Source organism: Apteryx mantelli, chromosome 14, assembly GCF_036417845.1.
Source record: "Apteryx mantelli isolate bAptMan1 chromosome 14, bAptMan1.hap1, whole genome shotgun sequence".
NCBI lineage: Eukaryota > Metazoa > Chordata > Aves > Apterygiformes > Apterygidae > Apteryx > Apteryx mantelli.
Window position 1 is genome coordinate 2,293,823 of NC_089991.1, and position 234,141 is coordinate 2,527,963.

The 234,141-nt window shown below is 48.4% G+C and overlaps 4 protein-coding genes and 1 long non-coding RNA gene across 8 annotated transcripts; 1 reads left to right on the top strand and 4 right to left on the bottom strand.

Moving 5' to 3' along the window:
• The first annotated feature begins 14,696 nt into the window (after positions 1–14,696).
• On the top strand, positions 14,697–21,651 carry IRF1 (interferon regulatory factor 1). 4 transcript variants are annotated; one of them, XM_067304810.1, is made up of 10 exons: positions 14,697–14,785; positions 15,992–16,083; positions 17,007–17,106; positions 17,296–17,472; positions 17,855–17,904; positions 18,029–18,164; positions 18,341–18,466; positions 19,118–19,164; positions 19,982–20,117; positions 20,579–21,651. In XM_067304810.1, exons 2-10 carry the CDS (start codon positions 15,997–15,999, stop codon positions 20,677–20,679), a joined length of 960 nt encoding a protein of 319 aa, XP_067160911.1. In that variant the 5' UTR covers positions 14,697–14,785; positions 15,992–15,996; the 3' UTR covers positions 20,680–21,651. The 4 variants fall into 4 exon arrangements, with proteins under 4 accessions (XP_067160911.1, XP_067160914.1, XP_067160912.1 ...); XM_067304813.1 differs by having other exon boundaries at positions 19,121–19,164; XM_067304811.1 differs by lacking the exon at positions 14,697–14,785 and adding an exon at positions 15,234–15,297.
• A 7,889-nt stretch (positions 21,652–29,540) lies between these two features.
• Positions 29,541–52,445, bottom strand: LOC136993352 (uncharacterized). The gene is made up of 3 exons (XR_010885646.1): positions 52,360–52,445; positions 31,998–32,297; positions 29,541–31,742 (listed from the first exon to the last, which is right to left on the bottom strand). It is a non-coding gene; the product is annotated as an uncharacterized lncRNA (long non-coding RNA).
• Positions 52,446–60,004: 7,559 nt separating this feature from the next.
• LOC106487190 (organic cation/carnitine transporter 2-like) lies at positions 60,005–90,882 on the bottom strand. The gene is made up of 10 exons (XM_067304600.1): positions 90,490–90,882; positions 81,587–81,690; positions 77,208–77,362; positions 75,724–75,895; positions 72,993–73,119; positions 68,267–68,367; positions 64,757–64,971; positions 63,738–63,920; positions 62,422–62,557; positions 60,005–61,617 (listed from the first exon to the last, which is right to left on the bottom strand). The coding sequence occupies exons 1-10, from the start codon at positions 90,880–90,882 to the stop codon at positions 61,530–61,532; spliced, it is 1,674 nt and encodes a 557-aa protein (XP_067160701.1). The 3' UTR covers positions 60,005–61,529.
• A 5,945-nt stretch (positions 90,883–96,827) lies between these two features.
• On the bottom strand, positions 96,828–127,402 carry SLC22A4 (solute carrier family 22 member 4). Its single transcript, XM_067304720.1, has 10 exons — positions 127,010–127,402; positions 117,792–117,895; positions 116,045–116,199; positions 109,646–109,817; positions 105,386–105,512; positions 103,083–103,183; positions 101,855–102,069; positions 100,960–101,142; positions 98,565–98,700; positions 96,828–97,307 (listed from the first exon to the last, which is right to left on the bottom strand). Exons 1-10 carry the CDS (start codon positions 127,400–127,402, stop codon positions 97,232–97,234), a joined length of 1,662 nt encoding a protein of 553 aa, XP_067160821.1. The 3' UTR covers positions 96,828–97,231.
• An 8,011-nt stretch (positions 127,403–135,413) lies between these two features.
• PDLIM4 (PDZ and LIM domain 4) lies at positions 135,414–201,891 on the bottom strand. The gene is made up of 7 exons (XM_067304816.1): positions 201,684–201,891; positions 185,327–185,478; positions 172,107–172,191; positions 149,945–150,123; positions 147,143–147,300; positions 141,563–141,683; positions 135,414–140,078 (listed from the first exon to the last, which is right to left on the bottom strand). The coding sequence occupies exons 1-7, from the start codon at positions 201,774–201,776 to the stop codon at positions 139,874–139,876; spliced, it is 993 nt and encodes a 330-aa protein (XP_067160917.1). The 5' UTR covers positions 201,777–201,891; the 3' UTR covers positions 135,414–139,873.
• Between the last annotated feature and the right edge of the window lie 32,250 nt (positions 201,892–234,141).

The following is a 234,141-nucleotide window of genomic DNA, read 5'->3' on the forward strand; positions in this document are numbered from 1 at the left end:
GCAGCACAGTCACAGCGAGAATGAATACGAATGCAAAAGCTCTGCTGCACGCTGCCTTCCTTATCTCAGCCAGCGTATGGCACAGACCGTGCGTGATATATGGAGCTGCGAGATGACTATATTTCCTTTGCTGCTTTTTTAAGACTGGTTATCGAGGAGGATCGGTTTCACGAAGGGACAGCATGCTTTCTAGCAATAGGCGCTGGGAATCTCTCACCTTTCAGGTTTAAGGTCAAATCGCTGTCAGAAACTCCCGCTGATGCTGCGCGGTCTCAGTGGAATGGGGCCCGCAAATGGGTATTACTCTCAACAACATGCTTAGAAGAGCAAGGATCCCTGTACACACCAGGAAACCAGTACACAACTGGTGTTGCTGCAATAGTTAATTTTGCTCAGGGAACTGGTACTGGCTACGCTGGCAAAATCTCACCATTATAACATCCATCGACACTGGAGAGGATTAATCAGTATAATTCTATTGGCAAAATTTTTCTAGCACAGAGCTGGCTTTGCCATTACTTTGAAACCAGGGTGACCAGCAAAGTTATATTCACATAATATTTCACCTTTTATGTTTTGCATAAGCTTAGCTACTTACCTATCGCTTAACAGCAAAGAGTACGATACTGCACTCATGCCTGCAGGATTGCCTTGATTTAGTTGCTTAGCACTCAGCCCAAAATTTTTCACAAGCCCTGAGAAACACATCCTGAGACCTTCCTCTACCTACAGCTTTATTAGGAGCAGTGTGCATTTGGTGACTACTAGCTGTAAGGATGTGGGCGTGCACCACTTAGAGAATTAATATTCTTTTCTAAAAAATAATGGTGATGAGAGGAGTGTTGAGATCAATCTGAATTTATTTTTATGTTGTCAGTTAAATTATATTGCTTTTACAGATATATGTATTTCAGAGAAAATATTTATTCTGTATTTTTACTGCTTTTAATACGGTGAATAAATGTGCATCTTTGTCCGTTCTCCACAAATCTCCTCCGAGCTATTCCCCTACTTGTGCAAATCTAGCCGCTGCCGGACCTCTGCTCGCCGGCAGCATTAGGTCCTTGAGCGGCGCGAGCTGATGCGTCGCGAGGGTTGTTTTGAGCGATGGAGCTCAGCCAGCGCCTCGGCTTTACTTTAGCAGAGCCGTTCGGGAGGCCGCGCTAGCGATCTGCGGGGCGTATGACGATGGGCCGTGGAGACCAAAGGTGTTGGCCATAGGAAAGCTCACTGGTCTCTCTGCCTCTTTTTTAAAAACTAGGGGAAAAGGGGAAAGAACCCGGTCTCGCAATCCAGCTGCGAGAGCTGCTCCGTGCGGCGGCGGCCGGGCAGAGGAAGAGAGCGACCGGTGGCGTTACCCACACGTCTACCTTTAAAGCGCGCGCACAGACATCTCTTCACACCCACAGCTGAACTCACGGCCTTCGCCGTTCGCGAATAAACCTTCACAAGCACAGCGCTTTTAGCAGAAAAACGTTTCCACCTCCTCCTGGAAGTCATGCCGGGTTTCTTGACGCTCGCCTAAGCTGGAGTTGGGCTGCGGGACGGGGCTAAAGCACTTGGGGAATCTCAGGAAAGGCGCTCCTCCGCGGGAAGGGGCGATGCAGGTTTTTGCTGGCGATACCAAACTGGGAGGAGTGGCTGATACCCCAATGGCTGTGCTGCCCTTCAGAGAGACCTGGACAGGCTGGAGAGGAGGGCAGAGAGGAACCTCAAGAAGTTCAACAGAGGCAAGTGCAGGGTCCTGCACCTGGGGAGGAATAACCCCATGCACCAGTACAGGTTGGGGGTTGACCTGCTGGAAAGCAGCTCTGCGGAGAAGGACCTGGGAGTGCTGGTGGACACCAAGTTAAGCATGAGGCAGCAATGTGTCCTTGTGGCCAAGAAGGCCAATGGTATCCTGGGCTGCATCAGAAAGAGTGTTGCCAGCAGGTCGAGGGAGGTGATTCTCCCCCTCTACTCAGCCCTGGTGAGGCCACATCTGGAGTACTGCGTCCAGTTCTGGGCTCCCCAGGACAAGAGGGATGTGGCACTACTGGAGAGAGTCCAGCGAAGGGCTACAAAGATGATTAGGGGACTGGAGCACCTCTCCTACGAGGAAAGGCTGCGAGAGCTGGGCCTGTTTAGCCTGGCAACAGGCACAAACCAAAACACAGGAAGTTCCACCTGAACATGAGGAAAGACTTCTTCCCTGTGAGGGTGACAGAGCACTGGAACAGGTTGCCCAGAGAGGTGGTGGAGTCTCCTTCTCTGGAGATATTCAAAACCCGCCTGGACACGATCCTGTGCAACGTGCTCTAGGTGACCCTGCCTGAGCAGGGGGGTTGGACTAGATGATCTCCAGAGGTCCCTGCCAGCCTCAACCATTCTGTGATTCTGTGATTCTGGGAGGCGGTAGGAAGTTTTCTCCGGCACAGAAGTAAGCTGAAGGCTGCAGGGCTGGGCTGGGCACCGAGCATCCCTATGCGCAGGGGAGGGGGGAGAAGCCCCCAAGGAAGGACACCCAACCCACCGGGTGGAACGTGTTTCTGGTAAACTTGCCGTTATTCAATACTGAGAGAATAAACATTTGGATACGAGATGCCTGCCAGAGGAAGGATAACAAGGAAAGGATTTAATTAGAAAATTGTGTCGGGCTGTTTATGGTACTAGCAAGGATATTAGTGACTCAGGGTTCAATCCCATTGTTATCTGCAAGGAAAGCAAGCCCCCGCGCTCGGGATTCCCCGGCGGAGTGAGCCACGTATCCGTGAGCGCCGCACAGAGCGGCACGCCGGTCAGGAGCGGCACGATGGAGCCAGCCTCCGGGGCTCCACTGCATCGAGAAAATCCCGGTTCCTATAACCTCCCCGTTACGGCTCTGCATTTCGCAGCCTGCATATTAAAAGCATTGGAAATAGGATGTCAGAATGGAGCACATGTATGTTAATAAAGCAAGGGAATAAGAGCTGGATGCTGGCAGCAGGTTCTCCTGTGTTAACTGTACATCATTCAGGATAAACACAGATTTTCCTGGCCCTAAAGGGGTATTAGCTAGCCAGCTGCTGTTATCACTCTTTGCAAGTTTGAAACCAACAACGCCCCAAGCAGGCGAGGAAAATTACCAGATAAAAAAAACAAAAAAAAAACAGAGAAAAGAAACAAATTTTCCAACAGTTCAGTCTGAATTGGGATAAGCCAAAATCTCTGAACTTTGTATATTTTTTTTATATGACCAAAAGCTAAGGGGAGGTCTGACCCCGGCGCATCAGGACGCTTCATTTCGGGCTGACTGCCGCTCTTCCACCTTAGCATGGCATCACCTCCCGAGCTCCGTCCCGACTTTTCCCCCTTTCGCATCAGCTCAGGCGTGGGAATCGGAGCGCGCTCTGGGCGAGAGGGATGTTTCGCCGGTGGCAGCGGCACCGCCGCGACAGTCGCGCACTGCCCTCCAGCGTGAAGCGGCTGATGTGCCCGGGGCGCTCGTGCCTGCCGGCGTCTGGCTCTTCCGCTTCCCGCTGGGTCCGGCCCAAGGCGAAGGTCCCGTTTCGGGGGTCCGGCCGCGCTCCGGGACCCCCAGCGCAGAGCTCCCACTGCCTCCTTCTCCCACGCGCGTGACGAACTCATCGGGGGCAAGGACACGGCCGAAGGGGCAACGCTCTGTTCGGATAAGAGAGACAAAGAACAGGAAAATCTGTTCGTTAATAACAAAAAAAGCCTCAATAATTCAACAATCTGATAAAAAACATGTCCGAAAGGAATCTTGAAGGGGAGGATTTCACTGGAAAAGTAACACTTTTTACCTTCTCCAAGCGATCCTTTTATGTGCTGCTTTGCCTCTGCAAACTGTCTGGAAGCTTCTTGTTCTGGATGGGCTTAAAAAAAAAATTATCCTTAACTTTTTACACCTTTTTTGCAAATTATTCCTTAGACTCTTTCAGCCTGCACAACAGTGATTCTGCTTTTAATCTGCTACATTGTCATCTGGACACAATTTGGACACATGAGCTACTGAGAAGGGATTTGCAGTCAGAGAATTTCCAAGTGTTTGGTTTCCTTTGTCCTGAATTTCCCGGGTCTAACACCTGCTGACACCAGGCATCGCTGTATAACGCCTTTTTCCCGCACATCACCAGAGATCTTCACTCAAGCACAGGCAAGAATGTTGGTGATAATAGGAAAAATATGCAGAAGTAAAGCATGACTTTGACATACTGACACTTATTTTTCCAGTGCTTTCGACAGTTATCAGCCAGCTGTCACGATCAGCCAGCGTTCACAGTGTAGCTCCGTAAGACGGGGTGAGCAACCGCGGCTGCTGGCAAAACAAGAATTCATCAGCAAAATTATTATTTCTAAATTATTTGTGCAGACCTTGATCTATCACACTTCCCGCTCTGTCCCTGCAACCCAGTTTCCAAAACGCGGTGCAGAGGAGCCTCCTCCTCTCCCAGGGAGGAGCGAGGGCAGGGCACGGCGGCGGCTCTGGCTTTGCCTGCGCAGCCCGGGCTGCCGGCAGCAGGTGGCAGCAGGAGACCGAAAACACAAACTCCGCCACCAGCCCCGCTCCGCAAAAAGGGTCCGAGCCGGGCAAACGGGGACACGGGCGTGCTGCGGCGCGGGGTCCACCTGGCGCGATGCATCAAAGAAGAGCAGCCCTTTCGAAACAAAAACACGTGGATCTCAGGAAAACCCTTCCAAAATGCAACGAGAATGTAACGCAAAATGCCTGTCAATTCGCAGCAACAGATTTGCAAGCGCTTTGCAATAGAGAGCACCATGCCGAGCGCTGCACAGAGCTGTGCAAGCCGTGACCGCCCCGCGGAACCGCATGCTCCTGTGGTCTGCGGACTCGGCACTGATTCCCAGGATCTCACCCCAAACCCAGGCACTGCCCTGGCTCACAAACCAGCCGTGGCCCTACCTGCCGCCCCCAACGCCAGAGAGCACCGCAGGTGGATATGCCATCACCTAAGCCAAGGCAGGGCTGGGTTTTAATACCGCAAAGTCCTTTCTGAAGAGCTAAACTGTGCCAAAAAGCAAAAATAAGTGAACAGTTAATGCTGCAGCCTTGAAAAGCAGAAGGCGCTTTCTAAGTATTACCTTGAGAGGATCAGCAAGATGTCAACAGCAACACAAGAAAACCTCCAAAAGCAGCTCCTCATGACACTGCCTCTTCTAATATTCTGATCTTTGTTCATATTTTTATTATTTTCCGCATTAATTTATTACCATCATATCAGATCGAGCCCAGGATCTCACTGCACTGGACGCTATGCCAGCGTAAAGACAGACTGCTCTTGCCGCATTTCTGCATAGCTACACTTATCTGTCTTCTTGGGATCTCTTATGGAAGAAGCTCTTCCTGCAAGACAGGTGAATACTACTATTGCCTTGCTTCTGGGGGCTGACGGAGAACGGACCGTGCGGAGAGCTCGGCGCAGAACGAGGAAGCGAGCGCGGATGCGCTGGCTCCGTCTTCCCTCTTCCAGGCGCCGGGTCGCTTTTGCTTCAGTGGGAAAGGGCTTTCCCTCGGCGCAGCCACGGTTGCTCTCTCCGAGCGTGGCGGTGCTCCAGAGCAGTGGGTTGGCACGTGCTGACGGCAGTAACTTCAGCAGTTACGGTACAACTTGAAGAAGAAAGGATAAAGGAAAAAAAAAACTTACTCCTTTTTAAATCTACGTTCTCATTCTCCCTATGAAAGAACGACGCCACGATGCTCCTTCGACGTAACTGAATGATTTCACAGTAATTGTGACTTGTTAGAGCTGCTACAGCCCCTGTTGTGTGAGCTCTCGCCTCCCTCGGCGTGTGCGTCGCAGAGGAGCTCGGCAGGCACCGGCGAGGCCTTAACAGCGTTTTACAGGGCTGTGGAAAACACCGTGAGAATCGCAACAGCAAACGAATGGGGAATGAAGCACGAGAATAGAAAACGCCAGCGACAGAGCTGCATGCGACAAAGAAATCAAACCCTTCTCCAGCAGTTAGGCAAGCAGGACCAGTCAAATATCACCACAGAGGGGAACTCTTTACTTAAAAATAGCTAGTAGATTTACCTGAAAAGCAGAATCCTAGCCATTTCCCCCCAAAACTACCACTGCACCTAGCACCCCCCCAAATCCATCTGGATCCTTTTTCAAGAGTAAATGATTTCAGCTGATTTTAACAATTACCTTCTAGTTTCTGAAAGAAGTTCAAAATAATTGTTGCTGCCAGCATGCCCAGGAAGAATCAACACATCCTTAACATAAAATGATATTCTTTTACTTTACTTATTATTTTTACACTTCATTTTATATTTTTACTCTAATTGACCTTGGTAACCATAAATTACTCATTTCCAGAGTAGGATGCTGTATTTCTTATGGCAAACAACAGCAGTTGTCTATAAAATCCTGATTTTAAAACTCCCGCGTGCCGTGGAGAAGAGACTCGGGATCGGTTGCTCGCAGCCGCTTCCGACAGAGAGCCAGGGCCCATCGCCTAAAGCTCGGGAGCCGGCGCACCTGGGCTCCGCACCTGGCTGCAGCGAAGCCCGGCCGGCCGGGCTCGCAGGGGGCCGGTGCCGGGGAGTTTGAACCGGAGGTTTAGACCAGGTCTACAAAACCTGACCAGCAAATTTATTTTAGTTAGGAGTTTGGAAACCACCACCCCCCCCCGCCGATGTTAGCATGTCAGGAAAACTCCTTGCAGAGAAACAACACAAAATGTTTACCATAAAATGTTAAAAAAAAAACACAAAAACCGTTTCGCAGCGCAGAAGCCGAGCTCCGCAAGCGCCGGCTCTGCCCAGCCGCGCAGCTGCCTCCTCGCGGGCCCGACCGAGGCTTTGGGGGCTGCTTTATTCGGGGCGGGGGGGGGGGGGACGACACCCGTCCGCCCCCCTCCCCGCGGCGGCATCCAGGTGCCGGCGGGGGGCTTTCCCGGAGCGGGCGGGTTTTCCCGGCGCGGCGGCTGGAAGTCCCGGCGGATTCCTGCCCCCTGACTCAGGGCCGCTGCCCGGGATTCCCCCGGCCCGGCCCCCCCCGACGGCGGCGGCGCCCCCCGACGGCGGCGCCCCCCCGCGGCCGCGCCGCGCCGATTCCCGGAAGCGGCAGGGCCGCCGCCGCCGCTCCTCTTGCGGGAAACCGAAACCCGGCGGCGGCGGCGCGGGGCGGGGGCGGGATGGGCAGCGGGCGGCCTGACCCGCTTTTGGGGGAGAAAAAGGGCAGATCGGTGCTGCGCAGCGGAAATGAGTTCAGCGTCTCCCGCCGGGGCTGGAAGAGCAAGCGGGTCCCCTCCGCTGCAGAGCGGGGCGACCCCCGCTTACCCCCCCCCCCCCCCCCCGCTGCCCGGCGGCTCTTTCCGTGCCCGAACGGGCTCCGGTTCGCTCCTGCCCCCGTTTGCAAACCCAGCCCCGGCCGGGGTCAGAAACCGGCGCCCGCGGGAGCCCTCACCCCCCGTCTCCCACGCGAAAGGGCAACTTCTGCATTCCTCCCAGATAAGTCAGCAATTCTGCGATTAAAAGAAGCGGGTGACAGTGTGCTTCCCGCAGCGGATTCGGAATAGCTCGCAGCCCTCCAAAGCCTGACTCAGATGTCAAGCACATGCCGCGCTTCAGCCTCGCCGCGGTCCCGGGGAGCAGCCGGGGCAGCATCTGCCGGGCGCTGCAGCACTTCCCGGGGCTTCGGCCGGGAGCGAGAGGCAGCGGCAGCGGCAGCGGGTCTCCGCTGCGGCACCACAGGCGGTTTGGGGAAAAAAGAAAAGAAAAATCTCTGTGCTTTCTTCCAGAAGAAACCATCTCCACTTGGCAGCCGGGGAGGGTGACGCTGCGTGAGCAGGCCGGCAGCGAGGCCGTGGGGCGCCTCGGCGGGCTGCCCATCCCTGCGAGGCGTTCCCGTTCCGGCCCGGCCCGCCCGTGCGCGGCTGGTTTTGACGGGTGTTTCGGACCCTCCGAGTTCGCCTGTGCATTAGGGAGCATGGGGGACTGCCGGGGAGGGCTCTGCCTTGTCCCTCGGTGGGAGGGCAAGGACACGAGGACGAGCTCTGCAGCAGATCCGTCACTGTCCCGCAAGCAGACAGGAGACGCTCGTCCAAACCGCTGTCCACAAGCTCTGCAGCGTCCGGCCGGGTCCTTAGCTCAGCCTTCCCCAGCTGCTTTCCCTTTTCTGGGGGGGAAAAACAGCATTTATAGCTGCCCCCCGTTAGGGTCTCCCAAAAGCAGTGCCTGAAGATGGCAGCTGGACCGGCTCAGCTCTAGTTCAGCTAAACCGGCGTTACACACCGGGGACCTGCCTCGGCGCAGGGGGACGAGGCTACGCTAACGGCCATGCTGAAGTTAAGCTGATTATTTCTGGCGCATCGCATCGTACTCTTGCCCGCGCAACACCAAATGAACTGCGTTATTATTGAATAAGGCCCCTGTCCTCACCTTCGCTCTGTATTTGAGTTGAGATGTTTGGTGGTCTGCATCAAACAGCGAGTTAATAGCCAAGCTGGGAGTAAACTCGGGTGTTTTTAACACGTCCATTGCTTGACACACTGTATTTTCGCTGTTTGCTCTAGTTTCCCTGGGAGGTTCTAGGTACAAACCTGCTGGTCCCTTCACAGCTCTTGTGCCAAGGCCTTGCAACAAAAATGGGTTTGGGTCCTGCAGCACACATGCAGCTACCTTTGGTTTAACTGCTGCTCTTCAGATGGGTCAAAAGTGAATTAATTCATGCACGTTAACTTCAAATGGGTATTCTGAGGGTGCATGAAAAAATTCCTAGTACAAAGGTCACCTTTCTTCTATCCGTGCAAGCCAAAGGAGCTCCAGCTGCATCAATGGGACTTTATCAGTGTAAAACGAGAGGACTCCAGATTTGACTTCATCAGGGCTTGCCGCCAGGACCCTAGGACCTCAGGGCACCATGGGCCGGTGCGGTCCCATTGCTGCCCTTTGGATGCGTAGAGGATGGATTCTCCCCTCTACAAGTGAAGTCCCCAAAAGTGGGACAGGGTTGAGTTTCTCCAATCTTTGGTGGGGCAGCTCAGGATACTGCAGGTCTGCACCCAGACTCCAGGCAGCTGTCAAGGTGCTTTGCCTCTCGCAGGATCTGGCCCACTGGCAAACTTCACTTTCCTCTGCAATATTTTGTGAAAGATCTGTCTCCTCCTGCAAGGTTGAGGGAAAAGCAAAGAATGGGGAAATTCTGGAGACACAAGTAAAATCCTCAGAATTTTCACTTTTTCCCACCAAATCAAGCACATAATGTCATTTTATTTTTAGTTTAAAAATTCACCTTGCTATCAATGGAGAGAATTGAACTGATTTCGGGAGAGCTTGGATTAGGTGCTAAACTAGGTCTCTCAGATTCCAGGAAACTGTAGCGGCCCATCCCAGGATGTATTTATTGCAGCCGAGGAGCGGAGCACTTGCTAGTATTACCTCATGCCAGCTGGGCAGCGTTTCAACATTTTTCACATTATTTCCCTCCATGTGCTCCAACCAAACTTCCTTTCTGTAAGAGAAGCATTTATAAGAAATAGCAACAGCTTGCAGCAAGCGCTGCAATCTCAAGGCTGCAGGCAGAGAAGCAGCGATTTTTCTGTCTCCAGCCTTTTCAGCCGCTCGCTGGGGTTGATGCCCTACCTTTGCACGGGAAAATTCGGCGCTGCTTTAACCCCTTTCAGCCCAGAGGGCGCAGCGGGAGCCCCGGGCACTAATGCTGCGCGGTTGCTGAGTGCTCCTTATCGGGGAACCGGGTATTCCCTCGCTGGCACCTGCTGCGCACCGGTTTTATGCTCCTGGGTTGGCCACTCCAAAGGGAAATAACTGTTTCGGAGTTCGGCGGGGAAAAGGGAGGAAGCACGCGGGGGAGAAAGTGAGGAAGGGTCTGCACCGGAGCTGGTCGCTCCAGGATGGAGGGAGACGGGCGGCTGGGAGAAGAGGTGGGGAAGGGAAGGGGGAGGCTCGGGCGAGCGCGTGGCCCCAACAGCAGGCGCCTGGGGAGGGGGCAGCGCCGGGGGGGGGGAGTGTTAAAAGAGCACCAGGTAGGGAGGGAAAACACCCCCCCCCCCCCCGAGCTGCATCGGCAGGGACTGTTGAGTACTGGCGGGCAGGGAAGGGAGGAAGCAGCCGGAGCAGCGAGGAAGCAGATAAGAGGGTCTCGCTCGCCACGCTCCCTCTCTTCCCTTCCCCAAAGCCACGCTCCATCCTGTGGTTGTCATCCCCCCCCCCGCCCGAAGGGGACACATCGGCCCTGCTCCCCCCCCCACCCCGGCGCTCGCTGGCATCCGCCCCGGGGCAGATTTCTGCGGCAGCCCCCGGCCCGGAGCCAAGCGGGGCTTCCCCACCGCGGACCTCCTCCGCCGGCCAAGGGGAGAGGAGCTCGGAGCAGAGGTTGTCCGAAGGCCTCGGCGCGCCATGCGCGTGCTCCCCTCGCACCGGCCCAAGGCCTTTCCTCCTGGCCACGTTTCAGAAATATCCACGTAGGCGCTGTCCCTTCATGGAGAGCCCCGACGCCTGGACACGCGTGGGTAAAGGATCCCTCTTGTGACCCACGTGCCATAAGCTTCTCGCGTCGCCCAGCTCCCGCTGCAAAGATGGAGACGACACCCTTTTCCCACTGCAAGAGGGGCAACCTCTTCTGCTTAGCTCTGGCACCGGTTTGGCTCGTGCCTGGAAGCGAAACTCCATGCCCCCGTTCTCATTAGGGACGAGAGTGCTGTGCCGTGAGTTTTGAGGCAGCAGTTTTGGCTCACGGGTACAGGACGCCTCTGAAAACTGCCCGTTTCACCGGCACGTGCAGCTCGGCGTTAGCCGGCAGCGTCGCCGGCGCTGTTCCTGGAGCACCGGAGCGAAGCCTTCTTCAGCTGCTGTTCATGGCACCTCAACCAACCATAACCATGAAGACAGGAAACAAAAAACTGTATTTTAGCCGTTATACCAAGTTCACAATCCTCTCTTCTTGTAGAATATGCCAGGAGCTTTGCAGTTGATCCCAAGCGGTTCCTGGTTTTCAGTATTTCTTGAAATACAGTCTTCCCAGGAGCACCTTATTTGAGGACACTATTAACGGCAATGGAGAGGTGGCCATTCTAGAATAACGAATACCACTTGCTGGAGCACCTTTGGAGATCTGATTTGGTTTTAAGTAAAAATATTATGAAATATTTCCTCTGGATTAGGGAAACAGTCCTAGACTTGGGATCATCTTGTATTGGGTAAATATGACTAAATGCTCCTAATGATCTGTTTCTCTGTGTCTCAGGTTACCATTAGAAAAGAGAATTAGCGAGTCACAGGGGTAATATGAAAATGAACGCATTAGAGACCGCAGGGTGTTCAGAACCAGAGGGCCACCCGGGTCTTATCTAAGGTGGGATTGCCATTAAACAGAGCCTGAAAGAGGACTCCAGCGCTGCGAGGGCACCACGGATGTTGGAATTCATGCAGCTTCTCCCTAAGTGATAAACTGGGTGGAGCAGCATGTTTTTATGGCCAACCACCCATTTACTTCTTGAAGTGCGTAGATTACTCATTGTTCCCATTTTTCTGTAAATACAGACCAAATTCAGGGGTGTATTCTCACTGTATTATGTCATTTACCAGCTCCCGAAGCAGCTGCAAAGGTTGTTAGCGTGATGGTATAAATGGCAATAAGGAGCAGGTTTTGTAACGCTGGTTTAAGGAGAGTCCGATACATGCTAACGTAGGTAAGAGAGCAGTTGCTATTTCCTTGTTTGAGCTGAGAGATAGCAAAGAAGCAAACAGAGAAATAGCAAACAGGCTTATGCAGGTCACTCGCCACCACAATCTCTGTGCAGATCGGGGGCATAACACAGAAAGGTCAATTAAGTTGCATATCGCATGCAGTGGGGTCCGTATGGATTTAAATCAGTGGAAAGAAGTGGAGATTCAGCGCTAAGGCTGTTAACCTTCCTTTCTGCATTTCTAGATATATTCGTTTGATGCCTGCTGCCAATTTCTGCTGCTAATACAGACTGAAAATAGTCAGTAAGTAGCATAACAGTGCCCAAGTCATATATCAAACATGACATTGTTCAAAATTTAGTCCTTTAAAGTATCTGAGATACATTCGCCTTACACACGCGCTGGCCCATCAGACCAGGAAGCTCAGACTGAATTTTTCTTAAAGGTACCTGGTGGGGAAACGAATAAACGGTGGGCGGCCGACGCCGGCAAGGGACTGCAAGTTCATCTTCTGTCAACACGCAGGGCGTATAAAAGGCGTTGTGACTATTTCTGTAGATGACTTTTGCACTGGAACCTCAAACACACTGTCACCCCTTTTCCAGGTTACGCCTTTGTGTTATGTCTGATTGCTATTTCTGAATACTTCACGCTGAAGAATGAACTTATGCCCTCTCATGGACTATGGATCGTACGAGTCCCAGGGCTATCCCTGCCGCGGCTGTCTACCTCTCCCCTCCTCTGGTTATTTGCTTAACCTGCCTAGGATTGATCTGCACTGCAAGCGCGCTGGGGAACGGTGTCTGCAAAGCCCTGCCTGGAGGACTCTGCTGCAGTATAAAAGGGGTTTTCTTTAACTTTTATGTTAAAAAAAAATGAAGGACACCTACAATGGGGTGGCCGAGACCAGATCTCAGCTGGGAGTTTTTTTGAGAAAAGGCACTGAAAAGAGACTGGGTTACAACTGTAATTACGCCAAGGAACCCAGTTTAGGCAGTCCAGGCTTCTGAACGAACGGCAGAGAAAGAAAGTCCGGTCTGTGTCCGTGGCACCACTTTTCGCCGCAGAAGTCGTCTGCTGAGAGGAGATGGGGACCTGCGTCCCCGGCCTCGGCTGCGCTGCGACGTGCACGGGCGCTGCCTTGGGGGCTCCCCGGCCTGGTTTGGTTTTTTTTTAGCCGTGCAGTCAAAGCACGTGCAATACCTGCGTGCAGCACCACACTCCGGCAGGTCTGCTTGCACGGCTGGAGGAGTCAGGTGGATGCGAGCTGGCCACCGCGTGCTACAAAACCATAAACGCGGAAGAGAGGAGCAGGGACATCACTGATGATTTTCACACATTTAATTCCATTTTATGTCAACTCTGCTTCTACCACCCATCACTGCTCCTGTTGCTCCAAGCCTTACTGCATCCCTTCCGGAAATTACTAGCACCCGATAAATAAAAATACAGGTTTGGACCTCCCCATCAACAGGAGACAGTGAAAGAGAGTCAGCACCGATCGGGGGTCCCGCAGTCGCGTTGCATGGGACCGGCAGCTCAGAGATGGCCCCGAGAGACAGAAACTTCACAGCAAGTTCATGAAGAGCAGCCCAACTCCTGGCCAAATTCCCATTCGGCTAAAAATAGTCTCAGCTGGACCCTGCATTTTACTCACTTCCTTTGCTAATTTATTAGTGTCACTATGGGCTGGCAGAAAATCGGTTGTTCTTCACACTGGGGTGGTCATGGCACATGGGGGGCGGCAGCTCCTCGGCCCCGGGCAGCGCCTCCCCGGGCGGCAGCGCGGGCCCTTCTGCACAGGGCGCATGGGCCGTGGGGCTGAGCACCCCGTGGGGCGCAGGACCCTCACAGGCCGTGGGGCTGAGCATCCCATGGGGTGTGGGACCCTCATGGGCCATGGGGCTGAGCTGTGCCGTGGGATGTGGGACCCTCATGGGCCGTGGGGCTGAGCTGTCACGTGGGGCATGGGACCCTCGTGGGCCATGGGGCTGAGCATCCCATGGGGCGCAGGACCCCCATGGGCTGTGGGGCTGAGTGCCCCATGGGACGTGGGACCCTCGTGGGCCATGGGGCTGAGCATCCCATGGGGCACAGGACCCCCATGGGCTGTGGGGCTGAGTGCCCCATGGGACGTGGGACCCTCGTGGGCCATGGGGCTGAGCATCCCATGGGGCACAGGACCCTCATGGGCCATGGGGCTGAGCTGCCCCATGGGGCGTGGGACCCTTGTGGGCCGTGGGGCTGAGCATCCCATGGGGCGCAGGACCCCCATGGGCTGTGGGGCTGAGTGCCCCATGGGACGTGGGACCCTCGTGGGCCGTGGAGCTGAGCATCCCATGGGGCACAGGACCCTCGTGGGCCATGGGGCTGAGCACCCCATGGGGCACGGGACCCTCATGTGCCATAGGGCTGAGCATCCCATGGGGCGCAGGACCCTCATGGGCTGTGGGGCTGAGCTGCCCCGTGGGACGTGGGACCCTCGTGGGCCGTGGGGCTGAGCATCCCATGGGGCGCAGGACCCTCGTGGGCCGTGGGGCTGAGCTGCCCCGTGGGGCGTGGGACCCTCGTGGGCCGTGGGTCCAAGCTCCCCCGTGGGCAGCAGGGCCCTCGGCGGGGCGCAAGGCCAAGTCTCACCGCCGGACGCACGGAGCCCCTGCGCGAGGCCCAGCCCCCCCCCCCCCGGGGTCCCCGAGGGCCCCGCCGCCCCCACGATCCCCACGGCCCCCACTGCGCGGCGGGGGCGGGGCGAGCGGCGGGGCGGGGCGGGGCGAGCGGCGGGGGGCGGGGGCGGGGCGAGCGGCGGGGGGCGGGGCTCTCCCCCCCTCTCCCCCCCCCCCGCTCCCGCTGCCGCTGGTGCAACAACAGCCTGATTTCCCCGAAGTGATGCTGGCGGCGGCAGCCAATGGGCGGCGCGACCGCCCCTCGCGGCGGCGCTGATTGGCTGCGACGCAGCCGTGCCCGGGGCGGCGGGGAATCCCGGGCTCCGCCGCGTTATACCCGAGGGCGCGCCCCGCGGGCTGCAGAGGCGGGTCGGCGGGCGCGGACGGCGCGGCTCGCAGCGGCTCGGCTCGGCTCGGCTCGCAGCAGCGCGGTTCAGCACGGCTCGGCTCGGCTCAGCGCGGCGAGGTGGGTCTCGGCGCCCGCTCCCCCCCCCCCCCAACACACACACCCGCTGCACGGCGCCGGGGAATCCCGGGCGGGGAGGCGCTCCGCAAAGGGCGAGCAGGGGCCGTGGGAGCGGCCCCGGGGCTCGGCTCGGCTCGGCTCCCTGCAGCGCTGGCCTTGGCCGCGCCGAGGCGGTGAGCGGGAGGCCGCCGCGGCGGGGGAGCGGGTGGGTCCCGACGGCAGCTCGGGGCCGGTGCGCTGCCGGCGGCTCTGTGCCGTCGGGGGGCGCCGGGCATCCCACGGCGGGGAGCGGGCGGCGGCGCTGCGGCCCCTTACATAACCCGCCCCCGGACGCGACGGGACGCGACGGGACGCGACGGGACGCGACGGGGCGGCCCATCCGCGCAGGGGCGGGCGGAGCGGGCGCCCCGCCGAGGGGAGCTGGCGGGACCCGTCGCCGCCGGGAGCGCTGCGGCCGCCCGGCGCCGTGGCCGCCTCGGGGAACTCTGCGCGCTATTGTTTTGGAAATCCTGGTGCGTCTATCTGGGAGAGAAACAAAAACAGGAAATAAATTTGTGCAGAGGAAAGGTTGATAGCGAACCGCCTCTGGCGCGCTTCGTGTCAGCGGCGGGGAAGCGGGCTCGGACCGCAGCGTGAACAGGCGCAGTTTTGACGGTGGGGTTCATTTTGCTAATTAGGAGCCCTGTGCAGCCCAGCTTTCTCCCTTTTTTCCTTTTGCACAATTAAGCAGTTAAGCCTTAAGAAAGCGATTGCGCAGTTAGTGCTAATTGCGGCGCGGCGCGATGGCCGCAGCGAGCGGGGCAGCAGCGCGCAGGGACCGCGCCGGCGAGCGCGCAGCCCCCCGCTACCTCTCGCTCTCCGGCCTCAGCCGGCTCCCACGTTTTCCAGGGAAAAGCCGCCAGCCGGCGGCGTTGGGAGCGGAGCGGAGCGGAGTTGCCTGCTGCCAGGCCGGGGCTGCGCCCCGGGCAGCTCCGTGCGGCGCTTCGCACGGGCCGGCCGCGGCCGCGGGAGCGCAGAGCTGCGCGATCAGCCGGCGGAGCGGCGGTGCTGCCCTGGCCGGGCAGGCGGAAGGTGCGGCGAAAGTTTTGGTTGCGCTCGCAGCGGCGGCAGAGGGGACGGAAGGGGGGGGGGGGCGCCCGGCAGCGTGCTCGCCCGCCGCCCGTCCGGAGCGAGCACTTGTTTGCTGAGCTGTTGCTTCTCTCGTAGACAACATGCCAGTGTCCAGAATGCGCATGAGGCCCTGGCTGGAAATGCAGATTAATTCCAATCAAATACCAGGACTGATATGGATTAACAAGGTGAGATTTATTTATTTTTATTATTGCTTCTGTAACATTAACCATCCTTGCTCTTAGCTATCACTAAATATAAATCAAGATCACCTAAAGGAAAAGAAAATGGAGAAAATTTGCATGCATCATGTTTAAAAAAAAAAAAAGAGTATTTTTGCTTTCAGAAAAGGTAGCTCTGATTGGTTACAGAATGTAGTAGCTCCAAGCTTTTCCTCTGGAAATCCCCAGAAGGGAAATGATAAATTTAAACAAAAGCAGTCTGAACATTGAAAAGATTGAGAACCAAGAAAACTCCAAGGCTTATTTTAACTTCAGATGCCTGCTTGAGCCAAGTCTCCTTATGTCCCAGTTAAGTAGCTAGTGTTAGACTCTCCACTGCTTAATTAAATTTTAAGATCTGGCCTAAAAGAAACCATGTCTCACTTTGGTACTGCAAGGTGCATCCCTGAGAACTGTGTAACAGGCGAGATCATTAGCCTTACTGAACGAGGACTTCTTCTGTGAAGTTTTTGCACACATCTAAAGGTGATATTTTGGCTAGGACATGCTTCTCTGAGGATGCATGCAGGTTCTTCCAGGTGACTCTAAAAGGGATTCTCCAGCAAAGTGTACCTGGAAAACCTACTGTAGTTTCTGATATACTAATAGATGAGAGGCAACATAGTTAAATGATTCTGAGATAAAAATGACAGTATTTCTTATTTCTGCTGTAAATCAGAAGCCTTTTCCAGTTCCAGAACTCTTGGAAAACCTTATATACCCCAAGGAAAGCAGATGGGACAAAATGGGTGTTAAAAGAAGATACGGGGGCAGAGGGTTTATAAAGCGTCTGTGCTGCTATTGAGGTTTTCTTTGATTAAATGCATCATTACAAATTGGACATGATGAATCTCCTTTTTTAATTCAAAACTCTGTTGGCTTAACTTCAGGACAAGATGATGTTTCAAATCCCCTGGAAACACGCAGCTAAGCATGGCTGGGACATGGAGAAGGATGCCTGCCTCTTCCGGAGCTGGGCCATTCATACAGGTGTGTGCTGGCTTTGAGGTTTTGTCCCTCGGATGGATACCTCAAGTAGGGCAGCTTATTCTGTCTTCATCTGCAGCTCAGGAAATCATATTTTAAGAAGAGGAAAAATAGAAAAAGAACTATTTCTTTGCGGGAAGAACCACCACTGCAATCAAAAGTCTGAATGTTCACACCATTTCTTACTTACAGGAAGATATAAGATAGGTGAGAAAGACCCTGACCCCAAGACCTGGAAGGCAAACTTCCGCTGTGCTATGAACTCCCTGCCCGACATTGAAGAAGTGAAGGACAAAAGCATCAACAAAGGCTCCAGCGCAGTCAGAGTGTACCGAATGCTGCCGCCGCTGACGAAGGATCAGAAGAAAGGTAAGCACGCGGGAACCCCGCCGGCGTGAGCAGCGCCCGCGGCTGCGCTTCAAACACCGCCTGGATTTCCTGCCCCGCTTGCACCAGGGTGCAGCAGAGCTGCTGGTAGCAACGCTGCTGCTGGGGTTAGTCACCGGTTATTGCTATCATCAGTAGCGCTTTGCAGATATACAGTAACAGTTTGTACAAACAGTTCGTTTTATCCCAAATTCTTAAAACATCCCTAGAAGGGATCCTCAGGAAGTGACCGGGATTCACTTCTGCAGAGACCGACAGCAAAACTTGCCGAGCAGGACTGCGGTCAAAGCTGCAGTGGTTCATACTCACGTAAAATGTTGGCCATGAAGCCCTTTCTCACATTGGTCTTATTTTTATTTAACAGAGAGGAAGTCAAAGTCATCAAGAGAATCAAGAAACAGGAGCAAAAGGAAGGTATGTATTTGTAGAAGCAGCTGAAGAAGCTAGAGGTTTTGGTGGTTTTCTTGCTTAATTTTTTTCATATGGGAACTTGTACGATCTTAGACAAGTCCCTCATGCTTTGCCCTTATTTTTGTAGTCGTATGAAGACACGAGGACAGAGGAGTCGGTAGAAAGACTAACCAATACTAGTCTCCCGGACGACCACAGTGGTTACACAGCGCATGGCTACACGGGCCAGGAAGTGGAGGTGGAGAGCCCATCCATCACCTTAGGTGAGATTCAATTTTTAGCTCGCTGACCAGAGTGGAAAGCGCCGTTCGGGCGAAAGCGACAAGTTCAGCAGCGAAAGGCGATGGCAGCTTTCCGTCAGGCTGGCGCCGAGCGGGCGGTGGGGAGACGGGGGTGGTGCGTGCCCGCGCTCAACCCCGCTCCGGTGCGTTCCCCGCAGACCTCTCGCCCTGCGAGGTGAACTGCCCCTTGACCGACTGGAGGACGCACATGGAGATCGCCATGGCTGACAGCACCAACGACCTCTACCCGCTCCAGGTGTCCCCCCTGGCTTCGTCCTCGGAAGGTCGGTACCGCTTTCTTCCCCCTCGCCCCTAGTCTTTCACCGGTCTGTTGGAAACGGCCCTGCTCTAGCAGCTTGTAGGCAAGGCCACAGGATGAAGGTGTGCCCTGGGGGGTGGTTGGAGAAACAAGAGTTTTCTTGTCGGAAAAAAACAACCTCCACCTGATGGTTTGGGGTACCGGAGCCACCCGACTGCGGCCAGGTCACAGAGGTGAGGACTTGCAGAAGTCATTGCTTCCGAGCCAAAGGCCTCATTCATACCCAGCTCTTAAAGCGGGCTTCATCTCAAAATCCCGACGTTATGGCACGGGCAGGTCAACGCACAAGGGAGAGGAGAGGAGAGGAGGGTGCCAGAAGCAGGACGCTGCATGGGGTGCGCGGGGGACAGCCCCCACTGTGGCGATCCTTAGACAGAGGCAAGTGAAACTACTCCCAAGGGCTGACGCTAACTCCTGTGCCTCACCTGCCAGCAGCCAGAGACGTTCTTAAATCTGAGCAGTTATTTAAAAAAAAGAAAGGAAAAAGGTAGTGGTGGTGTGTGACAAGAAAATGTGAAGTGGGTTGTAGTGGTAAATAGGACGCGTGAGAGCTAGCTTAGTGAGAAAAGTTCAAATATTTATCTGTTTTCTTCTCCTTTTTTATGTACTCACGAAGCAGTCACAGACGAAGATGAAGATGAAATGAAGTCGGAGATTTTTAAGGTAAAATTAGCCCTTCCGTTGAGACTGAAATTGGTCAAGGTTGCTGTTTGCTCTGAGCTGGGAAGAAAAGTCATTAGCTGGTCCCTTGCTAGTCCTGCACAAGCTGAACACAGAGCTGCTGCAAGCCAAGACCCTATTTAATGAGGAAGCCTGAAAGAATCGGCTGCAAGGAGGCCCCTTTGCAGGCAGGAACTAGAGAATCCGCATGCACGGAAATATATACTATTTTTATGAAAGCCAGAGAAAGCCGTTTGGTACCGCTAGAAACAAAGGTGCTCTATCAGAGTCTGCAGTGACTTCTGCTGTCCAGAAAGATATATATATATATTTTTTTTAAATCTGCCCTTCCTCCTACCTCTCGCATGTGTATGTCCAGACACGTCACACTCCTCCCTCTGATGAGATGGCTGCTTCCTCCATGGAAGGTGCTCTGGCTCTGCTTTGCATCAGCTTAACTTTAATTTGGAATAAAATTAGCTTCCTGTGACAAAAGGAAGATGACGCGGGGCCCACGGGAAGCAGGAGCCGCCGTTTTTCGCCGGCAGCGCTCTCTGCGCCGGTGTTGGGTCTCTTGGCCATTACAGGGCGAACCGTAATGTGGTTTTGCCATGTGCAGACACGGAGACCTCGTCTTGCCGGTTTTCATTCCTACGTCAAGACGAAACCTTTCTTTCGCCGTATTTGCCGTTACTAAGCTTGCATTGGCCGTAGGGAATTTAGTTTGTGGATAAGGATGCCTCTACTCCAAAAAAAAAGCATCCTCCTTCCCCCTGCCCTGGATTTCAGACTTTCTCACCATCTCCTTGTGCTCCTGCAGCTGCTGGAGCCGGCGCCGGAGTGGCACGCGACCAGCGTCGGGGGGAAAGGCTACCTCACCAACGAGCCCGGCTCGCAGAGCGGCTGCGGCGCCTACAGCTACAAGGAGCAGGACGCCGAGATCGACACCACCTCAGGTGCGGGGGCTTGGCGTCGGGGCGGACGGAGCAAGGTTTCCAGGCGAGACGCTAAGCGGGAGGGAGAAGAGCAAATCGAGGAATTCGTACGTTCCTGGGTCCTGAGATTTCTAACTAGCCTGGTGGAAGGCTGTAAGGAATTTGTTGAGATTAAAATACATATATATATATATATTCCAGAAAAAAAAATTATACCAGTAAGTATGCTGAAGATTTGTCTCAAGGTTACATGCTTCTAAGCTATGTTGGTTTTCAGGAGCACCTGGTGATGTAACTGAAGAATTTCCCCTACCAATAGCTTAAAGATAGGACAGTTGTAGTAAAGATAAATAGTATTTTAGCAAAATACTAATCTATTTACTCATTTGAGGAATCCTTACACGTTTTTCTATTAAAATCTGTTAACTGTTTTGCTCCTGCTGTGCGTGATTCGATACTCATTTTCACTTTATTTTCTCTAGGAGAACTAGAGTTCCGATTCTTCGACCAGAAAACCAGCCTGGACTTCTCCTGGCTGGAGACGGCCAGGGTCCCCATGCAAGCCATCTCCTGCGGCTTGTAGGCCGCCGGCTCCCGCGGCCGCCAGCTGCCTGTGAAGACTCCTTCGCAGCCCCGATGAGATTGGAGGAAGTCGTTTGTTACTGACTGGAAGCAGAAAGTAGCTTTTATATTCCGTTTAACTCTTAGGTCTGAAAAAAATTAGCAAGAAAAACTCCATTTAAGAAAAAAAAAAAGAAAAAAAGAATAAAAAAAAGAAGGGAATCCCATCCCATTGGCAGCACTCTTTGCACTGAAGATGCACGTACGTGGTGGTCGCTTCCGATGTGAAACCCTTGCTGTAAAGTTGCCGATGTGAGCCGGGGTCCGGCGTGCGCGTGGGGGAGGCCCCCGGCCCCCCCGGAGCGCTTAGGAGACGCAGTGCAAAAGGAGTCGCCAATAGGTGCGTTTTGGTTGCTGCTTACCTGTGCAACACTGGCGAAGCCGCGAGCTTCGAGACCGTCATTACACTCTCAAGAGTCAGCAGAAATTGCACTAACTGGCCCTCTCTTCTTTGATTTACTCCAGCACCACATAGCTCATCTTCAGATCAGAGCTTTTAAAGCTTGTGTAAATACGTTTAGACCAATAAAATGTGAAAATTCAGTGTAGGCTTTGCTTCTGTTTAGTACACATATTCGGGAGGTCCACTCGTAAGGTGTTATCCTGCTCGTAGGCTTGGCATAGCTGTTTCCCTGTGTGATAGGTGGAGAGCTGCAGCGTGAGACAATTTTTGCACTGATCGGGGCAGAGCTTCTTATTTATACGCTGCCTTTCAGAGATCCGTTTGGCCGCTCGTCACGCGAGGAGGATGCCAGCCGTACTGTGACGGGGGGGGCGCGCGGTTGCAGGAGAGCGCAGGATGGAGGAGGTTCTAGTTTATGCATAATACATAGGAATTGAATCACTAAGTTGTAATAGAATATTTTCTTGTACATTTTATTTTTGTATATAAAATAATGTTGTATATTTGTGTTAATAAATGTTTTATATATGAGCTGCGTTTCCCGTTTCTCGGGGGAGAGCACGGCGCGCTGCGGCGGGTCGTGCCAGCGGCGCAGGGCTGCCTCCTGCGAGAGGAGCGCCGGGGCCGAAGCCCGGGCTGAAGAAACGCAGCTTGCTGCGACCAAGCAGCACGTAGACGGCGAGGAAGGAAACGGGGGAGAAAGCTTAGTTTTCACTGTGCATTTTGTCCCTTTGCCACGCTTTCGGGTATCGCAAGCCCTTGCATCCTCGAGGGTGGGCGAGAAGGGGGACGGTGCCCCAGCTGGGTGCCCAGCTGCAGCTGCCGGGACGTGACCTGGGCTGGGACAGCCCCGCGCCGAGCCGGGCCGCCAGCAATGCAAATTCGCCCCACGAGGGCAGGGAAATGTCGAGGATGGCACAGCCCAGCCGCCCACGGGGATGAAGGAGCCAGGGAGATGCTGGAAGGAGACGGGTAGTGCTTGGGAGGCACCACGAGCCTGGGACCCGGGGAGGGACATGCGAAGGGGACCTTCCTATGAGAAGACGGTGGAGATGAGTCCCCCCCAGGCATGCATTAAAGAGAGAAAGGCTTTATTTTTATTTTTATTTTTTTTTTAAAGCAGTTATGCTCAGGTGCAAGAGGACAGCACCGAGCTGCTTGCAGGGGAAAGCTCCAACAGAAGCTGGAGGAGGAACGTGCTGTGGCTGGGAGTCACCACCACCGCCGGGGGCTTTGGGCCAGGCTGGGGGGGGCTGCTTGCCCCTTCCTGGCTGTGGGCCTGGCCACCACCAACAAAAAACCCCAACCAACCAACTCAACAGTCCTCTCCCCCCCCCCCCCCCCCAACGAGTCACATGCTCTCGGGATAGGTGAAGCCAAGCAGTGGCTGAAGCACCATGGAGGAAGGCGACTCTGAGGACACTGAGGTTTAGCAGCTCGTCCATCATCTCCAGATGGTGCTGGTGGGACTCGCAGGAGGGACGCGTTTCCCCTGCGCCGCACCAAGGAGGTGGCCCTGCCGCTTGCCCCCAGGACACCACGAGCTCCGCGGGGCTGAGCCCCTTCCACGCGCAGCCAAGGGAAACGCATCTAACTTCTTGACGCTGGATTCTCCTAAGCTTGCCAATCCTGAACAAGCTTCTCACGGACCTCAAGGTTTTGGAAGCATTTTCCCCTCCTGTGGGCACGTGGCTCAGCCGGCAAGGCGCTCTGGCCCTTGCATGGACGGCGCCGAAGAGAGGGCAAAGGCAATGCAACGAGTCTGAAAACCCACGCAGCCACCCGACCTCGCCAGGTACCACCTGAAACATGATCCAGAAGACACCTAGCTGGAAACCGACTGAATAGCTAACCTCGAGGGGCTGGGGGGGTCTGTTTGAGACGGGGCTTTCCCCACTCAGTTCTGCCGCAGTCACACCATCGCTGTCCGCAGCTTATACGCCGGCATTGAAACCATTTTAAAACATGACCAAAATTCCTCTTATTTAGCGATTTACGATGCCACTAGGACAAAAACCGACTGAAAATTAGACGACGGCCTCAGGAACAGCTGTAAAACCGCGAGAGCCCCGCAGCGACTCAGCGGCAGCCGCTCCCTGTGCCGGGACGCGGGTTACCTTGGGCAATGCCAAAGGCTTTCCGTGCCGCGGAGGCAAAGATTGCAATCTTTATAGACCCGTTAATTGTAGCTTTAATGAAAACCCTTGACCTACAAAAATAAAGGCTTGTTGCTTTTCCCTGATTTTTGTCCAAATAGGTTAATTGCCCTGCCACAATCGGAGCGGGACGTACCTTCCTCCCCTTGGGTCTTCCCAGCACCTCGTTACCAGCCTAAACACCCCGACTAGGACCGGGCAGCCCCCCTGGCGGGGTCTGCTCTGCCGCGGAGCCTTTCCCCCTCCGCTACCGAGGGAGCTCGCGCCTCGCCTGAGCTTTGCCCACGAGCAGCTTGCAGCAGGCAGCAGAGCCCGCAATTACCGTTTCACCTTTATTTGCGGTGCTGATCGGCGCCTGATAACGGGACGCATTTCCAGGCAGTCACTGGATCCGTGAGGTCACGGCTGGAAAGAACAGCAGCACTCCGGGCCAAAGGTATGAATTTATAACTGCAGAAAATAGCGCTAAATTTATGTTTGAAGGGCAAAGGCAAACTGCTGCTTAGACAGCAGCGAAGCGGCTCAGACCGCTTTGGTGCCGCGCCAGCTCTGCCCTCCTCTCCCGCTCTGCAAGGGTCCGGCTCTTTGCTCCCTCCCGGCGTTGGCACAGCGCGGCGCGCGCGCGGAGCCGCTGCATTCCTGGGGCTCTGCCTCTAGCACGGAGACCTGCGAGGCAGAGCACGAGGGGCTGAACAGCTTCCCCAGCGCTGCCGGCCATCTCCCCGCGTTCGGGTTTGCAGGTGCATCGCCTGGAGGCTGGTTGCGGCCGCAGAGCCGGACGGGTCCTGCTCCGGCCCTCGCTGGCTGCTCCCAGGGGCTCGGCAGCGTCTATCCAGCTGCCCCCAAAGCGTTCACCTAAGGGTCGGAGCCTGACACTATTTGGAGGCAGGTTCGATTCCCACACTGGCTTTCGAGGGGCCGCTTCATCCCAGCTACGGCCCCCTCAAGAAATCCTGCAGGTGCAATACCCCACGTTCACGTCATATACTTTTAGTCCAGGAAAAGCCAGTGCTGGAGCTTGGAGAGGGGGAAAGACTTCCCCAGAAAGGGAGGAAAGTCACGTTTGCACGGACAAACTGCGTCCAAGCTGCGTTTTCTCCCCGCTGATGGGGTGCTCCAGCCCACCCAGAGCTGCATCCGTGCCCCTCTCCCGCCCGCGCTCTCCGCCAAGCCGCTTCCTTTCCCTCCTCCGCCTTCTTAAGTGGAGTGGCGAGCGCCAACGACCGGGAGACCGCAGGGCCGGCTCCCTGCACGTGGTGCATCGCCGGACGGCGGCGAGCGCCACTGGGTGCTGCATCGCTTTTCCAGACCGAGCGCCCCGGTCGGCAGCGCTCGCAGCCGGCATCCGTGTGGGAGACATCCCGCTCCAGCGGCCGCTCCCGGCCCTTGCCGCGCGTCACCGGCGTCCCCGACACGCTTGGCTACGGCGCGGGGCCGCGTCGCAAAGCGCAGCACCGCCGCTTCGGGGGATCTTCTGGGGGAATTCAAGAGAGCGAGTTTTACATAGCTACTTTGGCAGAAGCGGCCGCTTCTTCAGCCCCCGGCAGCAGGAACCGCTTGGTTTCGGCGCGCTCCGCTCCCTGGGAATCACCTGGCGGCGACCGATGCTGCAGCCAGCCGCCGCGCGCGCGGTGCATCCCGCGCGGGGAAGCCGTTCCGGGGCCGCGGTGCCAGCGCACGTCGCGCCCCGGCCGCTGCAGCAGGAGCGACGCAGGGGCACACGGGCAGAAGTTAATCGAGAAGCCGGGGCCGGACGGGCACCGCTCCGTTTGCACCGGCGCCCCTGCCGAAGGGAGCGGGGCAAGCGGCGGCCGCGCGGAGCGGGCTGGCCTGGTGCCGGCCCCACGGCTGCTCTGCTGCTTTTTAGGAAGTTTTTAAAAAGAAAAGGAAAAAAACCAACCCTGGAGGTAGCCAGACTGCCAGTGCCACTGTCTTAAACCAACCAGGCGGCCGCGTAGGCACGTACACGCTCCGCGTGGAAACAACGCGCCTCATTCCCAGCGCTCGCCCTCAGTGTTATTGCCCCTCTTGAGGGCCCTCGCTAACTAATTAGCGTCATTAGCTCGGCATCGCACCCTGCGCCCGCCGCTCCTCCAGCGGCCCTTCCGCGCGAGCCGGGGGGTCGCCTCCCGCGCCGTGCCGCACCGGGACCAAGCGGTGCCGAAAGCCCCTTCGCACCGGCTTTCCCCGCGCTCGTGCCAGGGCTTTCCTGACCCCCCGGCAAATTATTAACTCGCTCTTTGGCTCTGCCGCTGGGTTCGATACGGGGCGGCCCGTCCGAGCCCGTGCCATGCTGCGGGAACGACCTGCGCCCGCCCGGCCGGGCAGGGGGGCGAAAGCAGCCGTCGCGTAAAGGAAGGGGATTTTGGAAGCAACTGTGGTTAACGGGCAGGGATGGGGATCCGTCCTTAGCTCATCGCTTGTGACTGACTGGATTTCGCATCGGTGGTGTCTTTAATTAAGGGGCTGTTACTGAAACCGCCCTTTCTTAACCCATCTTCACTTAAGAGGCAACCAAACATTTTGCACCGATTTCGGCAGGCTCGGCCTCGCCTGGGCTCTGTTCCCCCCCGCTGCGCTTAGTGCCAATTTCGGGGCCTTTTTTCCAGGATCGTGGTTCTCACTAGGTCCGTACCGACCACCCAGAGCCCAACTGTCGTGCGCTCGTAGCTGAACATCCATCACCCGAGGATGAGGCTCAGCGCACGCAGCAACATGTGCCGGCAGCACTTTCCAGGGCATTTTCCACCCGCTCATCCCCCATGGTTTGGGTTGCACAGCTCCTCTGCGTGGGATGCATGCGGGGATGCACGCTCCCACCCCCTTCCTTCTGCATCGCACCAAGGATGAGCAGCAGCATCTCCGACCCAAATAGCGTGCGGCGAGGAAGCCCGTTCGGGTATTCCGGTCACTGGACATGTGTCTTTAAGGTAACCCGAGCAGGGATTAGCTCCAGGATTAGGGAGCGCACGCCACAGCAGGCAGAGGAATCCTTAAAATAACATCTTTTTACATGCTCCGCAGCTCAACGGTGTCACACCGGGTGCGAGCAAGCCCCGGCGGGGGGGGGACACGCTGGGAGCGATCGCCCCGCAGCCACCGGCGACCCCGTTCGCCCGCTTTTACGGGAATTGCACGCCCGGGGCCGGCGATGCCGGGCGCCAAGAGCTGCAAGAGGGCTCAGCCGCTGCCCACGTCTCCCGGCCGGTCCCGGGGAGGCAACGCTGCCGGCGCCGGGCTCCAGCTGCCCGCCAGCACCGGGGTTTCTCCCCGCTTCCGCTCCCCGGGCGCCCCGACGGCCTTCTGCTTCGGCAGACAAACTCGGCAAATGGCGAAAGCCGTGACGAGGGCCAACGCCGCGCTCGATAACGACGCGCTGCCTCCGGCACCTCTGCCGAGCAAACCGCCGTTTCCTGAACCGAGGTGGCAGGCATGAAATATTTTGCGCGCGGGAGCAACCGTCGCCCTCGGCTCAGCGACAAACAGCACCCAAGTCCTTCCTGGCGCTCGGGGCGCGGGTCGGGCACGTCCTGCACCGCCGCCACCCGTGATCCTGCCGCGGGAAGCTCCCTGCGCCGTGGGGATACGGCAGCACAGGCCAGCAGAGCCAAGCCGCTTTCCGCCTGCTCCACGCTCTCGCCGGCTGCGGGGCGCAAGCCGAGGCTCGCTGCCGCGCAAGCGTTTCTGCAAGCGCCTGCGAGCCCTGGATAAGGCCTTATCTAAAAGCCCCAAGAACTTGCTTCCCTTGATATCCTCCTTTTTCCTACAGCTAATACGGTTTTATCCTTCCCTTCCATCTTGCATCTCAGCCAGCAGGTGAGAAGCGACTCAGCCGTGAGTCACGTCCCCGGGGAGCGGCAAGCCGAGCGCGGCCCCTGAGCCGCTTTGCTCCTCTCCCTGCAGGCGTTCGCCGAGCGCGTTGCAAGGTTCACGCCAACAAGGGCGTAGCGGGCGCCGCCACCCGGGGCCACCGGCACGGCCAGGCCACGTGCAACGGGGAGGAGAGGCCGGATCTCCGCACCCCGGGAGCAGCCGCTTTCCACGACCGCCCCCAGCTCCCGGGGTTCGCCTACGCAAGGGCAGCACGCTGTATGCTGCTGCTGAAAAATGCACTTTCAGACAAGCCACTCTCTTCTAAAGCTTTGATTAAGGCCAGGCGATAGGTCCCCGGTCCCTCCATTGCAGGGGTGCAGCCGCCAGGGCCGCCGTGCCGGGCAGGACCCGCCAGAGCCCGGCTCCCGCAGCAGCGTCCAGCTCCCAGGCGAATCCATCTGCATCGGCTCCAAGAGCAGAGACGAATCACCGCTACCTTTTGTACGGCATTTCTACCAAAAACCTTCATGCTAGCTAAGGCAGTCCACAAACACAAGCGCTAGCTTAAGGCTTATTTTATCACCCTGCAGAAACAGACCCTAAGCGTGCTATCTGAGGAAAGGGGAATTGCCAACAACAAGAAAAACTTTTCTTCCCCGACAAACCAAGAAGTATCAGATTGGAAGTTTCCCCCAAATCAGCAGGGGGAATAACGCTTACAGCCGTGCGCTGCTGCTACTGCGAGGGGGAGAGCTGCGCCCGCTCACCGACGCTTCCTCCCCAGGACCGGCGCCAAGGCGAGCGCTCCGGGCAGTTTTGCAAAGCGTTCAGAAAAACCTCTGCCTACCTTTGGGCTTTATTGGCATTGCAGCTATTCACAAAGGTGGGTGTGATTTCCTCCAATGAAACAATCTAGGTGCAGAGGGCCAAAGAGCAAGAGACCCCCCCCCCCGCCCTCTCCGCTGCGTGGGAAACGTCTCCCAATGCACTTTTTAAATGCACGGCATTACTAGAATTAGGCCAGAGACAGTACACACAAATCCCTGCATCTCATTGAGGTATATATGAGCCGAGGACAACCAGCACAGCAGGGTTAGAAGAGGTATTCAGTGCCTCGCATGCTGTTTCCACCCGTCAGCTCCGCGCGGCATTTCCAGCCACGCTACGGTAGGTAGCGGCCGCTCTCAGGCTCAGCCCCGGTCCAGGGGACCACAGCAAGGGGATCCCCACTGCACACGGGAGCGTACAGCACTGCCCCGGAGGCAGGGCAGGAGGGACAAAGCAGAAATGCTGCAAACACCAGGAAAGGAAGCCCTAGCTCCGGTAAGAGCTTTGCTTCCGTACGCAAAGGAAAAAGAACAGCAAGAAAAAGACTCATTTTGTCTTAAAAAGCAACATTCCTCACGTGCTAGAGACGAACCTCTGCACACCGGCTCCTTCGGCAATGCTGCGCGTTCCCGATCAGGCTCAGGCCAGCTCTCCAGTCCTGGATCCAGTCTCCTGGATCAACGCTGCTACCAGCACAGGGCAGAGCCCCCAGCACAGGGATAGCTCAGGCCTTTCCTATTTATTTATTTATTTACCACTCTCCCAGAGCGCAATTAAATCAAAAACTGCTGCAGCAGTTTTAAGCCACAGCTAGTTCCAATAACAAGCTGCAAACTTTCCCAAACAGGCACCAGAAGCCCAGGTGACCGGCGGCCCTGGTCCTGGCAGCTCTCCCACCCAGCTCCGCTGCCGGGATCCCCCGGGGCCAGGTGGTGCCACGGCCGCCCCGGTGCTGCCGGGACATGGACATGGCCATGGCCATGGCCAAAGTGCCCTATAAAACCAGGGGTAGCGGCTATGGCAGGAGCCCTGAGCTGAGCTGCCATGGGGCCGATTGCTGCCGCCAGCTGCAGCTCATCCCCTGGGCACAGCTGCTCCTGCATCGGAGCCCAATCCAGCCCGGTTGCCTCCGTCCTCCTGCTGCTTCCCGACCCGGCCCAGGGGCGTGGGTTGAACCCAGCACTCCTTAAATGCCTGAAAAGGCAGAAACTGCCAGAAGCAGCAACGTAGGGAGGGAGATGATGAGACTGTGGTTGCAGATGTTGCTCGTATCTGAGCTGTTCTCACCTATTCTGACACTTGCAAAGTTTTACAGGGTCTCTGAGGCAGAAGCTGATGTTCGGTGTTACGGGAAAGGACAGAGCGGTGGCACAGAGGTGATAAACAGAAAGATCACAGAAGGTGTCAGCTAAAAGAACGAGCGGGGAAAAGCTGAATGTAGGCAAGAGGAGGCAGAGGCTATTCCTACGGCCAGAGCGCTGCGAATAACATGGTGTAAAGATATCTGACTCCACCTGGTATTGCTAGCAGACACAAAAGGGAGGAGAATTTTGCAGAAAGGATGGTAAATGTCCATTTGAAGAAAAAATACAATATTAAAAATTTTATTTAAAATAGCTCAGCTACATCTTTGTCCAAGGAAACCTTGGCAAGCAAGTGGGGGAAAGGGCCTGAAGCAAACTAGAGAGTCAATATTAGGAAACGAGAACTGAAGCAATAGCTACTGATGGGAAAAGGGAAGTGGCTGGGAAGCTTCTCAGCTGGTTTCGCATCCATGCACTCCCTCGCATGCCCAACTCCTCCGGCACGAAAACGAGTGGGAAGGATCCGCACCCGAGGCCCGACTGCCGCGGACGCCGGCAGCGGCAGCACCCCCTGCCTCGGCACGGAGCAGGAGCCGGTTCAGACACCGCTTTCCCTCTCGTGCAAAAGATGCAACTGGGAAAGTGACCTGTTACCTGCAAAGTCGGTTTTACTGCTGCCAGCACTGGCTCCTTTCCTAGGAACGCGGAAAGGAAGAGGATCCGCAGCTTCTGCTCCTTTTCATGGACTATTTTGGCGTAGCTGATGATCGCGCGCGCCAGGAGGCCGGGACACGTCCCAGGTTAACGTGCCGTCGTGGCCAGCCACGCTTGCACGGGTCACGGGTGCACCCGGCTCGGGATTTTGGCAGTGCACTTTAGTGGGGTCAAAGCAAAGTCCCTGGAGGTTTGAGCAGGAAAAAGCTGGTGTGTTTTCTAAAGACAGGGAATTTAAGGAGAGATCGCAGAGCTCAGGAGAAGCTGAAGCGTCGTGCGCCGAAACGCCGCAGGCAGGAGGAGCTGCCGGGTGCCCGGTGCCGGCGGCTGGAGCCGGGTTCGGCCGGGCGGCTCCTGCGGCAGGAGCCCGTTTCCCAGCAGAGAGCCGTGCGGAGCCCCTGCCCAGCAGCTAATGCACCATTTCTAGCGTACAGGAAGAAAACCGGCCGGCTAGCGACGCCCGGCTCTGCAACTGGTCCACCAGCTACTCTTCCATGAATCCATAGTCTCAAGCATTCCCCAACCCCTGGGTTAACGCGCGGGCCGGCTCCCCAGCGCGGCATCCACGCCCCGGAGCCGCCGCGGGTCCGTTTGGCTCCATCTCCTGCTGGAGTCGCTCAGGGACGGCAGCAAAGACGGGCCCGGGAGCAGCGCGATGCGATGGCTGAACTCGCGTTCACCTCTACGGCAGCCTGGGAAACGCTAACCACAGGCTTGAAGTGAACATCTCCAAAGCCACAGTTTTTTTCTTTTCTCTTCTTTTTTTTTTTTTTAGCTCGTCTGCCATGATACTGTATAAAAGCATATGTAATACTGCAGAAAAGGAGAACTGAAAATTCCAGAGGTGCATTTTATGCAGTATGAAATATAATCTCCACCGGTTTCATATCTTAAATTTGGCCTTTGCTCTACTCCAGTTTAATATTCAGATTGAGAGGAGCTGTCTAATGACACATATGAGCAAGTACGTTACGCGTACGAAGAAGAAACGAATCCTGCCAACACATTTGAGGAAATCTAAATTTCTAATCTGAGCTAGAATAGGTTTCTTAAGGTGTCTGTAACCAAAACCTGCTTCCTTTAAACTCCCAGCTCGCATCCTCCACCTCGCTACCCGTGCAGCAGATCTTACTTACCGAGCTCTTCCCAAGCGTCACCCGGTTATCGTGCGGCACCAGAAACCCGGGCCGAGCTGCGCAGCACCCCGAACCCCCCCCGCACCCCGTCGCGGCTCCAGAAGCAGCTACGGGAACACGAGGTTTGGGCTATGCCTTTCTTTAATACATTCAAAAGCCAGTTTCCAACTAGCAAGGTGGTGCCACGCGGGCAACGAGCCCTTCCGGAGGGGAATGAGAGCGGGGTGGTTTCGTTCAGCACGGGGTGGTCTTCATTCCGTTTTGCGGCAGAAGCCCCCGCTTCGGCCGAAATAGTTCGGTTTGGCCGCTGGGACCCGAAGGCCTTTGGATAACGGCGTCACCGGCGTCAGGAAACGAACTTCAGCGAGGACAAACCAAGCAGCGAGGACAGATGCGCGCACAGCGCTAAAGCCTGCGGCAGCGAGAAGATCTAAGGTGAAAAACAGCCTTCGCCTCCGTTACGATACGGCTGCGCGCTGCGGCGTGCGTCGGTTTTCATCCAGAAGAACCCATTTCGCGGCGGCGGCAGCGGTGGTGGTGCAGGACGCGCTGCGGGCAGCCTTCGCCCCCTCGCTCCTCCCGCGTCCCGCTCGCCGCCCTCCGCCTCCCCGCTGACATCCCGCCGTCGCCTCACCCCGCGCCTCTTCTGCGGGCGAATAAGGTGCCAAGCGCTGTAAAGAAAGGGACAAAGTCAACGTGCTGCGGATTCCTCCGCTTCCAGCGCAGCCGGTGAAGAAGAGCATTTCCCTCCCTGTCCAAACGCATTCGTTTCTTCACATGCTGGTAGCTATTCTCCCTGCAAGTGCTATATACATATATGTGTGTGTATTTATATATGTGTGTGTATATATATACACGTGTGTGTGTGTTTTTATATATATATACATATATCTGTTTACAATACTGGCATCAGGACAGCTCGTTACCTTCGGCACATTTTACGAGGCTCTTTGGCAAACACTGCCGTTGGTGCTGCAAGCTGCCAGGTGCTGGCAACTCCGTCCTTCCCCTCCCGCCGCCCTCGGAGCCGGGTGTCTCAAGCGTTCGTTGGCTTATTCCGGTAGCGTTCCCTCAAGGCAGGAAAGTGCTGTCGTCTTCCTCGCGTTAGGAATTGGGCCGGATGACACCATATCTCCATATCTCCAGGATATGGAGAGCTGCGCTTTGCTCATGGTCCTACACCGAGACATTTCCAAGGCCAAAATTCGCCTCTCCTTGCAGCCCACCTGGAAGAGAAACCTTAAATCATGGAGCCGCCCAGGTTTATCGCTCCCTGCCAGCAGCTCTGGGCACAGCTCGTAACGCCCAGGATTTTACCCATTCTCTCTTAGTTAATTAACTTCTGTATAAAGGGAAAAGGAACCGGGCGGGGGAGCGCTCCCCTGCAGCGGCGCGGCGTTCCCGCGCTCCCGGCCCCTCCGCCGGCTCCTGCCCCGGGCGCAGCCGAGCAGCTCCCGGGCTCCGACCCATCGCTCACCCGCGGCTTCCCGGACGCCTCGTTAAAAGGGTGCAATGCACAAACGTGCCCCCAGGCAAAAGCGAGGGCCTGGATCTGTCCCCAAATCGGTCCCTTTTCGCAAATCCCGGCTCGCCCCCAAGAAACGTCACCTGCCGGAGGAGCCAGCCCCGGCGGCTTTCCGCACGCCAGCGGAGCAGCCAAGGCGCCTACCGTGGGAAAACACGCAGCGGGGACCGGTCCCTCCTGAGCAATAATTCTCACTGTCTCCCCAGACAAAGGGATTAATTTATTGCCGATATTATTCCATGTCATCGAACAAGGAAGTCCTGGAAAACCGGCCAGAAAAATGAGGGGGCTCACGGAGGAAAAATGAGAGAGATTTTCATTTTGCTTCCAAAGAACAAAGAGCAAAAGATACCTGGCTTGCTTTAGCAGAAAATTGCTTGAAAAATGCAGAAAAAGTTGTTGTGAACTGAGGAGGAAGGAAGCAGTGCAGAAGGGGTAAAGAAGAGAGGAAATCGTTCTTTCATAAATCACAAAAAACGGGCCGTTTCTGTGCAAAGGAGATAATCTCCACCAATATTTTTGTTTACTGGAATCCTTCCCCCCACAAAATCCCTTGTATTTTTAAATCAAACGCGAGACGGAAAGCTTCGCAGGAAGGTGTCTCTGCTCCAGGAAGCTCACGCTCCGGATCATTTGCTTTCTGTGAACTGCAGCGATGAAGCACACGCTGCGTAAGGATGGGCTGCAGGCCGCTTCAGGAAAAATACGTGGAAATACAAGCTCCTGCATCAAGGCCAACGGGACAGAAAATGCAGCACCCAAATCCCCTCTCCTTTTCGGGAAGCCCCACGTCACCCACTTGACGCTCCATTAGAAAAGCAGAGATCCGTCACTCGGGACCGCGACTCTCATCAACTTGCAAAAAGCAGGTAGGAAGAGTAAAATCTTTGCAATCTCGAGAAATAGGCTGGCCGGGACGGTGCGGCCCGCGCCGGCCTCGGGGGTCCCGCGGGGGCTGCTCGGCTCCTGGCGGCAGGGGCTGGGCTCTGCTTGCTCCTCGCAGCCGGGATATCCAAAGGCTGAAGCCTCCCGCAACACCACGTACCCAAGGAGAGCCAAGCGCGTAGCTGTGTCTTACTCGGATCAAAAAGCAATTTCCCTGCTTAAAGGTTTGGAGAAAAAAGGGGCTTCATACTGGAAACGCATCCCGGTCCCTCCTGGCCCGGGCCAGAAGCAGAAATAATTTTTTTCATCTTATTTTAGCCAAACCCGAACGGCAAGCTCCCGAAAGCAGGGCGAGATGGGGGCAGAGGGACGGGACACAGCGTCCTGCCGGGGAACTCCCTTCTGCTCCTCCCGGGTGCTGGCACCCCCGAGACGTTCGGAGGCTGAGCTGACTTTCGGCCTCTAAAGCCGAGACTGAGACGCGGCCTCCAGCCCTGCTCGGGGGCCCGTCCCGCTCCCGCGGGTCCCGGCAGCACATTCGACTCCCAGCAGGTGCGTTTGCACGCGCTATTCGCCTTCTGCCGCGCAACCTCCCCGAGCTGCACTCTGTCCCTCATGTCGACGGCTCTGCATGTCAGGTAAAAACATGCAAAAAGGACGGCAGGGATCATGGGTCAGGTGCCGTCACCGCCCCGGTGTCGCTCGGCCGAGGGCACCCGCCGGTTCTGCCCGACCCGCGGGTGCCAGAGCCGCAGCACCAAGGCCGTAGTGGCTTTGCCTCTTCTTCTCCCCGGGTGCTAGGTCTCGCTTTGGCACAGGGTTTCAGGGACGTCTCTGCTCTGTCACCTCCTTGGAGACAAGCTTTCGGGGCCACAAACCAGATTAATCAAATCAACCCTGCTCCCACAAAAGAAGGTGAATCTGCACTGTTCTGCTACTCCCCATTGACTAAATAAACATTATATCACGCTCAATAAAAATGAAATGGGCCTAATGCTGTCCTAATTTATTCTGATGTAAATCAGAATTAATTTAATTGATGTGATTAAAATTACACTGGTGTTAAATGAGTAAATAATAAGATCAGAATCCAGAAGCCTGTTAGTCATTTCATAACTAATGCCACTATAAAAGTACACCTCACCAGTGATCTGTTTCTAAATCCTTTACATATGGAGCCACGAAGTTCACTTCCAACATGATAGAAACCTCATGCATTGAGAAACAGCTGTATGAAATGTAGAGGGAACGCGCCATCGAGATACAAATATACAACCAAACAAATAATAAAGCAGTAGACTTAACCACAGAATCACAGAATGGTTGAGGTTGGCAGGGACCTCTGGAGATCATCTAAGTCCAACCCTCCTGCTCAAGCAGGGTCACCTAGAGCACATTGCACAGGATCGCGTCCAGGCGGGTTTCGAATATCTCCAGAGAATAACCTTTTGTACAGTACATCTCCAGTAATCAAGTCTTTCTTTCCCCTTAGTTTCAGATTTAATGCTGACACAACATTTGATAACAAGAGCCTGAAGGAAGGGAAATTACCTGTATTTTTACATAAACGCAAGCAAAATCTCTGGTGAGTTTAACACGGGCTCCCCACTGAGACCTGGGAGGGAAGACGCGTCTTCAGATCAGAAACGATCAAGTAGCACGTGCAAAAGCAATAGGAAGGCAGCTTGCAGGGGAAAACCGTCAGCGGAGCCGGGAGCAATAAAAGGCAGGCAATAACCTCCCGGGAAGTCTCAGGAAAGTCCCTAAATGGAGACGGGCATTCGCCCAGCGGTGTCCCCTGCCACGACCATGCCTCCTGCACGTCTGCGGGGAAACCGAGCCAGAGGGTCTAGGCACAAGCCCAATGTTTAGCAAAGTTAATAAAGTCACTGAGAAAAAGGGGAGAGCGAGACGTTTCACTCTGAAGCATCTTCAGGGCCAGATGCGTTGAGGCCGAATCTCTAAAACGAGGGGTCTAAAGGATGGTCTCCCGAGCAGAGCAGACGATAATGACTAAAACACACGGAAAAGCCAAGCGTTTCCCAGAACAGATCAGCTTCCGTAAGCAGTGCAGAACTTGATTTAAAAGGTTTTATTTGGTGGAAAAAAGCCCAGTTTTCTACCTGCATCCTCTCTGATACACGGGATGCATCATCCCATTTATGGGGGGGATGACATCCCATACATCAACACGACAGACGGACGAGCTCCTTGTTGACAAACACCCGCTGTCTGAGATGGCCCAGGAGGCCGCGCATTTGTCTTGCAAACTCCCTGATTAGATTTTAATGCCTTGAACAAAATCCCGGTGAGCCACCACGCCGTGAGAGCTTCTGCAGTCAACTTCCAGCTTTGGCCCTCTCCGAGGTGACAGTCGAACCGGTGAACGTACAACCCACGTATACGAAGCTACTACGTCTGGCGTGAGGACGACGCATGGACCTGGACTGCACGTTGAAGGACATCTGGCAGCACCAAGGACTGGGAGGGACCTGTCACGTCGTACACCCTTCCGCACCGCGAGCGCTCTGCCATCGCCTCTGATTGCGGCACGCGAAGCAAAGGTCAGAGTCTGCCCTTGGGTAAGCAAAACGGCTGGCGGTTTTGTGTAGAACCGGCCAGAAAGGGAACCCTCAGCGCTGGCTGAAGAAGGTCCCGACAGCACGGATCCCACCCAGGAGCTTCCAGGAACGGGGAACGCTGCACAGTCATCTCTCCCCCATTTATTTCTGGTACTTCCACTCCCTGGAAAAGGGAATGCAAATAACAAATGGTAACTCGGATTGTTTGCATCCTCTAAAAACTGTGTATTTGGTATTCATTTCGGATTATCTTTTCAAGTTGTGCTTAATTTCTTGAACACATACAAAGAAACTCGCTAGCGGTGCCCTGCCAGTAGTCAGCTGACGCACCTGCTCTCGCACAAAACACACCCTTCAAACGATGCAAAATGCCTTGGAAAATATTATTAAGCAACAGACGTCAGACAGAATTATACTGGAAAAATAAAAGAATAAGTTCTTGCAAAATCTTGGGTCTGTGATGTTGGAATACTGATTTGGACAAGTGAGTGGCATGAAATGGCACGTTTCTAAGTTTCCTTTTCTAAGATGAGTTTTCTTGACAGTGTTTCCCACTCTACTGCAAGCAGGAGTAGGAGAATCATTTCATTCATTTTTTTTCCTCGAGAATAGCCAGAAAAATGCTGCCCCATCACGCCTGCCATGGATTTCAGGCACAAGGAACTGCGCTTGTTTCAGTCCAAGGGGGAAAACACCTAAACTTTGCAACGTTTCACAGTCGGTGCACGCACCATCCATTTGGACAAGATCTTTAAATCCAAAGCCACGGTCCCGTTTTCAGGACACTTTCACATGCATCTTCCATGCGGGAATACAGAAGTCCCAGCGACATGTGCCTTTTCCCCGGCCATCTTCGCCCAGCTGCCCTTCGCTGCCGTGATGGTTCCCGTCCTCTACATTAGAATTAGCCATATTCCAATTCTGTAAGTTATTTACCTATAACGCGTGCAGGGAAGGCAGTCGACCCAGCTACGACGTGCCGCACAGACTCCACGAGCTGGGCTGTGTCACCGCTCCCGGGGCCTCGTGACAGCAGAGGCACGGGCAATTTGCAGGCTCTCCCTCCTCGCAGGGTGGCCCGTTCCAAAGCGCCCATCGCACGCGTTTATATGCGCTTTTTGCTAGCTGCGGCAGTCGTTCAGCGCACACGTATGCAGTTATCAGTAATTTTCGTGCCCCAGCGGTCCGCAGCCAGCGTCCTTGCTCCATCCCACGGACCATCTACTCCGACTGGATGTCAGTGCTCCGGAAGGAGGAAAAGATCTGTCCCAATTAAAAAAGACCAATATCTCCAACTTGGATTTTCACCTTCTTACCCGACGAGTTTTGCCCGCAGCAATGCCCGTTACCACGCTCGCAGGACAAGATAAGGAGGCAGCGCCGAGACCCGCCGCCGCCTAACGCAGCTCACGTGAACAGGCTGAACCCCGCTAACTGCGTCAAAATCTCTCCTGGGGAGACCACGTTTCATTTGCTTCTTTTTTTCCAGACCTTTTTTTTCTTTCCTCTCCGAAGGCAACCTACGGAGCGCGCAGGGCGATCTGCAGGCGCCCCAGCAACTCCGCGGGCCCAGGAGAGCCGCCGCCGCCGTGCCCCGTGGCAGCGCCGGCTCCTCTCGCCCGCTCCGGGAGAAATTGCTCCCGTCTCCGAAACCCCGCTCACCGCGGGGACGCTCGCTTCCTCCGCTATTTTCAGCGCCGCCTCTGTGCAGAGACATCTTTGTGTGATGGTTTTTTTTTCATAACTTCCTCCGACGAGGTCGTTTTCTGCACTAAGCCTGATGTTTTTACTATTCCTAGGTCAAGGGAAAGGGATCGTGTGTTGGCCTGGGCTCGATCCCCCCGGGGAGCGGGAAGGCCGGGATGGGGAGAGCCGCCTCACCGCCCAGGAGACCACGGGGAGCCATCCCTGGGGACCAGGCTCCGTCCCTGCAGAGCCAAAAGGGCCAGGATTCCGCTGCTTCGCCCCGGAGAGCCGTTCCCAGAAATACCGCCTTGGGGAATTCGAGAAATACTGCTTTTCCTCCGTTTTTACACTCGAACAAAACCGGTATGTTCTGGCGCCTGGACTCAACGCCCAGCCCGGCTGGAGACGTCCATCCGCCTGCAGGACTTTGCTCAGCGCCGACCCCCTCGCTGCAGGGCAGGGGAGGCAGGAGGACGCGGCACGGCCCGACGGCACGCCGCAAGGCGCAGGAAGCTCCGGTTGCCAGACAGCCCTGCAAACGCCAAACCTTAACCCAGCCGGGCACCGGGTCGACCCGGTGCTTGGGGCGCAGATCAAGCGGCTGCAGGTATTGCAAACGCCAGCTCAGCCCGCGAGGATTATTCACCTCTTTGACTTCCTGCTCTTATATATTAATAAAGCTTTAGAAGCAGGTTCCAATCCAGCTGCCCTGCGGCAAAATTGCCCCAAAGCCTTCGAACCGCCTCAGGCTCCCGGAGGACACGCACCACAAAAGGCGTTTTCCCAAGGTTGCTCACCCGAGGAGGAAAGGCTGGATCTGTATCCTCATCTTTCACAGTCTCAGCTCTAGCAGGATACCCAGGAACCCCTAAATGGGGCAGCGCCGTGGAGCTGCCTCTCCCGGCCTCCGACACGGCCAACGGCCGGAGCCCCAGAGCTTCCAGAGATGCAGGTGAGGCCTTTGGCTTTTTAAGCAAAAAAAAAAAATCCTCAGCGCCTCCAGCAACACTTCTTTCCTCACCCACGTTCATCGGTTTGCCAGCTGCAAAAAAAAAACCCTACTTTTATTTGACAAAAACGCTCAGCAGCGGTTGGTTCCTTCAAGGGCTGCCAAGCCCTACGGAAGACCAAAACTTTCCAGTTCAGTGACGCTGAAACCAGCGCGTAACCCTGCCCTCAGCCAGGTTCTCAGGACGTCTCTAACCCTTTATAGCTTTACAGCATATGCTTTCCTGCCTTTTTATTATTCCAACACAAACAAAACAACCATATCATTATACTGTTATTGACACTACTATTAAAAAGATCATTAAAATGCCATTGGAAGGACATTGTGGTTATGCCTCTACCAAAAAATAAAAGACCAAAAAACTGCAATGCAGAAAAATGACAGTGGTCATTACTGCTTGCTAGCGCGCTGACTAGCGGCAATGAGTTTCTGTGCTTTCAGTTAAAACGCTGATGTTAGAGTTACATCGTCCACAGCGGCCCTGGGTAGCTGCTAGAGGGATGAAAAGCTTGAGACGTGCCCGGCTGGGCAGCAGCCCCCGGAGGCCTGGGGCGCCCGTCTTTGACTCCCAGCTCTCCGACCGACATCCCCGCGCTGCTGGGCAAAGCTCTGCCGGTCACTGCTGATGCGTTTCCACCGTCAGGTGGCTCAGCCTAAACATTCATTCGTGGTGTTTGACTTTAGCCGCTCAAACTCGCCTTTCCACCCGGACAGCGATGGCCCTGCAGCATTGCAAGAGGGTGCAAGAGGGAATTGATGTGTGTTTGTAAAAGTTGTTGGCTATGTTGACTACATCACTGAAAACGCTCTCGGCATTGCCGGAGCAGCGACGAGCAGCAGTATCGCTGCTCCTCAAAACCATCTCTGGGGCTTGAGGAACGAGCACACCAAAGAGGTTCCTCGCCTGATCCACGTACGGGAGCATTAGCCGGGGGCAAATTCCTAAGCTATGGCACGCTGGAGCCAGACAACTATCATAAAGTGCAAAAAAGCACAAAACACCTGCAGAAGTCACGAAGCACAGTGAACAGCTAGTACAGTAAAGAGAAATATCTGAGTCCGTTATTGTGCATTATAAACTGCTAGCTCATATTTTCCGTTTCTTTTCGCTTCTATCAAAATGTGCCTGTTGCAAATTAACATAATGCCTCAATTTTCCAAGCCCACAGTTTCTGCAAAAGTCCTGATTGCAATTTATGGCCAGCTCCCCGGTTTTCCCACATGGAAACACGGTCCTGGCCCGGAGGTCACTGCATGAAGCCAGCTGTCCCCGCGCTGCGCGGCGCAAGGGTTGTGCACAAAATCCTCTGCATCTGGGTTTGCATCCTTTGGAGTAAAATCCACCTGTTCACCTTGAAACATTTACTGCAGCATTTCTCAACAGCAAATGCAATTACTCAGCTCACGTTTTCATAAAGAGCCAGACAGCGGGTAAAAATACAGATGCTGATTTTGCTGAGCTGAATGCGTTTCTCCTAGCTCCGACACAAACTTGGCCCGGTTCGGACGCTCCGCTCGCCGTAGCGGGTCGCTGCAGGCCCCGCCGCGCGCCGCAGCACCTCAGCTCCCGGCATCTCAAGGCCCAGAAGAAAGTGGGGGACAACGAACAGGAAATTACGAGCGAACGATCGATGGGAAGAGGAAACGGCGCACCTCGAGAGAGCAGACCGCAGCGCCGCGCCGGCAGCCCTGCCCGCCGGGCTGCACGCCGAGGCACGCTAGCTGCAAACCGCCGCCCTGCCGCGAGCCTCCACCGGCTTCCTCGCCCCACGCCTGCACTCGCGACCCTTCGCCAGGCGGGCCTGACCCAGCCAGCACGCATCCGTAGCCCCTGCTTCCCTAAGCAGCTTTGTTTTTATTGCTGCAGGTTGCAAAAGGTGCAAAATCCCGGTGTGCAACCGCACGGAAGAGATTTCCCGCTTGGAAGAAAACTCCTTCCCCGAGGAGGTTCTCGCACTTCCCGGCCGTGCGTGGTGCCGGCCGCCGGCACGATTCCCTGCAGAGCTCCTGTGGCGCCCAGGCTGCCGCCGGGGCGAGAGCATCGCTGGTGGTGGCGGCGCGGCGGGCGCCCTGCAGCCCCGTGCACCCGCGGGAGCGCCGCGTGCGCCCGCCGAGCCGCCGGCCTGCCTTTCCCCGTGTGGCGACACGCGACTTATTTCCAGCCGGCTGAGAATTTCAGCAGGGGACATTTGCCGGAACGCCTGGACCGTGGCTTTGGTCGAGGCTTGAGCCAGTCTCGCGCCGGAACGGAAAGAGCAGCAAAGCAAAACTGGGAGCGTGGAAAAACGCAGCCCCCCCAAGGGCTCGTTAGGTGATTCCGGCTGGTCTCGTTCACCCGAGGCGCAGGGAGCAAGAGCGCACGGACAGGAAGCACGCGGCGATGCCTAAAGCGGGCGATTCGCACCAGAAACCCGCCGCCGTTCGCCCGCGCCCTCCGCTCGGCACGTCCCACCGGCTACCGCGCGGCAACGCCGGCCTCTCCCCCAGCCGACGCCGAAACTGTTCACGGGTGTTTACGGAGCGATCCGAGCGCTTCCAGGGAAAAGGACCCAAGATAAGACAACACGCGACGGTGAGTATTTCAGGGCAGAGAGCAGAGCCGGGACGGCGGCGCGGTCTCCCAGACCCGGCCCTCTGCGGGCGACGTGTCTTGCCCGGGGGGGCGTCCGGCGCCGCCGCAGCCCAGCGCCTCCCCGCTACGCGCTCCTTTGCACCTTCGCCGTGTTACGATGCTCCTAGGGCTGCGTCACGGGAAGCCTTTTCCCCCTCCTCCTCGCTGCCTAAAAGTTGCGCTTACTGAGGTCATTCCTGACTCTCGATGGAGGAGGCAGCGACGGGAAAAGATGCTCCACGGGGCAGGCAGAAGGGTTAAAACAGCAAGATAAAAATAAAGCTAAATTACCAAGTAAATAAGGCTGGGAAATACTGGCCGGAGCACAACTCCAGCAACGAAGCGCTAGTAGGTTTTGTTAAATGGTCACAGTTACATCAAACGCACCTCCATTAGCAAGTTATTATGCTATACAGCAGGATTAATCTAGCAAGATGGTTTGAATTATTTACGGGTGCATTTTGTAATATGTGGACATCGGAGCCGTTTTCTGTGTACCCAGTTCGGCAGCTACAGTCATGATTGCCATTAGCCCGCGGTTAATCGGATGCGAAGCAGTGTGCCTAACACGTTACTGTACAAACACGAGGGCTAGTCAAAACTTTTCTGCTAATCTGCTTTTTTTAGCAGAAAGTTGAGTTTTTGACAAAACAGTTCGCAGGCAGACATTAATCGCTTTCCAGACGCTATTTGCTTCCAGCTGTTTTGCTGAGTTCCCTCAGCCGTGCCCTTAGTTTTCAGTGGATTAAACGCTGTGGCTTTCTGCAAAAGAACTAAAACCTTTCTGCTTTGCCACTTTTTTTCCCCCCAAGACGAGCGACAGGGATGCGCGCTTGCGCTGCAGCTTGGGATCGCCGGCCGCCTTCGCCCGAGGGAAAGCGCTCAGCCTAGGCGCCGCGCAGCTCTGCCTTCCCCGCTGGCCCCCGATTTACTGGAAGCAGCTTTGCACCCGGCTCGTTCGAGGCCGGCGCAGCACGTCCCGACCGATCCGCGGCGAGGCGACCCTTCCGCCTGCCTCCGGAGATAACGCCCTACGGCACCGCCGGAGCGCCCGGGCGGGCCGACGGGCACGGCGGATGCTTGCCCCGGCATCGCCCGATCATCGCGGCTAAGCCTGTTCCCGGCAGTCACATGATTTACCCTCAGGGCGTCGAGTTACTGTTTAATTCGGTCATTTAAACGCCGGTAGGCAGGCTGGCGAGGCGGAGCTGGCACGGGCACGGCAGCGTCGGGCGCCGCCAAGCCTCGCGCCCGCCGGGACCCCCGCCCGGCCGGCACCTCCAAAGCGTTACTTCTCGCTCGGTTATCGGCACATTCCCTGTGCCTCCTGATTTATGTTTAAAGACACCCGGCTGGATGCGGTTACGTGCTTCGGGAGAGCACCGGGGTGATGGACGGACCACGGGGACGGGAGGGAGGGAGGAGCGGAGCAGCTGTCCCGGGGCAGGTCCCCACGCTCCGGCATCGGACATGCCCCTCGGCTCCGACCCACGGCGCTCAAGCCAACCCCGGGGGATTCTTTAATCCCTTTTCTTTCTCAACCAGGACTTTTCCCGAGATCACAACAGCAACAAGGGACACGTTCTGCGAACGCTGGTTCCCTCCGCCGGGCTCTGTCCCCGTGCTGTCACGGGCTCGGGGTCGACAAGCAGCACCAACGAGGACACCGGGCAGGTTTAAAAATAAACGTAAAGACAAATAAACGTAAAGAGCGGGCTGCGGCGAGCCCCGGTGGTGGCAACGGACCACCACCTCCCACCGAGGCACACGGGATGCTCTTAACGCCTCCGGGTGCCACGGCTCTCATCTCAGCCAGCTGGTTTGGTCATCAAGCTACAGGTGAATACGCCCTTTAAATGAAAAGGAAACGCATTATCTCCTTCTGCTATCTTCCAGTCCAGTTTCCCTCCGCAGATCCGGATAAACATCTTAACATACTTGTGACGCCTGAAGGGCAAGAGGGACGAAGGGCGCCGTGTCCAGCCTGCGTCAAAGCGCCCGGCACGCTCGGCTCTGGTCCAAAACTGCCTTCCCGCGGGGCCTAGACGGAGACCGAGATGCTCCTTCCCGCCCCGGAGTTCCTCCTAACGGGAAGCAGCGGTGCAAGGGGGACACGTCTGCCCGGCACGGAGCGGGAGCGGGAGCAGGACGCAGCTCCGCAGCGCAGAGCGCACCGCAAGCAGGCGCCTCTCAAGCCGAAGCGGACTTTCTTTCCCCCCTCCATCGCGTTTCTATGTCAGAAGAAAAGACGCTATCAAAAAGGCTCGCTGACGACGAGCGAGAGCAGGGGTGATCCTGGACGCTCACGTAGGCTCAATTTGTCTCGCGTGCCGTGTATACGCACGGTCTAACCGGAGGAGAAGAGGCAAGATAAACCGGTGGGGGAGATGGACTTCAACAAACAGATACGCAGTCTTCGAAAAGCTATCTAGATCAAATTTATGTTTACACTGGTTAGGAGACAGCGTTCTCCGTTATTCCCAAAACACGCTAAACAAGAGCCGAGCTAACGACCTGGTTCTCATGAGCAAGGTCACGAGCGCGGGGCTCTGCTCCGGCTGGAGCACGAATCTGCGAGCTGCAGCCAGGGCAAGAGGCAGCGCTGTAACGAAAACAGGCTAAGCATTAAAAATGTAAATAGTTTGCTCCACGGGAGGGGAAGCACTCGGCAAATGTTTCTCTCTCAAGATAAAGCAGCGGCGTTGGCAAGCTCGGAGGTCCTCCTCGCGTGCCTCGTCCGGAGGAAGCTGCCGCGCAAGCTGCGGTCCCGCTACGGTCCGCGGCAAAGCCTCCGGCCGAGCCCCGGAGCCACGCGGTAAGGGACAGGGCAGCCGGCGTGGACGCGGCACCGGCGGGTCGTGCCGAGGGAGCCGCTCGTCCGCAGGTGACCTCCCACGGCCCGGTGCAGCCGCGCAGCTTCGTCACCAAACAGAGCTCTTGGGGGTGGTTGGTTTTTTTTTTTTTCAGGTGAGCTGGCGTGAGTCACACAAGGAAATAAAACCTCACAGAAACGGGGACGGCCGAAAGCGCCGCAGGGAGGGCAGCTTTTCCAGAGACGGGCACCCGCTCTCAGAGCCGCGTTCGGGGGCGCGAGCACGAGCCGCTGCCGGCTCTCACCGCCGCCAGTTGCACCTCCGCAGACGAACGAGGGCAAACCGCGTAACGCGCTCGTTAACCGCGCAGCTCTGACCGCTGATTTGGGGAGGTGGTTTGGGGAACACCCACGGCGCTCGCCTTACTGCACCCACCCGAGCCCCTTGGCTCGGCTGCCCCTGAGCAGAAGCAAAGCCCGGGTGATGGTGGAGGCCACGAAACCATCCTGCGATGGGACGCAGAAACTCCTGCCACAAACATTTCTTGCATCCGCAAGCGGCAAGGAAAACCCTTACTCGTTCTCTCCGATAGACTTGGTCTTTAGCAACAACATGGGAACACAAATGATTTGAGACATCTCCACTGATTCAGGGGGAAAAAAAAAGCTTTCTTTTCATCAGCATTTGAAGTAGAGAGTATAAGCAGGAAAAAAAAAGCCACATTTGCTTATAGTGCACTGTACTTCATGTACTGAACCTCATAAAAAACAGCTACAGCTGCAGTGTATATACCCACACAGTCGGACATAAAGTAAGTCACTGCAAGGAAATATCTCTGCAGCACTAATAAAACAGGCTGCAGTTCACCTGCAGAGCAGCTGCCAGCCCTCCCCGTAACGCAGATGCGTGTGAGAGCAGCCCCTCGCGTCCGCCCGGCGCCTTCGCCGGGGCACGTGCCGCGCTGCCGGCGCCCCGCGGGTCTGCGACGCCTCCTGCGCGGCACAAGCCGGTTTTATTTGCGCTGCGTATCCGACACAAGCGAAGGCTCCCTTAGAGACGGGTCTTCCAGAGCGCGTTCATGTGCCGAGGGACCTCCCGTGCTCACGCCTGTTATCGCGGGCTTGTCGCGTATTGCCCTTCTCTTGACCACAACGCACGCTTAGAGGAAGATGATGCAACTGCTGCATGGGAAGTGTCAGCTATTTTGCACGCTCCTGTTGTTTGCTTCAGGAAAGAGGCTTTCAAAACTGAACGGTTGCTGTCATGTTTACTGACCTCCTGAAGAAGGCTTCTGACTGTGCCCTTCCGTCACTGAAGGGCAGGTAAAAACACCAGGGGTGCAAAAATTCGTGAACCTTAGCGAAGCAGCAAAATCAGGAAGCAGCGCCCAGGGCCCGCGATCCTCCCGCTCCCTGCGCTGCCGTGGGTCTGAACTCCAAGGGTTGAGCGGATCCGGCCCAATCCCTTCTCTCTATCTAATCTCTCCCCTGCTGCACTATCTCAACACGGGCATATGTTGCCTTCTCCACCGCTCAGCCAAACATCCTCTCCGGAGCAGCAGTTGTGCTGCAGGGGGGAGAAACAGGGTGGGGAGAGCTGATCCACCTGCCGCCGCGTGCTGCTGCCCAGGGATGGAGACGACGCTGCTCTCGCAGGAAAGGAGCACACCGAGGGGCTTTGATCCGTGCGAGTAACTCGCGCGGAGCGGAACTGGCTGCTCATCTTCTTTTCAGACCGTGCAGCTTCCCTCCCCTCAGCAGCCAGAGCAGCTCCATCAGCTCCAGCCACCTCCGGCACCGCTCGCCTCGCAGGAGCCGCCCGGGCTCAGGCTCAGGCTTAGGAAGTGACACACCAGCCAGAAAGGATTGAAACCAAAACACGGTGTCATGAAAAAAAAAAACCCCAACGCGTGTCAGAAATAGTGACTCATGAAGGTGCATTAGAAGCTGGTGGGAAAGATAAGGACGGGTCGCCAGGAGCCGGGTTATTACTACTAAGCAGAGAGGTGCTGCCCGGCTGGTTCGGCAGGTCGGGGCACGTGCAGCAAGGCTGCTCCGAGAAAGCCTCTCCCCGGAGCGAGGCAGCGCTGCGGCGAGGCGAGCGGCAAGTGCCAGCTCCAGCGCCGCCACCCCGGGGCCTCCCCGCTGCGCCGTGCCACTCGCCCGGTGGCTGCTACCTTTTATTGCCCCCTGGAAATCATTAACTCAGTCTCCAACAGTCTGCGCAAACGGAGAGAATGCGTGAGCGACGGAGAACGGCAAAACTCAGTTTTCCCCAGCTTAACACCGATTTCGCTCTTCGGGCTCCCTGCCGAAGAGGGCCAAGCTGCTGCCCAGCGCCGCGGCGCGGGGTGCCGGGGGCGCCGCAAAGGCGGCTCGACGCAACGCCGACCGCCGAGGGGACCGGACCCTTGCACGACACTCGTGTTTGCGACCGGCGCTTCCCCGCTGAGGAGCGGCAGGACTGGTTTGGCAGCCCTTGGGTCGCGCCGATTTGCTGGTGGAAAACAAGGTGTTTAAGAGGGCACGCGGCGAGAGCGCTTTGGTCAGGTTAAGCACGGGGCTAATTAACCGCCTGCCGGGAGAGCGACGTCTGCGTCGGCGCTCGGGTCGTGCCAGTCGGGTGAAGCCTCCTTGCGCCGGGGTCGCTCGGATCGAGAGCGTCTCGCCCCGAAACGGCATCCCCTCGCAGCGGGAGCCGCGCGGCCCCTGCGACAGCCGGCAGCGCGCTGCGGGAGAGCTGAAGCCGCTCCGAGGCTCCTCTCCCTCCGCCTGCCGCGGTCTCACGTACGGCTCACGCCTTCGCCATGACCACTAAGGTCAATCCACTCATACAACACGTTCCTCCTTTCCAGGGACACAACCCCAGCCGGGATCCTCGTAGGGGCTCTTAGTCTTAGCAGCATAAGGAAGAGCTGAGGACACGTTTTGCCAAAATAAATGCAAAGAGGCCCAAATCCCGCCCAAGTCATGGAGCACTTTTCACGGAAGCTGAAGGGGCTCCGGGACGAGGGAAGGGTCACCCATGACTCCCTGCAAACCTGCGTCTCAGGGCAAAGGAGACAGAAACAAGCATTATTCTGATGAACAACCTTCGGGGCTTCCGACCCAGGAAAGCTAAAATGCAATCTGTACTGGGAACCCGACCGCGCGTTGCATGCGAAAACCAGACCTAGAGCCAATCAGCCCAGACCATGCTACGCTGCAGACTTCTCAGCTGTTCTCCCAGGCACGGAGAGAGCACAGGCTCCCGCACGGCACGCGCCGCTCGGGAGGGAGAGGAGATTAGGCACAGATCAGTGAGCGGAGACCGAGGCTGCTTTGCAGCACGGTTCAACGCGCTCGCGAAGGTCGAGACCTCTGTGCCGCGCAGGAGTGCGGACGGGGCGGCACTTCGCGAGGGTCCCCACAACCCTGTAGGCAGAGCTCGCTCCGTGCGGGGCGCCGAGGCACCCGGCGGCGCGGCAGCCCACCGCCGCGACGCTCCTCTCCTCCTCCTCCTCCTCCTCCTCCTCCTCCTCCGCCGCCGCAGCATCCCCCCTTCGGGTTCCCAGCGCTCCCCCGGCGGCACGGGCTCTGCCCGCGCCCCGCATCCTCCGAGGACGTCGCCGCCGCCGTTCAGGGCAGCAGCCGCGAAGCAGCAGCCGCAAGCGTTTTTAGGAACCGCCGAACGTGCTTTTGCGGGCGAGCGTGCGCGAGGGCGCTGCGGCACGGGGCCGTATTTGGCAAACGTCCGCGGCTGCCGCGAAGCGATAAGCGCGGCTGCCGCAGGCGCCCGCCTTGCCCTGCCGCAGCTCGAGACGAGACAGGAAAGGGTGGGATGGGCGTCAGCGCGAGCGCTGCGGTGACAAACAGGAGGTGAGAGCCCCAAACGCCCCACGTACCGGAGGCGCTGCAAAGGCCGCTGCAGCTGCCGGGCAGGGCGAGGGGGAGCCGCGCCGAGGGCTGCCCGGGTGCACGGCACGTCCCCGGGCGGCACGGACCCCAAAGCGCCTCTGCTCTTCTCACTTTGAGACACCTTCCCGGGGGCAAAGCCCGCGGTTTCCTTTCGCGGCTGCTGCCGTGTTAATGAGAGCAGGGAGCCGTGCTGCCGGGGAGGAGGGACGACTGCAAGCTGCTCTTGCAGCAGGCAAGCAAAAAGAAAACAAGCAAAACGAAGCCCAGAGAAAGGAAAACAGATTGGAAGTAAGCCACAAGCTCTTCCAAGTGCTAACGGCAAAGCTCTGGCACCAGGGGTTGATCACGGCCTGGTGTAACTGAACTTGGCGCATTCATTTCCTCCTGACAGCTGTCTCCGATCGCTCTGATGTGACCAGCAGCTCTTTACCATCAGCCTGGGAGGTCTCCTCCAAGGCTTCCTGGAGCTGCTGCTCTTTTCCCAGGACTCCTCAGGACCTGGGAGCTCTTCGGAGCATCTCTGTCCCCCACCAGCAGCAATGGTTGGGGTCTCCTAGCTGAGCCCCTCCTGCAAAACCTCCACGTGCAGGTGGTGGCAGCCCCCCCGAGGTGTCCAGCGATGGTCCTGAAGGGCGTCTCCGCGGTGGGAGACCGTGTGGACTGCAGCCGGTGGGACGGGATGGACCGCAACACAGCTCAGCCACGCCACGGTCGCCCTGCCGCGTCCTGCGGGAGCTCGGGGCCACCCTCAGGTCTCAGGCGAGCGTTGCAGGAGCGCGGCTCCCGCCCGCCCGCCCCGGGGCTGCGTGCCCAGGACGCTCCCACCCGGCACCTGCGCCCCGCGGCCCCCCCCCCCCCCCAGCCGCGCTCTGTGCACCACTTCGGCTGCTCGAGCACCCCCCACCCCCCCCCGCCCCCGAACCGCCTGCCCCCGGGAAAGGGCCCCGCGCGGCGCCTGCCCCGTCGCCGTCTCCTCGCCCTCCGCCCTGCCGGGTCGCTCGAGGGCGACTCCGAGCTCTTCCAGGAACCGCGCAGCGTTCCGGGAAACGCCGGCTGCCGGGGCGGTCGCGGCGGCGGCGGCGCGATGACTCGGGGCGCGCGGGCGATGCCGGGGCCGCGGCGGGTCCCGCGGGTGCCGGTGCCCTCTGCGGTCGCGGGAGGAGCGAGCGCGGCCCCCGGCCCGTCTCCATCGGCAATGGAGACTCAGGCAACGGAGGCGCCTCGCGGAGCGCCCAGCCGGCTGGAGAGGCCGGCGGGAGCTCGGAGCTCCCCGGAGCGGGCGGACGGACGGCACGCGGCGACCGTCCCTTCGAGGACGCTGCTCCTGCCCCGTCTCCAGTGAATTTAATACGCCCCAGCTGCCCCCAGCAATGCAGCGGCAGGTGAGGCTGGAAAACCCCCCCGAGAAAATTCACGGTCTCCAGCTGCTCCCGTGTTTGAAGGGCAACTGCGCGGCAGCCGAACGCAGCAAACTCCTTCCCGGGGCAACGCTGCCGGCGGAGGACGTCACCAGGCGGAGGGGACGGGGACCCCGCGCGAGGGCTGGCCCCGCTCGCCGCCATCGGGACCGGCCACGGTCCGCCCACGCTGCTCTCGGGAAATTACGCTCCCAAGTAAACATTTCAGCTTCGGAAGCTTTTTTTAGTAAGCCAATCAGAAGATTATTGCCCGTAAAATCCACACCGTTTTCCTCTTAATGCTCAAAGCAGACATCGAGCGGCGTTTTACTCGGGTATCGGCACAAGTGCTGAGCAATAACCATGCGCTTTGTAGCAGCAAGTTAATCACGAAAACAGTCCGGTCTGCGACTTATCTGGTGCTTTCCATTTCGCGGAAGAGGAAGGGTGTTTGCGCTGGGCGGCCGCGGCGCTCGAGCCAATTTGCCGCTGCTCAAACAGCCAGTTAGGAAAGGCGTGAGGCTCCCGTGGCTCCCGCGGCGCCCGCTCCGAGCGCGTCCCCGCAGCCCCCTTGCGCCAGCCGCAGCCACGCACGCGGCGCGGGCAGAAAGGCAGCGGGACAGGGCGTATCCCCGGGGGAGAAGGGGAAAACCGGAGTTCCCCAAAACAACCGGGCCTGAAGATTCGAATGTTCAGAAATTTAATTGACGACTGATCTCAAAACAGTACAGGGGAGTCAGATCCTCCGCAGCGTAAATTGGCGCCAATTTTCAAGCTGTGACGAGCGGAAAAGCCGTCTGTGAGCCAAATTCATCCGACGCCTAGTCCTGTCACTGCCCACGCAGTTCTACCAGCGATGAATTTGTACCTTCAGCTGCAGACTTGAGACGTCCAGCAGCAATCTGCAGGTACGGTTACAGGAAGGGAAAAACTTGCCCGAAAAGGAGCACGACTGAGGGGACAAGGTCGGACTCCCAAACCGGTGAAATCTCCAAGCTCACGTACAATTACAAAACACCTGGGCAACGCAAAATCTCCATCGTACTGTGGCACGGTCCCTGCCTGCACGAGCGCACGCTGGGGGCTGCAGACACCTCGTCTCGTGCAACGTAGGAGGCCAGCAGCGCTCACGCGCCGATTCGGTGTTTGGGTTCCCGTCCCGACCCCGCGGCAGCCCCCGCCTGCCTTTCCCCGCCTGCCTTTCGAGCCCTGCTCTGAAGACACAAGCTATCGTCTCCTCGGCCCTCAGGTGCCACTGCAATTCCTGATGGCTCCGTTCCCGTCTCCAGGGGTTTCCCAGCCCTGGCCTGCTGCCCAGGACGGTGCGCCCGTACACCTGCATCCCGACCCGCTGCTTCGAGCTCTCAGGGCTCCCGTGCGGCCACTGCTCCGGTTCCCCGCAGCTGCCGCCGGCACTGGGAACCGGCACAACGGCCCCCTGCAACCCGCCGCCCGGCCCCGGCCCCACGCCTGCAACAGAGGCGTCGCAGCCACCGACCTCAGCCGCTTCCCAAAACGCGTGTGTGACGCCGCCGCAGCCTGGCACGGTCGGCCCTTGGGAAAGCAAAGGCTCCTTGAGTCTGCGGGTGGTCTGACACACGTCGAGTGCTCCGGTCTCAGAGAAAGAGCAGGCAGAGACCACAGCTAGCACCGCAACAAACTGAACCGAGCCTGGCAAAGGCGAGGGCAAAGCTTGCGACATTTAGCTGCACTAATATTTGCCTGATGCTTGGACTCTGTTCCTGCGCGTGTCCCCTCTTGGCGGTTCTCACGGGGCTTCTCTCTCTCAGGGTTACGAAAGCCCACCTTGCTCTTGGCAGACCTGGCCCATCTCCCTTGACCAGCGGACAAGCTCCGCGTCCCGAGGCTTCAGTCCACCCCTTGTTTTGGGAGAGGAAATACCAGCTGCGGCGTGCAGAAGGTATCTCTCGTACCTCTGAGAACTTCACGGCCGCTTTCCGAGTCTCCCGACCTCGTCTCTCTCTGCCCCGGCAGACCCCAGGCTCCGGGTCCAGCCTCAGCGTCATCCCCCTCGCTCTGTCCCAGCCTCCCCGCTCACACGCGGCCCTTGGGCTCCTCCAGTCCAAATTGCTTTCTCGCCTTTTGCAGGTTCCTGACTGGAATCTATCCTTCCTTTCCTGGCACCACTGCAAGTGTCTGCCAGAGCCACAATTATCGCTTGACCTGATGTTGAGCAGAAGAAGTTTAAGCCTATAATTTATTATAATTTGTGCAAATCAGCTTATATTAAAGCAACACATCTTCACCAAAGCTTCCCAAGTTTAACCCCCTTGCTCCAAGCAGAGAAGGCCCCCAGAAGCGTTTCCACCTGCAAGAAAACGGTCTCTCCTTGCCCGGCTCTTGGCTGGACTCAAAACACCAGCACGGAAATAAAAGCCAAGCTGAGGCCCACATCCAAGACGGAATTTTTTTCGCTCGCATAACGCAAGCTGGCAGAGCTATAACCGACTGGAGACGGGATAAACCAGAGCTCGTAGAGGGTTAAAGTGAACAACCACAGCGGCGGGCAGCGGCGGGCGGCGGCGCGGGGCCCCCCCGGGAAGCCGCGCACGAGCAACTGCCCCCCGGCTCCTTCGGTTGTATTGCGGGGGGCGCTGAGCGCGGCCCCCGCGCAGGGCAGGGCAGGGGGTGTCACCGCGCGGGGGGTCCCCACGGCCCGCCGGGGCCTCGGGCAGCGGCGGCCCCGGAGCGCCCCGCACCGCCGCCGCCTTCCTCCCCCTCCTCCTCCTCCCCCTCCTCCTCCTCCTCCTCCGCGCGCCGACCCCGGCCCCAGCGCCCCCGGCCGGGCTCCCCCTGCCCGGGGGTCTCCAGCACGGTCCCCCCCCGGGGTCCCCTGCCCGGGCTCCCCCCGGCCGTCTCCTACCTGCCGGCAGCCCCCGCGCTCCGCGCCGCCGTCGCCCCGCTCCGCTCTGGCCCGCGCGGCGCTTTCGCTTTCGCTTTCCCGTTGCCTGCGCCGCGCCGCGCCGGCCTCCCGCGGGCGGGGCGGCCCCGACACGGCCCCGACACGGCCCCGGCCCCGGCCCCGCCGCCCCCCCGAGCCGCCCCCGAGCCGCGCCGGGGCCGTTCCCGCGCGCTCCCGGCCGTTCCCACGCACATCGGGACCGTTCCCGCGCGCGCTCCCGGCCGTTCCCACGCGCACCGGGCTCGTTCCCGCGCGCTCCCGGCCGTTCCCACGCACATCGGGACCGTTCCCGCGCGCGCTCCCGGCCGTTCCCACGCACATCGGGACCGTTCCCGCGCGCGCTCCCGGCCGTTCCCACGCGCTCCGGGCCGTTCCCGCGCGCACCGGGCTCGTTCCCACGCACATCGGGACCGTTCCCGCGCGCGCTCCCGGCCGTTCCCACGCGCACCGGGCCGTTCCCACGCGCACCCGCACCCGGCGGGGGAGCGCGGAGCCTCCCGGCGGCCTTTCCGCTGCTGCCTTCCTTACGGGGGGCGGCCAGAGCGCGCCGTGCCCGCAACCGCCTTTAGACCCAGCGAGCCGAGCCGCGGCCGTGTTACCTTCAGCGGCAGCGTGGCAAACCCCAAACCGCGACCCAAAGGCTCCACCTGCCGCCCCGGGACTCCCTCCGACCACCGGCAACGCCTGGCCGGAGCCCCGCGAGTCACCCGCGCCGAGCCCGAAGCCGCCCCGTGCCCCGGCTGCAGCAGCAGAGCCACGGGCGTTACGGCCGGCAAGGACAGCGCGCATCGGCGGGTCTCTCCCTGAGCACAATATTTACTGTAAAACTGGGTTTATAAGTAAAATACAGTCCTGAAGACAACAACCTTTACTTCCTCTGCAGTTATTTTTCTTTGCAAAATCGGTATTTTCAGCACAAAACTTTCTGCCCATGCAGGTGAACTTTTTTTGTGGGAAATTTAGAAGAAAACTTTTCTTCATCATTTTGTCAAAAAAAAAAAACCAATAAAAAAACACCCATTTTTGTTACCTCTAGTGAAAAGAAAATTGTCAGCAAACATGAAAACGAAAACCTGCAGCATGGTTAAGCTGCAAGAGAAACAGGGTGAGCGTGTGCAGAAACCAGTACTGTGAAATGATTGTGAGGTTTGACAGTGATTTGGAAAGGAGAAAAGGATCCAAGTGGACGGAATACCAGTCTGGGAGCAGCAGTCTCTTGCCGAACCGGCACATCCTAGAGACCTGGTGCCACATTGGACTCGTGTTGTCTGGTTACGTTGATCACTCAGTAACTCAGCAGAGAAGAGCCTGGGGCTTTGGGGTTTTTAGCAAGCCAAATTGGCGGGTGAAAAGCTTTGGCAGAGCTGGAGGACAGGCCGGGGGGACACGCGCAGCTGGCAAGGAGGTACCCGAACCCTTCACCGAGGCGAGCAGGGTCCTGGGGAAGGGAGCTGCCCCGGCGCGGGACAGGCTGGGGCTCGCAGCAAGCCAAGGCGCCGGGGATGGAGACGGTGGCTCCCTCCGGGAGCGAGCGGCAGCCTCGTAACTGCAAGGAGAGCGCTTCCTTCGTACCACCCCCACACTTGCCCCTGCGGCAGCAGGAAGCAGCTACATGAACTCCGACAGTTTGGGGGGAAAAAGGAAAAAAGAGCGCATCTTAAAATTTCTGATGGTTAAGGACAATTAATGAATAAATCAAAAGGACACAAACTCGGTTCACCCAGGGTCAAACCGCCCTCCAGCCGGTCCCAGTTTCGATTCCTCGAGAAGGATGCTTCCGCACGGCGGGAGGAAGAGCTTCCGCCCGGGCGCCAGCAGGGCCGCGGAGGGCAGGGTGGCAGCGGCCACGCGCCTGCCTTCGCCCCCACTCTGCTCCCGCGCTCAGCTGCCGGCTCCGGGAGGCAGCAGGCCGCTACGGAGAACGCGCCTTTAACGACTGCATGCTGTAAAACCATTTTCTTCAGGAATTTAATCAGCCTAGCCAGCATTCTTCGGCATTTCCTGCGTGTCGCTGCTGCTATAGCTCGCCCCTGGGTAAGCGCAGGTCAGGAAGGGGAGGCAGGTGCAGCGGCAGCAGGCTGCCTCGCTTTTCAGCTGCAAGGCGAGGGGCAGAGGCTGCGGCGGGGCAGAGGCTGCGGAGGCGAGGGCTGTTGGCACGGGAGGTCAGAGAGGGACAATGTGAGCGAGGCAGAAAACCGCCTCCCTCGAGAGATGGGCATCCACCTCTGGAGCTGCACAGACCCAGAAGAGTGGGCTCCCAGCTCCTTTTTCCCTTCCCCACCTACACGGTATTTGAAATTTGGGCCACGGGAGCCACGTCACCCAAGGTCACATCAGCTGCTGGCTGCCACCGAGGTGGCGGGAGGCTGTGGCACCTCAGGGATGGGCTCTCCCTGGGTCCATAAATATTTCCAAATGTTGAGGAACTCCTCAAGAAAGTTGAAGTTCTGCTTTACCTGAGTCAAGGCTCCGGACTTTTCCAAATCCATGGAAGCAAAGCACCCTAGTCCCTCTGCTGCCATGACGATGAGGACAACGCTCCTCCTCACAGAAGAGACACAACCGCGGACACGCATCCCGTCGCACACCAACACCTGATGCACCGAGGTCTGCACCTATTCCTCCTTGCTGGGCTGGTTCTTTCAAACCAGAAAGGGGGCAGGTTTCTTCCAAGAAAACTGAGAAACAGCTCTCAGAGCCCCCCGCACGGTCACCAGCCAAACGGTGGGAGAGCCCGTTCTGCCAGCGCAGCCCCAGGCACTGCGCCCAGCCCGGCCCGCAGGCAGCGCGGGTTGTTTGCAGGGCCGCAGCCAAGTGCTTGGTCCTATAAAAGCGGCTCAGGTGGATGCCAGGTGCCCCAGTATCTTCTCCTCTCACTTTCCTACTGTTTTACTGAATTCAAGAGGAAGAAAACATATTAGAAGTAGCCCAAGTTTTAAAGATAGCACCTCTGAGTTTGGACCCAAGCTCTGCAAACTACTTTCTTCAGAAAATTTTTTATGAAGAAACCAAATGTGCAATTTAAAAAAAGAAAAATCATAGCTCTAATGGTACTTCACCTTTATCACCGTAAATGCCTTTTCTCTTTCTACAGGAGAGTAATTCAGCTTCAGGCCTCCTGAGCCCTGCTGCTGTATCACCAGCAGGTACCAAGTGAGCTAAGGTTTCCCCTCGCTTGAGCAGGCTGCACACGCTGAAGGAGCCGCCCGGTCAAACTGTGCCCTCTCATCACGTACAACATGGGCCAAATGCTATTAACTGAGAAAAAGAAAAAAAAAAAAAAAACCAGGCCATAATAGGCGGAGTCCTGAACTGTTTCTTAAGCCTTCTAGCGCATCCGACTCAGCTGCCCTTTCCCTGGTACTTCTGCTTTTCTACACGCGTAACCTCAATATAGCACGGCTGGGGGAACCCCCCAGAAACCCGGCGGCAGCATCTGGAGATGGTGCTTGCACGGCTCGTGATTACTGCAGGCCGTGCAGGGACCTGCCATGTGGTTGTGATCCACACGCTTCAGCAGCGCCTCAGAGAAACGTCTTGTGACTTTGCAGCGACGTGCCGTTTCCAACTAAAGGTGGAATTGCTGTTTTGCTGTGCTGCACGCATTTGCAAAATGCCTCATAGGGATCCATTAGAAGAGGACCCCCGACAAACGCCTTTTTAGCGGAACTCCACGGGACTGAAGAGGATGAGGCTTAAAATCGGAACGGAAGGAGAACTGTAGCCCTCTCTTGGCGTTCAGGCAGCGTTTCTGTGCAGCGGGGCTGGACCACGCCGGCGCGTCACCCGCCGGGTGGCCAGGATGCTGCTGAGCGCCACCAGCCCTCCCGCGCCGTCGCGCCGGAGAGCCTCACGGCCAAAAGGTGCCCAAACCCAGCAGTTTCGCTGTTGTCAGTGGGACTTCTGCCCGCGAGCGTTCGCAGCGCCAGACCTTGACTCACTTTGCCCCGGGGCCGGTCACTGAGGTCGCTGCCCGGGTGCCAGCAGCAGAGTCCAGCCACCACCACCTGCCGGAGACACAGCGCCTGCGGAGGAAGGGGACGGGAAGCGAGTGTCCCCATTGCTCCTTCCGGTCATTCACAGCCCCTTCGCCTCTTCCGAAGACGGCAGCCGCCCACCGACATTGCTCCTGTGACTGCGAAGCCCTGTTTGCTTTTAGCAAACATTTAAAAACCTGTGGGAAGAAGTCACTATGTAATGAAAGACTAATCATGCCTGTAGGGCTCTAAAAAATGAAGCAGCTGTTGTACAAACGCCACACTCATTAAAACATGAAGGTGTGAAGAAAAAAAAAAGAACACTTCATTTAAAGAGAATTCCTGATATGATTTTATTCTGAATTTTACAAACAGTAAGTATTTTTCTATTAAAAAAACTGTGTTAAGAATCAACTTAGTTACAGCTAGGAATACGTACATTCTTAGAAGAAACAAGTCTTTCATTTTGAAAATATTTGTCTTTCTATGTACAAGGCTGTGGCCATCACTAGTAGGTTAAATTACCCCCAAACGCATTTGTAAGCAATGCACTACGCTGGCTAAGCTGATTTTATGTTTTAAGGAAACCATTTACAACTGTCCAAGATAAAATTTCTATTCCACAAATAATAAAACACCTAAGTTTACTCACAGAGACAGTCCCATCAATTTACCCGTGCGCTCACGTGTTCACCCACACAGCACCTTGGAGAGCATTAAAAAGAAAAAGCCCCTGACTATAGGAAGGAACCAGCTGGAAAGCAGAGATGGGTTTAACTCACGTTAATCACAAAATTCATGAGACCAGCAACACACTAGTAGTATTATCATACCTGAGAATGAAAGTCCCCTGAAAGAACGATACTTTTACAGTTGGGTAGGTGAACGGTGAGAAATTTCAGTACTGCCCATCCTTGCGCTGAAGAGTTTCATGTAGAATTATCAAGGGGCTGTGCAATTTAAAGAACGTGATTAAGAGTTGAAAGCCCAGTCCTAGGCCCGACTCGCTCCAGTCCGAGTCACCGGTAATGCACCACCACCCTACGCTTTCTTTTTTCCAATCTGTAACCTGGAAAGAGGGGACAGGCCTTCACATCCCTTAAGAGAAACAGTGTCAGAACTGATCTGAAGTCAGCTGCTTCAGAAAGGTAAGTACTGTTTTAAGCGCTACGTTCGTAGTCAGGAGAGTCCAAACTGAACATGCCAACAGACCCGGAGTACCAAGCAGGAACATCGCTCTGACCAAACCCTCCTTATGGTACGTTTGAGTTCACGACGTTTCCACTTTGCAAACAAGGAAACTGAAGTCGCAAGACGCGACTCCCCAAGGCGATGAAGGGAGTCAATCTCGGAGCTAGAAATCAAGCGATCCTAGTTCCAGGCTCCGAACAGATGCCGAGTCTTCCCTGGTGACGGTGCTGTGGTGTATGTTGTTCTCTAGCAGCAAGTAATTTCACCTAACGAGAAGCACAGTCTGTACCGCTGGGGCGGGTTATGGATATCGGAGCCATTCGGCATTTCCCAGGTTAAGCTTAGCCTGAATGCCAAAGTCCATATTACCCTCCGGGGCGGTACAAGGAGCTTGTAGCTTGATCACAACTCCTCTTTCAAAGGCAAATTCTGTCCCTCCCACCCTACAACGACTCACTCTTTACTTCCATGAAGATAACAGGAGTACCCTCAGCAAAAACGATGGCTCTGCCCAAGCGCAACAGAACAGGTCTTTGTTTACTGACTGGCGCACGAGGCAAACCCGGCATTCAGGTGCGTTCAAACACCCGCAGGAGAAACATTAACTCTTTAGAGAAGAGACAGTCTGTAATACCCCGGCGTGACTCCCCTCGGGCCTGATCTGGTACTGCGCATCGCTGTTGAGCCGCTTGGCTGAGAGGAGCATCTCCCATCGGAGCTCTGTTCCTCCCGTCAGCCGTAGGCAGCGGCTCCGCTGCAGGAGTGAAGCGTCTCGCAAAATCCGAAGTTGTAAGCGTGGCCCGTTCTCAGCAGATGCTCAGAAAGTAGGTCCTAATTCTGCTCCGCATCAACATAACGCTCAAAGCGACCTGCCAACAAAACGTCTGTAAGAAATATCACACGCTATCTAGAAGTAAGTTGTGGCAGAAAACGTCGCGCTCAGCACACCCCTTTCAGAGCCTCGGTGTTATCTGAATTTGGGACAACATCGGCACCGTGCGGTACCAGTACGTTATTCTCCAGGCAGCCACCGGCACCCGCAGTGCTGCAGCTCTCACCTGCTGCCAGCAGCGACAGCGCCGCAAGATCACGGAACTGCTGTGCCAGTTCCTTCCATCTACGTGTTATTTGCACGGATCAGATCACCTGCCTGTTGGTGCTATTAAAACATTCCCTCAAGTTCTTTTGGGAACATATATTAGCTGGATTCTGACTACCCACCAAAACAAACTCCTTGTTTTAAAGATGAACTTGAGAATCGGAGTAGGATAATAAAGTAACCCAGTATGCGGTATTAAATATCTGTGTTTCTGATCCACACTTTCTGTTTTCAAAAAGATTAGCAAGGAAGGAAATACATTTTGTGACACAGAGTTTGCCATTGTGTTTTTGCAGTATTAGTCATAATTGGGAGATTCCCAATTTGGCTGGCTCCAAAATCACTTAGTAAACATTAGAGTATTTGAATATTCAAGAACAAAAGTCTCACTGTCGAGGCACATACCTGGATAAAACAGCGGAGAAAAACAACAGCTAAATCAGATGCTATTTGCACTTTAGACTTCAGGACAGGAATTTCTGTAATGGATCACGTATCAGACAAGCATATATCTTAACATTTCAGGGTATTTTCTGAAACAGATTACAGGAGAGGCTTATGGGACACAGTTGTTTACATTGGCAAGTTCATCACTAGGAAATTACAGCTAAATGTGTTTTGTCTCAAATTCCTGTGGTGATCATATTTCTTCTAAAACACACAAAAAAAAGATGCTTCAGTATGTTCCAGTTCCTAATACTCTAAAATTGATAAGACTTATAAAGAAAAATATTTGCATTGAATTTGAGAGCATATTCTTTTGTTTGCAATGAATATTTCAAAAAAGGTGAGGAACTGACAAATTACATTGTGTCTTTTGGACAAGGGGACATTCACACCAACTGATCAGCTTGACAGGGAGACGGGTAGTTTCATGCACTCTCCTGGCATGGGTTTGCTCATGTCAAGGCTGTTAAATGATATGCAGTGAGGCCTGCAAAAATCAGATTCTCAATTTTTGCGCTGGTTTCAAATCATACACTGCATTATAAACCCATCTGCTAGGGACCTGTCAAGCTATCAAAGCAAGAGTGACACTGAACCTGCTGAAACTTTGGGATTTCTCTTCCCAGAAGAGCTGACAATACAACATTCCGACAAAAACAAGTTTCTCTCTATCACTCTGTGACACGGTGGCACCGGCCAACTACCTGCTACATCCAGAAACTGAAATAAGCAAACGAGGGTGTGAGAAGACGGTGGGAAAGAGGAGCAAACCCTAATAATTAAGACATCTGCCACAGGAGTTAGAAAACTATAGTATGCACAATGTTTTCCACATCTTGTTTCTAAGGCAAGCAGGTTTAGAGGGCACAAAACAGCGCGTCAATCCAACTACTACAGTCTGGTCCCCACGGACAGAATATGGGGTGATGGTTAACAAAAGCCTTAAATCAGCTGATATTTAAATACAGTAGCAAAATGCTAAACTTTCATAAACAGCTGCTGTACCGGAAAGTAAGGCCCCTAACAGCTTTGACTATAGATGTTTAGATTCTGTTTATTAAACCTTTTACAAGACAAGACAAAACACAAGTAAGTGCCACAAAAAACAAGTGTTTTCATTATTCAAATCTGTCATAGCATAATGTAAATGCACTTTCAGAACAGCACAAATGAGACTGACATATATATAGATATATTTTTTTAAAGAAACACAGGTACTATCGGGGTGCTTCTGTGACCCAAGGAATTATTTCTTGGCAGACTGTCAACATGATTTCTTTTTCTTTTAACAGTTTAAAAAAAACTTCACTGATTTCATAAGTGAAATAACAGACCTCATAAAAATCACGCACTTGACACTTGAGAATCAAGAATCAGTGGTCAGAAGTTTATACCAAATTTTGTTCTCTGTAAATTCCTCCACATAAAGTCAATGCAATGGCATAGAACACAAACAATTTAGCTTTAAATATCATACTGATTGTGTGTGTTGTGCACGCAAGTGTGTGAAAAAGAGAATAAAAACAGACAAGAGAAATAAACATTCTGAAAACAGACCTACACTTGTTTGCTTCTGTCATTCAAATTGCACAAAAGACTTTAAAAACAATTTAGACAGAAAACTTCTAATGCATATCAAACAGGAAGAATCCCAAACTAACACCCCCCCTCCACGCACAGATGAAACCTTTTGCATCATTTAAAATAAATGTGGCCTTGAAGCAGGTCACATTCCAGTGTCAGATGTAAACAATGTCGTCATATATTTGAGAAACAGCATTGGAAACAATTTGTTAGCAAAACTTCAATGCCAGAAATATTTTGTGCAAGGCAATCCTCTCATTCCATTCTGAGTTAAAACATATCAAGTTTTAATTTAACTTTCAGAATCTTTCTTTTCATCTTCCTGAATTGGTTAAAAAGTTCAGCATGTGCAGTCACTTGAGTAAGATTACCAAGCGGCATGTTTTCATAACCTTCACTATAATAAATAAGTTTCCTTCTGCCCAGGGACAGAAGTCAAGGAATCAAAATTGATTAGCAGCTTTTTCTGGCAATTTTTAACTCTTGATATGCATTATCTCTGAAGGTTCACTGAGGAATCCAGGAACTCTGCCAGCCCTTGAACTCATTTCAAGCATCTTTCATCTGAACTATATGCTTAAAGTTACAAAGGATTGATCAGATACTGTTCCATGTTACTGATGCATTAAAACAGATGAGGCTGGAAATCTCATTGAAGGCTATACAGTATTTACGGTCATATAAAAAGAGAATGTATGGAACACAGTGTTCAAATTAATAAATAAAGTTAAAATTACAGGAAGCAAAGTGTTGCCACTAGCCCTTTCTAGAAGGAATATTAGAAGAAAAGTCCATTTAACTTTCAGTCCACCAGGAAGTAGACAGGAGTTTCATCAGAAAGATGTGCTTTTCAAAATCCCTGGGTTTCCTTCTTCCTCCCTTGAAACTCTTGTGCTATTAGGTGCTGGCCTGTATTTTAGTCTGTAAAAAAGAAAAAGAAAAAAGGAAAAAAGAAAATAACTAGTAATAAATGTATGGGAAAAAATATCTTTGATATCTTGAACACTATTTGACATTATAGTCTCCTAATTTTAATATCCTGTTGGCTTCGGTTGGACAGTTTCCATTCTTATGCCAGGTATGTGCTTATGTAACTTCCTAATCAGAGTCACAGCAAAAGAATAAATATTCTCTTTTAGTTCAATGGAACTAAATGGAATAGTTCAGCCTTTCACCTGTACTCATGTGACTTTAAGAGCCTACAAAGATAAACTTTTTTTTTTTAACAGCTTTCGATACTGCAAAATCATCTAAAACATACAGGCTAAAATTCCAAGACCAAGATTCCAGCCAGGCTCTTACCTCTTCAACAGAAGGGTTAACTAAATTACCAAAGCCAAACCGTCTCCCTGACCATACCTAGACAAGTCCTCCCCTCCTCTCCAGGCACTCTGCTCAAAGCTGTGTCTTGTAAACAAATCTTTCCAACTGTTCAGTCATTCTTATAACTTGTAGAATTCCTACCAGGGCATAGCCAACTTTTAACCAAAAACTTCTATGGTGTACAGGTATATTGGCCCATAATTACTTGTGCTATAAATTCATTAGTCTTTACTGTGTCAATCTGTTCTACTGCTGGTATGTTTTATACATAGCAAACTTGAAATTCTTTAAAATCTAAGATGGAGATATACAAGGAGAAATATACATATATACACACACATGTATATGAATTTATAGATAGAACAGATTTACTAAAAAAGAAGATTAGAAGGCAACACTTACCCTTTCACTGTGAGCATTTGCTCAGTGGTGTCAGGAAGAGGCATACCATAGCTTTCCGGCAGAAATAAAGTGAGAATCCCTGATAGTACAGTTAGGCTCCCCATGAGGATGTAAGGCAGGAATCTATCATAGGCACCTAGCAGAACACAAGAAAAGTGAACATCAACTTTAAGTTACCAATAACATTCGTACCTATGAACTTGAGTACATGGCTTTATCCCTGCAAGGTTTAAGCTTTCGGTAAAAAAAGAAAAAAAGACCCTCAGAGTCTAGCATTCAAAGTGGATTTTGATATATATGTAGGAACTCAAGAGATTAGGAAACAATGGCTATGAGAGCAGTTTAAATTGACCCTATTGAGTCAATAAGATTATGAGTCTTCAAAGTACCTCTTCAATAAGCTTGAAACACAATTTCTTTGTGCTACGACTATTGTTCAGTGATGTTTTGAGATCCTCCTGGCTTTAACAGCTGAATAAAAATCCTGTTGCAAGGGATAACTTCACTATGTTCTAAAATCCAAACCAACCTAAACAACCCTTGTAACCTGAGGCTGAGCAAAAAAGAACAGAAGCAGTCACCCTTTGGTTACAGCACGTTAGCATGGTACAGCTAACACAAGACATACATGAAAGATATTGCCTGAACCTTCCTGGTGCAATATGAAAACAAAGAGATGTAAAGAATTCTAACACAAAGGCCAAGACTGGTATGAATGGAGAATGATACGAGTGTCTGGGTGTGCACATCTACCTGCAGTTTCACAAGATGCCCCAGGATCTGGAGACAAAGAACAGTCAGCAAATCCCAATGACTCACAGAGGTGGGACACTGGTCACTGTCACGTCCAAAAGGGTAAAAAGCCTCTCCAAAACCTGCACACGGTTGCCAGCCTAAGAGCAACGCAGGAGCCACGAGGAGGACTTGACAGTTGGTGCCCTTCGTCCTCCATGTCATCGCAGTGGATCCTGGACCTGACATCTGGACACAAGCATCGTGGTGCCAGACTGCTTGACATATGTCTTTGATGCACATGTTCTGATGCTGGTGAGGATGACTGTGAGTGTGAGTGCAAGCGAGTGAAAACTATTTTATTTCAGTTTATTTTAAACAAAATCACCTTCCCCTCCTATAAGGTCTTGCACTGTTTCCTATGTTGTGGCTACAATGTTGCAACAGCATTTCCTACACATAAAGATGGTTTGGATGCAATTATGTCAGCAGAATTAAGTTTTGTAGGCAGTACTGAAACAATACTTTCCAAATACCAGCATCTGCCCCACTGCGTGGTACCAGACAAACAGCCAGTAACTTACCAAGGTAAACAAAGTAAGGCGAGAGGATACTGCCCAGCCTGGAAGCCATGGAACTTGCTCCAACTCCCATGTTTCTCACTACTGTTGGGTAAAGTTCAGCCGTGTAAACATAAACCATTGAAAAGGCAGATGTGATCCCAAATTTCCCTATCATCACCAGGAGAATAGATAGGACACGAATATCTGAAATCAAAATGCAAGAAAACCTCCAATAAAACTCTGACAAATCACCATATCTATTAATTTCATTGTGTTTGCATAACTCCTGTCTAATTAATTACAGTATCCGGTGTCTTTTTTTCCTGTACACATCTACAAGCATGAGCAACTTTTATTATTGCTAGGACTCCAAGTTCTTGCTCATTTCCTTTTGTTTATTCTTTGATTTGTAAACACATGTTATGCACAAATCTCCTCCCACCACCCCATAACCATATTCAACATCATTATTAGAAAGAGACCATAACCATCTTAATCTAACTGGCCTAAAGATATGCATGGTTTGATATCCAATAAATGTTATTTTGCCCCTTTTTAATTGCCCAACATTATTTTAAGTATCAACACTTGTTCACTACAAGCTTCTTCGCTTATCATAAATGCTTCCACAATGGCTTTTCTGGAATACAATCGTTTCATAAGCCGTAAAGATAAAATCATCGACAGTTGTTCAGGAAGTAAGTTCCGCAGCCTCTTGGTAAACTCCATTTAGTCTAGTCCTAGTTTTGCTCTAGGACCTTGCCGGGGCACCTGAGATGTACATTACGGTAAAACCGGACTGCAGTGCTTATCCTAACAGATCACAAAGCAGATGGCCCACCTTTAGAAAAATGTATCTGAATTGACATGCTGTGTGAGCTCCCTGTGCAGAAGCACTGGGAGACAAGGAAGAGGGGCAAAGATAAGAAAAAATTATCTACGTTTAGCCTCCTCAAGATACTTTTCGTCCACATCTGCCCAATGCATGGTACCGGACTTCACCTAGCATACATGCTTGATATCAACTAATGATTCCATACGTGCAGGCACCAGCTGAACGAAGAGAAGAACACAGCCTCCTAAGAATAACGCAGCAGCCATTGAATACCGTCGGGGGAAATGGCGAAGCAGCAGCCAGGAAATTATATAGGCTGGAACTTCAGTCACTGCTGAGAGGAAGCAGTTTACATAGATGTCTCCATGCAAGTTAGGTGTGTCAAGTGAAAGTCCAAAATAACCAACAGAGATTATCATCCTGAAAGAAGCAGAAGAACAGTATCAGATAGATTTGCTCTTCTTCCTGAGGTTCATAAAGACACAAGTTACCAAGAACCTCTTTACACCTCCGTTAAGCTCAGAAATCACAATTTCACTGTGTAAAGCAAATTCAACATCTACGCTATTCTTTCAGCTTTGAAGTAAGCATCTAAAGTGCTGACTTCAGAAACAGCAAGGTAACAGTTACACAATGCTGCTGCATTTCATTTGTTGAGTTTCTCCGGAATTCAAAGATTAAAAAAAAAAAACCCAAAACAACCATCCTATTCAGCACTAACATGGTTAGGCAAGTCTGGAGCTGTTGCTAGCCTTGCTGAGGCACAGGCCTATGAGCTCACCGGTGCTGGATGTTCCTGCAGCTACAGTGATCATCATTTCTGCTGTCATTGCATGACTTTGCAGCTATCCATTCCACTCGCATTCAGACCTTGCAAAAAAGCTCTCAGTATCTGTCACTTTTAGATCTTATTTGTCCCTGCTACTCAAGCTGATGGAGAGGGGCTGATTGCTTCTCACATATGCCCCCACGTTTCAGGCCACCTCTGAGAGAGAAATGATTCACCCATAACGTAGGGATACAGAAGTTTGTATTACTAGTGGTTATAACCTTAGCCTAAAAGTCTGGACTACTGAATTTAGCCTGCTTCTGAAGCTGAGGCTTTTCATTATGTTTAGAAAGAGACAGTAATAGTGAACTCTGGGTAGACAGAAATGTTTCTGTGTCATTACCCTCCCTGCTTTGTGTACAAAGTCAGAGAGGAGGAGTATGGTGTCCTGGCAGACCCGAGCTGGCTGGACAGCATCCAAGTCCCATTAGCGTGGCTCCATGCCTGGGTCAGGCAGTAGGAGAAGACAGCACTCAGTGGTGGGGAAACGTTGCCATCTTAACTGTGCCACTGCCAGATGGGAGCCAGCTCCCATTTGGTCAGAGCAAACACACAGCTGTCCTTGGAGACAAATCCTGCGGTATCTTGGGAGACGCTGGGAGAAAGTTATACTTCACCAACAAGTAACAAATGGTAAACAAGGAAACAGAGGACACTGGATCAGGATATGTAAAACAACTAGGCACAGAGCGCTTAATACTTCCTTTCCTTCAGCTTTTATAATATAATAGAACCTAGAGATGTTAAGCAAAACACTGCACAGCACAAAGCAGATCACTGTCCCTGACAGAAAGTTATGACCAAAGATTAGTCCTTCTCTTCCTTGCTTCACACAGGAAGAGCATTTATGGTCGAATTGCTTAAAATAAAGTTGTCAAGTATACTTGACAAGGCATAAAGTCATATGACTACAGGTAAACCCGCATTTCCGTGTATGATCTGCCAGCTAAAGCTATTCATTTCAAAAGCAGCTATTGTGCAGCGTTGTTGATGCTGCACAGAGCACGCACCTCTGTGCTCCCAGAAGTTACTGCTACATGCAGTAAACTAGCTGAGCCTTCTGGAACTCACTTTCAGTAGCAGTTTGCCATAGTTTATCGTATTGGCAAACCTTCATACAGGCAAGAATTTTCTAGGAAAACTTCAGGGGTATTTACACATTTCAGGGTGATGAGATGCCAAATTTTCTCCTCCCTGATGCAAAACTAGCAGAGAGATTAGTTTAAAGGCCTGCTACGCACTCAAAATTAACAAGCCTATTTCAAACCCTCAGCAATATGTGACGGTGATGTACTGCTATCTGCAACAACTCTATTGTATAGAGCTTCTTGTATGAGACCCTCCAAATCACAGCTCAGAACATACCATCTGTGGGTCAAAAAACATTGCCGTGGATCAGCATAGGATGCTTTATATTTTGGGAAATGATGTAAAAGGAGGTTAAGCAACTGACATGCAAGGTAAAAATAGCAGAAAACTCACCCCAACCCACTGAATACTTTTCTGCAAGACTTGCAAGAGCAAATAAGATTATGCAAGTCAGTCGCATGTGTTTGGCTCTTTCTTCCTTTATTAGGCAGTAAATAGTCATTCAGCATATGGAATGGATTACACACTGCCATGTCACTGTGGTTCTTTGAAATGATTTGTCCTACCAGAAATGCTGTTCAAACAGGTTTCACAATTGGTACATATACATCCATGCACGCAAAATTGGCTGTGCCTATGAACTCTCTACTTCTTATAACCATGTAGATTATAAGAAACGAGGCAGTCTCAATTCTCTAGTTCACTTCCAATTAGAGACGAGCCATCATTTGGAGTTAGAGAGAGGGAAGACAACAGTATATGGACATCGCATTGACATCTCCTCAAAGAAACAACATGCCCCTTCCTTGAGCTGTTCTCCTTTCAAGATCCTTTCTCAGTGTGTCAGGAGCACTGTGCTTTGCAATGGGCAAGAGAAGCTGGCTTAAATATCAGCCAAATCGTCACCTGATCCAAAAAGCCACACCACACCAGCTTGCACACGCTGGTAGAACAGCAGACTAAACTCCAAGCTTTTGCCTCACTAAGGCAAAGGAATGTTGTTCAAAGAGACAGCAGACTCAGATCCAATGCAGCTGAGGGACTTTCTTGGTTAGGACACAGTAGGTACATGCACTAATTAAATATCACTTTGATAGTCTCTGCCAGGATATAAGTTACCCTCCTCATTTTATCTCTTCTGCAAACACAAACAATATCAGTTAAAGCCTCACTGAGATTTCCAACACAGGAAAATGGCAGCTGTTTAATCACACTGAGCACAAAGTTTTGCTTCAGCTAATGCAAAACAAGGTTGAGGATGGCAAGGGAAGAGGCTGGTTAGCATGAAAGTCTAGGAAAATCTCAGACTAGAACTTCAAAGGCAGCTTTATCCATTTAAGAGGCAATATAAAAAAGATAGGAAGATTTTCCCCACAGGTCAGCCAGCGCTGCGTTCAGACCCCTGAAGAGTAGTTCTCCAACTGGGGACAGGGCACAAATCATTCCTCTTAGAGGCTTCATTCCAGGCACATGAGAATTCCCCGACTCCTAATACTGGGCAAGATTCCTATACATCATAGTCAGTTGATTCAATTCTTGCTTAGTTCAAGATAGGCTGGACTGCTTCCGAAAGAAAAAACAATCCAGATGTGTTTCTAGACTGTTGCTGAAATAAAGAACATATGTAACCAGAATCATTTCGCTTCAGCCAGTGGCTCACTGTTTCATGAACTAACCAATTTTGTCCATACCTCTTTGGAATGCCTTAGAAGTTCTTGCAAAAGTGCTCAAAGAGCAGTTTCTTATTGTTTTGCTGCTGGTGTGCTTACATACTTCTGAACCACAGTTTTTCCTTACCAGAGAATCACTGACATAATTGTGATAGTTCGGATATTCTGGGTTTTCACTAGATCCAAAATGGTGTACGCTTGTTGCTTCTGGGAATTCAAGTCTTGCAGCTGGAAAGAAAAAACAAACATAGGAACACTAACTTCCTGCAAACAGAATTATTGTGAAAATAATCCCCCCCGAACAATTTATACATCAATATTTTGATAGAGCCTTGGTCCCTTTCAACACGCTGCAGAGCAGGAACATGTGCCTCAGTTTTAACCAAGGGGGTATTAGCCATAAGAGCCACCTACCTGTGAAAGCAATTCTTCCTTCCTGATTTAAAGTCACTTAAAATTTAGGCTGAAATTAGTATTAATTTTCTCTACCTGAGGCCCCATAAAGCAACTGCTTATTGTTACTTTTATATTTGAATAATAAGCAATAGCATTAATTTACAATTTATATGTCACTACTGGCAGGGTTCTTAAGTCCAGTTTTGAGCACTACACCTTGAGGACCATGCAGATCAACTACACCCAGTCAAGAAGAGAGCAATAAGAATGATGAGACATTTGAAAAACGGGATCTGTAAAAGAGTGAAAGAATGGGGTTTATTTAGCTCAAGGGCCAGAAGACCGAGGGAGACTTAGAAGACTGAGAATGGTCTTCAAAGACTAGTAAAAGGAAGAAAGCAATAAACTGTCCTCTATGTCCACTGCAGACAGGGCAAGAAATAACAAGATTAAAGTGCAGCAGGAGAGATTTAGTAAATGACTCCTCATGTTGGAGCTAACAGTGATGCATTTAAACCCATCATTATCTACCATTTTTAAAAATCTGCTTCTATGAATCTAAGCAAAAAGACAACACATCCCTTCTCTCTTCCGCCTGAAACCTCCCAGCTCTTCAAAATAAAACAACTTCCATGTAAACAATGCAAAGATACTCATGCATGAAGCATGCTAACAAGTTTTGTGCTTGATAAGATTATATAAAAGCAAAGAATTTTTAAGAATGTGGACTTTAAATTAGACTCCTAAACAAAGAGTACAAGGGAGGGATTTTTCAAAACATGTAAAAGGTGACCTGAGAGCACAACTTCCATTGATTAAAACTGTGAACTCTGACAAAGCAATACTATACGGCTGAAAAACTACCTTTTCTAGACACACCATAATTTGCCATCACAAAAGATGCTAGGTTTCAGGATTTCTCACAGGCTACTCGCTTATCAATCTCATGCTGATTTTTTATAGTCTCACAGTAAGAATGTTATCAAGATCTTGGTCTCACAATTTTCCACATGGATACAAAATATCCTAACAGAAAAAGTATTTATGTGAATCTGGGAGTCTATTAACAGGTAGAAATCTAACAAAGAAAGAAACATCCACCTTAGCAGCTCAAAATTAACAAATGAAAAAAAGTAATAATACTGAAATATTTTTAATTTCAACACTTATTACATTGTTAACTGTCTTGGCAGCCCATAACTAGAAGAATCACTCTTGCCTGAGAGAGCTCTACTATGCGCAAACACAAAAAAATGCATACAAAGCTTTCTTCCTCCCATAATTTTTCCAATTCAGCATGAGGGAGAATGTCATATATTGATTGGGTATGTTTAAGGACTGAATGACTTTTGTTGGCACTATGTACTTCACGGTGTGTGTAAATGATTATCAGATAAAAGTAAATTATGATTGTAGCTTCAAAATAGTGCAATCACTAACTACTATAAACTTTTCAGAAGTCTTGCTGTCTGATCTAATATAATATACTGTACTCTGTTCTAGTTTAATTTACAATACTTTTTTTCCTTAAAACATCAGGCTAGCCTAGTGGAAAAAGTTAGATGTATTCTAGGACGCAACATACCCATCAAGAGACAAAAGCAACCATTAGTTTAACTTAATTCTCAAGAACCTCTTCATATTCAGTTCTGTGCCAGTTTCTTTTGGCAAGCTAGTTCCTGGAGACTGTCTTGGGGCCCTTAACTCTTGTCCTTCAACTTAAAATATATATTACCTCCTCAAAATCTTGTAAACTTTATCTGAGATAACGGGAACACAGGTGTCATTACAGTTGATGCAACGTCTGTATTCAGGTGAAAACCATTTCTGATGCATATTGTGTGGAGGATAAAATAGCGACCAGATGTTCATGCACTCCAGGCTTCAGTGTATTTGCTTTCACGAGTCTTCGTCTTCCACTAAGGAAAACGGTTCTATTTTATAGTTGTCACACTGCCTGAAGACAAGCCTCCCACAATACAAACTGCAGTCAGCTTTACAGCTCACAGCCCTTTCTCATAAATCACATGATCTTTCCTAAGGACTCTCCAGTTTTGCCACTATTTGTTGCCAAGAAACCAACAAACAGGAAACAAAAAAAGAAAAAAAAACACAAACAAACCACAAAACAAACCCAGGAAGACAGTAAAATTCAAACAGTCACAGACTATGAGAGAAAAGTGCCCTGCCTTTCAGCAGCTGGATAACCAGGCAGTATAATCATTAATAGGACAGGTCAGAGCAGGAAGGAATGAAAAGGGCTGGGAGGGCAAAAACGATACTTATCATCCAAAAATTTAATCCCCTTCACATGGATTAATTCAGCACCTATTTACACTGCGCAGCTTGTCTGCAGCTAGTCACCTGCTGGATCCTAATTGTTTTTAAGTCTCTGGGGTCTAAATATTCCAGGTGCTGCTTTCCAGCCACATGGGATCTAGGAATATTCTTCAGATGGAAGCTCTGTTTACTCCTCCATCCAGAATGCACATTCCAACTACATGAGGCCTGAAGTCCAGCTGGGATTTCTGAGAACCTCTCCGCAGCGTAAGCATACTTTCTAGAAACTCAAGAGATGTGTGCCTCCTGCTTTACAGTATAAGTCTTCAGAAAGCCAACAAAAGAACAGGGTAAACAGACTGCTGCTGAAGAAAGACTTTGCACAGGTTATTTTGTCACAGAATTATTTTACTTAAAAAAGAAAAAAAAAAAAGATGGTCAGGAGTTTTAGAGTTAAACAAGAGCCCTTTAGTCTAGCTCATTTTCCTCTGAGTGTCAGAATGTTTATGTGTGTTTCTGGAAGCCGACGGGCTACGGTTTATCTGTTTGATCGCAAATAAGCAGTGTGTACTCCAGCCGACCCAGCGGCAGAAGTCGGCATTTCCCCCTCTGTCCACTGTTCCCAGGGCCACATCCCCCATCTAGCCCCTGCCTTCTGCTGCTTCATAACCCAGCCCCATTCAGAGGCGGCAAATAGATTAATATTTCTTTCTAAGAAAGGGAGGTGGAAATGCTCCTGGGGCAGTGGCCTTAAGCAGATGTTGGAGCCAGAGCTAAACTTCTGTTCTCCTATTGCGGTGCTGGGAACGAGTGAATTTTCATGTCTACAGCACGAGGAGGAGGACAGAAAAAACATGTTCCAATGAAAATCCAGGGGAAAAGCCATTATCAGAAGGTCTGGGTTTTCCCAGCATTCTCAGTCTATTCCAGCCAAATCAGGATGCCTGTCCTACTTTCTACAAAGAAGTCTGCACAAACAGGATTGTTTGCACCTCAACTAACTTTAGCCCAAGCTGAAGCTGTTTCAGTCTCAATAGCAACACATTCCAGTTTAATGGCTAACCATTTTCCTCAGTATGGCAGAGAGAGGCCTTGTAAACAAAGGGAATACACAGGGTACAGTGACATTAACAGCAGATCTATTTTCATATCAACAACTGGCAAATGTCAGCTATCAACCAGAACACAACTGGGTAACTGTGCCCAGACACGCTCTACAGATCTGCCTGCAGAGGTTCCCATTCTCCTGGATTATGCAAATGATTTGATTTATTCGTCTGACTTCTGGAGGTCACATCTGAATGCGTCTGGAGCTGCTTCTACACTTTAAGGCCAGCAACAGCTCAGGCAATGGAGAAATGCCTAGAGGAAACAATGGCATGTTGGAAGAAACGGATGGGGAAGAAAAGATACTGCTAGCTATTCCATCCTAAAGGGACTCGAGTTTTGACCTCTTTTTAATATGGAGTAGAAATTGAACTAGAATACCATTATTTCCAGTGCCACTGGTCAGGATTAGTCCTGTATTAGACTGGGCAAGCATCAAATCTGTTCAAAGCAGAAGTATTACTATCTGCATCTAATCATTGAGACACAGATTGTTCTGTTCAAAAAGATCAGCGGCTGGAAGAAAACAAATAAAAGAGGCCAAGAGCTTATACATTCTCTGCTGGGTCCAAGACATACTCCTCAGAGCAACATGGCCAGGTCCCAGTGGCCTTAAAGACCAGAATCCTAGGATATTTGTCAGCTGCCTGGGCTAGGAAGACTTACTGTACTCAGAGTCACTGGGATAAACCAGACTCTCTGCTAGTTTGCCACCAGCTTCATAAAGCTATCTTTAGATCACAAAATGATAGCTAAATTATCAAACAAATTCACTACCTTCCCCCCAAAAGCTACAGTTCAAAAGGAAAAGATGGCTATAAACTGGATCAAAAGGATGTTTGCATTAGAACATTGCATGGGATTGAAACAGCAAGGGCTTTACAAGTCTTAATGAAGTGGGGGAAGGGTATTCTGCTTCAAGGCTTTTTCTGAAAAAGGATGACATTTTACCCATTTGAGAAGTGCATAATATGCTGCAGGCATAACTCAGTTCATATGTCTGGAAATTAATCACTCTGCCTAGTCATTAATAGGTTGAGCAAACAACTTTACTGCTAAATAAATCTTACCTCAATAGGGTCAAGTATTACGTCTGGGGCTGTAATGCCATTCATTTTCGCAGCCTTTCGGATGATGGCTTCTGCCTCTTGAAATCTTCCCTGAGAAATCAGCCATCGGGGAGATTCTGGAATGACCCTGCAAAAAGGTTCAGGATAAAGTGTCTGCACTTCCAGAGACAGTACTGCTGCAGACACCAATACACACTGTTCCAAGCATGAAGAGCTGAAAACTTGCCATACCTTGCAGGTATTATAGCAACGACAACTGAAATCATAGAGTTACAAAAGCAGATTAGTATACTGAAAAAGAACAGACTAAAATGCGTTCACGGATTAAAGAAATACTAAGGAACTGAGCTACGATTCAGAAAAAAAAAAGGCAACCAAAACTTTCAAAGTATGGAGAAAAAAGGTTCAATTAAAGGAATTCAGAAATGTGAAAATATAAGCAGCATTCTGTATATTAAGAGGCAAATGCTTAGAGTAACACACACACACAAAATTAGTAATCATAAATACTGTCATAAAGTCAAGTCAGAAAGGGGAAATCACATGAGTCATTCAACCTCCTAAGAGAAACTAGATGGAATTAGACTATACTTGCTAATATAAGAGAAGAAACACCACCACCGTGTGGACTATTTAAACTTTACATGCCACTTAAAAGTATTTCATTAACTATGGAAGAAAACACCGAAGTCTCACAGATATGCAAGCACTGCTTTTCAGCTTGTACTGCTTTGCAGCTTGTCACATCTGTGTCACACTCATCATTGCCTGGCTTTCCAAAATAGCTGGTTTCTCATTCTGCCCTTAACTCAGACCTACTCTTACAGCTCATGGATTTCAGCTGGTGCAGGAAGAAGTGGATTCTTTTGAAATGATAAGCGAGAGCTCACCTTTCAAAAAGCAAAGGATGGATTTGAGTGGAAAGCAGCTCTAAGCCACATTTCAGCCTTCACTGAGCAGCCCCCAGGGTAACCTGATGCAAAGGGGAGGCAGCGGGTCAGAATCTGGTGCACTGTTCCTAACAGACTTTAACTTAACATGGCTTGTTCACTTCCTTGTTTGACTGACAGCTGCAACGGCGACAATAATCCTGAGAAAAGTGTCTTTTATCTATGAAGCAATATATTTATTTATTATGTTTTTTTCAATTATACTTTTCTTCCTGGTTCATGTTACATTTAATCAATTTTGACTTTTTTTCTTACAAACTAGCATACTGCTGTGTTTTCAGGTTGTAAAAGGTGCAGGAGAGAAGGGTATTTTACTTCATAAATTGAGTTCCATGTTTGAGTTCCAATTTTACTGCAATGTATAGAAATACCTCCATTTTTTAGTTTGTTTTTATCATCATCAGAACAACGCATAACATTTGATGCAAGTTTCCTGCTAACTATGCCTATACAGGAGATCACCTATTTACTTTTTCCTCACAGAAAAAAATGTCTTCAGATCACATATTTTCTGCATCTATTTAACCAATGCCAAGCAGGGAAGCCAACTATTTTTGCTGGTTCGTTATATTCAGAAGCAGCAAAATTTTGTTAAAAACAAAAACACAAAAACCCAACCCCCAAAAGGAATTCTCAAGTATTTCCAGCAAACATTTACAGTGAAGTAAGCGCGAGATGGACAGGCAATATGAGAAGGATGCACTCCAGCCCATAGGAAAATAAAGAACTGAACATCAGAATCCTATAGCATTTCCAGACAGCACTGGTGACCACCATAAAATTTTCTCCAGGCATGTAGGCAAGAAAACGTGCTCGGTATTTGACACCCTTCTGGAACACCTACTTCAGCAAAAGTCAAACCTCTGAAAACCAGGAAACCAGCGTAATGCTGTGCACTTAAATGCTCTCCTCTGAAGCTGGCAACAGCCTCTGGGAATTAATTCCTTACATTCCAGTTACATGGAGCACTACAGCAGTAGCAACACTGAGTGTTGGAAGGACTCTTTGGAGCAGCCATGGAGAGCTGCAGGGCTTCTCCTGACAACTTCTGCATGTCAGAAAAGAGAGGTACCCGTGTGCCTCGGCAGCCGCAGCACACCTCATCTCAGCAGTGTGTCACGTAAGCCACCTTGGTGAAGCGGCTCAGGGTTATCTGGACATGGATGCTACCAGCAGGTGGGAGACAGTTAACAGTGTGGCCTGTGGGTAAATGAAAATATAGTGCCAAATGATGTCGCATATAAAAGCTATTGCCAGTGAAGGGAATAAAGAGAGGAACCGGTAAGCAGACGTGTCTGTGGGAGAATATAACAGACGTTTGGCTACAAGACTTCTGTTCAGAGTATAAAGGCAAAGTGAGCATGTGAAATAAGAATGTCAGTGCCTTACTCAAGTTGAGTAGAATTATTACATGAGTATGTTTCTTTTGCTGCATTTCTTGGTTTTCGGAAATTTAAGTGTAAAATATCAGTATTTCTTATTTTTTTCCCTAAAAGATGAGTTTTCTTAATTTTTTATTCCTTTGCTCATGCAATCCCTTAATTTTCTAGGAGCCGACAGAAAATGAAGAACAGTTTTCAGGTATGAGTTAGAGATCACTTGCACAGCTACAGACTCATGTCTAAAAGATCTTGGGAACAGGAAAGGATGCAATGCCCAGTCTTCCACCTGCCCACTCATGGACTTTATTGTTAAAGGCTGGTTGGCATGGAGTCTGGATCGTAAAGATCTGCCGGCAAGACCTTCTAAAGGCTAATGTATTTTAACTTGGTTACACTCACCACCAGAGCGGGATGCAGAGCAGCCCAGGTAAAGTAAGAGCGAGAAGCAGCGTCCGCCAGTCTCTGAGGAAGTAAGCAAACAGCGGCAGCAACATGTAGCCAAACGCGTAAAATATGCAAACGCCTAGTGTGCAGAATAGTATACGAATTGATTTGCCAAGAATTTCAGTGCCTGTTCAAAACAAGAGAGTGAAGATTAGTATTTTAACTTAATAGGAACAAAATAACTTACCAAAAATAACTTTAAAAACTGTCTTTGAAATATATTACATGGGGTAGTTACAGCAAATAACACACTCTGCCCTCCAGTTCCAGAGGCACCACAGATCTACTTCATGCAATGATCCTGCACCAATCTAAGTAATTCTATAACGAGAAGAGAGCTAGGCCATGCGGTACTCCTGGAGCTAGAAGTGGCTAAGATTTCTGCAGTTCTATGTTCTTAGAATCTTCCATTTCACTTGAAGACTTAAAAACACAGAAGTACTACAAAACATTCATGCCAGTTAACTTCAGCTTGATCTCTATATGGCTCTCTCCAGCTTACGGAGAGAGATCAGCTTCTTTAAAGAATAACTCAGAGAGGCCTAAATTATGTTCCTGCCGTCTATTGCCTTCTAAAAGGCTATTTCTCTAGTAACTGGAAAACTTGCAAACTCTTGGAGCCTATACTTGAAGCTCGTGCATGGTAACTAACAAAAGCCAGGCTACTGTCAGTTGAATTAAATGCACTAACAGGGGTCAACACTTCCCTTTAGAAACATTTAGGGACCTGCAAATCAAGAGAGGTTGAAAGAATATAATCTTCTCTGTAGATTTCTGTAGAAACGAGGATTACAGAAGGTGCAGCACAATGTCTGCTGTGAAGTTAGCAAAACACTGTTTTCACAGCCTGCACTGGCTTTCTTCAGCTCAAAAGGAATTTCTTGCCAACATTTGTTGCTTTAGACAGTTACTGTAATTAATATTAATTGAAAAGAATTTTTTTTTTTTTGAAATCTCAGATTCACAAGGGACTTCACATTCCCTTCTGCTGATAGTCTCTTAGCTAAACTGAAAGTACACAAAACAAGAATCATTATGCCATTTAATTTTTACTATAGGCTGTTTTAAGGAGACTTTATAATGTTTATATTTTTTTTCTGTTATAATTTTGTACATCAAATATGCATTTAGGCCCTAAATGGAAAATACAAACACCTGGAAATTGTGTCTTACACATCTCTCCAAATAAAAGATGGATTTTGCTTCAAATAATTAATTTCTGTTTTTTACCTTTTAGAACGGTAAGCCACAGAATTGATTCAGACTGCATTTCTATCAACTGGAAATTTCCAAAGAGAGTATGAAATATTCATGCTTGGTTAGGACATACTCTTAACAGTGGTGCTTGGCAAAACAAATCAACCCTGGCCAGTATTGAAAAGGAGCAGGGAACTGAAGATGACTAGAGAACACATGCTGTGCCCAACAGTAGTCCATACCAAGAACAAACGCTGCCACGTAGTTAGATATTTGTCCCATGCCGACCAGCACAAAGAGCACTGAAAACATCTCCCAGCTGGTACAGAAGACCTGCACGAAGCTGAAGCCAGTCTGCATTCCCATAGTTACGAACAGAACATTCTTCCTGCCAAACCTTCCATGGACAGATTAAAAAAAAGATTATACAACAGCATGAAAGAAATCTTCAGAAATGAAAAGACAAGGTTACTCATATGCATATTTAGGTAGATACAAAATACCTGCAGAAAGCAGAGGTTAAGGAAATGTGAGACATACACAACTGCTCTAAATACATTAAGAATTTCACTGGCCAAGAGGAAATAATATTCCAAAGCCACAATTTAAGTGCAACTTAAACTTCAGGGAAGTGATGGAACACTATTCCCTCTTTACTGATAAGATGAACAGGGGACAAATCATTGGGAAGTAAATTAATTAAAACCTAACAGCAGTATTAGATGCTCTTTCTCTTCTAAGTTGCACTCAGGCCGTTATACAGATCAGCATGTTAAAAAAAGAAAGAGAGACAAAGCTTTCAGAAGAGGTGAAACTCAGGATTATAAGAGGCTATGATCAGTGAGTGATCTCATGCTGCAATCTTGGTTCTACTTAGTAAAAATGAACTAAATTTAAGGAATTTTAGCAACTTTCTTGAGGGATTGAGGTATTAAGTGAAAAGAAAACAAACAAACTAAACCCAACCCGTGTTGGGTTCAGTTATCAGAGAGTCAGTCCCCATGTCTTGGTCTGGGTATCTACATAACTAAGTAGGCTTCTTGGCCTGTGACAGGAAGGCTAAAGAATGCAGGTTTCCGCAAACCTGTTTCGAAACTCAACTTGACCACAAAATCTACAGTTGTGTGCTATAATGCTTAGACAGATTAGAATGAATTAAGAACAGACCACCAGCAAAATACTTTTCCAACCACCTATTACTTCTGAACTATTGCTTCACCCCAGCACTCCGCCTGTCTGTCCCCGCAGCCAGGCATGCAGGGCTCAAGCGCACTGCAAGGCTGTTTCTGTAGCAGACCAGTAGATGGTGGCAGACTGTAACAGTATGCAACGGAGTGCAGGCTTGCCAAAGCAGCCTCAAGGGGTTGCTAGGTGTACTTGGTCTTTTGATCATGAACTAGTTGCCCTTCAGGGGTTATGAGAGTATCTGGATGAGCTGCACTGTACATTTAGCAGTATTTGTGCATTTCTTCGCCCTCACAGCTACCACTAGAGTCCCAGAAGTTGTCCCATCTTCTGGCAGGCTGTCAAGAGTCTCATGGTCAGTCCCCAAAGGAAAGGAAAGCACAGTTAGCAGAGGCAGCCAACAAACACAGCAGTTCATGCAGCGGTTCACACAGAAGAGGCCAGCAACACTCCTCAGAATGGCAACCACATCCGCAGCAGAGGTGGTGACGCACCGCAGGGCACAGTCCCCAGCAGCCGCTGGAGCAACCAGCCTTGTAACATCAGATGCCTTGACCCAGACAGAGTTCTAGAGGAAGGATGCAGCTCTGCAGGACTTGGGCTGCAGGGAGAGCCTGGGGCTTCTCGCTGAGGCTAGGGCAGCAGGAGATGGCCTCCTTGACTGCAGATGTGTGCTTGCTGAGGATCTGTATCACAAGTAAAGGAGCTGCAGGAGAGGTCAGAAGACTGCACAGCATCAGGGGCGATGAGCAAGAGACCTACTAGCACTTCTCCAAGTCCCTACAGCTTCAAGATACCAATCCCCCAGCCCTACCAAAGGAAGAACAGAGAGAGTCTGATCTTACTGGGTTGGGAAATGGAGACTCCCATGATGGTGAAGGCTGGAAGCTTGTGACTTCTGGCACCAGGAGGACACCTCCTGCTCCACTGCAGACCGGCAACTACAGAAGCGATTCAGTGCCCTTATAGCTGATGAGGGGCTGAGAGCTGTCAAATGAAGCATCTGAACTGGAATGAAGTTGTGAGTGATAACAATGGGAGACCCACATCTGCTGTCCTGACCCACCATCTAGGGAGATTTGCTGCTTTTGGGGGGAGCTGGGATCTTCTGGAAAGAATGCCAAGGCTTGTCCAGCCCTCAGACTATTACCCCCTGCCACTCTTCCAATGTAGGCAATGATACCGCCAGGGGAGACCTGGAAAGCATGAAGTGTGACTGCTTGGCTCAAGGGGGGATGGTCAAGGACATGGGGGCCCAGGTGGTTTTCTCCTCGATCCTGCTGGTAGGGGGGAAGGGTTTGAGGAGGAGTGGACAGATCCTGTAGGTCAACAGTTAGTTGTGCAGCTGGTATCAGCACTAGCATTTTGTTTTTTATGACCACGGACCCTCTTTCTAGGAACCTCTTTGAGGAAAGCACTGCTTGGAAGAGACAGGATCCACCTAAGTGGGGCAAAAGCATCTTTGCCAACAGGTTTGTCAACTAGGTCAGGAGATCTATAATCTAGGAATGACAAGGGAGGGAGATGACAACCAACAATCAAGTGAGGAAGTAGTGGCCTGGGAAATCAGCACAACTGAGTGTCTCCCTCAAGTGCCTGTACACTAATGCATGCAGCATGGGAAACAAACAGGAATAGTCAGTTCTGCAAACATTTTGCCTCGGTCTTTATTGGTAAGAATGACCTTCAGAAATTCCAGGCCCCTGAGACCAGTGGGGAACTCTAGAGCAAGGAAGACTTACCCTTGATGGAAAAAGATCAGGTTAGGGAACACTTAAACAAGCTGGATGCACTGAGTCCACAGGTCTTGATGGGATGGACCCATGAATGCCAAGGGAGTCTGCCAATGTCATTGCAAGGCCACTTTCAATCTTTGAGATTATTGCATAGCAATCAGGGAAGGTTCCTGAGGACTGGAAGAAAGCAAGTGTCACTCCTATCTTCAAGAAGGACAAGAAGGAAGACCTGGGGAACTACAGGTCAGTCAGCCTCACCTTAATCCCTGGGAAGGTGATGGAAAAAGTAATCCAGGAAAGCATTTCCAAACATATGAAGGGCAAGAAGGTGACTGAGAGAAGCCAGCATAGATTTATGAAGGGGAAAAGTCATGCTTAACCAACCTTAAAGCCTTCTACAATGAGATGACTAGCTTGGTGGAAGAGGAGAGAGCAGTGGATGTTTTTTATCTTGACTTTAGTAAGGCTGTTGATACTGTCTCTCAGAACATCCTCATAGACAAGCTGATAAAGTACAGGCTAGATAAGCGGACAGTGACGTGGACTGAAATCTGCTTGAACTGCCAGGCTCAGAGGGTTGTGATCAGCGGCACAAAGTCCAGCTGGAGGCATCACTGGTGGAGCACCCCAGGGTCAATACTCTTTAACATTTCATTAATGACCTAGAGGACGAGACAGAGTGCACCCTCAGCAAGTTAGCTGATGATACAAAACTGGGGAGAGTGGTCGATACACCATATGGTTGCACTCCATTCAGGAGGACCTCAACAGGCTGGAGAAATGGACAAACAGGAATCTCATGAAGTTCAACAAGAAGAAATGCAAAGTCCTGTACCTGGGGAGGAACAACCTCATGTATCAGCAAAGGCTGGAGACTGACCAGCTGAAAAGTAGTTTTGCAGAAAAGAACCTGGGGGTCCTGGTGGACACCAAGTTGAACACGAGTCAGCAATGTGCCCTTGAGGCAAAGAAGGCCAAAAGCATCCTGGGCTGCACTAGGTAGAGCATTGCCAGAAGCTCAAGGAAGGGGATCCTTCCCCTGTCAGCAGTGGTGAGACCACATCTGGAGTCCCATTTCATATTTGTCCTGATAAACAGGAAAGCCAGGGTACTCTGGGTCTAGAAACATAGCAAAACCCCTTAAATTTCTACAAATGAAAAAAGCACTGTTTCTTGGAGTATGGCTGAACAGCATTCATACTTTCCACCTTCCATAAACATTGGACTTAGACCCTGCATTTGATGATGAGGAAGAGAAGCTACAGGCATTTAGAAACAGAGAATTATAAACTTGACTTCAAAAAAGAAAAACAAGCCCCAGGATCTCTCTGAACATAGTCCAAAGTAATTAAAAAAGAATGTCATGGACCTGATTTTTCAGAAGGAACTTGATATCTTACACCTGTTTTCTGGCATTAAAAAAAAAAAAAGTTTGCTGCAGGAGTGATTTCTCCGGAAAACAAAACAAAAAAAACAACAAAACAACAAAAAACAGATAAACATTCACTAACAATCTTCATAACACTGTTCTAATTTAGGACATTTACTCTACAAGATCTGTGTACATTCAGATTAGGCAATCATGGAATAAAGACATCAGCACCCTCCTTGTTAGTAGCTGCAGAAAGACACTTATAGCAAGTTTCAAATACAAAAGAGTATCAAACAAAGAGTCAGCAGCTTTGGTGTATATACTTTACTTGTCTGAGAGTTGTCCTGATATGAAGGATCCAAATAGGACACCCACAAAAAACAAGGAGGTACTAAAGGGTCCCTTCCAGTCGTCGTCACACACGAGATTCCACTGCAAGGAGAGAGAAACTTTAAAGAGAGAACACAAAAATTTTCCAATAAACAGGATTCCTCTCTCCCCAAATGCCTTGGCTGAGCCCAGATAATGAAAGTACACTAGAGCTCTTCAGGGAAAACTCAGTTCTGATCTTTGGAATACAAATGTAAATATACAGCAATCAAACCAAGATTTCCATAACAAAAACAATCTCAGAAAAAAAGAGGAAGAAAAAAAAGGTATTTATTAAACAAAGACTGCAATAACTTGCAATCTCTCACTTGCTTGATGTTTCTGGAATGAGCAGCTTGAGGTTTCTGGAATAACATGCATGTTATTTGAAATCTGTATCAACAGCTGTTACTGAAAGAGTCTTAATTTTATTTCTGTTATCTGGAAAAATTGTATAAATATTAAAAGAAAGCAAGAAAGCAACAGGGACACCTTGTCCCTTATGTCCCTGCTGTGCTATGACTGGAAGAGTTTCCAGAGCTCTCCCCTTCCTGAGCAAGCTCCGTAGCCTGCTTGAAGAGATGGCAGGAGGTGATGCAGCCCCACAGAGGCCGAACACAAACAGGGAATTTAGAGGCAACCAAATTCCACTTCTGATGCCAGGCCAAATCCTCCTGACTTTATTTATTCAAACAGCTCCCACAGGGCCCCTTCTGATGTTTTAGGAATGGAAACTTTTAGAGATTTAATTTGCATTCAAATGGTTGAAACAAAATTAAACTATTTACATTGACCACAATGATTAACCCCCCTTCACCCCCAAATAAAACAAATAGTGTTTTTTCCTCTTAACCTTTTAAATTTGCACTGAGCAAATATCAATGCTTCGATCGGCCCTGCAGGAAAGCCAGGCTGCTGTGTGTCTGAAATCACCATCTACCTTGTTGATGCTCTGTCACCTGGCAATGCCAGCGTTTCGTTTTGTTTGCTGGCCATTTTTTGAAATCCAATAGGAACTGGCTTTTTCCTTCTCTCTTTTCAGAGAACTATCCCCTCTTTCATTCTTTGCCGTTTCCTTACCATTAAACCTTCGATTCGGGCATCTCACAAGCCTCAGCCTATTAGGGCTCATGCTGCAACTACACCACAGTGGAGGCTTTAAGATGGGAGGAATCACTAAAAAACATGCACTGAATGAACAACACAAGAAGTAGTTTTTCACCTCAAGATCCCTGTAGCAAAACTCAAATGAACCACCACATTTCATGGTATAGCATCCGTCTTTGAATTATCCTCATCCATACAGACTTCACTCTCATCTGCATTCACCTAACTTCAGCTTCCAGCCCTTAGACTATCTTATGACTTCATTCCTCAGGATTATTATTATTATTAATTTTTAAGCTCAGGGAGCAAAAAAAAAAATGCAACTTTTCCTTACTTGTAACTGTAATCAAGTCATTTTGCAGCCTTTCCTTTGATAAGCCTCCTTCTGGTTTTATTTCTTAAAATTCTCTTCTTACGGTAGACTTTATAGCTCTCAAAATTATTCCTGCCCTGATTTTCAAAACCCCTTCCAGTTTCACAGCACATTCTGAACCATGGACACTAACGTAACACAGTGGTCCAATAAATCCTACCAACACCATCAGTTATGCATCATTACTGAAGCTCCTTTCAGAATCACATCTTTCTAATGGCTAGGGAGTTTATAGCACTCAACAGGGATTTATCTTACTATAGTTATCTTTATAATAAGGGATTTATCTTACCACAGCTATATCATTTTGATTTAAAATTATAATTAACATATTTGTAATAAACCTCTATTTATTCAACAAAAAGCTATACTTCATTATAGATTAAAGAAAGTTTAAACAATTCTATGACAGTCACTCATTGAGCCTAAGCCAGCCAGGAAACTTCAGCAAAGTTTATCTAGTATCTTGGAAATATGCAGCAAATGATTATTATCAAATTCAAATAGCCAAAGGTTTCTGTCATTACCAAATGTCTTTGTTTGATGACATTTATTGGGATAACAAATATTACTCCCAGTAGAAATCTTGCATTAATAAAGACTCACCTATTCACAAAGTCTACTCTTTGTAGCAGCTACTGGAACCAGACATCTTTTTCAGTATGGGAACCAAAATCCAATCAGCCAAAGATTTAGCAAAGTCATTATTTCCCAGCTGGTCACTCTGTAGCTGTGAATTAGCCATCTCCTTTCATCGATCGTCCACTTTGTACTTTGACACCTAAGTTGCACAACACCTGGCTTTTCAAATGCTGGCATGTCTGTGCTCAGCAATAAACACTTTCTTACGACCACTGAGTTACAGACATTGCTTGGAAAAGTTCATGGGACTAAAACATTTTGCATCGCCCTGCCAAAAGCTTATTGCATTGGCAGGTGGAGAAAGATCAGCCTTTAAAATGCCACTCTGATTACCATCTTGTTTTTCTGTCCACTCCAGTAACACAATTTTAGGAGCTGTTATGCTGAAGAGCAGTTCAACCAGGCACGAAAGCAAACAACTTGCACATCAATTTTCCAAGGGAAGACTATCTTGGTTATGAAGTGGCAGTTATTCAAAGCCATAAAGAAAGTCTAAGGTCATAAAGCTTGAGACACATGCACAGCAATTGGAACAAAAGGTTTTTAAGGTCCGTTACTGCAGTAAATCAACGCTGAAGTCTGCAGCTTTGTAATGACTTACCAAAGAGTTCTACCATAAGGCTCCTGTCAGTGATGGGGCACCAGTCTCCTAATTCCCCCGTCGCACCCGTCCCTGACCTGTATGCTGCCCAGGAAAACGGCACTGAAGTACCTCTGTTGAAGACCAGCATTACTAAGAGCAAGCACCCCTGGATCACTTACTGACTGAGTTCTGCCGCTGGTGGTGCTGCTTGGTACTGGTCAGGCCACAGCACACTGTGATCCAGTGCTCTAGCACCATGGGCAATTTTCATTTCTTAGTGTCCTTTGAGTCAGGCTGCTGGATATCACAGCCTTTGCCCCAGTGACTATGATAAGGTCAACCTCAGCAAGTTATGAGGGCTCCAAATGGGAGGAAAAACACAGTTTAGCTTTGTTCCTAACAGCAGTTCCCATCAAGTCCCTAAACACTGACACCCAACACTTAACACACGGCACAGGGTGTTCTCACTGAATCTTATTATGATCTTGCAGGAGGACATTCTCTACTGCGGTTTAAACTTATTTTCTTACTCAAACAGCTTACAGCTGCTTTGACTGGGTTGCAGCTGTTTCCTGAACAGTTCGCCAGGTCAGGGCGATGTCTTTGCCAGCGGCTTCACACCTAGCAGCAGTAACTGCTCGCGTGCCGGAGCTGGGCTGGGCTGCGGGCCGAGCACTCCAGGGCTGGTGACAGCGCGTAGCGAGGACGGGGAAGGGAGGACAGGCTGGGGACAGACAGCACGGATAGCCTGGGGTGAGGCGGGCTGCAGAAGAGGGGCTGAAGCAGTCGTTTTTTCCAGCCAGCCAAGAGAGCCGGACACCAGGGCATCTCTGCCAACGGCACCCGCGGGTGCTGCGCTGTCGGTCTGCGCAGCCCTCCCGTCCCACCACGCTGGGTCCCAGGCACGGCCGGGGAGGAGGCGTCCACGAAATGGCTCTGCCGTCAGCGGTTTGGGGCCTGGGCGGCAAGCAGACCTAGATATTCACAGTAACTACACAGGCACTTTCCAAGTTCTCTCTCATCTCTTGCATTGCAAGTTAGCTGCTTGGAACTAAACTAAATTCAAAATCCCTTGCTATGTGGCAAGACCAGTCACAAAACTGAGGAAAACAAAGAAACAAAACCCCACCAAACCACTTCCTCAGCCCCCTCCCTGCCCGTTTTATTAGCTTCCAATTTTTTAATCACAAAAAAAACCCAAAGAAGGAACAAGAAGTATTATTGTACATTTAGTCAGAATTACACTAAGCAGCATAGGTAGAAGTTTAACTGTCAGTCTGGCTAGACTGGTATTTCCTGCATTCTCTTGTCATATGCTTTTCCAATATTAAACTGAACGTTAATACAACACCTTTATCCAAAAAGAAAACACTGCAAATTTCATGCAAACGGCAATCACAATGAAATTCACACACCTCCAAGATGAAATATTGGAATTCTCTGAACTGTAGCAAGCTGGGCAATAACATTCGAAGCATAAAATAAAGATACTAAACTAAAATTACAAGGGAAGTTTAAGCAGACACAACGCCACAAGTCCAGTTGAAGGTATAGCCAGATTACAAGTGCGAAGTTTGGGTCTTCTAAGTTCTCCAGGAACTTCAGAAGCCTCCAGAGATCACGGCTACTCTGTTTTGTGCGTATAGGTTCTGCACCCACCGCGCTCACAGAACACCACTTGCCTCAAAAGGAGAGCTGGCACTTTATGAATTACCAGCACCAAATCCCGCAGTGGCTTGCATCCAGACACTGATGCAGATCCCTTATCCCGCTTAATTTTTACTGCAGTTTCGTCAACTCTGGTAAGATGGCCTAACAGCAATGACCAAAAATCCACCTGCTAACCACAAGATTCTAATCACATTTCATCATAAAACTGCCCAATATTTGTAATGCATTGCAACATCAAAATTGCAAAACTAATTAAAGAGGAGCTCTTCAAAATGTCGAGTCCTTGCAATACAGCACCACAACAAACAAAAATCCCACCACCACCTTGCACCTTTGGACAGTTACAAAAGCACCTGCGAGGCCAGCAACATCACGCATGGCCTTACGAAAGGTTGCTCAGATTGCAAAGGACTGTTCCACTGCAGAAGCACTTGCACTTCCCTAGTAGCATAAAGAGTACTATGAACAAAGGTGGACTGTGACAAAAAACAAATACTTCAAGAAGCTCACTCAGTTACACCCCTGTTAAATTCAGAAGGATCTTCCTAATTTTACAGTTACAGTATTTTGTGCCTCCCCACCCTTTCTCATTTTTTTAAACATTTTCTGCTGTTGCAGAGAACATGCATGATTGAAAAAGGAAGTGGGATAGTCCCATGTGCTAATATTTTCATTTTAAAATTGAGATATTAGCAAGAATTTTGGAATTTAACCTGATATACTACACTCTCTCCTACCACTTGCTTCTCTGTAAATAGAGGCAGGTTCTTCAAAAGATCTAGCACTCTCACCTCACAGCACTTAGGAACTTTGATTCAGAATCTGTTCTTGTTTATACCCATGCAAATATTCTCCACTTAATGAAGAGCTGCGAGTATATTTAATATCTTTTTCTCTGAGAATACATTTGTATGTATCCCAAATACTCAGACATTCTAGATAATCTATTATAGCATATTAAGTTATCTAAAAATGTAATCAGCTGTCTGTATCTACAAAATATACATGGTATTTAATTTCTCCCCTAGTTGTTGTTTTAACTTGTTATAGAGGAAAAATTTGCATAGATCACTGAGAAAAATGCCAAACATTTTTGTATTTCCAAAGAAACTTAACTCTCCTCCATACAACACATTTTTGAGAGGGCTAGAGAAAAAGAAAACAGGGCACCGACATCAGAAACAGAGAAATATCAGAAGCTTTTTCATCTAAAATCGAAGGCGGTGTAATGGGAAGATTACCCTATCATTACATTGTCCACGGTATGTCTAAATGAGCATTGTTTCAGTTTTACCAATATCAATTATAGACTTATAATTCTTCAAAAATACTAACCCTATTTAATGTTTTGAAGCCAGAAAGGTCTTTAGGTTCAATTCACAAGAGAGTCCTGCATTATGCACTTAAATTACATCTTGAAAACCTCAGCATTTTTAAGTATTTTATTACATCTTTCAGCCATTCATTGCTCACCTTATGAGCTGAAAACTGAACTTTTTTCCTCATTCTGACACGAATAGTAATATAAAGATTTTGCAGTTGGAACTCAGTTAAAAGTCATTCCACAGCTGTGTCAGGTCCCAGGACTGAAGAGCTGCCAGTGTTAACTTTAGCCAGAAAAATAAGCAGGTATTTCTGTGCCAAGAAAGCAGGTGCATTGCTTCAAAAGATGATGAAACCTAATGGAAGTCCTGATGTGGCTTCTGGTCTAGAAGGCCACCCACACTAACATGAAACAAAAAAAGTGAATCATGCACTTTTATTACAATGCTAATTTGTGTCATTCCAGATGTTGCTACTCCAGCCTCAACTTGTTCTTTCCTGAAGGTCTGACATAACTTACTATTCTTCAGGAACCAAGGTCTGACAGCACAGCGGGGCCACTGAACCCCTTGGTGTAAGGAAATGGAAAACTCAGGGACCTAAAACACACACGGGATCCTTCTCTCCCTGCATGTTCCTACAGGATTCAGAGTTCTGGTACTACACCGGGCCTCAGGACGATTCTGCAATTCCAATGACAAGCATCCTTCCTCTGCAGAAACCATCAGTAGTTGAAAGTTGTTATGAACAACACTACAGGTATGAAAACGTTCAAGTCTGCAACACAAAAACATGCCTATAATGAACTGATTTCAAGTCGATAAACAATACAAAACATTTTAAAAAGTTGACGATGAACACGTATACACAAAATTCTGTTTCTATTTATGTTTCAGCATATAAGAATTACTCCCATATGGCCCCAAAAAAGACACCAGACTTTCACAGATATGTCTGGGATAAGAATTTAGCCTTTTCCCTTAACTATCCCAGTTTGCATTCCTTTTAGCACCACATATAAATTTTTATTACTTCATCATTCTTTCTTTATAGGATGCAGGGAGGAATAAGAATGGCAAAGATGGTTTCTTTAGACAAAGTGAAGCTTTGCTTATTCCTCAAGATACAGTATTTCAAAAAGTCAAAGATGAAAAGGGATTTTGTTACATGCAAACTGATTAACCACTCCAGACTGATTAACAACAACGTCCTCTTGTTCAGTCTGCAGAACTGAGAAAAAAAAGTCTAGCTTTAACCGAGAGAGAATTTAATGTTTTAAGCTTCTTCTTACACTGGAAAAGCAGAAACGTATATGAGGACCTTTCTCTATAGTCACGAGAGATTCAGGCAAAACCCTTCCTTAAAAAGATCCCCCTTCCCCCTCGCAGTGTCAGCCACAGAAATGTGGGACAAAGGTCCTCATGATTATTCAACAAGTTCGAGATAGGCAACTAAACACAAGCTTAGCGATCCATAAAAAGAGCAGCACCAAGCCAAGAAATTAAACAAGTTTAACGCTGAAAACCTGAAAGTGTGTGAAAGGCTACGGCTCTTGCAGAACTGGTTCAGAAACGTTAATATAAAAGGAGAAAAAAAAATACTGCCTCACTGCATGATGTCTTGGCAGCCAAACATCGCCTCCCACAGACACGAACCATACAGGCAACGCCGGAGACTTGCTGTAGAGTTCTGGGGAAACGTTAGCAACTTCCATTTCTTACATATTATAAAACTTCTGGAAGATAGCTGATAATTAAGACACGTTAATTTGCACCGAGTTGGAGCTCAGAGAGACAAAGTACTAACTGAAATGATGTCTAAGCCAGGTCAACCATTATGCTACAGCATGCAGAACAAAACCAGCAGGTTTATCCGCAGACTTGACTAGTTCTAGATGATGCCAATGCTTTTATATTGCCTGTAATAGTGCCTCGGACTTTCACAATAGTGTACTTCAGTAACGATCAGGATCTAGAAATTCAGAACAGTTTTCTTCTTCAGGAACAAAGCATTTTTTTAGAAACAGATCAAGCAACACCTCCAGCTGGTTGTCAAAAATCACTCAAGCCTCAGCCACTGTCTAAGTTCAAAAGCGGTTTTCAACAACTAAAAGTTTCACCATATCCGTGCCGGCCTGCGTGCTGGCACGAGCACGGCTTCTCCTACCTGCTCCCTTCCTCACCCAGTCCTCTTCCCAAGGAGCCTTTCTGGGCTCAGACCAGCTTACCTCCACCAGAGAGCAAGCACGGGAGCATCCATCACTACCTGTTTTGCAAAACAAGAAATAAAGGCCCCTGGGTGGCAAACGTAGCTACAAGTTCTGCAAAGTTTGTTCACAGATACAAACAGGCAATTCAACGGTACAAACAGCTTATAAGCCTTTGCAAAACGCTAAGTTTTGAAATCCAAATGCTCCTTGAAATCCATTCGCTTTTACTGCAAGTCAGCCGTGCCTGGAGGTCTGCACAGCTTCCACCTCAGGCAAGAAGCGCAGCTTTGTCTGGTCACCTCGACTGGGGAACCCATCTGCTGAGCGCAGTCAGCAGATGCGGATTTTGACACGCTCCCGGCAGCCGGGCAGGGGAGCAGAGCTGGAGGCGAGCGTGCGGCTGGCGCGCAAAGTTCGCGGCTCTTCTGGACACGACATCAAACCAGGGCGCGACTCAGGATGGCTCCTACCGCTTTTTGTTTTTAAGGAAAGAAGACAAACCCTTTTGATCTCACGAGTTCAAAGAGGCACCTTTGATCTAAGGAGCCAGCTGAACCCGCCGTTCCTGCGCCGACCCTTGGCGCTTGCTAGGTCACTCCTGGGGGTATCAGATGAAACCACCTAAGCAGTTAATACACGAACGCTACCCAACAACTGAGAAAAGTCACTGCATTCGGAAGCTGCTTTTGCAAGCGAAAATTAGCAGGGAGAAATTAATTTACAATCGCTCTCACAATAAGTGCGGCCTGCCGGGTTTAAAAGCAGGACAACCCGAAGGTGAAGGCTCCAGGCCACCGAAAACCAGCATCAGAAACCGGCGCTACGACAGACACAGCGGTGTGTCCCGGGGGGGGGTCTGCAGCCCCCCCCGCGCCCCGTCCCGTCCCGTCCCGTCGCGTCCGTCCCCCCCAACCGCCCCCCCCCCCAACCGCTCCGCCCGGCCGCGGGCCGCACCTCGCTGACGATGGAGGAGCGGTAGACGTCGCGGCTGTACTCCCAGCCGTCCAGGCAGCGCTCCTGCTCCAGCGCCGCCAGGTCCACGTCGGCGCCCGGCCGCAGCCCCAGCGCCGAGAAGTTGGCGAGCGCGGCCAGGCGGTAGCGGCGGCAGCGGCTCGGCGCCGCCCGCCCGCCGCGCACCTCCAGCGGGATGCTGGCGTTGCGCCACTCGCCGCTCAGGTTGGCGCCGCGGGGCACCGCGCACCGGTGCTCGGGGGTCCCGGCCAGGAAGACGATGGAGAGGCCGGTGAAGCCGTTGGGCACGATGCTGGCGCTGAGCAGGAAGAAGACAAGGCGCTGGAAGCGGCCCCACTCGCCCAGGAAGGCGGTGACCTCGTCGTAGTCGCGCATGGCGCGGCGGGCGGCGGCGGGGAGCTGCGGCCGCCGCTACCTGCGGGCCGGTCTGGCGCGGGCAGGAAACGGCCGCCCCTAGGCCCGGCGCGGCCCGGCGCGGCGCTTGCCATGGGCCGGGCCTCGCTCGCTCGCGGAGCGCGGGGGTGGGGTTTGCCGGCGGCCGCCGCGCCGCAGGTGGGGCCGGCTGCCGGCGCCGCGGCGATGGCGGCACGGCACGGCACGGCACGGCACGGCACGGCACGGCGCGGCGCGGCGGGCTCCCGGCATGCCCTGCGCCGCGCCCCCTCCCCACCGCCGCGGCGGGGGCCGGGCCCGGGGGAGCTGGGGGGGGCGCGGAGGGAAGCGCCGGGGCGCTGAGGGGAGCGCGGGGGAGCTGGGGGGGCGCTGAGGGGGGGCGCGGAGGGAAGCGCCGGGGCGCTGAGGGGGGCGCGGGGGAGCTGGGGGGGGCGGTTGAGGGCGGCGGGAAGGAGCTGAGGGGGGCGCGGGGGAGCTGGGGGGGGCGCGGAGGGAGGCGCCGGGGCGCTGAGGGGAGCGCGGGGGAGCTGGGGGGGCGCTGAGGGGGGCGCGGGGGAGCTGGGGGGGGCGCGGAGGGAAGCGCCGGGGCGCTGAGGGGGGCGGTTGAGGGCGGCGGGAAAGAGCTGAGGGAGGCGCGGCACCACTGAGGGGAGCGCGACGCCACTGAGAGGGATCGCCATCTCCTCACTACCTTTAGACACCTATTTTAGGAGTAAATCCCCAAGGCGCCGTCTCCGGGCGCGCGGGCGGAGAGGCTGGGCTGGGAAGCAGAGGCCGGAGGACGCGGTGCCTCGCCTCAAGGTCGCTCGGAGCGGCAGAGCCCCGCGTTGGGGCTCCGCGCACCAGGTCCCTCGAAACGCCGGCCTGCGCCCGCGGAGCCACCGGCACGTGGCGGGGGAGACAGAAATGGGCTGCTCGGCCCTTGCTTGGGGGCTGGTCAGCGCCTCGGGCTTCTGTTTGCACCCAAGGATGGGAGGCAGGAAGGCCTGCGGGGCTGGGATGCGGGGAGAGGCGATGCCTGTCGGGTAGGAGTGCTATTAACGGTGCAAGAATTTCACCTTTGCGTGTCGCGGGCTCCTGGCACGGGCTGGTTCCAGCTCCGCGCGAGGAGCCGGGCCCGAGCACGGCCCAGGCTGGCCCCGGCTTGCTGGCGTGTGCCCCGTGCCTGCTGGTGCCTCCCTGGCAGAAGCAGTTCATGGAGACAGGTGTCAGAGCTCTGCTTATCACCCAGCGGGTTCAGAAACCAGGGTATTGGGACGTAAATCATTTATTCAGTTCGCCGCAGTACCCTTGGCTACGTGCTGCAAGCGAACCAGCCTAGGAGGCTCTTGCTAAAGCCGAGGTTTGGGTGGTTACGCACATCTGAGCCAAAGGTCTCCACTGATTATTTTGTTCTCAGCACGATCAAGGGAGGGGAGTTTTCTGCAAGTCCGAATGTAAACTAGTTCTTTACCTTGTCCCTGTCTGCAGCGACAACCTATTTCGAGACCCCCCCATCGTCTGTTAGGCAGTATAGCCTGTAGGTCTAAAAAGGTTTTGCTGATAATGACGTTTTTTTTCTCTTGGGGAGTATTTTCTGAGGTGACGTGTGCTGTATGTTCGACAATTAATAAATGTAAGGAAGTTGTCTATTCTTAGGATGAAAATAACAGCTCATTACCTAGCAGCGCGGTCAAGGAGGCAGAAAGATCACGTCTCCTATAAAGAGGTCTGTTACAAAGCTGTATGATCGTAAGTCCAAAAACTGACCTCGTTCTGCACAGGTAGTTCAAGTTTCAGATTGCCCTTTTTTGTCTATTTTTCTCCACCTCCAACTGATGGAAGCCAGATGTATACATCTTACACTATTTTTGAATGCCTGTATTTAAAAAGAGCTTTCTTTCCATGTTGGAATCATAGCGCTGTGACAGTCTCCAGTTGTTCCCAATGGAAAATAGGTATTTCTGACAGATTTTGCTTAAAAACTTCCTATCTTTAAGTGTTTTGTTCCATAGATCCAGTAACCAAAGGGATCACCAAGATTCAAAATAACAGGATATAAAGCTTCTGGTTTAATTTAATTTTGCATTGTCTAATTTATTATTTAATAGGTTTTAGTATTTCTGGAAAAATATCTTTTCATATGGACAGAATATAAGTTATAGCCAGTATAAGCATAGTTTGGCTGTTATCACAGAATATTAGGACAAAACAGGAAATGAGATGACCAAAAAATACAGATGAGAGGAATCACAAAAAGGAAATAAGCCCAGGAGATTAAGACCCATTTAAAACAAACAACACCCCCCCCCCCCCCGAGTATAAGCAACCATATGTCTAAAATATAAATATCTGTTTGCCTTATGAAGACTAGTAAACACGTATATTAATGGTAAAGGATACTGGCTTACTTTATATAATAAAACACATTTTGATTATTTTCTGTCTCATTCTCCATTTAGTAAAAAAAAAAAATCAGTTTGCTGCCATTTATAAATTGCTTTATGTGTCACTGCAGTATAGAGAGTTGCTTTACAATTTTGAGGATTTTTAAAAATATCCACTGTTGTGAAGATCTGATTTCTCTGGGATGGGTACCTTGGACTCTTGGTACATATTGGGCTCTTGGATCTTGTTCAGGGAGGTCAGTGATTTACAGGAAGCTTTATTGTTGGATAATAACTGGGTAAAGATTTTCTGTTTAATTGGAACATACTTAATCTCTGAGTTTGAAAAGTATGGCAGACTTACCTGGACTGCCTTTCTAGAGGAGGTCCTTCCAAATGCCAGAGAAGATGCTGCTTTTTAGTCTTTGTGGTTTTTTGCATCACATTAAAAACTACACTATTGCTTGCTGCTAATAAATTTTAATTTCTTTCTGATTTTAGGACAAGTATAAAGTATAAGCTGACACAATCACCATATCAGAAATAGAATTCCCACAAAAATTTATGCAAGTTATATTTGTGTCCTGACAACCATTTTTAAACAATTAATAAACATAAAATACCTCTGTCTCATGTTTAAACACAAAAACAGTTACACTCAATATTATATATTTTTTCCTTCTGGACATTATCAGCGTGCTTGGTTACTGTGAGAAATGAAATGGACAAAGTAAAAGTTAAGTCTCAAAATCATCTTTGAGCATTTCTTTAAAGGATATATACTTGACCTGCAAACACACGTAGTGGAATGCTGTGGAGACCCATCAACCTGAAAGATTACTATTTCAGTTACTTTGTAAGATCAGGAAATTAGGATTTAACCATCTGAAAAAAAGAGTTTTTAGGCCAGAAGAACTGGCCTACACTACTATTTACTAACAGAATACTTTTCTTGAGTAGAAGAGCTTATTTTATGGAAGGAGGTTCCATACCTAATCCATGCTAAATAAATTTTAAATTACTTTTTTAAACTTCCGTGCACAAAGTGTTAATGTTAGGAGACTTTATTCTTCAATTATAATCCACACAGAAAGTAGGTTATACAATGCCAGTGCACATTTTTATTACGATAAAGACAAAAGTTAACAAGTGACAACTGCTACATTTTTTTAATATATGTTTTAACAGATCCAGTAAGTCAGCTTCCGATCTTACTGAGGGTAAACGGTTACACAGATGGACTCCAGCAAACGCGACAGAAGTGACGTAGGAGGAATAGCACAGCTCTGCTGAACTCGGTGGGAACAGTCCCGCCAGTCCTTCTCCCAGCTTCAGCTCAGAGCTTTACACAAGTGTCCCGGCTGCTCGGAAGCACAGACGTCCCCTGCTGAGCCCCACCGAGTATTTGACATGCAGACAACTCTCTGAAGATTGCAGCGAAGCCTTAGATAGTTCACTAGCAATTATTTTAATTTTTGGAAACAGCTATTAAACCAAGACTATTTTCTTCAGCTTTACAGTTAAGAAAATAGTAATGTGCTAGAAACTGGCACTCCTGCCGTCCAACTTCATTTCCCTTTGAATCTTCCACGCACTGTTGCTCTTTGAGTTTCTTCAGGAATCACTCTTCAAGACTGTGAAAGACTTACTGGCAGAGGACAAGTTTTCCTTGCAAATGCTTCCTCAGCTGAAGCAATCTCTCTTTCTCTTTTTTACTAAGCTCAGACACAATTTAAAGTCCTCATAACAACATCACATACTTCTGAGAACTGCATGCCACTCTTGTTAAAGATTTTTTTTTTAATTTGCCATTAAAATATTAAAATGTTGGCACTAGCTTTAGATAATAGTATAAGCAAGAAAAATGAGACTGATTAAAACAAGGTATTAAAAAAACCCACAACCCTTTCTCTTAGTTAAAAAAAAGAATACTAGGCTTTAAGACACTACAAAGTTCAAGAATATAAAAATATTTGCCTTTTAGAAATATCTGAGCCTATGATCACATAAAAGAAGTATCAACTTAATATAAAAATCTTCATAAAAATATAGCCACCTATATTTAACCAAATCTTCAAAACTGTCTCACGCTGATAAAAAGGTTTTGTTGAGAAATCTAGTTAAGTCTAAATAGTTATTCTATAGATATCTTTATAATAAGTAAAAACAAAATTAAATACTGTTGTCATTAGAGAAATTCCAGCTTGAGAAGAGATGAGGCAATATTAGGGGTCACAGGATAATGGTTGCCTCATGTTATATAACATTTATGGCAAAAGAATGACCACAGAAAATTAATATGAAAGGAAATGATATTTCCACGTCCCAAACTGCAGCTTGAAATAATTGCACAAATTACTTGTATGTAAATGTTATAAAGCTTTATATTTGTGCTTCAGCTTACTCATTCTTGTGCCAAGGGCCAGCAGCAAATTGCCATGAACTCTCATATTAGAGATGAAACAGCGTGCTTTTGTTGGCTGTTACAGAAAGTGAATCATGGCTTATTGTTATTTAGAGGATAAAAATCAGTCCACCAGGTCTGATAGACTTTGTGACCAAAAAATCTATGTGCAGCCAATAAATAAAGTATTGTACTTTTTTCAAACTACGTAGTGTTTATAAAACAGCAGTAGCACAACTCTAAACTATACTATATTTGACTTCTCATCTAATATTGCTTTACTGTACTTTAAAAAAAAAAAAGCATATATAACCTGTAGGACTTGAAAAACAGAACACTGGCTTTGTTGGTGTTTGTTTTGAAATAACTGTGTGGCCCCAAATTAGCCCTTTTGAGTTTTCAGTAGCTGCAGGTGAACAACTCCCATACAGAACATCAGTTTTTTGTGAGCATCAAATCCCCTTTAAATCTGCAAATAGTGCAAAGATTTTTGTAGACGCTTTTGAAACTGGAATGAGTTTTCTCTGAAGGTACAGCACAACATGGCATATATTCAAGGAGAAATGAAATGCTCTGGGAAAAAAAACACCCCCAAGAAGATATTTTAAAAACCTGTTTATGCCAATATACTATGAAAATCTGGTAGCTAAAACTGCACATTACGTTTGAATAGAATCATTTATTTGCTGAAGCCTGTGTTTCTTTTGCAAGTGGAAATTGCCCGTCAGAAGCAGGTCAGAAGCTATATTTCTTATTAAAGACTTCTTCCCCCACAAAGACTTCTTCCCCCACAAAGATGCTGATCCATGAAGCCTAGTGATTTCAGTGGGCTCAGACTTTGTGAAAAAGCATCAGATTTTACAGGGAGAAGTGGATCAGAACTGGATCCCAGGTCCTGTGAAAAGTACGGACCATCAAAATATACTCAATGTCTTATTTTAAAAAACAGTAAAGTCTGTGTGTGCTTTGCTACAACTAAATTCTGATTCCAGTTCAAGTGTATTGGGATTTGGTACAGACTTGGAAGGAGGCTGGGATCCTTCCTTTAGAGATGTAGGCTGAGATTTTCAAAGAAAGGCACCCGGCTGCTCCTCTTCCAGTCAATACACCCAGTGGGAGAAAACACCGGCATGACGTTCCCGCTATCTTTTTTTTTTTTTTTTTTTTTTTTTTTTTTAACTTGGCCTTTCAGTTTTCCCTTAAGCAGCTTTCATTGAGTACATGACTGAGTGGAGCCATTGCTGTATTATTCCTAATACTCATTTCTAGCCTGCTCTTCAAACACGCTTAGCACATGCAGCTCCCGTCTTCAAGAGGGACCGTATCTGCTGACAAACTCCAACTATCAGGACACTGAATTACAGACGAACAATCCTATGGGAGTAGACAGCATCTGTTCAGTAAACTATATATTTGGTACAGCAGCGAAAGGGGATAATGGGTTCATAACTATGGCGCAGTAGCATTGACTGTTGGTTTTTGTTTGTTTTACTCTTGTAGAAAATACGTTTTGAGAAGACCTTGTTGTTCTTTCAGCCCTTCTGAGAGCGTACAGCCTTCTTCACAATGGTGTTACCAGAATTTTAGGACTCGCTTTTGACTTCCTAACACCAGTGGTTTGTTGCCCATTTCTGAAACTGAAAGTAAGAGACTGAGAAGCTACAGAACATTTTACAGAATGACACCAGGCACTCCCCGCTGCCAAATAGCACTGCTAAAATAATCACGTTACGCAACTAATGCAGACTTTAGAAAAAAAAAAAAAAGCCCATGCTCTGTAAAGCATGCCTTTCTGGATGGAACAAGCTATGCAGCAAACAACATTTGGAACTTGGATGTGAGTAACTGAGTGATGGAACGAGTGTTACTGCATTCTGTTTATGCGAGAAACTTGTGAAGGGAGTCTGGTTTGACTCTAGCCACAGGTCATCAACCGCACAGCTTAAAAGCCACAGGTCAGACATATGAGAAGTCCCTAATTGCGACAAGGAACAGCATGCGCTTCTCAGGGAACCTGACCTGAGAATTCTTATTCTGAAAATGTAATGACAGATCCTTATACAGACCAAGGATTAGGTATAGGCTACGCCAAGCTTTTTCAAGTTATTATTGCTTATAAGGGTGAATTCTGTTCTCAGTACAAATTCTCAGTAACCTGGATGGTAGCTATGGAGTTGCACTTTGGCTAATTCAACTTCCCTCTGCTTCTCCCAAGAGTTTTCCTCCCACCATGGTAAGTAGCAAATACTGGCCCTCTCCACCGCACCAGCACTATAAGGTATGCACACCGATTTCAGGTGGACTTGTTTGCCCAGGGTAACCCAAAAGGCACCTGGTGGGGCAAGAGAACACGGTCTGCTTACAGCTAAACCAAATGGACTGGGAGAAAAGCTGTTCTGCAGTGTCTCTACCCTCTCAAAGAAAAAAAGGCTGGAATATTGAAATCCTGTGTTTTTCCAGTGTTTTACACTGAAAGAGTAAAGTACTTTGTAATGTAAACAGTCCTACTGAATGAATAGTTTCGCCATACATCAGAGTTAGGGACTGTGATATATCTGCATGGTCTAAGTAACTTTCTCCTGAAGGGACAAAAATTACTTGATGTAAAAGGGAAGATTTGGAGATATGAAGCAACAGTCTCAAAGTGATGAGAAGGTCAGTCTCGATTTGTGAGTGCCCACTTCCAGCCACATCAGCTCTCAAGTTCAGAGATTCTGGAGAAACTGCATAACGTCAATGTCTGTCGAATTAACAAAAAAAATCTAAAGGCCATTCTGAAAGCGTTGATCTTTTGCAGTAGATCTGATAAAATACGCTTACTGAGTGTGAAAAGGGACTATGTACAAGGAGGTCCTGAATTCTAGCGAAATATGGCATGAATAAAACCAACTTACCATTTCACCCTCAGCATTTGTTCGAAGTTCTCAGGGAGAGTATTACCATAGCTTTCAGGGAGAAATAGGGTAAGGATCCCTATCAACACAGTCAGGCTTCCCATGAGGATATAAGGTAGGAATCTGTCATAGGCACCTGGCAGAACACAGGACACGACATTAATTATACACCCACAATCAATGAACCCATTGGTAATAAAGTACAGAAATATAAAAATTTATATTTCAGACATCACTGTAACACAGAATTCATCTGGACTAATGAGTTGAAATCTTTATAAATATCACAGATTAATCCAAAACTGAGTTATATGTGGTATCTACTAGCAAACCAACCTTTTTTTTCCAATTTAAAACTATAATATATGATCTAGAATGATCACCAGCTATCATCACTATCATGTAGTCCCCCATACCGCCAACTACTGTTTGCATAGCATCAAAAAGCTCCTCTGTACACTTTCAACTGGGATAGCTAACATCTTTGCAAGATAACAACTGTGCTAGAATCACTAATGGAGAAAATCAGTATTATACTGTCATCTGGAACCAAATCTTCAGTCAAATAATAGAAAGTGAGAGATTAAAAATGTGAGAGAAAAGAAGCATTCATAAGCAACCAGACACTCATCAGCCGTCTGGGATTCTGTTTTCTGCTGGTCTTGTGCAAAAGAAGGGAAGAGACTAACGGCAGTTTCACAGGCCAATTTCTGATCAACAGGCCACTAACAGGGGAATTGTTAGATATTTTCCTTACAGAAGTGGAGAAAGCATCAGGCCTCCCATGACAGGCAAGAGGCTGTGACCTTGGTCTACTCAGATTCTGATTTTGGACTAGAAAATAGTGGCCACTGCCAGAAGCCTGAAGTTAGTGCACAAGTGTTTGGGCAGGATGCAAGATTTCCATACCACAACAGCACAGAAATGAAAAGGTCTTTCAGTAAAGGGATTAGCCAGCAATTAATGCATTTAAAGTAGAGAAAGTACCAAATAGGATTTGACAGCTTTATTTTTTAGTTGGGATAAAGCAATATACTTAATAATGTATGGAATAAACTAGTATTAAAATTAAGACCCCTGGGTATTTCGCACAGAGCCAAAGTTTGTGATTTGATCTCCTTCTGCGTTCACGAGCTGGATGAACTGCAAGGTCCTAATTTAGCTGTAGCAAATATCAGTAGCTCACGAGTTTCTCCTAAACCTCCTAAAGTTTAGGAAACTATTCTGAAGACTGAAAGAAGATTCTTAGAGGCTGGCCCCAGGGAAATCTGGGAGGGAAAAAAACAGTAAAAACTTCTCTATCCTGTATACATATCTCTATTACTGTTATTTATGCTGCAACAGTGAATGAAGACCCTAAGGAGCATCACAGTCATGCTCTCTTGTACAGTACAAATGTGAAGTAAAAAGCGGGTGGGTAACTCGTTAGGGTAAGGGAGGGCTGAGCCAGGTCCACTGATGGTAGAAGGAAATAAAGTGTGTTTGAGTGAAAGAAACTAGGTCTGGCCAGCTAGGAGATTGAGCATCCCGGACTAGGAGCCAATATGAACAGATACTTCCATCCTTAATCCCTTAATCTCTCTGCGACTGTTTCCTGTTTGCAACAGGGGGGTCATTTCTGTGTATCTTGGAGGTGCTGGGTTTTTTCGTTTGCTTGTTTTAAGATTTATCAGTTATATTTGTACAGCACTCAGAATGTGATGGTAATGAATGTCAGAAAAAGCCTATGAGGAGATTAACAATTCTGCTTAGGGAAAGCATGCAAGGCCTGAAACAGAAAAGAAAAGCAAAACGAACGCTGAATAGCTATTCCGTAACAGGGAACGCAATCATCTACTACCCTGAATGTGATGGAGCGTTGAGAGGAAAAAACCACGGTCATGTAAAAGAGAGAAAGTACGTCACAACGTGTACGTTCCAGTGGGTCCACACATTTACACAGCAGCTTCAATCCTGGCATTTTCTTAATGCTGAGTGCCTGATTTAACCCACAAAAATCACTTCACTAAGTTCACAACTCAACACACTTTTGTGCTTCTTACTCTGTATGTTTTCCCCATCTTGCTTTAGAGAGCATAGATTCAGAGCAAGTCTGAACTGCTGCCTGGTCTACTGGCTTCTGACGTACCCACCTCAGGATTCGGTGACCAAGTCCAACGCAGTGGATTTCCTACCTGTGCTTCCTTGCTATATCACTACTTGTTAAACTCTCCGGGCACCAGGATGCCTCTGGGAAACGAGCTGGAGTACCAGAGGTAATACCCATTGCCGAGATGTGACCAGTTATCATCTTACCATCTTTTTTTCCCAATTTTCCAATGCTTTTGACCAGCACTGACTCAGTCCTCTGAAAAGTGCCTGTCTAGGTCAAGAGAAGCAATGCAAGATGTCTCACCCAGGTACACAAAGTAAGGAGCAATGATGCTGCCCACTCTGGAAGCGGTGGAAGTAGCTCCAACTGCCATGTTTCTGACTAATGTTGGGTATAGCTCAGCACTGTAGACATAAAGCATAGAAAATGCAGATGTGATTCCAAATTTTCCAAGCATCACCAGGACAATGGACAGGACATGAAAATCTGGAGGGGGGGAGAGAAAAAAAAAAAAAAAAGTCAAGGTGAATAAACTACACCCTGTACCAATTCTATTTCTTTTACCTCTCATGGACCATATCACTCCCCCGCTCTCCCCCCCACCGCCACCAGCTTTGGTGTTCTTTTATTTATTTACTTATTCGTTTTTTACATCATAAAATCTTAATTATACAATATAGTGACCCTATCCCTAGATTACTTGTCCCCAAGCTTCTTGTTGAGCACAGCTTAGCAGGAGCAGGCAGGTTATTTCCTAGATGTTGGTTCTGTCGCAGTATAATGAACTGGAACAAGATTCTGCATTTGCACGACAGCAAAGCACATGCTTACAACCATCATTCTCTAGCAAAATCCTGTGGATATTTATACACAGTGAAATCTGGAAAACTTGCAGGGATTTGTAGCCATTAGGCGTAACCAGATGAATCACAGTACACTTTTGGCTCTCGTTTTCCAAGCTGGTTCCCCTGGACTATAAAAAGCTCGGTAATTTGACACAATAAATGAGAGCTGTGTGTGACTCAGCATATATATATATGTATGTTATTAAAAAATGATGGCTGCAAGCGATCAGCATAAATTTGACCTCAGACTATAAGTTTGATCATGGTTTCCAATAATTGTATGGAACTATTAGATAGGTAAATAAAATGTTATACATATTTTATGGTACTAAGTCATGTATTGAATTCTGTACCTGTAGGAACGAGCTGAATGAAGAGGACAACACCTCCTCCTAAAAACAAGGTGCCAGATATTGAATAGCGCCGAGGCAGGGATCGGAGGAGAAGCCAAGCAATCACGTAAGCTGGAATTTCAATAACCGCCGAGAGGAAACAATTGATGTAGGCATTTCCGTGCCAGTTGGGAGTGCTGAGTGACAGGCCAAAGTAACCAATCGATGTTAGCATCCTGAGAAAAGCAATAAAAATCAGTTATTCCAGAAATACTGTTCTTCAGATGTCTACAGCGTTACCTCAGATCTTGTTACAGAAATAGGGTGTTGCAAAGCATGACCACAGACAGCGTGGCTTAAAAATTTCAGTGGTGACCCCATCTTTCTAATTCTTTCATTCCTTGCAGTGATCATATCCACAGCAGCTTGTAGAGACCTCTGATTTCACTGTCCTTCCTGTGTATATAGTATTAAGTGAAGGGCTTTGTGGAAGTCATACACAAAGGCTTTTCACTGCAATGGATTCATTAACAGCACAATGAAGTAAGTCTTGAAAACTTTCAGTGCCAACTATGTTCTTATTTATAGCAAATTCCAGTGAAAGAATCTCCCACCCCTCCGCAGTTCCATTATATCTCATTTTAATCTTCACATCTCATTTTAATCTTCATGAGAGGTGGATATTCAGGTTTCAAATCTCAAGTCTGCCTCGCTATGGCATGCCAGCTGTACTAGCCAGTGCCTTTATGCTGGGGGAAATCTGTACAGAAAAGGATCACAGTTTGTCTATACGGTACTACTTGTGTCCTCATTCCACGTAGCTGCCCCGGCGGGGACAGGGATCTCACTGAGCTAGGCACTGTACAAAACAGAACAAAAAAGTTGGCAATGGGTTCTAGTTCTTGTTACGTTACCGAGTTGCTGCCCATGTTTAAAGACAGACATTTCTCTTCAAATAGACATGATGAAGATGAGAATTTCTTAAAAACAAAACCAAAAAAGCCCCCAAATTAAAGTTGTTTCTTACGTTTTCCTAAATACTTTCCATCTGAGTCTAAGCTAGTCTCTCCACACTCTTGTGCATTAATGCAGCGTGGGTGCAAGGATCATTGAAGGCCATGTACTAGTCAAGGACCATGTATAAGCAGGGTCCAAGACTGTAAGATTCATTATCTAAAACTGTGACATGTGCCCTCAAATCTGAACTTGTTCTAGTGCCTGGGTACTTTAGGAATACACATTTCCTTACCACAAAAGTAATGACATAATAGTAATAGTTGCAATGTTTCGGGTTCGAAATAGGTCCAGAAGGATAGCCTTCTGCTGCTGCTGAGGCTTCGAATCCTGCATCTGAAGGAAAAAGGAAAACAAAACCAAAAAAATTCCCACATACCTAAGAGAAAACAACCTTTGCATACCCACAAGTTTGGGCAATTACGAAGTTATGACTATACTGGGGGATAACTAGTCAGCCCCCGTTCTGCATCAGGGAGAGTGTCCTTTAGGTGGATAGCTCGTCTCTGCACCCAGCTGCGCTCCAGAGCAACGTCCAGTTTTGCGTGTTAGCACTGAACCCATAGCAACAGGTTGACTGTTTAAAAAGGAATATCAGCTGACAGAAAAGACGCGTTACAACTTCCTTCACGAGCTGACGCAGTACTTCCAGTAGTAACGTCATTACCAAAGGCCTTTTTCTGTGCAGCGTCCGCTCAACTCTCTTTTGCTCAAACTTCACAAATGGTGAGGAATTAACGCAAAGGATCCTCCGGTTTCGCCGGCTGCTTGCCAGCGCCCTGCCCCAGCGGGACACGGCATGCTAGAGCTCAGTGCCGAGATCAGAATGTGTCACAGCATCCCTGTCCTCGCTCCTTCGGAGACGGGGAGCCAGTCTGAGGCTTGAGGCAGGATTCTGCTTGCTGGTCTCAGGACGCTGCTCCTGCCTGCACAGGGCTCTCCTCCCGATCCTGTCCTCCCCAGGCCAAAGGAAGGGCTTCACCCCAGGGCTCAGCCGGCACCTAGCGCTTCCCGGAGAGCGCAAAGGCCAGCGCTAAAGCCGCTACCTGCTTCGACTCAGAAGAGCAGCCGCAAGGCAGGGGACACGGAGGCGGAGGGAGCTGGTTGCTGCAGGTAGAGGCCAAGTCACGGCACTGACCTGCTTGCAAGAGGGTGAACCGCTGAGCCTTCCTGCCTGCCTGTGTTCGGCTAGCCAGGAGATTTTGCTTCCTAGGAAAAGATTTTGGTTTCCAAGGAATGCTTTCCTGGCAGTGTTTGAAAAATACTTCAGTGGAGGATTCAATATGCAGATGTAATCCCCAGGCTTTTGTGGACAGGCACTTCGGCGTGCGAGATTCCCACGAAGTAAAAGGATAGATGAGCTGCCAATTGGTCTCAAAAATATGCAGCAATGATGAAAAGCAGATTCTGCTGGAGACTGAAAAGTAACTTCCAGTATGAAAGACATCTGAACTCTGGCTGGGATGTAAGGAAAGCGCTTTTCCACAGCTTTTGTAGGATGAGCTTCCCATAGCTAGAACATACACTTGAATTTGCGCTCAAACATATGCTTGAAAAGAGACCTTAAGCAACCTAACCAAAATTTAAGCATGACATTCAAGGAATTGATGTTGCCAACAAGAGATACAGCAAGCAGCACTGCAGATACTGCAAAAGAGCACGTGGTGCTTTGTCTTTCTGCTGTATCACTGGTTAGGAGACATAAAACGCAGGTACTAAGAGTAAAGCCGTGGCGTAAGATCTGATACAGCTACATGTGATCATTATTAACACAGGGCTGGAAGTGAGGCTGGTCTTTTTGAGCCAGAAAAACTACTCTGCCCGTTAAGGAGGAGCTCGCTAGGGAGAAGGAGCAGCCGCTAGAGGGGGAAAGGAGCACAGGAATAAGCCAGTCCCGTTCCCACGGCCGCGCTGCAGCCGCTCTCCAGATGCCAGTGAGTCCCGTGCTGGGCTTCCTTCGTTCTACCAGCGAAGACAAAACACAAGAAACAAGCCTGCAGAAGACCTTCATATTATTTACTGCCTTCACTATACCGATACTTCCCAAGAGCACTTTTAGGTGCCCTTTGGTGCTTTCACTGGTTCGTGAAGCCTGAAGAATCCCTTTGGCACTTCCACGCAACATGGGCACGCGCGCGCTCTTAACGCCGGACACAGGACCAGTTGTCTCGTGGAAGAGCTGCTGTCAAATTGCAAGCCGTTAATAGCGTGCCAGACTGCGATGAGAAAAAATGCATCTTCTCCTTGGATCTTCTCAACTGCCTGAACGATGAAGCAACCTGAGTGACCCTTGGTCTGAAAATCACAACCAACCACAGTCGAAGAAGAGAATTTTACTGTAAAGAACAAACAAATAAGCAAACCCTCTGGCTTCTCATTCTGAGCTTGCTAACCCTAACAAGCTACCACTTACCTTGGGCCAACAGTAAATGCCAGCCTTTAGTGTTGTAAACCATTTCTGTTCTGTTTCACAAGAAATTAATTGGCCAAAGGGGAAAACTGCTGAAGAGGTAAAGTAACAAGACATATGAAATATACCTCCAAGGTGTCGAAAAGCACAGCTGGGGCTGGAATGCCATTTATTTTTGCAGCCTTTCGGATAATAACTTCTGCCTCTTCATATCTTCCCTGGGAGATCAGCCACCGAGGAGATTCAGGAATGAACCTATAATAAGTTTCAGAATAAATGACTCAACATTTTCACAAAAGTCAAAACATTATTAAAAACATATTTATGTTTTTTCTGAGTTACCCTTTCATCTCACAGATTACTTGTAATAGAACACAGACAACACATAAGTGTGCGGGTAATGTAATTTGTGAATTTGTCCCATTGGGACCAATGGAAGAATTCAAGTCTATGGGATATGTTTATTTTCATGCTTAAGCAGTTGCATGCTTGGGCCCTTTTCTAGGTTGTTGTTTTTTAAGTGATAACTAATGCCCACCAAAAAGACAGAAGTTACTAGATGAACGGCAAAGATACGGGTAGCCTAACTAGTGCTAAACCAAATTATTTTTACAAAACTGCTTACAGTGTGGAAATGCTATAAATGCATAGAGGATATATTTAAAGGCTCTGTGTCACAGGAAGCTTATACACAAATCTCTCGATTTTACCACCAATCTGATGCAGGCTCTTTCAGGTAAAGGGCAGTAGTAGAGTAGATAACATTTACAAATCAGTTCCAGGCACATGCTGAGTGAATTAACACCAAACACAGGACAGAAATTCCCACCTTTCCTTAACTAAATCCTTCGATCTTAACAGATGCTACCTTGCTTTCTTCAGTCAGCAGTAATTTTTCCTCTCCTTGGAAAAAAGCAGGTCAGACATTCCTTTTCCAATGAATTCCCTAAAGGGCTGACCCAAAGTGATGTCAAAGGTTTTGAGGGTCAGATGATTTCTATTAGCTTGCTCTACTGCTACTAGCCTGAGTTTATAAGAGGTAAACTATCTGCACTGCTTTTCTTTGTGGGTAGGTTGATGGATACAGGACTGCAGAGACAATACTGGAAACATTTCGGAGTCTTTGGAATAGGAATGAATAGAAGAGTAACAGAGAAGGATGATGTATAAGTAACATTTTCATGGAAGTAGTGGGTCCAGATGCCTAAATTCCATCTAATAACAACCTGTCTCAACACAGTTTTGCACCTGGATCCCCATGTACCATCACATCAGTCCCAGGCTACAAGGTGCCATGCATGGTAATTTTGTGCATGCTTTATGCTCTTAAAAAGCATGGAGATTCCCATCAAATACATTTCAGGGCAGGGCTCTGAAGCCATGCCTTTGGAGGCAAGAAGAGAAGACAGCAGCCCTGACAAACTTCATGGGCTTCATAGTGCTTATTCGGTAGCAGCAGCCTAGCAGGCTTGCATTCAAAGACGGCTTCTCCCCACCCCTGCTGCCTAACAAAATGCAGCTGTTTGGTGCAGAGTGAAACACACCTGTGTTGGAGATCCTCAACACATTTCAAGTTAAATATACCAAAATAAGTCCTGAACTCTTCTGACTATCTTTAAAATCAGATAATAGCAGAGTTGGAGCTGAAAACCATTTTAAAGGTTTGGTTTTAAGACTTTAAGATTTAAAAAAAAACAAAAAACAAAACATCTGATAAGACTGAGATCTGCAGGAGATGTTTTAGACTATAGAAGAGTAGATCTAAATCACTTAATGGTTATAAACATATTAATTTCTTACTTGTAGATATAACTGTTTCAAAATAACAGGAAGAAAGGAGTTCCTCAGTTAAGACCAACATGAAAAGAAGGAACTACTCCACATAACTTTTGGAGTAAATTATGTTTATATTTAGAAGCATGAAAGATACCGCACCTTTCCTTCTGCAGTTCCTAAATAACTATCCCTTCAAAAAATAACAGATGACTAGGGCAGCACCAGGACAAGGATATTTGCCCTTCTGTAACACTTCTGTCAAACTGAGAACAGCAGTAAGTTTTCCGTAACTCTTTTTGCAGCCTGACAGTGCAAAGCCACCACAGGCAAGTGAGGGTGCACCCACGTTCCCACCAGAGCATTAAGGCAGGGGTGGATGAATGCAATGCAAAGATGAAAAGAAAACATGGACTTGGCATCCAAGAGGACAGTGCGGAGTGGCTCACAGGAGCAGGGCGTGGAGCAGCCAACCTTCAGCTTAGCCAGAATTACTGCGTTCCTCAAGTTCCAGGTGAGAACTGCATGCAAAGAAAAACAGGGGAATATCTAGGCTGGGCAAGGCTGTCACTGCCAAAGCCTGCTGTTGGCATCCTTGGCCAACACAAGCAAATAAAGCCATAGGCTACATGCAATGCTTGTTCCCCTGAGCTATCTATGGCCCCTGTTTATGGTCTGTCAGCACCCTCATTACAAGATCTGCTAAGCAGGCACTTGTGGTGGAGCTGCTTGCCCTTTGCCAGGTACCTGTCACTGCTTTAACTCAGCATAGGCTCTGTCCTCTGCTTTCAAAGCTGCCTGGGCTGCTGACATTCCTAGTAAAATAGGGAAAGGAATCCCCAGGTGCATGCTGAAACCCATCTTCTCCTGCCCTCAGCTCACCTGGCTGTGAGCACAGCTTGGGAGAACTTACCTTCAGGCTCATGCTACACAAGCTTCTAGGTCTTCACACAAGTTTTCCCCCTTCCTGGGCTTTCAGAAATCAAGCAATACCTTCTAGCCTCCCCATGGCTGTGCACACACCATCTGTTGTCTTTGGCCATGTGCCCACCTACCCAGGGTTTGCAGAAGAGAAGCTGGTGCATATTTGTAGTAGTTGGGGAAGAGTTGAAGGAAAAAGGAAAACGAGGAAGAAAAAGGGGGAAAGTCCAACAGCACTGATGTAGGATAATGCAAGTGGCAGTCTGTGCTGGTCGGCTTCCACAATTCTCTTCTACTTTAGATTTAAAATACAGATGTGCCTAAGCCCCTAAGTTCCCGTGCATCTCCAATGTCTAAGAAGCTGGGCCAGTCCCAAGACAGCGCTCCCAACCGTCAAAGGCCAGAGAAGTTGACATCTCCTCTTTATAGGATGAAGAAGTGGCTGAATCAGTAGAGATGCATATGATTAATTAGTTGTGCTTCATGTTCTGTGACTTCATATTCAAAGTAATATACTAAAGGTTTTCCCAGCCTGTGTAGAAATACTATAAAAGAATCAGCAGAGCCATTCAGGGAGGAGTTGCATAGTATTTGGATCAGGCACCATCTACAAGCAAGTCAGATAAGCTTTCAAAACTGTGAAATGTGCATTACAGTTTACTGAATTAATCCAAAGTTAGGGGTTTTCTTTAATTTAAAAGAATTTGTGTTTTTTTTTTCTTCCCAGGGACTGCCTTAGAGGAATGAACATTTTACTCTATCCACCCTGAAATTGGACAAGAACTTGAAAGTACATCTCTTGTGCTTCCCCACCTGGAAAAAACTGCTGCATCTGGGAGCTAAAGTAACATTCTGCTTTCAGGTGAGTCTGCTGGGTAAACACATCTCCGGGATGCTGATGTTCCTACTAGTGAGTGTTTCCCAGCCACACAATTTGGGGGCTCTGAATCATTCTGATAATGCCAAAGGCAATAAGGTTACAAGCAAATTGAAAGAAAAAAAATCATGAAGTTTTCGTAAGTCAGAAAGTTCCTCCTCCAGGGGTAGGGTATTACTAACCAAGCAGAGAATTTTTAAGACATAAAGTGTAAACTGCCCTGGACCTCACTCCAGAAGGTTGTATGGGAATATATTCAATGTCTAATATAAAACATCCCTCGCCTATCCCATGTTAAAAGTGTGTAACATAACACAAAACTTGTACAGCGTTTCAGTGAGACTTGAGTACCAATCAACATTTGAATCCACAAGAAAAAACGGCTTAAAGATAAAAGGAAGCAAAAAAGTTAAAATGAAGTACAGTACAACTCATCCAGCAATAGTATAGGGGCAAACAAAAAGGTGATCGATAGTGTTCAAAGTTAGGAATTAAATACAAAATTCTCAAGCTGCACTGGAAAGCTGGTAAAAAGTGGATTCAAGCACATGGCCGGAGAGGTTCAGCAGACAGTTGGCTTGACTTAAAACTGGCAAAAAGAAAAAACGAGAAAACTCCTTCCGCTTCAAAGCAAGGTCTGCTCACATGGCAAACACGATGCCAAAAACTGAAGAGGAGGGAAAAGAAAAAAAAGAAAAAAAACACCCCACAGCACGTTGAAGTGATAACCCTCCGGTTACACAGCAATTCAAACTGGGAAATCAGCTGCAGATGGGACTTTCTGCAGCTGAGCACCTTGCGGCATGGTTACACTCACCACCACAGTGGAATGCAGAACACCCCCGGGACAGTAAGAGCCAGTAGCAGCATCCGCCAGTCTCTGATGAAGTAAGCAAATAGTGGCAGCAACATGTAGCCAATTGCAAAAAATATGCAAACTCCTAATGTAGAGAATATAATACGAACTGATTTGCCAAGAATTTCTGTTCCTGTTCAAAACAAGGGAGTTTGGATTAGCATTTTAACTCTTTCTTTTTAATCATGACTAAATAGTTTACTGCATTTACAAAAAAATATGCTAAAACAATCTTAGAAAAGAGCAGTTTCTCTTATAATACTTAAAGGGACACTGTCAAGGAGTTACAAGTTCAAATTATAGGCAAATTATAGTCCAAAACACACTCAAGGAGTAACAGATCATCTTTAAGGTGATACTAATCTGGTGGGAGATCCCTCCAGATTTTTGTTGTACACTGTCCTTGGAGGCAGCTGTGCCACTGAATCAATTCGAAGACCAGCCACCACCTGGTCTTTTCCAGTGACCCCAGTAGTCCCGCAGGGTCTGATACAAAACTGTTTTCAACACTAAACATAGTTCTAATAGCAACATCTACTCAGTTTCTACATTATTGCCATCAACATTTGCTCACAGATCTAACACGGGATTAGGAGACTCGTGGTGAACTGAATTCTTCTCTGTTGCAAAGGCTGACAAATTAAAAACGAAACAGTTGACAGTGTCCTTTTAATGAAATCTTGTTTGTTCACATCTCCCAGGAGTTTAAATAAGTTTGGAACAGAAAATAAAAGCTACCATGTGGAAATGCATCACGAAATACAAGCTCTTCTGTGGTTTGCTCCACGTATCTTGAGATTAAAGAACTGGCCCGTGGAGCTCTGTGTCCCACTTCCAGCAGTGGCCAAAGTCAGACGCTTCGGCAAAGGCGTAAAGCCTCTGCGATAGGCAGCCTCGTTCTCTGCAGCAGTACGGCGGGGACGGGGACCAAACCTGCTTTGCTAGCGCGTATTTGCAGTCTGCTGCAAACCCCTGATATAGGTTAGCTTGCCGTGAAAGAGTTTATGTCGTATGTTTTTCCTGCTCTGTTAGCCTAGGAGCATGCACCTGGACAGTCAGAACAGCTCAGCCGCTGGGCAGCACTTGAACGTTTGTTTAAACTGTGAATGTTCCTATGTTTGCTACTGCAAAACTCTCCTGCAGCGGCAAGTCCCATAGGTTCCCGCTGAACCAAATAGCTCTGGATGGCCTCTCCTCGTGGGAAAGACTGAGCAGGGGATATTTAAACTATCTTCATTAGCCTGGTTTCCAAAATAGTGAGCTCTACGATTGTATATGAATCCCAGCCAAACTCTTGAGTGAACTGATAAAAGTTGTATTGTCTGCCTGTATTGCTTATTGTTGGGCAGATTAAACACATGCCTGCGACCAAATCTTCTAGTGCCTATATGTGAAAAATCTTGGCCCTTAGCTTTTTTAAAGTTTTTTTTTTCTAGATATCTCAGTGTGAATATGTTCAGGTTTTTAACTTGGCCTTGTCTGGCATCCTTTATGCTTCTGCCTAGATCATTCCTGCTATGCTGCTTCCCAACCTTTTTTCCGTTCTAAGCCATTAAAAGGAAGCAAATCACACTGAACGCATGTTCCTGAAGAGAATATGCCTCTTCACAGAAAAATATATCTATATCAGGATTTTCTCTGAAACAATCCAATGTCAGATTTGCTGTGCTGCCTTTCCCCGTACAGGGAGACAGATTCTTTACGTTCTCCAGTCTGATGATTTTTTAACTCCTTCCCCTGGCAAGCTGCATCTAATTAGAAATAATAAATCTGCGAGCAGGTACAAGTAGCTGGTATTAGACGTAGCTGAGATTCCCCACAGCCTCACGAGCTGCTGGCTGAGCTGCAGCACCAGAGACCACTTGCAGGCTCCTGCCTCCCCTCGCCCGCAAGGGTTTGCTTCAATCGCTTCACTCCTGCGGCACGGCACGACTGTCTCCTTCGCTTGCGATCCCTCGATTGCACCGGTAACGTAGCACACGTTGTCCTGAACGCCGTGCACTTGCCCAAATTGATAGGGATCTTCCGCTGGGTTGCTCCGTGCTGTTCTATGAACTCGAGCCCTTGACAGGTCTGCCTGATTTTTGACATATCCGGATTTTTCTACCAGCAAGGTCTGTTGCTACCCTCTGTGCGAGCACAATTCACGCAGACCCTAACTCCCCGGCCGGGCGGCTACCTAGGTTCAGAACAACGACGACTTTGCCGCTTGCCTGCTTTCGCCCTGGTCCTGGTAGAGCCCCAGCACCAATCAATCAATCAGAGCCGCCCCGGGGCGCGCGATATCCCAGGCGGCTCCCGTGCAGCGCCTACGGGTTGTCCGAGCGAGCGCTCCCTTCGGCACGGGCTTCTCCCCGCTGCTGGGAGCCGGCAGCCCTGCGATCCCACTGCCAGAGAAACTATTCGCTGCTCGCTTTGACTGCCCTCGCCGTGCTCCAGGCCCCCAGAAGAAGGAGAGCAGCACGTTCTGGGACGCTGCCCCGGCGCACGGCACGGTGGAGTCACCCTTCCGCCGTCCTTCTTCCTACCTGGCACATCTGCTTCTGCCTTATAAACGCTCGCGTGGGGAGGCACAGAAGCCTTGCGCTGCCCTGCTGCGCCGCAGCGACGCGCCCAGAGCCCCAGCAATAACCCAAAACAGAGCCACCGAGGACAGAAAAGAAGCCGGGAGCATCCGTGCGGTTTAGATGAAGGAGCAGCTCCCGTTTGTTTTCATTCACCATGATCCGAGACAGACAAGCCGGGGCATGTGCTAAGGACTGGCCGACTTCCCGGAGCCTTGGCGACCTGCTCAGCCAGGAAACGACCTGCTCCCCTACGCAGCCAGCCCGGGATTTAACCTGCGATTCACTGAAGAATGCTTCCGATAAGGAACAGCTCTGGGGATGGCAGACGGACACAGCCTCTTCTGGATGAAAGAATGTGAATTTGCAGCCAAGCGGGAACAAATTTCACAGTTTATATTTTGCAACAGAAGGCTGTAATATCGGAGCGGCAGATCACGGGTTGAAGGACGTAAGGAGTGAAGATCCCATCTTCTAATAAAGCTGCCGTTCAAGTAACCAGGCATCTCTAAATGAAAGCAGACTACAGCTGCGTCGTACGCAGCCTAGTGCCAAGGTAAGATCCAGTGCTCACAAGTTGAGACCATGCTAAGCCTTCAAAAGCACCTAATTTCCTTCCCGCTAAAAAGCCCAGCCTCTGCTTAAGGAAATCCAGGCACACCCCCAGTTCTACCTCATTTCTCACTGTGAGCTCAGCCAAAGGTCTGTGGAAATTTCCTATCCATTACGAGCACTACAAGTGCCGTAACTCATACAGTTTGGATTCAATTAAAAAGCAAATTACACTGAACAAACAGGAGGGTCTCAGGAAGTCTGGAGAGCATGTTTTAGTTATGTAATATGTTAAAACCCCCAATATTTACTATTGCATAGAAAATGAAAAAAAAAGTCCAAGGTCCAAAAAATTCTATTTAATAGCTACACGCATTTTTGGTTTAAAGACTCCGAGTAACTGAACAAATTCATAAAAAGAAAACTGAAAATAAGAACTCTCAGGGATAGACAGTGTAAGGGGGAATAAATTAAACTGTCGTCTTCTGCTGGTTGCTTTTGTGGAAAGGGGCTCTTAGGAGAGGTATGATACTTAACACACTGATTTATACATATCAGACATGATGCTCAAGTGTAGGATTTGTGGCAATTCAAAGCCAACATGAGATTGCATCTCATATGCATCTTTCAATTACAGTTCTCTACCCTCCCTCCTTCCTCTCCTCTTCCCTCCTTCCTCTGACCAGAAAATAACAATTTTGGGACAATATCAGCATGCCTTCACAAATTCAACTGTTGTTTTACAATCTCAGAACTTGAACACACAAGTTTTGAGCACAGAAAACAACCAAGGCCTAAAGGCAAGGAGAAATGCGTAGAGAGAACTTTCAAAGGAAGCAGCTGAAGAAAATCTCTACAGATGCTCCCAGGCAGCTTAGAAAGGAAACTATTCTCATGAATGTGGACAGCAATATGGCAAAACGTGCAAACAGCTTGTTTGGATGAGTGAGCTGTAGCGGTGTCCTAGTTACGCACGGGAAAGCATGTTATTTTTCTTTGTATGGGTGTATTTTCATATTCAGCATCTTTGTCACGTGCTGCTTGCTGGAAGCTCCGGCGCGTACCTTGCCACAGGTGCAGTTCAGAGGCCAGCGAAGGCGTGCAGAGCCAGGCACTAGTCGGAGCACGCCAAAGGCTCATATCTACACGTTTTAGGGTGGGAAGAATCATCCTCCAGAGCTGCCTCTCTCTCCTTCTCAATGACAGATGGCTGATGACTAACTTAAACTAGAACGCTAACTTATCAATGACTTTGAGTTAATCCTATCCTTAGTAATAGCCTCAGTGCTCACAGGGGCAAAAAAACCCATCAAAACCATCAAGCACCAAAGTCAGCTACCTCTTTGTTCACCCAGAGAATCACCGTTTCTGGAACAAGCCTACAGGAGGTCAGAAGAGACAATATAAGAGATAAGGTGTCAGCAAGCAGCACCCACGTAAATTAAACAAACGGACCCAAAGCCTGCCCCGGGCCCGTGCAGTCCCTCCAGCTTCTGCAATTCTGCACGAAAGAGACGGCGAATTATCGGACGGGGCCGGAGCGGGGCAAGGGCAAGGGACGCCTCCGCCGACGGCCCAACCACCCGCTGCCCCGCCGCCACTGCAGCCGGTGGCACGCGGGGTCTGGGGGGCAGTGCCCATCCACTGCACCTAGCGCCGATCCCGGATCACGCTGTTCTGCTCGTTTCCCCCCCTGTTAATGCCTCACGGGGACAGAGGATCACAGGATTAACTGCCAGCATTTTGGGTTTAGTTTCAACTAGCTTGTGACGTGACCTACAAATTGCAATTCTGACACCAGTGCTTTAAAAGCGAATATGCACGTATACTTTCAAGACAGCTCTTGCAAATACCTGTGTATTGAAAGAAAAATGTTAGCCTGTCTGAGCATATGTGGATTATTTATAGGAAGGACTATCATCCTCACCCACGAATCAAACTTTTTGCTAAATGTAATATAGAGAAGATATAATCTGTGTAAATACCCTAGTTTATTCTGTATTCTATTTTCCTTTTCAGTTCCAAACCATTTTCAGGGGATATACACTTATTTTTAGAAACATGTCCTCTTGAAAAACAAAACATGACAGGCAAAATGCCCACAATACAGTTAAATACTTTCTCCTTCATGGCAAAGAAGACAATAAACCAAAGTACACTGCACATTTTAACTAGTTACCATTTCCTTACATTGATATCAGTGATGAATGCAATATGTGCTTGGAATGACCTCACTCAAGAATCCAGTTATTGCAATGAAAAGAAAATTAGAGCAAAATATACTCCGCCTATCCAAAGTCAAATAATAAAATAATTCACAAAAATGTAACTAAGCAAGATTATTTACCTTAATTTCATTCCAATTTTGTTAACCTATTATTACGAGCATACTAAGAGACAAATTCTCAGAACTATCATCTTTTGTGCATTTAGTTTTAAAGTTTAAGCTTTCTAAAATGAGTACATGGGGAAAGAAACCTCACAGAATATTATTTCCCAAAATTCTAAATGAATTCATCCCTGGTGCAGACTATGTTCCGTGACATTAGAAGCAAGGATTAACCTAGCCCGCTACATGTGAAATTGTAGCCAAGAACAGGTTTTTCTCTTTCCGTATTCAGTAACTTAACGCCTTGGAAAGCCATTTAATAAGGTTTCATCATTGTTTTACAATTTTTCATTATTTCATTTACTACTGTTTTGCATCAATGAAAGTTTCAGTTTGTTACACATTAATTACTGAAATAAGGTATTTAATGGAAGTTGGTAGTTCAGCAAGGTTCATCCTTCATTTAAAGCAGGGAATTTACAGCAGAAAATTTGGTTCAAGATGTTTGCTGCTTGACATTAAGTATTTAAAAAACCCTCTACCAAAGGGTGGTGAGGTGAGGAGGAAACTGAAACGCCTTTTTTATCTCAGACCTGTTTCTTCAGATAACAAACCCTGAACACTCCCCTAAACTTTTTCAAAAGTTCTCTAAAGAGAAGGGAAATAAATGTTTATTTAGATGTTTCCTGCACTCATCTTTTTTTCTAAACCTGTATAATGCATAGGCTATACCTATTCAGAGAGATTCTTTACAGTATCCAAGAAAAAAAACATATTGCTGGCCTAAATTAGGAATTGTACTGGTGACGATTTACTAGTGTCTCTTATTAAATGATGCAGGTTCAGAAGAAGAGGAAGGAAAAAAAAAAGCACTACATCAAGCAAACATTCGATATAATGTAGACATAGTCATACCCAGTATGAAGGCCACCACGTAGTTCGAGATCTGTCCCATCCCCACTATGAGAAACAGCACTGTGAACATCTCCCAGCTGGTGGAGAAGATCTGCAGGAAACTGAAGCCGGTCTGCACAGCCATAGTGGAGAAGAGGATACTCTTCCTGCCAAACCTTTTGCAAAAGACAAAGGAGAATATTATTAAGAGATCATTCATGTATGGAGCTGGGCCATAGAAGAAGAGAGATGGAGCACAAATATCCAGTCCTAAGCTTCACAGCTTAGCACAGCTTTGAGTTTGGTGGCACATCATTTTCATAAGTATTAAAAAAGACAAGATTCCCAGGACCTGGGAAATAAGCCAAGCTAAGAAATTAAGAGTGGAAACTTCAGGGAGCCACTAGACAGGGACCAGGGAGACTAGACAACTGCATATAAGTGAGAGAAACAGGAAGCCTGCAAGACACGCAGCCAAAAGTTAGGAAATTATGGCAATGTATAGATGCCAGCATCTATACATTATGAAAAAGTACAGTTTTTCAGAGTTAAACAGCTTTTTCAACTGGTTTCAATCTTTCTCCTGTGAGTCGCCATAAATGTCTCCTTCTCCACTTGTCTGTACTGGATTTATCTAGGCTCCTGCAGCAGCATCGGGGAAACCGTTCCGTTACGGGCTTCAAACAGACCCTTTACTGCCAGAACGTTTCCAAAAAACTGCAGCTCATAACCAGTACTAAAAAGTCATATTAGTGGCCCGGTGGCAGCAGGACAAGTGAACCTGCCCGACAGCTGAAGTATGCGTGCACCAGGCATTTTCTCAGATGTTCCCGGAAGGCAAATGGCACCAGAGAGATTTAGTGATTATCTCGTCTCCCTTTCAAACAGTAACACTGACGGACTTTCGCACCGGGGTCAGAAGGCAACGGATTAAATTCAGATCACATGGAATTTAATACTCGAGGCTTTAAGATTAAAGCTCACATCAGGTTTCCAAAACCCTATGCTGAACATCTCAGGAAGCTGATTCCTACGTAACTCTTAGGAGGTCCTTGCTGAAAGGCAGCGATCAAGGCTGTATTTGGGACCCACTGCAACAACTTGGAGAAAGAGGCTAATAGGGACGTGGAGACTCAGAAGGGGAATTTATATGCTGCATTTGGCACTCGTAAGGCCAGAGCTTAAACGCTGCTGAGATAATTAAACGTCTGTAATATTTTCTTGATATTTTACATCTGTTAGCATCACTTTATTGCCATCCTTTTACAGATCATCATCTTTTTTTCTTATTACTGGATATGTGTAGTTTATCTTCATCAAACCATCTTTTCCATGCAGAGCTTCCTTCCAATTAAGGGAAAAGTTTTTTTTCCTGTCTTACAGCTCCTAGAATGAATTTTCAATTAACATGTTATGAGGAATAACATCTTTATTAGAAAGGACGGCTAAAGAAACAAACTTTTTTGTGAACGCGCCCACATCAAACTACAAAGCAGAGGCAAACACCCATTGCAGAGGTCAGTCCCTTTTACTCTGACGTGTGTAAGTGGCTGTAATTCTACGTGTGTGGCAGAACTGGGTTGGGATTGTCAAAGAAACACAGTTATCTAGTTTTGACTGAAAGCAAGAACTGGACACTGAACTCCCTTATGCCTCTTAAAAACTTCACCAGCTCTGACCTTTTTCTGTGCATACGCGTCAGTGAGGGGTTAGCAGAGAGGCTTAACTCTGGTCTCCCTAAAAGCAAGTCCAGAAGCAGCGGCTTTACCTGTCGGAGAGCTGCCCTGATACGAAGGAGCCCATGAGCACCCCCACGAAAAACAAGGAGGTGGTGAGCGGCACCTTCCAGTCGTCCTCGCACACCAGGTTCCACTGCAAGAGAAGCGGAAAAGACTGAGACCAGAAGGCAACACGGCATTCAAGGGCATTCGGAAAAAAATCCATTACTGAGCAACTCAACCAGTTGCTTAGGAACTGCATGTGTCCGAAAACACACAGGTTTCGGCGCAATTTGGTCTAGTTTTCCCACACTTGTGCTTCTGCCCGTCTCCAGCTGCTCAGACTGCTGCTATAGAGCCAGGAAAAAAGGGAAAGAGGAGTGATCACCTCCTACGGGCGAGCGAAACCAGGCGAGACGCCGGGAAGGCCGTGGGTCTCCTTCCACCCTCTAGGAGATGCTGAAGCCCCAGAAACGCAGCCGCCTTCCCAAGGGCCCCACTCGCTGCGCGTTAGCCATGGGGAACCTGCGGCCCCAGCTCCCCCCGGCTCCCCCCGGCGCTCGGGTCGCTGCTCGAGATGAGCGAGTGCCGCCGCCGGGGCCGCGGGAAGGAGGGACGAGGCTGGGCACATGCTGGGAGCAGGAAGGACGTCGCCGGCTGCCCGGCCCCAGCAAGGCAAGTTTTCCATTTTACTTGACCTCCTCAGGCGTGAAAACTGCTGTGTTTCTGCACCTTTGGGGTCTGATAAAAAACATGCAGAGAATAAAACCCCTTTCCTCGGATTAAAGTGTTTTCAAAGCCTTTTTCGCTCTAACAACCCGCCGAGGTAATTCACCTTCATTACTCATCCTTGTTGCAGGAATCGGCTTCGATTGCGATTTTAGGACGGGAGCCAACATGGAATCTTCCACCTCGCAAGAGCCTCTAGTAACCCCAGGCAAGGTTTCAAAATAAAAAAGCGTAATGAGTCGCGGTCCACCCGGCTTGCAGCTGAGTGTGCTTTTGCCATAGCTTGCTCCTGTTCAACTGAATAATCTCCCGATTAAGGCATGCCTGCCAAAACGGTTTATGTATACGGACTTCAGCTATGTCAATCTCAGTTTAGATAATTCTGCCACAAAGGTAAACTAATGAGATCTCAGATCAAAGTACACCACAATTTTAATAATTAGCTTTGATATCAGGGAGCAGAGCCATCTCCTCTGCCAGAATAGCCCTTTGCTATGGGAAGCGATGTCCCGAGCCACCTCCGCAGCGGACAAACGCTCGGGGCATTCGAGCCGGAATCTCCACCGCGGGTTGTTCAAGCTTTTGTCTGCTCTTCAGCTGAGTTGCAGACAACAAAACAGAGCAACTCTTGCGTTAAAAAAAGATCCAGATACCATCTGACAGCACTTGAGTCCTGCCAAAGTTATAGCAAGCAACCAGCGGGTCAGTGCGAGGGATCCCCCCGCCACCCGTGCCGCTTGGGAACAAAACCCGACGAAACAAACCTCAGCTCAAACAAAGATCTGACGCGCTTTGATGCAGTTTGCTCTGGACCGTAACTTAAGAAAGAGAATCAAATCAGTGCCTATTTCAGGAATTCAGGAAAACAGAATCAAGTCACACTATCAGTGGCGCAGATGCTACACCCAGCCTGTCCTCTCAGCTTGCAAAGTAATACAGCCCAAATGGCAAAACTCATCAAGTTTCAGAACGCAGCCCATGCCTCTTTCTGAAAAACACACACACCGAACGCATAGGCTGGAAAAAGGGAAGGCAGATCTGATGAATGGAACACACCGTCAGTGTTTAAATCTGATTGATAACAGAAAGAAGTATTTGTTGACCGTTTCTGTAAAACATTTCCTAGTCACTGCTGGAAAAAAAAAACAAAAGGTTGATGGTTGTGGACTAGGTTTCGTGGCTGTTTATCTGTGTTTGTATTTGATAAGACAGAAGTGAGTGTCTGCGTAAGGAAGGCTCTGATACTTTCAAGGATGTTAGTCCTGGAAAAAAAAAAAAAATCATTTGTAGAACGGTTGTGTTTTCAAGGAAAAGTATCTGTTTCCCATGTAAAAGAGAACTGAGATTTCTGTAAAGGAGATCAAGCCCTGTACGAAAATAAAGCAAAATTCTACCACACAGCTTCCTGAAACACGGCATGAAAGGTGATAAAGTCCCTTTGAACGACGAAAGCAATAAAAAGGGAACGGCAGCAAAGGCCCGCTGCTCTGAGCGCACGAGGCCTCGTCTCACCCCACCGGGAACCCGCCGAGGACCAGCCCGCAGCCCCGGCGGCCCCCTCCGGGCTGCGCAGAGGCGTCTGGGACGGCGCGAGAGAGCAACCGCCACCGCGAGCAACCGCCGCCGCGTTCGTTACGCCAAGAATGCGCCGCAGAACAAAGCAGTCCCTCTTCTGCCGCGAGGAGCTGTGGGGATGTGAGGGTGTTCCTCACTAGGAAGAACTGTTAGAAATTATGAATGCTGGGCACATTTTTACGTTAAATAATTTGTTTTCCTTGCTTTTTCAGTACATGATTCATTTAGCATGTAGAAACCTACATTTTTCCTTTCAAATACAAAATAAATACATGAAAGCTGCACCTCATGAGTCTACCAGAGTCCCCTGAAGGAGTCAATAAGCATAAGCTCACCAGTGACTCCGTCTACGATTTTTCAGTGCCTAGATTTTCAGGAGAGATCACCCACGACCTAAGGGTCCCGTGGAGAACTGAGAGGACAAGAACAAGGCAGAAGGTTCCCCAAATATCCAGGACTGCACTGCTTAGTACATTCAACACAAATCTAGGAAAAACGGATAAATAACAAGGTGGCAAAATTTGCAGATGAAACCAACTATTATTCAGGGTATTAAAACCCAAGACGAGCTCCACAGATCTGCGGAAGAACCCCACGATACCAACAGCAGCCAGCAACAGAAGAGAGGAAATTGAGGATTGCATGGGAAATGATGACCCCGGGCTATGGGAGAGGTTGCTTCTTCCCCAATGATGAGCTTCAAATTGCCTTTTATCACTCCCAAGGGAAGTACAGGAGAACTATTGTTAGTCCCCAATGCTTTTCACTGCACGCCGTCTTACAAACACAAGGGATGGCATGCGGGCTGGAGGCCCAACTGCTTCAAAGGACTATTGGGATGAACTTGCTCCCAGAGGACACTGCAAACGCTGAGATACAAATTCGTACTTCTTTGCTAGGCACTTAGGAGTTGAAGCATTTGAAGTATGTAACTGCTGATGTCTAAGTTGAACCAAAATGCGGAGTATAAATATCTCAGAGCGGGATATCTGGGATGGCTGGAAGTCCACGCCGATATCTGATGAGTTTGGGGTGGCCTTCTCCAGACAGTCACAAACCCAGATATATCCCAGCTGCAGACTCTGCCTCCAAAACAAAGTGCTACTGCTGGAAACTATGAAGTTTCCCACCAGCCTTGCACATGGCCCAGCAGCCCCCAGCAGCCCGGGCTGACAGCTCACCGGGGACGGCATCTTCCCGGCATGACGCCGGCGTCCTGGCCATAGCAGCCAGCAACCAAACCCCAATGCTTAACACTTGCCATTACTTAACCGTGTCACCACCGAGCATTTTACTCTGCTGTCTGACAACGCGGCGGCTGCTTCTCGACTTTCAGACTTCAGCCACTCAAGGTTAAGCGTTAACATTTTTAAAATGCCCACACTGTGCCAAAGGCACTTTGACTACAAAATAAAACCAGCTAAATAATATTTACTCATGAAACTGAGTTGCTTCCTGTATTTTATTGGTGCCAAATGCCTCTCACCTAGCTATTCGAGTCTACTTTTTCCTATGACCTACTGTACATGCTACAAAAATTAACTATGCAGTATCAGTTCTTTAAGATTTGCAGGATGTGGTAAACTGAACATACAGCAGCTGGACAGAGTAAATGAAGATAAATGTGCCCGCTGTATCCAACCAGAAAACAAACTAGCCAATTAAATCCATCTGACTATTTTAGATCAAATATCACAAAGATTGCACAGGACCGGAACCGTGATTTATAAAGCTCTGCATAGACAGATACACCTCGTCTTCTATAAAAAAGGAAACTTTCCTCCTCCAAAGGCATTTGCACTGAGGAAAACTCCCACCCTATCCTTACACAGCAATGGAGCACGTGTAAACACGAAGAGGCAGTATTTCACTGATTTATAAGGCTTTACGATACAGACTGCATGTTCAAAAGGAGACCGGCAGCCTGCTTGTGAGCCCGCCTCACCCCGTTAATGCCGACGTCCTCACAAGCGGCACTGGATCTCTTAGGAAACGGTGAAATGCAGCGTATTTCACATCTCCCGCAGCAGGTCACGTCGGTCCCAGCTCGACGTCAGCACCTCCGGCGGCGATGGCTGCTTGACCAGCAGCGCGGGACAAATCCAACCGGCGCTGCTCCAGCACCGGATACCTACGGATGCTGGAGGGTGCCAGGGCTTCTCAGTCCTCGCCCCGAGGGCTGGGACGTGAGTCGTGCTGCAATTTGGGCTACCCATCCCCTGCGAGCACAGATCAGGGCGAGGCGCCTAACCTGTTCCTGAAAGCCTCCAGGGAGGTTGCACAACCTCCCTGCTTTGTCTGTCGATACTCGAGTCCTGAAAGGAAGGAAGCTTTTCTGAAAAACCTTATCTACGTCTTCATCATCGCAGCTTAGGCGAGTTACTTCCCTTGGAGGCGCTTGCAAGCACAGAGGGGAACCAAGCGCCCCGCACCGCACCGCGAGCACTGCCGTCCCTCGCACTCGGCATTTCGGCGCTGTCCCGTCCTGCTCGCAGCACGGTCTGCTCACGCCCCGGCTCAGCCGGATCGCCTCCTCCGCGCGGCATTGCCTTCCTGGGGCTAGTCCTTCTCAGATGTCTGGAATTTCATCCTGGCGCTTTCATATCACTTCTCCGGATGTATTTAGATACTTTGGGATCCTGACCTTGTCCTCCAAATCACCCGCAGTCCTCCCAGCCGACCTCATCGGATTTCTTCCGTAACAGTGCCCCCTCGCCATGCCAGGTTCCCAGTCCTCCCAGGCTGACTGTGAACTACAATGTTTACTCTGCGGATACAGGTTCTCATCCAATTGCGCCTTGAGGCTTTGGATGAAATAGGTTGGTTATGAGACGGTCAACAGGACCAAACCTTGCGTCCAAACCTTGCTAAGACAAAGCACATATTCATGTGTATAGCTTCCTCCCTACACGACATTTTTAGTACTGATATTCAGCTCTTATCATGAACATGGCAAGAATGGGCAATTCAATAAAGATATTCTGTTACTGTAATACTAAAATTACAACACTGCAGTAATTAAAACCTAGATTTTTTCCTAAATTAACTGCAGCTACAACTTCCAAACTATCTTTACTTGAATGATTATTCATTAACCTGCAAATAAGTAATTCTGCAAAGTCCCTGGCTAAGCATACCAGAGAGCGAAGTTCATTTAAGCTTCAAACCAAATGCTTTTACCTCTAGAAATACAAACTGCACGGGAAGAATACCCTTTAATCACTTTATTATCATCAAATACCTCAGATGTCTTCCCACAAACTACCTAGCTGTGGGCTCATGGAACAGCAAATTCTGCCCAACACTGCCAGCAAGGAACACTACAGATTTACAAGTTTTCTGAAAAATTACCAAACAAAAATAACAGAGAAGACCCTCCTCACTGCCAGAAGTGATAGTGCCATCTGAGTTTATTGATCAGAAGTCACTAATTAACCATCCTGCATATCAGCCGGTTCACAACAAAGAAGAAAACACTAATGCAGACTTGTGTAAAGGACTGAGACTATAAAATCTGGGAAATCAGGCCATGTATCCAAGAGTAAATCTGAAGACAAACAGCTTAGGAGAAATTCATAATATTCACTGTTGTCATGGCAGCAGCAGCAGTGTGGTTTACATCTCCTGTGTGTGCTGTATCACCAGTACCAGATCTCGCCATGAGACCATCTCCACCCCGTCCATCAGGGACAAGAGGAGATGCCTCCATGTTCAAGCACAGGGCAGCTACCAGCCTGGTAGGTCTACTGCAACACTACTGAGAAAAAGCCATAAAGGAACAGAAAATCTCTTCAGACACCCTCAAACCACAGCAACTAGGCTTCAGCTTCCGATACGGAGGGTGCCCATCACGCACCGTCACCGCCTGTTGCTTTGGTGAAGCACCGTCTGCGAACCAAGAGTTCCTTGTTCGATGGCGCACGTGGGGAAGTCCACGTCCCATCGCAGCAGACACCGAAACGAGCAGCCTGGTCCCTGCTTTCGAGAGGGACAACCCAGAAACAGTGAGAAACTCAGAGGCCTTGCGGGGAGGAGCCACATTTTTGCCAGAATTTGCTAAACAACAGCACAGGATTTTTTTCCTGAACCCTCTACCGTGGGCAGGGCTGGTCACAACCTTTTCAGTGCTTTTTGCAGACAACTCATGGGTCAACTCTCTTGGCGTTTGCTTGTTCCCAGAAGCCCAGTTAAAGCTTTTGGCTTCCACCTTCATGGAAGAGTCAACTCCAGCGCTGGGAAATTGGGTCTGAGCAGAGTAACGCAGACGAAAGGTGGGCAGCTTCCAGCAAAGCCTTCACCACCAGCGCTGCCCTTCACAAGGGTGGTGCAAAGATTTTTGGGGGTATGTGCCGTGTTTTTTGTGAGGGAGAGCAGACGAGGCAGATTGTGTCCCAGGGAGCGGAGGGGAACTGCGGGGAAGGCACGGGAAGACAGGAAGACCCAAGGGAATTAATTGCATGTTAACACCTCTCTCGGAGAGAGGCAAAACATGATGCTTCTGCCATAGCCTATAATTACAGTCAGGTCTGAGCACAGTTATCTGGAATTAAAACAGAAGCTTGTTACGTTTCAGAGGAAACAAAAATACATATGTTAAAATTCATTTTATAGAACAGACAATAGGAAACACACGGGCTCAGAGTTAACCGCTTTCGTTCATGCGCCATCCCAGCGAGCGAGACCGACGCGGGACGACGTGGCAAAGGCAGCTAACGCAGCAGCGCGTCCCTGCCGAGAGAGGCAGCACCTCCGTCCCGGCCTCTCCAGCCACCGCTCCGCCGTCGCCCTTCTGGCTTGCGCAAGCGCTCGGGCGAGCTCCCCGCATCCATCACGGCGGGACGGCCGACGAGCCGCACCGCTCACACGAGCGAGCGTGCTCCCAGGGCTCGCCCCCCTTCACCGGTTCGCTCATGACAACACCTAGACTTCTGATCAACCTGAACTGGTTTCCTCCTGTTTCACCCGGGTTTTGGACACACTCACTTTTCCGCCACAATCTCCATTTTAAGACCAACCAGAAGATTTGGTTTTGGCTCCTCTCTTCCCCGGGTATTAGCATCTGTTATTCGGCTCCTTTCAGGCAGCAATAACAGAAGTTGCTGTAACTACATGAATCAAAATAAAGCCTCTAAGCACTTTATCGGGCACTGTCAAGCTTTGCTCCTCAACTGATTTCTAGAATTGAAGAAGTTTTTTCACCGAGCTTTTCTGATGGCATGTCCTGGCTTGTTGTTGCTAATACAGTGAAAAATGTTGGCCGCAACAGTGGACATCAAAAGTTTAACTGAACTTTCTCTTCTCATGTTTTCATCAATGCCTGTTTTCCTTGCTTTAAAACTGAATTCAGAATTTTTTCCAAATGTTCTAACCAAAACAAGTATCCTTATTTTCCATCTGGCTTCCAGATGGAAACTCGGCAGTGGGTTTCCATCATCGTCATTTGCAATTGCCACTCTGGTGCACTCCAGTAAGGGCAGATCCAGGTCCCATGACAAACCCCACTGCTGCATCCCGTCCGGATCTGGCACCAACAGTTCTTGCTTGGCATCTGCCAAGACAAATTGTTGCAACCCCCGTTCATTAGGGCAGAATAGTTTTTCTTCTCCTTTTGCTTCTCCCACTGCCTGTCTTAGAGCGATAGATAGCTCCAGACCACAGATTAAGCGTTCGCAACCACACCTGGATAATCCAGTCTCCTTCCTGGAGCAAGCTCAGCGGCGGCGCCTGTGCCGGGCCCTTCAGGCCGGCTATCAGAAACCCAAACCACTGTTGTGCCGTCACCTGGGTTACGACTGCACATATTTATTTGCACGCGGCATGTGGCTTGCAGCTGAGCTGCCACTACGGTCAGCCGGTGGCCAAGAACGCGGCCCACTTCCGAAATGCTCCCCCCTCCATCATGTGTTGTTGTAGCCCTATAGGGCAGCGGGTCCCTCCTGCTCCGCAGCTCGCCCGGCTCGGCTCACTCGCCCCCTTTCCCCTGACCCTGCCCGGGGCCCCTCGCCACCCCCCGCTGCTCCATCCCCTCCCTCCGGGCCTCTCTCCCAGCCCCTTGTCTCTCACCAGTTGGGTTTTTCCAGTAAACACTTGGAGCACATGCTGTATTTCCTGTTGTACTCGGATGACGCTTCCCTGAAAAAACACCCTTTGCCAGGAGCGCACCTTTCACACTGCTCCATTTGTTCTCGGGTTCCTGCTACCGGCCTGATTTGAACGGACGCGGGTTTAGGCCAAGTTAACTGGTGGCAGATGTTCCCTCCGCGTCCCCGGGGCTGGCGGCAGCCGCCCGGCGAGGGGCCCGCGCACGGCCTGCGCCCGCGTCCCCGGGGAAGGGCGCTCGGTGCCCACACCGGGACCTGGGGCTGGGCACCCCGAGCCTGATCAGAGCAGGCTGCAGACTTCCCAAATGCCTGCAAAAACCCCAAACAAACCCAACCCCGCAGTTTCTTACAGCCCGTAAGAAAGCCGTTTCCCTCGGAGACCTACGTCGTAGGAAAACAGGGTGGGAACGACTGCAAAACCTGCGGGATAACCTCCACCTTCCTCCTGCAAGCTACTGAGAACCGTCCTGGGGGTCTGGGGGCGCACAAACCGCCTCCCACCAGGGCTGCCCGTGCAGCCCTCCCGCCTGCAGCCCCGATGCTCTGCCGAAACACAGCGGCTGCTGCGGGTGCGAGAGCGCTAACCGGCTCTTCAGCCCTCCCTGAGCCGGGCAGAGGGGGAAACAGAGCAGCTTTGGGGAGAACGCGGTTTTCCGTCCTGCGGCAAAGCCCCGCGCTCCCTGCTAGCGCCGGGTGCCGCAACGCAGCTCGCTGCCCGCCGCCGTGACCCGCGCAGCTGCGGTTCCCACGCACCGGAGCCGACGCGGACCGCAGCTGCCCACGCGGCCGGAGCAGCCCGGCCCCGGCGGCGCCCCACGCGCGTCCCCCCCCCCCCCACCGCTCCGCCCGGCCGCGGGCCGCACCTCGCTGACGATGGAGGAGCGGTAGACGTCGCGGCTGTACTCCCAGCCGTCCAGGCAGCGCTCCTGCTCCAGCGCCGCCAGGTCCACGTCGGCGCCCGGCCGCAGCCCCAGCGCCGAGAAGTTGGCGAGCGCGGCCAGGCGGTAGCGGCGGCAGCGGCTCGGCGCCGCCCGCCCGCCGCGCACCTCCAGCGGGATGCTGGCGTTGCGCCACTCGCCGCTCAGGTTGGCGCCGCGGGGCACCGCGCACCGGTGCTCGGGGGTGCCGGCCAGGAACACGGCCGACATCCCGTTGAAGCCGTTGGGCACGATGCTGGCGCTGAGCAGGAAGAAGACGAGGCGCTGGAAGCGGCCCCACTCGCCCAGGAAGGCGGTGGCCGCCTCGTAGTCGCGCATGGCGCGGCTGCTCCGCGGCTCTGCGCGCCGCGCGGCCGCCCCGGGCACCGGCTCTGCTCCGCCCCGGCCCGGCCCTGCGCGGTGCGGCCCCCCGCGGGGGCGGTGCGGGCGCGGGCGCGGGGGCGGTGCGGCCCCCCCCGGCGGCGGCTGCGCGGGTGCCGCAAGCGCAGAGCAGCGGCGCCGCCGCGAGACCCGCGCGGAGCCCCCGCGGCAGCGCTGCCCCCCCCCCCCCGGCCGCGTTTCGCACCGCAAACGCTATTTCAGAGGTTCGCCAGCAGCGGCTGCCGGCAGCGTGCAGCGCCCGTGGGCCGGATCCAGGTGTTCAGCGTGGGCAGCGCTGCAAAATTAGTAGGTCTCTCTCTCTATGGCGAGTCCCCAAGGTGACATTAGCGCACCGCTGGCTAGACGGGGCGGGCTGTCCCGGCTGTCTCGCGTGGTTTCTCTGCCGGCTCCCGTAATAAATCCACGCGCACGTCGCACCTGCCCCGCAGGGCGGAGGTGGCCGCGCTCACCCCGAGCCCTCCCCGGAGCCCCCCCGTGAGGCTGGGGCAATCAACAGCTTTTCCATTCAGCGCTGAGCGCACTGTGCTTCCCGGGGGGGGGGGGGGTCTGCGGCCCCTTTCCGCGCCTCTCGCAACCCCACGCAAGATTTCCTTTGCCACGCCATTGCGAGATGCGCAAATGCCGTTACACAAGGGCTGTTGTGGAAGCCGGATGCAGCAGCATCGCGGCAGCGGAGCTTTCCCCGGGGCAAAGCGGCAGCCGCCACAGCCCGGCCGCAAAGGACCCGCCCGCCGCAAACGAGGGTCCCCGCGCAGCGGCGCCGGGAGGGGGAAACCCGCAGTGCAGCAGCCGCGCAGCGCGCAGGCGGAGCCGGCTGCGAGCCCCTCCCGCGGCGCAGGCGTGGGAAAAACAGCCAGGATCAGGCCCAGCCTGGGAAATCCAGCGCGCTGGCGCTGCCGGTGCCGGGGATTTTCTCGTCGCCTCCCAGCGCGATGTTTTCGGCAGCCTTGTTCCCCCTCGCGGCCGAGGCCGGCAGCGCCGGGCCGGGCAGAGCCGTAGCACCTGGGGCCTCGGGAGGGTTTCTGGTGTTCCAGCTTCCCGGCTGTTACTGCTTTGCACGCGATTCTCGGTTTTGCGTGGAGGAAGATATTTAGACGGCTGGTGAAGCCGCCTGAGCAAGCGGAGCAACGCTGGCTTCTTCTGAAGTAACTGAAAAGGCACCTGGAAACACAGCGGCGTTCAAAGCACGTGCAGCGCTCGAATCACTCGGTGCCGCTGCTCAGCTCTTCCTCCGGTGAACAGGCCTGGACTGCCGGAAGCATTTGCCCCAAAATGCCAGAAATGTCACCAGGCCACATTACAGCACCGCGGGAGCCCTGGGGACGGGGCTGCCCCATTTCGGTGCGTGGGCGCAGCACCATGTGCCGACGGTGGCTCCTGCCCCGGCGCCGCAGGCCGGGGGGAGCAGGGGGGGACGGGAGGCGATGGGGAACGGAGAGGAGCACGGACGGTCACGGCTCCTGCCGGCACCCTGCTCCCGGGGCCGCGGCCCCCGCCCTGGCTGCACCCCTGGCAGGACGCGGGTGTCCAGGCAGCAGCGCCGCCTTCCCGGGGAGCTGGCCCGAGCACCCAAAATCCTGCCCCTGCAACAGGCAGGACCTGGGCTTCGTTGGCTGCTTTTGCTTTTTTTTGCTTTTTTGTTTTGTTTTTTAAAAGCATCCAGCCGAAGGAGAGCACTTTGGTGAATACCGTGGAGGCGAACGTGCCGCAGGGCCCCGGAGGCTGGCAGCCGGCGTCGCAGCAGCCTGCGGAGCCGGGCCGGGAGCAGCGCGAAGGGGGCTGCTTGGGAATCGGAGAGCTTGGCTGCCGGGAGCCGGCACCGCTGTGCCGGTGCCGAGCGAGGGCGAAGATCTCGCCAGCCGAGAGCAGAGGCTGTGGGGACGCGCGGGAAGGTGGCAGCGGTGGTGGGAAGCAAGGGCAGAAACGCGGATGGCGCAGAGGGACAGCAGCAGCCGGGCAAGGGACTGTCACGGCAGTGCCGGGGCGGAGGAAGCAGGTGGCAGCATTTATCCAGGCCAGGCAGCGTCCCGCCGGCCGTCGGGATAAGAGATGCTGCACAGCAGATCCGGGCAGCCCCAGATCCCGGCTGCTCCGCGGAGGCCGGGGCCAGCGCTGCCCGCGCCGATAGGCAGCAGCCGGGGGGCTGCGCCGGGCAGATTAGGAGCCCGGGCCGCGGCACAGCGGCATCGGCCGGCACCAGCAGCATCGCACCGAAACGTGCCAGGCACATTAGCTCCCTGCAGCAAATAAACAATTGTCTTTATTAATATTGCATTAGTAAAAATAATAATTATTCAGTAAATAGTAATTAATTGTCTACGTAGGAATAATTTGCAATGCTTATAAATATTTGGGGTTAGACTGCAAAGCTGGTGGATCAGAAGGGAGCAGGTGGCGTATATAATGTATTCAGGTTTATCAATGATCCCTAATGCATTATGTTCAACATGAAAACGCCTTTGGGTTTACTCTTATTTTGAATATATATATAAATTAGTAGTTATAGAAATACTTTGTGATCTAGCTGTTCCTCTGTTGCAGCAGCGTTGCACTAGCTGTTGCGTGCTATCGCTTTAACCCAGAGCAACGGCGCTCTGCTGCCAGCTTTTGCTGGTGCTCCCCACTTTGGAAAGCCCAGTTAGATCCCAACTTTGGGGATGGTTTAGCCCAGGCACAGAGATTATCGAAGCCGCGCGGAATTACTGGCAGGAGAACGGTGCAGCCAGTCACGCAGCAAATGCCCCAGAGGGAGAAAATGCATCTCCGGTTCTCCCAAGCGACTCCTCCAGGTGGTCAGTGCATTTCTCTGCAGCCTTAGAAAGCACATTTTGAGCTATTCGCTGAAGAGCAGCATATGGGAAACAAGGTCAGGGGAGGCTCCGGGAAAGCCAGCTCAGACGCTGAAGAGGCAGAAGTGGAGGATTAACACACCGGGGAGCGAGGCAGCAAATCTCTCCATAGCTGAGAAATGACCTCTCGTGCAAATAGTTTGTCCTGGTGCAAACACCCTTTCTCGCCTAGGCGAAACCAGCCCTGGATTTTCCCAGTGGTCGCACAGCGGCTGCACAGCTTTGCCCACGCGCCAGCCAAGCGCCCGGCCTCGGCTCGCGCCGCGGGGCAGGCAAACGGCGGGAGGACTGTGCAAGGGAACACGCAGCAGGATCAGTTTGGTAATGGGAGCTCCCGTAGCGTGTGGGAGCCGAGGGCCAAACCAGGCCGAGCTGGCGGCGTGCACCTTGCGTGCTTGCACGGTGCCCGGGCCTCGCTGCACGGTTGCACGGGCGCTCCTGGCACGGCGATGGTCTGTGCGTGACCTCTGCTGCGGGGAGACGTGGAGCCCCGACCGAAGCCCGACGTCGGAAAGCGTGGCGGGCAGCAGCGTGGCACAGCACACAAGCGTGCCCGCGGCCGTGCCGCAACAGGGGGCCCTTTCCCTGCGGCCAGTGGCAGCGTCGCCTTGCTGCGAGCTCGCCCGCGGCGTCACCCCCTCGTCCCGCCTGACTGCAGCGCCGCGAGCAGCACCCGCGCGCCCGGCTCCATGGCTGGCAAGAGCGCTCGGCTCCGCTGAGGCTTTTACTGAGATGCCGAGGGCGCTGCGTGGTGCTGGCCCGCGGCCCTCGGCGCCTCTCGTGCTCGGCGAACAGCGGCCCGGATGCGGATCGAGGCGAAACCCCCTTTCCCTGCGGGGGACCGGGGGGACCCTCCTGGCGCTTCAGCGTCCTCGCCTCGAGGATCCTTCGCCCCGGCGCTCCCGGACGCGCTGCCCTGGCCCGGGCGCATTTTGGTGCTGGGCCCCCAGCGCGACGCTGCAGCTCCTCGGGACGCAGATTCCTGGTCTGAAATTGCTGGATATTCCGCTTTCCATCACTAGATGGTGCAGGAGGGAGGCGCAGACCAGCGATTTTCCGCGTGTGCTCGCTTTCCCCGGGAGCGCTGAGGCCCCCAGGAAGCCCCTGCCCAGGAGGCTGCCGCACCGGCACCCGCCGGGATCCTTGCATCCCACTGCCACACTGGTACCAGCCGGGATCCCCGCGTCCCAGGAGGGGCCGTGAGCGGCTCCGGGGGCCGTGGGAGCACCGGGGGCCAGTGTGGCCGGGCAGCGGGCGAGGGGAGGCCGGGGGCTCGCTCGCCCGCGTCTCCAGCGCATCGCAGCCGGCACCGCGCAGAACCGCCCGGGTGATGCTCGGTTGGCGCCGCACGAGCTGCCGCTAAGCCGCACGTGCAAACGCGCCGGGCGCTTCCGAGAGCCGCAGCAGAAACCTCCCCGCTTCCCGCAGCCCCACGGCACCGGGCAGGCGCCAGCGCTCTTAAAAGCAAGCATCCATTTTCATTAAAAATGCTAAACCCCCGCAGTGTCCCCGAGCATCGTGTCGTCGCGCAGCCCGAGAGCGACGCTGCAAACGAGCCGCACGAAGTGTCGTGAGCCGCCGGCTGCCCCGGCACACACAAACCCCCAAAACAGCCCAACGTCCGGCGGGAGAAGCCGCGCTGCTTCGGGGAGCTCCCGGCATCTCTGCCGTCGCCTTTCCCATCGCGAACCAAATCAGCTCCCCTTGCAACGGCAGGAGCGATTTTGACTGTTTTATTGTATGCATGTGGAAGAATTTTCTTTCCCAAAGTAATTACAAAGAGCAGGAGCCCCTTGCACACACGGGCAAGGGAGGAGGCAGCGCTTTTTTCCCTGCAGAGCCTCTTTCCCGTCATCTCCCCTCCTGTGGCACAAGCGCTTTTATCTTCGCAAGAAAGGATCAACCAAAACCTCCCCGGGGTCCCCGGGGCAGCCGCCCAACAGCAGAAGTCGAGTGAAACAACTGCAAACAAAAGCCGCAGGAAAATTAACGCCGGGGTGGGGCGGTGGAAACGGCGCCCGCGAAGCCGGAAACTTTAACGATGATACGTGGAAAAAGCTGAACAATTACAACCGGATTCGGTTTGGCGCCGAGCCCGTCTCGCTCGGTTACTAAACGGCACCGTCGCTGCGTTTGCTGGTGCGAGGAAGGTTCCCAAAGGGGCGACGGGTCCCCGGGGCCCCCGCAGCCGGGTTGCTGCTCCTGGCCGAGCAGGGTGACCGGAGCGCCCGGAGCAGCCGGAGCGGCACGGCCGAGGGGCTCGGTAGGGCTGCGGTTTTCAGACCACGCTTTACGGACACCTCTAGCTCACGCATGCGCTCGAGGCTTTCATTCCTCTTCAGGGTGAACGAAAACTCACTAACCGGCTAGGCACTCCCAAGCGCTTTAATTATTTGATTTTTTTTACTGATTTGGACATGTGCACTAATTCGGTATGGAGCTACACACCCAAACTACACGGAACTCAAGGCCTGAAGATTTCATACCGTACGCAGACCCTCGTGGGCTTTGGCTTTTTAAGCATTTTAGGCACATACGACCAACGGTTTCCATATATTAATACTGCCCAATAAAACCTTTTAAATTAAATATCTATTAGAGGCGTTTCATTTAAATTACCTTCAGCTTTCCCACGTACCAGCAGACTCAATACCAGCGGATTATTAAAACCAGCCCCGGTGAGATTCAGCGGGGAAACCGTCTTGCCTGCGAGCAGGGACAACCGGCAGGCAGGTTTTGCCGGGGCGTCCCGCGCCTCCCCGGACCATCCCAGCCCTTCCAGGCGTCCCGGCTGGATGCGCCGCGGCTGCTCCAGGACCAGACAGCATCTAAAAATTAAAGGAAGCGGCTTTGCCCCTCTGTTCCAGTTGAAAGGCACTGAAAGAATGAAAATAAAAATAAGTGTTTTCATGGTTTTGGCCTAATGTGGTGGGAAACGCAGGGGAACTGCTGCTGTCGCAGCGTCTCCGGCATCTTGCATGCAAACGCTGCAGGAGCCACTTGGGAAATCATCGTGTGTCGTTCCTGCAGCCCCCGAATCCGACGGAGCCGAGGGGCCTGGCAGCACGGAGCGGAGCAGCCCCTCGCCCCGCCGAGGCGCAGCCGGCTGCCGCTGCGAAGCCAGCCGGGAGCAGAGACACCCAGCAACATCCCGTAAAACCCCGGTGCATCCGGGCTGGCAGCGGGCTTGGAGGGGAACAGGAGCAACGGGAGCAACCAGCATGCCGGGACCTCCTCGCTCCCGCGGGAAGGGCTGGGGTTTGGTGCCAATTTTGGCTCCCGGCACCCCGACGAGCGCAGCGCCGGGGCCGGGAGCGGCATCTCTGCCAGGCGCCCCCAGGGGAAACGCGCCGGTCGGGACAAGTCCCGCGCCGGGTAATACAATCCGCTTTGCGCGGCGCTCGTGCTCCGGGTTTAAATTTAGAGCATGTTATCACGGCAGTTTGCTTTGGGATAGATGATGCGCTCCAGTGACCGAAAAAAGAAATTAAATAAATAAAGAGGGTGACTTCATGCTTTCTGAGGAACGTTTTTACAGATGTGGTTTAGGGAAAATATTCCGCAGGAAAAACCAGCAACATCTGCAGCTGGGCTGCTGGCGACGTCAGAGCAGCGGCTCGGCCACGGTGCGCCGGAGCAGCAAAGCTTCGGTTCCCGCTGTGGGGGACACGCTTTCTGCAACCCTGCAAGAACAGAGCATGCCGGAAAGCGGGATGGAAATGCTGCCTGCAGGCAAGCTCCCGTCAGGACAGAACTACAAAAAGACGCGGAAAAAGCCCCACGCACCCAGGGGAGCAGCTTGCATGCGCGGCAGCAACTCCAGCCCGCAGGAAAGGCTGCGAGGAGACGTTAGCAGCACTTAGCGGGATCAGGGGGAACGGAACAGACGTTTTCGCATCTGCGGGTGCTGGTTTAGTCCGCCCTGGTCCTCTACTAGCTGCTAAATACCAACACATGCTCGAAGCCTGCCACAGTGAGCCTCCTTGCGGCATTTTCAGAGCTGTTCCTGGAGCTAGGGATCATTTGGGTTATTTCTCTCTCCTTTTAAATGTTTTTGTCCTTTTTGTAGCCCTCAATCAGGAGCAGAGATAAGGCCATGATCGCTAACAGCAGCAGCTGCACGTTTCTTAACTCACGCTGTGTCCTCAGACACCGAACACCCCGCGATCCCGCAGTGTAAACAGGAGACGGGTCCGAGTCTGACTCACCTAGGAACGAGCAGACTTCACAAAACCGTCCGAGATAACGTCCTTTCCTCATGACAAGGGCTATGCCAGAACGCACGTTTAACTCCAAACCCATCCACAGGGTTTTTAAAATAAAAAGCCACGCCAACAGGAGAAAGAGATGACTACAGATTTTTCTAATGCTGATGGCTCTTCAGGGTCAGCCAGAGCTGTGGCCCTCACTGCCCCAACCCTGACATCCCGCCTGCCTAGAGAGGTGCTCTGGTTGTTTACAGCCCTTCCCGGCCCAGGGAATCCTTAGCTGACACAGGAAGCCTTAACACATCTCCATCCCTTCCCCCCCCACCCCAGATCCCGATGCGAGGAGCCACTCGGGCCCTTGGCCATCACCAATTAACCACTGCAAGTTGTGGTCCATTCTGTTCAAAGTCGCAGGATGCTTCTCTTGCAGTGGATCTCGCCAACATCTACTCAACTTCAGCAAATTCACCCCTTTAAATGCAAGAAGGTGGCACTTCCCTCCTCTCTAGGAAAGCGAGCAGAAGCACAGAGCGAGTTGGCAACGTTATACAGGCCAGAGGCACTGCAAAGGATGCAAAGAACACACAGTTGCTTTCTTGAAGCAGAAAAGAGTTGATAAGATTATCTTTGCATGAAGAATTAGAAAAAATAACATGCCTATAAACTCAGAGAAAATCCTAATCTACTTACTACTTACCCCATGCCTCAGGAACACCACTGCTACAAAGAGAACGAAGCTGCCGTGACCCAGCAGCAGCATTGCCCAGAGAAAACGAGAGGCACGCTGAGAGCAAGCGCTTCTAGCGCGTTACCCAGGCATCACCCGGTGCCCACGGACACGCTTCAGCAAGAGGGAAACCCCGGCAAGGGATGAAGCAAAGGCCAAACTAATTAATGTGAGACATAAAACCGACAATACAACTTTATTTTATATTCCATACAAACTGCATCCTCCAGATGTTGTACAGCGTTAAATAGGACGGTTAACACGTAACATTTGTAAGGTTCACCCTTGTCACAAGCTTGGCCAGGCAGGCAGAACAGTGCTCTGGTTTTAGTCACGTTACCGGAGAAATAATGTAAATGACGTGGAATAAATCCAGAAATCAATTTGCCACAGGATATTATTGTGCGAGGTGGCTCCATTTTAAGCTCCTCTGGGGATCAAATGAGTTGATTACTCATAAGAAAGAGTACCAGGAAACAACTGTGTGGAAAACTTGATTTGTGGGAACTTATTTTCAAATTAAAAGAAAGGTGCACTTGAATCCCTCAGGCCAGCTCTCCCCAGCGCTGTTATTTATACAGCAGCTGAACTGGGCCGCTGAGGATTCCTGAGCGAGCAGCCTGCACGATTTATACATTCAAACCTCAGCGGCAAGGCAACAAGTTATGAATTTCTAAGGTGTTCCTCGTGCTGGTGTTACGAGATGTCTGACACGCACAGGGGGCACCTGCAGCGTGAGAAACGGCCTCACAAATGGAGTTGAACAGAAGACAAAAGCTACCAGAGAATGAAGTATGGCCTAACCTGGCAAATATGTAGTTCTTTCAAAGGTAAATTGAAAAAAATCCTGAGGCCACTCTTGTAGTGAATTTTCTCTTGCTCAGCTGAGCTGAAACTCAAGAATTCAATCCCATTTAGAAACCCTGGGCTTGGGTCAAGGTAGCAAGGCTTCCTGCACATTTCCAGGTAACATAAGATCACCTTCACATCAGGTGTCAACACTCCTTGTATTTAAGTATGGAGAAAAATGAGCCATAGTTGGAAGATGTTTGACTTAATGGCTGAAAAGCATCTGTGGGAACCAGAAGGCTGTGATGCATCTGCTTGGAGCTAAGCATATCAAAAAGGGCATATACAATCTTCAGCATTTCATTGTATTTTATATGGGCTTCCTGGAAGAACATCTTCTAATGCAGGAAACAGATTTTTAGTCTTAAGTTTTAGTACTAGATGGAAAATGGTACAAAAATTTTTTTCATTGGAGTATGTGAGGACACTTCACAGCTGTGATGAACTCAGTTCCACAACACCCTCAAAGTTTTACCTTGATCTAATAAGAGGCAGGGAAACTGAGGCAGAGGGATGCTAGGTGTCTTACCACGGGTGACTTTACACAAGACGCTTGTAACAGTTAAACCATACAGCTCAAGTCCTGCTCGCACGCTGTGCTGCCAGCTCACATGAGAAAAAGTGAGCATGAACTCGCATGCAAAGTCATAAAGGCAGCAGAAACAAACTATAAGCAATATTTACGGTGAACCTGCAGAAGGGGCCAACCATTAACGATGGTGAGACGCTTACCAAAAATACCCACTGCTGGTCTACGACCTCAGAAAGCGATGAGGACAGAGCTGACTTCATAAAACATATTACAACCAATTAAGCTTGGCCCACTAACATGTGAGATTAATACAGAAAGTCAGAACAAATGTTTACGACAGCTGCAAATGAATAAGCTCCAAGCAGAGGCCTGCAAACAAGGGGCAATAACACTTCATACCTGATTATGGTTAGTCTCCTAATCATTTACAGTTGTCCAAAGTATTTCCACTCAGATGGTCCATCTACTGAGCAAGGCTATGCAAATACAAGGAAAACTAGGCTCAGCTGTGTGATAAAATTTTCCATGTGTTTCTTCTACTTTAATAATTAAAAATCCTCATGGCAGAAAGTTGGAAGTGGCTGTTCTGTCGCTAGCAGGAATGTATACAGCCCGCATCGGTCCGGCTGCAAAGAAACAGCGGGCTGCGCTGCTAACGGCGCTCCTGGACGGGCGCTGCACACGCTCGCCCTGCGCTCAACTCCCCTGGGGATTTGCTGCCAGGCTGCTGAGCGCAGGGCTTCCCAAGGCCTGGCTCTTAGGACCTCCGAGCCCTGGAAAACCTGCAGTGCCAGGGCCATTGCGTGTACAGCTTTTCCTTCTACTACACTACTTTTTTGCTTTCAGCGTACCATGACCCTGTTTCACATTCCTGGGTCAGCCGCTCCTCGGTGGCTGTCAGCTCGAGGGAGGAAGGAGACTCCTGCCCGTGGCTGCCAGACCCCGACTCCATACTGTTAATAGAAAAGAAGAGTCAAAATATCAAACTTTGGTGGCAGAAGTAATTGTTTAAAGCCCTGCAAGGCTCCACAGTACATGGTGCAAGTGTGGTCCTGTAACACCCTAAATCCTTACTCCCTCTGTGGTGCAGAAATTGTCCTTGCCCAGCACCAGCTTGGATAAATCACGTCTCGGACCCCTCGCACGGAGAGCCAGCATGGGCAAGAGCGGTGGGGCAGCTGCCCCAGCTCCCGGTGCTTTTGCTTGCCGTGGAAGGCGAAGTGAGCACAGACATGTTTCTCCTCCCGTTCCTCAGGTGAGGAGCAGGAAGGAGGCTGTTGCTACAAAACGGGAGTAAACCTGACCAGCAGTACTTGGGTTTTGAGCTTAGTAAATGGCAACCAACTGCACTGCAGAGTCAGGCCCTGCGCAGGCTTCTCATGGAGGTGATCAAAGCCTGTTCTCTCCCCTGAACGGGATGAAATGATCCTCTGTGTTTGCTCTTAACTAGTTTACTGGAATGCCGAGTGTGAGGTCTTGCTTTCTTCCCTTTAACCGCGAGGCAAAGGCCAGAGCTATAAACATGACAGTAACCATGGCAACATGCAGTTAAACTTTTGGCTTTTGACACAAAGAGAAGGTGATTTTTTTTTTTTCTTTTTGTTTTTAAAGCTGTTTCTACAACTCCTTTGATCTAAGGAAGGGTGCCAGCCTTGCAGATCTCGGAGGGAGCGGGAGCAGCGTCAGTGCACCAGGTGTCCGTGGAACAGGCCTAGTTTTCTGATTTCAAATGCCACATATTTCACCAGGGTCAGATAATCGCCGGGGCACTAACTGGAGGTTTTGCTACAGCGATATCCTGTTGATGCTTTAAATGGGGGCAAATAGTAACACAGAAATTACTTCTCTAAAGGGAAACGGTGTCCAAGTTTCTTATTTATAAAGCACTGTTAATAAAGGTGTTTCAGAAGGGTCCTGGTGCTGCCCAGGCACATGGCTCCTGTTAGCACCTGCGGTGATCAGGCAGAAAACTGTAGCACGAGGCTGTCAGGAAGGCACAGAGCAGCCCAGGGCTAAGTACTTCACACCTAGTAGCTGGCTCTCTACAGTTCATAAGACATACATACATACGCATCTCCTCCAAACACTAAAATGAAAAACATATCTCCACAAAAGAACAACATCCCAAGATCCACAAAGTTCTCCCCATCAAATAAAGCGTACAACAAACCTTGCAATAGCTCAGCTTTGGGACACAGGTGCAAATCTGGATCCACCAATTCTGGACTCAGAGCCTTACAGATGGGTTTACCAGGTCAAAAGTTACCTTCTAAGTGCTTAGATGGATTTTATTACCATCTCCACAGCTGCAAAGTCAGTCCCACACGGCAGGGCTATTCCCAGTCTGGGAGATCTAGAATCAAACGACTGAATTTTAACAAAGGCTGGGTGACAGTCAATGAACAAAGCAAAGACCCTTGCTGGAGAGAGCAAAGGGGTCAGAAATTCAGGAGGAGGAGAACAGTGCAGGCTCCACTCTACTCTGGTGTCCTTTACACATACTGCTAGGGAGAACAATTGAATTAGGAGAGGGAAAAAAAAGAAGGAAAAAACCTTGCTGCAGGCACAGTATGAAGCTCTTTGGTGAGCTCAGGTCAGACAGCATTAGCCTCAAACTGCAGTGTCACTGAACCAGAGAATTTCATTGCAACTCCTTTTTAAAAGACCACTTCCGCTTGCCACAGTTGCCTCTGTTCAAATCTAAATCTGATTTAGCCTAGCAGCCCCCATCCACAATACTGTGTTGCAGGGTCTAAGATGCCACATGGTGTTAATTTTTAATCACTACAGAAGCCACAGAGCAAGGCATTACTGGAAGGTATGAAATTAAGTAATGATATAGAAGTCAGTTTCTTTCGTTAAAGTGCCTTATTTTCTTTGAGCTTTTAAAACATCTTCCTTGCATTTTAAAATGAAGGGGCAGGAGGGAAGGAATACTGGTTTTATATGAAACAAAGTAGAAAATTAATCAGTATTTACACAGATCTTGGATAAGGTTATGGCAGAGACTAATAACCTGACACAGCAACCCAAAAAGCAGAGTGTCAAAAAGAAGAGAAAAACCTGTTCGTATGCTTTCAACACCATCCCCTTGAGATCCTAAGTGTAAACGGTTTTATCTATGAAAAGGCATTTTACTTGGGCTCTAGTAATCGGAGCTGATTACAGCCATATTTTAAAACGAGCGGCCTGCATGTGGGTGGGCAAGCCGCCTTGCGACCTCTCCAAGAATAGAGTATGTATTTAGACAAGTTCAACTTTAGCATTTGGATAAACAGCTACGACGTCATATCCTTCGGGAGGCTTAACTCTTTCCTTCGCGTGCGTCTCGCAGTACAGCTGCTCTTCGATGAAGAAATATCCTCTCTGCTTCAGGTTGAGGCCGCAGTCGTCACACATGAAACACTCGGGGTGGTACAGCTTGTCCCGAGCTTTGACGATCGTGCCCCTGTGGAGAGACGGCGGGAGCACAGGTCAGACACCGAGCGGAGGCTGCAGAAACAGCAGGCAAAGGTATTTCTTTCCGCTGCCTCGTGTAAAATGGAGCAAGTTAAAAACATGGCACATAGGGGCACTTAAAGAAGTGATCTGTGGTTCCTATCACAGCACATCAGCCTACCGACAGCAGACATCCCCACGCCAGGCACCGCTCCGGCCACGGGGCTCTGCTCTGCAAGGACTCGCTTGTATTTCCGCGGGAAGCAGTGGCTCACCTCTGCTTCCCCGAGCGGGCTCCCTTGGGCCTTCTGCACCCAGCTCCCTGGCTTCAAGGACCTGCAAGCTGCTGCACATCCCAGCTCCGGGTGTACCGCTCCCTCAGGCACGCGCTCCTACCTGCACAGCCCCATAGCTTCCTTCCCCCACATGCGACTCCTTGGGCTGCCCTTCTCCTTTCCGTCCCAGGCTGTTACTCCGACACCTCCTCCCCTTCACAGCCTTCCTTGCAAAACCATTCACTGTTCTGCCCTCTCCGCACCCAGACCAACTTGCGGGGATCACCCTTGGGCTTCCCAACTCAACTGCCCATTCCCGCTTGCCTGGGAGAGGTGCTTTTGCAGGATTTTGAGGAGAGAGGGTTTTGGTTTGGAAGCCCGGCAACACGGGCACAGCGTGAGATTGCATCTCCTCCGCGTGCTGTGCGGCACTAAGCACACAGCGGGGATCAGTGGACGCTGCAGAACGTCAGTGGTGCTCAGTCCTATGGGGAGGACTTGGCGCCTTCCAGAAGCGGAGCTTATGTAGGCTGAGCCCTTCCAGGGTCATCACACCCCTGCAACACAGCTCCAAGGCCTGACACAAAGCTAAGCCTGATCTGACAGTCGGAGGCCTCCCAAGTGCTACCGACACAGCCTGAGGCACTGCCTACGAGCACGCGTAGGCACTGTTTGCTCTAAAGGCTGTTGGAATAAAAATCTTCAGCTCAGAACAACAGCAAGAACAAAAAAGAAACAAAAAAGAAGACTTCTAACCAAAATGAACAGAGCACAAATTACAAAATGGTGAAGAAAAAGGCCTATATTCTCTGAGCATTAGTCCCAACATCCACCCATCAGAGTGTCTTCAGCAAAAAAAATCAAACCAAAACAACAGAAAAATAACTGCAGACCTCTTCCGCTTGACCTGCTTCTTCCTCAGTAAGGCAGTGAAAGACTGTTAGTGCCTTTGGTACTATTCATAGTCACAGGGCAGTTATCATGATAAGCCAGCAGAAATCATTCTATGAATCATCCATGTATTGTTGCAAAATTCCCTTAAAAGGGGCAATCAAACTGTATTCCTGAATTCCAGGTTTATATATGGTTAGTAAAAAGAGATTCAAGGATTCTGCTATCAATTCTCACATGTATTTCTGGCAGAAAGACAATCCAGCTAAATCCCTGTGTTCTCGCAACTGCTGCGCTCTGCACGGTGTGACCGAACTCAGGCACTTACACAATCCCATTGCCGCATCGCGTGCACTCAGGGAGCATCTGCAATCCAGACATGGCACCGCCGAGTTTTGATACTGGAGGCTTGATGTTGCGGGGGTTGCTCAGTCTGTCGAGTTTTTCACCTGCCAAGAGTTTTAGAGACATGCATTGAAAACTTGCCCTCCTCTCTCTTTTTTTTTTTTTTCCTCCAAAAGAAAGACATCAGGTGATTTGTTTTTTTTTCCTGGGGGAGCACATACTCTGCCTGTCACGACAGCGCCTTCTCCTTGTAATGTGCTTGCAAAGAAATACAAGAGCAAACAGTGAGACCGACTGCCTCGCAAGTCACGTAGCACTTGGGTTCGCAGATGATCGCTAGGCACCGCGCTAACCCTTTCCTTGTCCTAACGAAGCCTGGACGGTGGCAGAAGCCCTTAGTGATGCCGGTGGCTAATCCATCCATGTATTATGATAGCACCAACTCCACACACGCTGTTAAAAGGCAAAATGGTCTTATTCTAGAGATGAGAGAAGGATTTGGCTGCAGTACTATAAAGGCAACTAAGAAAGATAAAGAGCAAACCAGCAAAATCACAGAAAATTTCCAGAAGAAGAGTTTCTATCATTCTAACATTTTAGCTGTACTTGCTACATCTACCCCCAGTGAAGGAGAAAGAGATTAAAGTCTTTTGGAGAATTATGCAAACTAAAACAAACAATAATATAATTAAATGCATTTTTCTTCTTAGAAGGCTTATTTACTTTATTCCATCTGTCAAGAGACAGGAAAACTTTTGAGAACCTAAAATAAAACAATGTGTTAGAAGATAAGGTTTCTGGGGCACCAAGTTTCCTTTCACAAAGGTCCAACCACAGGAAAGAAAGCAATGAAAATTTTGTGCATATGAACTGTAACATGGAAAAGCTTTACAGGTCCTCTTCCGAGTATCCGTATATCTTCCCATATATCACATACGCTTACACTTTGGACACAAATGTACATGTCAACAACTGTGATATGTAAAGCCTCCACAGCATACGTAATTTTTGAATAAGGAGTCAGTACACGCTGCAGTTTTTGGAAACTTCCACTTCGATTTTGCTGTGAAGCACCCGACATGGCTTCAGTAAATTGTCTGCATTTTTTAATGTGAATTCTTATTATTTTAAATCAGTGCATCATTACTGATGGCTGCTTACTGTACTTGCGCAGGTTTACACAGTACACTTGGAACAGCCTTACTCAGTAGGGCTTCCTTCCCTTCTTGTTTAGGGCTCTGAAGATCACAGGGGATGGAAAACACCCAGCCCTCCCACCTGGCCAACCTGCTTAGCACTGAGCTTCAGAGGACTGAGCAGATCCGACTCCCACAGCACTTGCCAAAAAGTCTGCAGTTCCACTTTTGTTTAGAATTGTCCATCTTTGAGGAAGAGGTAGCTATTGAAACACAGCATTCAAGAGGGAGCAAAGAGGCCTAAAACCCCAGTGTTTAAGCTTTGGGACTTCCAGGTGTCCTTGTGCAGGTGGCCCCATCATTAGCCATGACCCTGATCCACAGTGCAACACTGCCAATGACTTTGGTCAAGCAAGTAACACCAAAAGGACTAATTTCCCACCAAACCCCACTTTCTTAAGATATAAGATAGTATTTTGAGACACCAGAGGGACTTGACATGTGTGAGAGCGATGGACCAAGGAACAGGCAGGGGCTGCTAGGCCCTCAAGCTCTTCTGCGCCCTTGGCTGGCCATTGCATGTTGTGTCCTTCCACTGCCTTGCTGAGAGCAAGCTCAAACTGCTCAAGCTCTTGGCCTCTCTCAGCAGTGAGATATGGTGTGCTTGAATTAGACATCTGCTCATTTGCCAACATTTAACAGCAAGCTGTCGCTGTCTCTCAAACAGAGTGCTTGGATAAGCTGGTGTTATCTGTGAGAGATTTTACAGCAAAACCAGCCCTGCAGAGCGCACTGCTTCCCATCTCCCTAAACGACAGATTCTTTCCTTCTATTTATCCGCACACAATCTCATCATAATTTATGGTCCTCAGCAAGGCAGCTAGATATTTTAACTAAACAGTCTTAAACAGTCTTGTCCACGCTTTGCGGTTAAAGCGCTCATCCTTCATGCTTGAAGGGAACCTACCGAGACAACTGTGACGTTTCTTTACAAATCCTGTCAGATCCGCAGCAGGAAACATTTCTTATTACAGACACAGTATGGGGCCGATAATTCTGAAGAAAACATGGCTTCTAGTAGAAACATTTTCCATATAAAACAGCTCTTTGTCTGAAATATCTAGTTTATCAAGAGAGGAGACCCCGACTTTAAAAGAACAACACACTGTTGTCTCGGGCCAAAACATGTATTCTTGTTACACGGGTACATTTAAGAAAAAAGGATCAGGGTAGAAATTTTAAAACAATCTAACAGAAGCAGTCCCAATGATTTAAACGTTATTGAAACATTACAGAGTTTCAGGCATATTTAATTTCTCATCCCCATTACGAAATGAACACTGATAGCATTATAACAACCAAGGCACTGGCTCGGGCGGGAGCTGCGGAGGCAGCTATACCTTCCCATCTGCTGTAAAAGCCATTAGAGCACAGAAAGGAGCCAAAGCAAGAGAGAGAGAAAATAAGAGACACTGCTGGCAGAGAAGCAAGATCTGAACTCTCCAGCTTGCTGACACTTTGGTTGGTATCTGTCATCACTTTCTTAGCTCCAGATGCTGATTAAACATGTGTTGCCACGTTACCAATAGGCTGGCACTGAAAAGTACCCAGAAGTAACCAGATGTCCCAGACTGGCTGGGACAGCCCCAGCATGCAAGGGCTGTCCTGGCACCACACAGAGTGTTTTCAAGACACTATTTGTCCTTGACTTCCCTCCAGCACGCATACTTTTCATCTTCCCGACCTTTCAAAGTGCAGCCCTGGACTTTACCACCCCCAGCACTGTGCATAAGAAGGAAACGCCGCGAGGCCAGGCTGCAGAGCGCACACCTCCGTATTGCACCCTGTTACCAGCCACGGAGAGGGTCCTTGCTGTCACACGCTCCCAAACAAAAGGAGAACCTTTCAGACAACCCCACCAAACCAGGTCCTCTAAAACAGCTCCATTTAAGAGCTGAAGGGGACAAAACTTCAAATAATTCTGTTAAAACCATCCTTGTTAAAACAAACAAATTTTTAAAATACCCAGTAAAGCTTCAATTTTATGCCAGCTGCTTGTCACAGAACAGAGGAAGGAGGGGAGCAGCATTATTAACTAGAATTAACACGGTCGCTTCCCATTTTCTTCTTCCTAATAAGGAAACCTGGGGGTGCAGCACATACCTTGCTGAAAAGCACGCTGGTGCTTGCTCATTGTAAAGGACTTGAATGTACAACTGGAGCCTGTAATTAACAGCATTTTTCCTGCCAGCCTGGATGGACTACAGCATTTACAGCCAGGACTTCCAAGGCCGATCCCATTTCATGCTTTGCTGATGTGCCTCAATACCGTGAGAGCACTGAAAATACTGAAATTGATAGAAACTTCTGATGCACAGAAGTTGGTTGCAATCTTGCTTCTTGTGAAGCAAGAAGCAACAGCCTTCTGGTCAAAATATATCATTCGCTGCCATTTTATACACATAGAAACTGAAGCACAGCAGCCTGACTTGCTAACTTGCAGTTTCTTAATGGGATTTGCAGTAGTTCACATTTTCCCATAAAATCTAAGTTTGTGGATTCACATGATTATAATATGAGAATCCCGGAAGGAAACAAAAAGAAGATTCTAGCCCTAATGATTGTAAAGAAAAGCCTGAAAGTTTGAACTTGGAGTCCTTAATGGACTTAAGGTTGAAAGGCAAATAAAAAGAAGCTGAAATGTATGGTTTTGGGACCTTATTTTTTTAATACATAGAGTTGGCTCCTACCCGAGTTATATGAAACAGACAGGAAGTTGTGACAGATCTGAGAAGTGAGCCAAAAGCTCCTGATTTCTATTCTTATGTTGCTGAGGACCATCCATATCCTTATGCAAATACCATTTATTATTTAAACAGGCATATGATCCTCTATCAACAGCCTACACAATCATTTCCAAACTGTTACATTTAAACGAATCATTTCAGGAAAAGAGCTGTCATGTAGAAGCTATTTGCAAACCTAAACAACTTTCACATGATGCCCAAGTCAGCCACTAAATTTGTTAAGCACACGGAGGCTGGCCTGAGCATTCGCACACGGTGAAAAAACCCTGATTCGAAACCTGCCATCTGAGTGCTCCCTATCGTGGGTGCGTCTGGAGCTTCCCGTGTTGAACTAGTTCATGTCTCAGCACATGTACAGCACAAAAGTGCCGTAAAACAACAGAGCAGGACAGCGGGTCACTCTGCAAGAATGCCCCATCAGCTCTTGCACGGATCCTTTAAAGGTGTCGCAAGCTTCTGGGCCTCAGCAAGGGAAAGAGCAAGAACAAGACTAAGCCAGTAACAGCAACTTGTGGATGTGAGGCCCATGAACTGGGGCAGGGAGGGACTGAAGGAAGGTTAAATCCTAACTGGTCAGAAGCCATGCAGCGCCCCTGCACCCGGTTGCAATCCCCTCCTCCTGCTTTGTTCCCCTCTGCCAGTTTGTAGGACCCTCCCGAGCAGCGTAAAGGCTGGAGGCTAACAGCTCACAAGCTGGCTGAGGTGGCTCGGACAGAAGTGCTCTTGAAAGAGAACACCTGCAAGGGAAGGGAAACCGCAGCCACTCAGGCAGGGCTGGAAAACACAAAAATGCAAATGCTGGAAAGGCAGTTTGGGAAACCCCGGCCAGAACTAGGGACGCTGCTATTCGCAGGCAGGGAGGAAACTATCACTCAGTGCTGATCACTCTGCATCCCTTAATTTTTGTGCCGGGTGCAGGTTTTCCCTGCTACACAACGTGAAGCATGAGATACAGAGATGCTCCCTGTTGTGTTTCTTCCGCCACTGGCGTGGGACTGTCTGACAGTACTAACCTTTGGGGATGGCTAGGGGGAACGAAGACAGACAGGAACCATAGTCCAGGAGCTAGGCTCCTTGGAGAGCATCTCATTCTCTGGGCTTTGGTTCCTTCTCTATAAAATAGATCCAACATCACTTTCCTTCCTCACAGCAGTATTACATGGATAAACGTGATATGGGTTACAGCGGGTGTGAATACTCCAGCAATGTCAGGACTTTCACAGAGACTAGGAGAATCATAGTGATGAGATGAGTGAGGAGTACAGCAGCAATCAGAAGATTTCAAGCAAGGACTCTGTAGGCTACCAGGGCTGGATAGGGAAATTCAGGATCACCACTGATTCATTCTATCCACCCAGGAATTCTTATCTGGGACCCTGGTTAAAGAGCACAGATTTATAAAGCTGCTTCCCCTGTCTACAGCAGCTTTGTATAACCTTCTTTGCACCTTCAAAAATAGCAGGCCTATGGAAAAAAAAGGAACCCTATTTGAACAGATTTCCCTTTAGTGGTGGACATGTTTTGCCTATCACCGCGGATTTAGAGGATCAGATGACGTGTGGAGGTTTCAGGGACTCCCTGGGAAGCGTTATGTGCGTAACCGCTGGTAAGCTTCCTTACCACTCTCTCCAGCTTCCAACATGCCCTGCAAATATCGGAACGATCCAGACTGCTTAGGCTCCGAAACCGGCTTTTCATAATCCTGAAGCATCTTGTAGACGTCTGACTCCACATCAATCCCGTTTCTGTTTCTTGGGAGAGACTTTAAGGGGTCGATGCTATTTAAAAACAAAGCAATACTCAAGTCAAATATAAACGGCAGTTATCAGCTAATCAGGGATGTACTACCCCCCCCCTTAGATTTAATCCATTCACACAGATTCAATTAAACACCTTTCTCTCCCCTTGTGTTTTTCTACCTCAAGGGAAGCCTGCTCTAGGAAAACAGTCATTAAAACCAGGAAAGATAAACTTATTCCCTGTTTGTTCTTCTATTGAGCAACACAGCTAGGGTTTGACTACTTACCAGATGCCTTAAGGAAAGAGGGCAGCTGCTTACAAGCGTTGTAAATTGCTCTACCACACATGAAATTCAATGAAAAATGGGTAAAACAATGCATTTAATTAATTATGTAGGGCTACGAAATCCACCCACCCCTCTTGCCATTGTTACAGCATCTGGCACCCGGAGAGCACAGGCGTGACAGGGAATGACACTGTCCTCAAAAAATGCATCTTTCTAAGTTAGCCTCTCTGTAGGTGACTCTGAATTAAAAGCTCCATTTGTCAGAGAAAGCCCCCAGCTTAAACGGCAACAAAACCACTGGATCATACAGCAATGAGAATGGGATAAGAAAACATTCTCGACATTTCCCCCTCACATACGCTCTGACCTTCAACATCAAGCTGTTTATTGTTTGAACCTAGCATGATATGGGATACAAAGAATGACAAACAGTAACTGAAGCTCCTATTAACAGTTCATCCAATCCATCAAAGCATCAAAAGCATGGTTTGAATTTAAAAACATTTCAGGTACATGTTTAAAAGTGTCCTGCTGAGTGGGATGAATTTAAGTACTTACGTGCTTTGTTGAGACCTAAAGCATAATACAATTTGGTGGGAAAAGGACTCCTTTTTTTCTTGTAAAGTTCCAAGGACATCAATGTCATTATAAAAGCAATAAAACTAGCAAGAGCCCTTAACCCCATCAGACAGCTTAACACATTTTAGCCATCATCTGACTCATTTTCTCCACCAGCATTATACTCAGGCCTGTTAAAAAAGCCCAAACAAAATTCACTTTCAAAAAATGCCAAAGCTATGTTTTCTGGAAGTAATCTGCAACCCAGACCTCTTCTGTGCCCAACATCTGTTCTGAAAAAACACGTGTTGGCAGGCAGTTCGGGGCCTCCAAGCTACCCTTGCAAGATCAGACAAGCACAACCCTTAAGCAGCTCAAGAGAGAGCCTGCAATACTTCATTTCCAGCGCATCCGCGTGGGGCTGGATTACTCAGCAGTAAAAGGGGACTTGGGCAGGAGCTCCCCAAGGGCTCCGACACCTACGAAATCTCGAGACAAGCAGCAGAAGTGCTGCTGCTGGGAATAGCACCTGGGGACCAAGGCTCCTCAAGCAGCTGCTATAGGTGAAGACCTATCCCTGCAATTCCTGGGCCAGCCAAACTCTCCGTGCATGCCCCAAGTGCCTACCTGCTTCGCTACAGCCCTTTCATACATCAGTTCACACACTTTCTTGAAAAAGGACACTGTTTTTAGAACAAATCCAGCTTGATCAAGCACAAAGAGAACGTTGTCCTGACCCAATTTTACTCACATACTGCTGCAGTTTAACTCCCTACTTCTGGCTCACAAACACAAATAACATCAAATTTTCTTCTCAGTAATTTTTCTGCAGTTCCCTTCTTTCCAAATTCATTAACTTTCCTGGAGCAGTACTAGGAATAATCTGGCTCACAGAGTCACTGAAATGACTTTATATAAGCATGTAGTTTCTGAGCTGAAAAGAAACTATCATTGCTCTTTGTATTTGATACAGACATTTCTTGTAGCATATCTTGCCAGTCTGGAAAAGCATAAATCATCATCAGCATAAGGCATGTGAAAGCATCACAGTCCACAACCTGGCCTGTCTCAAAGTTAGAGTTATGCATCCAAACTGTTCCTGGCCAGAACAGCTTTTTCTTTCCTATGTGCATTATTTATTTCTCTGCCTCCTGGACAGCTGCACTGAACAGATCTCAAATTTATAAACAACCCAGTTTACTGGGGTTAGCTCTCCATGCAGAGAATTCCAAAATGCATTTCAGGGGTTTGCTCCTAAATTTGTGAAAGTGCGATCTTAACTTCTTGGAGGGTGAAACCCTTCTATCCTTCTTTGAACATATACTTTGAAAAAACAGAATACTAACATGTATGACACTCTCTGGCATTAATCCCAGCCTGGGGAGCTGGATTTGATGTCTGCTGATCTATCTACTTCCATTAGCAATAGCAGGATCTTATGTCGATATGGAAAAAATCAGTATGTTTAACCATCTCGGAGATCAACAGTGAACAACACTCCAGCTTCACCAGCTTATACTCAAAGGTTTGTGATTACTGCATACGCACATGACCATTTTGTTCAGAATTTGCAATCTCCAAAACCTCAGTTTTCTGTTTTGTTTCTTTCACATACACTTAACTAACACAACAGGAATGAACCCAGAGTCTCTAGAGCTAAAACTAGGAGCTTCACTACAGCATAAATTAGAAAGTCAAGTATCTCCTGTGTTTAGTAGGTAGGAAACAGATGGAGATGTGTCCCTCTAAAACCATCTTTATGTTAACCACAGGGGAAAAAGAAAATTGCACTGCTGAATGTGAGCAGTACAAGCAAGTGAATAATGCTTTCATCATACCTTTGGGAAGAAGCAATGTGGAGCCCACTCATCTGGGCTGGCAAACTCGGGTCAGCGTTGTTGTTTGCATAGAGTCGGGTCGGATTATTGTACTGCAAATTCAGCATCTGTTTGTTATCCACTGGGGTCCCTCCACCAGTCGGGGGAATTGGCTTTTTGTTCTGTGCAGGTCCATTATCCTAAAAGAAAAGCAGCAGAAAAACCTGTGAGGTTTGTGGTTCTTAGCACTAAAGACATGGACAGGCTGTGCACTGTGATGTGCAGTCTGTGGTAATAATATTCTCATGTGTTATTAGTATAAATTTTCAAACTGTGAGAAATAGTGATATGCACCAGCAAAACAAAAACTCAGATTTCATCTGTAATCAGATCTCACCGAAACTATGCAGCTTTCCTTGTTTCACCACTGCCAAGTATTCTGCTTTATTCTCCTGTAAAAGCAGTTTTTGTTATTTCCGCAAAAGAAAGGCTACGAGTCTGCTTCTACTTTCATGTCACATCACTCATACAGCAGTTACCAGTCCTCTAACTTCAAGGCATTCACTCCTGATTTACACGAGCAGAACACGATCAAAAGCAAGCTTCATAGTCGCGCATGCACACGGACTGTGTAAGACCTGAAACCGAGGGGCAAGTCCTGGTATTTTCACTTATCTGGAGCTATCCCTCATGCAGACAGATCCGTGTCCATTTCAGGAGGTTTTCTCCTGAAAAATATCAGTCATTTACAGCACGATAAACGTTTTGATCAACAAATTAATTTGTTATTTATACTTTCTCTGGTTTCTTAATTCCCAAGGCAAATGAATATTTGCAGGGAAAACTAAGGGAAACTGTCATATCACCACAAGTCAGGAACCTACCGGCCATTAAAGTGCAAGTTTTCATATCATTTTAGCTACATCAAAAACACATACGTAATGTTTTAAAAGCTTTGTTAGCCAACCCTGTGCACACCTACTAAGAAAACAGTATCTACTGCTAACCCTTCCGCAAGCTACCTGAGCCACCCAGCGTTTTAGCTCGGTGAGCTACCAGCAGGCAGAAGCGTTGCGGCGCGTCCGCTAGGAAGAGGGGCCAATTCCAGCTCCTCGGCAAAGCGACAGCAAGCGGCTAAAGCCTAAGGACAACTGCCATCTGCCTGTTCTTCCCCTTCCTGCGAGTCGGGAACATGCCTGTGCTGATGGAAGAAATAGATACGTACATAAGAGGCATTAATCTGTTTAATCTGTTACAGGCCAGATCTCTAGCAATGCTGATTTACACCAGCCGAGAACAATGCCCAAGTTTTCAGTTGATTAAAGCTCATGAAAAAACAAGTAGAAAAAGAAAACACCATACTGTGAACAAATAACAAAGTGCATATTGAGGGCTCTAATACAAAGCTTACTTTTGACTGGAATCATCTAATAAATACTAATTGGAAACAAATGTCTATCACTGGTGCATAGGAGAAAATACTGGCATTTCCAAGCGTAGTAAAAACGAGCAGCTAAGAGAAATAAAAACCAGATCCTGCTAGCAAAAGATTTTCAAAGTCCAATCCTGAAGCTCTTCCTAAGGCAAAACTCCCATTGATAAAAACAGGGCTTTTTTCTAATTAAGAACTAAAAGTTGGTGCCTTTATGTTTTTTTCTGCCACCAAGTAACTCCAGACTCAAACTACCAGCTCTTTGCTTTACCCAGACATGTAAATGGTCACCCCATAGAGCCTTCTTGGCACTACTATTTCAAACACACCCCACATGTGCACACATACACACACGGGAAAAACTGCCCCCAACATAGTAAGTTCAAGTTATCTAAGAAAAAAGGAATTTCTCTGCCAGGAATAATGTAATTTTAACTTTTCCCCAATTTATATTCTTTAAGAAAATCACAACCAGGCTGCACGTTTCCAATTCCCAGATTTATATTATTATTTCAAGAGAAATAAAAAAATACTTTTGACCACACCACAGAGAGGAAAAGGAGGATCATAAATGTTTCAGAAAAAAGCAATGGTCCGTACTGGCCAGATGGCTGGCCATTTTGAGTTACAAACTCAAAAAACACAGTTATGTTTTATGTTTAACAGCCGCTATCATTAATTATCTGTGTATCTGGCCCAAGCTTGCCCTTTGTTCGAGTGAAATTGGGCATCCCCCCTGCCAGAGCCACGTTCCCACCGCAGCCTTCTCGGGGGCCACCAGCAGGACAACAAGGTGGGACCTCTGGGAGACAGAGCTGGCTGCTCACATTGATCCCCGCCTCCCCGAAACTGTGTTTTGTTTTTTTTTTTTTAAACCAGAACAGCTTGTTTTGCTCCAGGGATGGGCTGCAACTGCCCCGGGAGCACTTCGCAGTGCAGCGCTAAAGAGGGACGGGGTCTGGGCATAAGCGGCCTTCATCCCGCTCCTCCTGTACTGGACTGCAACCACCTACTCCGGCCGGCTGGAGAGGCCAAGGACACCCAGGGTCACTGGTGCTCTTCCCTCTGACCTTGCGTGTTCTGCCACGCAAGGGACAACCCAATCCTTCACTACTAAGGTATACACAGGGCTGGAGTCTATTGCTAAAATTAAAACATAGCTCATAAACAGGCCTAGAAGGTCATAATCTCCATGGATTTGCTTTAAACCAGGAGAGTTTGTAAAGTGTTGAGCATTCATTCCTATTAAACTCAGCAATTTGTAAATCCAGAGCAAACGTTTCTATAAAGCTAAAACTTATTGCTTTGACACTTTCCAAAACACATAAAAGCCCAGTGCTGGAAATGGAGCATTTCAAAGACACATGGGGCCCTCCCTGAACTGCAAAGCTAGCTTGCACAATCTTGGCCCGCTCCCCGCGGGGAGGTTGGCTACAGGAACAAGCGACTGCGTGGCAATTTTTCAAGAAGTGCTTTCCCTCGCCGTGGTTTTGGTGGCTGCATCACAGCTGAAGACGGCTGCTCCAAGGGAGCATTTCTGACTTTACTCTACTTGAAAAGGGCCCACCCTAAATCCCAGCAGTTTCCTACCGTCCCTCCTGTGCCGGGCTGTTGAACGAATCCAGGTCTTTCCAAGCAGCGTTTCAGCTCTCAGCATTGCCTAGGGACTCGCTCCCCATTACAGAAGAGAAATGATGCGCCCCTTAACCCTAAAAAGTTTCCTCCAAAACAAATGGCCCCAGCTTTGCACCTCCTGCTTTCTGCAAGCCGCAGGGCTCCTGCACAGCCACCCCGGCCGCGGGGCACCGGGAGCAGCAGGCAGGTGCGAGGTTTCCAACCACCCCCGGACCCAATGCTCTCAACTTGCCAAAAACCCAGCAGCTTTGGATGCTGGGATGAGAACCAAGCCTTCCAACAGCTCCGGGAACTTGGGGAAGAGCTGTTGGAGGCCACCTAAAGCCACGCTGGCAGCAGACCTAGACCCCTGCCAAGACGCGGTCAAGCTCGGCCCAGGAAGGCTTTTGGCCACCGGCTTTCATCTCAGGGGCTTTGCTCAGGTTTCTAAGCACGAGGTTCATTTCGCTGCACCCCCCCGGAGGGATCACTGGTATCTCGTCCCGGCCAAGTCACCACGGCAGCACACCACCTCGGCCGCTAGCGCTTGCTCCAGTTCCTGGAGATGGCTTGAATTTCTCCTCGGCTGCACGGTCGCTGCTCAGACAAGTCAAACTCCTTTCTACCTCCAGCCTGCAGCCTCTTTCCACTGCCATCGGAAGCACTGGAGGCTCGGCAAAGCAGGCAGCCCTGGCACAGACACGCGCTTCGTCCCCTCTCCGCAGGGATGTTTGCCCTTCACCTGCTCCAGCCTGTGCCGCCTCCGAGGCTCTTGGCTACGCAGCAGCTTCAGCCTGCGACCGGCCAGCTCCCACCTCCGCCAAGCTTCATCCATGGGCTGCTTCCCTGAGGCTTCCCCCAGGACCAGGGAGGAGGCGGTGAACAGGTACGGCGCCCGATGCTCCCCGCAGCCCGCGCCTGCCGCCAGCGCGCCGTCCCAGCCAAGGTGGCCAAGCCACCTTCGCAGCTAGCTGGCAGCAAAGACACGGTTCTCGCCCTCAGCGCGTGGTCCTGCGGCTTCTTGTGCCGACCCTGGCCGGGAGGTGGTGCGGTGACGTAGACCCAACAAAACCCAGGCTATAAAAGTAAATTTTTCTCTTGGTGGTGAACGGTGCTAGCAGCCCCACAGGCAGGGCCAGGGCCGTGCAGCTCAGGAGGTGGCATGTGGGCAGACTCTCCTGGTGGCAGCTAACCATGAAATCTGTCCAGTCACGTTACAAAGCCACTCTGAACGCTCCACCTTCCTGCAAAGCATGGCTGCCGACCCAGCAGAGCACCCAGAACCAGATGAGGACCAAAAGACTCCCCTTACAAACAACGGAGTACTCCCACCATCTCAGAATAAAACCAAACCCCCCAAACGCAACAGATTTTCTCTGCTTCAGCCCATTCCACCACCACCACAAAAATTACCCCTCTGGAAAGATACCTATCTTTGTCTTCCTTGTTCCATTGCTCTTCAGTTTCTCTGTTAGGAAACTTTCCTGTTGCAGGAAAAACTGTTCCCTGGACTGAGCTCAGACTCCTTTTTTTCATCTCAGAAGCTGTTTCAGAATTTTCCTGTGAGACCCATGCAACATTTTACATAGTGCAAAACACTCATGCATTAGTTCTCAGAAACCTAGAACTAGATAGATTTCTTTCCAGCTCTCAAATTCAAGCTTGCAAAAAGTAGTCCCCTTTTGGGACCTAGTTTTCTTTTCTGTACTGATTTTTTTTTTCCTGCTTTTTATAGCTTCTATTAAATTAAGAGGTTTTGCAAAATCTTTCTAAGAGTTGACCTAAGTTTCACCAAAGAGAACTTCTAGTCTACAAAACAGAAGCATTAAAATCTGTTTTCTCATGCCTGCCTTCTGAGATCATCAATTATAAACCGTGACTAAACTCTTGACACGCAGCATTTGGAAGTCCTGGAGCCCAGCTCAAGCGTGTTTCAGGCCTCCCAGTTCCTGGCAAACGTTATCCACCTATCCATCTCAAACTAGAGAAATGTGGGGTACTGAGGAAGAGCTAGAAAGGAGCCTTCTGAAGGGGTCAAATCCCAGCCCCAGGGAGCTTTGGGGTTTTTGCTCGTTTGCGCATGGCAGCAGAACAGAGCTCCAGGACCAAGGGGCTCTACCTGCCCTGCTTCCTGCAGGGATGGCCAGTCCCGAGCTGGGCCTCCTACCTTTTTCTGATAACTATGTTACTAGAGCTCCTAAATCCCTCCCTCTTCCTACTCCGCTGTGGGAAATAACGAGCAGAGGAAAGGTGATTAAAGGACACTGATCCACAGCAAAAGAAAGGTTACCTTTGGTGAGCGCCAACCCTTTTACCGTCCAAACCGTTTGCCTTCTGCATGCTGCCTCTCCAGCATCTGCTTCTGACACTTCCCTTGCATTTCTTTGTTTAAAACAAACTCCTCCTCCAGAAGAAATGCATTTATAAATGTTTCACTAACATAGCCTGTACTTTATCAACTAAAGGTAAGGGATGACCTTACAGATACAGTATTTATGTCCTAAGGAACAACTTCCAGAAGAAGGAAAACGCAACACAGGATATTTCTTGAGTGTTTCTTTTGGCATGATGCAGAGGAAGCGAAAGGAAGTTATATATACATATTTGCGGTAAGAGCAGCACTGGCAGCAAGCAGCCATTACGCCACAAGCCGCATTAAGTATAAACTCCGATGAGGTACATTAAGTTGGCTATTGTGCCTGAGCTACCGGATTCCTTTCCCACCGACCCCGTACGCTAACAGCCAGAAGCTGTCAATTTTACATGTGCTAAGGAGTACCTTACTGTATGAAGAGTCTCAAGCACAGTCTCAGGTGCCACAGTTTATTAAGATATGAAAAAAGAGCAACGGAACTGGTCCTGTCTGCCACGAATGCCTGGCTCCTGCTACCACCACACAGGGCAGCCTGAAGAGCACTAAAGCAACTTTCTTCTGAAGGAAACAGCCTATACTGCTGATCAGTCGAAATGTTAAGGGCATTCATAAATCTCACAGGGGAAAAAGTTCATGAGATTTGCACAGCAAACGTGGAAAAAAAATAGGCTGCTCTGCCCAAAATAAGACTGATATATTGAGTCTGAGTCTTTACTGGAAAGAGGAATAGCTCTTTGACTTCCTTAATGAAAACCTTTTCTCTTGCAACAGTTGTTGGCATAAAGGGACATGTTTTGAATCGGTGACCCTTCCAGCCACAGGCCATTCCAAGTTTGCACAGCTGGCTTTGCAGCGGCAATAGAAATATTTTCTTCTCAGGTAGATGCTCGTTTAGCTCAAGTAGCTAATGCAAACAAAAGAGGGAATTAAATGCAAGAACAAAATGCTACTGGCACTGCATGCTAGATAAGAGTCCATCACATATGGAAGGCATTTGTTTACAAGAATATTTAGTTATTAATAAAGTCAGTCCTGATTTTTCTAATGAAGGATAGCATATAAAGGAACTTGCATGGCTCCTTTCAGATGTGTATTTAAGGGCTTCTGAAATAAGACGTACAAGAAAGACTGCAAGAAAGCCGCCAATGCAGGAAATCAGAGCTTCCGCTGTCTCCACATGCCACTTCTCTCCTGATAGAGAAAACACTCCTTCACCTTATATCCATTTACCACTTGCAGAATATGGAGTGCCCACAGCTACACCTGAGAGCTATACAGAGCAAAAGATAAGAGTTAAGGCTAGTACATGGTATAAGAGTCCACTAACAAAAATATACTGTAGCTCATAGTAGCTAGCTAAATAATCTGGCAGTCTCCTCAAAACAGGAATTCTGTGATGGAAGGAAAACAATATTTTCAGAATATGGCATTTCCTTCTTTACTTAAGAGAAAGATGCTTAATGATGACAAATTGTTTGAAATTATTCTTGGGAACTGATCAAAGAGCCAGAAATGATGAGAGCTCTTCTCCCCTCCTTTTACACACACACACACACAGTTCCTGGCAAGTCACTCTGTTCCATGCCTGCTTAGTAACAAATCTTTTTTCCCCTCTATCGGGTGAAGATGTTTCATTTAGCTACAGCATGATGCCCAGACACAAGCAGCAAAGTAACAAGCACAATTAGCAAAGTAATGAAGATCAAATGCTTTTCAAAGGACATGCTTCCAATTTCAGGAAACATATAGGAGAGCATTAAAAGAGGCACGTGGAAGATCTCAATGGAAATACAAACGTGTTTTGTGGCTTCACTATCTATAGTTAAAGTACACTCTAGGGAAAGAATAAGAAGGTATGCTTTGCCTACTCATTAAAGTCATGCTGCTGACTCCACTGATATAGTTGAACTGGGATACTTTAGTTTCCTCAGGCTTTTTAAATCAAATCTATAAAATAAGAGAAGACTAAGAAATTAAATGCTTCTATCAAGCTAATCATTGCTAATAGAAATGTTCTCATAACTAGGAAAATATGCAGCCAACCAAGAACTTTGGAAAGGTTTTGAAAATTCATCCTGGTCCCCCTCACTTTCTTTGGGAGAGAGTTTGTCCTCTTTTGCAACCATATTTTTGTAACAAACAGCATAAATATGCTAAGATTTCTCTAAAATATGTCAAGGAAAGCATGAGATTTAGCCTGCCTGCTTAATAGGAGTAATGTTGTCATACAAAATTGGGAAGACCTTAAGTCATGGGTCCATGCCTAAGCCCTTCTCTTGGCCAGCAGAACTGCTATGCCCTCACTCTTTTGGACACTGTTGGTAGCAGGAATTCCTACTCATGCTCTTCACAGCTGTATTTTGCAGACCCCCAAGAGCTAATTGCCTTTTGCACTCAGAGAGTATATTCTGTATGAGACATAATTTCTTAATAGTTCTGGGAACTCATAGTTGTATTCTGATATCCACTTTGGTTAAATACATCCAACTGGAACTTACTGCCTTCCAAAAGTTTCACTATTTTGCTGCCTCCAGTTCTGTTACTCCCAAACTTACTCAGTTTTTCTCTTTTTAAAGGAGGGTTTTCTTTTTTGGATATCCTGCAAAATGACCTGTTTGTCCTTCCAGCTGCATCCAACTAGGAATCTCCAGCTTTGCAGAGGCAAGGGTTTTAGACACCGCTTTACAGAGTAAAAGACTTAACATTCTGATCCAAAGCATTTACCATTCATTCAGTTCACAGTGTTTTAGATCAGGCCTTTAAAAGGCCAGAAGTACAAACAAAATAATGAATCTAATTTTACGGGCTATCAGACAGAGATTAAAGTTGAAGATGTCTAATTAGAGAGGCCAATGTTAGATCCTAAAACATCCATGCAAGCACTTAAATCCATGGCCTGATTTGGAGTTTTGAGCAACTGCAGCTTCTGCACGTCCAAGAAACCTTCATCTTGCGCAGGCTCCACGAGTCGCTGAGAGTCTAACGCACCTCAGGAATCAATCTGTGAGCTCCCAACCCCCAGATACGCTGCAGAAATCACAGTGCGCTTATGTGGCTACAGGGAAAGATTTGCAAGGACACAGAGAACAGCATTTTCATTTCCTACTGAAACAGGCACCTAGCTGCCCCTAGAAGCCTGCTGCAAGATGTTTATTTTTCTAAGCCAAGGGGGGCCCGGTTCTGCTCTCAGTTATAAACACACATGCATCAGCCTTAAACAGAGCTGAAGGTCATTAACAGTCTGACTCAGCTGAAAACAGTGCTGTTTGATGAACTTCAGATCCACTGTCTTAAAAACAGAGCGTTAAGAGTGTCGGCTAGACATTTGCTGTCAGACTGCTGAAACAGGGACAGCAGTGTTATTTGCACATCATGAGCCAAAAGCACCATTTAGCCTCAGGGTCACCTTCAAGAGATACCTCCTGGGAACACATTCGCACCAGTCCTCCATATACAGCAGAACAAGCCTGTGAGTGCTCGAGCTCTTCACTAGCAGCTTGATTTTTCTCTCTTTCCAAGCTGGGGTAATTGAGCTCAGATGTGATCCACAGAAAGACAGCAAGCATTTCTCTGACCCAGGCTCTGCAATATACAGCTAAAAGATGTGTCCCTGGCATCAGTTTCTCAATTGTGTATCATGGATGAGAGGGTGAAGCTAATTCTCTGTGGAACCAGGATAAGGTACTAAAAGAAATGCTGATCACAGTGCCTGCAGGTACATGCCTACACGCACGCACACGGAGTATTAAGTGATACTACACAGCTACAACCACAATAGCTCATAGCTGTCGTGATTAGCACTGTAACACCATAAGGATAAAAGAAGCAGATGTCCCACTGCATGTGAAAAAGGTACGGTTACCTCTTCAGCCTCCAGGAAAGCATGCCTTGAGGGAGACCCTTTATGGGGACGGCTCATACAGCACTGAAGTGGAGCTCGGGATAGCTGGCTCTATTCCCAGTGATATCCTGGCTATAGAGAAAACCCAAACAAATTCAGCTAAGGCCGACCCGCTCCTTAGAAAGGCTTTAGATCTAAGACACAGCCTGAGATGGATCAGGTAGTCCTGACCCTTCCCCAGGAAAGGAAGAGGATTCATTAGATGCTTTCCAAGCCCTTTCCAGAGCTTTGTTTCCACCGTGCCTCTGCACTGTCGACTGCAGGCAGACGCAGGCGAGCAGTGCCCAAGCTCACCGGCAATGGAAGGGAATCCGTGACTGCCTCCGGGCAGGGAGAAGCACGGGAAGAAAGGCTTGAACTGCAGCAGAGTTGGCTCTGCACCGTGCCGGGCCACCATGGGAGCTGAAGAACAGATGTAGTGCAACACGTACCGCAAAGCAGCTCCGGACGAGTGCAGGGCTGAGCTGCAGGCAGGGCTACAGCCAGTGCCTGAAGGCAAATAAGACTGATAAGGGGCTAAAACTGGGGCTAGGTAACCTGTGCCATGGGAAAACCAGCTACAGCCCCCCGATACCAGGAAACACCAAGGTTGGTGATGCTCCCTAAGGCACCAGTGAAAGAACCACCAGGCTTGTTGCAGAGGAGAAGAACCACCATCCACTGTTGCAGATCCCTCCTGGGCTGGCTACGCTGGCTTCTTGGGATCTTCACGCCAGCCTCTGGCACACTGCAGCAGTGCTGGACCAGAGAATCTGCCTCAGTAACCATACACGTGGGAAGATCCGCTCAGCACAAACCCCACATAGTTCCTGCAAAGCTGAAAAACAGTTGGAGACCCAACTCCACCACGCCTGCTGTCCAACAACGGAAACCCTCACAGACAGCCTGGCTGTATCCTCCCGTTTCTCTTATCGGTGCTTTACACAGCTGCTACCTGTGGCTCTGGACATTGGGAAACAATGTAATAGGTCAGAACTGGCAGAAAGAGAAAGAGGCACGGCCAATTATTTTTTAAAACAAAGGTACAATTTCTCCACGTGGCTGGCTTCTCTTCTGAACCAGAGGGTACAGTCAAACTTTGATGACCCAGTTCTGATCTCTCCTGGCAGAGGATGTTTTGTTGATGAAATTCTACTGGCTTCATGGCTACAATTCCTCTTTCATGCAAATTTGACAAGCAATCAAATTTGAAGACATGCACTAGCATATCCTGACACCCTCAAGACTGAAATTCAAGCCCGGCACAGAAAGCAGGCATGTAATATAACAATCCCTTCCTCAAACTGGTTTGAGAGTCCTGGAAATGGAAATTTGATTATTAATCCACAACGGCGGTATGGGATGGACAGCCTTGTTTTCACTTTAATGCAAATAACAGTTTTGCATTGTGGCCAGTTTCCACAGGAACTGGATCGATTCTCCAGCTCTTTCCATTAAGTACAACTGCTTTTCTCTAACCCCTCTGTCTCACAAAAGTCATTCTTATCGATTTAAGGAGCTCAAAACAAAGCAGAGTGAATAAAGTAGCTGAAGCAGTGCAAGAAGAGAAGCTTTGTAGGTGGGACACAGGAGCTCGCTTCCAAGGGAAAGGGGGACACAGTGGACTGAAGGGCCTACGCTGAACACACAGACTGTGCCCAACATGCTGCCCTGCGCTCAGGAACGTGTCCCAGCTCCATCTCCCACCTCCTCCGCAGCCACTCGCAGCTGCCAGCAGGAGCTCTGGGCACCGGCTGAATGCCGAGCTTGTTTCTAATAGCTGGACAGCTTCTCTTAAGTTCATGGAAAAAAATATTATTTCGGTATTACATTCTGCAATTTCTGCTAAAACTCCTGCAAGCCACAAGAAAAAGCATTATATGAAAGTCTTCACTGTTTCTGTATCAGGGAGCAGGGCTGAGGCCGAGCCTCACGGTCTCGCTGTCAAATGCAAATTTCCTACCACAAAACCTCATTTCCACAGATAAAATATGCCTGCATTTACATAAAGCAGCCTCGCTTTATTTTTCCCAAGTAACTAAATAAATGAGTCCAGACGCTGGGGTTTGCAGTAAAATACCAACTGCCCTTAGAAGCGGCAACCCAGGGGCCGGTTTCGCCCTCCTGCCCGGGCGACCTTCACCTGCCGCAGACAGCGAGGCCGCGCAGCAAAGGCTGTGCCTTACTACACGAGCGAACTCAGATTAGAAGTGAAACACTGGTCAGGCAAAAGCTAAGCTATTTGCTATCAGAGCTAAAGGATGCATCATTTTCGACAGGATTAGAGCAACCTTCAAGAGAGTCATCTGAAACGTATTTACATGGAAAGTTTCTAAACCATTTGTAAGGGATGGGCCCACATGGAAAGATGTTGGGAACTTCCTAACTTTCAGTATTGTTCAGAGGGCAGGAGGAGGAGGAGGATACCTACACCCTTTTCTAAGGGTGCTCTGATGGGAGGAAACTCTGCTATTCAAAGTGAGATGCTATTAAAAAAAGTGCTATTTTATGGTAGGCTAGGAAAATAATTCCAGTTTATATACACACATGCACCTGCTCTGCATTATATAACATACAGTTCTGAAGAACAGTACATATCTAACCCAGAAACAATCTCTCACAATTAAAAAAGTGCTATTTTGCTACTTAGCCATAATAAAGAACATTAACACAGTGAAAGTCAGAGCACAGCGAAACTACTGGTCAATCTTGATCATGTATTCTAGAAAAGAAAATCCTCTCATACCCTCATTTTGTAAACCATTTGGTAAAACAAACAGAAAACTCATGCACTGACAGTTACAGATGTAATAGCTCGCAACCGAGCGTTAACACCGTATCAGCTTCATCTCACCCTTCCTCGCTTTGTAGAACACCTATCGCACTATTGATACCCGAAATCCAAAGCAACGAAGCAAAGTTACCCAAGAAAGGCAAGAATGATTAAAATGTGTTTCCATTTATCTTGCCTGTTTCAATGCAGAGGTCATGCTTTTAATATCAACGGTGCAAGGATGCGTTTAACAAGCAGACAGAGGAGGCCTTTGTGCAAATGTATCTGTTCTGTCAATGCTTTTATAAAAGCAAGATAACCGGGGATCATATGCTCTGTTGAACTGGAAGGCATAGGATAAATTTGCTACATTTTTAAAAAACCAAACCTCTGCACACAAAGCTCTTCAGACAAAGCTCTTTTTCACAGGCACCATAAAAACATTTCGACATAAAAGTAACTACTGCATTGCAATTACACAATAAACTGTGGTAAGGCTCAGGCTATGCCTAAATATTTTCCCTCTCATATTCCCAAGACAACTTCAGACCCAAGTAATTTCATATGTAAGCAGAACAAACATTCTGGTGAAGACTAGGCAAAGAGGCCTAAGAATAAAAGAAAATTTAAGTATCACATAAACACTATTTAATTTTTACCTGTATGAGAAGACTTAGCTGTCATTACCAGGAAACAAATACCAATGAAACTTCAAGGTGTTTTTGCACAACAGTAACACTGGAGAGCAAAGGCAGACGATCCTCTAATGAGCTGAGGCAGAGGAAGCAACAAGATCCAAACTACCACCCGGCCAGGCCCACTAGAAACTTGCTGCCGACAGAAACTGTGCTGGAAGCCCCTCCACCAGCACCAGGTCCTCAGCCGAGCCGAGTTGGCCTCCGGCTTCAAGTGAAATTCCCCGACTTCCAGCAGCAGCAGCGCTACACTAGAGAGGATTTTATTGCTACTTCAGAAACTTTCAGAGCCCCATAGTCGCACTTTTCTAACTCAGCAGCAGGCAACTATAACGCAAGAGAACATTTCTCCATCCAGGCAATTAGCCTTACGCTCATGCCAGCTTTCAACCTCAAGCTACTTATGCCAAGAACTGCACATTTTGCAAGCGCTGTTCAGCTTGTTTGATCAACCTCCCTATGAGCATGTGAAAAAGCCCACACCAGAGAAAAGATCTGCCCCCCAACCCCCCCAAAAGTATCTAACCTGGCCTCCTGTCGCCTCCCCTGCTAAGGGAGCAGTTCATGGCTCCCATTTCAGCATCACCTGACTGACCCATCATGGGTCAGCTTAACGAAGACGCTTTTATCTCCTGGTTTTAGTGCACAGATGCATTTTTATTTTCATGTGATACAGAAAATTGTCTGCTGACCTCCAATCATAGGCCTTCAGTTGTACCCACCTTCCAAAGTTAGTCACTTATTCCTCACCCACCCTTTATCACTCTTCACAAAGGGGGGAGAAGATGGTGGCAAGGGGGGGGGAAATTATTTTGCTCCCATTCAATCACCTTTTCTTCACTATCTGGTGTTTTACTTAAAGTACAAACCTGGTGAGTTTGAGACTAACACTGACAGTTCCATGATTTCTTGTTTTTTATTTTATTGTCCTTCTCCTTTACTACTACCGAGGGGAACTGCTGAACGACATTCAGGTGTTACTGTACCACGCTGTCCGGTTCTCTTTGCATAACCGCTACCAGCAGCTACGGACACAAAGAAGAATCACTGGCAACAAGTAAAGCTTCAGGCTGCCAAAATATCACGGTTAAAACCAGAAGATGTTTACTTCATCAGCATGGCTTACCTGAAGGTCTCTTTCGGTAAAGTTAGGGCAAGCTACCTATGAAAACACAACAGAAGCAACAGGATAATATTTGGGGTTTTGTTTTGAAATGGCCCAACCTCTAGCTTGTATTCATTATGAGAGAAGTCAAAAACATGCCTCAGGCTCTCCTGCTAATAAACAAGTCCTGGCAACGCCTCGGGATGACATCCAAGTCATCTGCTGCAAGAGAACACAGTCGGGAGGCAGCCTCTGCAGCTATGCATGTGCCACTCGGCCAGGGCTCGCTCTCCACACCCAATTTGCCATTTATCCACCTTAAAACAGGGCTTCCGCAGCTGCTGGCCTGGCCCTGTCCCAGTCCCTTTTGCTCTGGTCTCGGGTGGGGGGAGGACTCTGTGCCTGTGCCAATTCGCTGTTTGCGAGCAGTCTGGGAGACCCCCAGCAGAATTCCCCCGTGCACCGAGCTCTTCCGAAACAGCATCCCGCAAAAGCGTCATCTCACACGCTCACCCCCAGAAGGTCAAAATATTTGCATCTGGGAGTCCGGACAAATTATGTTGTGTTAGTAGGCAAGCTTCTGTTCAAGCAGTCTTCCAAATGATTCAATGTTTCGTAACAGCAGCTGGTGATGCCCACGGCTTTTCATGCAAATATTTCCCCTGTGGAAAAGTCCCAGGATCTCACTGTGTTCAGTATTATTTACCTAACATACTGGTTGCTCAGTAACACATAAATACATTGAAATGATAACAAACAACTGCAAAGAGCAATTCATTCATTTTAAGTGAGCAACGAGGAAAAATAAAATGGAAGTTATTTTTCCCCTGTGGATTTGACTGATAAGAAGAGAGACACTAAAATACACATGTGCTTTCACAAAACATACTGCATTTCTAAACACTCAGGTACACAGTTCTTACCTGTGTTAAGAATGTCATAACTGAGATTGATGTTATCAAGTAAAATAATGGCATATGTCTGTGCTAGCTCTTTATCCAATGGCATTTTCTATTTTGTCCTCAATCAACTCACATTCTTACCATTTTAGTACAGGTCCTACGAGAGCAAACTGTTTAACTTTGCTGGACAGAAGAAAATGCCATTTGGAAGTTTCCATTCCAAGTTTTTCCTTTATCCTTAAATTGTTCTTTTTTCCTCTCATATATACTAGGATTACTGAAGCTTGCTTGATAAAGATGCTGATTTATAAGAGAGGTACGTAAGAGGGTTTTACCTAAAAGGTTACAGCTCTTACAGCTGCAGGAGTTCAACACATTACCAGGGTATGGTGAAAATTCCTTTGCTTTCAAATGATTCAACATTACATCAGAGGAAAAAAACCCAAGTGCATATCAACCTGTGCGTAACCTCTTCACCCGGCAAATTAGATCAGCTCATTTTGGTTGTGTTTAAAGCTATGATATTTGAATATGAAATGCTGCCTAAATAACTCTAGTTCATGGTTGACTTGAATTACAGTGGCTGTCAGGATTCAGCATGTTTCTACTATTAAATCAGTCCTCAGACAACAGGCTGGGAGTTCCCATGCGACTGGGAATCTAGCACCGTGCCAGGGCATTATCTCATCCTTTGTTTTCCCAAAAGTATGAAACGGACATTTTCCCCCTTCCTTCTGCCATGAGATTCACTAAATTATGCTTGAGCTCCAAGGAAGCAAGGGTTTGTTTCATGTGATAGCTTGCACTTCTGATGAAGTTTTTCCCATAAGCAGATATCACCCAAATCTGCATTTTTTTTCAATGAAGGAAGGAAGGTCACCTTAAGAAAGGAAATTCCATCTCTTCAGCAGGCAGGGCTTTAACCCCTGATTTATAAAAATAAGTATGGTCTATGCTATCAAGTCTTTCGCAAATAGTTATTTGGAAGCTTTCTGCACAACATCAACCCATTAAGATTTTTAAGCAATCCTCTAAGCTGATTAATCAAACGAAAAGCAATTCAACCTCAGTAAGAAAGAAATGTAATGAAAAAAATCTACAGAGACAAAAAAACAAATATGAGAATATTTAAAACATTTTAAAGCTATACTAGTGCTTTAAAGTATCAGTAAAGACTGTTTGTGCTGTCACACAGTAGAAACAGTTCAGTCTCATGGCTTTTTTACACTACAAAAAAGCTAATCACTAAAACAGCCTTCACTATGTGGAACTATTTAAGCCACACTACATCATTAATTACACTGGTATGTGCCCAGAGCTGCCTATCTCTGAAGTTTGAGTTTACGATCCCTCCATTACGTGGGCTATCATTTTGCACGTACAGAGGAATAGTAGCAATGTCGATTCAATCTGGGGCTCATATTCACAGTGTCAGGCTAAACCACAAAGCCCTCGCAGGTCTTGGACAAGACTGATCCCCGATGGGAGTAAAGCGACACAAGAGATCCGCTCTCCTGAATGAGCCAGGTGTTCCTTAGCGGGCCGTTCCCACATTGCGCAAGTCTCAGTCTAGCTACAGCTATGTATCACCTATGGAAATCCTATCCTATATGGGAACGCAGAGCTTCTCTTTACGTGGAAACCTGAGCACTGGTAAAGAGCAGCAGAGACAAAGTCTGGATAAGAGAAAGTTTAAGAAAGAAGAGTTTTGAAGCCAACAGAAAACAACTATTGCAAGAAAAACAGGACTGGACAACAAAGTAAAAGCCTACTGTGCAAAATTTTAAGCCACAGTCTCTTAGAAAACCAAATATAACTGCATTTCATTTATTTGCGTGAATGTGACAGCAGTCTGGCTAACAGAAATCTAACAATGCTTCTGCAGCTCAAAAACATCACAGCTTGGCTAAAACAGCTTATTTTATGAATATCATCTATTGCAGCAAACAGTAATGCAGAAAATGCAACCTGGTAACTGATGCTCAGGTAGTCAGTGCTACCCTTTCAGCGAGCACAACGCTATTCTGGCAACAACAGACTTGAGCCCTTCTAATGACAGTACTTTAAGGAAGCATCTCCAGGTACCTTTACACGGTCCCTTAGCCAGGGTTAAGCATGGCATGCGATTTCTTGCATTACCTAGTTCAAGCTGCTTCAACAGTTACAGCAGATGCAAGTTCACCCCAGTTGCTCCTGTCCCCTGCAACTCGGTTAATTTTTTCCCGTGCGGCAAGCTCCATGCCTTGCACTTGATAGTACTCAGGGCACAAACTAACAGGAGTATTTGCGGACTGAGAATTTGGTGTTAAGCACAAAATAACACATTATAGAAGATATTTAAGTGATAAGCAGGAAAATGCTGCCTTCTGTGGAAAGACTGGGTTTTATTCTCCATTGTTCAAAGCTTACATCTAAATCAGGGCTTGGAAAGCAACTACTCATGAGTCACAGCGTGAGAGAGATCAAGGCGGGCAGGCCTGGGACCAAGAGCATCCTCCAGGTTCAACAACCACCCACTGTCCTTGCCCCCTCTGGGGAGAATGACATCAGCCATATTCTGCAAATTCTGCAGCGCTTTTATGACTTTCTCACTGGGACCTGGGTGACTAACCATCTTTTAGAAGTGCCTCTCCCTCTCTAGATGCTATCAGATAGCCACAGACAGGCGAGAGAAATCCCAGCCTTTCACCTAGGTCAGTTGATTATCCCCCAGTGCCCAGGTTTTTGAGGATTTGCATCCTATTCCAAACTCAGCTATATGCTGCCAATTTAATTTTTGCTGCAATTATTCTCACATCCAGACATTTGAATCTACTGTCAATTAGCAAGGACAGAGTTCGACCTCACAGTCTGAAACATCAGTTTCTAATCTCCCCTGTGCCAGTAAGCTGTCAATTTTAACAGTGTGAGAGTGGTCAAGAAAACAAACATCCTATTCTTTTATTAGCACCATATGGCTGTATTTTGACTAGACACTAGCGCTACAAGAAACTAAATACAGTGGAATTTCCAGAAACTAATCTCTTTGTTTCATGCAATGCTGCCGGCATTTCCCACTTGCACCATCTGCTAGAGAAGGGCCAGCGTTGCACATGCCCGCAGCGACGGTACAAACGGGGCAAACGGCAAAGCTAGGCTGGCGACTCAAACCGGCAGGCAGCGAGGTCAGGTTGAGTGATGGCAGTAAGGACTTGCACAACAGCACTACCGCTACTTGAAGAGCACAAAGCCACCTCTGCAAGGTGCCTGCCCAGCACGAGGACCATTCACAATCTGGTTTGTGACAAACACGTAGCCCCTCATTAAGTTATAAGTTGGAAGGCCACTGAATTTGAGTCCCTCTCTACAGATCCTCACTATTAAATATAGACTTGTATGCTATAACTAGCTAATAACCAACTAATCTTTTTTTAAAAAACAGACATTTCATTGATGTAGCTCACTAGTATTTTGATTAATAGCATTTCTGCTAATTATAAGCAACAAGCTACCTCTTAACTTCTGGGTTCTTCAGTTTTGATGACAGTTATTCCCTGCAGTCATGGGATTAATCAATGAAGTTTTAATGAGGATCGATTACTTCCTTGGTGTCTCTGACCATTTTTTTCAGAAAAGCTAAGCTGACAAAACATCATAGAATAATAATTAATAATAAAGATCTCTCCCATCATCCTGTTTTTAGCTGCCAAGCTCTCTTGCACAAAAGGTGAGAATAACTGCAAACCTCATTGCCTTCAAGACAGAGAGATGTTACCAAAATAATAAAAATGTGATTATGGGGCATGTGCTTTCCTACAGTCACAAGCAAAGAGAAGTAACTGCATGGGTTTAGTCATTCTGCTTATGTTCACACATCTTGGGGCAGAGGCACTCTAGCACCAATGGAGATAAAAGACTAAGAAATTCTGTTTTTCTCTCCACTATTTTTTTTAAAACACCTTTTTTTAACCTGACTACAATTACAGTTGGTAGAAGGCAAAATACTTTCAAGATACCTTTGCACAGGACAACGTATTGCACAGGACAACGTAAAAGTTGAGAGTAAAACCTTGGAGGAAGGAAATACACGTGTTCCACGTTACTGGAAAGGCCACTTGGGGTAAAAATCTCAAAGCCTTTTCAAGGATAGCCCCAAATCCATTTCTGTGATTCACAGGCTGGCTTCCAGCAGAATTTTCCCCCCTTGTGTTTCAAAGCAGATTACTTTTTTCCAGATGCTAGGAAGTGCACCTAAAGGCTACACATTCTGAGCCAAACTGTTACTTTATAATGAATCTTTTCTTTCTTGTAATCTAATAAGTGCCTTTGCTACAGGGACCGAATTTTAACATTTTAACACAACGTAGGACAGCCACAGGTCTTACAGCAGCACCCCTCCCAAGCACCAGAGGGGACTCCAGCCACGACCACCACCTCGCCCCGAGGGGAGCAGGCGGCCGGCTGCAAGGGTCTGCATTCCTGGGCGCCTATGACCACCCCCAGCGTTGTACAACTCGGAGGACGTCTGCGAAAAACCAGGGATTAGGACAACCGCTGGCACGTGTCCCCAGCAGCTAGCGAGCACACACCAGTATCAGCCCGTTATTCTGAAATCGGAACCACGCCTCATATCACAGTCTGTTTTGGGAAGGCAGAGAGTTAACATACGCATCTAGGGAGCCCCTGCGGCAAGAATACTCCAACGCTACATGGGGCACCTCGTTCACCTCCTTTCTGGGGGACGCAGAAGGCCATTAAGCAAGAGGATGTAGGAAACAGCATTTTCTGCCTGGTTAAGGGCAGTACTTAGTTCACAGAAATCGAAAAGGGAGAGGGAGAGCAGGAACCTGCTCTTTTTACCTGTTTATTCCTGTTCCCCTTTTAATGCCTTGCAACAAATGTGTCTCTTTACTTGCTGAGTATTTTACAGATGTAGACATATTTAGTGTAGGTCTGGATACAGGAAAATATATTCCTACCCCATCATTATACACCATGTAACTGTCTAATTTTTAAAAGGATCCATATGTAACATATATTAATAGTACGATTCAAATCCAATCTGCTTTAAACCTCAGAAATGTTGTGTCTGGCAGCGAAACTGCTGCACATTTGTTCTTTATTTAATATTATTCAAAGTTTTGGGCACATCAAAGTCTATTAAAAAAAATCTGTCAGAAAAGACTGCCATAATTGATTAATGAAGCAAACACGGCCAGAATTCAAAGCCAAAGTATATAGATCACTCTGCATTTTCAATTAGCGCAGAAAAGACAAGCAGATCTGTGAGTCTCTTGTGTCTAATAACAGGACTGTGATTTGCCGATACTGCTGCTCTGCAAGTTAAACGACTACAGCGCTAAAGGCAGCTCTCACCTCTATTTGCTGCCTGTTTTCATGAACTGTGTGGGAACGCAAAATATCCAAGAACTCCATTGATCGACCTGTCACGTTTGGCTGCGATGACCAACAGACTCAAGAGAGCATAACTATACTGATCAGTTCTTTGTAGTTTTTATAACATCTTACTCCAGTCCTCCCGGCAGCCACGCTCATCATTTGGTAACTTTTCGGTTCTCAGCACCATTTCCTCATTCTTCACTGAGGGGAAGCAAAACGAACACTGTTCCTCCTACCATCGTACCTGCTTCTTCCACCTTTGTAACTTTTACATTAATTCTGGACTGAACTGGCCACGGACCAAAGGCGGGCTGAGGGGGGACCCATGGCAGGATGCTTAAAAGCTAGGTCTAGAAGTGAGTAGCAGAGCTAAGCCAACAGCATCTGTACAGGGGTACTTTGTGAGCACTGGAGAAAACAAAAGGCTTCTAGAAATAGCCTAAAACAGAAACCACCTTATCACAGACAGAAACCATGTGAGCAATGCTTGAAAACTCAGCGTCTGCACAACAGTGAACACGTTCCTGTGTTCCTGCAGTAACTGCAGCAGGGAGTGGCCCGTCTTGTTTGTGGCTTGGAGTTTTTTTGTTAATCTGATGTACTTTTGCCTTCTGAAGCGTGCAGGCAGGCAGCTCCAGTGTCTCCATTGCTGCTGGTGGAAGGGTTTGCCCAACCACAGCAGTGGGAACAGGGTCAGGTCTCATCAGCTGTCACTCCTGCGGGCCCCTGTGAAAGCTGGCAGCACGCGTGTCAACCCAGCTCTGATCCAGAGGGGCGACATCACAGGAGCTTCCCTTCTGGCTCGTCTCCTCCTGTTCTCCTCCTCATTCCCCAAATACCTCTACAGCAGACATCACAGGCCAGGACACTCAAAATCCCCAACAGTCTGATAACACAGAGATGCAGAAAAGGAAGGAGTGAGAAAAAAAATGTTCCTTTTCACTTTGAGGAGCCAAAGGAGAATTAAGAGTAACCTCTGAATTTGCTAAGAGACTATTAGTCAGAGATGGACATGAAAGATGGAGATTTATTCACAACAGTGCTGTCATACTGACCCTTAGAAACCTTGAGGTGAGGGGCTAGGAGATACAGGAAGGTGCAGCAGACCGAAGACGTAAGATACTGGCAGGAGGGCTCTAGGGAAAAGAGCTGAAGATAAAGGGAAGAGACAAGCTGTAAAACAGAGAGAGGAAGAGAAAGGAGTAAGACAGAAAAGAAGCAAAGGCATTAAAAAAAATACCCCCCACACCACTGCAACATAAAATGAATCACCACCACAGGATTAGAAGGGTGTGGTGACCTCTGGAAAGAGAAGAGAGACTGAGGGCAGGTCTCCCGAGGCAGGTGCAAACAGACCGTGGACTTGCCGTGCTCCAAGCAGGCCAGACCTTAGGCGGTGCCAGTCAGGTCTCCTAAGAGCTCCATCAACACTGACCACAGGCTCGTTCACCTGCCCCTCAGGAGGGTCTACCAGTATAACGCTTAATGCTGAGCCCTAGCTAACAGCGTTGGGCAGCTTCCTCATGCCAACTGCCTCAGGACAGTTTCAGTCACTGCAAGCTGGCACATGCTGGCACTGATGTCCTCTCTCTGTCCCAGTTTTCTGTTTCCACTCCCATGCTGCCATTTCTTCCTTCGTACCGTCATAAGCATTCATGTAGGTAAGCAGCAAGCTGAGCCAGGCAAAATCGAACTTGGGTGGAGCAGGATTAAAGAGATGGGTTTAAATCCAGATCAGTTCTCTGGTCTAATTCACCACAAGAATATTTGTGTCAGCAAAGAGGTCCAGGCCTTAAAATGAGCATGAAAATGCAAAGCCCAAGGAAAGCAGAGCAAGACCTGCACAGAAAAGTCACTCTTTACAAAAGTCTAATAAACATAAAGTTTTAAACCACCACAATAGACATTGTTTAACCTTTGCAAGGACTGTGGGCACAGGAGAGTGCTTTCCAGGTTTTAGATATGGATCTCCTCCCCCCAGAAAACTGAGCTGCAAGAAAATCTATACGCAAAATTGCTGCTCCCATACCTGCAGTTCTGGCTCTATATTGATGCGGTAGGCTTGGGCCTTTCCATCTTCTAGGACAGGAGATGACCAGGTCTTCCCTTCAGCTCTATAATGGGAAATTAAAGAAATTTAAATGGAGTTTACTTGAAAAGAGAAAACCTCGTTCTTTTTTTCCTTCCAAAAAACATATTCTCTGGCAGGAACTATAAACTGGAACACAGAAGGATTTATAAAAATGCCTTTCAGCAAGAGGGCTTATGCCACCCCGCACAAGTCAGTCTTGACCCTTTCAACACAGGTGCCGGATAGGGCAGGCACTGAGATAATTTCTATTCACAAATGTATCTTCGGTCCTGCCAAGCAGGAACAGGATGCTGCCACTGCCCAAAGTTTCTGTGCGCCTGAGCACTTTTTTCCACAGAGGTGTCTCAATGTACAGTTGGGATTAGATCACTAACATATGTCTGTTCTATTCAGCACTTAGGGCACGTAGGATCTGCTTCTCCCGTTTGCTGCTTTTGTCAGGCCTGCCCTTTGATTTCCAACAAAGGGAGGGAATTGCAGGGGCCTATGCAAGGTCTAATAGACATATACACAGGCATCTCTGGATACAGAGATCTAGAATTTTATCAGAGCTACTGAGAAAGTCTTGGCAACCTGGGAATAAACTTATGTGACTTAGGCCGAGGCTCAGCATCACCTACCCTTCCTCCTTGCTGAGCCCGTGGAGCCTAGAGAACCTGCAACAGATCAAATGCTATGCAGAGCAGAGCAGTGCATTTGTCAACAAAAAGGCGAGATCATTTTACCTTTGCGAGCACAAGAGCTATTCCCGCATGGAAAAACAACCTTCCACTCTCCCATTGCATGCTGCTGTCTCTGAATGCTCAAAACAGTGCATTTCTAAAAACAAAAGGGCTTTTCCTCCACAAAAGAGCATACTAGAAAACTGAAAATATCTCAAAACGAGGGCAGCAGCCCTCTGAGCTTTGCGCTCCTCTAGTCCTGGAGTCAGGAAAAGTTTGTTCTGTTCCTGGTAAAAACAAAAGCAATCTCAGGATTGCTTTGAGCTCTGCCTACCTGCTCCCTGCATCCTCTGCTTCCTGGGGGCTGCAACAGAACAGAGACCACCGGAGTTCAGCCTTCATTTGGGAGGCAGTGCCCGGCCAGGAAAGCTTGCAGAGGACATGCCCTTCTGCCAGAGGGGTGGCCATCACTCAAAGACTTTTTTTTGGCTCACTCATTTCAATTGGAGGGGATCTCTGCTGTTTCTCTACTGCATTGAGGTAGAAGAGTGAAATCAAAAGCTCAAAACACAGAACACAAGTTATTCTGTTTAATCTCAGAACCTATGTGCATGCCACTTAAGGAAAATACAATGAGTTCTTGTTCTACCAGGTATAGATCACTTGTCATGGCCAAGGATCTCTTCTTTGGACTCTGGCCCCTGCCACATACCATATTCAACTTTGGTTTAATTATCTGCAGACTCCAAGAGTTTGGAGAAGGAAGGAGAAGGGGGAGGGAAGAAGAGGAGCATGGTTTTAACCCAGGAATCTCTGATGTGAATTTTTACCTCTAGTATTTTGCATTTAAGGCAGTCAACGCATAAACCTTTACAAATTAGGGTCTGATCCAAAACCCATTAAAACTAAAGACTCCCACTGGGTTTAATGCACTTTGGACCTTGAAGATTTGCGCTTCTATTTTTCCAAATCACTATTTGCTACTGCAATTGTAGCTTTTCAATGACAATTGTTGATTTTTCAACATAGAAGAACTCGTTTTTCATAGCTAGATATCTTGTTCTGATACACTATCTTTACTATAATTATTTGATTTTTGACTAGGGCCCTACTTTTCAAATTTGCCTTTCAAGCTATTTTTTTTAAATCAGGACAAAGGAAACTGATCTTCCCAGAAACAGCACCATTCCTAACAAATCTAACTCGATTTTTGCCCTGATCTAGTGCCGTATATATTGCTTCCACATTAAGAATTTCATCTGGAGGTCCAGAACATTGAAAATGCCTAATTACATTGGCAGAGATCATTGCTATTATTTCTGTACTTTTTCCTCTCGCACTGAATTAGCCTGATGTTTGTTCACACTGTTGATGAGAGTCAGACAGCTATGACGTTCTCGTTCTGATCCACTCTGGAGACCACGTGTCAAATACAGTTTAAAAGAATCCCTAAAGATTTCAATTTACCAGCAAATCAGAAAGATTCTTAAAACGTTTTTGATTCTAGAAGATTAAAATGAGCAACAGTAAATTCCCTCTGCATTAAGCTACAGCATTCAGTCATCAGTAATAGCCAACACTTTCAAGTTAAAGTTTCCCAGTTTGCCATTCCCTAACAAAGATCACACTGTCTGTGCCAGAAGACAGCTAGACTTGTTTTCCAAAATTATAGATTTCTTCCTACTTTATGAAAGACACAGTCAGATTTTTAGCCAAGTTTGCATGTAGAATCCCATTCATAGTTAGTGCTTTTAATGATTAAACTCAAAGGCCTTCTTTCAATAGCAATTCTTCAGACCTCCCAAAAGCTTTCATTTCAGTACAAGCAAAATGCAGCCTTTTACTGCTTCCACCAAATCACAGTACGGAACGGCCTGAACAGAGCCAGGCCGACCTCAGCTACATAGCTTCCAGCTGAACTACTCTAAAATTAAACATACAGCAGAATTTAGGTTCTATTTTGCACTTTTATAAGACATCCTGCAAAGCAGAGGGGGACCAGGGAAAACAATAGCCTTACCAAAGAGAAATCAATCAACACCACCTGAAGTTTGATGAGCACACATGCTTAGGCAAAGAGACTGCCTCATCTCCCCAAAGCAGCCAAATACAAGGCAGGTGGAAGTAATTAAGAGGTCCTCTGCCCAAGAGGGGGAGTATATGGGCAGTCCTGGCAGAAGAGCTGATGTTTGAAATTCACCCCCCAATTTATACACTGCAGTAACTCCGGCATGTGTCCACAGCCCTGGCAAGACGAGCAGATGGAGGGGTCTGCTGCGGTCCCCCCAAGAGAGGGGGCTGACTGAGCCCTGGAGCCGCAGGGAAGACCGCTGGGGCCAGCATGGCCACCCCACGCTTCCCCAGAAGCAGCCTCATGCCTACTGACATAAGCATGTCTGTGTTTAGGCAACAGCAGAAGATGATCCCATTTTCCTAACATAACAGGCAAGAAATCACACATCACACTTGAGTATTCCAGGTAGTTTAATTTACGCCTCAAGGATGGCGAAAGTGTTTTCAGATGTGTTGTATTATGTTGTAGGGAATTAGAGTCAGCTATGTGGAAATCATTACCTTGCATTAACAATGCTCTACTTCATTTTAATGGCTGCTGCTAGGACAATACTAAGAAAATAACCTTACCTGGGTTAGTGCCAGGCCTTCAACATGTGGCTTTTAGGAACAGACCCATTAAGAGGACTTAATTAAAAATTTAAAGAAAATAGCAGACGCCTTTTATCCCACAATTTGTTTTCTAAAAGATTCAACATCATTTTCAAAAGATTACTTGCATATGGGCATGTATTTTCCCAAATTGTTTTTTCACCTGGTAATAATCTGGAAGTCTTGCTTTCTACATTTATAGAGCTACTTTTAAGTTGCAAGAATTCCTGGGTCTTATTGAATTTCTAATTTCTCCATCCCCTCATAAACTAACATTCAGTATTTGGGCAAAACACCAGACTGAACCTGGGCCGCCGCCATCTGCGATTGTACAGCAGAACAGGTGTGTGCGGGACAACAGCTGTGCAAAGCACCAAGGAACAACCACGTCACTGTGTTTCACCCTGACCTGTCCAGTCTCTTCTAGGGGTGGTGGCTTTAGCTTACTGCCCATCCCCTGAAGACTCTCCACCCCAATGACATTACAACTAAGGCAGTGATTGAAAAGGTGATCTTTATTACTCTGATAGGGACACTGGCCTTCCAGGACCGAACCAAGTCTAGAAAGCAGCTACAGCTAATGTTCATAATTCCCCAGGATTATGAACTTCAGAGTAGTAACTAGAAGGTGTTGGGTCTGTCCCTACATCATTAGCAACACTTTCAGCTGCTTTACAACAGAGTTAAGGCTTTGTATAACCAGGTGGACAGACAACATGCTGAACTAACCTCAGCTGAATGCCCTGATGCATCAGGCTCAGTTGGGGTACACTAAGGAGTAGCTGCAGGATTTCTTGTCCCTTCACTCTTCTCAGCTAAAACTGCTCTTCTGTATCTGGGCTCTGGAAAGCTGAAGGGTTTTTTCTGTGTTAGTCCTTGAGGAGTTCCAAAGGGGAAGCTGTGATTCACTCTTTCAGTTGTACTTTTACTGGAAACTTGAGAACATCACACATTGTAATGCTTCCCATATTCCAGCAATATTGCTGCATTGCTTACAACAAACGTACACACAACCTCAGCCTCATGGGAGGCTTGATGAAAACAGGCACAGAACTGGGGGAGCAACTTGAAAGGAAATCGGCTGCATGAAGGTCCGGGGGCCTTTGGGACTACATTTCCAGGATATTCATTACTGGGCCTTCTCTTACTGAAAACTTAAGCTTCCAGAGAAATGTCATCCCTGTGAAAAGAAGCTGTTTAAATACAAGAACTTTGTAAGCAAATTCTCCAGACAGACCAAGTGGAGCTTTAATGGTGGATTGGTGTGCGGTGGCCCTCTGCAAACTGCTTGTGTAACTAATGGAAGCAAGATTCGGTTATGGATCTCTATGCAAGATGCGACTTGCAGTTGGGAGCAAATACAAATACCGTTCTGCACTTGGGGCTGCCGCTTTCCCTGTTCAGTCTCAAGCAGACGTGACTGAATCTGATCTGCACTGCAGGCAAAACATGGCATGTCATTGCCATCCGTAAAGGAATCTGGGGATTTCTGGGGATTTCCTGACTTAAACACACTTGCTTCTTCCATTCCCAGAGCTGTACAGAGCAAAACAGAGCCCACCCCACCTTCCCAGAGCTGGGCAGGGGTTTACTCAGCTCCTAGCCAAAAAGGAGAGTTACCATCTCTGAAATAAGTTCCCAACAAGGTGCTCTTAACACAAATACTTTTCTATCTATAAGAATACTCAATTTAAGAGGAAAAAAGAATAAAAATTAATAATGCAAGTAGTACATCTGTACCCATTTTCTCCTACTTACACTGTGAATCCTGCACAGCAGAGCCCGTTTTGCAGTCGTGCACCTAGCCGCCCCGGTCATGGATGAAGGCCCAGCGGTGCCACTCCTGTGGTATGCACACCACAGTAAGAGGCACGGAACAGGATTTATTTCGGACAGAAAGAACCACAAAGCCGAGTCTTTGACAACTTCTGCTTTGATAACCACAGGCAGGGAACAAGCACACTGCGTTCTTCCCTCCCAAGAGCAATGAGAACGACACGCAACAAAAACTCTTCCAGAAGTTTTAGGGCTTGTGCTGTCAGCTCCTTTAGCAGGAGCCAGGTGTGCTCGCACGGCAATATTGGGGTTCTTAGCTCTACCTGGGCTGGAGAGATGCTTTCCAGTATCCAGCCAGCCCCGGGCACAGCAAAGAACCCCAGTACTACTACCAAAGGAAAGGCCTGCAATTAGATGGGCTCGGGAAGAAAGGGATCAAAATTATTATTTTTTTAATCAAGCTCTCAAAGCATGTGAAATCCTCTCCGCACATTATAGAAATATGAACATGTTATTAACAGGAGACAAGAGGGGGGAAAAAAGCACACTTCTTTCCTTATATGGAATTTCTTCACATGTATAACTCAGAAACAACTGCATGAGGTGAAGAATCCTGAACGAGGTTTACTGCACGATCTTTATCCACACATTTACATTATTTAAAAATCTGAAATCCCTAGCCTCCAGTCAAATAAACAGATTGTGATTAAATACCAGGATTTTCACAACGTGTTTCTCCAAGTAATAATTCACAGGGGTGCTTAATATCAGGAATCTTCTTTAAACAGCTGTTGTATAGCTGCCATTTACTTTCCTTGCACACATCAGTAAGAGAAATGAGGCAGATATCATGCTACCTCGGCTTGGAACTCAGATACGAAGACAACACCGGAACACACCAGCTGATTTATAATCACAGCATCCTAAACCGTCCTGCTAAATCTTCATTAGCACTATCAATTACTTTCTCCCACATAAACCAAGCGACATGCACTGCTGCTAGCTGCTCGTACTAAGCCCCCTTGAACTCCTGCCCTTGCATTTCAAAGCCAATAACCATGACCCGAATGCCTACCCCTTTTTATAGGAATGCCTAGGTAATTCCTCACACATTACATCAGTAACCACATGAGCATCAGTTACATAAATTGACTTCTTTCATGAGCAGATGAGGATTTTCCTCTGCTCCATTTCTGAACAGTAAGGCTACTGTATTACTTTGCTTTCCACAGTACTTGTGTTCAAAAAGGGCCCTGCACATCAAAGGGCAGAACTCTGCCCGATGAAGTCAGTAACAAATCGCCCATTAACTGCAACAGGGACTGAAGTAGATCCAATAAAGGCATTACAGAACTGTGGTGAGAAGAAAGTGGGAGAGATCCAGTCCAAGAGCACTTGAAGTCCTTGATAAAGGTGAAAGTAGAGATGGAAAAAACCATACTTTAATACAGACTAAGTGGGGCCAGCTGCAGACGCAGTGTTGAGAACACCCTGGACAACAGGGACTCTTGCAGGGGTCACAGAAAAGCCTCAACACACAAGACAGCAGCAACATCCCCTTCACAACGCAGTCTTCCCAACCAACACAGGCTTGGGGCACTATCCAACTGCTTCGGGCAGGATGCAGCATAACCTCACATACTCCCAGCTGGCAGATGGCAAAAAGCTTCAGAGAAAACTTTCTGGCTCACCTTCCTTCTCTGGCACAGATAGGCAGGTCTGGACAATGCTGCCAAGGACTTTCCAGTGGTGTGTGTTAACAGGAACAGCTTAAGTGATACCACAAGTTCTCCTGTCCAGCGCCTGAGGTCATTTGTGCACTCAACACTCTTCTCAAGCAAAAATTTTCAGGAAAGCACAGCTCCAATCTAATTTTATGGTTGCTTTTATTTGAGGCATGACCAGATTTGAAATAACAAGTCTTCCCTAACAACCAGGGCTGCAGCACAGCCACAAGAGATGTTAATATTTAAAGGAATTGGAAAGGCTTTATTTAAAAAAAAATACACAGTAATATGTGAGCAAGAACAGGGCAAGCTGCACTGTTATTCTGGTTATCTTTGGGTCCCAGGTATATTGCGTGCATTAGCCTGAATGCCAGCTACCTTCCAGGACAAGAAAGGGTTGATCATGAGAAGGAAGAGACTGATTTTAATGTGCAAGTACATGCTCATGTGAAAATATGTGACTGCAAAGAATTCAGACCTGATCTATCAAGTCTGCAATTATTTTATTGTTAATCCTTTGTTACTGTTACAAAACAAAGCAGCTTTTCATATCTAAGACGACGACCATTTGGAGAACAGAACTCCCAGGCTCTGCTGGCCTTTTTTTTTTTTAATTTTAAATCATTGTCTGTTTTGCTACCAGTGCCCTCCAGACATTGTCTCCTTCACCTTCACAAAAATTACATGAAAGATCAGATGCAAACAGCTGCTCTGAGCTCTGCATTTCTTTTGCACTTGTTAAGAGTCATGTTCTTACTGCTGTATACCCAGAGATGTCACCTATAGGTGCTGAAAGCTCTTACTGACTCTTAGAGTTCAGCTTCAAGCATTTGATGTTCTGTAGAAGGGCATACAACCCACTTAATTTAAAGCAGCCTCATTTTCTGAGCACTTGTTCGATTTTCATTCTTGTGAAAAACCCCTCAACACCTCTTGACAGGAAACCATCCATTCACGTGCTTACCTTCGGAAGTGCCCACTGAAATTAGCACTCAACTTTTGGTGACCAGGAGGCAGCTGATCAGTTCATATTTTGGGGCATAGTTGAGGCAATTTAAGCACCTTTAAGAGATCACAATGCCAGATGTGACATTGCTTGCTGGTTATGGCAGTGAAGTTGACTTCACAACCAGTCCAGCAAAACAAGAGCGGTCCAAGGAGAGAAACAAATGTTTCTCCAGTTTCCCAGGAGTTACGTGCTGGAATTTTCATGCAACTACTCCAAATACACTAGGAAATAATGCAGTTCCTTTCTGCCAACACAGCTTTGCTTTTTGCACCTTGGATCTTTTCTGTTGCCTCATAACTTAGTTTCTCTGGGGGTCATGCTGCCATGGATCCCACAATGACCAACTCCTTCCAAAATACAGTGCGGCTTCCCGCACAGAAACCATGTCGAATGCACTTCCCAACAGCTGGCACGTCTCCTTGGCTCGCACAGCCATTACGCCGAATGCTCCGAATGCCTGGCTTCCATTATGTTGTTTGGAAATTAGAGGTTTGTATTTGATCAGAAACTCTCAAACTTTTTTTCTTTCTGTCTGCCTGACTACAAAACAGGTTCTGCCACTCAGTTGGGTAAGAGAGGAAACTATTATCAAACCCACTGTAACAGTTCTACCGACAGAGCGTTTGAATGACAGACACGCAGGCCTATTCCCAGCGCATCCACACAGCCAGGCCTCGCTACTGCCGACCGCTGCATCATGGCAGAAGTCTCACTTCAGTTATTTCCTCCCAAATATAGTGGAGGAATGCTGTCTGTACCGCACAGGAAAAAAGTTTTAAGCACTTATGTTTTATTCTATGAATAAATAGCCAGTCATTCTGGTTGTTTGCCCACCAGTGTCCATGTATTTTACACAGACTAATCTGATACATGGGATAATCAACATCTCCTCCCGTCAAATTCAATGGAGTTGATTTGGTTGATCAACAACACCTCCAAAAAACCAGACAGTTCATGTAAGGATATCCAGGTCTTAATCTGCACCACTTTTCGACTGCACAGTAATTCTCCTTTTCTGTTTTTTCCTTTTGAGTTATTCACCCACTCTGATTTTCCTACTGAACTTTCTAGTCAAAGGGCATTTAATGAATACAGTTGGAAAACAAAAATAATCTTGTTATGTATCTCAGTAATACATAATGTCAAGAGTTTGTTGAGAAAGGGTACAGAATGGAAAACCCCCGAATAGAAACAAAAGAACGAAAGCTCTTTGCCGAGGGCCGTTGGCCTCCTATCCATCCAGCAGCATGCTTGGGGAGGGATCTGTATGGAGCCTCATTTGGTAAAACATAATTAACACCAGATCCTGCAAGTCTTCTGTAAAGGCTCACAACAAATAAGCCCATTATTTCAAACATATTTCACAGACAAACCACACTTATTTTTAAATAATGCTCTCTTGTTGAGTTGCAAAATGCATTGTATCAAAAAAGGCATACACCAAGGACACTACGTGGAAAAAAGCCATCCGACTGACAAGTAGGGAGCAGCCGTCGCTCTGCACAGACGAGCTCTTCCAGAGTCCGGCTCGCTAGCCGATTTTACAGAGGTGAGCAGCAGCTATTAGCAACTGCAATTGCTAGACATTCACACAAAACAGCAAAACACCTCCCCGCAGCGCTACCACCCCTCCGAGACCAGCTCTCTAACATGAGCTCACCCCTTTCTTAGAAAGGCAGATCCTAGAACAGTGACTCATTTTCACTGAGGTAGCAGCCCTGGATACGCTTTCAGCAGTGATTAATGATCGGGCAGAATCATCTGGAATTCAACAGGTCACTCGGCAACAAGGAGAGAAATCCAAGAGCCGTGTCACCAAACACTCAGTTTGGGCCAAACTAAAAATAGATCCAATAAAGTGTCAGTGGAGTTGCTTTTCTTACTGTAAAGAAGATAAACTACTCAATTTTTCCTGTCAAGAGAAAGGCCGCACTTCGGTCTGACAGCGTACTCCCAAGGCACTGCCTAGATGGATCTGCTTGCTAAAGAACCAACTGAACCAACTGTAAGATCACATTCCTTAGCTAAACCACCACGTACAAAACAGCTCCTCCTCACAAACTGCTGTCTATATCTGTCTTGCAAAAGCCTGAGGACTTTTTTTCTCCTGACTATAAGCAGCCACAGCCTTTGAAGCCTTCACAAATGCAGAAGTTTCAAAGCCTGACAAGATCATTACAACCTTCTTGTTTGCTCTCCTGCTTAGAGAAGTCCACACAACCTCACCCACTAATCCTGCATCGCCACAAATCCGCAGTCCATTACCAGCAACATCTGCAGCAGAAAATTCATCACTCCTCTGGACATACTGATAAGTCTCAAAGTTCAAAATATTCATCTTTGCAGGTATAGTTAGACAAATTCAACCTGACGCCACAAAGCCTTGCTATGCCTTTATCCACGTGGTATTAAAATCTTCTTTCCATATAGCAGCTTCCAGACCACAGCTAGGTCATTAAGTAACATTTCCTTCTCTTAGGCAAACTAAACAGGTCTTCCTCAACTCCCACCAAGGCACCTACTCAAGGTGTTATAAGACCTTTCTGCACACGGAAGTAGTGTTTTGTGGGAGAACAGAGCTATACTGGTGTGATAAAACACATTTCTCCTCTGCACTATGGTCAAGACAAAATTCCTCTTTTAGAAGGAGAACAATCCACTTTCACTGAGATACTCTTACACGGAGTACACTAACGTATTAGCTACAGCCACAAGCGTGATCATAGTTACTGTCAGCAAGATTCTAGCACCACTATTTATTTATTTTTTAAACAAACAAGATTAGATCAACACCAGCAGAAAACTGCATGAGAAAGCTGTGCACATCCCACGTGCTTCCCACTGACGCTCTTCAGTATCAGTATGAATATCTTCGACCACACAGTTATGTGAAATCATCAGATAACTTTGCCATTTACTGTGCTGCGAGGGCAGAACATTGAACTGGGACACAAGGCTTTGACATATGCAAATCTAGACAAAAAAGGGAGGAAGGGGAAAATCACCTACTTATTTCTAATGGATATAGCTGAACCCCGGACAAGAAGGACTAAATGCACTTAAAACAGCTCCTGAACCACTGCAGTTTCAGCACAGCACATTAAAATACAATAAAAATAATCTCTTTACATTAGTATGCCAGAGTAAATAAAGTTCAGAAACCACTAAGCTACTTTGTTTGATGGAAGTTGCTATCTTGGGACAGTTAGAGCAGACAGCTGGATGAGATAACATCTTCAGCTGTCTGATTTTAACTTGCCGCTGTATGTGATTTAGTGGATCATTTCCTAACCCTGACCCTGATCTGCTCAGTGACCTTGGGCAAAATATCCTCATCTTTTTCAGTCATCAAGTGGGGTTAGTGATGGATAAAAAGGCCTTCAGGTCATGGATAAAAAACTCTATAGAAAACCTATGATTTTTTTAATTATTACAGTCTTCAGTCATATCTGGCACTTTCTGCTCCAGGTGTAGACAAAAATGACGTTCAAAGGCAAGTGCAGGTGAGGCCACATCTGGAGTACTGTGTCCAGTTCTGGGCTCCCCAGTACAAGAGGGATGTGGCACTACTGGAGAGAGTCCAGCAGAAGGCTATGAAGATGATTAGGGGACTGGAGCACCTCTCCTATGAGGAAAGGCTGAGAGAGCTGGGCCTGTTTAGCCTGGCAACAGGCACAAACCAAAACACAGGAAGTTCCATCTGAACATGAGGAAAGACTTCTTCCCTGTGAGGGTTACAGAGCACTGGAGCAGGTTGCCCAGAGAGGTTGTGGAGTCTCCTTCTCTGGAGATATTCAAAACCCGCCTGGACACGATCCTGTGCAACATGCTCTAGGTGACCCTGCCTGAGCATGGGGATAGGACTGGATGATCTCCAGAGGTCCCTGCCAGCCTCAACCATTCTGTGATTCTGGGGGGAGAGAGAGATTAGAAGGGAATCTTGGTTGTTCTACACTTGGTAAAAGCCCCATTTGGGGTAAAAGATGATCCAATCTCTTTAAAAGCTAATGGAAAGCAGAACCATCCTCCTCGGCTATGCGAAACTCTGTTTGAATGGTTTGTGGTGGTGGTGTTCTTTCTTCTTCTAATGAAAAAGCCACTTAGTTTCTGTAACACAGTCTGAGCTCAACGGGCCTCTGCTTAGGTCAGGCATTTCAGACTGCAGTGTCATAAAACACTAAGAACAACATTAGGCTTCTGCTTCAGCTATGACAGTTCACCTTCCACATTGGAACAGGGCCTTGTGCAACTATGGTCTCAGATTAATTTTCTGGTCAGAACACTAAATATTTTTTAAATGAAGTATAAGCAGTAAGTGACAGCTCTTTATAGCAGGAAATGCCTTTTTAATCTGAAGTGGAAACTGTATAAACTTCTTTAAGTCTATTACAGATAACACTAGTCATTTAAGCACCTTATAAGGAAGGCTCATTTTGACTGAACAATTAGAGTAATTTGTAACTTGTGTTAGAAAACTTTAGTTATAGAATTACTTCCCACAGAAAGCAAAACAAATCTGTTCATATAAACTTTTGTTTTGCTTTCAAATATTCTAGAAAAGCGTGAATATTTGGCAGCACCTTCAAATGTATATTCACTGAAGAGACATATTTAGGAAAATGACAGATGGAAGTTAACAGAATGGAAAGCTTCTCCAAATCAAGATTTAGATCCCAGGACTTCTCTTGCTCAAGTCTACAAGAACTCCATTGTCTTGAAGGATCTGATCTGACCCGCAGCCAGCATAAGCCTTACAAGGTGTGAATGAATATCCAAACAGATAAGTAAACTGGACCTGCTTATTCTATCAGTATTATTTAAAAAATAATTTTGTCTTGCTGCTTTTAAAGAAACACAGAACAATTACATAGACCACTGGGATGTATCCAGAACTGAATCTAGTGACACATTTACTCTGGGGCCAGCTGCAAGCCTTCTGGAGAATCATCAGGCAAAGCTGATATGATAGGACAGGAAAAAAAAAATTTTTTAAGTGCTAATACAGTCTCATTCCAGCATCCTCCCCTTTGAAGAAGTATGTGCAAAAACTATTGCCAAAGCAGCATTATCTGCTCTCCATGGGAAAGGAAAGCTTAGTTTTACTTTATGTGATCATAGCAGGAGCGGCACCTGAACTGCTCCATTAGGAATTCCCTTCTCATCTTCCCTAGCCAGGAGGATACATGCTACAATGCAGAGATTCAGAGAAAAACAGGAAAATATTTCAGGTTGCGCAGTCTTGCAGAAGAACTCAAGGCCTTAGTTGACTAATACAGACACAGAACCTGAAGCGTTAAACAATGATGTGCAGTCACCTACCTGTTCACAGAGAGAAGTAGCTGATCCATGCATGCTTTGATCTTGTTTTGTGCTTCTAGGTGTGTCATGTTTTCTGTGCTCTCTCCATTAATTGCCAGAATAATATCTCCTGGGCATAGGTTTGCGATGGCTGCCTTACTTCCAGGGTTAATCTATACAGGGAAAAATAAGAGTTATTTTAAGGTACGTTCAGTCTAAAAAGAGATACGTTTCTTGGAACAAGAAGCAGATAGAGCAAATGGTTATCTATGGAGAAAACCGATGCATTTTGCCTATACAGATGACATCTATCACAGCTCAGATATCACGGCTAGTGTTCTTGGGACTGGCCTCAGTTTTCTGAAAGTGATATTCAACAATAATGACATTAGGTGCTGGCTCTCTTAGTTAACGAAAAGATTTCTGTCAACCTCAGTCTGCATGTCATCAAATCCTCTCTTCAGATTTAGTCTCTTGCTTAAAATAATGAAATACCCTCTTTAAAGAAAGTTAGTCCCTTAATTCCTTTGACTCATTTGGCTTGCAGGCTTTAAAACATGCTTTGAGACCCAACTCCTTGAGAGCACATGAAACCCTGTTTCTTTGGAGAAGTATGTGATTTAAACATGACAGCTCACCCTAACTCCTTCTCATGGAGATGTTACATCCCACACCTGTTTTCCCTGATCATCATTCAAATTACTTGTCTCATTCTAACTTTGCATGGAATATCAGGTTGGTTATTAAATCTCCATAACTCTTTCCTACTGTTTTTGTAGGAATGCCAAAACCTTGTAAAACTCAGCTTCTTTCTTGTGGAACTAATGACAGGTCCAACCATTTGTGGTTGGACGCAAGACCAATCCTGCAGCCCGTAACAGAGTTTCTTTGAAATGAGCATTTCATTTACATTAGGCCAAATATGTTTTTAATTTTTGCAATGATAACGCAAAATGTTGCAATACATAAACAGAACAGGTAAACATGTGTCTAACTTTAAAATCTTAATAGCTACATGTTTGTCCTTGAATTTTCTCTTCAGTCACTCAGAGCACCTGTTAATGCTCTGATAAGCAACCATATGGTTTCTCAATTGAGAAAGTGCAGTGTGCCTGACATTGCAGTTATTCATATCTCACTGCATTTAAAATATGATGGTGCCTAGATCCCATTTAGCCTTTATTTATATTGGTATAATCCTTTGTTTCAGGAGATGGGTCACTGCTTCATCAGATCTTGTACAACCACTGAAGCACACCCTTTGATGAGCAGCCCAGGAGAAGACAGCTGCTTTCGGAGGGACTTGAGAGATTCCACCCCCCATCCCCGTGTACGTCACGATTAATCATCGAATTACGGCCTGTTACAGTCTCTTAGCAACGGCATATTCTCATGGCGGGGGGGGTGCAGGGGAGACATGGACCAAAGCCAAACCAAAACCACCAGTTTAGTTTCACTTTCTACTATACCAAAAGCCATGGATTGCATGCAACCTAAAGTTACATAAAACTGCCCTCTCTGGCATGGATGGCATGTCATGAGCCGGTTCCTACAAAATGACACTGTCAATTAAAAAACAAAACAAAAAACAAAACAAAAAACCCTCACATTTGTAGGATCCCTGGGTTTGGTTTCAGAATAAAATTAACAAGCTGTTCTGTGACATGACGCAGAGTCAGACTTGAGGGAAGGGGATCAGAATTCTGTAAATCAGAGCACAGCTCAAAACCCAGGATCACTGCTCTACTTTCCACTGCCCTCAGTGCGTAATTTAGCTAGGCGCATGGAGGTAACCAGATGTTAGAGAAAGCAGTATACAATTTTTCAAACAGTTTGAGACTGAATTCCAGTCACCTGTTTCATGATGCCAGCAAGCCCACATAACCCCTGCACGTTATTATTAAGGAGATGGTCTTTCTAGAAGCGAGGCATGCACGTGTCTGTTTTCATCTTGACCTCATTTCTTCAGTTCTTGTTTTCACAGGGAATTTGAAGCTGACCTAGCCTTACCACCACCCAAAGCCCTCTGGCAGATGTCCAGGAGCTCCTCCTAGGAAGGAGGCTGGTGAAACATCGAGCAGCAAGGGCAGCCAGCCACCAGCCTAAAGCATACTGACTGCAGCACATCGTCAAAACGCTCCCTCCGCGAGAACAGCCACAGATACTGCGGGAAGGTGAACCTGAAGGTGTCTGAGGCACTCCAAATTACTTTTTGCATTAAGAAGAACTGGCAGCCTGAATTAAGCCTTTTGTTGCATTGTCAGAGCAAATCAACACTCGCTGTTTGCTCTTCAATAGTTTCAGCTAGGCTATTTCGCTCTGAAGAAACCGCTGGGCTCCCTCCTTCCCTTGTGCGCCGGCAGCCTGGTGACTCAGCTCAGAACAAACAAGAGCGGGTATTTCTTAATGCACCACCTATATTAGCTGTAGAGCTCTGACAGAGGACACTGCATACTTTTTTTGTTTAAACCCAGGTTCAGACAAAACAACATAACATAGACAAATTCCTGCCAGGAAAACAAAATATCCCCAGACACCTGCCTGTTCTTATGGACTGCGCTAGGCCCCCACCATTCAATTTCTGCTGCCAGCAGCAGCTACTGGAGCAACAGACCTTTGGTTTGACCTGGTACAGCTGTGTCTTGTTCTGCAGTGTCCATCCAATGCAGTCTAGATGTCTGATGCATTCTTCTCCCTGCATTGATCTTAACCAGATCTCAACTTGCTTGGAGAATAAGTTATTCATAAACAGGACTCTTAGCTGTTTCCTATTTTTAGTAACTGGTTTATTTCAAGTTATTTTGGCAATATCTTCACCCTAGAATTTTATGTTCTCCATGGAGTGAGCAAGGGCTTGAAATGAAACTACACTAAGATCTCATGAGTTTGAGATACAACATCGGTGTTATGCTGGCTTTGGAATCAGTAATATGCGTCAAGCTCAAAGTTTATATTTGTTAGTGAATAACGTTTAAAAAACTTCAAGCCAAGTTCTCCTAACTTGCAGCAGTGCCATGTCATCAACACCAAACAAGTCACAGGGAAGCCCAAGCTACTAAGAGCCTGTGGGACGCTGGCCTTGGTCCAAGATTGCATTCAAGTCATGAAGCACAAGCTCCCAGGCAAGGGCAGCATTCTGCCTCCTTTCCTGCACAGGGTCCATGCAAAAAGCCTATGCAAAAAACAATCTCTGGAAGAATGAAGATGCATCTTTGATCATAACAGAGTGTACGCTTGGAGCGAAACATTTAAGTAAGATGACCCTCTATTATCACAAGGAGATGAACAAGTGCATGAGAAAGGAACAGGAGGGATCCGGGTGTCTCAAGCGCCTATCGACAACTAGCAGCAATCAGTTCCAACCAGAATGCTCCAATTCTTCCACAGACAGTTTTCTTTATAAGTTCTAGCTATCATCAAGCTGACTGCTAAGAAGCTACTATGATAAACAGGTACATTTTTGTGTTAAAGGGATAAATCTTGTGTTCTGCATATTAAGCTTAGCCCTGGAGAACTTCAGTGTTCTCCACAGTGTGTACCATAACTATCCGGATTGCACATTGATGCGAAGTCTCTACAGGGTGGTGGAATTAAGCCCAGTAGTGAAAAGAGGTTCTGGCACACAGCTTTTAACAGAGGCACTGATTCATTCCTCCATTCAGAGAGTTACAGTCTGCTGTGATCAGTAACCAGAGTACATGCGATGTGAAGGAAGTATGCACAAGTTTGAGAGTAACTGGATCTATTATTAAGTTAAAAACACTGCAAAGAGTCTGCATGGGGTCAATGAAGTTCCGCAATCTTGAAATGGAGCCTGCATCATTTTCAAAGGAATTCATATTTAAGGATGGGATGGACTTAAGAAAAACAATAATAAACTTTTTCTTTAAATAGTTTTCTTTCAGTGCTAAGAACAAGCTGTTTTAAAGTTAAGGCTGGACGAACACTAAGACAAAAATCTATGGATACGTAACTTGAGCTGTTGTGAGCAGTTTTCAGAGGAACTAGGACAGGCTGCGTCCAAGCCTGTCTCATCACTTCCACGCTGCTTTCCTGCGGGCAATGCAGAGCTCTCCCAAATGAAGCAAGCCCCAACTCACTTGTTATGTTCCTGATGCCATAAGAAGTGAACACAGATTCCTTCCTCAGAGATGCCAGCTGCATGCTGTTTGTGCCATGTCTTGGCTTGTCCATATTGGAAGTTTACCAAGATTTGAGCTGTTTGCACACTTTTTCCTCCGGTGACGAGCTCACGAATGGCATTTGCATGCCAACGAGGAGCTAGCACAGTCCCTCCACATCCTACTGAAACCACTGTGGCTACAGGGTGCCACACGACTGTTCATATCTTAGGACCAGAGCAAAACACTGCTGGCAAATCACTCAAGTAGGTGAAGCAGTTATAGCACTTTCACCTTGCTTTATTATTAGCTGTTGTTCCACCTTCCTCCTGCATCTGTTTGAATTCCCAAAAGCAATTTTATGCTCCCTATCCTACTCTCAGTACTTCTATCTTCTCAGTTAGATTCTCATTTGCATCTTTGTAAACTTAAGAACTTTAGTGAGGCTGCTTGTGTTTTACAAGGCTGTTAGTTAAGAAGGAGAACCAAGCCCTTTTTCTTACGGCCACATGAAAAAGGCCAAACTACCAGATTTTCACTAATCTGCTTTTTTGTATAATCACAATAATGAAGTATCTTATAATGCACCTATTTGGAAAGGGTGCAGGATAAATATGTGAAACACTACCATATGTATACCAGCCACACTTCGGAGATCACAGAGCGTCCGGTTCGTGGCATTCAGTGCTAGGCCACACAGCCTCCGAAAGACCTCCTCTATTTGTACCATGGTGGTGACATTTTCTCAGCACCCATTCAGAGCAGTCAAGTAGATGGCACTTGGAGCCAAATCCACAGTAAATACTATGGGCTTAATAATAATAATAAAAAAATTTAAATAAGGTTTTACATAAATAAACCTTTAAATAAAGGTCTCCCCAAAGATTTTTCTTTTTCAAATAGACAAGAACCCAGTATCATTCAAAAGCTTTGTGAGTTGCCAAAGCCATCAGTAATAATCTCACATGACAGTGAACCTAACACCAATGTGAATACTAGGCCATCAGTTAACTCGTGCAGCCCAACATGCTGCTAGGTATTGCTGCCCTCCACTTAATATTCTTCCACCAACATTAACCCAAAGCCAACTGATGCAGACTCAGGGCGAAGTCGCAAAGGACAGTCTAATCTAACAGCTTGTCCAGTAAAGGGGAGAGGACCTTCTCTCTGCATCTTCCCCACTCCTGGCCACGTGGTCCAGCCTCCTCCCTCATGTCAGTTCTGGTGCTCACTAGATGTTTTCAAGTAGGATGTTTTGAAGACTCAGATGCAATTCAGCAGAAGAACCAAATGGCTGTCAGCAAGTCAAACTGACTCAGTAAAGGGTCTGATCAGCAAAAGAGCTGGCACCTGGGAAGGGATGGACTTAGCTGGTGGCAAACTTTTCATGAGATAATTAGGCAGATCCAATGTGGTCATTGGTGTTGAATACCCCATACCCATCACACAATCACTTCTGCATCTTCAGCAGGAAGGAAGAGCCTGAAATATTGCAGGATCAATCATATGCGCTGGGGAGTTCACTGCACGTGTGTTTTCACAGCTCCTTTTATGCCCGTACAAGAGCACTCACGTGTACTCCTCCCGAGGTGATCAAGCACACGCAGCACGGCTGTCTGCTCTGGGAACTCAGTTGTAAACATGTCATTTTTAGTGCTCTCCCAAAATTAAATAATGTCAAGAGAGATCAATGCTCTGCATTTAACCCCTCCACAAAATAAGCAGTTGCTTCTTTGTTTCTATCAAAAAAGATTATAAACAAAATACTAAAACAAAAAATGTGCATAGCTAACAATTTTGTAACAAAAGGGCATATGGAAATTTACTGAGCATGTATTCACTGTAAGTAGCTCCACGCTCTCAAGAGAGCAGAAAGCAGATTCTCCGTGCACAGACAGCGTTTTACTGAGAATGTCGTTTCAGAATTCAGTGCAGTAGGAAGCCAGAATCTGCTGCTTTATTCGTTTTTTAAAAAGCATATCCTAGTCCCCTCACAACAGGTCTCACTTGTGATACCTTTGTACATACCATTGTGCTCTTAAAAAAAACACATGCACTACAGGTCCAATATCAGTGTCTGCCTCAATCCTTTTATATTATTCCAGCAGTAAAAGGAGAATTTTAAAGAAACAGACCCCACTAAGCCTCCCTTCTCCTTCACTGCATGAGATATGGCCACAGCACTGAAAGAATCGCAGAGAAGTTGAGGCTAAGGGACTATGGGCAACTTGAACGCAGGCTGTAACACAGGACTGGAGCAACACTGAGCAACTAAATACCTCATTTTCCCAGATCATCAATTAATGAACTGTGTCTGTGCAATTAGAGATGAGCCGCAGCTGATTTAAGAAGTCCTTCCCATACAATTTTCCCACTGTGTTTCCCAGAGTGGCCACCCACCGCTCTCCATCCCGCCGCAGGCCCAGAGGAGCAGCCTCGAGGCGTCTCCGCAAGGCTGCCTGCGGCTGCCGATGTGGCAAGAGGTCAGCTCTCCCCCCGGACACCAACACATTTCCACCACGATGGGAAACGTGCCTCTCCAGAGGCTAACTTGGAGAGGTTGCTTTCAAACTTACAACGCTGGCTGTGGGAGGTATTGCTAAGCCAAGCTGCATTATCCCATCTATTAATAAAACAAACAAAAAGCCCCCAAACAAGTGGATACTTTGAAGCTATGGAATAGATCTGGGAAAAAACCCAAAACCCAACACTAGCTATCTTATCCGGCCACTGGAGCCTTGTTACGATTTAGTAAGTGCTAGGATCTGACATCAAGCCAATAAAATAAAGGACATGAAGGCAACAGTTGTATTAAGCTAGTTGGTGCTGGGAGCTGTGCAATCTAATTTAGTAAGCGACGTTATTTGCACTAAGAGGAGTTTACACCTGAAACACAGCGTTATACTTTCCCTCCTGGAGATCAAACACAAGAGTGTGCCAGCACTGTAAAACCAGTCAGTGCAGAGAACATCTCACAGGGCAAAAAAACCAGTTATGGTGTGCTTCTCTGATCACCAGCTCAGCAGAACCTGTGACAAGCAGGGCAGGAAACAGTCCTCCGAATTTTCCTACATACAAACCCACAAAACCAACTAAGAACACTCTCCCCCCCCCACTGGAGACCCTCTGCGCTCAAATAAGAGGCATCCTTCAACACCTGCTACGGTTTAGACTTGTCACGCAGACTCCACTTCCTCCATGGTTGCTTGCCTCCAGGGTCATCTATCCTGACACGGAGCCGCTGCAGGACTTGAGATCCCCTTGGAAAACCGTGACTGGCGCAGGGCCTGGCATCCCAGTGCTATCCCATCCATCCGCCCTCGTGTGGGGCCTCACCTGGGAAGCAGAGGGTCATCCTGCAGAGGGCTCAACTTTGCATGTACCAGGGAAAGGGCGTAAGAGGTCCGTTTGGGCAAAACAGCTTCTGAACTGAGGATCTCTAGAACTGGGCCAATACCAAAAGCTGAAACAATAAATACCTGAATGAAAACTTGTTACGTTAACTTAATTCCTTTCCTTACTCCTATCAATTAAGGAAGTCTTCACATAATCTTTAATTCACTAAAATGCACACTCCTATACCAACCTGCACAGACCACATCACTTTGTGCTCTTGATCAATGGTACTTTGTTACAGGGAAGTCAGAGGTGTTTTCTGTTCTGCAGGCATGATCAAAAGCTCCTGATTAAAGCCTTTGAGAGGCTTTCAAGATAGTGTGACAAAATTCTCAGCTTTAAACAAAGAAAGCTTGTTCTAGTATCAGGCAGCACGCTGTAAGGCAGCAGATGCTCTTACAGTAGCAAGATCTTTTAAAACAGGAAGAACCGAGAGTTGAAGTACTAACTAATGAAGATAAATTCCCCAAATGTTTTAAACAGCCTTTCCAGGCGTTCCATTTAAAGCATTATTCCTTGACCTAACACATGTTCCTCACAAATCCCCTTGTATTTCTCCAATTGCTTATACAAAAGTTCAGTGTATCAAGAAATTGCTTAGGTATGCTACGTAACACAGTAAACAAAAAGCACTCTTCATGCAACAAACTTATTTAACTACCAAAGAAAACAAGAAAGAAGAAACTTAAGAGGAAAATAAAACAGGGAAACAATCAGACTATGAATATCATAAAAGGCAAACACATGAAAATCATTTTGAATCCAAAATGTTTTTCTACTGATGGATCCAAATCAAAATTTAGAATCAAATTTGTACACTGAAATTTCTGTGGAAAGAAAAGGCTGAGAATCAATGAAATCTAATGGATACAAATTTTAAAACAACTAATGACATGAGAACCTGAAGCCAAAACCCAAAGCATAAACTTTAAAGAGCTGGTCAAGACAGACACAGGTCATTCAGACACCCAGATCCCTCTGAAAATCTGGCTCATTTTGCAAAAAGCTTCCATTACCTCAGCCCAAGGGTAACCACGGTTCCAGCAATACTCAAAGCCAGGTAGCACTAGGAAGCACCAGTAAATGTAAGTGCTATAAGATGCCAGCCTGCTTCTCTTATCTCTCTCCTGTTCATATTCAGTGAAGACTTCTCCTCCTTCTTCCTTGGAAGGACAAGCTGTGGACACGCTTCTCTACAACACAATGACTGTCTCAACCACTAGGGCTGCCATTATATTTAAAGTTGCTTTATACTTACTTTTGCTACCATTGCTCTCTTGGTTAGCAATGCACAAATGAGAGAGTCAACCCCAAGGGTACGTCAGTGAAGACTTAACATAGGTGTACTTGGGCTAGCATGGACATTACATGCCATTCAGCACCAGCTTCAGCCGCATCAGGAAAAGCCTTATGATCATAATAAGCTAGTCTTCATCAGGTTTAGTGGTTAGCTCTACGGCAAGTCTCCCCTTCGCAGACCATCTCACAGCTACTTCTTGGATTGTGAACAGCAGGTCTTCCTAGAAGTTTGTTTGGAGAAATCCCCAGAAGCTGTTTGGCTCTTTCCATTTTACAGCACTGGCTTTTTCAGCCAAGAAGGCAGGTTGTTATCATTTCCATTACTATCAAAATCAGAGTGGTGACGGCTATATCTTTAAACACAAGAAATTCTTCAAATACAAGAAGATTAAATTCAATTGGTGAATAAACTGAGATCTTTTTCTTATGAAACAGGTGCGAGTTATTCTCACATAGCTCTGCTATTGCAGGGACTTGAGCTTTTTCAATGCCCTTGCTTTCTCCTAATTTATTCCTGAATGCTACATTTTGTGGGGTTTGGTCTTCTATACTAAAAGCTTTACACATGCTAAAGGGTTCTGGGAAGTGTTTTGTGGCTTGTCGCGAATGACAGCACATAGAGGCGATGTTGCATAAACCTTCTAGCCACGCTTCTGTTACGTGGTTGCCTGTTATTGAATGGTCCTGGATTCAATCACGCTGACGGTTCCTCTTCTAGCCCTCCATCACCCACGTTAAGAATAACAACTTGAAATAATCTTCTTTAATCAGCTATATTATGCTATCTGAAGCTTGTACTGTAAAAGTGTCTTTTGCCAATAATCTGCAATCTGTCTACAAGACAAGTTTCTGTAAAACTATTTTCAAGATCTAATGGGCGTCAATTTGAGTTGCAAGTCTCTACTGCCGCATTTGACAAGAAAGAGTGGGGTATAGGCTTTGAAGGCATCTTTATGATGTCTGGAAAATTTACTGGCCAAAATACTCTTGCACAGTAAGTTTTTAAATAGAGATTTTCTATTTGGTGAGAAATTACTTCTTTTCCAGGTCTCTGCAGGGTGTAAAAGCTACTTGAATGACACACTGTGGCTCTACACTTTTGCAACAGCTCCAAGTAACCAAATGAATCCTTGTTTTGCTTGAAATTTAAGTTAAAACCAAACATTCTTAAACCTTATCTTCCAAGGCTCGTTACAAGTGTAGTGTTAACTGCTGTGCACAAATCCATGACATTAACAAGCTTTTGCTAGATACACTAGTGTTTTGCTTCAGTACACATCTAGCAGCTCTGTGCTGACAAGTCAAGCAGAGTATTTTCTGTTACCATGTTTGTTTTAGCTATTTAATCAATGCCACCACATCTTGAGATCTACTGTTTTCTTTCACACTCTAGTACCTGTGGTCACAGGCAAAAATAAATTCACTTAAAATTATTTATTTTCACTAAGTGTTTGGGTACCTAAAAACCATAAGTCAATATGTTGTAAGAGATCAGAGGAAGAAATTGATGTATTTGTATTCAAGCACTGATCCACCCCAGGACAGGGATCATCACCATCTACTGTGCTATGCACCAAGAAGAAGCTTACCAAAAAATGCTCTGCATATTCCCTTTGTACACTTCCTATATGAAACAGGCCACTCTAGTCACTTGATACAGGGACAAAACAGAATAAAAAGGTAGATATCAAGGCTTTTTCTTTTTCTTTTTTTAATAGTCATGTGTTTTTCCAAAGTAATTCTGAATACCGGTTCCAACAGGCAATCTTTCATCCTTTCAAATGAAGTTGATGTCAATTTTCTAACTTTTTAGAAAAGCTCTAAATCCCCAGTAACATTGAGCTCTTTCTATTTTGATCAGCCTGGCAGAGGCCTGAAGTGTTTAAGGGTGTGTTGGGTTTATTTTGCTAAATTCGCACCAAGGTCAGACCTCATATGAATGGACCTACATGAATCATTCTTTCCGCCTGGTTTCCCACTCTGGATTACCAGGGTGCTTGATTAGAGTAATTAGCATTACGCTTTCATTCCAGTATATCCTACCACTACTGTCTCACAAACCAACACAAGCATTTATTCTACTCTTTCAATTATTTAATAAAACCTCAATGATCTGTGCAGCAAACATTTGTAACACTTTTATTAGCTCTTTAGTTCAAATTATTTTTGAAGTACCACTACAGTACTAAGTGTGACAGCACAGATTTCTCACTTGAGACCTTACAACAAGCAATCATTGCTAAAGAGTAATGAGAACAAAACCAAGAAAAACAATTTCCTTCCACTTCAAAAAACACACTTGAGTTACAATATTATAAAACATTAGTATGCAATGAACACAAGAAACAGCTGATCCTTCTTGGTTCTTTTACACAGACAAAAACATTAAAGGCCAGCAGAAACCAACTGTGGTCCTAATTTTAGGCTTTATCAACACATAGCAATTAATTCAGTCCCTTTGGAAGTTTATCTTTCCATTTATTAAACAATCAGATTCACGCAAGCTACAAATAAAACCACGAAAGAAAAACCTTAAGGCCTAACAGAAAAGCATGGTGGGGAGAAAGCTTTGTCCCCTTCTCTAGCATCTCCGGTTCTTGCTTTCCCTGCAGAGATACCAAAGTCAGGCGCAGACTTACCGGGCGAGCAGGAAGCTGCAGCCCCCCAGCAGCACGGCCCAGCCCCCGGGCTGTGCAACCCTCTGCCCTCCACAACCCAGACCATTTGAGATCAAGACTCTCAGGCCACACCATAAAATACTCCTTCAAGTGCACACATCCTGCAGTCAGGGTCATAGCAACACACACAGGGAGTTGTAGGTGATCCTACAGGAGTAAACGAAACAACCTTTATTGGAATTCCTCTACCAGTAGGATTCCTTGTTGACTATCCTAACTTTTAACAAACAAGTGTTTGCTTGAATATATAGAAGCTACTTAATTTTAAAAATAAACCTGAACTCCATGAATAATACCTGGATAACAGGTTGCAGATCAATTATTTTTCATCCTTCTTGTGTAACAGTTGTAAACCAACACTGAAAGAAGTATTTTTGCTGGCTTGTTAGTCACCAGCAGCTGAACTGATGTTGATGCCAGTTAATAAAGGAAAGACTGTATTAAAAACACTTTTTTTTTTTTAAATATAGAAATCAATCCACTTGTGAGTAGCCTGTTTAGCCAAGTGAATTGTCTATGACCCTAAAAGCAGCTAGTGCTTCGAATAACACTGGCCAAATTCAGTAGAAGATGATGTTGACTGCTGTGGGAGCTGGACAAGTGAGTTCCAGAGATTAAATACATTCAAATACTCTAGTTGCACTAATGACCGATTATCTTTTAATCCCAGGCAAGGAATAGATCAACTGTGATCCCACACACAACTACAGCAGTTATTAATGTGGTTGCACAGACAACACTGAAAGCTGCTGAGTGAGTTACTCTGTGCCTGTTACCTGCAACACTTCTTCCACCAGCAACCACATGTCAGTATCTTAATTAAAGGTTGAGGCATACCACCTTTCCCACAACGTGCAAACATGCAATGTCCAGTTCTTAGCCTGATCAATCAAGACAAAGCAGCTGACAGCTACCAGATGTTAGAAAAGTGGTTTTAAGACTTAAGTCAGTCATTAAGGTCAGCTTTAAACTACTGGTTTTGGTCATTCCCCCAACTCAATAAACATCACTAGACAGAGGAACTGTTGCATGATGTACTACACTCAGCTTTAGTTTATTATAAATGTTGTTATAAGGCAAGTTGGGTTGCTTCTCAGAGGGGCAGCCCTGGACTAAAATTCTCTCCCCAGCACTGTGCTGACAACGCACCAGCGCTGTCCTTGCTTGTAACTGCTCCAGGGCACTTCAGGGCAGCATGTCTTCAAAACAGCCATGCAAACTCCAGCCTTGCTGGTTTTAGCCCCCCCAAAAAACACAGGGAGAAAGTGAAAAACTGGATGTGGCTTAGCTTTTTAAGTGGATGCATAAAAAAGATGCTCCAAGTATATTCTTCCAGATTTGTATTTCTATCTTTAAGAGCTTGTTATTCCAGCTCAAGCACTGGCCTCCATAAAGCAGTGCTCAACATCAACTGTTGTTCTCAGCAACTCAAGGGATCAAGTCTTTAAGACTTGTCAGTTTAAGATTTATCAAACCACAGAGGAAAGAGATCTACTTTCAAGAAAAACAGATCATTACATGATTTCACAAGCATATCTGAAATAGCTGCAAGTGGCGAGCTCAACACCAGACTTCGCTGCACCTGCACAAATGCAGTGACTTCGCACAGAGCTGAAGGGTAGAGCAAGCCCTGGTAAGTCACTGAAGTTCCATTCCAAAGCAGGACTGTTTGTGATTGTATTTTCCTTACGGCCAAATCCGCATTATTTCACATTTGTCTTTTGAAGGTACTGCCACGAGTTTCTTTTGAGGACTATATTTCGCTTTCCTTTTTGTTCCACTCCAACTGCCTCTCCCCACTTGAGGTTCACAACTGTATCTTCTTCATATGTTAGTAATGTCTCCTGCTCAAGCACTGCTTAACTAAGTCATATCTTGTAGTTTTCTTTCGTACTATTTGTTCCATTATTTCCCTTCTAACAGTAATACTTTAGATTCAGGTTCCACTAAGGCAACACTAAAGAATTCTGTCTTCACTTAAACTTGAGCAACAACACTGAGACAGATGGGTTTTGGAGAAGAAGCTGCAACCTTTAAAGGTTTTCCAAGACGACAGCTAAGTGTTGCTTGTTGGAGGGTCTCTGGGCAGTGACATCTTTGCACTCCATTACAGCTGTCAAGACTAGAAAGAAATTGTTTCCTGTAGTAGTCTAGTAATAGGCAGAGAAAACCAACTGCATAACAACTGAAGATTTTTTTTTCAACCCCTACACAACTGCATTTATGTTTTACAAATGACTAGGAGCAGAATTAAAAACAAAGAAGAGACAGACAGCGTTTGGCATCCAGAACTGCTGTGGGTGACTTCTGGATGCCCAAATCCAAAACTGCAACCTATTAATTCCCAACTTAACAGTCACATAACCCTGCAGATACGAAGCTTATGAGAAGATGCTCGGCTTGATCCAGAGCTGTAGAGCCCAAGCACCTTGTGGCACATCTCTGCCCTTAATCCCACTAAGGCACAGAAAACGGGTACAACAAACCCAAGTCCCTCAAGCAATCTGTCAAACTCCAGGAACATCAGAAGTTAAGACTCACAGCTGGAAGTAGAAGTCCAAAAGTCTGGTTTCTCCTCCCCTCAGAATTTCTGCTTTTTATATCTGTAACTTAATGACATTTTAATACAAAAGAAAAAAAATAAAAAAGCACTTTGAAGGAAGCAGAGGTCAGCCAAAAGCCTTAATGATTAGGCTATAGCAACAGGCTTCCTCTCACACTTTTTGTCTCCGTCCCTGCAAATCTCGCCCTCTTTACTGTACAGTGACCCAGCTTCAAGAGCAGGCTGGAGGGACTCCTGCCGCCCTCCCCCTTAGCAGGTAGGTGCCAGGCAGGAGATGGAGGATATGGGCTTGACATCTTTCAGGCCGGAAAGGACAGAACTACTCTAGCACCTGGTTGTCTATTTAAATAATTAAACTAATTGTCTAACTAGACAATTATATAATAAAAGTGAATACATCACCACACCCGCTTCTAGCCACATTTTAAAGGGTAGTAAGCCACATTCAATTCTTTGGAAGAGGCGGAGTAAGGCCCCATCTTCAGGTGAGCATCCAGATCCCCAAGGAGTCCGACCAAAGCATCTTCCTGCACCTCCAACTTCGGGAACGGGCAGGTGGGAGTTCAGACCAGCCCTGCGTGTAGCACCTTGTTGTAACTCACCCTGGCGTCTCCCCGCTCATGCCGGAGAAGTGATTTAGGAATTCATGTGCTAACTCTAACTCTCCCCTAATTTTATCCCTTTCAGGTATTATTCCAAAGCCAGTAAGGTCTCTGCTTGTGTTAACACAGAGCCCAAGCACGCAAGTTGTAAAGCACCTACACTCACATTAACTTTCCCAGTGAGTTGCTTGCCCCTTCCAGGAGCCAGCCTTTAGGGTACTGCACTTCATAGCACTGCCTCTGACTTTACTGAGAGCAGAATCAAAAAAAAAACGGGCCTTGTTTAAAAGAATACTGTGCTCAAGAACATGAAATACCAACATGCAATTGCTATTAGTATGTCACCTCTCTTTCTGATCAAAGTGAAGCTGGCATGAGGAGAATTACAGTCATACCTCCAAGTTTGCTGAATCAAATCAGGAATTCGGCAAGCCACCTGTCTATGCAAAAACAGACTTTGTTTTTTCTTGCTTAATGTTAAGCCAAGCACTCTCAGAGTAGCACTAAAACAGGCTCCCTCCCCTAAACTAAGATGTTCACTTTCACAACAGGAACAGTTTTACAATCACCGGGTGCTTGGCTGTGATGCATTCCACAATAACAGGGAGAAAGTCCAGAGAACTTCCTCGCATGCACGAACCACATGCCAAGGCCTGAAAGCCCATTACCTCTGCTCGGAGCATACGTGCTATGTTTGTTTAACACATTTCCGTCCCATTTTACTCATTCCCCCATCAGCAGCATGGCCAAGCCTTTCAGTCGCTACTCCCTATGTTACACACTGGTCTTTCAGATGGAGTCTTCCCTCTTTTCCATCCATCTCTTCCTGTCACTGCCCCCTCCCCAAAAAAGTCCTTGTTGGAACAGTTGATAAGAAACAGTCCAAAATACAAGCGGAAACGTAAAGCCATGTAATTGGCACATTTGCACCCAAATACAAATCAAGTCTTTTAAAAACATGCTCGAAATCTTCTGTAGTTATTTCTTTGAAACCCAGGAGCCGCCGGGACAGGTCAGGAGCGCCTCACGCGCGGCCCGTCACCTCCCGGCCTCGGGGACAGGCTCTTCTGACAGACATCGGTGCACGACGGCTGTTTCAAGCTAGCGTTTTGGAGAAGTTTCCAGAACACGTCTCCTTTGTGAGGTTACGGATAAGCACGAACACACTTAGTAATTACTGCTAGCCAGCGGGGACCCCATAACCCGGCAGGTCCGCGCAGAGCGGCCTATTCGCTTCCCCCTCGTTTTCCATGGAAAACGAACCGAGCAACCAACCCCCGGCAACCTGTGAACTCGATCCAGGGAATAAATCCAGATTTCCTACAGCCCAGGGAGCACTAAAAGCTTTGGAAAGCGGGTCTTGATTGATCGCCTCGAAGAGGAGCGAGCAAGTCAGGGAACGACGTGCAGCTGCGCTGCCTCAAGAAAGCGCGGGGGGGGGGAAACAGCGCAGCGATTTACACACACGCGTGTGCACATATATATAATGATACATAAATATATATATATGTATGTAAAAGCATGTACGAGCGCTACAGTCTAATTTCACGCCGCAAAAACGCCACCCCGCAGCACGCGAGCGAAGCGGCGCCCGTTAGCCCCGCGTGAGGGGGGCAGGAGCAGCCCTCGGGCCGCCGGCGGGGCCGGTTCCCGCCGCCCCGGGCCGGTGCCGGCACCGGCGCCCCCCCCCCCCCCCCCGCTCGCGGCGCCCCGGCTCACCCTGGAGATGGTCAGCGGCGTGCTGAAGTCCTTGCCGCCCACCAGGCGGAAACCCCAGGGCGAGGGGCCGTGCAGGGCCACCGTGTGGGGCATAGCGGCGGCAGCGGGGCCCTGCCTGCCTGCCTGCCTCCCTCCCTGCCTGCCCGCCGCAGCTCCGCGCCGCCTCCGCGCGCCTCTGCCGCCGCCGCCGCTTAAAGCGTCGCCTCATGCCCGGCCCGGCCTGACGTCTGCGCCCCCCCGCGGCGCGGGCCGGGCCGGGAGGCGGGAACGCGCTGAGGGGCGGCCGCGTCCCGCCGCCCCGGCTACAACTCGCCTCCCCCGGGGCCTCGGAGGGGAAAAGCCCCAATTTACCCCCCCGGGCTGGGCACGGCGGGAGCCCCCAGGTCCCGCGGCGCTTCTCAGTGCTCCGTTTTCCTGCTCTGAGGGGAAAACTTGCTGCCCCCCCCCCCCGACAGACCCCACTGCCGGACGCTGTCCCCAGCGGGCAGCTGTCCCGTGGCGCCCGGTAAAGCACCCGACCCCCCCCAAAGCCAGCGGGGATTTGCTTCCCGGGCGGGAGAGGAGCCGGGGGCACCGAGGGGTCTGTCAAACTCACGCTCAAAGGCAGCCTTGCACCGCAGGGAGCTCAGCCGGGGGTTTTCCAGCAGGATCCGGGAGGAAATTTGAACAGGAAGGCAGTTAGGCTTGGGTGGCAATTTGGAGGTGGGTTCAGCTGGGTTCAGGTGGCAATTTGAAGGTGGGCTCAGCTGGGCTTGGGTGGAAGTTTGAAGGTGAGCTCAGCCGGGCTTGGGTGGAAATTTGAAGGTGAGCTCAGCCGGGCTTGGGTGGAAGTTTGAAGGTGAGCTCAGCCGGGCTTGGGTGGAAGTTTGAAGGTGGGCTCAGCCGGGCTTGGGTGGAAGTTTGAAGGTGAGCTCAGCCGGGCTTGGGTGGAAGTTTGAAGGTGAGCTCAGCCGGGCTTGGGTGGAAGTTTGAAGGTGGGCTCAGCTGGGCTTGGGTGGAAATTTGAAGGTGAGCTCAGCTGGGCTTGGGTGGAAATTTGAAGGTGGGCTCAGCTGGGCTTGGGTGGAAATTTGAAGGTGAGCTCAGCCGGGCTTGGGTGGAAGTTTGAAGGTGGGCTCAGCCGGGCTTGGGTGGAAGTTTGAAGGTGAGCTCAGCTGGGCTTGGGTGGAAGTTTGAAGGTGGGCTCAGCCGGGCTTGGGTGGAAGTTTGAAGGTGAGCTCAGCTGGGCTTGGGTGGAAATTTGAACCTAGGTTCAGCTGGGCTTGGGTGGAAATTTGAACCTAGGTTCAGCTGGGCTTGGGTGGAAATTTGAAGGTGGGCTCAGCCAGATTCGGGTGGAAGTTTGAAGGTTTTGCTTTGGGCCCTAGGGACTGCTTATGAGAGTGAAGCGTTTGCTTTGGTGTGGCCTTTGGTGCGGCGCTTACAGCGGTTTCTTGCTCCGCTTGCTGTGGCAGGTACGTGCTGTGCTGGGTTGGTAAACATTTATTCGATACCGTTCATTTGTTGTAACTGATATCTAGGAGGAGAAACTAGAAACCTCAAGATAACTGAGTTGGGTTCAAAGCAGTGCAAGTGTGTGACGTCTGCGCCTTGGAGTGAGGCGAAGCCGCACCAGCGTTTCGGGTTGTGGTGGCGGCTCGTGCATGTGGTGCAGCCCTGGGGTAGGAGGGTGAAGCTGTTGTACCGCTTTCCTTTGCCAAATTAATCTTCTCCAACAGTAGTCCGTAAACATGGCTACAAGGAAGCGAGTGTCTCCACTGGCAAGTGAGGTGAAAAAGAGTGCCTCAAAATGTCAGGGCTTGGGAAACCTCGCTCACTGCCGGGAAAGGGCAGGGCCGGGATATCCCCCTTCAAAAATGGACTGGACAAAGGATTCGCTGTTTAAAAGTCCAGTTTCATAAAGTACCTTCTCATTGCCCAGTTTCTGTGGCTTTCATTTATGTGCTGTTTGCTGCGGAGCTGTTTTGGGTCCGTTTGCTCACGATGCGGGCCGGTCAGTCTGTCCGTCGCGCTGCCGTGTCCATGTTATCCAGGACTCCTTGGTCTTGTCCAGTGGCAGGAGCTGAGGCTGCTGTAAACGGGCTCTCAAATGATGCTGCAGCGTGAATTGGGTGAGCATACTCCGTTATGAACCCTCAAGCACAATAACTTTTCATTGCTCAGACAGAAACGTATCTACAGATAAATGTATCTCCTCCTTTAGATGCAGCTCGTACCGGCAGGGTTTTTAACCGTGTTGTTTATTCCACACAGTTGCCGGTCTCCACGTAAAGCCGGCTCCGAAGGCTCGGCTTTGTCCGTGTAGCTGCTGCTGAATCATACCTCGTTCCCACGTGATACCACCGCACTGGCAGAGCCTGCAGGGTAGGGGATCTCCTTGCTGGTGTTGGAGAGTCCACACAGCTCAGCGCCCAGGTTCCTCTTGCCGTGGCCTGGAGGAACGGTTCGTTTCCTACCTTTCCTGCTGTTGCCGTTCAGTGACTAGGAATACTTCCCCAAAGTGCTGGGTTAAAATATATATTAAAAATGTAATACCTCAATGCTGGAATCTCCTTCCTCTGAAGAGGAAAAAGAAAAACTATTTTCTGTAAAAGAAACTGTAGGTTTGCTGGAAAGTGGCAACAATAAAAACAGAGAAAAAGAAAAGAGAAAAGAAAAAATCTGATAAGTAAGCTGCAGACTCAAAGACTTTCTCTTCAAGGCCTTTCAAATGCTCAGCCTAGTTTATGCCTCGGGTAACTTCAGGCTTGTCAAAAAGCTAACCTGAGTAAAATACAGTTAGAATTAAAAAAAAAAAAAAACCACTTTAAACTTGTGGGTGTGCTTATTCCGTATTAAATTACTTTCCAAAATACATTAAACTGAGCTGAAGTAGAGCCAATTTAACTGTGAGTAAAATTATCTGCAGTCAAATTGGTCCTACTGGAAAGCATCCACATGTAGACCAGCCTTCAGATTTCAGAACTACATCGAGGATTAATTTGGCACCCTACTATCACTGATAGATGTTTTTTCAAGCATTTGGGGAAAGGAAAGAAAATATTAGCTAAAGAACCCCACGTTTCACAGGTGACCTCTGTCAATTGCTCACGTGCTTTTTCACATAGCTTGCTTGGAGCAAAGCGGATACAGTTTTGCAGCCTGAAAAGGACCCAATTATGCTCCTGCTTAAATTAACAAAAGTGGATTCATCAATTTTTTTTTTGTCTTTTATTTAAAAATTTCTCAAGTTATCATATTTTAAGTCATTTCTGAAAAAATAATTGGAGTTCTCTTTCTGCTTCTGGAACAGAAATCAAAGGAAGATATAAATCTTGCTGTGGGAGCAAGGCTTAATATTAAGTTAATGATATAGCATCTCAAACATGTTTATTCTTCTGCTGAGTGTCGTGACTGAAACTGTATAGCAAGCTCTAACAAAGAACTTGCATTATTCAAAAGAAAGGTCAAATGTGTCTGTAAATTCAATCTTATCATTCCATTTGCTTTGTTTTGTTTTTTTTTCCCCTCAGTATTTTGCTGGGTATTTATTTCCAGTATTTTTCCACTCCAAAGTCTTATCACCTATTTGCTTCTTTTTTGAGCGTTTCATTTTGGCGTTCATTTGCCACTGATGAGACTCTCCGTTTCCTTCCTTTGTTATCACAGTGCTCCCGGGTAAACTACGGATATCCAGCGTTATGTTCCATTTTGAATGAGCATTCAGGTTTTCCATTTGCTCCCTCCCAAAGTTTAGTTTTAATGAATGCCCTTTTCTGGGACGCCCAGTAATGACCCTCCAATGATAGTTTTGAATGTCTGCCTGTGCGAGAGTGATTTCAAGTGTGGTTATGGCTTGATGGTTCTTCTCAAGGTCAGGAGATTTTCCTGCTCTGCAGACTACATTCTTCTTCTGGACTGAGGCTGTTTATCCCTAGAGCTGGAAGGCTTCGGGAGGCTGGAAGTTAGCTGTGGGTCCCCTATAGCAGGAGGCTGGGTCTAGAAGTAAGATTTCTGATTTTTTTTATTTTATTTTTTTAAACAGTAATTTAAGGGAGATAAGTTGCTATATGGATGTGGAAATTGCTGTTCTATCTACTCTAAACTATTATGAACATTTTCTTCAGTGTTTTCTTACCTATCAGGATAGATGTCAGTCATTCATAAACTGCTTGAGAGAGATAATTTGACTGTAAATCAGTTATAAATTGCTCTCCTCTTTGCACTGCCCCCAGGCCCTTTGTAAAAGATTTTGTTTTCAGACTGGGGGGGGAAAAATAGCAATAAACCTGGTAAGTTTAATAAATTACTACATTTGTCAGAGAGATCTGTAAAAGGCTTGCTAAGTTAAAGCTGATTCTGCCCCCAAGATTAAGATAGAATTTAGCCACTCTGTAGTCATTTATTTATTTGTTTTTTAGATGTGGGGCCTAAAAATCTGTAGCCATATAACTTTGGTTAAATGCCTGCTAGCGCAGGGACATCTCTCTTGGATCCATACAGTTCAGCTCCCCAAGTTGCTCAGCATATTTTTATGCACTTTTGGCTTTCCTCCTGGCAGGCACAGCTTGGGTTTTGAAGAGGCTCCTTTGCTTTCGTGTGGCCTTTATAGCTCCGCAGCACCGGCGTTGTCTTCCCGTGGAATGGCCCCGACGGCGTGGAGTCCCCAGCGTGGGTGCTGCCCCTCAATGCCTGGTAGTTACGGTGGCGATCGCTCCGGCTCTAGCTGGAATACGTTTCCCTGCATAATTAACCGTTCGACAAGAGTATGTGACCTGTAACTGGGAATGTGCTGGGAACTACAGTTTTCACTCATCCATCAGTCATGCCTAATTTACCTTTTAGAAAGGATGCATTTGGAAACGCTAATACAGTGCATTGATGGAATGGCATCTAAAGAAGAGGCTGACCGTCATATGTTTTGGGCTAAATAACCTGTTTTTAGAGCTATTCTATGTCTTTATCTGAAATGTGGAAGTTGACGGCTGTATCTAGGAATAAGCTGGACATTCCTAACAGTAAGTCAAGGTGCAGTATCTATGTATGTTAAACATAGCAGCATCTCTCTACAAATGCCTAATAAGCCCCAAAACAGCCTTCCGTTATGGGCTAGAACGTGCAACTCCCCTTATTGCTCGTTGAAGTAGCAAACTCCTGTATAAGTTCATTTTAAAGTGACGTTCATCAAATTCAGAAATATTTCTTGCAGTTTGTTTACCCAGATGTTTCAGATGGATGACCTCTCTAAAAGAGCTTTTATTGCACTTGTATCTAATGTAGCAAATGTAAAATCCCAAACTCCAATTAATTTTATCACCTGAGAATTAAAATACTTTTCTCATTAAAGCAATGAAAATATTTTTATAGCCCCCTCTCTTTGAACTCATGGTGGTTAGCCTGGGTATGAGAGCTTTCTCTTTCAGCATAAATTGCCATTGCAAATATTTTAAACTAAGTACAAGTGTTTATATTTTATTTTTAGATGAAGGTGGGAGTATAATGCATTTAGTTAATTGTAGAGTGGAACAATCGATAAATCCCTTTAGACTGTTTGTGAGCAGTTTAATACAGAGGCTTGACATTTAAAAGTAGCTTTAAACAGCAAACTAGATATTAACTTGTGAGTTAACCTTCCTAATAGTTGCATCCTTATTAAAAACAGGTTTCAGATTCATTGACTCATGTTTTGTGTTTGAAATTCATTTTTTTGTGACTCTTCAGCCGTAGATTCTAGCACTGGTTATTCCCTGTGCCGTGTGCAATTGAAAATGCCCCCTGAAAATGATGCTGCTTAAACAAATGCCAAATTCTTGTGGGAGCAAAGGCTCCCAAGCAATGGGTCATGGCATTTGTGCAGCTGTAGTTTAATTTGTCCTTCTTGTAGCTGGTGTTTCTCAGAGTATAACCTCTTTTCCTTTCCTACATTCATCAATAATCCTGATGGTTTCATCCTACTTTCCATCTCCATTGCCTAAATGAGTAAGTTCTGGTGCCTTTCCAACCCCACTGGGACCTTTTCCATATTCAACAGATTCTTAATGGTTTCAGTTTATTTCTTTACTTAATAGTTAAAAAAAAAAAAAAAATCCCCCAAACCCAAGATTCTGTGAAAACATTTAATTTTGAAAGTCATTATTTGGATTAAGTCCAGGTAAATCTGAACCCTGTGGCAGATTTAACAGCAGGTTTGAAAAAGATTATTTAATTTATAGGCTCTGCAGAATCTCTCAGATCTGGGTTATTATTTTGGCTTTTGAAAGTTCTTTGGAATGTCCCCAAGTGTCGGAAGCTGTTGTTCTGAATTCTGTTTAATTCATCTGTTTGTCTAAATCTTTTTTTAAAAGGTTTATCTCAGGCATCCAAGCTTCCCACAGAAAAAAAATCAAGCTGTGATATAAATCATTAGGTTAATGAAAGAAATCTAGTTGATCCAGGAGAATTTCTTGTTTTGTAGTCACCTTCGGGCAGTGAAGATTGCCGGCTCCTCGGGCCTCGGAGCACCGCAGGGTTACTGCGAGGAGGGCTGCACCGGAGAAGCAGTAGGGTGCACGCTCCCTTCTGCCTTTGACGCTCCTCAATGCCGGGTGACAGAACCAGATTCGCAGTAAGGACCGGTAGATCTGTGTGGTTTTTTGTTACTTTTAAATGTGCTCAGAGAGTAAAAAACAGCAGGGGCTGCAAGATGCAAAACGGATTTTGCTCCTATGTTCTGACAAACATTACTGAGATAATATTCGTATGTTATTCTAATCCTAGCTCGTCAGACTGCGAGTCATTTACCCAAACTTCTTACGCTTGGGGTTCTGCAGACCGCTGAACAACAGGATAACTCCCCACCTCAGAAACTGTACAGACTAAACACAAGATAAGAGCCAACAGACGGATTTTCCGACGGGGAAGCGACGACACAATATCGCTCGGCTTTGCCAGAGCACAACAGCAGCCTGTTCTCCACGAAGGGCGACCTTGAGGGCGGGCGGGGAGGAGGAGGACAAGGACAAGGCAGCTCTCGGGGGTCCCTCGCAGAATGTCCCATTGCACTATTTAAAACCCAGACATGGTCTTTTAATACTAAAACTTCACTGCTTCTGCCAGTTTTGCTGAAAAATGAATTTACTCCCATGCTGGGAGCAAGAATAGAAATAACCGTTGCTCGCGCTTTATATGGCTCGCCTGTCCTTGCGGGCAGTGCCGTGGCCTCCCATGTGACTGATGAACAACAGTTGAGAAAATAGCAAGAAATATTGGCATAATATTGTAAACAGAAGATGAGGTTACAGCAGAGATCTGCTTTTCCTGTAAGACTAATTGTTCTCATTATAGGATTAAACTGATTGATTTCCTGTCAGAAACGGTGCCTGAAAGAACAAAGTCAAAACCTCTGGCGTAATATGAGTCAGTTAGCTGAGCAGATGAACAGTGAGCTTTTTTTAGGTTATTTTCTTGTGAATCATGACAGATGTCTGCTGTTAGTGTATTCTGCAAACAAATTTGATGCATTTTTCTTATTATTACTTCATACAGTTGAAAACCACCTACTGTACCCATTCAGCAGGATATGTTTCTAGCCTTTCCTTGGGATTTTAGTGTTTATCATCCTAATTATTGACTCCGTCAATAGCGATGCTTCCTTTTTTGGGTGTTGCACAGCTACAGCATGCAGACAACTGGAGAGGATTAAGCTGAATGTTCCTTATTTATGCAGGTCAAGGAAAGTTTGCCTTTTATCATTCAGAGATAAGTACAGCAAACTCGCTTTTTTTGAAAGGCTGAGTTCCACGGATGCCGTTACTAAGTCTCAGTAATCGCAAAGGTTTGTGTAGGTGGATTTCCCAGAATCTTTCCAATTCATTTCAGACTGTTGCACAGCCTTAAACTGATAGGAACAGAGGGACAAAGGGTATGCTAAAACAGAGGGGTAAGCCGCGCGCTATCTTATCCCTGATGTGCAGTCTGGCAGAACTAGTTTGGCCCAATTCATCAGCAGCTATCTTGCACCATGTAAAGACGTTCACGTCTGTGCAGAGGGTACCTGATACACTGCCACGGGGGGATCTGGAGTTAGCAGTGCTCTGGAGAGATGTTATGCTGTGTAAAAGGTTGTGTTCTGCAAATTGTAAACTACGCTCATGGCAAGGGCAAACCAATCTGGATAAAATTGCTTGGGGTGGGAGAATGGACCATAAGATATACAATGTAGTACTTATCATAGACACTTTTCCTCTCCCCTTAGGCTGTTCTTTATCTTTTATAAATATTTGTGTTCTTTACATTCGTTGTTCTTCTCATAATAAACAGATCAGTGATTTTAACCTTTTCTATTTGCATATTCCTACAGGTTTTTCAGTGGAGATGGAGATCCTGAATAGCAAATTGAAACCTAGTGAGGCATCAGCTTGCTTTCCCTAGTTACCTTTCACAGACCCTGTAGAAGGAACCTGCAGAGGCACAAACATCTTCAGGCCACAGGTGAAAACCACTAATATGAAGAAAGTCTATCTTGCCCCATGTAAAGATGTTCAAGTCTGCGCAGAGGGTACCTGATACGCTGCCACGGGGGGGATCTGGAGTTAGCAGTGCTCTGGAGAGATGTTATGCTGTGTAAATGGTTGCGTTCTGCAAATTGTCTGTCCTGGGTATGAAAGGCATGCTTAGCAATTCTAATTCTACCTGTTTCCTGAGCACATCAGGTTGGAGGAGGATGTTTTAAAAAAAAATCTTTTGAGAAATACTTTGCTTGAATCTTGTCTCTGAGGTGAAACCCTATGAGATGTTCAAGCTAGACTGAAGAATAAGCATCCATCCTCCATTAGCATTCAGTGAAGAAATCACTAACTGTGTGTGCACGTGCACTTGCAAGACGGTCCCATTCACCACCGGCACTGGGCCCTGTGCAGGCAATTGCCAGTGCAGTGAATAAAGACCGGAAGTCCCGGGCTAGATGGATCGGGACGGGGAACAGGGTACATAAAAACAGTCGAGGAAAAGTCAGTCTGATCCAAAATTCAAGATGTATGTAGGAAAATTCCTAATTACTTCAATGAGCTTTAGTTCATGCCAGATTTTTTGGTTACTGTAAAGAGACAGATGGTCTAAGACGTCTTGCTATCAGAGCCTGCAGGCTGGAATTAAGTCTGTGGTGTCCAAATCCTACCATTTCTGGGAGTGAATCCCCTGGGCACCACATCAGACCCAAAGCAATCAAATCACATGCAAATAGAATTTTCAAGATAGCCATAAAGGGCCAAGATTGTTATTTTGAATTAGTAAGTCCCTAGCTTATTTCTCTGTTCATATTCCCTAATTCAATTTTCAACTGGAAAGGAATGAAGGCAGCACTATGACTAATGCTTGTAGGATGAGAGTCGTTCATAAGCTAGTAGGCAAATTGGAACATCCTGTGTTATCACCAGGCAAATAGGCGTTAAATTATTTCTCAGTGAAGGCAAGGGAGGAAAAGTCTAGGCCCTTCAGCTCTGTAATTCCCCCCGATATCTTATATAGGTCTTTGTATTTTAAATCCCTTATGCTTTGCATTTGTGCACACAGACTTTCTAAACTCTTGGAACGTTACACAAATGTAATGTTCTAAAAACAGCAGCGCAAATTGGAAACTCTAAATACAAGCAGTAACTTTACTGAGTGGGCAAAAAACAAAAGTAATTGCCAATATTTGTATTCTAGCACATAAGCACGATTTCATAAATGTCTGCTGGAACACAACACGTCAACCTCCTTAAACAGACATGTCCTGTTTCTTTTGTTTCCTTTTCTGCTTTTGCAGTGACTGTTGCTACAAAGCGATCAGTGCTCCCGTCATTTGTTAGTCCCTACAACTGCCCGCCTGCAGGTTTGCACCTGACCCTGCTCCGGCCCGAGATGTTGATTTACTCCGTGTTTACAAAGTGTTAGGGTGTAGGTGCCCATCCTTCTCGGCTGCAGCTGTGTGGGCCAAGAAGTTACTGCCTGCAGTTCCTCACTGCTCTTCCCTTACCTGCTCATCTGGTTATGTGAATCGATTTTGGTCAAAATAAAACACGTTAGTTTTAACAGGGTTAGTAGTAGGTCATTCTTACCTGTGATTGAAATTACAGGTAAGATGGACATAACAGAGGCTGAGACAGAGAACGTGATGGCTACAGTTGGAGGAAAAGGTATGTGACATCCAAGTTCAAACACAGGTTTGTTCGTCCCCTTCCTATGGTATCATTAGGTTCTTGTCACGTAATTATGTAGCTAGTAACCTACAAGCTTCTGCCTCTGAAGACCTTTTGGTCCTCCTCTGATCTCTTTAGACCGTTGCATTAGGATACTTTCTGGAGCATATTCCTTGAAGAAATCCGTTCTGCACAAATGATGATTTAATTTTCTTTTTTCCCTCATTCCAGTCATGCAGTTACTAAGACTTGGAAAAGCTGAGCCCAAAACAAACTCTTAAAAATACATTGAAGGAATTGTCATTACTCAAAGAAATAGGTCTGACGTTTACTGGAGCGTAAGGAAGTGAAAAGAAAGAAAATTGTTACTCAGAAACTGTATTTGCCAGATCAAAGTTCTGCCTTTGCGTCTGGGCAACTCATTTAGGTTAAGAGAGCTGTGCAGAATAATTTGGAGTAGAATTTGCCCTCAGAGTTCAACTGAAATAAAAGATATTTAAGAACCTGTAAGGCTGTTAGGTGACATCGTACAAAAACATGTCTAACAGCATTGCAAACTTTGATCCAATATTCAGTGACAGCAATAGGAAAGCTCCCAGAAAAGATGGTGGGAATGTCATTTTAATGAGCAGCTTAGAGAGTATTTATTTTGAGTGTTAAATGGGAATTAGGATAATCAGAGATTCTACCTAATAAAGAGTCGAATCATGCTATTTCTTTCTTAACACATGCAGCTCCTTTTGTCTCTCAGCATTCCTCTGGCTCTGTTAAGAGAGGGTATGAACCGACTATGACGTAAAGATGTGTTATGCTCTGAAGAATTCAAATTTAAGGAGCATGGAGAGCAAATGCTATGAACATATTTTAAATATTTGCTTCAAGCACAGTATTACATTATGGTAATGAATCTATATCTGATCTTTAATTTATTATTAGGAAAATAACCCCTGTCTGCTTCTCTGACTGAGGTATTTAAGGGACTTCTACAAACATTATCTTCAAATTTGTCTTTGCAGATGTTAAATGTTTCTAACAAATGAATAAGACCATAGCATCAAATGGTTAAATATCTAGCTCAAGACAAACAGGCAACTTGTGCTAGAAATTGTACCCAATCTTCTGATTTACTCTCCCATGATTTAAGCAAAAGATGCATGTGTCTGAAAAACGCATTCAGAGCTGAAGGCACTGTTCTGCCTGATCGTTTGCTCAAAGATCTATTTGGATAAAACACCAGTTAGCAGGAGAAACTAAGGGTATTGCATCAAAATGAAACTATTTCACCTTTTAAAGATAACAAACAAAACAACATTTGATCGCTAAAGAATATGGTATTTTTATGGAAGTTTAGGAATGCAAGGTAAGGTGTTACAAGATCAAACAAATACTGGTAGTTTTGGGTCTCATAAAATGTGAAGGAAGAATGAGTTGTTCAGACTTCTTAGTTCCTCTGTGACTCTTTGAAGATTTAATAAGTTTTTTGATTGGCTTTAAACCTTAATGGTGCTCTAAAGCTTGTTATTTTTTCCCGGCAGCACTAATGTCAGTCGATTGTTGGCTCTCCCGAGTTTTGCCAATTAACCGAGCTCCGAGCTGGCTGCCCCTGCGATACTGCTGTACCGCTCTCCTTGCGTAGCAGTGTCAAATTGCATTTCGTTTCCTGTTTCTGTCAGGCCCAAGCTGCATAGCTTGTCTTTAGTTCACCCCAAGAAACTTCCACTGTTTCTTTCAATATCTGAATTTCGGCACTACTTTTAAAGCAATCAGTGTAGCTGCAGAGGGAAAGAGCACACAAATATTTGGCACAGGTTGATATTTACTTTTTTGTTTTCATGGACTCGGGTTGATTGTGCCTGTTCAGAATGTCTCAGGAGAAACCTGAATAGTTTAAACATATGTTCAAGGAAGTTTTTTAGTTTATGGATCCCCAGGTATTTTTCCAAGTTGTGCTTTTGTAGAATTTCTTAAGTAGATGTACTATTGTTATTTCAAAAGAGACTGAAAAAATAATTCTTGACAGAAGAAGTATACTTTAGGCAGCACTTTGCAAAGAAAATGAGGTTGTTTAGTTAGTGCCATGGCTGGCCAAGCAGGACGTGCAGTTCAGACGCCCGTTTCCGGCTGCTCCCGTGGCCCGCAGCCCCTGCAGGGAGGCGCAGTCAGGCCCTAGCCCCAGGTCCCCGCGTCCCACTGCGAGACCTCTCCTGGAAAACACCACAAGTCTCTTTGTGCCTTTCAGACAAGTGTTATAGGATGCAATATTTCTCACATGCTGGTAAGCAGAGGACAATCTAACTTTTGGGGAGAAAAAAGCTCATTGAATTTCTTGTATAGTGTTGGTGCAATAGTTTTAATTTACAACCAAACAAAGAGGCTACTTTAGGGTTTTTTTTTCTTCTCCCTGTTTCATTTGCTTGTATGCAGAAACATGTGTATGGGTTGTTGAGCTTGGGTTTTGTTTTGGTTTAGCAGCTGTTTCACAGACTGCTTTGAGATGTTTCCAGTGGTTTGGGGACCAAAGGTTGAGAAACAGTGGAGCAAGGAATGCCAGGTCCTGAGGAATCCGTGCTGGGCTGGGCACTCATGCCCATGAGCGGTGGCTCCCTGCAGAAGCTAATCTAGAAGGCTTGATTAGAGAAAGATTTTAAAGCATGCAGTTATTTTGTGTTGGCTAGCCCACTCCAGGAGCAGAGTGTAGATCTGGCCGAGGGAGCCCAGACCTTAGCGTTTGTATATGCTACAAGTTTGATCTATACTTGCCTTTCATAAATGTGTTCCTTAGCATGTGCTGGCTACAAGCCTTGGCAAAACAGCTTGAAGAACCGTGGGCTACCGTGGGCTACCTTGGGCTGGAAGGGGCCCCGGAGGTCATCAGACCCATGCTGTGACTCAGAGCAGGGCTGACTCTGTTGTGAGCTCTAGCTTCGAAGTTGGATCAGGTCTGAAGACCTCCAGAAGGTGGGAGATGTTTAGCGCTCTTGAAATGCCGCTGAAACCCTGAGGATCTTGATGGCTTCTTTGAATAAACTGGAGCTGGGATGGACAAAGCATGTAGCTGAGGTCAACAGCAGAGAGGTTTCTCTGCATCTAGCAGTTGCCGAACATCGGCCACTGATGGCTCATTTGAAACTGAGTTGTTGCCAGCCTGTCCACAAGCAGCATATGAACATCATCCTGCCGCTCACAGACCTCATTGCTGTACATGCCATATTTGTGCTGTAGGCAGGGATGAAATCTGTCTGACAACAGCAGATCCTGGGAAAAGCATCCCTAAGAGTCTGATACTGGAAGGGATTTTGCAGAGGAAATGTGGATCCTCTTAGCTGGACTTGGCAAAGGACTCTGGATTGGACTGTCAGGAAAATATTCTTCACTGAATGAGTGAGGTAGTTTATTAGGTCTTTTCTCTATTTCTGTGACTATGAAGACAGAATTCATGAGTAAGAGACCATTACAGCCAGGGTCCAGCTGAGTATTTACAACATGCTTAGGAAAGCATACTTCTTCCTTTTTTTGGACTGTCAAACGTGTTATTTTTAGTCCTGGACGGAGCTTTCTCCTCTTCAATGGTGTAAGGTTCCTGTTAGCTCATCAGATTGGGTCACCCGCTGTAAAAGCTAGCAAGAGACATAACTGCACCTCGGTGCAGCCTGAGCCCGAGCTCCAGGCAGCGCGGCGGGGAGACTTTCCCCTGCCGAATTGCGCCCAAGCTGTGGAGCAGGCAGGATGCAGAAGCCCAAACAAACCGCAAAGCCCGAGTCTGGTTTGAACTGAACTCTTGTTAATTTTTCTCCATTTATGGAGTTATTTTATGTTAGAGAAAATATTATGCTACTTTATGGCTGCTTCATTTGACACAAAATATGTGATGACCTAAACAAATACTGAACCCACAAATTACACCCAGGTGGCAAGTTTATTGTTCATTTTTTTTAAAGGCCTTTTTTATATAATCCTCCTAGTGGGAAGCTAATAAGCAAGGCTGGATCTTTGGCTGGTGCAGGTCCACTTAGCTGTGTCCAAGTCTATTAATCTCAGCTGCTTTATGCCAGCTAACAACTTGCCTCATATTTTTTCATGTTCTTGTACGGAGAAAACTCATAACTTTTGTTTCACTGCTGATATTTGCAAAAGAGGGCTTAACAAAGCTGGGATGTTTGGTGCAAGTGGTAAAGAAGTATCTTAATTTTATAGGGCTGTTGGTCACTGGGGGGAGCGGGAGGCTGCCCGAGCGGGCTGGGGCAGTGCAGGCTGCACAGTGCATCCCTTCCCGTGGCCTTTCGGAGCTGGGGCCTCAGCTCGACGGCTCGCTGCCACCGTGGAGGTCAACGCGTGGTGCGGCTGGGGCTTGTACCAGGCTTTTCGGCTCTGCCTCTGCCCGGCCAGCACCTCCAGGGTTGCGTAACTCTGCTGCGAAGAGTTTCAAAGAGGTTTTTCTTCTTTCTCTCCTGTTTTTTCCTCTCGTAGGCAGTCAGGTCGCATTCACCTAAAGCTTTCTGTGTAAGAAACTAAAGCAATTTCCTTTGAATGTTCATTTGTAGCTTGTTAGTTTATAAAGAAATCTGGTTCTGCTCCATCGCTCTTCCCCAGGCGCTTCCTCTGAATTCCTGAATCCGCTTGTTGGTAGGAAATAGCAGGTGACTTACTGTTGTGTTTCTGCCATATGTAGTCTTGGGAGAACAAAAGTACGAGCCTCTGTGGCTTGAATCCTCAACCTATGATTCCTAAATCCTTCCAGCATGGAAAGGTCACAGGTCCTAGTTAGAAATGCGAAGCACTCTTTTAAAAGTCTTCTTATGGATCTATTAAAAAAAAAAAAAAAATACAGGGCCAGTTCCTCACCTGGTGTGAATCAGCATAGCTTTGGTGACTTAAACAAATGAATTATACGGTCCATAATGTGCACTTTCACAGTACTTTGTATAACTTGGGGTTTGCTTGTCCACTGTCTAGTCCTCCTGAAGCTGAACCACCCACTGAAAGCAACGGGAGCCTTTGGGTGGATAAACACAGACATAGGTGAATTACAGGAGATTATATGAAATACAGGCATATGCACACAAACACGTCTTTCCTCATAAACATCATTTTGGCTGGAGGTAAATCACAGTACAGTCTCAAGGAAACAGGAAAGCTTAATTCTTCCCCCCCAGCCCTTTCACAGCGCATCCGTGGGCTTGTGCTCTCTGACCACGCTGGATCAGTCCCCTGGGACAGGACTTGTCCTGGGCGAAGAGCCCCAACTGCGGCTTGTCCCGGGAGCCTCCTGCAGCTGCTCCCTGGGGACGGCCACACGCCAACTCGTGGTGACGTGCTGGGGGTGAACGGGCTGTGCAAGGTGCACACAAGTGATTTTTGGGGTGTAGAAGAGGCCTCGTGGTGTTGCGGACTGGGCTGAGCCACCAGGCCTGGTGCCGTGACCTGCACCCAGGGGATCTCTCGCCTCTGTTGCATAAAAGGTGCCTAAATGTGATTTATTTTTGCTGAATTCACTAAGACGATCTAAAATTGTGTGTATTGGATCTGATCTGAACCATGTGAGCTTTTCTACCTATGTGGCTTTTTGGATCAGGCCAGAAAATGGAATAGATTGCTTGTGACGTTTCCCAGGTATTTGCTTTATATGCACCAAACGTAGTTTCTGATCATAATGAAGTTCATGTCTTTGTTTTGCTTTTAATAGCCCAGCATTATATGACAGGTAAAGCCACCACCCCATTTGTTCTCCATTGCCTGTAAGTAGCTTCCCCTATAAGACCACGCGGGTGGATATTGCCAAGGAGGTCAGGGCTGCTGGCAGAGCCGCGTGTCCTGGGCTCAGCCGGACGCCTGGCTCTGGCTCAGCCTGCCGCGGGGAGCCATGGCAGCACATTAGCCCCCGGGCGATGCCTGGTGCTCGCCCGCGTGCTGAGCTTGCACCAAGGATCCCTAAAGGATTCAACACGCAAGTCCTGTGTTGTTAAAGATGTGCCAGCCTTTTCTTCGCAGATCTTTGGTTCCCAACAAAGTTAGTGGAAAGATGTCTCTTAACTTCCTGCAGCTGGATTGGGGCCCTAAATTGAGTTCACTTTGGGATAACGCTGAGGAAACCTGGTGTTTTCTGAATGTGGAAGAAATCATATATTCCACCTGCTGTGATTGGCGGGGAGGAGAAATATAAGGAATCTTTTTAGCTTTAGGCTTTTTGCTTCTGTGCTGTAGGACCAGCCGCCGGGCAGGAGCTTTGCTGACATCGGTGCCCGTCGGCGGGTTTGCACCGTCTCAGGAGCTGGCTCCCTGCCGGGGTCTCGGGCTAAGGTGGTGTGCGAGGTGGGGGGAAAGAGCAGGCCCTAAGGGGAAGGGCAGGCTTCCGAAAGAGAAAGCGATCACCGTCGGCCCAATGTGAGAGAGGTTTAAATCTGAGTAATTCTAATATTAATAACAATGTAACCAGCAAAAGAGTTTGATTCTGGTAAGAAAATACGTTCCCACAACTCTTAGTGCATCTAGTGGGGTTTTTTTTAGTTGAACTCAGCTGATCAGATACCTCAATTAATTTGAATGGGACTACTAAATACACTATTGTAAATAAATGCAGGGTAATACTCTATGCAGCGGTAATACTCTACAGAATCTGCGTTTCCAATGAATTCAAACAAATGTTTCATTAAAATGAATGGATCTTCCACTTGTACATATCAGCTCTTATTTATCGCAGTGCTCAGTGAAGCAGAATATCGAGCTGTTGAAATCTAACATACGCTTGCAATTGGTGCCACGGATTATTTCTTATGAATGTGAGCTTTTTCTGGATATTCTCACTGCAATCAGTTTATAAATGAGCTAATTTATAAATTATCTTTCTGCTATTCCAGAGGTCAACCCTTTGGATTAGGGATGTCTAAAGAATGTCAGCTGCTCGTGTGCTGAGCACCAGCCAATTCCAAATGTAAAGAAAACGAAAACACCCCTCAAGCCTGCCCATTTCTGAACTATCCAAGTAATCTACGTTCCTCGAGTTATTAAAGTGGGAGAGGATGAAAGCCTTGAGCTGACTGTTTAATATCTGCGTAGACTGATCTGGCAACCAGTGCAGCCCGGCGTGCCACGCACGGGGACCCAAGACCACGCGGCTCTTTCCTGGCTCTGCTGCCGTGTGCCCCTGGACCCGTCCCCAAGGGTCTCCTTCCCCGCCTGGAGCCGGGGCGGCATCGCCGGCTTCCTCCGGAAAACACTTTGAGATCCACAGGTAGCGAGCAGCGTCTCGGACTGTGACACTATTGTTACTTCCTCGTGGCATAAAAACCTCTCTGAAACAGCTTCTTTCTTTTTTGGATTCCTTCCCCAGAATACTTCTGGATTATTAGCTCATTCAGAAACTCCACAAAGACGCTGTGTTTCAGAGAAATTTTTAAAGAAATTACACTGCATTTTATTGTTTAAAAGGCTCTGAGGGTCTTAAGGATATTTCTTTATTTATTCTTTGAGCCCAACCTGCAATTTTCTCCCCTTTGTCTATGTGACTGCAGCCAAAAAGGCCATTACAAATCTTGGACCGCAGCTTTTTGTGAGTCAGTGTCTGGTTTTACAGCAAAACGCAAGCTAGACTTACCGTCGGGTTGTTTCATGTGGGGCGGCGCTCACTGCCGAATTGCTGCTCGGGGTTTACGTCGCTCCGTTGCCGCTGGGCTCTGCTCACCCTGGCGCGGTGCGGCACGGCACAGCGGGCTCCCGGCTGCTCCAGGCCTGGAGCCGGCGGCGCTGTGCCTGGCGTGCAACGAACGGTGGCTTTTGAGCCCCAAAACCCGAATTCCCATCGCGACCTCCGCTGCCCTCGCAGCTCTGCGTCCTGCTTGGGAGAGCAGCCCGGGGCACAGCTGGGCTGCTGCAGCCGCTGGGAACCCTGGTGCAAACGGGTCGCTCTCCTGGCTGCCGTCAGGGATCGACTCCCAGCTCTTGGCTTGCCCGGACAGCTGGAGAGCGCCGCGGACAGAAACCATGCCGCTTTGTACCGGCTGGGTGCCTGGCCCGTGCGCTGACTGACTTGCTGCTAGTTACTTATTTGGGAGAAATCAGCAGTGGTTCTTAAAGGGGGATTTCGCTGGGAAAAGCAGCGCAGGAGTTGGGATTCTCGAATGTGCCCGTTTTACCTGGAGACTCGGGCTTGGCAAGGAGACCCCCTACCAACCTGGACCGTTTCTGTGGAAAACGAGCAGGTTTCCGAGCCTTCCTTTCTGCCCCATGTGAAAGCCTGGCCCCGTGGAGGGCAGCACCGTCCCTCCGCGGACCGAGTGGTGCCTCACCTCTCCTTCCCTCCGGTGGCCCTTGGCGTCACCCGAAAGGTGTTTGGTGGCCTGTCACGAACCTCGGGCTCAGCTGCACCCGGCGCGTTGCGGGGTCCAAAGGGCTTCCCAGCTGCTCCCTGGGGGCGGCTGCCCTGCTCCTTTGCACAAAAGCGCGTTGCAAAATGCTCGTCTTTAACACCGGCAGGGTTTGCAAAGGCGGAGGCGCACCGGACTGCCTCCGCACCGGATGCCGTGCAAAACGAGGAGCCCTGGGGTGTATTTCTAGTCTCCAGGGTGGACAGCCAGCGTGACGAGGGGCTGAAACCTCCCCTGATAATTTAGTGTGATTAGGGTATTAGCAAGGGCCAAGTCGCTAACCCGACGGGGAGTGGGGGTAAGCGCCCTGCAGGGCCTCGCCACGAGCGCTCCGAGCAGCGGAAGCAGGCTGCCCTGGGGTGAAACGCAAGCCTCGCCTCAAAGCGGCCTGACATCTTGTGTGTGTTTATCACCAGCTTCGCTGGCTTTTGGTTTGTTGGACAAAATACGGTCTCAGCTGCTCCCTGCTCTTTGGCACGTTGTCAGGATGCTGTGGAAAACAGGGAATTCTGTTGCCAGGGTCTTAAGAAAGGGGGTGAAAGAGGAAAAGAAAATGAACATAGGGTATTTTTATGCAATAATGTCTTAATTATGCAAGCAGGCAACTTGATAGATTTTGGGTTGTTTTTTTTTTTTTTTAATGTTCCCTGGCTACAAAGAGGGGATTTTTTTGTGGGGGAGGGTATGCTTAAAAATCTCTACTGTTTTTCTCTTTGACCTTTGAATTGCCCCAGCTGTAGCCAGGAGGACAGATGTGTGTGCATGGATTCAGAGTGGTGAAGCTTAAAGCAAAAGTGACTCATCCAGTGTGAAAGCCCCTGGAAAAAAAAAAGCCCTCTGATGGAAAGAGGTGTCAGAGCAGCAGCTTAATTTTGGCCACTTGCTGCCTTCTCATGGGACTGACTTATGATTTAATCCTGTGCAGCCACAGCTGGGTTTGGATAGACTTTATGGACTAACTCATTAGAAATACAGGCGCTCTGGGGCTAGTTTGTCTACTCTTGGGCCATTGGCGTCCAACTTCTTGGCTGAATTTAGGTCATCCAGGAAACAGCCTGTCTGCAGTGCAAGGGAGGAACAGAAACGGCCTGCAGCCTCTGGTGGCCCGAGGAGAAGGCAATGGTTCCTCCCTTGGCTGCTGCCCCGGTTCAACGTGGTGACCTGAAGCGAAAAGAGGCTGCAAGCTCAGCGGAGGCAGGATTAGACTCCGTCAGACAGGGGAAACGATCGGGAATAAATAAGATCCATGTCAGCGGGGACGTGCATGAAGTAGAGCAACTGCACACCGGCGAAGGAGGGAGCAGCTGGTCACTCCTGTTGAAGATAGGTTGGGGTGCTCCACGCAGGTCCCAAGGGGAGGGAGGCGCAGCGTTGCAGCGGAGGGCAGAAGCGGGGCTGCAGTGACCCTTCTGCCCGGCCCGCTGCGGGAACGGCCCGGCTGGAGCGCTGCCCGCATCGGGGCACCCGGTCCTTTCTGGGGCTGAGGCGTGAAGTCACCCGTCTCTTGCAGTCTGTCTTGGGGCAGGTCCGGGACAGGTCCGTTTTTTGGCGTGCTGTGCATGGCCTCACGGTTTCTGTGGCTTGTAACTGGTTAGAAATCTGACTTCTCCTCCTCGTGCTTTTGGTTTTAAACAAAATCCGTCCTTATTTATGGAGCAAAAGTGACATTTACAGATCTCCGTGTGTTTTCCTTATAGTCACTCTGGAACAGATTCATCTCTGTGTTGCCGTCCTGTGCTGGGGCGTCACATAATGACCCATCTGCAAAGACCATCGTGGAGGAAGGAGCAGCTTGAACTGCACAATCTGCCCTAACTTCAGTGAGGCATTTGGAGAACTTCCGATGCTGTTAATGAACCGATTTAAAGCAGAGGTGTAGCAATAGAGCTGAGCCACGGTCCCTTGGGTCTGCTTTACACCGGTTTAACTCCGCTGGTTTCAGCGCTTTTCCTTCCTCTGAGCCACACGGATGTCTGGCAGCTCGCAGCTGCCCTGGCGATCGGGGGGACCGTCGGCCGTGGGTCACCGACGGTACGGCCACGGGAAGCCTCCTGGGCTCCGCTCATCTGCCCCAGCTTGGTGGCAGGACCGTTACCATCATCGTGTTAGGTTTTTTCTAAAGCTGAGCCTCCACGTTTTTTCCCTGCTTGCTCCAACACTTTCACAAATAGTTCCCTGCCCACATGCTTGGATCCCCTCGGAGGTCACGCGGCCCTCTATTCCCGGGCAGAGGGGAAACCGCATGATCGTATGGAAAATACCAATAATGCTGTTGAGTTTTGTTACCATGGGAACTGCAGCTCGCACCAGAAGTAGGGCCCATCAAGCGGAGGAAGGCTGCACGGTGCGGAGGATGCACAGCGAGTTCTGACCTGGAACAGTGCCGCGGCGAAAGAATTAAACGTGAAAGGCCAAAGCTGCTCCGAGTTGAGGGTTCGGTTAGTCTCTCATTTCTTTTTGACCTTTAACTATGAATTGTCCTTCTTAGGATCTCATAATATAACCTTATACTGTGTGTGGTTTTCATACACTTGCATTAATAGATGGGACAACGCGCTCTCTCTTCGCTTTGTGAGACCTTCTCTAAGTAAAACACTTCCTCAAGAAAAGCAAAGGCTCTGTCCGCTCTCTGCCCCCCCCCTCCATGTGCATTAGGTTGACGTAAACGGGAGAGGCTTCCTGGAGTCGGTGCCCAGAGGCGAGACGCAACGGCCTTTAGGCTTCCAGCCGTCGTCTTGGGGTGCTTTTGTCTGGACGCTAGCGAGATCCAAGGAGGAGCTGGGCACTCGTGTGGCTGGGGAGCGCGGCCCCGGCTGTCGGGAAGCCCGTTCCGCCGCACGTGGCGGGAGGCAGGACGGAGCCGGACTGAGGTGGCTACCGAAATGGAGGCGGTAGTGGCCCTTCGCAGCGGCGGAGCCCCTCAAAGGGTATCGGCCTCGGTGCGAGGCCTCGGCTGAGTCAGCCCTGTCTGCGGGGCGGCAGGAAGGAGCCGGGCGCGCGGCCGGCCGCCGCTCCCACCGCGCCAGGGCTGCCTTTATTCGGCAGCATCACAGCCGCTGGCCGCTTCCCACAGCAATTTTAAAAATGCTTTTGAAAAATCTTTTAGGGAGGGTGTATTCAGCATCGTGTATCGCAGTGAGAAACAGATCCGGCTGACGTGAGCGTCTGTTCAGGACTGGCGAAATTCCCGCTGTGTTTTTAACATGTTAATTGCCTCTTTGCGTGTCAGCACTGGGGGTTTGCGTTAAGCTGCTTTTTTCCTTCCCTCCTTTCACAAAGGATCCCAGCCGCAGCGGCAGGCGGGCAGCGTGCTCCGGGGGTGCCGCAGTCGGAGCGCGCCGCTCTGTCCCGCGACAGCTCTGCAGCGGCTCGGGCTGGCTCCATCCCTGCACACTCCGCGCCGATCCTCCCCGCCGCCCTTCGCCCGCCTCCCGCAGCCGCCCCGAAATCAAGCGGCGGAAGGCGGCTGTGCTCTTCCGCGCGGCTCCGAGCCCTCTGGCGGTGGGGCACGCGCGGCGGCGCTGCACACTCGTCCGGAGTTGGGACCAGCCGCACCAGCTGCGGCGTGGGATGCTCCTCCCGCCGGCGCGACGGCTGCGGGGACCAGCGGTGACGTCCAGGCAGTGACGCAATGAACTTCGGTGTCAGCTCGCTTCCCCTTCCCCTTCCCCAGGGATGTGTCTCGGAGCCGGTGCAGAGAAATGGTCCTGGTGTCTCCCAGTCGCTTTCTGAACCGGTGGCGCCCGCGATGCAGCTCCTGGCTGGGCAGCCTGAAATCAGAGGGGGAACAGCTAATATTGGCTTGCTGCGCGCACCGGGTTTCCCATACAGAAAGCGACTGTGCCTGTCTAAGTAAAATAATTTATAATCAGCCTCTTTCAGGCCACACAACTCCTGCAGGTCGAGGGGGCCGAGCGCGGAGGGGGAGCTCGCTCTTCCGAGCTCGTTTGCATCCTGGTCTCGCAGCTGAAACAGCGGCAAAGGCTCCATTTAGCACCGGCTGTGGCAGCGGCTCCGGCGCCCGGACGCAGCTGGGCTTGTGCCGGGGATTCAGGCTGGGCACCGGCTGCGTCCCCCTCATAGCCAGCCCAGGCTACTCGTGGACGGACACCTGGCAGCGAAAGGCACAGATTCCCTGTTCGGCTAACCCGTGTTAATCCAAAATAGCTCCGCTGCGAGCAGGAGAGCGACCGTGGCGTTGCCATCACAGGTGACCGAGAGCCAGCTGAGCCCGCTAATCCTGTGTTTCACTGCCGAGCTGCTGAGCCAGTCACCAGCTCGTGTCTGGGTATGTTTAATGTTTTTAAAGACAAGTTCTGAACCTTTAGGTTTTGCAGAATATTCTTCCGTTCTTTGCTTAAAAAGAAACAGGACAAACATACTAAATATAGAAATCCCCCCATTTTCCAGTCGGGTCATAACAGAACCACTGCAGCAGTTACAGTTTGCTTTCTGAATTTTGTGCCAGAGCTGCTTTATTAGTACTCCAGCTATGTACTTTGAAGCTTGTATAAGTAATAGTCCTACACTGTGTTAAATAAAAGCTCTGAGAGATCAGTATGGTAGAAGTTGGTATCGTATTAAAGATTGCTTATGTGATGTATAGTGAAATATATTGCTTGCATGTGTAGCCACAACATGTTGGCAAAATGTGGATTTAACTATTTAAGTCCGATGTGAGGCAACAAGCACTTGCATATTCTCCCGTTCCGCTTCCTTGGCCCGCTGGGACTCTTCCCTTCAGGGCGGTGACGATTTACCCTGGCCGAGCTGGGCCAGCCGAACCGCCAGTGGGGAAAGGGGCTTGTTCTGAGCACCTGTAGCGAGAAAAATGTTCATTATTTCAGTGTTCAGTTTCGACTGTGGAAATGTTTATGTTGGAAATGGATGCATGGAAATGAAGGGCTGGAAAAGACATCCAGTCTTTCGCCCTGCTTCGCGGGGTGAAAGACCCGGCTGATCAAGGATCTGGTTGATCCTGCTCTCCTCCGAAGATGCCAGCCAGGCTCCTCTGAGAGCTCCGCTGGCAGGTTGCACCTCCTGCCCGCAGAGCTGCTTGCAGGAGTCGCAGCCCTAGCAGCTTGATGTTAAATTAATAATTTCAAGCTTGATTTCTTCTGCTGCAAATTAAGTCTGCTGCTGTTTGTCCCCCACCCCAGCCTTGGGGAAAACTGAGGCTGTTCCTGCCGTGGCAGCTTTTTATTTACTGGGATTCCCTCAGCGCAAGCGTTTGCTCTCTCCGATGCGCCGCTGTTGCTCTGCTCAGGACTCTGTGCCCAGCGCAGACGTAGTCCAAGCACCGACTGCTCCTGCAGCTTGTCAGCAAGGGTCCGGTTCTCCCCTCGTCCTGCGAAACGCTTGCGACACCTCTCAAAGGGCACCGGCCTCAATTTTATTGCGAATCGGTGGCAAAGAGCCCGAGAGCAGCTCCTCGCTTGGCAGCCTCCAGCCTGGCTGCTGCAGGCCGGCGCGGCGCTGGTCTCGCGTGCTCTCTCCTGGCCGCTCCGGTAATCACAGCCCCAAAGCTCCGGAGCATCCGGCGAGGCCCCGCTGCCCACGCGCCCCACCGCCGCGCCGCGAGCAGCCCGGGCTCCGTGCGAGGGCCCCGAGCAGCATCTACAGCCAAAGCGGCGGTTTTCGGTGCGACCTGGGCTGAATCGTCCTCTCGCTCGTCCCCCCCCGTGCGCGGCACCCCTGGGCTCCCCGAGGGCGCTCGACGGCTCCTCCGAGGACGTGAAACGTGCCGGGGTGAAGAGGAGCCTTGGAGGATGTGGCCTGCCGGAGGGGGAAAGGGAAGGTGACGCGCTCCCAGGAAGGGCAGGGTGATTCTCCTGTGCCGCTGCGGATGTGTTTTCAGGTAAGCCGGGCTGCAGCGAGAGCTAACGGGTCCCCTGAAGGACGTAGAGCTGAGCTGCTGGTGGCCCTGGGGTGAAGATTGGTGCCAGCTTTCGCTGAGACGCAGCTCGGTGAGGCACGGCTAATGAGGAGCTAATAAAGTATTAGGAGCCATATTTAATTCTACACCATGAAAAAAAGAGGTGTTTTGCCCTCATGGGAGAGGGTTGACAGGCTGCGCTGGCTGGCGGCCAGGGCTTGGGGGAAGAGCGGCTCCAACGCCCTCCTTTACGGGGGAAAAGCAGCTGGAGCCCGTGGCGAGCAGTGGCGTTTTGACCCTGCTTGCAGGCGTCCTGCAGAGGACTGGGCTGCAGCACGGGGCCGGCGCTATGCCGGGCTCGTTTTAGAAGTCGCAGCGTTGCCTCGAGATGGCTACCGCGAAATAAGCAGTTTATTTTGCCCCAGTAAAGCCCGAGCAGCTGCTTTGCCCGGCCTAAGGGCTCCAAGGGAACTTTCCAAAGCCCAAGGGCATCCTCCGATTTCCCGCAGCGCAGCGATTCCCGAGGACGGTGAGACCTGCAGCCGGCGGCGTGCGCGGCCCCTGGAAGCGGCAGCCGTGGCCTGGTTCCCCGGGCTGCGTTTCACTGCCGCGTGTCCCTCCGGCAATCTTTGCACTGCGGTGTAAAACCGCAGCTGCTAAACCGTGCCGTGAGTCACTTCCACAAAGCAAACCTAAAACAAATACTAGTTTTGCCCGGGGTGATTCATTTAATATTTGGCTCCTCAAGGCATTACAAGGAAAGCAAATCATTACAAGGAAAGCGTGCTAGGCCAGGATATCAGGGTCTGATCTACAGATAATTAAAAATAGCTATGCCTCCTGATGCATAGTGAAACTGCTGGTTAAAGCAGCGTCATTCTCCTAAAATTAATAGGGTTTTGCAGTTTGTACTAGCTGAAAATTTGTCTGTTGTGCCAAACGTTTTCTCATTACAGCTTTTCTCTGTCATATGCACGCATGTAATAAAAGCGAGATTCAGCAGCCCAGGAAGGTTGATGAAGGCTGTTTTCATGGTATTTTAATATGTTTCTTGAATTACAAAAGAGAAAATATCATTTCATTTTCTTTTGAGTTTCCAAATAGCTCTAGAGAAAGTAAAAAAGCCAAGGTACATTTTAATTTTTACAGCAGATATTGTTATTTAGCCTCTTTATTATTTTTTCTACCTATTGGTTGTATTAATACAACATATTCTTTTTCTGCATTAACCACGAACCTTCAAGCCTTCATTAGCAATAATGCCTCAGCTCAGTACTTTCTAAATAGAGCTGAAGTAAAGACTGTAAACAACATATAACAAAGAGCAGGCTAAGACAAAAACCACAGTCATATCACCATAATTACATCAGGAGTTATGAAAATGGCTGTAAAATAATGAACTCTTGAATCTGCTCAAATTTCAGAAATTTTTAAATTTATTTGCTCTTTACACATATGGAATTATGTTTCTTGCAGCTGCAGTTTAAACCCTTTGCCTGTCTACTTCTTTCTTTCTTCTTTTTTATTTTGATGCTTCCGCAATATAAGAGAAGTACAGCTCCCATCCTGTTTTAAAGCTCTTTGGTTTATTCAAATGTGCTTAGAAAACGAGAAGCCGAACACTGTTTCCACCACACGCTATTTACTGTATAACCAGTCACTTCAGGAGAAGATTCAGACTTCTGCGCTTCCCCTAGGTTACACCAGAAATGAATTGGCTTTCTCCTAACATGGCCAGAGCAAGGAAAAATGCTTGCTCTGAAGTAACTCTAGCAAGTGCACAGTGTGAATTTACTTGTGGCAGTGGAGCGTGGACGCACGTAGAAGATGTGCGTTCCCCTTCCAGCAGCTCAAGTGAAAGGAATTCGCTGCCTTATTTAATACCTCTTTGTGAATGTCCGTGCTCAGGCATTCACTGTTTACTTATGCTGAGTTTACAGCGTACACAGTCTCCTACTGCCCAGGAAGGAATAAAGATCTACTGTTCAAGGCAGCCAGATATTCTTAAAATCCAGTGACGTGCCAGAAGGGATTTCTGGAGCTCTAAAAGTTAATAATTCCCCCACTGCGTGTTGCTGCGCAGATGTGACCGCGCAGAGGAGGGACCGAGACGCACGCTGCCAGGGCTGCGGTGCTTCAGCGCTGAAAAGGGAATTCAGAAAAGATCCTTTGCGACAGCAGCGCCTGATCCGGAGGGAGGGGAGGGACTGCTAGGAAAAAAGCTTACACGAGCACCTCGCTTCCTGGGAGGCCGCATATGAGCTACGAATGACATGAAACACAAAAGAAGGGAGGAACTCTCACAAATGGGTGAGGATGATGAAAAGCTGAAGGATGAAGTACGCTGCAGACGGAGGGAAGACACGTTCCCTTTGCTCGTTCATTGCTGTGCGCCCAGAGGTCACGGGGAAACATCCCCCGCCGGTGTGGAAGTCACACCTGTGACCGGTCGGATTTAGGAAGGGTGTCGTCATGCTGATTCGATTTCTCAGAGCTTGCACAGAGCTAGCGAGTCTTTTGCGTGAACATGTTGTCGATCAGCCGGGTTTCCCTTCCGAGGCGCCTGTAAAATGCGTTGTGTGCAAAGAAGGGACGTGACAAGACAGCGCAGGCGGCTGCGGAACGAGTAAGAAACGGCGCTAACGGTCGACCCTGCAGCCAGTCGGCAGTGCAGCAGCAGAGCTGCTAGCGGTGCTTGGCCGGGCTGGTCTAGTATAAAAAGAGAGATGCAGTGACCCCTCCTTGTTTATGAAATCACGTCTGGAGAAACATGTCTCAGCTCCATGCAGAAAACCCACACAGACAAAAAGATTTAAGCCCTAAAGACAACAGCCACATACAGCACAGTGGCTGCAAATTATCCTGTCTGCAGAGAAAGGTTTCCTTCTGATCTGACTTCAGCCTGGTTCAATATGGTTTTTTTAAGGCCTGGGTTTTCTTTTCATCCACCAATCAGTAGCCTAAATAAAATGCAGGTTGGGCATTTTTTGTTTTCTCGTGGTCTTTTAATGTCTTTTACCCACATTTCTTAACTACATCTTTCCCTGAACCTAAAAGGAATGGTGTGACCAACTGGCCTTTCCTATTTCTGGATTTGATTTATGCTGGAGTCTGCAAAAGAATGACTCACAGAATGAGTCTGTTTCACATTGGCTGCACAGCCATGTATGAAATCTGTGTTAAAATGCAGGGTGAGCAGGGAGGGAGGTCTGCGCAGCACTGGATCTCGGTTCTTTTCCATGCTCCTCCTTGGACTTTCTTTGCTCTGTGTCAAAATGTGCTTCACTTCCAAAAACCCCCATGTCAAAGGTGCTGCAAGGCTGAACCTATTGCAGGTTGTTTTCCGAGCTTTGGCTGGAGGTGGTCTGGCCGTGTCGCTTCAAGACCTTTGCTTCTTTCAGTTGTTATCGGTGAAAATTATTATTATTCAGCAAACACGAAGGTCAGCCAGACCATGCCCGGTAGCTGCATGCCTGCCAGCCGCCCCGGGATGCTTCGTACCTCTTGAACCCCGGCGTGCGGTGACGCAGGGAGACGGGAATGCGTCTTTCTGCCGCAGCGGGGGCTGCTGCTGAACTCTGCTACGGCGTCTTGCCCTGAGTTCAGATGCCTCGCAGTACTTTCCCCTGAGTTCAGACAGTGGGAACACAGTGATTCATCATTCCTGTAGCCAAGTTCACAAAAGCGCTTACTCATTTGCTAAGGAGGGGGCCAAACTTTGATTAAAAAAAAAAAGAAGGGTAAGATTTTAAAAAAATGTTTCAACCTGGACGCTGCCTGCTGCGCGTGTGAACTGTCTGCAGTCGCTCGGCGCTTTTGCGGAGCAGCCTGCCTCTTTGTGCCTATTTAGAGGCAGAATACGCAGGCCACCTTTTACAAAAGCTGCCTTACTCCCTGCAAGCCTCAGCAGCGCTTAGTGAGGGCTACGATCTGCATCCCTAAATCCCTTAGTTCTTTTGGACATCCCTGGATAGTTTCAAAAATATATTTAAAATATGGCAGTGTCATTTCAAATAACATAAAAGAGGGAGAATACGCGTGTCTTTTCCCTTCCCTGTAGTCAGACACTTCTAATTCTGTATGGTTGCATTTAGACTGTTTAAAATAAGCTAGTCAGGCAATTGCTGGTTATTTCTGTTCCCAGAAGTTTAAATGACCTTGTAAACGTGCAGCTGGGCACGGTTCAGAGCGCTGACGGAGCGGCCTTGACTGTACCATAATTACGTTAAATAGGAACACGAGCCGTCGGATTCCTCCCTTGGCTTGTCTTCCCGCGTCTTCTCGTGGATCTGTCTTTAGTTTCCCAAGGCTGGCACGGAGGCAGCTGCAGTTATTGCTCTGCATGACAGACCTTTTCCATCCGAACGCTGTCTGTTTATCTCAGATTAATTCTCCTCTAGTTTATCTGCAGCAGAATTTAACAAATAACATCGATCTTTTCAATTTTTTTCACTGCACTTTGGTGTCCTCAAGGGGTGCAGTCCTGAATAACACCGAACGCCGCCTGCAGCATCCCTGTGTCCTCAGCTCGGCTGCTCACCAGTGTCAGAGAGGCTCCGGACCTCACAGGACTGAGCCTCCAAAGCGGTGTAAATGCAAATGGTCTTTTGCCCATTCCAGGAACCCCTGGTGCAGGTTTGACTGCTCAGGAAAGTTCAGAGCAGGGATTTGTCCGCAGCCAAGATCTCTGAGTTCTGTGAGAGGACAAAACCTGATGTATTTGACACATCAGTGTTTCATACGCTGTGGGTTTGTTTAGACGATGCAATGCAGCACTGCACAGATAGCTGAGCTCGGTCTGAACCAGCTGCTGGACTCGTTTCCTTGCAGTGCGGAGAGCGGCTGCAGAGGGGATGGTCAGAGGCTCCCTCGGAGCAGTGCGGTGTTGGGCTGTAGCCCTGCACTGTGCACGTGCGGGAACCTGGTGTGGCTTTCCATTGCTGCCGAACACATCGGTCGTTTGAAGAGGGAATTAAACCGAGGGAGGTTCATGGTAAGGTGTGTGTGTCTTGCCATGCGGCCTCTCCTGTGTTTGGCCAACTTTGGATCTTGCCCATCCACACACCTTTTCCTCGTGGTGGCTTATGTCTCTAATGCTCCGGGGTTATGACTTGGGATGGCTTCCTGACAAATGCCCAAGGAGCAGAGCAGCAGCAGTGACGGCGCTATTAGACGGGTATCAGGCAGTGGCTGAATGACACCGGCTGTTAAGCTTGCAGGTGCAGCCGGAGCACAAAGGCAGTTTTCAGAGCAGGAGACTCATCTGAACACCATTCCAGCACCCCCCTCACTTCAGAAAACCTCCTGCTTCTTCACATCATCCACGGTGGAGGTTGTCTACATTTCCTTTGGTGCACCCAAATCCTCACCTTGTAAAATCCATCTGCATGCTCTGAAGGAAGACTAACAATTAGATAATACCTCAGTGGACACCACTTTCTTGGTGTAGTATGATCCTTAAGTTATGGTAGTTGTAAAGACACTGGTCAGACTTTTGGCTGGATATTTGAACAGCAGAAAGATGATGATGGCATGCGTTGACTTTTGGCTTCAATTCCTGCTCTTCTAGGATGTAGTGTGATTTTTTTTCATTCATAATAAACAAAGGAAAAGCAATAGGCACACAGCTAAATTTAGAATTTATTCTTGTACTAGGTCTTTTTACAAGCATGCTTTTTAAACTATGGTTTCAGTGAGAAACCTGAGCTCTACTGAGGTCAGAAAGAGTTCTGTTATACAGATATGTCCCTGCTTCCTCAGTTTTGATTCACCACATTGTTTTATGGGAAATCCTATACTGTACTATGTATGTACTCTTAGATAGTTTTAATATTTCCTCTGCTAAGATCTCAGACAAAAGCCTTGTAATATGATAGATAAGGAGGGCATCCAAAAATACTTCTGAGTGCATCTGGCAGCTAAGCTCTCTGCAAAGTGATTTTCACTCCACTTCCAGGGAAAGTAATGCCTTGAACCACTGGCAGGATGTTGATGCGCCTGTTTTAAAACCAGATCTCTGTGCCCCAACTCTTTAGGTGCCAGCTGGGACTGTACTGAAGGGAGATGAGTCCAGGCTGGTAGAACCAGCTGTTTAAAAAACACCTCCAGCCATTACTCCCTCCTCTCCTTAGACCTTGGCTGGGTGAGCAGTGTCTCCTCCTCCTTCTCTTCTACCAGAAATCTCTCACTCTCATTCTCGGGGCAGAAGCAAAGGAACTGTTTTTAACTTGATGCATGCTCCCGGTCCCAGCCCTGGCCACGCTGCAGGCTCAGCTGGGCTCAGACAGCTCCTTCAGGGCTGAGTGCTGCTCTCTAATCCAGAAGAGAGCTCACAAAAAAGAGCTCTAAAATGAACTTGCCCTGCTGGTGCTTAGACGTGTTCCCATGCCTGCCTGTCCCCCTTCACCAGTTCCCTGGCAGCTCCTTCCCTGTTTCAGACCCTCGCCTTATGCCAAGGTAGAGATACAAAAATTCATGTAGAGATGAAAGTGCAAAAATTTTGAATACTTATTACCGAACTGTCTAACATTACAGTGTGGTTTCCCCAGCCATGTACATCCATCAAAATGAGAATTAATTGTAACATGCAATAAAGCACATAATGACTATCAAAATGCACCGCACATATGGAATGTTAATAAAATAAATCTGGCAGCTCCCACATCCTTAGAGTAGGTCTGGAGATTCACACAACTGCGGACCATCTAACATTGCATATCCACTGCGATTTACCTCGAAAACCCCCAGTTTCCCAAGAGAGTGCATTAGGTGGATGATAACTAACTAAATTTAACTTTGTGTTTTGCAAAATTCATTAGAACATGTAAAACAAGAATTACAAAGCAAATATAACTAAAGCAAAATTGGTACTTTATATGGATAATCCTTCACATAGTACTTAGAAACACGAAGTAGTCAAGGCTATGCCAATATTACATCATACGGTCTAGACATACAGTTAAGAGGACTGCACGACTGGTTATTCACATAAGCAAATACTGAGGCTTCATGTCCTAATCCCTTTTAAATCCCTAAACCCACTTTTAGCCCTTTCCAATAAAATAGAGGAGAATACCTATTTCTTTATTAATAATGTAAAAGCAAAAAGTATAACATAAAAATAGGTTAAAAAAAGAGCATCAGAGCTGTATAAGAATTCTGTCTCTGAATTGTCTTTTAAGACTATATTGCTATTACTGCCTCTAAAGTGTACTAGTATCTCTAGGGCAGCCACAGACTTACAGATTGCTTATATTACTGACAGTGATACAACCCTTTCTGAACAGGAATTAACCTTATCCTGATAAATTGTGATGTATAAAGTATACATATGCGCAACGTATGGAATTCTGTCCGGAAGTTCTGGTGACAGACGGCTGGACCCTTTGATTATGGTTCTTGATATTAGCAGTTGCTAAAAGCCTCAATGAAATTATATCCTTGGGTTAGATATTTGTTCTCCTATTTTTCCACTTTCTCTGTGAATTCTGATAAGATGAGTCACTTCCATAAATCTTGCTTTTTCAGCGCAATATATTGCACATATAGTTTGCTAGATCTCTGTTCAGCGAGTTGATCTTGTGATGGTGGAGCGAATCTTCAACGTAAGAGATCAGTCGTTCTTCGTGCCTCGCACGGTCTGCTTCGGTTTCTGATTCTACTTCACACTTAAAAGATGTCATTTTTTGGCTGGGATAATCATCACCATGATTCGTAATGAAGATGGTGACTGTTAACCTGTGTGTCTAGGGGAAAGAGAACAGGACAGATAGATGTCCTGGGTGGGTGGGGGGCTTATTCGTGCCCTCCTCATCGCGTAGGGATATTTCAGTGTGGAAGTTGTCTTCTCATCGGCCTTTTGGACACCGTTTTCCTCCTCCTCCTCACGGAGCTACCGGCTGCTCCAGGCCTCGGCGGAGGCGACTGGCGCCGGCGGCGGCGGGAGGCTCAGCCGGGGCGAACGATCCTCAGAGGGAAACCGCGGTTTGTGCGCTGAACCGCTCCTGCCGGCCCGGGTGGGGCAGCACGTCGATTCACCGTCCCGAATTTCCCCTCAGGATTAATTTCTTAATTCACTTAAGTCACTT

What these genes read in the sequence shown, in the direction of transcription:
- IRF1 (XM_067304810.1), top strand. Translation starts at nt 15,997, where the DNA reads ATGCCAGTGTCCAGAATGCGCATGAGGCCCTGGCTGGAAATGCAGATT. An exon ending in GAGCTGGGCCATTCATACAG is followed by an intron (nt 17,107 to 17,295) that starts GTGTGTGCTGGC and finishes TCTTACTTACAG; the next exon opens with GAAGATATAAGATAGGTGAG. An exon ending in CCTGGCTTCGTCCTCGGAAG is followed by an intron (nt 18,467 to 19,117) that starts GTCGGTACCGCT and finishes GTACTCACGAAG; the next exon opens with CAGTCACAGACGAAGATGAA.
- LOC106487190 (XM_067304600.1), bottom strand. Translation starts at nt 90,882, where the DNA reads ATGCGCGACTACGACGAGGTCACCGCCTTCCTGGGCGAGTGGGGCCGC. An exon ending in TCAGGACAACTCTCAGACAA is followed by an intron (nt 77,363 to 81,586) that starts GTAAAGTATATA and finishes TGTCCATGGAAG; the next exon opens with GTTTGGCAGGAAGAATGTTC. An exon ending in CAAATGCTCACAGTGAAAGG is followed by an intron (nt 61,618 to 62,421) that starts GTAAGTGTTGCC and finishes TCTTTTTTACAG; the next exon opens with ACTAAAATACAGGCCAGCAC.
- SLC22A4 (XM_067304720.1), bottom strand. Translation starts at nt 127,402, where the DNA reads ATGCGCGACTACGAGGCGGCCACCGCCTTCCTGGGCGAGTGGGGCCGC. An exon ending in TTCTGCATTCCACTGTGGTG is followed by an intron (nt 105,513 to 109,645) that starts GTGAGTGTAACC and finishes AACTTATTATAG; the next exon opens with GTTCATTCCTGAATCTCCTC. An exon ending in TCCTTACTTTGTGTACCTGG is followed by an intron (nt 98,701 to 100,959) that starts GTGAGACATCTT and finishes GTGTTCTGCCAG; the next exon opens with GTGCCTATGACAGATTCCTA.
- PDLIM4 (XM_067304816.1), bottom strand. Translation starts at nt 201,776, where the DNA reads ATGCCCCACACGGTGGCCCTGCACGGCCCCTCGCCCTGGGGTTTCCGC. An exon ending in CTACTTCTCTCTGTGAACAG is followed by an intron (nt 172,192 to 185,326) that starts GTAGGTGACTGC and finishes TTCCCATTATAG; the next exon opens with AGCTGAAGGGAAGACCTGGT. An exon ending in GTTGGAAGCTGGAGAGAGTG is followed by an intron (nt 141,684 to 147,142) that starts GTAAGGAAGCTT and finishes AACTCTTGGCAG; the next exon opens with GTGAAAAACTCGACAGACTG.